Raw genomic sequence first — 279,986 nt, forward strand, 5'->3', positions numbered from 1 at the left:
GGACAATGTGATGTTCTGGGATTCCCAGTTTCCTAAGCATATTCCACAATTTTACATAGTCAACACAATCAAAGGCTTTTCTATAATCAATCAAGCACATACTGACTTCTTGTTGGTATTCTTTGATTTTATCAATTATCCATGTCTCCTGTTCCTCAGCCTCTTCTTAAGCCACCTTGAACATCTGGTACTTCCCATTCCATGTAGGGCTCTAATCTGCAATGGATGACCTTAAGCATTATTTTGCTAGCATGTGAAATTAATGATATTGTACAATAGTTTGCACACTGTGTTAAGTCTCCTTTCTTTGGTATTGTATATAGACTGACCTCTTCCAATCTGTTGGCCATTGCGTTGTTCTCCAGATTTGTTGGCTAGTTTGGTTAGAACTTTTACTGATTCTTCTTCTGTTGCTTGTCATATTTCTGTAAATATTCTATCAATTCCTGTAGCCTTCCACTTCATAATGACTAGAGGGCTGATCTAACTTCACCTTCTAGTATTAGAGGTTCTTGTAAGTAAGGAATATCTTCTAAGGCATTGTATCTTGGATGTTGACATCTCTATACTTCTTCCATCTTTGTCTGATCTTCTTTGAATCAGTTACTATCTACCCACAGACATCCTTTAGTATACCAATTTGAAGTTGGAACTTCCTTCTGAGTTCAAGCATCTTTTGGAAAACTTTCCCTGTTTTTCCATATCTGTTTCCATCTTTGCTGTCCTTACAGATGACATTGTAATACTGTTTCTTGTCCCTTTTTAATAGCTCTCTGAAATTCTTTGTTAAATTCTTTCCTTTGGCTTTAGGTTCTCTTATCTTCTTAACAATTTCCACAGTTTTTACTGACATTCAGACTGACTTCTTCTATTTCTAGATCTTTGGCAGTCTCTTTTAACATTCATCCTTAACAACTTATTTCATTCCATTCCAGTTCTTCTGATTCCCTATCACTCAGGTTCAGAACTTCAAAATGATTCCTGATGTTATCCTTGAAATGGTGGATATATGCTCAAGATCATATTGTGAAGACTGGTGGCTTTCTTCTTCAGCTTTAACCTGACATGGAACTTGCACATGAATAGTTCATGATCTGTTCTACAGTCAGCCCCTGGCTACATTTATGCTACTATAACTGAGCTCTTCTATTTCCTTGTACCAATAATACAGCCAGTTTGATTTCTGTGTACTCATCTAGTGTTATCCATTTACTGTATATAGACATTGGTTTAGTTGTTGGAAGACTGTGTTAGCAATGAAGAAATCACTGGATTGACAGAAACTAGTAATTTTGTTGTTTCATTTCAGTTTCCTGCACCATGCAGTCCAACTACACCTTCCTTCTTAATATTTCCAACTATGGCATTCCATTCTCCATCCCCAAGCAGTACATCTTACTTGCATGTTCTGTTGATTTCAAATTGGATTTGTCCCTAAAGATTGTCAGTTTCATTTTCTTCTGCACCAGTGGTTGGAGCATAAACTTGGATACCTGTTGTATTAACTTTTATACAACAGTCTAATGAAGTCTAATTACATTAACAACCAGGTTATTTTTTCAACTTTCTAATCTAGCCTACAGCCCTGGTATTCTGTGGAGGTCTCCCATTCTAGCATGGGGGGAGGGGTGATCAAATGTCACACAAATATGAAGACCTATGTACTTGTATCAGACATCATGAGGATGCAAATAGGTACTGCTGGCATTTGCATGATACTCTCACTGCAAACATCATCATCCTGGTATCATCTTAGTTTGCTACAGATGCTGCTGCATCTATGTATTAACCAGATCCAACACTATTCGGTTTCCAAGTAATATCAGCTGCCTGAGACAATGATTAAACTGGCAAACCTTTCCCATCCCAAAATGTATTTTGCAATAATATTTAAACATTTTCACTAAATTCCAAATATGCCCACCTACCCAAAAATGTTAAGGATCTCTAATATAAATCCATTAAATAACTAAATCCAACATAGAGTGTTTGTTCCTGGATAGTTTTTAGGAATATTCTAAAATTCTGGTGTTTCCTAATTTGTCTGATGAAGCCCTGTTCATCCTCAAATAAACAATTTTAAATTTTAATAATATAATAATTTTAATAGCTTATTATGCATATATCATCAGCTCTTGCAGAATGCCTGTATCCAGTCAGCTGAGAAAAGTCACAAGAATGCAGATTTCAGCATATCATCGGGGTTTAACTGAAACTGGATTTGAAAACATTTGTCATCTATTTCATTTTAGGATTTATCCACATCGAAAATCAGCCTTAGCATTAAGTAGATCCACCTGAAACAATTTGTTTTTCACAATTAACTAATTAAAATGTACACTCTCTTGTCTTTCCTAAATAGTTTAAGATGGCTTATAACATTTACAAGCGAAGTACCAATATCAAAATATTACGTGCTGCTGGAGTATAATGTTATTAAAGTTTAACATTTAATAACTTACGTGCTTTATCCAAAGAGAAGGAACATCACTTTATTTGCATTTATTCTTGTTTATTTTTATCTCTTCATAGGCCTTTCTTTTTTCTGCTTACTCTTAGAATTCCATCATGTATTTTGAAAAACTAAAGCAATTTAAAATAATTATGGCTAACTTGATTGATCGCCTGAGATATTTTTAATTGGGTGGTGATTGTAGTTAAGGTATTTTAAGAAAGTCAGTAGTTGCTATAGGGTAAAACTCTTTAAATATATTACCCCACTTTGATCTTGGGTCAAAGAGTCTTGCAGAGTTTTGAAACAATACACTTCCCCTCCAAAAAACCCAAAAGTGAACCCTATTAACCAGAGATGACAACAGGATGACACTAAAAGCACTAATCAATCTTTTAACCCCCTTTGTTTATGGGAAAATCATTTCTCCATGCTAAAGTAGCCATTAAAATGCTGACAATGACTGCATAATTAATTTTTGCAACTACTCTACATGAAGTTTGGAAGAAAATTTAAGATCTTGCTGATCTTAAGGTCAGCATTCTACATACTGAATTGATTCCAGCTTCAGTTGGCCTGGTCTGGAAAGGCCAAACACCAAATAAATAAATAAATACTGTAAGCTACATTGTACTATTTCTGCAAATAATTCACATCTCAAAACCATTATTTCAAATTTGTACTCTTAATATTTTTTGGAAAATATTTTCCTACCAGCTTATTCCTGAATTGTGCAAATCCATTGGCCTTGAAGAGGTCTGCAGAAATTATAATTATATGGATCACTGCGAGTCCTGAAATGTACTGTATTTGAAATTTACTACATAGTAAAAGCACCACAGATATTCCCCTAATACCAGGAATAGCAGTAGAGTCACCCTGCTTAAAAGCATCTGTTTTATGTTACTCTCCGTTCCTGACCTGGTGAGCCAATACACTGAGCTTCCAAAGTGTCTATCCATTAACTCAGACATAATCTGGAGGTCTTAAACTGTCTCTAAAACCTTAAATTGTTATTATTACTACAGCAACACAAACTGTATGGCAGTATATCCAAATGTACACTACTATAATCACCTACTCCAAGACCAACACTCAGTAATAAAGGTCAATCCCCTCTCCATCTCAACAAAGCCACCTGGAAAACATTTTCAGGATATTCTTGCTAATCTGATTTCCTCATTCACCACCCCAAACCCCTTCAACACACTTAAAATTGCATTCAATAGTCCTTATTCACTGAAGTCTTGCTCTTCAAAATCCAATATAAGGCTGTGTATGATAGGAAAAGGCCTTTAAAAAAGAACAGGCATTATTCTTTTCAAGTTAAGGTATCCCAACATTTTGCCATCTTAAAACTCAGTTCATTTATTTTATTTGTAGTAACTAGACATAGGATTCAGGGTATGTAAAAGATCTAAATAAAGACACAGAATGATGGAAGTTCCAATGCTTCCCTATGAGTACATACTCCACTTTTGAACAATGAGAAGTTTCAAAGGTGACAAGTTCAAATGCCCTTGAAATGAAATGACTGGATGGTTGTTGATATTTGAACAGTATTACACTAAATTTAAGATGATGGATTTTTATAATTAACATAATCAATAGGTTTCTGTTCTCCATCATTTCTGATGAAAATTCGCAGCATTCTGCAAAGCAAAATCAATTCCTTCCTCACTCCATCCCAGAGTGACTTTTTGTGATATGCACATAAACAAATCTCATAAACAAATCTCCAAAAATATCTGTGTGCATGGAGTTAGCCATCAGGATCACATAGCTAACAGGTTTTGGTACAGCCATGGTATAAAAATGTGAGCCTGAGACACAATCCTCTTGATTTTGTATTTTATGTTAGATCCACACAAAGTAAGTGTTGGTCTGCATACACTGAACCTTAACAGTTTAGTGACAATTTTTGCCACCATACTGTAAAAATGTGGATCCTTCTAGCTTCACATGATTTTTAAATCAAGTCTACATGAAACTATCATCAAACCACAAAGCACAGCTATCTATGTGCAGTGACCAATTACAACCATAGATACAACACTTTTTGGTGCTGCTGTGGATCACATCCTTTTGCATGGAATGAAACTATCATAATTATGGAATCAATGACTTTTCACACAACAGTGACACAAAAATGACAAATGTGGTTCTTCTTGCATAATGTAATTTTTACATGAGATACTCATAAAACCACCATCAAATGGAATGATTCTTGTGGTTCTATATGCTTGCTCATCATTTTGTTTGCCTACAACCTTCATCTTGTCCACCATGTGCTTCTGTAACAAATGGAGATCTTCATGTGTGAAAGACAGTCAGTATAAACAAGCATGCACTAGGTGAAATATGGAGCACTGAGGAAATATTTCCTGATCACTCCAGTAAATCAAAGTAGAGTCCACTCAATACTGATAAGTTGGCATTTTTAAAAGGAACATCATCACTGCTGTCACTCATTCTATGCTACTTGTGGTGACCTTTATATTTTATTATTGTAAACCGCCCAGATTCATTGCATACGAGTTGGGCAGTCAAGAAGTTCAATCAACAAACAAACAAAGTAACCTCATTGGTGCACTGATGATGTTACTTAGTTGGGTAATGAAATGTCTGCAAGCAAATAACCAAGCTCAGAGAGCACCAAGGACTCCAAGTTTAACCCTGAGCTACATACTGTATATCCTCTTCTATATGTAAAGGTCACATAAAACCTAGAAAATCCATGGCTCAGAGCTGCATGCAGACAGAATGATGTTGTGGTGTTCCATTGTGAATATCATGCAAAAGCAAAAGAATACATGTCTTGGATTTACTCTTCTGCACCACAGCAGTGGTAAAAAAGTGCTGGGTCTCTGTTAATAATGACTCACTGCATGAAGATGTTGTTGTTTTTAATTGCTGTTGAGTTGTTTACGACTCATGGCAACCCTACGTATAACAGAACAAAATGCTGTTTGGTCTTGTGCCATATGCCTGACTGTTCCAATGTTTGCATCCATTGTTGCTGTAATTGTATCAATCCATCGCATTGAAGGTCTTCCTCTTTTCCTCTGGCCCTCAACTTTACCAAACATGATGTCCTTTTCAAGCGATCGGTCTTTCCTGACGATGTGCCCAAAGTATGAGAGTCTAAGCCCAGTTATCTTCACCTCTAGGGACCTTTCTGGTTGTATATCTTCTGAAACTGATTTGTTTGTTCTTCTGGCAGTCCATGGTATTTTCAATAATCTTTGCCAACACCACAATTCGAATGCATCAATTCTTCTTCTATCTTCCTTTTTAATGTCCAATTTTCGCAGGCATATGTAGCAATTGAGAAGACCATGGTGTGAGTCAGACACACCTTTGTTTTTAAACTGACAACTTTACTTCTGAAAACTTTAGATAAGTCTTTGATGATAGATTTTCCCAGTGCGATATGTGATTTGATTGCCAGAGAGCAAGGCCTGGCAATCTACTCCCGAAAACGTGCCAATGAAAATCCTACGGATTACAACAGAATGTTTTGCGATTTAGGGCTAGAAGATAAGCCCCTCAGGTCGGAAGGCACTCAATATGCTACTGGGGAAGAGCTGCCTTCTCAAAGTAGAGCTGAGGTTTGTGATGCGGATGGAGTAAAGCCTCCGGGACCTTCATTTGCTGATGTGGCACGACTCAAAATGAGAAGTAACAAACATCCATTAATAATTCGGACATGGCATGTACAAAGTATGAATCAAGGAAAATTTGAAGTTGTCCAGAATGAAATGGAAATGAAAAAGATCGACATCTTAGGCATTAGTGAGCTGATGTGGACCAGCATTGGTCACTTTGAATCTGACACTCATATGGTATACTATGCTGGGAATGAAAAATTGAAGAGGAATGGCATGGCATTCATCAAGAAGAATATTTCAAGATCAGTTCTAAAGTACAACGCTTCCAGTGATAGACTAATATCTATATGCCTACAAGGAAGACCAATTAATACTACTACTATTCAAATTTATGCACCAACCACAAATGCTGATGAAGAAATTGAAAACGTTTACAAAATGCTGCAATTTGAAATTGATCGAACATGCAATAAAGATGCTTTGTTAATTATTGGCGACTGGAACACAGAAGCTGGAAACAAAGAAGAAGGATCAGTAGTTGGAAAATATGGCCTTGGTAACAGAAACAACGCTGGAGATCGCATATGTAATCCATCTGGCGAGGTCCATGTATATAGTCGTCAACTGTGTTGTTGGAAAAAAGTATTGCAAATCATTGGTCTTACAGAATTCTATCATGCCTCCCCCACCCCCATTCCAAATCTCTTAAACCTGACAAATACTACAGAAATAATCAGTAGGAGTGAAAAAGGAGAATCTATAACCAACACCACTGAGTTGAATGAAAAGAGAAGTACAGATTCTCTTTGACGATTATATACATGGACCTCACCAGATGGATTACACAGAAATCAAATCAATTATGTTTGTGGAAGGAGAAGATGGAGAAGCTGAATACTATCAGTTAAGACAAAGCCAGGAGCTGACTACGGAACAGATCATCAACTGCTCATGTGCAAGTTCAAGCTGAAGCCGAAGAAAATTAAAGCAAGTCCAAGAATGCCAAAGTATGATCTAGAAAACCAGGGCCGCAGCTGGGAGGGGGCAAGCAGGGCATGTGCCCCGGGCACTGCGCTGGGGGGACCAAAATGGGCGTGGAATCCATGTTTGCCCCAGGTGACACAGACCCTAGTTGTAGCCCTGTAGAAAACATCCCACCTGAATTTAGAGATCGCCTCAAAAATAGTATGATGAAATATGCAAAGACCTAGAGCTAGAAAATCAAAGAAGAAGAACATGACCAGCATTTCTCAAGCTGAAAGAGCTGAAGAGAAAATTCAAGCCCTAAGTTGCTATCCTTAAAGATTCTACAGGCAATACATTAAATGATGTGGGTAGTATGAAGAGAAGATGGAAGGAATATACAGAATCACTGTATAAAAAAGAAATAGTCAATGTTCAGCTATTTCAGGAGGTAGAATATGATCAAGAATCATATTGGTACTGAAGGAAGAAGTTCAAGCTGCACTGAAGGCATTGGCAAAATAGGGCTGTCAAATGCTTTAGATATGATTATTAAAGAAAAAGACTTCAAAATATGCAGGAACACCTGTTTTCAGGATCACACAGCTGATGCAGCTGCTTTAATAAATTGATTGGTGCTGCATCGGTGTTCCCACATGCTCCACAGTACCTTTTCAAACTCTAGTCTGATGCATTGCTCATTTCTAATGCAGATGGATATAATGCATAATGGTGGTGGTTCTATATGGATCCCGTGTAAAAGCTGTGTGGATCTATGACAATCCATGATTTAGATTCATGTTTTTTTCTCAGGGAAACTTCAAAAATTGTTGAATCCATTATTATGACTGCTATTTGCATGAGGATATATGTCATCTATTTTGTGATGCAAATATTATATAAAATCAAGTAAAATTATGAGGATCTATGTCTAAAATTCATATTTTTGCAACATTGCAATACCACATTGGTCAGATCCAGGGCTTCTTAGATGAACATGATTTATTATTTGATGGTGACTTCATGTGTGAAATCAAGAGATTCTGTGATTGAGATCTATGCTTTTGCATTATGATAGCACAAAACACTGTAGAGGCTGAGTGATAGTTGCTACGTATATATGGATTTGATAGTGGCTCCCATGTAAAGATCATGTAAAATCAAGAAATCCCATCACTTGAATCAATGTTCTTGCAGCATGGCAATGCCAAAAATGGTGAAATCTGTGATGGTTAGGTGTGCTCCATGCTGACAGATACAGCCTATTGTTTTTTTAATCTGTTCAGTTGTGACTGATTCTTGGAGACTGCCTGGACAAGTCCCTGCAGTTTTCTTGGCAAGCTTTTTCAGAAGTGGCTTGCCATTGCCTCCTTCCTAGGGCTGAGAGAAAGTGACTGGCCCAAGGTCACCCAGCTGGCTTTATGCATAAGGCAGGACTAGAACTCACGGTCTCCTGGTTTCTAGCCTGATGCCTTAACCACCACAGCCTATTATATGATTTCAGTTGAGTTATATGTAAATCATATGAAATCAGCAGAATTCATGTTTGATTTCATGGATCCAACTTTTGCCCTTTATCCATTTTTCTGCAGAAAGGACTCACATGGACCTGGGGCTGGAAACACATGGGAATCTGAATTTTGGTTCAGATAGTTAGATGGGGAAGGCTCTATGCTTATGGAGGGCACTAAGATGGGAAAGGCTGTCTTATGAAGCAAGTACACTTTGAGTTTGTATTATGGCCTAGTGCTCCCTGAGTGCAATTCCTTGTGAGATACATATTTGCTGCAGCCTAAGAAATTCCATTTCTTACCACCTAGATGTGCATCAAAAATGCATGCAATATTCAAAAGGAACCATGTTTTGATCCTTTTATACCACAGGTTTCACGAAATTTATCAGAACTCTTACTGGTTTGGTGATAACAGATGTGATCTGTGAATTAATGGTAGTTTTGACCAAAGCTGGTGTAAAACTCGCAAGTATCTATTAAGACCCGTGTTTTTGTATTATGATGTAAACAATTGCTGGATCCAAGATTTCCCTGAATTTGTAAAGGGGTGAATTCCACAATTTTGTAAGTTTCCAATGGATTCCATGTAAAATTAAGACACATGTCTCAAGCCTGTATTTTTCTACCACAGGAACACCCAAAATGGCAAAAACTGGTCATTGTTCCTCTCTCTTTTCCTATTATACGATTTATGACATGACTGGTATTCAGTATATCCTCTTTAAAAATCATGGGGCACTAAAATATCACCAAAAATAGTTCCATCAATGATTTTTCTAACTGTGGAGATAAGCATGCTCTACATAACCGGACAATAGATTCTGGTGGATCTCATGTAAAAATCCTGTTGAGAATCTGCTTTTGATTTCAGATTCAAGTTTGACTTTTGTTTTAAAGTATGGGTAGCATTTGACTAGCAAGCTTTCACATAAAATACCTGGAGAGAACGTTCTGGAATTCACCCCCTTAAAACAACTCACTCGGAAGTATCTATGGCAATAACCAAGGGTCTTGATTTGAAGGTTGTTGCTACGGGCCTGGATTCCCCACACCCCGCTTCCTGCTACAGCCACCACTGTCAGGTTTGAGTTTGCCCTTCGCCGGCGTCCCGTTTCCGCCCACGTAATCGTAAAGGTTACGAGAGGCCTTCGCCGTCGCATGCGGCTCTTATCGCTGGCGGCCTGGAGGGCGCTGGACACTTCCCTGGGAAGCCACGCCTGTGCCGCACCCCCTCCCCGTCCTGCAACTGGGAGCCACCGGCAATGTTTACGCAGAGCAGCACGCGACAGGCGTGTGGCCGATAGTTTACAACAGCGGCGCCTGGTGTTCTGCAGAAATGGACGCAGAGTAGGGCATGTAGCGAAATAAAACTGGGGTGGCGCGCTTGTACTTAGGAGTCGTGGCAGGGCAAAAGTCGAGCAGAAGCGAGGCGGCTTCGGGAGGCGTTTTCTTTGCGCGGTCAGGCTTGCTTTTCCCTCCACCGTAGGTGCAATCAGCCCTAAATATCTTGAGGTAAGGAGTGTACCGTGCAAACAAGGAAAGGAAAGGAGTTCGAAGCGTTTGCCAATTAGAACTTGAGGGGGATGCACGCAAGTTTGCAACATACAGACTTACATCCTATTATCAAAGGAGAAATACCACTTCAGGCTCTGCAGCGTATGTCCTAGAATCACCACTCCTTTTTTTAAAAGCATGTTGACAGCGAAGTTTTCAAAGCTACCTACCCCCGCTTTTCATTATACTGCGCTCTACCCGCGTTCTATTTTTTTTCCCCCCAAGAGAAAGTGTGCGCACAATATGTTTCTTGTTACGGGGCCGGACTTCCCCCCCCCCCTCTATGGGTTACATCGAAATATTAAGCTGTAAATTTAGTTCTGGACAAACAATCTCTTGTTGTATGTCTGGGATGGGGAGGGGGGGTTAATGAATTCCCACAGATGATGTTGCCCAAACAGTGATCGGCTTGTGACTTGATTTCCAGCATCATGATGTGGTGTGTGGAAAAGGGAGGGGGGAGGTCAGTACAGACAAGCGCTTTGAAGGGGAAAGGCTGCCTACAGCAGGATTGTTTCTACAAGCTAATTGTACGGAGTGCAGCTGCACAAAGCTGGATCAACAGTAATAGAAGGCGGCGCAGACTTTCTGACGCCAGCCCTGTAGAGCTCCCACCAACACTGGCAATTCCAGATTGTTTTGCAGACCTTATCTCTCCCTAGTTAATTTCTTTCGCTCGCTCGCTTGCTCTAATTTTGTGACCGGAACAAAAGTAACAGGAAAACCATTTGTGAAAGCAGAAAACTGAGATCAGTGCACTTCACAGATTTCTGTAACACTGTTTCCATATATTGTCTAACCCTCCCCCCAAGCTTTCTGTAACTTTTCGGGGGGCGTGGGAGTGGAAAGTCATTCAGTTAACTGGAGAACTGCTCCCATGGCGTACTGCAAGCCGATTTGTTGGTGGTGTCCAAGTATGTTAAAACTGCAATTACTTTACAAAGAAGTCCCACAGAGCCCAGTTCTGAATTGACCTATATAGGACTTTTGTCTTGACGTAGGGTCAGAGGACGAATTTACGGCCGATAATCCCACGCTTGAAGAAAGTATTTTATGAGGCGTTTAATACATTGAATAAACAGAAAATTGTTGCCCTATTAATGAGGCAAAAGCTACAGGTTAAACGCGGGGAGACTTTGGTATCTTTTAAAATGGTTGATCACTATCGTTTTCTTCTCACGTTATGTCTATCGGAAAATCATGTGGAGGTCAGTGGGACTGCTCCCAGATGAATAGGACTGCAATCTCAAAACATTTTTAAATCTTTGATATCGATCAATCCAAACAGCAGTCTGAATTGTTGACGAACTCAGTTCATGTACAGAAAACATGCAAGGCCACTGATTATATAGAAGTCAGACGGGGCTGTAGGTCTATCTTTAGCACCCTCCCACAGAATTTCACAGGAGTGTCCTCTCCCAGCACAGTAGGCGCACGATGCACCCCTACCGTTATCTCTCACGCATTTGCTTAAGCACGCGTTGCATCGAGGAATGAATTTGATTATCTGTATTATGTGCCATCAAGTCGTTTTGGACTCCTAGCGACCACATGGATAGAATGCAGTCTATAGCTTCCAAATCTTGGATTGCAAAATCCGGACGGTCAAGGGACGGCAGGAAGATACAGAAACGTTTCTTTGCTATCAATTCATGGTGGTCCGGATTTTTGCAGCCCAAATCTGATAGCCCTAATGCAGTCAGAAACGGCAAAGTTCTTCTATGGGAATGATTTGGTGTCAGCAATTATCACGGACTAGGGAAACCCTCCGCGGCAGATAAAAGCACTTAATAATGGAAGGCGGATTCCGTCGCTCCTTCTTCTTGTAGGTGCGCTCTTAAAGCCGGTCGCGGAAGGACCCCAGGGAGGGCGCGAGACGGGGCGGGCGAGTCCTGGAGTCCTCTGCACGTACACGCCCCGTTGCCAGAGCTGTCCGGCTCCAGTGCAGGTGCGGCCCGGTAAAAAAGCACAGCCTCCGCCACCGTTGCTGCTCCCGCCGCCAACCCGAGCCCTGCAGCAGCCTCCCACAACCCAGGGCCGAGCCCCGGTCTCCATGGCAGCCGCCTGAGAGGCGCCGCCGGCCTGAACCGGGAGGGTGGCGAGGCAGCGGGGGGTGACGTCACGGCGTTGGCGCCGAGGAGTCGGGCCCGGCCTCTGGAAGGAGGTGGGCGGGGGCGGCCTTGAGCTGGAAGGGGAAGAAGTGCGGGTGCCCTCGCGCTGACTCCGGGAAGCTTCTCAGGCCGTTGCCCGCGCCAGCCAGGTGCAGGAGCCGGGGCGGGCGGGAGGCGGACTTGGTTGTGGGCTCACTGGAGGGCGGACGGAGGTTTTCAGCGAGCGCGCCGCGGGGAGTGGGACTCCACTTCTTACCCTTCCTGCGCTGGGAAGCCTGCGCGTCTGCGGACGGGGCGAGCGAGACGCTACAATCAGCCGCGAAAGCAACTACACCCCCACTCGCAGTGGCGGGAGATAGGAGAATACCCAAAAAGGTCTTTAGCTCTTTGCCAGGTATGGCACTCCTGGACAACATTCTTCCCGCCGCCTTCCTGCAGTAATAAGGGAAAACGTCAGATCTCCTGTTAAAGGGTTAGGCTAGGTATGCCCTGCCCGCACCTTTTTCCCCTATCAAAAAATTTACGAGACTTTAACTTTGGTTTCGTTCCGTAATCCAGAGTTGACGAAGGTCTTACACCTGCAACCGAAAAGAAGGAATGGTAATTATGTCTTCCGAGGGTACCGTAGGGGCAACTCCCTAGCCTGCAGTGCACACGCAGGAGGAAAAAGAAGGCATTGCTTTGGGCAAGGTGTCTTAGCGTGAGACGTTGAGTAGGCTTTTCCTGGATTCGCAACATACTTCATGTTTCACTCAGCCCAGTTTTCCAAGTTGGTATGACGTACTTGAATCTTACGTTAACCATATGGGTTGAGTTTGTACAACATCTAAAATGAATGCCATGCTTTTGCGTCTCTTAATACTTGGTTCAGGGCATTAAAAGAACTATTTCTACTTGTCTTTGCAAACGAGCCCTGAAGAAAGGCTCTCACTCCCGGCCTGTATTATATAAAATAACCTTGTAAGGTTACTATAATTGTAACTGCAAAACTAATACTGCAAGTAGTAGAAACGGTAACCTGGTTCTTATCAAAAGTGTAAAGTTGAAAATGTTACTGCTTTAACAATTCATTGTGACTATAGTACAATCCCATCACATTTCAAAATGACAGCAATATATTCTGGAAGACTGCATGGTATCTATGAATTGGTTCAATTCCGATTGAAGATTCACTCTACCCTCTGGACATAAAACAATATCACTGCAGGTTGTATTAGCATACAGTCTAGTCCAAATTAAAAACCATGGCATAAGCCTGAGGGAGGGGGGACTAATTCAGAGTCTTCAAGAACAGCTAAAGTTGCTGGGAGCTGGGTATTTTTTAAATGCATGTATAAATAAGGTAAGTATTACTTAAGTATGTTCAAGTCTATGGGCATAATCCTGTGTGTTTCTAATCTTGTGAGCATTTAAGCAATATTGCCATTGTGGAACATTATTTAGCAGTAAATGCTCAGCTGCAATTCTGCTCAGGCATCCAAAGAATATTCCACAGAGAAGCTCAGTGAACATTACTTAGAAGTAAACTCACTTAAAACCACACTTTGTTTCTGTCTTCAGTTGGATTGTAGCCATATGTTGTAGTTTCCTGCTTTGTTACTTAGAAATCCCTTGTGTGTACAATTAAAAATTCTAGTAATCTTACATCTTATAAAGTGCAGCTAAATGAATAAAACATTTTAAATACACAGAACTCCATGTATTTTTTCAGAGTATTGGTCCTCTTAGCTCAAGTTGCTGTGCTCTCTAGATGTGTTGAATTAGAATTTTCATTTTCTACAGCCAGCATAGTATTATGGGGATGAAGGTGATTTGCACTAACCAGTATCTGTTCTCTAGAGCTTTAGAGAGAAGTACAGTATCTTGCAGCACCCACTAAGAGTTGCTAGAAGTGAAATCTGGATCCTATTGCACATGAAGTACACACTGTACAAAATTCCAAACTTAGTCATGCTTAGATCTATTTAAGTAAATAGGACCTTGGTTGTTACTAACTTGTCCAGTACCAATGGGTATGCTCTCAAGCCTACATTCAACCCATGGTTACGGTGGAAGTCATACTAACACATGAAATGAGAACAAGACATGGGAAGAACAGGGCAGAACAGTGAGTGTTCAGGTTTCAGGAACACCCAAGGTAAACCCTTAACCAATTAATCCCATTGACATTACAGTAAATCCCCATTTAAGTTACTTTTTTTTCACTTACAAGATGGAAGAGAACATGTATAAAGAGCCTTCATTTGTTTAGGTATGTTTTATTCAATATATCTTAATTGGTTGAGTTCAGCCAATTTGGTTCACATTCAGCTAATTTGTAAACCATAAAACCTGGATTTGCACAACAAAAAACCACGACCAAGCAAACTGCATTATGGTTTAAAGTGATGGGTGAATCCAGCCTCATTGAGGGTGTGTGGGCCCCCAGTTCCTATAGTTGCAATGTAGTATTAGGGAAGAGATGCCCGCATTAACTTCATTAGATACGTACACTGCCACCAGTGTACTTCTAAATAATATGGAAGGAGAACATGCTGTATTGGTACTGTTGGCAGAATTCACATTAAAAAGTGTAGTTTAACAGATTGCAATCATTTTGAATAAAAAGCCTCAATTGGAGTGCAGATCTTGAATCTAGAGACCTTGAAATGCAAGTTTAGCTTTCTTTTGGTAGTCCAGAGAAGGCAAAAGGTAAAAGACAGGTTGCATATATAGTGTTGCCAAATACACATGGTAGTTCTCTCAAAGCTGCTAATGTGTTTTGCATATCTTGCAAATATGCAACTTTGTGCTAGAATTCAGTAGGACTGTTAAATGAATAGTTATCTAATTTAATGCTGTGATTCCGTTGGAGCGTTGTAGTGATTTGTTAAGAGATGGGAGTCCCTTCCTAGAACAGCAATGGAAGACAAACTTGCACATCTGTTTGAAATGTTTCTGGCAGTGGTGGGTGCAGTGATGCACGTACTGTATGCCTAACTAATTGGCCTACACGCCTAACGAAGCAAGATACAACATAGTATATGTGTATAATACAGGATTTAACTACGCAGATTAGATGAGCGCTCTCCAGTTAACCGCAAGGCTAATTTAGCACACTTGAGAAATTCAATGACTTGCCTTGTCCTGAAAACGGACGGGCCTTTTATTCTGGAGCAGTTCCCACAGTTGTCACTCTGCAGAATTTGGAGCGCCTTGCATTGCATACATGGCAGTGAACAAGACTGAAAGTAGCAGCCACTGTTCTTCTCTGGCCTGACAATACTTGTTCTGTCTCCTTTCCCTTTTGGTGCACAATGCATCTAAAGCCATGCTTCAAGAATGAGTCTAAGGCAACGATTATTTAAATCCACTCTCAGCACTGGCTGGTGTTCGGAAGAACGCCAGCCGGTTGTGCCGAACGCCCCAACCTGGCTTTCCCGCGTCGGAATTAATCGTATAAATTCGTAAACAAATGACCGTTTCGCTCCTTTTCCTTCTCAAAGTCCTTTCGAGATTGCCTCGAATTGAATCAAGCCTCAGCATATCTCCTCGCCCCCGGCGCCAGCGTACTGTATATTTACTAGCCACAGCTGTGCTTTGGGTACGCCCCCTTGGCCAAGATTGGCTCCAAACGCGGAAGGTCCGGACCGCCTCTTGGGTGACACATCTACCAATGAGGAGCGCCTTGGCGTTTGACGGACGTGTATCGGGCCTCCAATAGTAGCGAATGCAACCCGGATTTGTCAGCTGCGAGACGTGCAATATAAAAAGCAAGCGCAGGGGGGTTCGACTTCATTCTGACTGTAGAGTGGGTAGCTGCTGGGAGGAAGGAGAAAAGCAGGCAGGGCCGAAGAAGAGAGAATTCCCCTCTCTGTTGCGGAGTGTGCCGTGGGTTTAAAGGCAGGCAAGCCGGCCGGCCCGCTCTTTTGTCTTCTGCAGCATGAAAGCCTTCAGTCCAGTGCGATCCGTCAGGAAAAACAGCCTTTCGGAACACAGTCTGGGGATATCCCGGAGTAAAACCCCGGTGGATGACCCTATGAGTTTGCTGTATAACATGAACGACTGCTACTCGAAGCTGAAAGAGCTGGTGCCCAGCATTCCTCAGAACAAGAAAGTGAGCAAGATGGAAATCCTGCAACACGTTATTGACTACATCCTGGACCTGCAGATCGCTCTAGACACGCACCCCAGCATTGTCACCCTCCATCATCAGAGACCGGGACAGAATCCTTCCTCCAGAACTCCTCTGACCACCTTAAACACAGACATCAGCATCTTGTCACTACAGGTAAGCTCCTTGGTTCTTTCGCATGTTGCCCCTTTAAGCAGGATTGGATCAACGGCATTGTTGTAAATCTGCTTGCCTGGTTTGACCGGCGGTGCCTTTTTTAAGGTCGTGACTCGCGTAAAAGAAAAATCAACCAAAATCATAAGGTATCTGGTGGTGTCATGCCATCCATTGTTGGCAAATGATCACCATTGCTGGTCACGTTCGAAGTAACCTGGAATACTTTGTAATCTTCCTTGAACTGCTCAGGGTCTTAACACCGAGCTTTTCCCTTCTCCTTTTCCCCCGTTGCAGGCAGCTGAATTTCCCTCAGAGTTAATGTCAAATGAGAGCAAAGCACTTTGTGGCTAAATGTAGTGGTAAGTGCTCAATTCCTTTTGTTTTTTTAAAGACTTTCTGTATGGAGGTATGAAAGGGCTGTTGTTCAGACCTGGGTAACGTTTTGTGACAACTGAGGCGTTTTGTTGGCTTCTGGGTACTTGCCATAAATTCAGGCAGAGTCTGCTAAGATTTTAACCTAAGCGGGTGGTGAAACTTGTGGTGTGGCCCAGGATCACTCATGGGATGTTGAAGAGCTTCTAATCAAATTGTTGCTGTAACTGCTGTGCTGCTGTCTCATGTCCCTCCTAAGTAGAGAGTTTAAGTAAGATTAGAAGAGCTACTTTCCTATCCAATCATGTACCCTCTTGAATATACTTACTTCATTGTGTGTGAAAGAGAGCACACATTTGCATGCATATGCTGCATCTGGACGCCAGGGTTTGCCCAATCTTTGAGTGTTTGGCTAAATGTTCAAACTGTGGTTTCCTCTCCGGCGCCAGTCTGTCCGGATCTCTGCCCTGTTAGCATTCTTCTAAATATGCCTCTCTTCAATTTTTTGCAGGTGTTTGCTGAATTTTTGCACAAGAAGATAACACCCCCCAGCAGCTCTATCTGTTTCCAGCTATATCTGAAGGGGGGAAATCCATATTCAATTAAACGAACATTTTAAAGAAAAATTAATGGATATCATCTTCCACTGTTCATCTTGGACTAACCTTAATTATTTATGAAGAGACTTTTAAAATGCCCTTTCCCTAGCTGGAAAGGTTTCATTTATATACTATTCCCACAGTAGGGAGCAAAATGAAACTTAAAAGAAAAACACCTCTTTAAGGAATTGTCCCTTTTAAAGCAGACTTTGCCTTTTTTCCTCCAAAAGGTGGAGCGTGAGTACTAGAGGATTTAGTATTCAGTTTTCTGTGAAGTCTTGGTCAAAAGTTACCTTTTTTTGACACGCATATAGGACTGAATGCTATGTACATATTTATATATAAATATGGGAATGAGACTTCGAACTCTTCAATTAGAGTTTCCTTGTATAGTAGCAGAAATGTACATTTCTGCAAAAACTGTGATGATGTACCTAATCATGCTGAACTTTTTATAAAAGTTTAGTTGTAAACTTAACCTTTTTATACAGAATCAGAATAAATTGTGTGTTCATTGAACAGCTTGTTTGCCTTCTTCGTAAGTACCGGCTGCTTTGTGGCAGAGCAAATGAATTGGCAACATACACCAGTTACACTCTATGTAGGTTGTCCTAGAGGTTCTTAATTTTCTTCAAGAAATTGTGTTCGAAAGCTGCTTGCTTTAAAATAATGATGTCCAAATCTGTTTGTGAAGAGAAGCTGTTTAAGTTGTTACCTTGAGAAGTTTGAACTTGAGAAGCAAAACTGAACTCTGTTGTGCAGAAGAAATTCCTTTGCGTGTTTTCTCTCTACCCTCTGTTGATTGGCTACGTGGGCTTCTGAAAGCAGCTGCTCTACCTTTGATGAACTTGTTTCTTTTGGTTAATTATGCAGACAGTTAAGAATAGCAGAGGGCTATCAACTTTCCCAACTGTTCAGCTCTTGTAAAAAAAAAATTAATGTAAAAGCTAATGTATAAAATACTAAACTCAAAAGTTTATATGAATCTGTGCAATATTTCAAGGAAGGGGAATTAGTTAATCAGTTGCAGCAGCTTCCCTATATGACTAAGCTGCTGAGAATTGAAAGTCACTCTCATGTTATTGATTAAACTTTGGCTGCTCTAAGCATCAACCTCTCTTAAAAAGAATTAAGTGTCATTTTATGGTATTAATGTTAAGGTTGCAAGTCTAGCTAAGAGTAAGATGGACTTCAGCAGATTTTAAATGATAAGCATATGCAGAATTGCTGCTCTACACAAGTAACTATGCTCCTTCAATCTTGTCCTACTGTAACCCTCATTTCCTAACAGAGATACTCTTTGTAGCAGTTACCCTAAACTTGCCTACTCTGAGATAATTGGGATGTGTCAGTTCCTTTACAGCTCTCAGAATGAGGTTTTAATTTCCCACTTCAGCCAAACTGCAAACATGCTCAGCAGAAGCAGTTGCAGCAGGCTAAAAAAATCCATTGTGAAAAAAAAATGTTAAGAGCCTGCCAAGCAGTGTGGAACTGGGCACCTGGGTGTGCTCTGGAGACTCTTACAGGAAAAGGCAGAAGCTCCACCTGAGGCCTATAACACTTTCACCAAAATGAACAGGTGTGTGGGTGGTGCTGTGCAGTTTGGTGCAGCTGCCTTTCTTTGCCCTTAACATCAAATCTATCCAGAGACCTGGAAAAACTGGCCATGATCCGAATAGAGAAGCTGCCCCCAGCAATCGGCCGCACAGGCTTTTCAAAAGATACTGCTCACTCAGATGCTTCCCCATTATTTCTGTTAATGTCTTTACGAGTTCAGTAAATGCTGTTCTTTTTCAAGAGGCATACAGTATATTTTTCCTATTTGTTCAAAAGCAGAATCTTAGAAATTAAATCAATTAGTGAACTTTTCACTGTTCTGTATTTTCCCAGAGCAACCTCAAATAACAAATTACGAGTCAAATTGCCTGTTTCTTTTCTTTCAAAGTATGTAGCATTTCATGCTGCATTTGAATACATGTTCATTAACAAAGGCAGAACAATCATAAGGATGATCAAATTTTCACTACTTATTAGGGGGAAAAATGTAATGAGCAGTGAGAGCATGTGGCAATTATTTACTGTTGAGTGTTAAACACTTTTGCATTAGTCATGCTAGTCTAAAACAATTGCTATTTCAGGTAATGTTGATTTTTCATGTTCTTACTAATGGTTACACTTATTAGTTGGAGAGATGAAAAATAATATCCAGCTTAGCTAAAACAACTTGGTATTTGATAACTTACTTTTGCATTCTTGCAGATTTTATTATATCATGCTTTAAATACATCAACATCTCTAGTTTGATTCTATTGCATATATGAAATATTCAAGATTCTCATACATAAAATACATGGTGTAACCAAATCCTAATATTTTATGAAGCAATTAAAAACAATGTACATGGTGTCATATTTAGAAGCATTTGTTTATGGGGGGTGGGAAGAGGAAGATAAGGATCAATAACATCACAACCAGAATTTAGATGGTAGTAACTTCATGGTGCTGTCTTACATTCAATTTCTTTTTCAAGGTTTTAGAATATCTGATCTGTGAATTTATTCTCAATTTATGCAGACAACTCTTAACAATTTTATACAGTAACATTTTTGCACTTAAAAGTGACATAAGAGAAGTGTGGAAAGATGTAGGTGTGCTTTCTTATCAAACACACTAACTGCTATGATAGAAAACATCAAGTATTTTTATGTATCTATTTGTACGCTACCTTCATTACCAAGGGAACTCTAGAAAGCTTATGGATTAGGGTTAAACAACCATAAGAACAATATTAAAAGTACATACTATTAACCAGAACAGTATTTTTGAAACCATTAATACAGACCTATACTTAGTGTATCAATCTGTATTACTTTTTAAACTAGGAAAATGGTTATTACAAGATGTGATTGTCACTAAGTTAGCTTATACAGCGAATTAAATTCAAGGAGACTGAAGGTTAGGCCGCTATTGAAACTCAAGGTATCTATATATAATTTCTACAGTTGGAGGTGTTACGATTTAGAATACCAGTTTTATGGGAACGGCATGAGGGAAACAGATTCTGTCCTGACCAGGCTTTTTGCATGATCCACTAAATTAAGTATTGTTTTCTAACTTAAAAGCATTTAAAGATAAAAACTCTACCTAACAACTGCATCCCTGTTCTGAACAAAAGCCATTTGGTCTAGTGGTTAAGGTGCTGGGCTAGAAACCAGGAGGCTGTGAGTTCTAGTCCTGCCTTAGGCATGAAAGCCGGCTGGGTAACCTTGGGCCAGTCCCCCTCTCTCAGCCCGACTCACCTCACAGGGTGGTTGTTGGGGGGAAATAGGAGGAGGAAAGAGTATTAGGTATGTTTGCAGCCTTGAGTTATTTATAAAAATAATGCGATAAAGTATGCAGTAAGAATTTATTAAAAGTTTTATTAGGCAATTGTGAGATCCAACAAAGTTTTGAAAGAACGGCATGCCGGTAATTTTATTTTCTGGATTCTAACCTAAGGGAGCCCAGTAGTACTGCCACTTAAATTTTACAGATTCAACAATGAACACAAAATAGAAGTGGAAGACAGATCTGGCTAATACTGTTCAGAGATCAGGTGTCAGCTAAGGTTAGCTGGAAAGAACATTCTTATAAGGCAATATTCATACACTGCACTATAATCCAGCCTCATAAATTGTATCTGTATATTTGAGTGTCAATTCTAAGTTACAAACTGCAACAAGATTTGATCATAAAATTTTAGTTAAGAATCGTTTAAGTTAAGAATTTGCCAATGTCCTTCAGAGGGTATAACATAAAATCATCTTGTCATTAGGATGATTCCTACACACATTACTGAGGAAATAAAAGATTTGATGTGAATCTGAGAGAAAATATATGTAAATATTTAATATTCCTATTTTTGAGCTATATTCCATTCATGCCACCCTCTTGGGAGCCCATCATTAACATCTGTGGAGGGTGAGTGCCACCTTCTGGCCTATGTATAGAAGACATATACCATTTAAAAAACTATTCATTAAAAATAGTATAAGTTTGAATTTTAAAATACAATTTTTAATTTTCAAATGTGGTAAATTTGAAAATACAAAGTTAATCATTAAAATGACACTAATACTGTAAAAGTAATTGTGTTTGGTCTGGACCGTAAATAGATTGATTTATTGATTGAAAGTAATCAAATGCCACTTTGGAATTCTCTAATTTGATTGCCAAATACATTTTCAAATACATTCGAAAATATACAGTATATCATTTTCAAATGAAAAAAGGGGATACCTGCACTGAAATAGAATTATGGAATAAAAGTCCCCAGAACTAGAATATGCAGGAATAGAGAACATTTGCTGCCTTCTCCCAGACAAAGTGCGCTGATACAAGGAACAGTTTCTAATTTAAATTCTTCACTAAACATGTTTACTGTTTATCCACTATATAAACAGGCATGACTTACGGATTTCTACCTAGCTGTATATCTGGGAAAGATGCCACAATGACATTTAGCTCTTACTCTCCAAAGTCTGTAAGCAATTATTCTAGTAGAATAATAGAACCATAAATCTGTACATTTTTTATTTGGTACCTGAGTTTGCTTATTTTCTTCATCATCATTAAGCTAATGACTTTGATGACGGGGCTGGGTTATTCTGAAATCTGGACAGTGCCTAGAACATGTATGCTGTATAAAACAAGAAAGAATACTAGTAGGGATAGAAAGCCCATTTTTTCCAGCTACAAATGGCTTCAGGAACCCTGCAAACATGGCATTAAAAGAACAGCCCTTCCCTATTTAATTCTCATGTTCTCGTGTGGTTCCAGTCAGCCATGATATTTTAGCACTGGCAAAGTGTGAAAAACTGGGAGGCAAACAGTTTTCACTGGCCTGTTTTGAAGTTGTTCCTGATTTTCTTAATATTTTTATTTGGGGGCTATTTCTGGAAACTTCCCTTCTTGTTGTATCGCCCACTTGAAAATAGATGGTGGCATTTTGGCTACATAAGGGTTCATGCTTGGAGTGTAGGTTCAACATTTACATATAGCATGGAGAGCAACCTATCATGCTTAATGCAGAACCCTTTGGCATGTGCTCAGATTTGACAGTGTGCTTCTCCATGAAAAGATGGAATTTACAGCCTCAGAACACTGAGACAAAAACATCTACCCGATCTCCAGGAACATGATTGTTGTATGTGTTTTGCTGACTGTCGCTCTTGTCCAGCAAAGTGTAAGAAATGCACTCTACGCACAGACACAACGATACACATGGAAAGTTACCCATCACTGAAATTTAGGGTACAGCTTTTGAACTCTGGTTTCTCAAACTTGATACCCTCCAGATGTGTCGAGACTACAATGCCCACTTTCCCACTGTTTTTTCCCGTCTTTAATCAAGGAACCACCAAGGAGAAAACCAGACCCCCACCAACACTGGCGGGGCAAGCTACTGTATATAAACAGGGAGCAAACCCCACACTCACCAGCACTGATGATGTTACCTAGTCGGGTAATGAAATGTCTGCAAGCAAACAACCAAGCTCAGAGAGCACCAAGGACTCCACAAGATTTTTTAAAAAAAACAAACTTGTAGTAGGAAATTGCATTGAAGCTCTTTTAACATTTTCTTGCTGATTCACCATTTTGTGAGATCATCCCTCTTCAGAGTCTGATTATTTTGATGGTGTCACTTACAAACTGGTTTTTATCTATACTAACCCCATTCCATTTATGAATATAAAATACCCAATATTATCTCCTTAGTCCCTCCATTGTAAATACTGCCTATTGCTCAAGCTTTCTGTTCTTTAACTAGTCAGTATTGCTCCTGTCAGTAACTCTCCTGTGACAGCTACATTTATGAAGGAGCCCTGAGTGAAGGACCTTGTTGAATTTAATACGCAGTACAGGGTTTCTGATCCCATGGAAATCAAAAAGCTGTGGAGCAGGATGCCACTCCATCCAAACTGGAGAATTTTTCCATCAAGAGAACATGCAGGAGCAGAGCACCCATGCTTCTTGTCCTCTACATGCTGTTTTTATGAACACTTGGAGAGAGCTCAAGTGTGTAGCTATTAAATCATATTGATCCACTTACATTACTTCTTGACTGGTTACAAAAAATTGTTCAGGAGACGGTAAGTTCCCTTTGCAGAACCCAGGGTTGATCACTAAATGGTTTAATTTTATAATACCAGCAGCCATACAAATCGTTACTCTGTCTTCTCCCCTCCCCCTGCCCTTGTACAGTTCTGTTTGGAAAGATTGGTGGATCCACAGAATAAAGTAGGGAGTAGAGCGTCGTGTCACTATCCTGGAACATTCCCAGAAGACAGAGGGAAGAATGGGGGTTAAGACTAAATGCGAACCTGTTCCCCATGTTGCTCCGCAATCACCAACAGTTTCAGGAATACTATTCCTAAAGAAAAATACTGCTTGTAGTTTTTTTATTTATAGCACACTACCCACTGTGGCACTGGACCCTTCCCTTCTGTCTTTTAGGAAGTTGGCAAAAACCTTGGTGTTCCATCAAGCCAGAGAGGCTGTACTGTTGTAATTGCCCCTGGGTTGCAGAGTAGGCTTCTTTTTATTACTGTTAATGTTTTTGTCACAACTCCTGACTCCACAGGAATGTGTCTAGTGGTTGTTTTTAATTGACTGTATGTTTTTAATCCCGGTTACAAATTGGGGAGTTGTCTGCTGTTCAGAATTGGAGTATCTATAATCCCTATAAATAAAATTTAAAATTGATGGAATTGTGTTTATGTTATTTGTAAATCATTTGGATTCTGAAAGGCAAGACAATCAAACCTTTGTGTTAATTTAGGGTAGAATGATTAATACCACTATCAGTTCATTAGCTGTGGCATTTGCTTGAAGTGACATGGCATTTATTTAGTATTATTGGGTACATCACCTTGATTATTGCAAACAATAGAAAAGAAACATAAACATTTTATTAAATAAAAATCATGGCCAAGAAATCCACAAAATTTCCTGGATCTGTTAGAATTGGTGTTACAGTTGATACCTATATACTGTACTAAGGTATCTTAAGTACTAAGGGTGTGGTGCACATTTTAAAAGTGCTAATTTTAAACCGCTTAAAATGAATTCACATAGGATTCATCTTAACTGGTTCTTTGATATCTTATTAATGTGTAATTGATTCCTTTAGCACTACTTATGTTTACCTGACACTTCCATTTCACTCCTGGGAATTTCTTCTTCATTTGTTTTACCTTCTTGCATTTATTTTGCCCCAACCTATACTTATTAAAAGTTTTCTTGCTCAGGAAAGCTTTCTTTAATGAAAACACTATTTTTATATATAATGAAATAACATATACATAACCTAATAAACTACCATGTAATGCATAAATGTAAAACAATACAATTTCACATTGGTGCGTTATTTCAATTTAGCCACACTAGTAGCTGATTAGATTTGTATTTCAATTCTGTGGTAAAAGATCTTACTTGAGCTTTGGATAGAAGAGCAAGACGAAGACAATAATGGTTGGATAGCGGTAAGATCCGCAGAAAGGTGTACAAAAGGCAACATGTGAAGCAGTATATGGACTTGACTCAAGGAAAGACAGAAAAGTATGGGGAGGCATGGTGAATAGTATTGCTCTAATGCTTATCTCAAAAGAAGATAGTGTTATGGGAATGTACACTCAAATAATAGCTTTAAATAAACCAAGTTTCCTGCAAACCTTCTGAACCCAATTTTTTTGTGTAAAATTATAAATAATGTTAGTCCTTCTTGGAATTTTTTTCACTTGCATATATTTTGACTGGATTGTGTTATAATCTTAGTTCATTAATCTTTTGTTTAACAGAAAAAGAGGAAAGGGGAGAAACGAAAATACAAAAAGCAAAATGAACACAAGAAAAAAGAAAAATAATACACAAGCATGATGCTTGTCCATACTCATTGTCGTTTAACACCAATTCCCTAAGATGATCCTGGATAGTTTTCCATTAAAAGTAATATTTCTTCCTGTAGGCTTCATGCTAGATGTTGTAAGCTACCCAGATTCACCATAGCTTCCAACATAATCTATCATGAACTAGATCTCAATAATTGAAGTTATATATCAAAACCTGTATATACTGTATATCAAAAGCATCCTTAGAATTTTATCTCAGTGGGTTCACACATTATTTTTGATGTCTTTTTATTCTAGAATGATGCTGCAAACCAAAGGTTGAAAGTGTATAGTCTTCAATCTCTGACAAATAGAAAATACGACAATCCATAGATTCTACATGTATAACTATACACATTTAAAATACCACAAATTATCATTTTACAACTTTAAACTTTCACTTAAAGGATTGCAAAGCCATAGAGCTGTAAAACATCTGTTATATTATCTAAAAACAAAACGAATTCGTACCGAAGCCTGTAAAGAGCTACAGGTCAGAGCCCATCTTGTAACTTGGCTAAAACTGCAGCAAACAACTCTGTAATTTCTCCTGTGCTGCTTCGCTTGGAAGCTGCATTTGGACCCTCTCTCAGAATTTAAGAAATAGATGCATCTTTCTCCAAATATTTAATGGTTGATTTTGGCATTTTTGTGCTTAATTTCTTACATTCTGTTTTTAATTTTTAAATGTTAGCAGCCTTCAGTAGCCACTAGGGCAGAAATATAGATCAAGTCAATAAATAAAGGATTATGTTTCCACAAGGAGTGATCTGACAGGGAGGGACCAACTGTCCACAGAATGCAGTGAATGGACACAGTAGTGGGCAATGGTATGGGATCGTACCTACTACATCTCACAAGATTTCAGAGGGCTATCTTCCAATTGAAAACTTGACTTCTCAAATAATTGTTAAAAATAGTTAACTATATGTATCTTTGCTGCTCATTTTTTCCCCAGAAGTATTGCTAGAATTAGTAGGTAAAAACATTTTTGGTATGGCTATCTAGATTTTTAGTAATAATGTTATCAAACACAGATTTGAAATACGGAGTTTAGAAAAGATCTTATTCAATTCAATGTAGTATTGTTGAAGAAATTTAAGAACTTTTAATTTAAGCCAGCTCTATGTCCACTAAGACCAGCACCAATGCTAGTTTTCTCTATTAATAATTACTTGTATTTGCTTTCTGCTTCTGAGTGAAGATTTCTGTGTTCCAGTAAGCTCTGAGTGCCTGATCAGACTTAAGTGGCTTTATGTTTACTTGCTTTCTTATTCTGATTGATCTCAATTTACAGTTGCGTTGCTTTAGTGTTATTAGCCACCTTAAACACTCTAAATGAAAACCCAGAACAGGAACACATATAATGAACTATCCACTCATCAGTCTTGAAAGGAAATGTAATTTCAAAAGGTACTCTTACTGCTTTTACTGCTCCTTTCAACTGGAATTAGAAAATATAGGCAGGGAAAAAAAAGTGTCCCATCTGTTTCTACTTTTCAGTCCAGTACTATACCTTTCTTTTGTTCTACAGTCAGCCATTACATTTGTTCGTGCAAAATTTGTAATTTGGTTTCCATATGTGAACTCATCCCATCACTACCTAACCTCTGCAGTTTTGGTGTGCCACACCATGCATGTTAAAACCTTCTGAATCTAACATAATAAATGCTCTACTCTCTTGTAAGATTCATTCATGTTTATTGATTCTTAAAACCAATTCCATTAATATATTTGACCATTTCATATATGTATACTGTAGTTTATTTAGCACTTTTTTATTCTATAGATCTCAGTGGGGAGGAGAGTTGCAGGAGAAAGACAGGATCCCTAAAGAAGGCCATGCTTCCTGAGATGCACTAGGCTGGGGCTCTTTAAGGCTTTTTATGAGCTGCAATCAAATCGTGCACCTGAAAGGGTGCATCTTGGTATTAACAATACCAATGTTAGGAAATGAAAGAAGTCTTTTTTAAAAAGATTCTAGAGCACTGCTCATAAGGGTCTTCCCAATACATTGTTTAAATTATGTGATGTTAAAGTTGTAAGATACTGCAGAATTTTACGTACAGATATGCAACCATCCACTCACCATTCCCAAAAAGAGGAAAGGGAAAAAAATAAAACAGCTCTCCTCTTTGCCATCAATTACCTTCTGGTTCTAAGTCTTTTCTTTGTTCCACTTCCACTTTTGAGGCTGTTCTTTTTAATTACAGGTAACAAAGCAATTTAAGCAAGTGAAAAAAATGTTTTTCTTACCTTTGACTAAGCGCAGGCATATTGGTGGGGTTAGGGTGAAAATTTACCTTCGGACACTTATATCCACAGCAACACCACCCTCAGCACCCACGTTCTTTTTGACCAAGGCAGAAATTTCAAAATAAATTTGGAAAAACTGAAAGTCTGAGTAGCAATTCTTCTGCTGAATCAGCTTCAAATCTAAAGTAACAGAAACTATGCGCATATCCATGTAGTTTAAAAACATTTTTATTAAGTAAACTTCCTGAGACTAAAAGGTGTAGGACACAATCTTATAACACATAAGCAACATTAGTTTAATAAACCTATTGGTCTTCAGGTCTTGGAATGGTTGTGGCTTTGAAATATTTACTGAGGTTAGATGTAAGCCTAAGTTTGCATCTGTGAAAGTCTACTATCAAAGCACAGTTTCTAGAAACTCTAGTCTATTCTGGTAATGGGTGGTGGTGTGTACACTATGTAATAAAAGACTACTCCTTTTTAAAGAGGTAAGCAATACAAAAAAAACTTGAATTGCCACCAACAACTATTATCAAGTCCATACATTTGGCTGTTGGCCTGTCTCTCTGCATAGTCAAAACAGATGCCCATGAATTGGATGGGGGGGGACTAGATTATTCAACCTGAATTTTCTCTTCAGATGAATGGGAGGGGACTGGTCACAGCTACTGTGTAGAAGAAAACCATTTTCTATCATTCTGTGCTCAGCTTGGGCAGATGGGTGTCTTCAAAGCTGGTAAATATGGAAATATCTAATGCCTCTTTATTTCAGACTTCTCAACTCAAGCCAAATTGGGGGAGGGTCTCATTGAAACAGAAGAATCATGCCTTCCATGAATGTATATATAGCTGAAAGTAGAAAGGAGCACTAGTGCCAAAAGAACTTTTGTTCTTCTTCACCATGAGTAGCTGCAAAGAAGAGAATCCTGAGACTGTTTCCTCATAGAGATAGAAGGGAAAGCAACTAATAGTATTCAAACCAGGAGAGATTTAATAGAAGCCTAAAATTGCTGTCCAATAAAACTCTGGGAGCAATGGAGCTCCTGCCTCACTGGCAAATGTACCACTTAGTCCTCTTAATATTCCAAGGAAGTTTAGGATTAACATATTGGAGTCACAGAGTAATTTCATATATTTCTTTGTTCAAGACTAAAGTTCAGTATATAGTCAATCAGGAAAAATGCAGATTCTATACATGGCTTCAAGAAGCTTCATACATATACTTTGACAAGCTAATTTTGTTCTAGCTCTAAAATATGTGGACTGTCTCAGCTCATCCTTGAGATCTATCTATGTGGTTACTAAGAATCAACACCAACTTGATGGCACATAAATAAAAAGGTTTCAGCAGCGATACAAGCATAACACAAAAGAGATTGGAGGCACTCACAATTTTTTTAAAAATGAGCTTTGTTCAGCTTAGGTCCCTGCCCTATGTCTTCTGAAATCCAATGCTTGCAAATTATAAGCAATTTGCTTATGCAGCCTCCATCAAATGTATGGTAGAAAAGGGAAATAAAAGCATTTGCTTCCCCTTACCACAGTTCTGTTTTGTTTGCTTTGGGGAAAAGCTGGTTAATTTGAATTCTCATAACAGAACAAGCCGATATCAACTAAAACGAACAGCTTACAAGACATAACAGGGAATTGCAGTTGCTTAAGAGGAAGTAGTTGTTCTGATCTTGTCACCTGATGATCTAAAGAGGAGAGGAAGCACATGGACCCAGTGCTCACTACAGCCTTTTTGGAAGCAGGAAATCAAAAGTGTTATGAGAGTGTTTGTCAGCATCTCACTGTTCTCCAAACTACTGGCTAAGATTTTGAAACCAAATACTGCTATGGATGGAAGTCTACATCTTAGAACCTAACATACAGACCTATCAAAGTAATACTTAGCAGAGATATACAAAAAACTGTTCTGGAACTCTGTCAGAATCACCTTGAGTTTTGAACATCCCTAATACTTAGCATTAAAAATCTGAAAAACTTATGCCATTCAAAATTCAATCCCTCTGCTTTATTATACAAAAATTACACAATCAAGTTTGAAAATACAAATTTGTAACCTGTAGCATTCTATATTAAGAATGAGGGATGTGCAAAATCTCATATTCTTTTCCCAAGCATGAATTGTTCTGCTCATACCAGAAGTGTTCCATGTTCTAAATCCTTCCCATATGGCTGTAACATTTCTGGTAAGATGGGAATAGCTGTTTCAAATTCAAAATGTTTTTGCACACCACTACTCCAGATCTACTTTCAAGTATCAGGATCTATTACTTGGTTTTGGCTTAGCATGTTATATAAATCCAGAAGACTGCAATTTATTCAACAAATCATGGTTTAGGGTAATGAACAAGTCCTGTCACATGTAATAAGATTAGATGGTACAATTTTCTTGATAAAACCGAAGTATTTACATTTCCTTATTCATTTTCAATTTTCTAGTTAATCTTTTCTTGTACATATTTCATGACTTGTATTTGATGTATAATTCAAAGTAAAAGTGGATAATTGCTTCAGATCCTTAGCTAGTATCTAAAACTTTTAAGAAATAATTTGGAATTCAGATTTTTTTTTACTGTTTCTCCCTCTATCCGAGGACTCATCTTAGTTTCAAAACTTAACATGGAGCATGACAAATGATGAGTTTAAGGATGTAATCCAATATTAATTTAACTAGATATACTGAGACTTGCTTCTGAGAATTGCAATATAAAAAAATCCCTTCTGGAACTTTCACAGAACAACTTCCTTATCTTCTAGTAGTGCGGGCTTCCATGATTCTCAAAGAATTATGGAAAAGTTCCATCATTAGGAAATGTATAACATCCTTTCCAGAAGAATATTTTATATATGATATTCATCATCATTTAGTACATTGGGTGGGGGGAGAGGGGGAGAAAAACAAAAGTTGAATATCCATTGTGAGCTATGTCAGACCTGGTTTCTTTCTCTTGTGCTTTTGGTATCTCTCTCTCTCTTTCTTCAGCCATTCTCTTCTACAATTTCCCCCATTCTCATTATGGGGACATCCTTTCCCTCTCTATTTTTGTAAGTGTTCTGCCTGTAAATACCAATAAAGACTTTCAATAAAAATATACCCAGTTCTTTTAAAATTATACTGAAAATATAGCAGCAACGTTTATATTTGGCATTAAAAACACCTCCCACATTACAGAATTAAATACCCAATACAAACTATGTACCGAAATGAAAAGACTTCAGAGATGGTTAGGCTTTGCTGGAACTTGGGGCTTTACCTGGAAACAGGTTTCAGCAACTTCAGTGGGTTGCTTGATTCAATATAGTCTACCTAACTCAGAGCTCTTAAGAATCCTGGCATGTACATAGAGCTGCACGGCACTTGCTGCTCTCTTCAAAAAAAGAAAATCCATCTAGTTTCCTATCACTTACAGAAGGCTTCCTTCAGCAAACTAGATGGGCTGTATTGTATTTTCAGCTATTTCCCACCTACTTCCAAACAGAAAATAGCTGGATTCCATCCTCTGGGAAAACCCATACTGCATGCACAGATCTTTCATCAACACTAAAGCAACACAGTAAGATTCTTTAAGCTTGAAGCAGCTAAGAAAATGATAAATAAGAATAAATGATTCAGCTTCTCACTAAAAAATATACACACAGAAGAGATGATGAAGAAATTGACAGATGATTTTAGCTCAAACAGATACAAAAGATGGTGAATTCATACTCTTTACAGAGCACCAAACAGCTTTCCACCAAATAGATTTAATGGAGACATAGGAATATGATATGACCATAAGGATGTGCTCGATTCAAAATAAACTCTCCCATAATCCCCCTTTTCAAGAACTCAGCTTTTTAATTCTACAAACAACTGAAGAGATATTCATTAAAATTAAATTAAACATCCAACACAAGAGTAGCATGCCTGTTAGTTTATTATTCTCTCTATAGAGAATATATACAATTCACAAATCATATTTAAAATCATGCATATTTCATTTGCAGTACAAATTACTGATATTTTAGCCACAATATTAAAAACAGAATGGACATAATCATGTGCTACATTGCTACATAAAGGCAAACATTACATTTTGCTTACTACTAAGGTCACGAAAGCCTCCAATTCTGTTTGCTCTCCACAATCAGGTAAAACACATTAATCAAAGGCCACTATTTTTAAAATTAGAAATACTTTCAAAAGACTACACCAAAGCATTCCACTGAAAATAAAGTCATGGAACACCACAATCACGATTATTCTTCACAATTACTTTAGTACTATCGTTATACTGTAGTTTATGGTAAACAAAAAAATCAGGCAATTTATTCTTCAATCACAAGTATTTCAAACATGCAGTATTCCCTTTTCAAATTTACAGTCACAAATACGGCATTCCCAAAGACAAAATCACTTAAAAGCAGCAAAAAAAAAAAGTGAGTTTTAGTATTTGTTTCAGCAATTTAAACATCAATACTTTTCAAAGTGTCACATACAGAAATGGAAAGTATAAATCCATAGGTATCAAGTTTGTATTTCTCTAGACATTTGCTTTATTTGATAATTAAAAATGTTAATCAAATTGGTGCATTGATTCATAGGTATGATACTCATTTTTGTCTCAGCACTACTTTTCAACATGCAGACCAAAACATTTATACTTGCCCTAGAAAAATTAAACACCATCTTTACCTGATAAATGGGTGCTCATTTATGCTGGCCATTATTCAACTGATTTTCAATACACTGTATTTCTGCCATTGAAAACCATGAGATTTTGATTAGATTACAGCCTTAACTTTTTATGAAAGCAGCAACATGAGTAGAGGACAGGGAAACAAGCTGTTGACTGGAATGGTAAAAAAATGTGTAAGTCTGATGAGTGACTAATAAAAGGAGGCTGTATTTAAAAAATTAAAAATAAATAAATCAGGTAGATAGGCAATGTTTTCACTTGGATTACTTTTAAAGAATACTCTCCCTCTCTTCTCCAAAGCCTGCAGCATCAGAACCAGTAACAGTAAGAAGCTCAGAAGAATCTTTTGAAAGTCTTGAATAACTTGAATGCTGACTGCGCTTATGGGTCACACCTTTAATATTATCATTCTGAACTGCAACTGAGTTAGAACTTGATCCAGGACACAGAATGATCTGAGAAGGCTCTCTGATACCATCAATCTCCTCAAAATTCTGATTGGCTCTATTGGCTGGTGCACTATTATTATTCAGGGTGACTGTGCTAGGCGTTCGGTTTAAATTGTAGACTTTTTGACATGCCGGCCAATTCTCTTCTGGACTGCTTGCTATTAAGCTGCTATCTGAGGGACTTTTCTTATCTTCTGAACAAATTGACATACGTGCAATTGTTGGATCTTGAAGGCCACTTAAGCTATGGGGAATTCCTCTTTTCCCACTGTGACCATCATCTTCCAGTTCAATGAGATTTGCTTTTTCAAGCTGTGAGTCATCTCCATCATTATGGAGAGAATGATTTGGAGAGCTTTCATTGGACCTTACTCCAGAATCAGAGGAATCCTTTTTGTCTAGAAGAGCATCTGTCAAATACTCCTTTGCTTTAATCAAGGTTCTAATGGGCTCAGAACCATGTTCTGGAGATTTGGATTGCTTCTCTACTTTTCCGTCTATTTTCCAGTCTTTACCTTCCTTGAGGAGAGGTGTATTATCAGATTCTTCTGTTCCAGACTCATCTTCATCACTTGGAAGTTTCTGATAACGCAGAGCTACTCCTTTTAACTTTAGGTCTGCAGCTTGGAAAATGCTAGTTCTTTCTGAAGATTTCTTTCCAGAAAGAAGCTTGGATCCAGACTGATCTGATTTTTCATCTTCTTCAGTAATGGGATCCAATGGAGATGCATCATTAGTAGATACTGAAGTACTATAATCTACATCATTCCGCTTAATCAAGAAGGACTTCCTTACATCATCTTGTTTCTGTTCAGCATCCTTTCCCTTATCTTGTTCCATACTGGAATGAAGAGAACCTGTTGATGTGCTTTGGCCCATATAAAATGCCGCTGAACTATGTGGTGAAGATCTACCACTCACTGTACTAGAACTTGCACCTCCTTCTAACTGTGACATTTGAGCAATATATTCTCTATATGCATCTCTATATTCTGCCTGTACCTTATCAGTAAGCTTTGAAATTTCAATACTAGAATCTTGAGAATTGAGGCTTGAAAGACTTGGAGTCCGGCGAGCTTGTGACTGTTTAAAGACAAAGAAGATACATTAAAAGATTTTCTGGGTTTATATCCATAACACATCTAAATAGGTACAAACGAATAAAATTAAACCTGAGAAAGAAGTTATGAATAAAAAATGCATGATGTTTCAGAAAGGGACACTAAGTCAATGGTAGAACATATAACCGGCATGTGTTGGGACTTTTCTAGATATGACAGTTATTAACCAGAGAATACTGAGCAGGACCATGTGCGGTATCAAGATAGCAAATTCACCTATCATATAAATGGTTTCATGAACAGCTGGAAGTTTACATCTCTCATTTTAAGTTCCTAACTTAAACCATACTCAGAATAAAAGGGGAAAATGTATCAATTTTCTATTACAACCCACAGCCTTTCTTATTACAATGCATTTTTGTATCCTTCTAGAGCTTCAATATTCAATTAAATTAAATAAAGAGGTAGATGTGTTCAGAAAAGCACATGTCTATATATAGTTCTTGGGTACATGAAACTGGAATGGAACATATAACTGCGTAACTAGAAATGTACTTACAGAACCTGAACTAGAAATAAATGTAGTCTGAAACTTTTACTCTTCATAGACATTACTGATGTGCAACACACATGCCTTTCGATTTTACGAAGTGTTACTCTTGAAAATGGTTTGTATGCTAATGATAGTTATGATTAAAACAGAAGGCACTGACTAAAAACTAATCTGAAGTGAAATTACCTGCCAACTTAGATTGCTATGACGTGGAGGGGCTTCCTCTAGGCCAATATTGTTCAGCTCTTCAAAGCTGAAATTGAGAGCATAAGGAGCTTGACCAGGAAGACCAGTAAGTTCCGTATGGGGTAATTCATTGTTCAGCGTAGGACGCCGAGCAAGATCATTATGAGGAATTGTATTGGCATGCTCATTCGCTGTTCGAGAATCTTCATGGACAGCTTGACTTTCTGCATTTCTCATTTCAAGTACCTAACATAAGAAATAAAGATATCAGGCTGCAGGTTGAACCTAACAGCACAACTAAAATGTGACCTTATTTTATCAAAGAATTATGAAGCACACCCTCTGTAACAACACTGGAGCTTCACACGACTCACCCCTGAGTCTAGAAAGTTGAAGATGCAACAGAAAGTTCCTTCTAGAATGTAATTGGCAGCATTAGAAGGAGAAACAATGGAGCTTTAAAAGCAATGTTCCCAATCTTGGAAACTTCAATTTGCAGCAATGGCTACGCTGGTTGGGAAATTCAGGCAATTGAAATCTGTGTATCAAGCTGGCAGTCAGGTATGTTTTAAAGCACATACAGATGCATGTACAAGGAGCTCTTTGGATCTCATCTTGTATTTGTAGATGAATTTCACAATAAGGCAACCTAAAACACACACATTTATGCAAGGCCTAACCTTGAATATTTAATAGAACTGAATGGTTTAAAAGCATATTTTAACTAATCACATAGGTGCCACAAATAGCAGTTCCTTAAATAATATCAAACACCCCTTTCTTATCCCCTACCTAATCTAATATTTATTTATTTATTTATCAAATTTTATCACCACCCATCTCCCCCGCAAGGAGGGACTCTGGGCAGTTTACAATATTCCTGCTGATCGGACTGAAACAAACAAATATACAAGGACTCCAGCCTAATGGAAAGCACTGCCCTTTATATATGACACTATGTCAATAAAATTATGTATAAACAAAAATGAGGTAAGGTGAAGTAAACCATACTTAGGATAAAATCTTATGCAAATAACATGACATAAAACTTTACTGAAACTAAGTACAATATGCTTCAAAGTAAATATATGAAGAAGTGGTGAATATGAGTCCCACCACCAGGCATTTGCAATTAGGTAATACTAATATTATATTATGTAATAATAAATCTTACTGCACTCTTGAAGAGATGCCAGTCCCCAAAATTCATGTTCATCTCACGCTTTAGTTCATCAATGTTACACTGTGCTAAAACACGACCGTTTATATTAGCCTGAACAAATTTTAGAAACACAACATAGGTATCATTTACAGGAGGTAATAGAACAGTAAACTTTAAACAATTCAAAAGAAATTCATGTACAAGTGCATCTATAATATTACCAGGATAGTGTATATTATTGTGGGTTGGAGACTAAAGAATGAAAATTTAAGTATTTTTAATAAAAGGAGCAAATCATAAGTCAATTATGGAATAAAAAAAAGGATTATTAAAAATGTACATTTGTTACATCAAAAGAGAAATCAGGATTATATTTCAAAGGAATATATATACATATACATATACATATACATATATATATATATATATATATATATATATATAATCATCAACAACTTTAGGAAGTTTCTATATTATTTTTTTATTTTATGAGTAATACCCAGTCTTCTAGTGAGTCTGTTCAAAACTGGCTTACAAATTGACAACAAAGATACAGCAGAAGTATTCCCTTGATCACAAACAAAAAAAATGGCATGGTTTCCCAGCATTCTCAGGCAAGAAACACCTAAGAACCACAATGTAATAATTGAAAACCCTCACCAAAAAGAAAATTCAGGCCCAGCCTGCTTTGCATCCTCATACTATATACTGCAACCTTTAGCGGGCAGTGTGATGATGCAAATATTCTACCTCACTCTTCCAAATACTCAGTTTAATCACTGAAGATGCTCATTGCTCCTTTAGGAGAATGGCAAGTCTACCACCAAGACTTGCATATTTTCAAACACCTCCTCTCAGGATCATCCTTACAAAAAAAAGAAAAAGAAAGCCTTCCTAAAAGGGACAATAAGCCCCATCTTAAAAAAAAATCTTACTCAGGGCCATATAACACATACACAATACTTTATTTTCAATATGATTAATCCTTCTACTTTTTATCTATACTTAAATAATTAATGGTATTTTAGCAGTAAAACAAAAACTTAGTTTAATATATTCTCTGCATATCTGATATAATTACTGAGAGATAATTTCCCATTTTTTATTCTCCAATACACTTTTACAGACGAGAAGATGTATCATTTATGTGTGCAGAAAGATACCTTTTTTATAGTTGCAGAATACTGAGCCAACATAGTCTGATCTAGTCCTTCTATTTGTTTCAGTTTCTCACACACAGCATCCACACTCATTGAGCTCAAGGGCACATGGGATGCTCCTGATCCAGGGATTGTCCCCTATGCAAAGCATAAGTGTAATATGCAACATATTTAAATGCTTATTATGATTCCTTTGCAAACACAAAAAACAGTTAACATGTTTTGAATCACCACAAAGAGCATCAGGAACTGAGAATACTGAATACCCACTGATTGAAGTATATACCATGATATAGTGTAACAAGCAAGGACTTCCACTGAAGGTTCTCACAAGATGGAAAAAGAGTTTTTAAATAAATAACTCCTAGCACAAAGACTAAGGAAATCATGATGACCTCTGCAATGTATTCTACACTTTCAGTACCTACTTCTTCATGCACAGCAGAATCTAGTGGATGGAGCACACTGACCAAACGAAAAATAACCACAGGCTAGGCTTAAAATATGTACACTTGTCTCAAAAGTTCCTGCCAGTTTTACAGTAAGTGAAGCAACTCCTGGAATCAGATATTGGCTTAATCTGCATACATGTGAGTCAATTAAAAAGTGGAAGGGATGTCACCTCTGTTTATACATCCAATACAACAACAGTGCCGTATAAGTGCTTGTACATCGTTTTATTGTACATGTAATGTTTTTCACTGTGCATGTAATATGCAAGGAAAATAAATGTTCAAAATCTTAGCACTAAAGTCTAGCAGGCTGGGATTGCCTGATATGGGATCATCATTAAAATGCATCTCTATATTCCAAATAAAGTATTTTAAAGGAGAGTACTACCTCATTCAAATTAAAGAATAGCCTCTGACTTACAACCAACTTGCTGCTCTAATGAACTCATAAATCCTTTTAATACTCTGAATAAAAAGCTGTTACTGGGAAAACTGTATTCTCAGTTACCCCATATTTTCTCTGAACGCATTCCTGGGACTATTATAAGCATCTGATTTTCAAGACCAGTTGGCAGATTTGACTGAAGACCCAAAGTTACTGAAATCAACCTTAAGGTACCAAAAATGGGATCCAGAAAAAAGTATGAAGAATGATGTAGAACTCTGCCTGAGTAAAGTCAGAAATAAAGCAAAGCAGAAGGGGGGGAGGGGGGCACTACTAAAAATGCTTGTTGACCCATACAGTGAAGTTGAAGGGTATCCTTCTATTGACATAAAACAAGAATGCCTGGCTAATATGGCCCACTTTTATGTACTCTTAGGTTCTAGGATATTATTTCAAAATATAATTCTACAAGATTTTGGATTTATTACTTCAAATTCCAAAGACACATGAGGAGTGATACCAATTACTATTTACAATTATCTAGATATTTATTTAAAAGATTAAGTTGACAATTCCATGCATGTTATAGTCAGTGCAACAATAACAAAAGTTTTTTTTTAATTGTCAAACACCATACATTGGTAATCTGATCAGATGTAGAAAGAAGGCTGAACATGCTACTAATTTGATGCTTTGGAATTAAAACTGGGGAGATGGTTTTCAATGGGCAGGGAGCTTTAATTTGCACATTTATAAACTTCTACTTCGATGGAATAAAATAAAACCCTTTGACATGTGTATTAAATAGGGAGAGGCTATAGGAGTTCCACATGTTTTGGTCAATATGTAGCAGCAGAAATCAAACTGGCCTGCATAATCAGCTTACATAGTTCACAATTTCAAAAAGGGATTTTTTTTCAGAAGTCAGTATTTTTATAAGGCATTCATAAAGCTAGATATATTAGCACAACTACACTAAATAAAGTCCATATTATATCTCTATTAAGGAATGTATCCAATTTGAACGGTTTCAAATTCAAAATACTCTGCTTCTGGTCTAAAACAATTGTTTTGAGTTGAAAGCAGGAGGTTTCCATCATTTTGGACTTCTGTATGAGGCAAAGCAGCTGTTTCAAATTCATGTCAATTTCAAAATTGTCAAAGCATTCAATTTTGAACTTGAAATACTTCAAATTTCAAACATTTTGCACACATCTATGTTTTTCCAACTATCTTGAATTCTGTTTTTGTGATTTCAACTTTATTCCAACCACACTAATATTTATACCATATAAGAAAAAAAGAAAGAAACCCAAAATATAAAACAGAATACTGATGCTAATAATAACTTACAAAAATAGTTTTTTCATGCAATGTAAGGAAACTTACTTTGGAAAATTTATTTTTAAAAAATTCTGAGAGTGTGTGTGTATATACATATGTGCACACACAAATACACAGACATTCACACTATGACAGAGATTCAGTGGAATCCACAGCACTTATTTTTTTTAAAAAGCAGTAAAATGCAGTGTAAGTGGATCTTAGAGGTAACATATTTAAAGTTACAATCATAGAAACATTCCTTTTTCAGCTGTTTATTTCAAATATGCTGAGAGGGCAGAATTCTGCTAAGTATTTGCCATGCAAAGTCTAAGAAGCAGGATATCAAAAGCAAGCCCCCAAAAGTGCATTAGTGTAGACAGCCAGCATGACATTCCATTATGATAATATAAAAACATGTGACCATTATATAGAAAGTTGTACCTGTCTTTGTCTTTTTAACCCAGTTTTACACAGCTTTAAAACAAAAACAAAAAAGGATATAACTTAACATAAAGTGTAAGGTAGTACCTATAAAAAAATAAGCTAAGATAGTTATTTAGATTTCCTCCTTGAAGTGGTAAAAAGCACCTTTGAAAAATGAATATATTCTAATTAAAATACCCTGACCCATTCCAATAACTGTTTAACTAGATCCTCATAGAGTATATCCAAGATAATTTTGGGCCCCCGTGCTCCATGAAAATTATTGTTGGGTTTTCAAAATGAGTTTGTACTGTCTCACTTGATGTTCTGCCGTTCAAAATAAGGTAAAATTCTACTACAGGGCAGATAAGAATTCAATCCATGAATTAATATCCTAATTTAATACCCTATTATTTTCTTTTATAGTATAGTGGCTTGCTGGAATAATGTCATGTGTGATGTAATTGAAGGCTATACATTAGGCTAGAGAAGTCTTTCAAAGCCTTATTACAGTAGATAAATTTTCCCTACTGATAAGAACAGAAGCAGAAGTTGAAATCAAAACAAGGGCAAGTGATGCAGATGACTGCAAACATCATGGTTTGGCTTTAAAAATTAGCTTAGCCACTGTTTGGAAGGGACTATTTTTTTAATTATGATCCTTTTGTAATGCCTTGTAATGGTATGTGGGAATGACCTTGGGAGACAGGGCAAAGAGAAATAGAGAAGTACTTTCAGAACTTACAAGATTGATGTCAGCCTTGCGAGGTAGACCAGACAGGAAACATGGCTGGATGAGCTAATTCTACTTTATTGTAAGGTTACATTAACAGAATCTTCCAAGTCTGAAAGTACAGTTCTTCCCCTATCCCCTTTACAGTCCAGGAAACTAGGGAAAGTCCATTCTGAGCTGCTTGCGTGCCCACATTCCTGCTATGGGTTAAGTGGCCTTTTATCTGACCATTCCCTTGGCTATGTCTCTTCACTCTCTCCCCCAAGGTCGCTTCCACATACCATTACATCCCTAAAGTGGATTCCTCCAATCACCTCTTCTCATTACCATATTGGCATCTAGTGTAGTACTTCCTTGTGTATTACTTTCACTTTCCTTCCTTTCCCAATGCTAACAAATGAGGTAACCATGTTTTTCCCTCTGTGTGAGAATGACTGGAATATGCAAATGGAGAACCAAGTAATTTTATAAATGGGGCATTTATTTTACAGGAAATGTGTTTTATGGACTGGTCATTGACTGTAATAAAGAACCTACCTAAAATTTATTTTACAGGCAATTAATTGTAATTTGTAGTTATAACTTCAATCTCCTTTTTACCCCGACCCTGCCCTTTTTCTGAATATGGCTTCTGCCTGGTGCATATGCACATATGAACATGTAAAAATCCATAGGCACACATCTGGAGGATGGGAGAGAATTTCCAGGATTGGTTTCTGCTGCATTTGGCAACTTATGTTGACAAAGTAGAAAGTTGGGCAATGCACAAGGGAGGTCATTTTAAATTCAGTAACTTCCAGAAAAATATAGTAAAATTCATGGTTCCAAGAAATGTTAAACTTTTCATCTTAAACATACATTTAAAATGGCCTGATGTCATATTGCAAACATGAACTACAGTTCAGGTAGCATAGTCTTTCAGAGTAGCTATGCCTTTCCCATTACTTTTTATTACCGGGATAGCTTGTACTGAAGAGTTCATGCACCAACTGCATCTTAGTTGAAAGCAAAGGGAGGCAATGACTTTTCTTACTTAGAACAAGATTACTCAAAGATTGCAATCTAGTGACTTAGCTCATTATTTCAAAGAATCATTTCTGCAGGACTTATGACAACAAAATGGTTTATGCTTGTTATATGCACAATGATAATAAGCCAAAAAATAATACCATGTCTATTTGTATTGTGCTTCTACTTGAAAAAATATTCAATTTCTCATACAGAATAAATGCTTTACTTTCACACAGTGCCAACATTTTTATGCACCCCTACTTTAATTTATGTTTTCCTTACACTTATTTTGATAATAAAATTAGATACCAATGTTTTTTCTAATGAGAAAAAGTGGGAGAAGCATATTTAATAAATCTGATTTATTCCAGTTTCCTGTTACCAACATCGATAAGCTATCATGGTTTTGAAATAAAGGAATCCAGGATTTGCTGCAAGCAGAACTTCAATAAAGCACATATTCCAGGTTATTTTAAATCTATTTCCTGTATACATTCAAAAACCCACTGATGATACCCTACAAGCATAAATTAGCTTCCATGCCCCCTTCAAAAAGCAGAAAAATGAGATTACTCATATTTTCTCAAATTATCAGTTGGAACAATAAAGCTTACATCAAATGGGTTAAAAAAAAATTAAAGAATATAATTCATAGTATATTTGTATTAGCACTATGAGTTCATCTAAGAAATGGAACCATTCTCAATAGAAATAAATTGTCTGTTATACTTACAGCAATAAGACTGTAACTATACACAAAAAATGTGTACAGTACAGTGTTCATCTGCTTAATGCTTGAGTGTGCAGTAGTCTCTCAGCATGACCTTCTGTACAGATACAATCTATTCAAATGCAGTATTATAGTGGATTCCCCAATCCGAAAGCATAATCTAATTTTTTTTTTGTTACTAAATTAGGCCATATCCTTGCCTTTTGCATAAGAGCCCTGGAAATGAGCAACCTATGAACTGTTCCAAACATGGTCCAAGAGGAGAAATCTGCTGTCAACTGAACAGCAGGCAAGCCAGTAGAGCAGGGTTTCTCAACCAGGGTTCCGTGGAGCCCTAGGGTTCTGTGAGAGGTCACTAGGGGTTCCCTGAGAGATCACGATTTATTTAAAAAATTATTTCAAATTCAGGAAACTTCACATTAAAAAGGTAAGTTTCATTTTTTATTTTCAGTTTGAGAACACTGTTAATGCCTATATACAGGCCTGCACATAAAACAAATATAGTAATTTTGTAACTTCTGGCCTATATTTGAGCCTGAATGTGCAGGGGTTCCCCGAGGACTGAAAAATATTTCAAGGGTTCCTCCAGGGTCAAAAGGTTAAGAAAGGCTGCAGAAGAGGATACAGACTAGGATATGTCTCTGAAACATATTGGCTAACAATCCTACAGAGACTCATAATCTGCATTGCAATGAGCATGGTGGAGGGAGATCCCAGCAGCATGTAATCATCATTTTCTCTGAAGTGTTTGGAAGTAATAAAAGAGGACTTCCTTCTTATAACAAAAGTATTTAACATATGAATATAAAATCAAAATCTTGTTTTAAAAAAAGCTGTTGCAGAACACAGGCTAAAACCAGTAAAAGGATAGTCAACCATCTTTGCAGGTAATACCAAGAATGTAGTTATAAACAGCTACAAAGACCAGATTTCAAATTAATACTTTTAAAAAAGATGGACATATGGGAAATAAGACTCATGTTTAATATAACCTATGAAAACATTTGTATACCACGGGTGACAATAATATTAACATGTGAAGCCAGCTTCTGTGCAGGCTCAGCAGAGGTATATTCCATCATCACAACTGTCCTATAACCAGCTTTATGGCTTGTCAACTGCAGCAATTTCATGCCCTGGTGTAACTGAAAAAGCACAAGTTTTATTTGACCAAATCATTTAGAGAAGGCATCAGCTAGTCACTTCTACAGAACTGAATAGCTAATACGCTTTTACTTTACAGTATGATGGTGTGTCATGGTAATTATAAACTGCCCAGAGTGTTAGAAGTTTGGAAGTATACAAATTGCTTGATAAAATAAATCTAAATATATCAAATACTTTTCATGAGCCAAAAACCCCCTATTAATGAAGATGTAACATACGGTATGTTAAAAACGCTGTCCGTGACAGACTACTGAAGGGTAGCATGGAAAATGCAAATAATATATTTTATAAGCAGGATATTAGCTGATTCATTCACAAACTATGCTTATTAGTCTTCATCTATACTATTTGCCCATCAAGCCACTGATGCAGAGTTAGTGAACTGCAGATATAATTAAAGCAAATTCATTATGTTGAAGAAGCAATGAGATGCTAAAATTCCACACCACATGACTACTCTTTTACCATTGAGGGGTCTGTGGGTGAAGGAAGCCACTCATCAACATCCTCCTTGATAATATCCTAACAATAACAACAAACCATTATGACTTGGACAAAATGTTGACACACACACACACACACACACAAATAAAAACAAAGTAAAAGAACAATGGATGAAGAGGTATCAAAGAATGTATCATTCCCTACAAAGATTGTTCTGAAAACAGGGTTAAGAATAGAAGAGCTATATCTGGCCTAAAAGCAACCCTGCATTATCACTCTATTTGCTTGTATTTTCTCCTCCTCTCCCTCTTTCCTATGTTCATGTCAATTCCCCATTTAACTTTTTAATTTAACAATAAACCACAACTTGCTATTACATCTGAACTGGAGAAATTATGTTTTGTACAAACCACTATTTGTCCATAAATAGATGAGGGAGAAGAAGGGGTACATGTGAGCACAATGTCATGTCCATGTTAGGAAAAACATCCTTTCCCAAAGAAACAATGACTGTATGTATGCATGTCACCTGTGGCCCACAGACCTTGAGTTGATTATCTCTGGTTTGGATTAACTTTAAAACAGAGTATAAAGGTCTCTGTATAACTTCACCCTAAAATCATCCTTAATAATTTTGTTTTAATATTTCTTATGTCTTTCTGAACAACAGTTGGTTCAATATGAATTCCTCTGGAGATAAGGAAAAGTCCCTTCTGAGTCATGCTTGACCCCTAGTGACCATGGAAATGTAGCCTCCTTGGCAATAGTATGGGCGTAGCTTGCCACTGTCTCCTTCTGGGATGTTTTTGATCTCTAGTCTAGCCTACATTTCTGTGATACTCTGGGGATCTTCCATTCCAGTAGTACTATTCAGGCCTGATCTTGCTTAGCTTTGGAGCCCAGCCAGGGACAAGCTGTTGAGGTACGTTCCTGTTAAAAGATTTTAAATGTACCAAAGTATGGCAGAATTATGAGAATGTGTGTAAGGCTCAATTTTTAACCTGACATAAAATTAGAATTCTGCTTCAACCAAAATAGAAATAAACTCCATTAACTGACTTAAATGTAATATACAATTGTTTACTCAACAGTTTGTCTTCTTTACAGTTACTAATTTACTAACACTAACCTAAAAGTAAACCTTTATTTTACTTATGTTTGAAATACATCAGTTTTAGTATAGCAAATGAAACTGAAATATACAAATGTTTAAAAAGTGGAACAAGATACATTGTACTGTTTTAGCTAACCTTTATTTGAAGTGTTATAGAAATATTTCTAACGAAAATAGAGCTTAGGCATACATGTGCCACGATTAAACATGTTGATGCTTGTATTACTTACTAATCTTATCATGTAAATTAGTATGTTCATTTACTTTACAAGATACTTACTAGACCACTGCTTTGTTCCCTGGACAAATTCGATTTTAGTGATGGACGGGAGGTGAGATGAGAATTGCCAGGGTAATACCTTGGCATGTAAACATATGGGGCAAAGAATGGCTATGGAAAGAAACATGTAACAAAAAGGGACCATTACAAAAATCAAAAGAACTTAATTCAACAAATGCTACTAATTTAAAAATGTAAAACGTAAAAGTTTAGTTCCTTGGATAATTAAGCAGTCATATTTTGAAATGATCAAAATGTGAAATAATTAGATAGTTACCTACCCCATTTGAAATCAACAGGAAAGTTCCATACAGGTTCAATGACAGACAACATTAAAGTAATGAAACATTTTTGTAATGAATGATAACATGTACATAGTTTCAATGGAGAACTATTAATGCTGTTTAGAACTGCCAAAAAGCAACATAACAATGTAAATCGCTTCAGTTCCTTTCCAATAGTAAAGGCGCAAACCTGACTAGGAGACCATGGTTAAATATCTTGGAATCATTTCACAAGACCTCTTATAATGTATGAGTCCATGTGTTTAATTTTTACACCAATTGCAGAACTGTATCTCAATCCTCATTAGATAAAACTTCAACAAACCTGGCATACCTTGTTAAAAATTAAGTCATCTTGAAAATTATTATTTGAATCTGGACTGACATAGTAAAATCCCTGAATTTAAAAGTGGGATTATACTGATACCATCTCACAAGTAAGTCCTGCTTGAATTTAATAGAACTTACTCATAGGTAAGTGAGTACAAGACTGCAGTTTTCATCTGCATATAATCACTGCATCTCAATAAATGTTGAGATACAAGTAAGCCTTTTGTCCATGCATACAACCCTTCATTCTTACTTTCAGAGAATAAGCAATCAATCCAGGAACTCCAATTCACCAAAATGAAATTAAAAACCAGGATGATTGCCAGTTACTGAAAAGGAGTATATATTGTAACTTGAAACTTAATACATTGTATGTTCAAAAGGTGGTAACTGTTGTCAGATAAAACAAAAAGCTATAGAGACTTCTTAGTCTGACTACTTACACTTGAAAAGAGTGAATGGGCAATATGCATGCTTGTTAATTTCTAGGTAATTTGAATCAGGCAGCTAAATTGTTCAAAATAATTTTGTTCAATCATTTTTGAAAGATTTTTAATACATTACATAGACAACATGCTGAACTGTTGAGAAAGCTCATGGCACTTCAACAATTATCATGAGTCCATACTTATGTACATGGACAGTTTAATAATCACTTTAACCTATGCTTGACTTTAAGATAGAGAGGACTTCTTTTCTGCAGGGCTAATTAAACCTGCAAATCTTAAAAATCTTAAACTTTTGTTCATTCAATTGCCTATTGCCAATATGAAGGTATTAATTTCTTCACATACTTGCACTATGGTTATAGTTTACCAAGTACATATAGTAAAACAGTAGACGGCTATCATTGTTACTGGCTTTCTTCTGCTAAGGTATTAGGCATGACACCCAAATTAAATAAAACTCACTGCAAATTTTAAACTATTACTGTTTCTTACTCTGTTATAAAATGGATGCTGAGGTCCTGTCATTCCACTGTAGTAGCTGCTGTGAGGCTGTGGCGATACAACTCCTCCATTGAAAGGTCCATTAAAAGAATGGGTAGAAGAGCAGGCTGATGACGGCTGACTAAATACTGATGATGCTCTAGGAGCCGCATCTTGTAAAGGCATTGCAGGATATGGAATTGCTGCAATATTAATTTGGTCTCTTGCAGCCCGGACATCTGAAATATTCAACGTACCAATGTAATCATGAGAACTGTTACAGCCTATCAGCTGAAAATACAAAGTGAAAGGATGAATTCAAATAATCTGAAACCAAGTCTCTTGCCTTCAGCAAAGGATCGTTACCTTGTTGTGGTGCTGGAGCTTGAGTACCTCACTGATGCCATGAGCTAAACCGTGAAGGGCCATCCAAGACGGGAAGGTCATGACAGAGAGGTCAGACTAAATGCGATCCCTGGGGAAGGTAATGGCAACCCACCCGAGTATTCTTGCCGTGAAAACTAAATGGATCGGTACAACCAGAGATATGTCGGTATACCATCGGAAGATGAGACCCCCAGGTTGGAAGATGGTCAAAATGCTACTGGGGAGGAACAGAGGATGAGTTCAACTAGCCCCAGATGTGATGACGCAGCTAGCTCAAAGCCGAAAGGACAGCTAGCAGCCGACGTTGCTGGTGGTGAACGGCAAATCCAATGTTCTAAGGATCAACGCACCATTGGAACCTGGAATGTAAGATCTATGAGTCAGGGCAAATTGGATGTGGTTCTTGGTGAGATGTCAAGATTAAAGATAGACATTTTGGGCATCAGTGAACTGAAATGGACTGGAATGGGCCACTTCACATCAAATGACCACCAGATCTACTACTGTGGACAAGAGGACCACAGAAGAAATGGAGTAGCCTTCATAATTAATAGTCAAGTGGCTAAAGCAGTGCTTGGATACAATCCAAAAAACGATAGAATGATCTCAATTCGAATTCAGGGCAAGCCATCTAACATCACAGTGATCCAAATATATGCCCCAACCGCAGATGCTGAAGAAGCTGAGGTAGAGCAGTTCTATGAGGATCTGCAGCACCTACTGGACAACACGCCTAAAAGAGATGTTATTTTCATCACGGGAGGCTGGAATGCTAAGGTGGGCAGTCAGATGACACCTGGAATTACAGGTAAGCATGGCCTGGGAGAACAAAAGGAAGCAGGACATAGGCTGATAGAATTTTGCCAAGACAACTCACTCTGCATAACAAACACTCTCTTCCAACAACCTAAGAGATGGCTTTATACATGGACTTCACCAGATGGACAACACCGAAATCAGATTGACTACATCCTTTGCAGCCAAAGGTGGCGGACATCTATACAGTCGGTAAAAACAAGACCTGGAGCTGACTGTAGTTCAGATCACGAACTTCTTCTTGCACAATTTAGGATCAGACTCAAGAGATTAGGGAAGACCCACAGATCAGCTAGATATGAGCTCACTAATATTCCTAAGGAATATGCAGTGGAGGTGAAGAATCGATTTAAGGGACTGGACCTAGTAGATAGGGTCCCAGAAGAACTCTGGACAGAAGTTCGCAACATTGTTCAGGAGGCGGCAACAAAATACATCCCAAAGAAAGAGAAAACCACAAAGGCAAAATGGCTGTCTGCTGAGACACTAGAAGTAGCCCAAGAAAGAAGGAAAGCAAAAGGCAACAGTGATAGGGGCAGATATGCCCAATTAAATGCAAAATTCCAGAGGTTAGCCAGAAGAGAGAAGGAATTATTTTTAAACAAGCAATATGCGGAAGTGGAAGAAGACAATAGAATAGGAAGGTCAAGAGACCTCTTCCAGAAAATTAGAAACATTGGAGGTAAATTCCAGGCAAAAATGGGTATGATCAAAAACAAAGATGGCAAGGACCTAACAGAAGAAGAAGAGATCAAGAACAGGTGGCAAGAATATATGGAAGACCTGTATAGGAAGGATAACAATATCGGGGATAGCTTTGACGGTGTGGTCAGTGAGCTAGAGCCAGACATCCTGAAGAGTGAGGTTGAATGGGCCTTAAGAAGCATTGCTAATAACAAGGCAGCAGGAGACGACGGCATCCCAGCTGAACTGTTCAAAATCTTGCAAGATGATGCTGTCAAGGTAATGCATGCTATATGCCAGCAAATTTGGAAAACGCAAGTATGGCCATCAGACTGGAAAAAATCAACTTAGATCCCCATACCAAAAAAGGGAAACACTAAAGAATGTTCAAACTATCGAACAGTGGCACTCATTTCACATGCCAGTAAGGTAATGCTCAAGATCCTGCAAGGTAGACTTCAGCAATTCATGGAGCGAGAATTGCCAGATGTACAAGCTGGGTTTAGAAAAGGCAGAGGAACTAGGGACCAAATTGCCAATATCCGATGGATAATGGAAAAAGCCAGGGAGTTTCAGAAAAACATCTATTTCTCTTTTATTGACTATTCTAAAGCCTTTGACTGTGTGGACCATAACAAATTGTGGCAAGCTCTTAGTGGTATGGGGATACCAAGTCATCTTGTCTGCCTCCTGAAGAATCTGTATAACGACTAAGTAGCAACAGTAAGAACAGACCACGGAACAACGGACTGGTTTAAGATGGGGAAAGGAGTACGGCAGGGCTGTATACTCTCACCCTACCTATTCAACTTGTACTCAGAACACATCATGCGACATGCTGGGCTTGAGGAATCCAAGGCTGGAGTTAAAATCGCTGGAAGAAACATTAACAATCTCAGATATGCAGATGATACCACTTTGATGGCTGAAAGCGAAGAGGAACTGAGGAGCCTGATGATGAAGGTGAAAGAAGAAAGTGCAAAAGCTGGCTTGCAGCTAAACCTCAAAAAAACCAAGATTATGGCAACCAGCTTGATTGATAACTGGCAAATAGAGGGAGAAAATGTAGAAGCAGTGAAAGACTTTGTATTTCTAGGTGCGAAGATTACTGCAGATCCTGACTGCAGTCAGGAAATCAGAAGACGCTTAATCCTTGGGAGAAGAGCAATGACAAATCTCGATAAAATAGTTAAGAGCAGAGACATCACACTGACAACAAAGGTCCGCATAGTTAAAGCAATGGTGTTCCCCATAGTAACATATGGCTGCCAGAGCTGGACCATAAGGAAGGCTGAGAGAAGGAAGATAGATGCTTTGGAACTGTGGTGTTGGAGGAAAATTCTGAGAGTGCCTTGGACTGCAAGAAGATCAAACCAGTCCATCCTCCACAAAATAAAGCCAGACTGCTCACTTGAGGGAATGATATTCAAGGCAAAACTGAAATACTTTGGCCACATAATGAGAAGACAGGACACCCTGGAGAAGATGCTGATGCTAGGGAGAGTGGAGGCGAAAAGGAAGAGGAGCCGACCAAGGGCAAGGTGGATGGATGATATTCTAGAGGTGACCAACTCGTCCCTGGGGGAGCTGGGGGTGTTGACGACCGACAGGAAGCTCTGGCATGGGCTGGTCCATGAAGTCACGAAGAGTCGGAAGCGACTAAATGAATAAACAACAAGTTTCTTGCATTCAATTTTTAAAATATAAAACAAAAACAAAATTATAGAATTCCCCAGAAATTATGGTTTTCTCTAGCAGCAGTAAGGCACTGAAAAAAAAGTGCATTGTTAGTAATGTTAAAATCATTTATTGTATAATTAATTGATAATATATTACCTGCAATAATTTCTCGTAGTTTGGGATCAAGATTCACAGTACATGGTAAAAAGGTTTTTACATCTCGTGCTATAAGGACTGGAGTTCGTGATGACAAAAATACTTCAAAGTTTCGAATATCACCATCAATTTCTAGCAAAGGTTCAACATCTTTAGTTGTTGGAATATTCTTTGAAATTCTAAAGAAAGCAAAAAGTTCAAGATTAGAAACCCTTGTCTTATATGGTTTACATATATACGATGTGTTTCTTTTAAATCTAGCTAAAGAAGTTCATTCCAGATTTCTTATTTATGTATCTTGACATTTTAAAAACTGTACTTGAAATTGTAAACAACTGTACACGTGAAGCCAAACTTTCTTCAAGTCATCCATAAATTGAACCTATAAATAGAGAAAAAAAAATCTTATATTCCATCTAGGCAACCATGCCTGAAATTAGCACAAATATAATTAAGACAGAGAAGAAAGAGTTAAATGTGTCAACCATCTGATTTTTGTCAAAGAAGACTCCAAAAAGAAAAGGAGCTAAAGACTTAAATGAAAAACCACAGCTGAGAAGTCACATGAAGCAAATTAGCTGAATTTTAATGCCAGCTCTGCTTAAAACTGAATGTGAATAGTGTTCTGCTTATTGCAAACAATGCTTCTGTTCAGAAGCCAATAGCCTACGGATGGTTTATACATCAAAATCTCTATTCTAACCTTTTGAGCTTAATACATTAAGCTATTCTGCTAAAAGATATTCATGTAAATGAACTTTTGCAAAAAAAAAAAAAAAATCCACTTCTGCAAAAAAAAAAAAAAAAAGTGCCACAATCAACCAAGAGATATCTATAAAGGGATTTTAATTTCATTAAACCTGCTAACTCCTTAGAAAATTATCTGAGTGGAGAACCTTTCTCAATAGCAAATAAATGAATAATCAGGAATCCCAATCAGCAATTTGAAGAACTTTCCAGTAAGACACTATGAACTGTATCCAATCCAACATTCACATGAAGACACTTAAGCTTCCTTACTGAAATCACAGAGTTAACTTCATTGGGATTGTATCCACATTGTTTAAATCGTATCAAAATTATTTTAATAAAATTCAAGCATTTCCCCATCTCTCAATAGTTTAAACACAAAAGTGATTAAGTTGTCTAAAAACAGAAAACCACTACCACCATCTACTGGAAAGCAACTCATGATATATCTTGCCTACACATTCTCTTTTTAAAAAGGTATGCTGAAACTCTAAAAGAAACAATTTACATAGAATGCATAATTATTACATTTCCAAATGCAACACTGCAAAAGCAGATAGAAAATACTTAAATTTTCATTTCAGCTTTTTCTCAGTTATGTATACATTAACAACAGCAAAAAAAGCTTGAGACAAAGGCTTTTAACTGAACACGTAATTGCAGCAGAATTACAATAATTGTCCCAATTAAAGTAACCCTAAATGAACAGTTTGTCATCTTAATGTTCCAATAGTTTATATAAGGATCTACTTAATTAGATGAAATTGCTTTCTAATGTTAGTATCTAGTGTCATTTGTTAAAAGTTGAACAATTTAGAAAATAATTTAACAAAAGCAACTTCACTAAACACCAAGAATCAACATTTTCTTTTTACAGATGAATAAGGCATACAGATGTATCCTCAAATTGCTATAAAAATAAATGAGGCTTTTATGGGAAAAATGAAGTTTAAATCTAGTACTAAAAATTCTTCTGATTTTTTTTACAGATTCACATTTATTCAATAAAAGCTATGCATTTAAACTATTCCTTATTAGTGCAATATAAAATTGTTTTCAAATTATAACAAACCAGTAGATTCCATTTGAATTAGAAATATTACAATTTAAATCATTATTCATGTCAACAGCTAACAGAGCATAAGGAACATGATTAAAAACAACAAATACCATTTTAAAAAAAGTATATCGTCACAAGCAAGCAAACACACACACATGTATACTTCCCTGTCTTTTAAGATCAAGCTTTCAGAAGGCCAATTAAAAATAAATGAGCAAACCAAAAAACCAAACACTTTAAAACTAGTAATTTTGGAATGGAAACATAAAAATGGATATATCAAAATGTGCCTATGAAGCCATGGCATTTCATAGCATATCTCAAGATATTACATTTACATGGCAAACACCATGGGTTGCACCAAATATCTTAATATAGTTATTATAAGAGCAATGTTTTCAAGAGGTCACCTTCTCTGAAACCCAATTTTTGCACATACTGTTCAATCTGGCTTACTTTGAGTGGTGTTTGTTTCAACATCAAGAATAGTGATATCACCTAAGATCTAATTATGTGATATTACTGAAATAAGAAGCTAAGGACAAGCTTTGTGCTTCATGTTAAATGCAAGTGCCACTACATCACTGGAGCTGGGCCAAAGAACATTTTAATATGGTTTTGAGCCTCTTATGAAAAAAATAAATCACATAAGAGATATTCATTTCATAAGGACCAAATGGATGGGCTCACAAACAGCTCCTTCCTCAATTTTGGCTTAGCCCTAAATTTATCATGATGGACTTCTATTTCACTCATACCGATGAAGAAAAAAATACAAGAAGGTTGCAATACTAAATTCAGATAGTTACAAATAGAAATAATGCAAATACAAAAACTTTTAGTTAGCCAGTAACCTGATACTTCCCTGATGCCCTACATCCCAAAATAATTTGTGAGGTTTGAGCCCACTTCTGGGTCTGAAAACGAAACTTATCCGGAGTCAGAAAGGGAAAATGAAACAACAGGAGGGACTTAACCGGAGAAGCTGAACCAGGAAGTGACTCAGGAGAGCGGGAAAATTAGCAAACGTGGACTGGACAAACTCCAGAGGGGGATTTGAATCCTCCAATCAGTGCGCGAGACTGGAGAGCTGAGAAGCGCGCGAATCAGAAAGCAGCTCAATTGGCTGCAGGAGAGAAAAGGCGCGGAAAGGAACATGTTAAAAGGCAAGCACGCATTGAGCAACCTGCCGGAGACAACCAATCCTCCAAGCTCACAGCAACGGCGGAGGAGTCCTTACCAGTGTCAGAAGCCTTGCCTGGAGCCAGCATCTTCTGCCACCACGGACCCACCTACTGCACAAGCTGCTCCAGTCGAGCCTCTCCCTGCCATTCCTGCGGAGCACAGTCTCACGTCCAGCTCCAAGCTTCATTGTATTGCTCCAGCGCATTTCAGGTGTGCTCCCAGATTCAAGTCTTGCCTAGACTCTCCAGTCCAGTCCAGCCTTGTTTCCAGTCTGCAGCCTTGCCTAGACTCTCCAGTCCAGTCCAGCCTTGTTTCCAGTCTGCAGCCTTGCCTAGACTCTCCAGTCCAGTCCAGCCTTATTTCCAGTCTGCAGCCTTGCCTAGATTCTCCAGTCCAGCCTTGCTTCCAGTTCTCAGCCTCATCTAAACTCTCCAGTCCAGTCCAGCCTTGCTTCCAGTTCTCAGCCTCGTCTAAACTCTCCAGTCCAGCCCAACTTAGCCTTCAGAGCCAAGCCTTGCCCAGAGGTTCCAGTCCTGTCTTGCCTAGCCTCCACGTGTCAGCCTGGTCCTACCTGCGTGCCAGCTCACAGAACCTTGCCTCCAGCTTCCGCCTTGCCATGCACTCTAGCCTCACCAAGTCTGACAGCTTCTATCAGAGAGTTAGCTGAATTTTGTCTTGCTGTTCTGCCACAGTCTGATCCTGCAGCCTTGCCTGTTCATCTGTCATTGCCTGGTTGGTCTTGATTGAAATTGCTTGCCTTTTTTATTCACCAGGACTTTACTGTTGTAAATAGTTGTTTTAAATAAAGAGTTTAATAATACTTCTGTTTGGCCACCTCATAGTCTGAACAGGACATAATTTTGGGGGTTTTTTTGTTTCCTAACATGGAGCTATTGTTACCATGTTAAAATAGATCTGTGGATCCACAATCAAGTTCTCATTCAACCATGAAGCTTATTGGGTGACACTGAGCCAATCTTTATCTCTCAGCCTAACCACTAACATGTGAATAAATTCTACCTCAGCTTCTTGGAGAAAAGGAAGAACATAAATAAAATAATCTGTGAAATGAAAACATGAAAACACCAACTGCTTCCAATGCTCAGAATCTCAAAACCTTAAATGTCATGCAGATAAATGTAGATGACATTTAAATGTTTGGTAAATGAAACAGTGTCTCATATATTCCTAACTGTTCATGAAATATGATGGGTAACAAAAGCCACAGTAATCCATCAACATAAAATTAACACATTACCCATCTGTTAGCTAAATCACACGCCTCAAAAGTTATCTCAAAACTGACAAACCTTCTAATGTAACCGTTGGACATTAGTAAGCAGCCAGTTGGAGAGAGTGCCACAAATGACAGACAGACTGCTTGCTGTTTGAACTTAACAAAGAACAGGACAATGGTCCAGAATGGTTCACAGAAATGGTGCAGAATGGTTCTCAAATTACAAATGAACTTGGTTCACATTTGGTTTAGAATTTTCAGTTTGTGATTTCCTTGAGTTGTGACACTGCATCTGCATAAGAAATGTCTGTCAGTATCAGTATTTTTAGTTATTCATAGATTGCAAACCATAAAAGTAACCCTCAACATCCTTTTGAGAAAATTTATTTGGGAAGGTAAAACACCTAGAATCTCCCTTTCTAAACTACATTTGTCTATGACAGATGGAGATTTTGATCTTCCAGATTTCCAGAAATATCACTAGTCTTACATTTTAGAATGAATATTTTATTGCAATGATTTTAGGGGGGTAGAAATTGCCATTATGAAAATTTATTGTACTTGTACAAATGTTGACAGTTTTTAGGTACAAAATTTACTACAACTAATTTAGTGTTTCCAACTTTCCTAGAGTTAGGTGATAGGTTTAATCTCATGAATACTTAACTCTCTCACATAACACTACTCTAATTGGTGGTAAAACTTTTTACTCGAAAGAATGGATGCAAAAGGGTACAAGGTCAATTATTGGTTACTGATTACTTTAAATCTTTTCAGTCCCTGCAAACAGAATTTTCTTTACCATCAATACAACAATGGAGATACATCCATGTTTTGACAGCTCAATATGGACCTGATGCTTTAGCAGCTTCTAAAATATCTGATACAATACTAATACTGAAGAATTCAATTTCAGAATCCAAACCTACTTTTTCTTCTATCAAAAGTTAAAGGAACAGTTTAAAATATCTATAACAAATATACAAGATGCTTGGAATCAAGAATTGGAAACTCCTTTTCTTTCAAGCCAATGGACTCAAGTTTTGGAGAACACTAAATTTATGACCTGTTATTTAAAGTTGAAATTAATCCACCAAAATACTGTTTTTCATATCTACTGGACACTATCTAGAACGTTTTGTAAAGAATGGACTAATGATTATTTGTGCTGGTGTTGCAAGAAATTTGAGAGCACCTTAACACACATGATATGGTCATGTTCTTCCTTGTACCTCTTTTGGAAAAACGTTATACAATATGTTGACAGAACTGTTGAGAAAACTCTGTTTTTAAAGATATGCATATTGAACTGAATTATAAACCAACTACTTGGAATTTAACATGTTCAAAACGAAGATGGGGTGTTCGTGCTCTAACAATAGCAACAAGAATAATCCTTAGAAGATAAAAAAATACTGCAATTCCATATATAAAGGATTACATTTCAGAGGTGTGTGGTTTAGCAATTTTTTAAAAAATTAGATATTCTGTTAATCAGAAAATGTCACATTCTCTCTTCCCTTGGAAAGATTTTGGACAGGCTTGGTGAACATTGGAACTTTAGTTTTCCATTTTAAAGACTTACAAAATCAGATGAACTTGGGATACAGCTGCAGTTACAAATTATTTGTTTTCTTCTTGTGTTTACTTGTTGTGTATTTTTTTTCCTTCCTCTTCAGTGATTGTTCATTTTTATTTTATGTATGTTTGTTTGAAAATGGATAATAAAAGCTATTCAAATATTTCAAAAAACATCCCTCAACATTAACTTTTTTTAAGCTTCAGATCTGAGATTAACAATACACATTCTATTAAACTTGTAAATGAGCATCAGTATTACATGAGAGGCTTCTTAATCAAAATAGCCAGTTATATTAGTGCCATCTACTGGAAAAAGCAAAACAGTTACAGTGTTTAAAAGATACTTGGGATACGGATTATTCATATTTATTTTAAAATAAGTTTCTTTCAACTCAGTGGAATCTTCTTCTGAAGAGAGATGAATAGGATTGTACGGTATCTGTACTCCAATAAGTCCTACTCAAGACTGCCAGTTTCCCAGCAATGAAAGCAATATAGTGGATTCATACAGCAAAAGAACAAATACTATCAGTTTGTTTGGAAACCCTGTTTTTAATAGCTCTGTAACTGTAGCATCTCCCACCTTATTATTTTCTTATCCTGTTGTTAACACTCTCCTTACCTCTGCTAGAGAAAAGAGACAAGCTCCACCTTTTGTGGCAAGAGAACTGTTAGCCATCAAGATAATTAAGAAATCCCAGTAAGTTTCAACAGAAAACTCTTTGTTAACCCAGTTCTACAGATAACTTGCCTGAGCCCACTGAAAAGTTAATTTGAATACATAAAGCAAGAAGAAATTACCTGATGAACTTTTCTAAAGTTGGTATAGATATGACAACCTATCTGTCTGTCTATATGATACCCTCTAAGTCTTACCTTTTGAACCTATAACAATTTTCACTGTTGATTCTAAGAACACTTTAGGTGTAGTTGTAGAAGCACAGCATGTACAGCTAGGTAATTTCATATAACATATAAAAAATGACACTTGGTCCATATATGGTATCAATATATTTAAATCAAATAGTTTGTATAAACTTTAACAGGCATTTTTCAAGCTTTGCCAGCTGAAAGCCATGCTAAATATTATGTTAAACATTTAATTGGGAAATAGGACAGCTTCTTTCATTAATACTATGAATTAATTTCTTAATTTTCATAAACATCACAGTATTCATTTCCCAATCTTTGTGCCTCAAAAAAGGCTAGAAGAAAAAATGCAGAAAAGGATACAAAGACTTGAAGCAATTTCTCTACCAGAAAAAAATGTTAAATATGAGCCTTTTTACTGTAAAAGGTAAGTGAAGACATGGTCAAAGTATCTAAAATTATTCTTGCTATGGAGAAAGTGAACAGATGTTATTCTTTCTTTCCTACTATATCAGAATCAAGTCAATCAATGAACTGATGACAACAGAAAAGAAAGTGCTTCTTAAAAAGCAATAATTAAAGGATTCAATATGAGCTGCCAGCCCGGGCAACTTTTTAAGGGGTCCGGGTATCGGTGGCTATCAGCATGATGATTATCTGTTAATATCAGTAGCAGTATGCTTTTTAATACCACTTCCTGGTAAATGGAGCCTAGAAGGTTCTCTTGTACCAATGTGAGTTTCCTCTGATAAGCTGGACTAAATAAACCTTGGTTTGATCTAGCATGTCTATTTTTCATATTCTTAATACATAATACATTTTAGAAGAAATTAAAAATGATTCTGAAACTGAATTATTGGACATTTGTTAAGCAAATTCTAAGACCTGGAAAGTTACTACGGCTAAGCAAAAAAACATGCACACATTTTGACATGAAACAAATATCTAATACTTTTTCCAGGATGCATGATTTCTGACCCACTGTCAAAGAGAAACACTCTTTTTCAAGAGCATTTTAAAAAACAGAATGTTGCTGTATCATCTTGACAAATCAGACATTTGGACTAAATCTTAGCTTTACTTTTTATTTGGAGTAGCCAGTAGAGACACTTGTTCTTAAATGTTAGCTTCTTAGCTATCCCCAACAGATTCCACGCAGTCAAAACCACACTTACCTCTCATAGATTGTTTTTAAAGTTAGTTGATCTGGAACACCTTCTGTTTCTTCCAAATACAATATAAGCCAGGATGTTCTGTATGGCCATTGCTCTGTCAAGTTGATCCAGCTTGCCAGCCTATCCCAGTTGAAAGTGATTTGATTAGCTCTCAATAAACGCCCTATATAGTTGAAAAAGTTATATGTTTAGCAATATGGTTACATTCCCACAAAATAATGATAGCATAGTTCAAGATTTCCTAACATGAATTTGATCACATCTCAGTTTTCAAGTCATTACATGCTCTTCTGAATTAACTGCCTACTATAGCAAACCAGAGTCACAGTATTCTAGTACAAACATACGAGGAATGACTGTGTGAATATGAGTAAGGAATTTTACAGGTAGCCTTGCTAAACAACCATTCGTTTAGTGACAGTTTGGACTTACAATGGTGCTGGAAAAAACCGACTTACAACTAGTCCTCACGCTTATAGCCGTTGCAGCGCCCCACGGTCACGTAATCACAATTTGGTGCCTGGAAACCAGTTCACATTTATGACCATCACAGCATCCCATGGTCACATGATCACCATTTTCGACCTTCCTGGCCAGCTTCTGGCAAGCAAAATCAATGGGGAACTGTGTGATTTGCTTAACAACCATGTGATTTACTTAACTCCCACAGTGATTCGCTTAACGACTGCCACAAAAAAGTTGTAAAATCAGGTCAGATTCATTTAATGACCACTTCACTTAGCAACAAAAATTCTTTTCCCAATTGTGGTGGTTAAGCAAGGACTACCTGTACTTTATATTACTCATAACCACTAACTGTCTAAATACTGAAATTTCACAATGAAATTTGTCATCCCAACTATATGCTTGCACTATAATTCTAGTGGATTTGTTTTAACAATCCAGATACTTGAAAAATGTGGGAATAAACATTTCTGCATATCTTTCCAAAGTTTAATGCAATGTCCAAATGCTGCATTTTGGACCTGATACTTTTTCCTTCAGATCCATGCTTCCACTCATGGAATAGTGTCACTGGAAGAGGAAGAAGGTATTCTTCCTGAGCACCCTGCAATCTTCTACTGCAGTTGGATATCCTTCTGAAAGGATAGATGTGCAGGGGGTCCAGAAGGAAGTGGGAACCATCTCCCTCTCTCCTGAAATGAGAGAGGGAAATGGTTCCCACTTCCACAAATAAACTTTCATTCACAGAAGGGAGAATTTGCTATCTGTTATTTTCATGGTAATTTAAGAGGCCATTTGTCCAACAAATAAAAAATCTGTATCATTCTATATTGTTTTCAGCTGATTTCACTTGATAATTAAGTATGTCGGGCTTTTCTCTTAAGATACAATTATGCCAATTATGCCATACTCTTTAAACAAGAGCATATTCTGCCACCACACTGTTACCATACTTAAGAAGGTTTGCGAGATACAACTATTGTTTGCACATTTCTACTTTTAAATTGTCGTGTGAATAGTTTCTAATTCATGTAGTCTTTAATATTTCTTAATTTCATTACAGAGTGCAGAAGATTAGAAACAAACTATACACTTATTCCCCAATACTACACTGGCAAACTGCTTTCAGCATGAAGACCGAAGATTATAAATGTTTGGCATTGATAAGAAAACATACCTGTCACAGAAACAATATTAAGCAATCGCCTCATCGTCTGTGGGCTAATATCACTGAACCAGTCTTCTGTAACTAGCAGTTTGGTCAGATCAAAAGACATCTGACGTGTAATGGTACGTTGCATTTGCCTTCTTCTGTAGGTATCCTAATGTTTAAAAAAAAGGAGGTATACTTGTACTATTCTCATTTTTAGTGTGCCAGGTATTTTACTGGTATGCTCAGAGGCAAATGACTGAAGTATTTAGATTTTTTTCACTCTTATTTCTCATAAACTATTTTTGCAATAGTTTTCATTTCTGGAATACCTGAAAAAATGGCTTAACTGCATTCTACAATATCACTGTATCAAACATAATACCCTTGAAATAGTCTCAGATATTGAGAGATATCAACCTTGTAAAAACATTTTTTTTTCAGATACAAAATGTTCAGCTTATGAACTATATTGTTCCTTTTGCATTAGCTTAGCTTGCTGTGTGAATCCAGTCAACTGTAGCTTATTTAACAAACCACGACTAAAGAAACCATCGCTCTGCACAAATATCAACCATGTCATGTTGAGGATATACACCTCAAAAATTCCTTGTTTAAAAAAAAAGTGAAAAAGTTGCTCACACATCAGCAACACCTCTCTCTTTTGCATAATTATGGTTCGTATATGACCTCTATTTAAAAAAAACACAAAGTAATAAAGAATTCAACAAAAAAAATTAAGTTTGAAAAGTAACCACCACAAGCCTCCAAAGTAACAGAATGGTGCTATCAATCATTGTGCAAAAGCACCCCAAAAGCACATCAGCCGAGACCACAAGAGGTCAGATCAAGGGTCAAGGAATCAGATCTTGCAAGGTGGTCCTAAAACCAAGAAGGCTCGATGGATCTTGCTAAATCCTCAACAAGCACTGTTACATAAAGCTAAGGGGACCCAAAAAGAAACTTTCAGTGATGTTGCTCCATTTGTTGAATGGAAAGATTCACCTATTATGGCTTTTGCAGAGCCAGATAAAAACTCTGCTGTTCTTCCAAGTTATCTTAAAAAATTATTTTAGCACTCTCAGAACATCACAGTATTTTGCTATTAAATTCACTGTGCTGTCATGGTGCTATATTTTGTTGCTGGTTTTTATATTGTATTATTGTATTTTACATTTTTAACCAGGCTGTATATCATATGGAGAACTGCAATTACTGAGCAGTTTAACGGAGCTACAAATGCTTATGGATTTTGTTTCAAAACTCTTCAGAAGCTCTTTAAACTTCTTCATGACTTCCCAAATGTTACTGAACTTATTATTGGAGCTCTATATGATTAGACTCTGCTTTACTCTGAACATTTCGATTGTAATCAGAAGTTCACCCACAATGCAGCACAGAAATATATTAAATAATAAATATGATTGCATTGAGTCAGATTAAGATCCCAAGGATCACTTTCAAGTAGTAATTTGCATCAGTATGGAGGCCTTTTTTTCTCTCTTTCTTTCCAACACAAAGTAAAAATTATCAATAAATTGTAAGAGATACCATTTTCTGGCTTGCATGCCAAATCTGTAGAAACACTCAGCTTGGAGGGTTTTTATCACACCTAAATTAGATCCAAAAAATCCCACTTACAGTATCTACTGGACAACTGTTTGGTAGAATATATCCAATAATTTTTTACATGCCTGCCAATTTCTTACCCTTCTGTTGAGAGCTGTTTTGCTTCCAAGCTTAGTCACATCTCCCAGACTATTCTGTGAAACTCTTCGATCAATGTCTTCATGAAACCCTAAAAACATTTTCTGATTAAAATACAATTCTAAGATACTACAGGTTATTACCACCCCTAAACAGTCACACACAAAGTGTACTAAACATTTATTTTTATTCAATTTATATCCAGCCTTTTTATAGAATGAATTTATTTATAATTTATTTAATATCCCGCCTTTTATTATTTTTTTTAAATAACTCAAGGCAGTGAACATACCAAATACTCCTTCCTCCTATTTTCCCCACAACAGCAACCCTGTGAGGTGGGTTGGGCTGAGAGTGAGTGACTGGCCCAAGGTCACCCAGCCAGCTTTCATGCCTAAGGTAGAACTAGAACTCATAGACTCCTGGTTTCTAGCCCAGCACCTTAACCACTGGACCAAACTGGCTCAAAGAAATATAAAAATACAGAAAAATTGAAAACCACCAATGAAAATAAATCTACTGTATAATACCCCCCCTCTCTCATTCCAGCTAATACCAATAATCTAGTGCTTAGATTATTGTTTATTTATAATTATGCTACCATACCAGAACTATCAGTATATGGAACATCTCCATTTGTGGTTGCAACTACCATCATCTTTTTAGCACCACTGAGTCCACGACTGTTAAGAAATACCGGTAGGTGAACTATATTTCTCATGTAATCATGTCCATTTATATTTGAGTCTCTTAGCACACTGTTCAGATTCTGGTTAATTGCCTTGATAATGATATGGGGATCACTAGCAAAAATGGCAATAAATGGGCCTTTAGAAAAAAGGACTCGAACCTGTGAAAAGAAAAGACAATGAATTAAACCAGAAAAGGCAGAAAGGCAGAAGGGAGGGATAGAGGGAGGGAGGGTCTGCTTGGACAATGGAGCTTTTCTTGAATTGGATGCAGCCTACGTACTGTTCCTGAGATGGCTTAAGACATGGCTCAAAGAACTGTGGCACAGAGTGAGAAACAGAAGGGCTTCCACTAATCCACTATCACTCCATTAATCCACTATCACTTTAAAATTAGCATGTGTGTCTTTCTAATCCAGTTTATAAATTTGTACTTGGGAGTAAGTCCTCTGAATCTACTAAGAGGTTTCCAACAAAAACATGCACAGATTTGAGCTGCAAGTCCCACTGAAAGCAATGAAACAAGTAGTTATACCCAATTTGTTCCACTCATTTAAGAAGGATTTAGTTAGCTATCTGCAAATTCTCAGAACATTTCCAATATCTTGTCTCCCAGTCACATTTGAAAGGCAAACCAATTAAAAACTTACTTACTGTATCAAGCATCTGTAAAACTTTGTCTTGTTCACATGCATCCAATCCATCAATAATTACTACAAGCCTGGTTTGATTCTGAGTAAAGCTATCTATAGTTTTTGCCATTTTTGCCATCAGCTCCACTTCACATTTAAGAACCTATGAAAATCAAAATAAACTTAACATGTCAATCCTACAAATACGTTAATAGACGGAATCTTCTTTTCAATAGGGCTCTAACTTAAATGCCATAGGTATAACATTTTTCTCAGTATTTACAGTAGTAAAATCTTTTGAGTCATTTTACTCATATGTTTAGTTATCTAGTTCCATGTTGTTCCAGGAAGGCTTGTCATACAGTTTCCAGAACTACACCCTCCAAACCGGAAGTGGTTCAAAGTATACTGACGGTAGTCTGCCTCTGAAATAGGCCTGTTTCCTTTAGAAAAATATATGCAGAACACTTTAAACCACTTCCAGTTTGGGGGATTTACTTCTGGAAACTACCTTACAAGCCCCATAACATCATGGTCTAAAGGGAGAACCAAATGTTCTGCAGTACTCCGAACATTTCATTCCCTAATTGTGAGTTCTGAAGATCCTTAAACGAAATTCATACCGTTGAAAACTGCTATATTATATAATACTTACTTTCATAAATCCCTCACTCTTCAGCTTGTGTAGTTTTGAAGCAGCACTGTGAAGCCGTTTTCTCTGTGAATTTAAGATGGAATCCATCACTTGCCACCACGTGCGACAGTTCAAGATAAAGCTCAAACCCACAACGCATAAAAATGAAATCAGAACAGCGTTCACTGTCATGTTTTCAGGATTCACTTTAAAATAAGCTATAAGAGTGATCCCAGCAACAACGCAGCTCAGAATGAAGAGGAAGATAATGAAGGATGGGAGACAACAAGTTTTCTTCCATTTCTTTTTACCTACGGGACAAACCAGCAACTAATAAACACACCTTTTCTACACTTACCAGAAAGTTCAAGTACCATAAATTCTATATAATTTATATTCTATAAATGTCTAACTGCTTGTGATGAGTATCTCTGAGCCTATATAACATCCGTCTAAAAGAGCTATTCTAGTGCAGGCTTCTGTGTTTTCCAGGAAAAAAGTCAGTAGGTACAGAAAATAGTTAATGGCCTTACAAGTCTACAGATACAAAAGATAATGACATATGCCTACTGCTTCATATAGCATGAACATGATTTTCTTTTAATGCAATTTTCTACCAAATTTGAGCAGAGTAACCATGAGGTCCTAGTTTTGCAGTTTCTTTTAACTTGGACCAATACTTCAATTATAAAATTTCCTGCATATCAATATAATTTCTTAGATTTATATCCTGCATTTCCTACAAGAGCTCAAGAGAGTTTACAAGACAGTTTAATAGCAACCCTGTGAAATAGGTGGCACTGAGAAATTCTGAATGAACCAAAGCCAAGTGAGTTTCAATGGCCAAGGATGGCTTTGAGCCTGGGTATTCCAAGTCCTAATCCAACACTTTACCACACTGGCTGAATGGATAGAGAAAAGTGCATTTCTGGGGGAAATGTGCTGCTATCCACTGGAAAACAGAAAAGCCCAATTCAACTTAAAAAACGTACCTTGAGTTTCTTCAGTTTTGAATACTCGAAAAAGGCGTGTTGCTAAAAACCCAAATTCTCTCTCACAGGCATCTGAAAGGGTGGCAATCATTTCAGCCATTGAAGTTTCTCCACCTACGCTGGACAATCTATTGTAATCTGTAAACAGAAACCTTAAAGAAGCAACAACAGAAACAATTATAGATTATTGGTTGGTAGAAATAGAGTTTTTCCTTCTATTAGGATGTTTTTAAATTGCTGAGCTTTCATTAGTAATCCTCTCATAGTTTTCATTTTAATTGGCAACTTCCCCTGCTATTTATAAAACTATTCAGCAGTATTTTTCATAACTATACAAGCTGTTTAAAATGCAATACAGAAAAAATTTCGATTACATATTTAACCTGAATTCCATGTACATCAAAGGTTGAGTCAGATAAACATATTATTCTGTACAGAATGAAAACCATAGAGCGAATCCAGTAGTTATTGGTAGTTTTTAAATAACTTGGCAGAAGTCTTCCTAAGAATACATTTCTGCACTGGTACAAGTGGACAACAATGATCACTTTATTACAAGCCAGGCTGACACTGCAATGCAAAGAAGTTTTCTGTATAATTTATTGTAAGACAATAACCTTACTGCATTTGTATCCCTCCTTTTTGCCAAGCACAGTGTTCAAGGCACCTAACAATAAAATTCAAATAAAGTACTAAGCTTTGAGATTGTTTCATGAATAAACAAAATAGAACCTTGAAGGATACAACAGGGGAATGACCATGGTATCAAACTACTTAAATGACCAGTACTATCATAAAACAGTGCCTCCCAGGAAATCAATCCAATTTTGATGGATAATTCTATTACTTATTAAACGTTAATTCAGATAAAAAAATTAACTTATTAAAAGTTAATTCAGATAAAAGTAAATACACAGTGTGAAAAATGACAAGTTCTATACATAATACAGCCACTTATGGAATTTCAAATACAGCATCAGAATCCACAACTAATACAACGTAACCAATTTTACAAGAGTATCAGCTAATAAATTCTTTTAAAGATTGCAGCTCAATATTTCTAGCAAATTTGAGCCATAGTAAAGGTCTTACAACATTAAATCCTTTTTTAAAGCCCTGGCATTATTTGTAACAAAACAGTGTTATAAATGGTTCTAACCTGACAGGTAAGGCCTTAGTAGTTTGCTCTGGCAGCTCAGGTGGGTTAACAAACATGAGTTTAAGAAGTAATTCCATGTAGCCAATATGTCTTGCCAATCTTGTACTAAGCACCCATGCCCAATTCCAATTTTCTCCTTCTCTTCGGCTCCCAAAATAAATTACAGCTAAAACAAGACGGTTAAGACACCTTAAACATTAATAGCAGTTACCGAAAGTATTACAAGATGTCATGTAATAAATTTTACCTACTTCACTGCTATATAAGAAAATCACATATTTTCATTTAGTCCCACAGCATTTTTAGGGGATAAAGCAGAAGGAATTATGTTTATTAAATGTTTTCTTATGACACATCCATTACAAGTCAACAGAAAGTGGTTTCTAACACATTACAGTTGTTAAATAAGGCATTTGCAATAGGTCTTACATATAACCTGCATCTCCATAACCAACCTGCCTTCCCCTCCCTCCCTCCCAGCTTCATCCCTATTTAAATGCTGTATCAGTCTAGTCCAGGGTTTCTCAACCAGGGTTCCGTGGAACCCTAGGTTTCCACAAAAGGTCACTAGGGGTTCCCTGGGAGATCACAATTTATTTAAAAAATTATTTCAAATTCGGGCAACTTCACATTAAAGAGGTAAGTTTCATTCTTTATTTTTAGTTTAAGAGCACTGTTAATACATATACACAGGCCTACACATGAAACAAATATAATAATTTTGTAACTTCTGGCCCATATTTGAGCCTGAATGTGCAGGGGTTCCCCAAGGCCTGAAAAGTATTTCAAGGGTTCCTCCAGGGTCAAAAAGTTGAGAAAGGCTGGTCTAGGTACTCTATGCATCTGATGAAGTGAGCGCCAGTTCACCAAAGTTTATGCTTTTTAATAAAAGCTGTTAGTCAGAAAAGGCACTATCAAATTCCTTCAATGTTTTTGCTACCATAGACTAAAACGGCTCTCCTCCTACATCATACCCAATATATCCTTTTGCATTTATATAATTTTTGTTTTAAAAAACTCAAAACAATTTTTTAACTCAAGAGAAGAAGTTTGGCAAACACAATAGGGACATGTACATTTTTGTGTATGGGTATCATTCTCTACAATGTCATTAACTGCACTGAAGAACAGCACTGAATAATCAGTAGCAGTCAATAGTAAAATCATAGTACACAGTACAGGCTTCGCTTGCTTTATGTTAGGATTATGTTCCCTGAAAACCTCACATAAAGTGAAGCCACATAAAGTGAAACACTGAACCAGTGGAAAAAATAGGTTTGGGGTATGCTGTCAAATTTTGTACCCCAATGCACTGACAAATGCGCTCATAAATTTTTCAGACCTTATTCTTAAGCATTATGTTACTCAAATACATTTTATCCCATTACTTGTGTTCTATGTACAATGAAAACATTTTCTCCATCTTTTCTACAGCTATATTTCTAATGTGCATGGTTATCACAGCAGATAAAGAGACAGAAGCATCACAGTGGTCCTGATTCCAATTCAGGAAATATTTAAAGCCTAATTATTGTAAAGACTGTATGCTAACTTTCCCAATTAAGATACAGTATCATGCCTGAAATCTAACATATATGAGTAGACTTTTCTTCTCATTCTTTTTATCATCCCATGTTTTTTTAGGGAAGGTTTTGGGGGTGAAGGGAGATATAGATATAATTTCTACACATAGCCTCTTCTAGCAAGGACTTCCACAAGATTACAGACTTTTAAATTAACTACAATGTTATAGTTTTCAACATGTGTTTAAATTTTGCTTCATTTGTGGATTAAGTAAGATATCAGCTTAATTTTAAACATGCAAAAGTTAAAAATCAGTTTCACTTAAAACAAAACTTACTGAAAAATATATATAGCAGTGCTAATAAGCTCAGCGCCACTGCTATTCCAAGTTTTTCATCTACGGTAAATGCAAGCAATAAGCCAAGGCCTCCACACAATGAAAGTGAAAGGAATACAATAAGCCAGGAAAATTGGAACAAAGGTTCAATCTGCTGTCCAGCAAACGTTTTCATTTCATCTAAAAAGGGAGAAATCCATTTTAGTCAACATAAAATTCCAAAGATAGATACTACTGAATAGAGATCTATTTTCCTGAAGCATAAAGGTGATCCACTTGATATTGTTGAAATCTTTTGGAAATTCAAGTGAGTTTTCCATAGAATTATGAGGCTGGAAGGGGCCTCCTGCCCAGTGCAGGAATCCTCATACCATCCCAGACAAAAGGTTGTCCACTCTTGTCTTGAAAATCTCCAATGATGGAACACCCATGACTTCAGAAGGCAGGCTGTTCCACTATTTAACAGCTTTCACTCTCAATTGTATGAACATCCCTTCTATTCCCTCACCTTTTTCACCAAAGACTCCTGAGCAAGTTTAGCAGTCATGAGCCAAAGAGGTTTTGTGGATGAAAAAGATAAAAGAACAAAGAACGAAGATAGAAATAAATGGTCAGTTTCCACAGTGGAAGGGCAGAAATATTTTTATTTGGACTGGTGCCTTCAAATTTGTTCATCAATTATCTGGAGACTGTCACAGACAACAAGGTGACAAAGTTTACTAATGACAATAATTTAAACAAAAGGAAAGGGTCCAAAATCATCCTTCTAGACTTTCAGAAAGGCCAATTTAAACAAATACAAAAACTAAGGCACAGTGCAGCAAGAATCCCAACCACACATGTACTGATGGGCTTGAACTGGAAAATGTATGAGTTGATAAAGGATCATGTACCTCTGATGAACAGCCTAAAAAAATGTGGCAATATACAGCTGCTTTAAAAATCATTTATAAGGGAAGGAAGAATGTAATTGTCAGTAATGTAATGTTACTATAAAAATGTACAATATAACCACACATAATTCTATTTAACACATCTAAAAAAAAAAAAAGGAAGCAAAATTATTATAAGGCATAAATAATTCTGAGGAAAACTTAAAACATGAATATATGCACATAGGATAAAGGAAAGAGGTATACTTTTTATTTACTCATTATACAAAAGATGGGTTTATCCATTGAATGTAAACAGAGGAAAAAGGATATTTTTTTCACATAGCACAGTTCTGAATTTGTGTAAGATATAATGATGCTCTCTAATTTTCATGTTCTCATCTACTTTGGATCAAATGAACAGGACAAAACCTAGAGAGAATGACTGTGATTTCCTGGTTGCCTATTAATGTTTTGAATTTCCACTGAAATTGCTCATCCTGGATATTTTTTGTTTTTGTTTTTTAATTCACCATATGCAATTTAATTCACAGTTGCAGTGTCTGAAATGGATGGCTGTATAAATTATTTAAATAAATACTCTTGTTAAATAAATAAAAATCAAGCCATTGTCTAGCATTCAGTAAGTATTCAAATCAAATATTTACCTTCAAGTTTCTTGAGCAAGAAAGATTTGCCACTTCCCCACTGGGCATACAGCCCAACACAAATCGGTGGCTGCATTGTTGGTTCACTAAGAATATCAGCTAATGCACTGCTATAAAGATCATAACCCAGCATATCTCCATCAGATTCAGTAGGAGACAAGTGCCCTGCAACACAATTAAACTTGTAAAATCTTTTTTTTTCTGCCCTGTTCTTTGTCACTAATACCAGATCATGGTCAGACAGTTTAAAGAAACTATTCTATAAAAACAAGTGTACTAGTCGCATGTTTATTTTCCATTCCCATATTAAGAATAAGAAAACAACTCTGTCTAAACTATCTAAGATTAAATTCTTCTTGACTTCCACCCCCAGTGCAGTTATGTTATACTGGAAGTGGAAAACTGAGTATATGGAGTTTATAATAAAACTGATTATTATAAACTCCCATCAGCCTACACTAACATGGCTAATAGCAAAGAATTCTGAGAGATGTACCCCAAAATATTTGGAAGGCATCAGGATGTCCACCTCTGCTATGCAACCTGTTCCTAATCAAGCCTCTCTTAGTAGCCAGGTCTTTACTTGGTGCTCAAAGCAGACAATATTGGAACCAATCTAGCTTCTAGGAGAAAGGCATTCCAAAGCTGGAGTGCCAGAAGAAAGAAAACTTCCTTGCTATTTAAATCATAGAGGAAAATTCATAATAAATGACATTACAACAGAAGATGGTCTAACAGCATTCAAAACAGAGTTTTACAAAGTAAACTAAAAAGGCTAGCATGCCTAAACAAAACCAAATTAAGAACAATTCTTTGATCTCACATTGGTTTGGCATGATAGGAATGAATTTAGCTTCCTCCAAGATGGCTGGAAAAGCTTGTAGACTTTTGGATTTACAAACTACTGCTTGGATCTACAAACTACTGTTCCAAAGCACAAAAGTAGTTTGTAGATCCAAACAATTTTTAAATCTATAAACTACTATACTGATAGACATTAATCACAGTTTTAAGTCCAGGCAACATAGCAATGTACCTTTAACTTAAAATGCAGATTAAAACTTGTTTAAAATTTAATTAATTTTTATCCCGCCTTTATTATTTTTTTATAAATAACTCAAGGCAGCAAATATACCTAATATTCCTCCCTCCTCCTATTTTCCCCACAACAACAACCCTGTGAGGTGAGTTGGGCTGAGAGAGAGGGACTGGCCCAAGGTCACCCAGCCAGCTTTCATGCCTGAGGCAGGACTAGAACTCGAAGACTCCTGGTTTCTAGTCCAGCATCTTCACCACTAGACCTCCCACACACATAGGAAAAGAGACACGCACAAGTGCAGGAAGAGGATAGCCTATTCTAACGTATTTCTAAAACAGCATTTATCATTACATTAAAATATAGCTACTGCAGGGCTGACATTTTTGCATATTTGTTATATGTTTTTTCTGCATTCCACAAACATAGTTCTCAAAATATCAGAAATATTTATATTAAGTAAATCCTAAATACTTACTAGCACCAAAGATTTGAGTTAAAATGCTTTTCTGATGGCTGCAATCAATGTTGTAAGGGGTTTCTGCAGCTTTATTAGGCCTATAAAGTAGCCTGCCATCTTTAGGATTTCTTAAAAGCAATTCTGCAAGCCTACGGCTCCTGCCACGAATAGCAATATGAAGTGGAGTGTCTCCTTTCTGTAAGAGTTGTCATAAATTAATGAATGTAGAAGCTAGATTACTGCATATAAGAGATCTGGATTTAAAGGGCAAAATGCAGTCTAGAGCACAGAGGGCATGAAGTATACCTGTCCAGAATATCTTACAGCAGCTGCATTTTCTCTGCAGCTAATACAGTACACATTTAATTTAAAGTGTTCCTGACAGGTGCCATGCATGCACCAATCATATTTTGCCCACTGAATCTGGATTTCTTTCTACAGTTTTACTTGCGCAGAAGCCAATATATTCAAAAGCTAAAGTTACATTTCTCTCATTCCTTTACTCCCAAAACAAATTTAACTTATTTTCTTTGAATCATTTGTTTTCTCACATTGTTCATATTGTTACTAAATGAGAAAAGTGTAGAAAAACATTTTTTAATCTTTCTGATTGCTTTTTCCCCTTCATCAAAAATATTTAGGGTCAGCCCTCCACCAAAATGTTACTTTCAACTGTGCTTTTCCCACTGATCAACAATTAGATTTTACCTTATCTACAGCAGAAACCTTCGCTCCTTTGTCTAGCAGAAGCTCAACTATTTCAATATTTCTCATTTTGGTTGCCTTTATAAGAGGTGTTTCACCATCCTAAAAGCAAAAAGAGAAAGATCTAGTGAACACTTGAAGAACAGATAAAGAGTATTTAGCATTAATATTGACTTTTGAAAGCCAGATTACATTTCATGACAAAAACCTTTTCCATCTGAAAGATCTGAGGTGCATAATAATGACGTTAGTCATTATTTTTAGCAGGCTTTAAATTATATTAACAGCAGTTGAACTACAAATATGTTTTAATCACTGCAAGTATACAAACCAATTAATTCTTGATTATTTTATTTGATTATGTGCCATCAAGTTGGTGTCAACTCTTAGTGACCACTGAGATAGAATTTCTCCAGGATGATGTGCCCCCAAACTGGCCCTTCAGATCTTCCAACAGTGCACCCGCTGCCACTGTAATTGAGTCCATCTACTTTATTACTGATCATTCTCTTTTTTCTTCCACCTTTCCCAGCATTATGGACTTCTCCAGAGAGTCAGTCCTCACATAATGTGTCCAAAATATGGTCTTTTGAACCTGGTCATTTGTGCCTAGAGTGAGAATCCTAGATCTGTTCTATGATCCATCTGTTTTAATTTTTTTCTAACACCAAAGTTCAAAAGTATCAATATTCCTTCTATTTTGCTCCTTAAAACTCCAACTTTTGCTTCCACAGAGCATTACAAGAAAAATAATTTTCTACACAATTCTGAATAATAAAACTATTTTCTATTTTCACTATTATCTATAAGCTTTGCTTACACTATTTTCTTTAAAATCCAATTTCACTATATTTTCCTATCTTTCTATTCTGTACCTCCAATATATCTGTTTATTGCTGACTTCTGTATTTCTGTTGTCTTAATCCCTGTTTATCTCTATTGTTACTCTCTATACTGTAGAGCTATTCATCTTTTTCTACTGAGGCCGATTTGTCTTTTATCTTTTTTAGTTTCTGTTTTCTATTTCTGTCCTGTCAAAGTCTTTACTTTTTCTTCATCTTTTCTGCTTGTTTGTTCCTGGCTGGGCTTCTTGATTCTTCTCCTCTTCCAAATCTTTGCTCCATCTGAGGGAAATGGCTTGAAGAACTTTTACCTCTCACCAGTCTGAGGAAAGGAAATAAACATGTCTCTCTCCCCAGTTTTCTCAGCTGCTGCCTCTTTTCCTGTTGCCTCTTCTCATCAGGGCTGCCTAGCTTTTAGTCTGCCCCTTTATTTTGGCTCTGTTTATTCAGCCTTCATGAAGCCTGTGGCTGCAGAGTTCTCAGGTAGCCATCTTCTCTTCCCCCCTTCTTGCCTGCCACCTAACACTCATGTTTGATTGGCAGCTGAGTCATCCTGGTGATGGGGGAGGGCCAAGAAGGGAGGGGGAAGATACTTTTAATCTGCTCAGGCAATCTGGCCTTCTACAATCCTCAGTACATTCTTTGATTTTATTCCACAGTTCCTTTCATTTTCCAGCAGTGAGATTCAGGACTTCAAAGTGATTTTGATGGTGTGTATATGCTCAAGATCATATTGTGGAAACTAGTTAGCTTTCTTCTTCTGTTTTAGCTTGACTTGGAACTTGCACGTGAGAAGTTTGTCATCTGTTCCACAGTCAGACCTCTGGTCACAGTTTGCTGTTATAACTGAATTCTTCTATCTCCTTATATCACTAATTGTCATGAGTACTGATGGTGAACAGGAGGGGGCCACTATCCATGGGCAAAAAATGCATGAGTAGTTTAGAGAGTTTGAGCTGTCATTCAAAGGGACACAGAACAGACCCGCCTTGACTTTTGGGGGTTTATCTGTCTGGGTTTTCCCACGCTTCTTCAGTTTGGTAGGATTTTCTGTCTACTATAGCAATAATAAAGCACTAGAGACTTCTTCCTCATCTTGGCGTGATTCTTGCTTAGTCAGGACACTAATAGTCAATCTGATTTCTGTGGACACCTGGTGATATCCACGTATATAGGTGTCATGTTGGTTGTTGGAAGGCTGTGTTAGCAAAGAAGAAACCACTGGACTGCCAGAAAGTGTTAAGCTGTTTGTCACACCTCATCTATGTTTCCTAGGCTATAAACTCCAACCACACTTTTCTAACTTTGGCATTCCATTCTCCAATGACAAGCAACACATCTTGCTTGCATGTTCTGTTGATTTCAGACTGAACTTGACCATAAAACTTGTCAACCTCCTCTTCTTCTGCATCACTGGATGCAAGAATTAGGATGTCATATTAAAGGGTTGTCTGCAAAGTCTAACTGATATTATTTGGTCATTGACTGCATTATATCCAAATACTATCATTGCTATATCCTTCCCAATTAATTAATTATAGGCCGACTCCAGGTGACTTACAATTAAAACTAAAGAATTATAGAAGACAAAGAAGGAATTGAACAGCTCCCCAAACAATATATCCTGTAACCCATACAGAAATCCATCCAGCAGGGCTTACCTTTCATTCTGTCCCAAAGTCTGGTGGAATAGCCAGGTCTTTAATAGCTCCCTGGGTGGGGGCCACATTAAACTGGCTTAGTTTTGGTAGTTAAGTGTAAATGCATGCAATCACAGCAATAAATGCATTTTATTTTACTACAGTACTACTCCAAAAAGATAACAAGTAGCAGTTGGAGCTATATAATAAAATTATTGGGTGTCTGTGTGTATATAAAATAAATAAATACCACACTTTTAAGGAAACCAGCACAGGTTATTGCTGTATAAACAGAACTATTCTTCAATAAAGTTCAAGTGCTTTTTAAGAAGAAAGGCAGGATATAAATACTTTAAATAGTTTTTCAAGCTAGATTAAAAAACAGACAATAATATACACCAAAACCACATACTGTATTATAAAGCTTTCTCAGGATTAGAAGCCATTAATTGTATACTTACCTTTGTACATATTTCAGTGTCTGGATTACACTGCAAAATATCTCTTACCATGGTAGCATTTCCTTTTTCAACAGCCCAATATAAAGCTGTTTTATTATCCTATAAATGAATAACATATATTATTAACATTTTAAAGTCAGTTGGATTAACTTCATAAGCCACATGTACCTTATATATGTATTATTTAAATATAGATAACTAAGTGGTTTTATTCACGATGCAAAATAGAAGGTAGTTTAACGACCATTCATTTAACAATGGTCTGAAGTTACGACAGCCTCAGAAAAAGTGCTTTATGACCTGTATTCACGCTTATGACCATCGCAAACCGTCACACAACCCCAACAGTCATGTGATGGCAATTCGGGCACTTGACAGCCAGCTTGCATTTATGACCAGTTGCAGCATCCTGCGCTCACTTGATCGCGATTTGCAACCTTTTTTGCCCCTTTCCGGCAAAAAACATCCATTGGGGAAGCTGGATTCACTTAACAACTGCAGTGATTTGCTTAATGGCCATCGTAAAAGTGGTTGTAAAATTGGGTCTGGTCACAGGTGACTCACTTTATGAACGCACCACTTAACAACCAGTTTTCCAGTCCCTATTGTGGTTGTTAAGTAAGGACTACCTGTACATAAGTAGAGTCTGCCTAAAAATTAGAATATTGTTATTACTTCATGTATACTTATTGTTATATTTAAACAATAAGTTTATCAGAGTATCTCATATTCAGGTTTTAGAAGCCATACTTGACTAAAATAAATTGCGTGCTATTATTTTTCTGTATCCAGCTAAAACAAATTGTTCACATACAATGATATAAGTAGCTCATAGCCACAGCTAAGTGTTAAAACAAGTACACTGTAGATAAAAGATGCCACTATCTGTTTACATTCTAATGCAGCCTTAGGAAACAATCTGCAGTAGAGTTTAAGAAATATACTTGCAAGGATCAAACACTGATATTTGGTATGAGTGTTTTTCCAAGATGTCACTACTATTTGGAAATATGCTTCCTATCTCCAAGGGATGCTTCTAAATTCTCAAACTGGCACATTCAGAAGCCTATTACTAAACAGAGAATTACTTACCTGACCTCTGATGTCTATGTCAGCATACTTATGAAGCAAAGCTCTCACAATTTCAACATGACCACCTCTGACAGCCCCAATCAGCACAGTATCTCCACTCTGAAATCAGCACACAACACAGAGTCAGTATCAATTCCAGACATTCCCAAATTAGCTTTCAATGTGTTGTATCACACATAAATAAGGGAACGCTTGTATGCAACACAAATACATACTTACTCTGTCAGGAATATTCACGTAAGTTCCTGCATCTAGGAGATCCTGCACAATCTCTGTGTGTCCCTCCTTTGAAGCAATCATCAAAGCTGTGTTTCCATCTTTATCTGTTAAGTTCACATTTGGATTTCTTTTCAGGATTTCTTTCACTGAATCTGTAAAGCCACCTTTTACTGCTACAATAAGTGCAGTCATAGAATTCTGTGAGAGAATACAATATGCGTATTTGCATTAACCAGTGTATTTTCTTCTAATGTATTCATTTCTTCCTTTTCCAATGCAGACATACTGCATATTTTTCTATTGCTTTTTCCACAAATGCTTCATTTTGACAAGACAGCAACAACAAGAAACTCTATACTTCCAGAAACATCAACACTTTTCAGTAAACCATTCATGGTTATACCTGCCAATAAGACTTTCTCTTTCAGAGACTTACACAGTATGTTACAAGATTCTCTCTCTCTCTCTCTCTCTCTCTCTTTTTTTTTTAATTTACAGCTGGGAGAGGAGGATTTTATTGCATCAGTAACTAGCAAATGGGATCAAGGGCTTAGGGGTTTGGTCCTCTCTCTCGTCTCCCTCCTTCCCACCACCACCCCAGCAGCTAGATAATTTTTTAAAGTGCATCTATTGCTAGCAGCACCCAGGGATTTTTAAAACTTCCCTCCCTCTTTTTTTTAATTGTAATTTTATTAAAGGTTACAATTACAATAATAAAGACTAATACAAACTAAAAAAATTTAAAAATTGAAAAATAGAAGGTGCAGAAAAGAAAAAAGAAGAAAAAGAGGAAAAAATAGAAAAGAAAAATTCAGAATACAGTAAAGAAAAAGAAAATAAATATATAAAGAAGTGACTTCCCACCTTCATCACAAGTATAAACCATTTTTGGTAACTTATCACCTTCTCTTAAAATACAACAAGTGATCTCTTCTTCCCATATCCCATCTTTTATCTATAAACAAATCCATAAAGCCTTGTCATTCATTCCTGATCAGCAAAAGTCCATCAAGGGCTACCAGAGATAACAACATATCTATTTTAACCTTGATCAGATAAACCAACTTCATATTCATTCCTTTTACTTCGAACAATCTTCAGTCCCTTCAAGTCATGTCCTAGAACTTGATCTCTTTTCATTTTCTGTCTCTTCTCACAAAATTCTTCAAAACTTTAACTTTTGTAGATCCAATATAGGAATCCAGGTCACTCTCTTGGTTTGTTATTTGTATATCCCTTTTAATTATTAAGACATCAGCTGGTTTCTTTTCTATGTCCAGTGTAACATCTTTTTCCATGCCATTCTTGTAGCCTGTCATTTTTAAATCGACTTTCAAATCAGTCTCAATCTTGTCAGGTAAAACTTGTTCCTCTTCCATAACATCTTTGAAACACAGTCTATCTATAGAGGTAGACACTCTTAAAATTAACTTCTGGGTCCATTGTTAAAAAATATTCTTCAATATGTCCAATGTTAAAATATTTTGCTTCATTCTGTAATCATGAGTTGAGTTTGAGTGTTCTTCTCTTTTAATTATAATCTTTAGTTCCCTCTAATTCCCTCTGAGAGCCAGTTTGGTCTAGTGGTTAAGGCAACGGGCTAGAAACCAGGAGACCATGAGTTCCAGTCCCACCTTAGGCATGAAAGCTGGCTGGGTGACTTTGGGCCAGTCACTCTCTCTCAGCCCTAGGAAGAAGCCAATGGCCAACCACTTCTGAAAAAACTTGCCAAGAAAACTGCAGGGACTTATCCAGGCAGTTGCTGAGGATTGGACATGATTGTGTGATAGAATCTGTTCCTGAAGAGGGGGGTAATGTGATGGAGCTCAGAGATGAGGGAGTAGAGAGTGAATTCCAGATAGATAAACATTCCTACAGCTTGCATAGTTCAGAGAGTGCGGGGGGGGGGGGGGGGGCGAGGGAGAAAGTCAGACTGGCACTGCCCTAGATTCCCAAGACTATTTTCCCCTTTAGCTCAGTTTAGGAACCTTTAGTCTGGCAAGATTCTGTATACAGTAGAAACAATAAAGCGAACCAGAGTTGCAATTCCGACTCAGCATGGTTTCTTCATCAATTTCCCCTGACAGATTGAACAGGGGGAAAAAAAAAACCTCTAGTGTCCAATTTTTAAAGTCTTCATCTTATTTTTTTTTTAAAGAATTCAAAACAAAAGCATTTTTTCCATGGGAAAGATTCTTTATAATTAATTCCAAGATCTTACAAATTTATCTGGACCCTTAGTCCGCTTGTAACTTTCTAAAATCAAAGTTTTTTGCTGTTCATTCCAAAAAAAATTTTTTTAAAGTCCTTAAAGTTGTATTTAAAACTTCTTTCGCTAAGGATTGAAGGAAACTCACCTGGTGCTATAAAACATGTTGATCCAAAGGTTCCTAAGAGCTGAAAAGCAGTTAAAAAGCAATTTCCAAAAGTGATTAGAAAAGGAAGTATGCAAACTTAAGTGTCCTTTCAAAGGTGCTGACAGTGGTTTCAGCAAGATGGCTATTCCCTCGTTTCCCAGAGCTCTAAACCCGCCGAAGACTGCTGTCTTGAGGTCTCCTCAAGAGCAGCAACTGTCTAGAGCACTTGTGGGCAATCTCAAGTTCTCTCCTTGTTTGGAGAGGAATTACAAAGAGTCAGTCTACTCATCGGCTCTTCATTCAGCTGTGGTCGTTGGCTCTGCTTTTCGCGGAGCCATCTTCAGCCTGCCATTTCTTCCCTGGTATGTTACAAGATTCTTAATGAAATTAGTCTCACTTTAAAAGCAATTCCTTCACCTCACCCTATTCAAGATTCTTAACTTTCTAAGGAGTGCAAGCAACTGCTGGAAGAAAGTGAGGCTGGGAAACTTCACTTCCATGAACTCGCTTAAGTTAACAATTCAAAATTATGATAGTCTTCTAAGGTCTTTAAAGAACTGTATCTTAATACTGCCTAATAAATTAAATATTCTACCATATGATTCCTCTTTATTATTTTTTCCAACATTCTTCATTTCAGATGCTAGATATCTTTATGCCATCCTCCTCATTCTCCCCATCTAATAAACAATTTAGATTGTTTATTTAAAGTGTTTTCTAAACTGCTTGTCAGATAAGTCTTCAAAAAAATTAAGATAAAACCATTTAAAACAAGAGACTCCATCCCTTCAGATTTATAGCCTGAATGACACTAAACAAAAAGGAAAAGCACACAGAAGAGGAAAAAAAGAGTGAACACACACCAGGTTTTAGTTATAGAATTCCTGGAAAAATCATTTAGGATAAACCCTATTCTGGGCATAAAGAAAGATAAAGCAGCTGAACTTTCAGGACTGCTAAGAGACAGCATTTCTTCTCATTTTCTTTATTTGCAGACTGCTAATAGCCTGTGGTTGACATGGGCAGCATAGCCTCCATTATCGAACGTTAGCTATTGTTTAGCAACTACTAATATAGCTTATCTGCAAGACTGCCTTTTCTGTAGTATCTCTCTCCCTACAACTCCTTGACCAAAGTTCATGCAGACTGGACCTTGTTGTCATTTAGCAAAGCTCTTAATGCATGGTTCTTTTATCATGCCTTAGAGCAGGCACTTTGGAACCATGCACTAATAATGGAATTTTATTCCTCAGTTCTTGGCATTTCCTTCCCTGGCATGCTGTATAATGCCTAGATTCACTTGGATAACTGGGGGAGCTTATAAGTTGAATACATTACTCAATTAATAAAGATGCTGTTTTATATTAGAAACATATTTATCTAGGGTTTTTTTTTAGGAATAAAAGATATACTCACAGCTCCTTCCTGATCTACATCTGCTCCCATTTGCAACAAATACTTTACACAGTCCAGATGTCCTTTTCTTGCTGCCCAGATCAATGGTGTAGTACCATACTGGTAGAAAAAATATTATACCTCAGATAAATTTCAGTTTTGATTGCTAAAATCTGCTTCAAGTACAGATATCAAATATCAAAGAAAATATAATTGGTAAGGGGATAGGGATGAGATGTTGCTATTAAGAAGAGGATTTTAGGAGGCAGATTAAAATCTTTACATGATGCAAGAACACAACAGACAATCTCACTGGCACAGAAATTTGTTGGGAAGCTAACAGAATTACAAATCTGACTCTCTAGCAGTGTAAAGAGACAGATAAAAGCACAAAATATAGCTATATACATGTATATACAAATATATCTACAGATCCAAAAGGCTATATATCACAGCTATTTCAATATTCTTAAATGGCTGAAGAAATAATGAAACATACCTAAAGGACAACATTAGCTTAAACCAAATAATAACACTCTAATAAATGTTTATATACTAGGATCTGGCATCAAACAGCCCACAGAGTTTAGTAAAGAATTTAAAAATACTTTGATATTTTAAATTTTAAAATATACGTATTCCACTGGGTCATAGCAAAAAATGGAGTATTTGAAATTCTACTGAATGATTCTAAGTAAACGTTTTTAAATATAACTTTACTATGAATTATTCATTGGTGAATTAAGAGTTCAAGATACAAAAACTTAATGCCCAGTAATTTTAACCTTTTAACAAAATTAAGTTCTAGCCTTAAGCAAATGCTTCCATTTTACCTTGTCAGAGCAGTTGACTTTAGCTCCATGTTGCAGCAACTGTTGCACTATTCGAGAATGGCCTCGGCCTGCTGCCCAAATTATCGGATACACACTATATTGCTTAAAGAAAAACATTTGAAGCAGTTAAGAATAAAAAAATATCTGTTCACCTCAGTTATCAAGCATGAACCAATCCAGTATATTAAAAATAAAATGAAAAATCAGAAAAGGCAAAAAATAAACTGATTTCTTCTTAACAAAAGTTTACTTAATCAGGATAGGTGATAGCATAAAAAGGTACAGAAATATATTTTCATGGATTTTAGCAATTAAAGCAAATATTCTCCCTCTATTGACAGAACCAAATTAGTACAAAACTTTCAAGCACAGCTACAAAATACAGTTAATAGTCTACATGGAACAAGAACTGTTATGCATGAAAGCAAATTCTCTTCTAGTTAACCAACATTCCTTATAACGTTGTTCAAACCAACAAAGAATGGCTGGGTGCACCTTTTTTATGTGGTTGGGAATATCTATCAACATCTTGGATTACTTCTAATAAATCCAACATCTTGGATTACTTACTAATAAATTAAGGTTATTGTTTTAAAATGCAATGAGACATTTTTTTAAAGTACTACAGGTAGTCCTTGTTTAGTGACTGCCTCATTTAGCAATTGTTTGCAATTACAACAGTGATGAAAAAGTAACTTTGCAACCAATCCTCACATTTACGACCTTGGCAGGTCTGTAAAGCAAAGGCAAGCTGAAGTAAGATCATAAGCACAGTGGTGGTTTCACTTACAGATCGCTTTGCTTAACGATCAAGTTGCCAGTCCCGATTGTAGTCCCTAACGTGGGTGACCTGTATTCTATTTACAAGTCTTTCATGCAGAAATATTAATTTTACACAAATTAAAAATGACTAGTGCTAGACTAATAGCCAACAGGAGAACTTCTACCTCTAATTATCTGAATAATAAGTTTATTATTATTTAAGATAAACAATTCCAAATGCTTATAATGTAATGTTTGACTGCAAAAAAGAGAGGGAAAAAAGAACTTACTATACCAGTGATGTTTGGGTTTGCTCCTCTTTCAAGAAGCAGTTCGGCTACTTCAGTACAGCCTTTGTAGCATGCCCACATAAGGGCTGTCCACCCACCCTAAAACCATAAAACAGAAAATCATAATATAGACAGTGCTTCCTACATTTAAATAAAGGACTAAGCTGCATAATTGCTAAATTAGTCTTCAGGACACCAATATATACTCATTTCCAAAGGTACAGAAAGTGTTTTGTTGCAACAAAAACAAAGTCCCGAAGACCTTAAAGAAATGTCTTACAGTGTAAGATTTCATCAGAAGCACAGAGCATTACCTTCACTTATAATGATATTTATATAAATACAGATGCACATATACACATACACAAACACACACACACACAACTTCTACCCCATCGTCACCCTCAGTCTAGACCTTTCTACAGAACAAGTCCATGTCCTTGATGTCACCGTAAAACTACACAATGAACATATAAACACCACATTATACAAGAAACCTACAAATCACTATGCATACCTCCACACTTTGAGCTTTCACCTAAAACATATCACCAAATCTATCATCTACAGCCAGGCTCTATGCTACAACAACATTTGGTCTGACCAACTTGTCAGAGATGCTCAACTGGTCGAAATAATCCAGGCATTCAGGAGACTGAACTATATACCCAATGGGGGATCAACAGACAAATCAACAGAGCCAAATCAATTCCAAAGAAGGACCTATTAAAAGACAGACAACAAAAACAGAACACTGATTGCCACCTACAGCTATAGCTTCCTCTAATGTGATATATGCCATGATCAGCCAGCAAGGCCTTCTGGATTCTATGTAAGACAAACAGACCAGACTGTGCAAAAGAATTAATGGACACAAATCTGACATCAGGACTGAAAACAAGGACAAAACAGTACGAGAGGACATTCCATTACAGGTTTCAAAGAACCAGTTTTGGAACAAAGAAATTTTGCCAGCACAACTGAGTGTGATAGCTGAGCTTACTGTACATACATCAATAGGTTTCAGACTATCTCAGAAGGTCTTAACAAAAACAATGGGTTTTTAACACATTACAATTGTTATTTGATAAGGTACTTGTAATCTGTCTCACATGTAACCTGCATCCGTACAACCAAACCTGTCTTCCCCTCCCTTCCACCCCAACCCCACCTCACCCCAATTTAAATCCTATCTAAGTCTAGCCACACTGTGTATCTGATGAACTGACAGCAGCTCACAAAAGCTTATGCCTTTGAATAAAATGTCTTAGTTGATAAAGATAAACCAGTCTCCTGATTTTTTTACAAACACTCACAGTAAACAGGTGAGAAAGGAAATACATGCAACAGTAAGTGCAAAGGAAAGTGAAATGCAAAAAATATAGATTTTATTTATTTATTTATTTGATTTATATAACTGCCTATCTCACAGTAGAATTCTGGGAGGCTTACGACACGTAAATAGTAGACATCACCTTATTAGCAGGGCTATCAACTGAACAGTTTCTGTTCGACAATGCACTTATAAATTTCCTTTGAAGTTCCTTTACTGAAAAATGGCCACTTTTAGGATGATTTATAGTGTGTTCTAACAGGTTAAATGTTCCCAATTTTTTCCATAACCCACTTTTTATATCAGACTTGCATTCCATTATGTAAAATCTTTAAACTTCTGGCATTACACTCCAAGGAAGACAATCACCAAACACTGTTTATCAGACACTTTCATTCATGCCATTCGCAATCTCAAACTCAGTACTGACATAATTAAAAGCAGCCAAACAGCGTATGTAATTATTTTAAGTTCAACAACCAAAAAGAGGAAGACAAGTGACCTTCCCACACCAATCTACATTTCCAACTGAAGAGCAAGAAACTTCCAAGGACAGTTGCAAAATGTTTACAAAAAGTAATAGCTAATTAAATTCTAATGAAAAGTAAATCAAAGAATCCTCAATAATGGTTGAAAGCTTTAAAAGATGGAATTTCCACAACTAGAAAGAAATAGAAGCACTGTCTACCATACTTGGGAGCCAGTGTGGTGCTGGACTAGGACCTGCGAGGCTCATATTAAAACGTACTCTTTTAGCCTCATAAACTCACTGGATGACTTTACACAGTCGCTAATTTGCAGCTCAATCTACCCCATAGGGTTGTTATTGTGGGAAAGCTGTGGAGACAGAGAAGTTATATATTTGTCCAGAAAAGTGGATAAAAGGCAGGATATAAATCTAACAAATAAAGATACTGTGGAAGTAATCATTTGACTTAATCATGAAAGTAAAAAATATACCATGTCTCGATGTTCTATGTTCACATTGCATTGAAGGAGTTCTGATACAATAGCAGTATGCCCCTCTTTAGCTGCAGAAATAAGAGCTGTCCAGTTATCCTAAAATAAGGCAATCAAAGAAAGAAAATGTAACAGTTTTATAAGTAATTAAGAACAGGTTTCATACAGTATTTATTTATTTATTTATTTATTTTATTAAACAAACTTATATAACTGCTCATCTACCAGAAAGAACTTTTGGCCAGCAGGGAACAAAATAAAAACACAAAATAGACCCTTTTAAAAAATAAGTAATGTTGAGGCCTCAATAATAATAATAATATATTAAACATATGCTGCCCGACTCTCGTCAACTCTGGGCGGCTCACAACAATCAATTACAATAAAATCAATAAAAATAGAGATTAAAAAAATAAAGATAAAAGTTCATTAACAATCTGGCCCCAGTGCCTGGGGGGAAAGACAAGTCTTCACCACTTTTCTGAAGGCCCACAGGGTTGCAGCCACCCCATCTCAAGGGCAAGGTTGTTCCGTAAGGCAGGTGCCATGATAGAGAAGGCACACTTCCAAGGTCCCATCAGATGACACTGCTTTACTGAGTGGACCCGGAACATGCCCACCCTGCCAGATCTATTAGGACAGGCAGAAACCACCAATCAAAAGACTGTTTAAAGGAATTAATTCAGCTAGAACAATTAAGCTTTAACAAAGAATGATTCTCAAACATGGTATCATACTTTATTACTGTAATAACAAATAAAGGGATGGAAGGGCACAGTCTTATCTGTATATTTTGTATTTACAGGTCTGATTTCAAGATACATACAGGCTGATGGCAAATTAGGTGTGCCAGAGGAGAGATAAAGCATGAGGCAGGATAAGCTTCTTAGTACTTACTGAATCTTCTAAGTTACAATTGGCACCTTTCTTTATCAGTTCTTGGACAATTTCTAAATTGCCTTGCTCTGCAGCTAGCATTAAAGGAGTCTGACCATTCTGCAATCATAAAAAAAATAAAATAAATGTAGGAAAAAGCTAATTAAGAGGATTTGTAATAATTCTTATAGCAGAATGCCATATACTATTCAGTAGCTACTTAAATAGACACTGAAGCATATCTCCTAAAACAGTACTCAAAAAAACAGTATAGGTAGTCCTTGTTTAATGACCCTAATTGGGAGCAGCAACTCTGTCCTTAAGCAAAGCAGTCATTAAGGAAAACATCACGTGACTGTGCCAATTACGACAGCAGTGCCAGCAGTCCTGTTTGTGGTTGTTAAGCGAGACATCACCCACAACTTGCAACCTCCTGCCGGCTTCCCTATTGACTTTGCTTGTCGGAAGCCAGCTGGGAAGATCCCAAATGGCAATCACATGGCCATGGGATGCTGTGCACAAGCAAACAATAAAAATAATTTATTAAATTAAAATTATAACATGAATTAAAATAACTAAAACTAGAAGAAAACCAGCAGAAGCATTCAAACCCAAGGAAGCAATGGAAGACCGTGGTCTCTTTCTAAGGCTTAGAAGTGAGGGAACCATCCAACCTTTCTCCAGAAGACAAGGGTGGCTGCTTCCTCACTCCCACCCCCCACCCCCCAGATAACCCCAATGCCTAGATAACTTAAACACTCTTGATAACTGATGCCCCACAGCCTTCTCCAGGATCTTCCCTAAACAAGGAAGATTGGAACTGGGTGGTAGTTGTCCAAAAGAGCTAGGTCCACAGAAGTATTCTCCAGAAGTAAATGCCTCACCACCTCTTTCAAGGCAGCAGTTTCAATATCTTTCTCAAAGAAGCACTGACAACCTCACAGATTTAGCCCCTCACACCTTCCCTGGCTGCTGAAAAGAGCCAGAAAAGTCAGATCCAGCCCAGAGAGTCCTGCCCATATCCTCAGAGTCCACATGCTGAAACATAAATCTGATCCCACTGCAGGAAGGTGTCCCAACTACCTCACTTGAATCTTCCCAAGTGATGTCCAAGTAAGAGCAAACATGGGTCACTAGCACTCTGTCTCTGTTCATTGTTCATCTACAGGCCTCTCGGTAAACCAAGCAGTAGCCCAGGATTAATGAACAAGAGGGGCTGCTTGGGGCTTCCAAGCTAGCCTTGTGGCAGAACTATCTTTCCCCAGAACTTTCTGTGGAAATCCCCAAGTACTATCTGGAAAGCAAACATATCCATAAGACACCTAAATGGTTCCCTACCCTTGCAGAGATTGGCAAGGGGACAAGCCATAGGCTAGCAAAAAAGTAATCTGACATGACAATGTCCCACATTTTAACATCACAAATCAACTGCTCTGAAATGGAGCACAGAATGAACAGCAGAAATGTGCTATGCTCCCACAAGCTCCGAAGTACTACTTCTGGATAGTTTTCGAAGTGTTCACTTCACAGTTTATCATACCTCGTCCCTCTCATCCACATCTTTGCACTTCTCAAGAAACGCCTTCAAAGCAGGAACATTTTCTTCTTCCACGTAAGTCACCAAACTCTGAGACATCAGATTTGCCATCCTCGAGCAAACAGTCAGGTTCCACAATGCCAGTTATCTATTAAACAAAAGGAGCCATTTTAATGTGTCACAAATATATTGAAAGGGGCAGACAACAGAGTGACTTCATGCCTATCATTAGAAAAGCAATTTAAGTTGTACTTGTGTATAAATAATGGTACTCAGCTTTTTAGTGTCATAATAAAAAAGAAATCATTAAAATAAATGAAATATAAATGAAATGTTCTGCACATTTCAAACTTTTATTTGATAATTTAGTTTGATACATCAGTAGCAAATTCTCTTTAAAGTGTTCCCACATGTGGGAAAGCACTACTGCAACGTTCCCTTCATGTTACCCTTCATATCCTGTCATTCCTTCTTGACTAGAGATGCATTTCACACTTTACAATGTTCTTTAACAGAAGTGCATTCTGTGCCACATTTTTTACTAAAAAGTCTACACAGAAATTCCCCTAATTTGCATACCATGAGGAAACAAATGAATTCTGTGCCTGTAATTATTCAGACAACATTCTTTGCAATAAGACCAAGGCAACTTCACAGGACGTACACAGAACTGAGTGGTTAGATCTCTTTTTAACCTTAATGTAATGAATGCTAATGTTACTTTTTGAAAAAACAGTTGAGTGAGAAATTCAAAATAATAAAAAAGGGAACTGAATAAAACATTCCTTCAGGCCACCAGACAGTACTCCCTAAAAATGTGAATGACTATCAAATCTGCAGATGAAGCAGATTAATTAAGCTTAAAAAAATTACACTCCACTCTTACTCATATTATTTCAAATAATTGCTATGTTCCTATAAGTACTTCTTCAATGTTTCTACATGGATATGTTCATGAAGTCCCCAGCAATTTAGATCAGTTCAAAGCATTCTTTATTTTTAAAAACTTTTAATGTAAGAGTCAGTGTAGTGTAGCAGTTAAGGTCTTGGAACTGGCACAAGGGAGATCCAGGTTCCAGTCCACCCTTAGCATAGGAAGCTCATTGGGTATATTCAGGCCAGCCATACCTCACAAAGTTATTGCAGACCACAGGAGGGAAGGCTATGGAGGTCCTGAATGCTCTTTCTTTACTACAAAGTCAGCACGGAAACAAAAACTAATTTCTAATCTTTTCTAGAAGAGCCGTATTGCAACAAACACAACAGACTAAATCTAGAACTCCATCCAGTAATTTCACTGCCATCTGAGTTGAAGGGGGCTGATAGCAATTTTCTGGATTCCTTAGAAAAAAAGCTTATTTTTCTGAAGTTATGGAATAAATTCAAGATACTTTTATCAATTTTTGAAATATCTTTATATTATAAAAATGAGATGATGGAGCAATATATTTCTGTATGGCTTTGATTTAATGATAACTTTAAAGATTGGATTAATTTTATATTGATACTATATGGACCTTATTTTTTATTCTTTTTTTCTTCATTTATTTATTTATCCATTTATTTATCAAATTTGTCACCACCCATCTCCTCCCACCAGAGGGACTCTGGGCGGTTTACAACAATAGTCAATAAAACAATAAATATATAATAAAAATACAATATCTAAAAATACAGTTACAAATACAATAATTATAGATAAAAATAGAATCCAAACAACTGATGGTTACTCAGACCTTGCATGCGATGAGCACTCTAGGGTACTTTTATGTCTAGTATATTATAATATATGTCATTTTTAAACACAAATCATTGTTGTATGTTATTGTTCATTATATCTCATCAATACATTTAAAAAAAATTAAAAAGTAACTTTCAGTTTCTTCCTCTCTTTGAAGTTGGGGACACCAGAGGAGTACTGTATAGAAAATGGCCTGGATCATTGGCAAAAATGCACACCTAGGTATCATAAAGACTAACAAAAAGCTACTAAAATTGATCCTCAGAAAAGAAGAAAAATTTTACATTATTTGAAAAAATTGAAACATGATGTGATATGCTTACAAGAAACTCATATAAAGAAAAAAAGATACAAAATATTTGATAAATAAAAATTTGGGACAAGAATTTCAGCAGGTTTGAAGAAAATTAATAGCCTTGTAATATCTGTTAAACCATATTTGAAACCATGTTTATTATTAGCTGATGAGCATGGTAGATATGTAGCAATTGAAGTGGAGCTTTATGGACTTAAATCTGTTATTGTGGGAGTATATGTACCAACTGAAGATAAAAGTAAATTTTTTACACAACTCCTCAATGAATTGTCATCTTTGTCATATCAAAGTTGGTGTCTACTGGGGGACTGGAATGGAGTTATTTCCCTATTGATTGACAGAACATCTGAGAAACAAATTAAAATTAAACAAGGGAAATTACCAAAATCTTTTTTTGATCTGATGGATAATTTGGCATTGGTGGACTCTTGGAGATATAAAAATGGACTGGCAAAGGATTATACTTTTTATTCAGAAAGACACAGATCTTTTTTCAAGAATTGATATGATATGGATCTCAAGGGACTTGGTGAATAAAGTTTCTAAAGTGGATATTGTACCAAACACTTTCTCTGATCATAATCCTGTAAGTTTGACAATAAAAAAAAAATTAGGGCATATAGATGGAGATTGAATGAATCTATTTTACAAAAAGAAAAAGTTGTGGAGGATTGTAAGAGGAAATTAAATGATTTTTTTTATATTAACTTGGATAATGAAATAAACTTAAAAACTGTGTGGGATACTAGTAAAGTGGTTATGAGGGGGTATTTTATCTATCATAACCATTGTCTTAAGAAGAAATCTCAACAAAAACTACAAACGGTTTTGGATCAGATTAAGCTGAAAGAAACTGACTTACAGAAAAAACCATCACATAACAACATTTTGTACCAACTTAAGTTATTACATTAGCAATTGTCAATGTTGACTGTGAAAGAAATAGGACCAAGTTAAAATATGCTAAACAGAGACATTTTAAATTTGCTAATAAACTAGGAAGATGGCTAGCATGTAAATTGAAGAAAGAAAGAGAAAAGAAAATGATATTAAAGATTCAAGAAGGAAATGTGGAACTATTGGATAATGAGAAGATTAAGAAAGCATTTTAGTTTTTTCTCTAACTGTATAAAAAACAAGTCTCCTTGAAGAAGATAGATGAATATCTGAATAAACAAGATTTACCAAAACCCTCACAGTCACAGAAAGTAATATTGAATAATCCTATAACTACTTCTGAAATAGTTGAAGCGATAAAAAGAACTAAATTGGGAAAAGTACCAGGACCCAATGGTTTATCTGCATTATATTATAGATGTTTTGAAGACCAGATTCTTCAACCTTTTAAAAGATTGATGAACTCTATTTTGTTAGGTTCTGCAATGCCAGATTCATGGAAAGAAGCTAACATTGCACTTCTACCAAAGGAAGGACAAGACCATTCTTTAATTAAGAATTATAGACCAATTTCATTGCTGAACAATGACGATAAAATATTTGCTTCAATACTGGCTGAAAGAATGAAGAAAATTCTACAAGAATTTATTCATCATGATCAGTGTGGGTTCTTACCCAAAAGACAGCTAAAAGATAATGTAGGAATTGTTCTGGCCATTATAGAATATTTATAATATCATAATGAGTGTCAGGCAGCTCTTATCTTCTTAGATGCAGAGAAAGCCTTTGATAATTTGAACTGGAGTTTTATGTTTAAAGTTTTGGAAACTATGGACTTTGGAGAATATTTTATCCAGGGAATTAAGTCAATTTATACACCTCAAAAGGCAAGGATCACTGTGAATGATGAGTTAACCGATCCACGTCATATACAAAAAGGAACAAGACAAGGATGTCCTTTGTCACCTTTGCTCTTTATTTTGGTGTTGCAAGTTTTAATAGAGATATTAGAAGAGACGAACAAATAAAGGGCTTCACGCTGAGACGAGGAATAGGTCTCTAATGTTTATTACTGCTACATAAGACAGAAAATCCTAACAAACTGAAGAAGCGTGGGAAAAACCCAGACAGATAAACCTCAAAAGTTAAGGTGGGTCTGATCTGTGTCTCTTTGAATGGCTGCTTAATTCCTCAATACTACGCATGCGTTTTCCCCCCTGGATAGAGGCCCTCTCCTGCTCGTCATCAGTACTCATGACAGGGCCTTTGCTGATGATTTAGTTTTGATATTACAGGACCCTTTGGATACTGTGGGACATCTGATGAAGAAACTGAAAGAATTTGGATCATTGGTGGGTCTTAAAGTAAATAAACAAAAAACAAAAATGTTAATCAAAAATATGACCTCATCCAATCAAGAATTGTTGATGGGCAAGACTGGTTTTAAGATTGAAAAGAAGGTCAAATATTTGGGGGTGATTTTATCAACTAAGAATAGTATGTTGTTTCAGAATAATTATATTAAAATTTGGAATGATGTGAAAAAAGATCTATTAAGATGGGGAAAATTACAATTGTCTCTTATATGGAGAATATGATTAAGATGAATGTTTTGCCAAGGATATAGTTTCTTTTCCAGACTATACCTATTTTGACAGATTCACCATTTAAACAATGGCAGAGAGATATTTCTAAGTTCATTTGGCAAGGCAAGACAAGACACCAAGAATTAAATATAAATTGCTACAAGATGCCAAAGAACTAGGAGGTTTGGGTTTACCTGATTTAAAATTTTATTTTGATGACTGTTGTTTGCTTTGGATGAAGGAATGGATAACTCTCAAGAACAGGAAGTTATTACAACTTGAAGGACATGAATTGAGATTTGGGTGGCACACCTATTTGTGTTATGACAAAGTTAAAGTTAATAAAGATTTTAAAAATCATTTTGTTAGGAGTGCCATAATGAGGGTTTGGAATAAATATAAAGCAAGATTGTCTCCTAATGTATCATTATGGTTGTCACCTCATGAAGCATTTGTTAGAAGAGAAAATGTGGGAAGAACAAGTTGGTTAAATTATAAAGATTTGTTAAGCTTTGAAGAGGGTGAACCGAAGCTTAAAACAAGGGAAATGTTAGAGTTGGAAGGTTTTACATGTCATTGGTTTACTTATGTGCAGCTGTTGGAACATTTTAAAGTGGATAAAAAGAATTTTAAATTTGTTAGTGAAACAACTCAATTTGAAATGGAACTCTGTACAAATGATGAAGATGTCATTACAAAGATGTAAACTGTTGTTACAGATGAATTTAGAAGATGAACATGTTAAAGAATGTATGATTAAATGGACTAAGAATTTTGGATACAATATTATGTTGGATCAAACCAGTCCATCCTCCAAGAAATAAAGCCAGACTGCTCACTTGAGGGAACGATATTAAAGGCAAAACTGAAATACTTTGGCCACATAATGAGAAGACAGGACAGCCTGGAGAAGATGTTGATGCTAGGGAGAGTGGAGGGCAAAAGGAAGAGGGGCCGACCAAGGGCAAGATGGATGGATGATATTCTAGAGGTGACAGACTCATCCCTGGGGGAGCTGGGGGTGTTGACGACCGACAGGAAGCTCTGGCGTGGGCTGGTCCATGAAGTCACGAAGAGTCGGAAGCGACTAAACGAATAAACAACAACAATTATGTTGGAGCAATGGGAAAACATGTGGAACAAAGATTTGAAATTTACTTTGAATTTTAACTTAAACGAATTTTTATAAAATGGTGTATCACTGGTATTTAACTCCTGATAAGTTGTCAGAAAGGTATAATGAAGTAACAAATGTTTGTTGGAAATGTTCTCTTGGTGAAGGAACTTTCTATCACCTTTGGCAACTTGCAAGAAGGCCAAAAAATTGTGGGATCAAATATGTGTTAATATTCAAAAGATTCTTAAAGTGGACTTACAAAAAAAAAAAGGAATTGTTCCTTTTGGCTTTGATGGAGAAACAGCTTGAGAAACAACATGGGACTTTGCTTTCATATATGATTACAGCAGCAAGACTCTTATACGCCAACTATGGAAAGATCCACAAATACCTACAGCATGTCATGGGGGGCTCGGAGTCGGAGGACGAAGAAGAGCAGCCAGGCCCGGGGACAGCTTCGGAGGGCGTGCAGGCAGCGATGGGGGCAGGCAGGCAGGCAGAGGAGGTGGGGCTGGCCAATGAGCAGCAGGGTCAGGTGTCACTGCTCAGCGGGGATGAGGACACAGGGTTGCCACCCCCTCCCAATTCTAGAGAAAGGAGAGCGGAAGGGAGGAAGGAAAAGCAGACGTTGGCAAGGCTATGCGCGAGAAAGTAGCCCCGCCCTCCTACATAAGCTCCACCTGGGTTGGCCTCTATAAAAAGGGAGCCGCAAGCTCAGACCTATCATTGGAGACAACCATCTGCTTACCAGATTCCATGTGCCTTGACTCCTGATCGTAAATCTCGTGACTTGACTCTGGACCCTTGGACTCATTTGATTAATTTTGTTTTGAACGTGAAACTCCTTTATGGCACACTTGCGGGACTTTTGGGCTTGTTTCTGTAGAGTGTGCGCGTTTGTACTCACACTTCCTTGCCACCTGTTCTTTTACGTCACAAGTTCCTCAGTAAGGTCTGCAACTGCCTCCCTGGTGTACTGCGTGTGATTTGGGCTGGGACAGGACAAAGTGGAAGACTGGATTATCAAACTGATGGAGCTGGCCCAAATGGCTAAGTTAACAGCGTTAATAAGAGAAAATACTGTTTCTGGATTTATTTTTACTTGGCAACCACTTTTAGACTACTTGCTTGTGTCAGAAAAAAATGAACCTTTGATTTTGGGTTTTAGTGATTAAATGGTTTGTTTTGATAGAAATAATGTTACTAAGGTTTAACTAATGGTAAGAGATTATATTTGTAAACTTATTCATATCTGTATTGGAGAAAGTCAGAAGACACTTTCTGTGTCTGTTTATTTTGCACTTTTATAGTTTTTCTCCTTTAGTTCTATATTCTAGCTTTTCTATATTCTATACTCTATATTTTATATTTTAATTATATTTTGAAAATTAATAAAGTTCTTATAAAAAAGCTACCAAAACTAAGAATACAAGAATATCAAATATCAGTAGGATTATAAGCATACAACAAAGCATATCTGACATCTTCTGTAATTATAAGCCTGATTTTTTACTCAAGAACTTTTAACATACCATAAACAACAGGCCATAGCTTAAGCCTTGTTATTTTGGAAGAAGGTTCTTTTGATCCAACCTATAATTTAGAAAAATGCATAAATCCATTTTTTGCAGATTGGGAGCAAGCTGTATCATGTAGTCATATCCCTCTGTAATACTTTATGGATGCCACATCCTGGAGTCTGACAGTCAACATCAAAAACTACCTATGCATTAGTATAGCTGAGGACGCACAAGAACAAATCAAGTCTTAAACTTCCCAAAAGTGTTAAAAACCTAAGTTTACTGAACTGCCTGGGTTTGCACAATACTAAATAAACAAACAAACAAAAACACAGGTTGATCACATTATTTGGCAAACTCTCCCTACCGAATACAGCAACACAGTTCATTGAAAAAGTCAACTCAAGGTGACCCACAATGAGCCAGGGAGGCAATAGGAAGGCAACCAATTAAATCTAGCAAGAACTGTTCCTTGGATGTATAGTAATGGCACCAGTGAAAACATCTGCTATCTTCCACTCAAAGCATTAGGACAAGTATTGGACAAACTATAGCCTTCATTCTATATTAGAATGCATCTCCACATACTGTATGTTCAGTTCATGTTTCTGGTAAGAAATACCCTCCTATCTTTGAGAAAAAAGTTGGGAGAATGGCAGACAAAAAAGGGGTTTCCCATGAGAGGTGTAGAAATATGAGAAATAAATAGATAAATTTTCAGTTCTGCAGCTGCTAAGTGCAGTCCTTGAAAGCATGTGGCCCTCAACAAAAAAGAAACAACCCACCTCGGCTATAGCCCCACTGAAAATCTGTAACAGGGTTAAACATACATATTTAGCAGGGCCCATAAAGTGAATTCTGCAATTCTAAGGACTTGCTAGAAGTGTACACTTTAAACTAAGTGCTATATTTAGGAGTTCCACTTTTGGCCAAGACAAAGCTCATGATTTTCCTATCATTGCTTGATGACATAAAGTCTAAACATCATTTGATGTCTAATCTCATAGACTATTTTCTTCTCAATTTGGGTTTTTTCATATATGAAGCATTAATCAGCTACATATTTATATCAACCCTTCCATATCACCATGTCCAATATGAATGTAAAAATGTAAAAGCTTGCACACTAAACCTGCCGTTATTTATCATCATTTAAACAGTGTGTTTGCAGAAAATATGTTAATGTACAGACTCAAGAGGTAAAAAACTTTTATATGAGAAGACTTACTACCTAGTAAGGAGAGTTTAGAGAGCCAGTTTGGTGTAAAGGTGAAGGCACCAGGCTAGAAACCAGAAGACCATGAGTTCTAGTCCCACCTGAGGCACAAAGCCAGCTGGGTGGCCTTGGGCCAGTCATTCCCTGTCAGCCCTAGGAAGGAGGCAATGGCAAATCACTTCTGAAAAACCTTGCCAAGAAAACTGCAGGGATTTGTCCAGGCTATCTCCGAGAATCAGACACAACTGAATGGATAAAAAAAAAAGAGAGTTTAAGCCTGCAGAACATTAAATAAGAAAATGTCCTTAGGATAGGCTACATATATTGGCTGTGTTTTAGTACAGTACACAAAGAATTCACTCTTGAGTTTATTTTAGTAGTAGTCACTTTTCAAAGTGTCCTTTATTATTTTTTTCTATTTTCGTTTGTTTGTCTCTATTGCAACCTGATATCAGCTAGCTTGAGGAAATGTGAAGGAAAGCTTCCATAGACAAATGGAATGAACTCCTATGTAGACAATTTTAGTAACAGCAGTTTTAAATAAGAATGCTTACGACTAACCCCAAGATAAGCAATGGCTCTGACGACACTTATTGTCCTATTGCAACTACCCAGTTCCCTGTCATTCAGTTTAAACGGTTATTTAAAAAGCAATATGCACTCTTTATAATTCCATCGTAAAGATTTTATCCTCTAATGTTCTGTCCTGATTACCAGGAAATACACTGAGACAATGACTTGGTCTCTAATATTTATTAGTAGTACTTAACAAGAATCCTAACAAACTGAGGAAGCGTGGGAAAACCCCGCCATATAAACCCCAAAGGTTAAGGCGGTCCCGATCTGTGTCTCTTTGAATGGATGAACAGTTCCTCAGTGCTACGCATGCGCTTGACAGTCTGGGTGGGAGCCCCCTGCTCGCCATCCTTACTCATGACATGTTCTTTATTTTTCATTATTCAGAATCCATTTAATTTTTTCAAGTCCATTAGATCAGGTTTTGGGCCCTCTTCTGTATATGAGATCAGTTTTTGGTCCCAACATGTTTTTTAATATTCTCACAAAATAATTTATATAAGAGAAACACTCGTCTTGCACACTTGTTTGAAATCTTTACAGACATAATGCTGTAGGAAAGCAGTATTTTCCAGCAATAAGGCCACAAGTGGGAAGACTCTCTTAACATCAAAAATACAGAACTTCAGCACACCTAAACAACACACTGTTCACCACTCAGTCAAGGTCAATAATCAGTTAACACTCCTTCATCACACAGAATCACAAAGCAGGCTAGAAAAGTATCTACTCAGCCTGAGTGTTTACACAACATGTTTATTCATGGTTTCTTTAATTAACACATTTTCTTCTGGTTTGCAAGACACATTGATCATAAACTACACCACTGAGTTCACAAACAACATTAGAATAAAATGTAGTTGTGGGTCAGTGTTCTGTAAACATAGCCAAATCAGACTAAATCCAGATATATTGACTTCAGAACTGCCCACATCTAGAGGGCCCCAGATTGGCAAATACTGATCTACTTCAGCTGGCAAGCAGCTTGAAGGCTCTCTCTCTAACTGGAAATACTAAGACCTAACCTGAGACCTTCCAAATAATTAAAAAATGTCAGAAATAATTTTAATAAAGCATGCTTGGATAGCAAGAGCACAAATGTTCACCAACCAAGAACGTCAATTTACTCATTGTTTCTTATTCTTTGCTTCATTTGGACTCAAAAAGCACGCCACTTCAAATCCTTTCACATATCTCAACTCTGCCACCTTGGCAGTTAAAAGGGAGTCAGACATATTATTGCCAGGAGGTTTCATGTACAGCATGTCATCCTAATGTGGCCAGAATGCATTTATCACTAAGTGCTTTGAAAGGCAAGAAATTATGCTGGCATACACAATTTATCAGGTGTTCTTAATGAAAACACTGACAGACACAGCTTTATTGGTTATTACACTGCAAAAGAGTTGCAAAATTTAATGGAAATTAAATTTTACAAATTGCAAAATTAATGGAAATGAAGAAGCCTAGGTCAGATAATGGAACACAGCACATAATAATTCGTAAGTGCAATTCCATCTAAAACGCTACTTCAGAATGTTGGATTAAACCTCAGAAAAGCCTGGGCAAACCCACATTTGTTGTATGCTTAAGTAGCAAAATGCCAAACTGATTAACATTAAGCATTATGTTATGGTGTTCTTGACTTAAGCTGAAACTAATTGGGCGCTATTCTCTAGCAGCCAGCACACTACTGTAACAGAAAGTGCGAAAAAAATCTATTCAGAAATAGAACCCGCGGAATTCAGATAACGGCCAGGGACCGGCGTTTTCTTTCTTTTGTACTCGACTCTACACCATTAGCTAAATTAACAGGTTACACAGCCACTCCAGCACCACACTCAAAGCATCCACACACTCAAACGTGCGGAAATGTAGGGGAAAGGTTCGGAAGAAAGGCAACAACCTGTTCACAGATCGCTGGACAGCAGCCTCACCCCTCTCTGCACCCCAATCCCCATCAACTGCACGATCATCTGAGGTAGCCTAAACAACTGCCGGGCCAGAGAGAAGCCCCGGGTGGGGACGGGGAAAAGAAAGGCGGCTGGGCGGCTCCGCTCCCTTTGTCTGATGCCCGCGACCACCGCCCTCCCCAACCCCCTCCCCCCTTGCCGCCGTTTACTTCGCCTGCACGCCTTTTACCAGCGAAAGGGAGCAGTCGGGTACGAGCGTGGAAGAGGACGGCGTTGTTGCTGCTGCTGCTGCTGCTGCTGCTGCTGGTGGTGGTGCAAAGGTGGGTTGAGCAGCGCTCCGTTTCCTTCAACCCAAAGAGACGACAGCCATCTTCCTCTCTCCGCCGGCCAGGTCACGTGAGGCGCGCCCGCCCGCGGAGGACGCGAACGTTCTGGAGCACGCGCCGAGTTGCATTCCGCCCAGCCCTTTGACTATGCTGCGCTCGCGACTCCGAGAGGAGCCGAGCGTCGAGTGGCTTCGCGTGACCCAAATGGCCGATGACTTGCCCACCCTCAACTAACCTGCAGAGGCTAAACGGTAGCATTGGAAGCTCTCCTTCTGGAAGCCGTCGAGGAGCCCAGTAGCAGGGGAGAGACCGACGTGTTTATTGTCGCCTAAATCGAGCGCAGCTCCGTCAGGCGTTTCCCTTTCGGGTGTGTTATTTATGGTGTACACATATACACAAACACACGTGGAAGGGGCGGTGATGTAAACCGTGCAGCCTAAACAAAGTTGGAAATGCAAGAAATAAAATCTTCAAAATATGAGCATGCTTATTTTCAACAGAACGGTTTTAGTAAGGCTTAGGTTTAAATAAATGCTATTAAATATTAAGCAGGATATATAGAATTTGGTAGCCCAGTCTTTGGCAGTAAGGCTCATAGGGTTATCAAATATGCTTTTCCATGTAATCAAAAACTTTTTTTTTCATTAACTGCACTGTTGGGTTTTCATTACCCGCTGGACTAAAACGTGGTTGGTAGTTTGTGAATGATGATTACAGCAATGTGAATTGTAAACCCAGCTGTATGAATTGTAAACCCAGCTGTATGAAATGTTCCTTTCTCCCAAGAATCATGTACATGCACAGAGTCCTTTTAGTAACATCCAATTCATCTCCTGTGTGTTAACTTTCAGAAGAATATGTACCACCTGTTCAGACTTTGAAGACGGAGGATTAATTATCTTTGTTAATTTGCCCTCAGCTGTCCTGATGGTTCAAGGCTCTGCTCCAAATGCAACCTTGGGTAGGAAGTTTCCATACTGCTTTTTTTCCCCACAGTGGCCTTGTCTCGGTCACAGAATGTCATTGGCTCCAGATGACAGTTTTCCACTTGTCGTCATCCTCTGGAGTAACTGCTGGGATAGTCCAGATGCTGTGATCAATGTTCTGGTAATTTTCCTCTATAGTATAGTCTCTGTGTCATTTGGATATGGAATCTCAACTTGAGCATCAGTAAGATTAGTAAGTGTGTCATAAGAATCTATCTCTTGGGTCAGAGCACCTTAATCATGGTTTTGTCCAAGGTTATCATAGCTTAATTCATCTGAAGTTCAACTGCCTGAGATATCCAGATCCAGGAAAGAGTGTGTGTGTACCTTCAAGTCAGTTTTTGACTCCTGGCAACTGCCTGGACTGGTCCTCCAGTTTTCTTGGCAAGGTTTTTCAGAAGTGTTTTGCCATTGCCCGCTTCCTAGGGCTGAGAGAGAGTGACTGGCCCAAGGTCACCAGCTGACTGTGTGCCTAAGGTGGGACTAGAAATCTAACTAGAAGTTAGGACAAGTTCTTAAAGCAAAGCAAGACTTATTTGGATTTTTGAAAGCTATGACTGATTTTTAAATAGGCGTATTTACTGCTGCCTTGTAAACTTTATGTCATATTATTTGGAACTACTGTAGATCCATACAATTTTTAAAAAAGTGTTTTTATAGGCTATGCTTAGTTATTCCAGAGAACAGCTTCCTTGCTCAAAAAATTGAGGAAACGGATCTCTGTATTTCTTAGGCTTCCTCTTTTCTTCACTTCCTACACTGATGCCGTCCTTCTACAGGAAAAGTAGAGTGATTAACTGAGTATTAAATTGTACTAATCTCAATGGGAAAAATATCTGTCTCATCAAAGAACAGCATGCCCATACAAACACAGACAGGGTTTTGGTATCAAGCTGTCTCACCTCCTGCAAGGTATACTTTTTAACCAAGGGAGTTCACACAGGTTGTTGTAAGCTATTATCCATTTTTTCTTTAAATCCATTCAATCATGTCTGATTCTTGGAGATGGCCTGGACAGTCCCTGCAGTTTTCTTGGCAAGGTTTTTCAGAAATGGCTTGCCATTGCCTGCTTTCTAGGGCTGAGAGAAAGTGACTGGCCCAAAGTCACCCAGCTGACTTTGTGCCTAAGGCGGGACTAGAACTCCCAGTCTCCCAGTTTCTAGCCTGATGCCTTAACCACTACACCAGACTGGCTCTATCCAGGAAAGAGTATTATTTTGAAAAGCTTTCATTTGGCCTTCAGGCAGAGGAGTTACGTTCACACAATACTTTAAGCACTAAATGCAGGTTTACACAACACATTAACATGCTATGCCCAAACAAATCATATTATGATTTAACATGATAGTTCACTTAGCATGGCTGAGTTCCCACAACAGGCTCAGGTACAATCTATTCAACTCAACTGTAGTTTAGCCTGGTCTGTGAGAGCAACCAGTGAGGTTGCATTTATTGAACACTCTTTCCTGCAGTTTATGGACTTAACCCAGGCTTCTGGAGTGCTGTCTTTGTACAATGTACACAGAACATGATAGCAATTGGTTTGTAGAACACACTAAAATATAATGGGGCAGGCTAGTTTGTGGCTTGGTGTGGAAGACTAGAGTGATTACAAAAGGGGTTGCTGTAGCTAAATCTTCCTTTTCCCATTTTTTTCCATAGCCTGTGGGCACATAAAGGATGAAAAAAAGCCATTGCAAGATTTTAAATTGTATAAAAATCACAATAAAGGAACCACAAAAATTGAGAGCCAACTAGCCACTACCACTTAGGAAAACTGGAATTGCCCTCAGTTGGGGGATCAATTAGCCCCAAGCAACTGGGTAAATACTTAACATGGTTTGCATCAGATGTGATTAAGCATATTCTACAAACAATTCTCTGAGAACTTCCTAGAATACTTTGGTTGTGTGAAGGAATATAGATGGAGATCACACAAAGAATTGTTTAAGCCAGGGCTCTGTTATCCATAACTTTCTGCTTGGCTGATCTCAAAAAGCTAAGCAGAGTCAAACTTGGTTAGTAGTTGGATGGGTGATTACCAAGAAATCCCAAGGCTGTAGGCTAGCCTGGGAAGTGGAAAAAGGTCCCAGAAGTAGGCAGTATGAATTACTTCCATATTTCCCATACCGTTGCCAAGCAGCTTACATGGATGTGTCTGTTACGTTCCCAGGAGCTGAGCTCACCTTGGAGACTTGGCTTTATAAACAAGTTAAAAGAAGGGTAAGGTTAACTGCTACCGTCAAGCTGGCTGAAGGACTAAAAATATATGTCACTTAGTAATAGTCCTTGTGAGTCATCTGAAATGCTAACTGTAAAACCATGATTTAGAATGACTTCATGTTTTTATATAGAATCAAACAAAGGTTTAATTTAAATTTAAACTCTAGCAGTGAAAAAAATATTTTGGGGATAGATTAGAATCCTAGAAAAATACAAGCGGGCTGTATCACACAACAGACTACCAACTAGCAAACATAGCACACACAGGTGTTTGGCTCAGCATGATTAAACTATGGTTTAGTTAACTATAAGCAAGATGTTTTATGAACACAGCCACAAGCTTCTCCAATTCTACTTGCCCTATAGAAAGTGGATTTTCCCCCCCTAAATGGCACCAGAATAATTTTATACACATCTGAATGAAATTATGCTGATCCATGATATCTAGTAAAAGTTGGTGGTAAATCTTGTTATTTTCTAAACACTCTTTACACAATGAGTCTGACTTCTAAATCAGATCAGTGTTGCTAAATTACAGAAGCCAAAGACCGCCCACACTACTTTTATTAGCTGTTTTACTACAATATGAAAATACTTAAGACTGTTTAATTGGCATCTTGGGTTCTCTTATATTGGTATTAGTAAAGATGGCAGAAAGTTTGGCTAACTGATATTAATCTCTCTCTCGGGTTTTGCAAGATCCCCATAAACATGAGTTTTAGAGGAATTGATGCTGATGGACACAAACTGTTTGCCAAATAACTAGCAATCATTTGCCATAGCTAAATAAGAATTCAAAAGAACGTGCTTAGCCAAAGATTCAGGCAAGCAAATAGAGTAAGGTATTACAGGATTTTTTCAGATGTGCATGTTGACGTTTTAAGATAGATGAAGTGAAGGAGGTATATATAGGCCAGGGGCACATTAAAAAAAAAAGTGGAGCCAGAACAAAAACTTGGGACAATTTTAGAGGTAAGCGATTAAAAGCTCTGCCTTTTAATCATATGGAACGCGTACATGCAACACAGCTAACAGGTGCTTTAAATCACATTGCATTGCAGGCAGCCTTTATCCAGAGATAAGGATGTACTTAAATAAACACGGAAAGTATGCAGTAAATCAGGGAAGTGAAAAGTATGGCTTGCATGTGACCATTTGGACCCCTTTTATGGCCCCAGAGGCCTCTCCTGAATGGACAAAACAGAAATGCCTTTTGGTTTGGAGGAGGATTGAGGGGAAGGTTAAATAAGTAGGGAAGCTTAAGGCATTCATTTCCGTCCTTAACCTAAAACTATCATGTAATTTGGATCTAGGCTCTGCATATTATATAAAGTTCAGAGTGGTCTTAACTTGAAAGAAGTTCTGCATCCTTGCTGTAATACGTGGATTTAATTCCTAATTGCCATAGGCAATGTTTTTAAGGACCGTCACTGAATGAAATTTCCAAATTGCTGTCTGTATAACATTAGCGTGTGCTAAGAAAATGTTCTCAGCTCCAGGGGTGGACTCCCCAGCAAATGTAATTATGTCCAGTCAACCAAACCCTTAGACCCATTTCTCTCAATGCCTTACTGAAGAGTTTTGTACTGTAATACCCAATCCCCTTCCCAGTAATGCTGAGCAGGATTATGGGATGGCAAGTTTCTCCTTCACTGAAATCCAGTGTGCTAATCCAGGTGATGTTTGGCAAGGTTGGTTAGAGGGTAAGGAGGCTGGTAACTTCTCCTTTCAGTTTAACCATATCACTCACTAGGAGGGATGAATTAATCTGTGTTTACAACCTTCTATTTGTAAGAACTGCTTTTGCAAAACAAAACTTTTCACTCTTATGTATCTGAAATCTGATGTTTATTTCCACAGAATCAGCAAATGTGCTTCCAAAGTCATCAAATTCTGCCCCAAAAGAACAAAGTTACAGGCATTTTTCATTAATCAAAGTTTAAAGGGTCCTAGTTCCAAAATTTCTTTACCTATATTTCTAAAATTGGAGAGTCATCATACCTTCAGAACTGTTTATTTCTCAACGTTGCATCCCATTTTATTGGGAAAGAAATGTTACATCTGTTTGTTTTTCCTGTACTAGGCAATAGGGACTACAACTCTAATCGCAAACTGGTTTCTGGGTCATAGCAGACTTTTATTAAATCTGAGTTGAAGTGAGCTCTTTTCAAAGTGACAAAATGATCCCTGAATTGAATCTTGTGGCCAGTATGCACACCAGTTGCAGGTCTGGTGAAGGAGAGCCATGCTTAGCATATAATTTTTTTAAAAATTTATTTTCTATCCCACCTTTATTATTTTTATAAGTAATTCAAGGCAGCAAACATACCAAATACTCCTTCCTCCTCCTCTTTTCCCCACAACAACCCTGTGAGGTGAGTTGGGCTGAGAGAGTGACTGGCCCAAGGTCCCCCAGCCGGCTTTCATGACTATGGCGGGACTAGAGCTCTCGGTCTTTGTAGTCCCATCAGGCAGTGGGAAACATGACAGAATTAAGAGACATTGCTGCATTAATGGAAGAAAAGCAGGTGCAGAAACTATAGATCCTATTTCTTGAGTACAGATGCAAAATCTATTTTCAAGTCAACATTTCAACTTAATCATCTCCCCTTTGAAGATTAAGACTAAACTAAGACATGTCATATGTTGTAACCAGCCATGTGAGTTTTCCTGCATTTTCACTGCTTTGGGGGGAATCAAGACTCAGAATAGAACCGTTAGGAGTATGTGTTTTAGAAGATTATAGTCCATCACTGGGCTAGACACACAGGTTTCGATCATCATCTGATGCAGATATGTCACCTTTCCACTCCCCCTTCCCTTCCTATCTCTCCCTTCCCTCACCAATGTGGTAGTCCAGGAGCCAGAAGGCACTTACATTGCCATCTCACAATGCTCAGTACCTCCCATGATCCTACCAGAACTCCTAGCTGGCTAATGGGAGTACAGAAATCTGCATCCAACCACTGCCTCCTCTGGTCCTCATCCTTGTCTCACTGCAAGAATCTTTTTTGCAGCAAGAAAAAAAGTACCTCTCTTTTCAGGTTAATAAGCCCAGTGAACTGGTGGTAAGGCACAATGATGCATTCACTTCAGCAATTTAATAATCCAGGTGAAAGGTTAGCAAGATGCCCTGAATCTTTCCCCACCTTGCAATTTAGCTGTACAGCTAAATCTAAGTTAAGCAGAGAGTTGCAACTGGTCCAAAATCACCTTTTGAGTGTCATAGCTGAGAACAGGAATAGTGGGCCATCACAGCTTCCTGAGGTTTAACCTCAGTGGAGAAGCAAAAGAACAGGTTGAGGTCCCCTTCACCAATTGCAGAGTGGTGATAAGAGATCAGAGATAAGAGTGGTGGCTCTTATCTCTACCACTTATCTTGAGGAAACAGAGCATGTGCCAATAGCATTGAAATGGAGGATCTATGCTTCATGAAAATCAAGGCTGAGGAAACAAGATTGCAGGTTCAACCATCAAGTGCATGCTCAATGATGCTGATTTCTCATAAAAACAAATCACCATGCATTACCTTGTAAATCTTTATCAAGAGAAATATTTATATTTTTTCATTCAAACTGCTTGGGCCAAATTTTCAGTTCAGCTTTTACTGCACTAAGCAGTTAAGAAGAATTCCTATTTTTCCTAATGGTTTCTCCCAAATAACCTGAATAGCTGTTGTGCAGCTCTGTTATTTGCTAGCACCAAACATAGATTATCCCTTCCCATTTGGATTATCCTGGAAAGAGAACATCCAGTTCGAACAGACCATCTGTATGGAAACACCATCAGGCTTATCTGCTACCCTTTCTCATAATACAGTATATTCTTTTCCATGCACAGATAAGAAAATAACACTTGGAGCTACACATCTGCTATCTCAGTTGGATCTAGACTAATGTATTATTTATTAAATCCCAAACATGAATTATCAATTTATATTTCAAATATAGTTTTATGGAAATCACATCTCAAAATTTTTATTTCCTGGGCTCCATTCACTATATATTGCTGCAGTGTAGAAATTAAGAGATTTCCTGTTATTTTCCAGTGACTTATCATTTGGACATTACAGCTTTTTTGTAAGGCATTTTAAATTAACATAACAATTAACAGTTACGATATAGAGAAAAACAATCAGACTTTATTTTGCTACTGTTTAATCAGATTTGAAATACGCAAATTAGAAAAACATTTATAGGTAAGTTAAAAACACCTTTAAAACATAGCAGTATGCTACTTAATTGTAGCATCTCCAAGACAAAACTAGAAATAAGTCATTATTAAAATATCACATCACAGTGTAAACTAACACAGTGGTATCTTAAATTACCATACACCAAGACCTAATTTTATGGATCTGTTGAAAAATAACAATTTTTTAAAAATATAGAGAGATTGGAATAATAAAAATGAAACCCATGGACAATGTCTTTATATTTTGAATTGGGGAAGGCGATTTGAGGAAATACTGCGACTACCCACTTCTGAAGCATATTTTCCTCTTTAAAAGATGCTGGAGGGGAAAAGGACTTAACTGTTTCTGCATCGAACTGAGGAAAGTCCCTTCAATACGTATCCAAACAGGAACTGAATTCCACGTTCCTATTTTTGCACTGAATAACATTTCTATTAATGTTAGTAACTGCGTTGTGTCCATGGTGTAGCTGGTTTCCACTCAGTACCTGTGGAATATTCTTGCAGAGCTAGAAAACATTCTTGAGGTTTGGTTTCAATATTATTTTTATATACTACTGTATCTGCATGACACCTTTTTGCCACTGTTAAGACCATAGATATCAGAGAACTAGCCAGAATCAATAATCACAAAAAAAGAAAAAGGACATGAAATTCCTTATACACATCTCTGGTAGGACAAAACTGAAAAGAAAAGCAAAGGTGGAGAATGTTCCTCCTACAAAACCTTCTGATGAGTTCAGATGCAATCATGATATGCACACTTATAAACAAAGGTTGAGATTTCTGCCGTAGGAGGGACAGATTTTACAAGTAAGTGCAATGGAAACAGAAAAGCCAAGATGAGTCTGAGCTGCCTGTCAAATTGCTACAGTGAACCAGACAATTATCCCAGGGACTGAATTTGAATCAGTGAATTGTTTTTTTATATACTTAAAAAAAGGTTGGTGTGACAGTAAGACTGAAACCTGTTAAGGACAAAGGGCAATAAAAGCTTCCAGTTTTTTCAAGTTGGCCCAGAATGGAAGTCACATACTACAGAAGAATAATTATTACATATATCCAGGGTTATGAAGGTTGATACCCATTTGTACACCCAGGGCTCCCTATGCCAGGCCTTTTAGACCAGTTCCCTAGGAATGGTTTTTGGGTACACTTGGGAATTACTATGGAAGGAGGTAGGCGTGCCTTCTACTTGAATTTTGGCTAAAAACAAAAATCTTTTTTGCCTTGCGAAATTCTCACTCAATTTTTCCTTTCACATAGCAGGCTGTCCTAATGTGTGGAACGACACTGGGTGAACCAGTATCCATAGTGAACTTTATATGCTGTCTTTCACCAAAATTAATAATAGTAATGCAAGAAATGGCAAATTTTAAAGGCTACCATCAGTCAGAGCTGTGAAGCCAAAAAGGAGCACACTCCTTTTTTAAAATATATCTATATTTAAATAACCCTAAAGATGGTAAGAGTAGTCTTCCCAGGTCATCTAATAGTAAGGAAATAAGATGTTTTTCTAAGGTCATGGGTTAGACATTTTTCCATATTGGAGTCTTGGACGTGGAAGGCCTTTGCAAGGTGAAAATGTTCTATTTCCATCTAACGTCCCCTAAAAAAGTCATGTGGTTAATTTTTAATTGCACAGTGGGCACATTTTTGTGACGTGATTTTGGGTGGTTTGGGGTTTTGAAGAGGTTTGAACCGCAGAGTCCTTCCATTTCTATTTCCATCCTGCATTTCCGAAGACTGTACTGCTGAGTATCAGCCATTTTTCCACAGAATTTTGGTGGTGGGATCTCAAGGAGCTCAGAGAGGGTGCTGGTGGGTCGTCATCCCCACCCCAGCCCCGTTTATGCCAAACAGATTAGGCTATAGCTAAGGCTAAGCATTTCAACTACTGACTCCAAAGCATGTTTGTGCAAATGAAGCACCTCTGTTGGAAGTATTGTACTAAAGCAGCCACTGAGCTTCCTGCTCTCTGTGAATCTCCCTCTATATGCAAACAACTGGGGACAGCTTTCAAAGCAGCTGCATGAACCTTGTAAAGGACACAGCTACTTTATTTTCTATCCCTTTATTATTTTTTATAAATAACTCAAGGCGGGGAACATACCTAATATTCCTTCTTCCTCCTATTTTCCCCACAACAGCAACCCTGTGAGGTGGGCTGGGCTGAGAGAGGGAGACTGGCCCAAGGTCACCCAGCCGGCTTCCCTGCCTCAGGCGGGACTAGAACCCACAGACTCCAGGTTTCTGGCCTGTTGCCTTAACCTCTAGACCAAACTGGCTCTCTTTAATGCTTTAAATTTTAATTTTAATTTAAACTTTTAACTTTAATGCTTCAGCAAGAGGTGCCCCATCCTACCAATATCTCCTGTAATGCCAGTGCTTTGCATAGCTTTAATTATAGTTCCCAAAACGTGAGTCTGGGAGAAAAAGTAATTTCCCTTGTGGGTAAGGATAAAAACTCAAATATTAAAGTTCTCAGGTAAGAAACACTGAAAGATAAACATCTTCTGTGAAAATGACAAGTACCATTCAAGCAACTTGCAAGTATCAAATTTCTAAAGGGTGTCAAAACTTACAAAATCTTACTTCTAAAGCTAAAATAAGCAGTATCTATCAATTTCTTCAGAGGCTGAGAGCACTTACTATGAGACGTGTCAAGTTCACTTTACTTCCAAAGGACTTCCTATTTATAATTAATTTAAAAGTGAAAACAAAAAAGTGTTTTTTTTCTTCTTCTGTTCCCTAGCTTCAAGCCTACAAAAATAAATTAGTCTCATTTCATCCCATTATTTTGTTTGCTACAACTTTAGTTGGATTAAGATCCTTAATATTGACTGGATACATTCTACCTACATTTCCAGGAAATTCAGGAAAATTTATTTATTTGATATCCTGCCTTTATTATTTTTATAAATAACTCAAAGGGAGAACATACCAAACACTCCTTCCTCTGAAGTAAATCAAATTGTATTCAGTAGGAATGCTTCCATGTAACTATGCACAAAAGCACTGTCTTAATAAGCTAGTTCAGTTGTTTGTGCCAGAGGAAAGTATTTGGTAAAATATTTAGGTTCAAAATTTGTAATCAGACAAGAGAGTGTTAGATAGTAGAGTATATTTTGCAAATTCTATCAGTGTAAATACTATACAAGTACGTAGCTCGTACATTACATGAACCCAAATACAAACATTATATTCAACTGATAGTCAGGGGAAACTGCAAACTACAAAATGGATTCCATGTTTCTTTTCAGGGCTTGGTGGTCATGGCTGATTTGCAGCAGCAGGCTTGGCCTTGCTTCCCTTATTAACAGACAGGCCAGAAAATGAGAACACTTGATCCTTCATTTTCACTATCCCTGTGTCTTTATGTTAAAAAAATTAAAAAGGTCATGGAAAATTGTGGAACTTGCTATTCTTCCCCCAAATATTAAACTTGACTGACATATAGAAACAGGAAAAAGTGGACAAGGCAGGTTTTTCCAGTTTTCAGTGTTTCCACTGATTTCTATGAGCAAAATGAATGGCTATCTCATACACAGGAAATGAGTTTCCTCATTGCAAATTCTGGAATAGTGCTCATATGTATATACGTGTTTGTGTGTGGAAGATTAAACTTTCATTCATCTGGTATCTAAGAAGTAGCTTCTCTTGAAATAGTGTTGATAGGGAAAATTAATCTTTAGTAAATAGGACAGACATGTTGACATGTTTTGCACAGACAACAGAAACACCATTGCAAAGAATGCACCAAACCCACAGGTTTCTCATACAAACACACAAACCTTCCTCTTCACCATGAATAGCCACATACGTCTTTAATATAGTGTTAACTGAGTAACAGGGCAGCCATGTTCAGTCATTATAGAAAGTGGTTACAGCAAGGTATCACTGCAGACTGTATTAACCAGCTTCATCCCATGGCATGTACCTGAAGTAGTTTCCCCTTAGTACTCATACAGTGCAAACATCTGCATGGAGGAGACTTCATATATACAGCTAGAGCTTCCATTGTGTATCTGAATTTGAGGGGGGAGAGGTAACTTGGCACAAAGAAAACCATGATAAAATCTGACTTGCATGTTGCTCCATCCATGCTCTGCAATAAACGAAAAGAGCTTTTGTGTTTACGTCATTTCAGGAGGTACAAGCAGCCTATTTCTGCTAATGCTAATGTTCATTTCCATCAGCTTGAAAGCCCTTTTCAATGTGCAAATACCTGCTCTCCAAATGAACACTCCATTCTACCAGGGAAATGATTACCCCACATCAGTTTCCTCCAACAAAATGCACCTGTCTCTAGTTCTCAGTGAAGGCAGATAACAGAACAGAATGAACACTCCAAACAAGACATATATCCTATCTCTTATTTTATATTGAAGGACACATTGGAAGGTCAAATTTACGATGACTTGAAATTTCTGTATCCTTTCTTTCCTATATCCCTGACAGCAGCAAGGAGCTAATTCTATCTTTCTGAGTTCATAAAATATTTGGACATGCACTGCATAATGTTTAGGTTATCAAACAAAGTAGGAATGAAAAATCAGCTTGTTTTAATAGTAATTAAATCCCATTTTTCATTTCTTATTCTGGGTCATTTTCTGTGTATTTCAAAGATAACATCATTTCCATTCACTAAAAAAATCTAACAGATATGCAAGCAAGCAAATGAAAATTATAGCCCTTTAGCACATTTTTTTTAGCGATTATAAATTTTCACCAGAAAGTGATTAATATTTATCAATTCCCTTGATTTATTTTCAAGCTAAAAATTATGAAAAAAAAAAAAGAATTGGTTGGGAAAGTTTTATCAAATGTTACACTATGATCTCCATATATGAAATCCTGCTTTAGTTTTTCCTAAACCATAGGTGTTCTTGGGTTACAGGGTTTACATAGTTCAATTAGACAGTACCAATTTAACAATTTCACTCTTTGTTTAATATAAACTGAATTATAACCATAAGATAAAGTGGCCATCATAAGCACCTTTTCACACTAATTCTATACCTGATCAATTTTTACTAGTGATTTTATCTTAAGATTGCCCTGTGAAATGATTTCTGTATGAGGAGGAGGAGGAATTTTATTGGAAAGCTACAGCTTTAACAGGAATTCCATGCACATCTTGTGATGGCTGCTGCAAAGCTTACTCATCCTAAAGAGCAAAATTAAATTGAAACATTTGGCTCTAGAAAGGATGACTTTAAATATTTAAAAAAAAGTTTTCAGAGGGTTTTCCTTTAGCCACAGTTTTTAACAGACAAACCAACTATAATTTGGCATTAGCAATGTTTTCAGTTCTACATTGTACAAATCTGATATCCTAAAAAAACCCTCCAGATACTGAGGTGCTTGTTGCAATTCCTCCTTTCCCTTCAGGCAGCATGGTTTTCTGCTTCCATTTCTCTTGTTTTGTCCCTCAGAATCCAAAGCTTACTTTTGAATTATACTTCAAATATATTATCCTAAACATGAAAATACTATTTAGAAACATTACTTTTCCAGTAGATAGAGGGTTTAAGGCAATGCAAGATATTTTCCTTCTGGTATTCTGGACTGACACAACTGCTTTCTAGCCCCACAGTGCCTAGGGATTTACACTGTACATTCAGCACAGGGGCACACCAATGACATACGCTGTTGGTCCTGAGTGCCCATTGAAATAATTGTAATATTTCCATATAAGGCGTGATCCACAGGAACATGGCACGGGAGTGGTTAATTTGCTTTGTTTTCATCTTACTAGTATATTCCCTAGAGATATAGCATTCTTTTCTTACTAACCATCTTTTCAGACAAATACAAACCCCTTTTAAAAGGTGCTATAAATGGTCTTGAAAATATAAAATATAGCATCTATAGCATCTGTAATCATTGTTTTGTTGCTGTATTTCTGGAGGTGATTTCTCTTCTTTGATTGAAGCTATTTGCCACAGAAAAACTATTATGTCCCATAATTCTCTTTTCTTTTTCTTCTTCGTGCTTTTTAGACCATGAAGGCTGGATGCTTTCTTGTTCTTTATTTCCTTTTTGAGTTCTTTTCATTGGAAACATCAACAGCACTAAAATGCAGGCAATATGGAGGCAGAAATACCAGGAACTAAGCAAAGAAATAGAAATCAAGAGCTTTGATCATTATATGATAATGTTTCAACACATCTATATTTATCTACTTGTCAGAAGACCAGCAGTACTATACATCCTATTAGGATGTGTGTGTGTGTGTAAATACATGAAGTTATTTGGATGTCTCAGATTGTAGCTTAAGTCCTGAAGATAATAAATAGCCACAGTTTATCCTTCTCCCCTATCAATTATCTCATACTGAGAAAACTTAGCCATTCTCTAATGCCAGAAACATCATTATCTGTGTGGGAGGAGCAGAAGAAAGCTGTAGAATTATGCTATAGTTTGGATTATTTTTAATATCACATTCAGTGGTTTAGTTAAGAAATTCAACAGTGGTTCAATTTTAATTTCTGACCACACACCCCTAGTAATGTCATTGAGATAGGATAAAAATATCCTAATCAGTGGGAGATGAAATTTTAATACTTCATTGTTGGAAGATCTATAGTTGGTGGAATAACATAAAGGACAAAAAAATGTTTTTGCACATAAGCAAAGATTCAACTAATTTCAGCATAGCCTAGAATAGATTTAAAGCATGGGCAACAGTAAGTCATGCTTTCATCACAACCGACCTAGGCTACTGTAATGCACTGTACTTGGGGCTGCCCTTAAAGAATATTTGGAAATTGCAATGGGATCAAAATGCAGCAGCCCGCATACCTTGGGCTCCCAAAGTTGGGAGCACATAATGCCAGTTTGGCAGACCTTGCATTGGTTGCCAATTGGATTCGAGTCTTCGGTAAGGAGAGCTTGGGGAACCTTTTGCAGGGACGTGCAGAAGAATTTTCTCAGCACCTGTTGGATAAAATGACTCGGATTTGCTCACAGTTGGATGCTGGCCTTACTGCAAGTCCAGAGGAGATGCCTGAGGTGGAGTCTTGTCTGCTTATCTGGGGATGGTTTGAACCTGTTGGACCTGAGGAAGTGGACAGGATCCTTCAGACTGTGAGCTTAGCCACCTGATCTTTAGAGCCATGTCCCTCCTGGCTTGTGACAGTGGCCTGGAGGGTGCCGTGTGAGCGGGTTCTGGTGGTGGTTAATTCTTTGAGTGAGGGGGTTGTTCCTTTGCCTCTTAAAAGAGGCTTTGGTTTACCCCCTCCTCAAGAAGCCATCGCTGGACCTCACCATTCTGGACAATTTTCGTCCAGTATCCAACCTCCCCTTTTTGGGGAAGGAGGTTGAGAAGGTGGTTGCACAACAGCTTCAGAAGGCCTTGGATGAAGCAGATTATCTGGATCCTTTTCAGTCAGGATTCAGACCCAGGTATGGGATGGAAATGGCATTGGTCGTGCTTTTGGATGATCTCTGGTGTAGGCAGGATGGAGACAGTGCATCCATCCTTGCCCTACTTGACCTCTCGGCGGCCTTCAATACCATTGACCATGGTATCCTTTTAGATCGGCTCAGGGGATTGGGGGTGGGCAGCACAGTATTGTGCTGGTTTGCCTCCTTTCTCCAGGATCTATTTCAGTCAGTGTTGATTGGGGAGGAGAGGTCCTGCCCTCAGTCCCTACTATGTGGGGTCCCGCAGGGTTCGGTGCTCTCCCCTCTTCTATTTAATATCTACATGAAGCCGCTGGGTGAGCTCATCCATCGCCATGGGGTGAGGTATCATCAGTATGCTCATGATACCCAACTATACATCTCTGCCCCTGGCGAATTAAGTGATGCCAGGGATGCCTTATCCCAGTGCCTGGAGGCTGTGAGGGTCTGGATGGGGAACAACAGGCTTCAATTGAACCCTGGCAAGACTGAGTGGCTTTGGGTTTTGGGTTCTGCTGGTTCTGGGACTATGCCATCCTTGGTGCTGGACGGAGTTGCACTGCCCCAGACAGTCCTCCTAAACTCACGACTCCTGCTCAAAGAGCAGGTGGCAGTTGTGGCTAGGAGGGCCTTTGCACAGCTTTGTGTTGTGCACAAAGTTGCGCCCCTTCCTGGATCGGGTGGCTCTGTTCACTGTCACTCATGCCTTAGTCACCTCCAGAATGGACTATTGTAATGTGGTCTACATGGGGCTGCCCTTGAAGAGTATCCAGAAGCTTCAACTTGTAAAGAATGCAGCAGCGCATTCTAGAAGAGCACATATTACATCTCTGCTTTGCAAGCTGCATTGGATACCAGTTTGCTTCTGGGTCCAATTTAAGGTGCTGGTTTTGACCTTTAAAGCCCTTCATGGCATGAGGCCAGGATATCTGAGGGACCACCTCTCCCTGATTACATCAGCCCATCCCATTAGATCAAGCAGGGAAGGCATGTTCTGGGTTCCATCCACCAGGAACTTGCATTTAGAGGTGGGCCTTCTCCGCTGTGGCTCCCTCCTTGTGGAAAATTCTCCTCCCTGCAATTAGGCTTGCTCTTTCCCTGCTATTGTCCCTCAAGACCTGGTTGTGTTGTCAAGCCTGGGGGTCTTTGGGAACAGGAGGCATTCTTAGATGGCTCCACTATGACTGACATTCTTGCTTTCTCCATGTGGCTGGTATATTTTATAGTGATTTTATAATTTTGTTACAATATTCTTTTAATGATCATTTTATCTTTTTATAATGATTGTTTTTATTATTCACTGTTTTTATCTTATTGTTGTACACCACCCAGAGTTGCCTTGTGTGAGATGGGTGGTCATATAAATGTGAGCAATAAATAAATAAAATAAAAAATTAAGGCGCTAGTTTTGACCTATAAAGCTTCTATGGCTTGGCACTTGCACATCTGCAAGACCACCTTCTCCAGTCAGTTTCGGCCCAATCATCTAGATCTACCAGGATGAAACCGCTACACATCCCATCTCCACGTTCAGAGAATTGAGCTAAGGAGGGGCTGATTTTCTGTCACAGCACTAGTGTGTGAAACAGCCTCTTGGTTATCAGACTAATCACTTCTTTACTGGCCTTTCAAAAGCTCTTGAGGATCGAACTGTTTTGGAGAGCTTTCCCCTGATTTGATTTGATGTTGCCACCTTTCTTTATTCTTTTTTTCTTCATATGGTCACATTGCAGTTGTGTTTTAATGTTGCATATGTTTTTTTTTTCTATTGGGTATGTTTTCTATAGAGAACCCATTTGGTGCAGTGGTTAAGGCATCAGGCTAGAAACTGGGAGACCGGGAGTTCTAGTCCCGCCTTGGGCACAAAGCCAGCTGGGTGACCTTGGGCCAGTCCCTCTCGCTCAGCTCTAGGAAGCAGGCAATAGCAAACCACTTCTGAAAAACCTTGCCAAGAAAATTGCAGGGACTTGTCCAGGCAGTTGCCAGGAGTCAACACTGACTCAAAGGCACACAGACATTTTCTATTGTATTTTTTTCCACATAAGCTGCCTAGAGCAATTTTGTTTATTAATAAATAAATAAATGGTCAGATAATAGCCAGTGCCCACTGGTAACATTTGAATTATAAGTAAAAGAAGTATTGAAGTCTACAGCACAAAACAGACTCAAATTATATCCTGCTTCTAGATCTACTAAATTAGTTGAATCAGTTATATGTTTTGGAGGCAATATATTTTACAACAAATCAAACAAATGTATTGGAAACGGGAGAAAACCCTGGGAAATCAGTGGTTTCTCATTTGAAATATCTGCAACAAGTAAAATAATAAGTGATTCCTTTGGAACAACTTACAGTAATTCAAATTAAATTAAAATATTTGAATGTTATAAAAATGTATATTCCATACACGTAGATATAGCTAACAACAGATAGATGGCTTTCTAAACGAAATAAATATTTCAGAGATGTGGGTATACAGTCAAACATTACACTCTTAACATTACAGGAAATCTAATGATACCATTAATATGATGAAATCAAGAAAATCCCCTGGACCAGATGGAGTAACTACAAAATGGTATAAAAATTCAAGGAGAAAGTAGCCTCTCCATTTCTGGAAATATTTCGGGCATCTCAAGAAAATAAACACCTGCCTTCATCATATTATAAAGCTTGTATCAATGTAATTTTGCAGCCTGGTAAGGATCCTACCCAGTGTTCAAGTTAATGCCTGATATTGCTGTTAAATTTTAAAAGCTATATTGGTGAGAAGATTATAGAAAGTGTTACCCATAATAATTCATCCTGCACAACCTAGCATCATGACAGTGGGTCAAGCTTCAGAAAACATGAGACTTCTGATTGATAGAATAGCCTTGTACACTGACACAAATGTATATTAGAACACTGGTTGTAGAGCAAGCACTTGATATGGTTCAGATCAATTTTTTTACTCAAGCACTGCAGAAGTTTAGATTGCCCATAGAATTTATTTATTGGATTACAATTTATTATCTTAACCCATCCACTAATGTAAGTACTAATACGATTATTTCACCAGTAATTAAAATACAATGTGGAACTCATCAAGGATGTTCCTATCTTCTCTAGTTTTAAATTGGCACTGATACCTTTGGCATGCTTAATAAGACAGACTTGTCAGAATTAATAAAATTTGTTTCACTTAATTTAAATATGTTATATGCAGAAAATGATGACCAATTATCTTTACTTAAATTTGTGGAAGTGGTACAATTATACAGTAAATATTCTGGGTATACAGTAAATTTTCCTCATTTTCAACAATGTCGCTGGGCTTATTAACTTCCATCAAATATTGGAATAGAAATGATACTGACATGAGTCTTCTGTTCCCTTCTTTCAATCCCTGCTGTAATTCTATCACACCTTTTGTACTGCATAATTGCCAACTAAAAATTACTTTCATGCTGGAATCTCAATTTGTATTTTTCTTCTATGTACACCATGCAGCTGCTTTATGAAGGCTGATAGAAAGACATCCCCCCTCCCTTTAAACAGGTTTGCAGATGAAAGTACCATGCTGGACTGGACTGCAGTTTTGAGACAGAAATCAATGTTTCTAATCCAGTTGTTAATATCTCAGCCCTATGATGAAGAGGGAAACCTGAAATCAATTATTGCCATTATATTCTGCTTTATGACTATCATATGTGAAGAAGGAACTTCCTCAATTTTGTAAAAAAAAGTCTTCAATAATAAACAAATAAGCAACTTCATGAACAACACGACCAGTATTAGACTTCTCCTGACCAAGATGAACTAGAAGCCTTGTAAGCAGTGACTCAAGCATACAGGTCTCTGATATATTTATTGCAAGAACTAAGAAAACTGCTAAGATGAAATCCAGCAAATTTCAAGGTGCATTTATAGTAGCAGATAGATTCAATTTTTGTCTCTCTTCCTCCCATATATGCTGTGCCACATCCTGGGGCCTTACATGTTTAGGCAGAAGGCAGAGTTTCCATCTGTGCCTTAATGTAAAGGTCTCAGGATGTTTGCTTCTGACCTTGCCAGATTTAATCCTCACAATTGGGAATATTGTCTCTCAGCTTCTATAAGTTTCTTTATTTCATCTTCTGAGATAGAAGAACTGTCAGAATAAGATACTCCATGGCTGAAAAAAGACATTTTGAAAAAAGACAAAGTATCACCTTACCTGTAAAATATGTAAGAGGGTTTTATGGAGAGAAGTACAAATGGGACAACTGTGTAACTTATTGCTATTTGAGTTGCGATCCATGTCATGATATCATAACATAATTTAATGGCTGGAGAATCAATAAAATAATTTCTAATGTACTTTCTAATCTAAATTTAAAGAGAGAGACATTTAATTAATAAGTGAACATTTTTATAGAACAGGTAGTATCTATACAGATCTTACAAAAAGCTACATCTAGAGGCAGCTAAATAAAAAAATCAATCACATTAACTTGATCCAATAATCAGAGTGCTTTTCTAAGTAAGATAACTGCTATGAACCTCTCAACAGTAGAATTGCAGTTTGATTCTCCCTTTTGGAATCATGGTGATTGGCTCTAATAGAAGATATTATTCTTACAAGTCATATTATTCTTGAAGATCACTGGTTGCTGCTGTCTCATTTAGATCAAGTTCTCTTGTGCAGCAACACCAGCCTTATTCTCATTCAGGCATACGTTGTTGTCAAGTGCAGAAATTTGGTTGTAAATGCATGCATTGGTAGGGAAATTATTTATTTATTTATGTCATATTTGCAATTGGTCACTAAACAAGGCAGGCATTAAACAAGGAGTGGCTGTATTAGCACTGATTTCCATCAGCATGAACAAACAGGAGCTTGTATGTTATGTCTGTATGACATTTTCTGCTACCTGATCATTGTTAGCTTATTAACAAATGTTCTATTCTGGCAGTGCCAAGTAAAAATTCTGCTCAAAATATTAGTCCCATATCTGTCATGAGTAAGGATGGCGAGCAGGGGGCTCCCACCCAGACTGTCAAGCGCATGTGTAGCACTGAGGAACTGTTCAGCCATTCAAAGAGACACAGATCGGGACCGCCTTAACCTTTGGGGTTTATATGGCTGGGTTTTTCCCACGCTTCCTCAGTTTGTTAGGATTCTTGTTAAGTACTACTAATAAATATTAGAGACCAAGTCATTGTCTCAGTGTGTTTCCTGGTAATCAGGACAATATCAATTCTAAAATTGGGCAAATGGGCTGGATTTTCTAAAGGAATTGAAGGGATTCAGACCACTCACAAATACATTTTTCTTTCAAAGTGACTTAAAATTTTTGGGAACTAATCCAGTAGTTCCATTTGTACAGCTCAGTTTCAAGTTAATTATTTAGTTAATGGTATTCTTCCACGCCAACTCAAGACTTGGGGGGGGGGGGGCAGAATGCCTTCTCTGTCATTGTGCCTGCCCTGTGGAACAGCATAACCCCCAAGATCCAGATGGTCCCAATCTTGCTGGTCTTTTGTAAGGTATCGAAGACCTGGTTCTTCCCTGAGGCATTGGGCCAGGTCTCTACATGAGCTCATATTTAAGGAATTATTCAGGTAGATGTGTGAGCAGCCTCAGGCAAAAAGTGTTCTTAGTTTTTGTTTGATATCTTGGGTTTAACCTGAAGTTAACTGCCCAGAGCCATATAAACTGAATCTATAAATAATGGCAAATAATGCCATAAAACAATCCAATGATTTTCAAAAGCCTTTTTTATAAAGCAAGGTCTCCTGTTGTTTTTATAAAGAACCAATTTAAGATTTTAAAAATAAACACTAAGTAAGTTTTGAATTCATACAAAATTCAAAAAAGAACACAACTACTCTTTACTGGTAAATAAGTGATACTTACTGTTCGTGCTGCAAGTGTCATTAGTACCCCTGTTAAGAATGTTAAATAATATCCAGGATATACCCCATGCCAAATGGCTGATAAGATAAAGGTTTGTATTGTTGGACTGAAAGAGGCTCGCTCATAGCATACTCTGAAAGTTGAAAAAGACAATGCATCATACAGAAAGACAAGAAGGAAGTGCATTTCTGCAACACTGAGGCCTGCCAGAAATAACATATTTTTTAAAATCCTTGAAAGTTTCAAGCAGCGTGCAAGGCAATCAATGCTGCCAAGTTTACAAATATACTATTAAGAAACTGACTGATCTGATAATTAATTCAGGTTATAAAATGGTCTTTAAGAAGTTATTTTTCTATGAAATTTAAGTTATTGGAAACATTTAAAAGTTATTGGACTTTGAAACACTTGAAAGTTATTGGAAATGCTTTATCTCTACATTTTCTAAATTAACTATCTAAAACATGGCTGCTGATAATATAATATAATATAATATAATATAATATAATATAATATAATATAATATAATATAATATAATATAATATAATAATACTAAGTCAATAATCAATAGTAGACTATAACATCATGACTAATGGCCTAATGGGTGATAAGGTAAGCAAAATTCAGAGAATTTCTCCCCACTTGTCTCTTGTGCACTGCCAAAAAGTTGCTCTAGAAAGTCAGGTGGTCCTGATGAGCAAGACAGAATGAGGTGCTGGGACTATTGGGAGGAGAATTGCCTGAATCAAACCCACATATCCTACCCCACTTTGTTAGGATGGTTCCTTGACCTTCAACAGAGTCTTGAGCACAAAGAGTTGCAGAATGGTAGAAGGGACACAAAACATTTCTTCTATGCATTTAGGAAGTAAGCCCATCATTCCAATGCAGAACTTTCAAAACCAGTGAATCTGGAATAATGTGCTTCTTGAGAATGGAACACCATTATGCCTGTGCTAGTAACTTTGTCATTAGGGAATTGGCGCCCAAAGGGGGGTACATTCTGAGGGGTTCTTAGAGATTCCAACCCTGATTTATGTCAGAGACTTTTTTAGTTATTTCTTTCTAACAGCTCTCCAATGATCCAGGGAGGATGCAGATCTTTTCACTGATAACAGAGGAGGCTGCAGCTGGCTTTCTGCATAGCCATATCTCGTATCTTTATCAGGCTAGGAACCAACATAACATGTACCAGCCTTGGAAATTAGGAAGCAAAGGCAAAGGGACAATGGGTAATCAAACAGAATGGATTCAGCCTAAACCTTCATCATTAGTCAAAACTATTATCCCCAAATCTTTGGGATAGGTTGGTAAGACAGAATTATCAGCAAGAGTATAAGTAAGCTGCTGAGAGTCCTCTTGATTACAGTGGGATGTAAATCAATCAATCAATCAATCAATCAATCACTCAATGTACCTTTTGAGCCACAGCGCTGTCTGTATATTCCAGTTATCAAGAAACATCTTGAAACTTGTTGAAAACTGTAACATGAATGCAATATTGTATAATTTCAGAAAACCAAATGTAAACTCTGTACACTTCAGGCTGCCTTAAATCAAAAATATTTTTTTTCCAGGCAATATTCTCACAGAGTCTTCTTTAGCAAGATTTACTAACATGAAAGGGATTGGGTAACAAGAATTTCAGCAACTGGATGATTTCCCATTTTAAATTAAGTTATCCCAATTTATTATGGCAAAGACTTTTTTAGTTATTTCTTTCTAACAGCTTTCCAGTACTCCAGGGAGGATGCAGATCTTTTCACTGATAACAAAGAAAGTTGCAGCTAGCTTTCTGCTAGCCATATCTTCTATCTTTATCAGGCTGGGAACCAAGCATTGATTGTATTCTATACAATAAAAAAGTCATATTCACACAGTATGTAGTGTACTGTGTATAATATAGTTCGTAATTATAGGTAAATGGACCTATAATAATATGCTAGATCTGAAATCTTGCCTAGTACATTGTAAAGGAAAAGAAAGAACTGAACAGGGCATTGATGGGAAATAGGAAGGTGAAATATATAGTTGAGATAGTAATGAATAAGGGCTAGAGAAGGTGATTGGTGGTAGGGCATGCTCTTGACCATTAACAAGTGAATGTACTAATCGAGGCCAAGTGCAGTGGTTTCATACTATAGAATGATAAATGAAATAAACTTTTTCAAGAGGCTATAGATGCTTTTAGGTATTAATAATTTCAATTGTAAATTAACTCTTCTGACTTCTCAAGGCGTCTCCATGTTTCTTTTTTAATTTTTAAAAAGAATGAACCACATGTTATTTGAAAAGTACTTCTGAAGTACATGTTCCTTCTTTTCCAGTAGATGTTGCTTTTATGAGGTTTTGGTGGTTTGGAGGGCAAATTTCTATCTTCAGGTCATATGATTTGTGTGAAAACACTGATTGTGCAGGTCTTCTGCACAACAGATTCTTCTGAAAAGTCTGTACCTTAATCCTTCTAATAACTGTCTCCAACAGACTAGAAGCAGCTCATGACACTCACAGGAAGGGGTTTCTTGCCTCTTAGAGTGTGTACATATGATAAGGGGAGAATTTTCTTATATTCATCATTAATTTCAGTAAATGTATGGTGCCTTCTTATTGCTGAGCAAGTAGAATTTAAAAGAACAGAGAATTGGCCATAGAATAAAGAAAAGGAAACAATGCTCTTTTAAAAATTTAGTTAGATGTAGTTGATAGTAGATTTGCCTGAAATCACTGTTGCCCAAGACAAATTGAGAGTCCTCTTGATTACAGTGGACTTGATTACAGTGGAAATTGAGAAGATGCTGAGGAACATAGCACTTGTGCTCTTTTATGAGGCTTATCTCAAACAAGGGGTTTATGGTGCCATCTCATGAGAGGTGAGAAGTTGGCAATGTCAGAATTTTTCCACTTTCACTCTGGTCACTGTGAAAATCACTTCAGATCAAAACTGTATTCTTGAAATTCCAACATAAGGATTCTAAAAGGATAAATTTGACAGACTTGATTTGCACAAGCATCTGAAAGCTGAGGAGGTACAGTTCAGAAGTTAGATGCCTCATGCTAAGTGAGAGCATTAGCCCGCAACTACTACATCACAGAGCAAAAAACATCTTCTGCCACCTTAAAGGCATAACAATTTTATTATAATACATTTTTTAGTCTTTAATGTGCCAGAAAACTACATTTTCATTGGAACAGATTAATACAACTATGGCTTTATATGACAGCCAGTTTGGTGTAGTGGTTAAGGCACCATGCTTGAAAGCAGGAGACTGTGAGTTTTAGTCCCACCTTAGGTACAAAGCCAGCTGGGTGACCCTGGGTCAGCCCCTCTCTCTCAGCCCTAGGAAGAAGGCAAGGGCAAACCACTTCTGAAAAACCTTGCCAAGAAAACTGCAGGGATTTGTCCAGGCAGTCTCCAAGAATTAGATACGATTGAATGGATAAACGAAAATGCCTTTATATAGAGATGTTCTATATATAAATGTTACTCATTCTACTCAGAAGATACAAGGAAAGGGAAGAAAAGTCAATTTTCTCTACTGAAATAGAAAGATAAGAAGAAACAGATGCAAAAGGAAAAAGATGTGGATGACAGGGAGGAACAATGACCAGGAGGCTGGTCCTTTTTTTAATATATCATTGCAACCAGGGTTATGGAATCTCTGGGTCATGTTAAGTTCATTTCATCACTGTAACACATTATAACAAAGTAATATTGTCTATATTATGTAAATAACATCCCCAAACTTAACATTTGGAAGGTTATGTACTAACCTCTATATGTAGAATTCGTAGATTTGAAATCAAATCCCAATGTGGGACTCCATTTTTATCATAGCCTCTAAAGCCAAATCCAGCTGCATTATTAATTGCCTCTGCTGCAAAAAAGTAAGGAAGTGTAGAAAGTTATAAAAATATAAATTGTAGCAAAGTTTTTTTTCACAGAGAACTTTATAAAGTCTATTTTGCAGCTACTGTCATGAGTACAGATGGTGAGCAGGAGGAGGTCCCTATCCAAGGGGGGAAAAGCGTAGTTTAGAGACTTTGAGCTGTCATTCAAAGAAACCCAGAACAGACCCGCCTTCAGTTCTGGGGTTTATCTGTCTGGGTTTTCCCACGCTTCTTCTGTTTGGTAGGATTTTCTGTCTACAATAGCAGTAAATAAAACACTAGAGACTTTCTCCTCGTCTCAGCGTGGTCTTTGCTTAGTCAGGACAGCTACGGTTGAAACTCTCATTAAACACCAAATACCAGGGAAACTCGATTTCTCACTATTTCTACAACATAGAACACAAATTATGAAAAGTACCTTTCAAACTGAATGTTTTAAAAAATACTATAACTATTTTCTCTTGCTGAATCTAAAGCCAGATTTGAATCCACACATACATAGTTTATGGGCTTCTCAGTACAATATAGATGTTGGCAACATTTTAATATTAAAAGTAAATTATAAAAATATTAGAGGATTTCTTTTCCTAGAAGTTAAGATAACTGAAAGCGTTAAATCATATGGTTCATATGACCATTTTTAAAAAGAGAAAATACCCTTTAAAAATTATTTTTAAATAGATAATCACCAATCTTTACCCAATAGTAGGATAGCATAGTTTTTATCATTTTTGTTTCTTTCTATGTTTTGCTACCCTAACTACAAATACAATAGGTCCCATTCAACTACTGTAGTTATTTACAGTGCCTACTGTGACGCTTCTGACCCCTAGTGGCCTTAGTGTCAAAATATGCAACTATATTAAAACATTAAAAATTAATCCTTTTTTAAAAATGTGCTCCAATACCTCTTTACTTTCAGAATTACATTGAAAATCTATTTCCATTTTCCAAGATTATGAGCACAACATTAATTTCAAGATAGTAATGGGGGATCAAATTAAGATACAGATAGCTGAGAAAAACAGTAAGATTATTAGTACTACCAATTTTGAAATTAACTATGATTCATTACAGCCTTTGACTCATTTTCCACTCCACACACTATTTTAAAAATAGATTTCAAAGTCATCTACTAAGAAATTCCTGCAGTCTACTTAAATGCATATAAAATAAGATTATCAAAACAATTTAAGTATACATTTTGGAGTAAATTTAAACAAAGCAAATCCAACTTTTAAAACATCATTAACAATTAATTATTGGGTTAATACCTGGGTTAAGATGGCAGTCATCATCTCAACTGAAGGCCCCCAAACAGAATCAAAATAAAGCAAGGATGATATTGTGTATCATGAGCAATCTTTTCTAAGATACTCTGCTTAACTACCACACTATATAGATGACATATAACACTTCTATGTTTAAATGTGAGTTGCAGCTGATAACACCTAATAAAACACTGTATTTGCTGTTTAACAAACGTGTGCTTCTAAAAGATTTCCTTGGAACATAGTTCTTCCTTGCCCCACAGGGGGGCACTGCATTAAACATATTCTTTAAGCATTATATTGTAGAACTTGTAGAAGAACCCATCCCCTCCCTTCCCCCCAAACTACTTACCCAAAGTCCATGCAAAATAATACTTCGGTCTGGCAGCCATTAGCGACAGGTATAGGTAGATGACCTTTGTAGGAAATGAAGCTGTTGCTCTGAAATGGTCATCAATGTTGTATTCTACAGGAAAAGTTTTGCTAACAGTCATATGAAACAATAAGGATAGTCCACACACTACAAGTTTCTGCGCCACAGCTATCTGAAACATGCAAAACGTAAGACATGGTGAGTATCTTTGATTCATAAATCTTTTAAACAGAATTATTTATAATTTGTTGAATATATGAAGCATATTGCTCTTGCAAGCTTAAAATAAAATAGGCTTTAAACCCTATCTTTCTAATGCGAAATTAAAACAGGGGGCTAACTGGTTAAAATGAAAAGAACTTCTGTTTACTTGCAACAGTGTCAAAGGAAAAAGAACAGGAGAAACACAGGAATCCAAGGCCAGATCCTTCTCATGTACATGGCACTCAACCATGTGCTAACAGAAATAATACAGCTTCCTTAGCTCTCTTCTGGATAAGCATTTTATCTAGAAACCCAGCTGACCAAGAAGCAGGAAATCAATGTAATCTTCAGTATCACAACTACCATGATTAATGTGGGGGTTTTTTTTGAGGGGGGAGATTATTTCTAGCCTTAATGCAGGAGTATCTGTTTTTAAAGGCCATTTTGGACTTAATTGTATTTAGGGATGCATAAAACTCACATATTAGGGAATCGGGCATTCTGTTCTTGAGCAGGTTAGTTTTGTACATCCCTAATCACATCACAAACATACAGCTATGTAACATGCAACCAGAGATTACATTCTTCAACCCTTTACGAGACTACCTGATATCTTTTTAAAAACTTCTATTTCAGTTCTGAGCTGTGCATGTAATACAGGAAATATTTGATAGGCCATTATATATCAGCAATAGATAATAATTATTTTAGCGCATTTAATTTGGAACTATGTGACCATGTATTAGCTTTCAACAAATATAACCACAGAATAAAATTTAAAAACCCAATATGACCTATGGATATATCAATCTGTATGATGTGCAACTTGGTCAGTGTAATAGTTCTTTGAAAAAATAAATAATTAGAATTTCTTACAATTGAATGTAAGTATGCTAAAACTACAACTTTCACTCCAATCTCCTGGTAATTTGTAGCTTTCTGGAATTTTATTAGCATCCTGATGCCAGTTCTTTTTTTTTTTTTAATGGAACTACTTGCTATACAAATTCATTTTGTTACTGTTGTTGATATTCCTGTATTCCTACGTATGCTGTGATTTGGTTAACTATACGGTTTTACTTCCTTGTTGTGTGCAAACCACATGATGCAAATGTATGCATGTCTTCTCAGAAATAAATCTCAGTGGCTTAGTCTGATTTAATGCTAAATATGTACACATTAAATTGCAATCTCAGTTTTAATCAGCGGCTTGTAGTACGCTCTGAGACTCTACGTATTTGAAATATATTAAGAAAAGGTTATGCAGCTTGGCCACGTAACCGTGTGGAGGACAATTTAAGGAAGAAACAAAAAATAACAAATCCCAAGAGGGAGAAAAAATCAAAACCTGAAAATGGAATTTATTGAAATAATGAAAATTCTTGTAACAGTCTAAGAAGCCAAATAAACTTCAGTAGACACACTTTTTCAGAGGCACAAGAAATAGATGCTTTGGAAAGAAAACCTTAATTCTCTGCCTCTGAAGAAAGTTTTCATCAAAATATATTAGGCTTTCTAAAGTAGCATAAAGACTATTCCTTTATGACAAAGCTAAGGCCTTGCTCGCTCTCTCTCTCTCTCTCTCTCTCTCTCTCTCTCAAATCAACCCACAGATGTCCTTTCTCATTTCCTACATTTGCTTCTTTCAAAATTTCATTCAGTCATAACTTTGGTTTATTATAATACCTAACACAAGAGTGTTATAGGAAGACAACAACAATAACAAAAAGGCCACCCATCATATGTAAATTTACAAATCACAGAGGGAAATGAAATTGTATTTTAGAGTTTTAATATCTTCAAGATAAACAGGGTATCAAATAACAGTATATGCCTTAGCATTTAAATTCTATATTTCTAAATTGTTATTATATTATATTATATTATATTTAAATATAACACCCCATTTAAACTGTAGGTATATGTCAAAACTAGAGGACATTGGTCAAAAATATTACCCTATCTTGTCAATATGGCTTCCTATTTCTAGTTCAGAAGTACTAGGAACTGCAGTGTTTAAAACAGAAACAGTTTTTTAATTTGATATTCCTCTTTTACTGGTAAATCCAGCAAAGAAAGCAAAAGGTCCAACTGCAACTATATAAAGGTAGTATGTAACAGAAAGGATTTATAAATAGGTAATAAAATTCAACAGTACACATAGAAATATTTTTTTAAGAAATGAAGAACATTTTATTTTAAGGGTTAAACAAGTACATTTTGAATAGAAGCTGTTTTCTCAGAGACATGGTTCAAGATTAATTACTGATCCTAGAAGATACTTCAATTAATTTATGAAAAGTCAAGATTGTGAGCCTTAATTTATGGGTCAGTAATCCATGGCAACAAAAATACAAGAGGTATTTTAGACAATTCAATCATGTGATACAATTTTACAATGAAACAAGGTTCATGTAGAAGATAAGTTTTATCAGAAGGCTAGACAGAAAGTTTATCAGTTTATGTATCTTCTGCTATGCTCAACATTGTAATGCAGTTCTATAATTCCTCTGTTGTAATTTCTGCTGGCGTAACATTCCCCCCCCCCAAAATTATAAATATACATTTCATTTGAAGAAGTTCTTGCCTCTATATGGAGTTAATAAGAGCCAGTATCTTTCGCTCAATTAAAATTATTGGATCAGCGAAACAGCTCCAAGTACTAACTATAGCAGTGCAGTAAGCTAATACACACACATGTATACAACACTCACACGCACAATAAATAATTTCACAGATTGCATTGTTGAATCACTATGCCAATCCATCTGTTAGGAATTCTAAATTATTTATAGAAAATGTATCATATTTAGTATGCCATATCATATCTTACATAAAATATATACCTGGCTGTTCTAAAAAGACATTTGCTTTCTGATGGAGAGAATTTAGGAGTGTAACATCATAGAATTGTAAAAGTTTGTCAATATTGTTTTAATTTAAGAACAATTGTTCATAAAAAAAACTTTACATACTGAAGGGAAAAGAGCTTATTTTTGTAACTCTAATTGCTCTTCCTATGAGAAACTGAGAGCTGGCATGTATGTATCTTTTCATTCATTGCATTTACATTCTGCTTCAGAAAAGAGAGCTCTAGATAGGAAAGTTTAACAAGGCTTTCCATGTTACCCTTTTAAAATTTGGGAGAAGTTCACCTTCTGGTGGAATTAACCTGTACAATTTGCTCATTTTGGTTGGGATGCTGAAGGTTCCCAACTAGGAGATGTGTTTTCCTATGGTGATCCTCATGTTGTGAAACAGCCTCCCTCTGGAGTTAAGACTTGGATCATCTATAAAAGCTACAGGTGATACAAAACGTGGCAGCTATACTTCTCACTAGATACTCCTGACATGTGAGAACAACTCATATCTTGAAGGTGCTGCATTGGCTTCTAGGAGATTTCCAGAGATTTCCATTAAAGTCCTTTAAGGCAATGCATTGGGTTGTATTTACCAGAATTAAATCTGCCTGTCCAGTCTGGTCATTAACAAAGGGTCTGTTGAAAGTCCCCCTTCCTTGTGAGGCACATGGGATGTGGACCAGGCGACACGCCTTCTCTGTAGCAGCTCCCATTCTATGGAATACTCTTCTCTGAGAGATACAGATGTTCCCAACACCACTGGCATTTCACAAACAAGCCAAAACAGTTTGTTTCAGTATGCATTTAGTCCTTAGGCTGATTCATTTATGGCACCTGTGATTAAGATTATTTACTGTTTCTGATACCATTATTTTAATTGTTTGTGCTGTAACTTATATTTTCACTTTGACTCTCTTGTACCCTGCCTAGAGTTGGGGGGGGGGGCTTTAAATATTGTAAAATAAACAAATAAATAAATAAATCAGGTACATTTGCAATTGGCTTCCTTGTTTTCATTTTTAATGTTGAATGTAAGAGGCTTACCCCCTTTTACTTTTCTATGTCAAATACTGTCAACCTTAGGTTAGAAAAATGAAGGGTATATACATTATATTTGGCAACAGGATACAACAAACCTGGTGTTTAGTGCCTACTGAACTCATCCATAAGGCCCTGGGCAAGTAGTTATTTCACTTTCTCTGTAAGTAGGATGAATAACATTGATGGCCATGATAATGAATGTATCAAATACCTTATTTCTAATATACCATTATTTCAATAGATATGTTAATATTTAATAATAAAATATTTATATGGGAAGTTGTGTTTTATCATCTTGTTTAATGTTTGAAAGTGAATTCATGACTGTGCTGAGGTCTAAATAAACTAAACACATGAAGCAATAACTTTATTATTCATAATGAAACCAGCCATTCCCAATGTCATGTGCTCTCCAGATATGCTGACTACAATTCTTGTAATTCATTGTCCTAGTTTGGAATTATAGGAGTTGTACGCCAATAAATCTGGAAGGCACCAAGTTGGAGAAGGGTATATTATACCATGTGGTGTCTGCTTTACAGTATTTCTTCTTCTAGAAATTAGTTAAGTGACAAGTTTACATCTCGCACCTAAAATTTAGCCTCCCGCTGAAATCAGCTGAAAGATGGTAACTGGATTTTAACTTACTGGACCTTAAATCAGGCTCTTAATGACTGAATTAATTAAACAATGTTTTAATTAAACCATTTCAGTGCTTGGTTGCCTCTTCAGAAAGTGTAATTAGTTCAGTAAAATCTTCCAAGTGTAATAAAGCTTGTGGTGCTTGGATTTGCTACATACTGATGATTAAACTGCAAGGGTTCAAGAGCTAAAAATATTTCTATGAAGCCAGAAGCAAAGGGGATTTGTTCCAGAGGAACATAGGAATATAAGAATAGCTGAAAGCTATAAGAAGAAGAAACTTACGAAGATAGACAATAATTTCAGACAGTTGACACCACTTTGAGCACCAACAAATGATAGCTTGTAAAAAGGTATAATAGAAGTGAGATATGAAATAAATCACTTTACAGTGTTGGCTAGGTTCAGTTAACATGCAATTAGCAAATAGACAACATTATTTTAAATTTGTATCATGCGCCTAACAAAACCAACAGGAGGAGAAGGGGCATTCATTAATTTGATGTTACAGAAATGAAATTCAAACAACAAAGGAAGCTTATTAGATTAGGCAGAACATAGTTCTCTAAACTAAAGCTTTGCATTTGCTGAACCCCATGGTGCAAGAATTTTAAACTTAATTTAAAAATGTCATTCTTTGTTTTTTAAACCAACATGAGAATCCAGCAAAATAAAAAAAGCCTATTTTAAACAAGTACTTCAGCAGTACAAGGCAGAAGTGAAACATTTATATAACAAGGCTAGTTAAAACTGCAACTTGCAAAGAGAAAATGCAAAAAATCAAGAGTTGCACCATTCAAACTGTTTCCCCAAAGCACATAATACACATAATAAGCTATGAAAGACAGCCAGGTTTCTCTTAACACCAATTGGGATATATAAAGTGTCAAGAGCATACACAGTTCTGTTTAATGTCAGAAAGCTAATGCGGCATAAACAACAAAATATGTTAAGCAGGTAAGCAGTACAATGAAGAAAACTTACCTGTCCCGAATAATTAAATCACATTCTGAAGGTATTTATAGATCCTCACTTATAGACCTTGTGCTTATTTATACTTCAGAACCTTCTAATAAGTCTTTATAGAGAGAAGTAAACATCTCCCATTTACCAATGTTTGATTATGTTAGGAATAGAAAATAATTTCTAACTTCAAAGTCAGAACTGGAAATGAACTTCTAAAATTCCTAAGTTTTTTGGCTGTGAGTGGATGCTGATATTCGCCAATAAGTAAAACCACCACCTTGTGTCATTATCTCCACTCTTAATAAGGTTTACTAAAACAAAACAAGTAAGAAAGCAGCCAACCAATTTGTTTGTATATTTGCTGTAGTAAAAGTGAACATAGAATCAAATGTCATTAAAAGATAGAGAACAGTCACAGGTGGAAACTGCTTTTAGCAGCTGATATGCACCAGCTTATAATGACATTTTGCGGCTCAACGTCTATGGGATGTATCAGTTACATCAGTTTGGGAGATCATTCTTTTTATTATTGTTGTTCTTGTTGTTAAATTTTAAATCCTATCTCTTTTGGGAAAGATGCAAACTTTCCCAAGGAAAGAAGGGAGGAGGAAAGGATATTTTTCTGCCCCAAACAATCAAGATCAATCAAACGGGGAAAGAATTGCAAGCCAAAAAAGCACTTAAAAAAAATTCTTGATGCTTTATCAGAAAATTCTTTGAATGTATAAAGAAAAATAGAATCCTATGAAATCACAGATGAAAATCCCAACTAAACTTTAACAAAACTGCTATAAAGAGGCCACCTTATTAAAATGACCTGCAGAAAAACAACATCCAAAACATTTTGGCTTTTGTTGTTTTATCTATCATTATTTTTGCATCAATATTTTAAATTCTATTAGCCACCCAGTCATGTTTATGAGATGGGTGGCCACATAAATTGATTAAAATAAATTAAATAAATAAATTAGCACTTCAGTTCTGCAACTGAAGAATACTGCAATTCTATGCATCCTTATTGGAAATAAGCGCACTGATCATTCAGTCAGAAGTTATTTCTGAGTAAATATGACTGCTGTAGAGCATGTAAACTGCAACTTTTTTAAAAAATGTTTTTTTTAATCATTCAAGTCAGGTACCAGAAGTTGTATGCACAGAGTAATCAGTTACCACTAATTATAATAAAATATACTGTTATCTGCTTCAAAATACCAATAAGCTCTGATTGTAATACTTGGATATATTATAAATAAAGCACTTTTTTTCAATATCTTTTCTGACTCAAAATATAACAAAATTTTGTGGCTTCACAGGGAGCATTCTGGTTAACCAACCTGTAGATGCACACAGAACTTCTTACCAAAGGCTTAAGTGATAATATATATGCCAAAAATACTTTACAATTTTTATGCCACAAGAACCTTAACACAGATCTCAGTTTTCTTTTAATCTGATGCAAAATAAAATGTGTATTTGATTTTCCAATGAAATCCAAACCAAGAATGCAATTTTAGATAAATTATTAGAAAGTAAGCCTTATGAAAGATAATGATGCTTACTTTCAAATGCTGTAAATATATAATAGCTCTGGGAGACTGAGAATCCAAAGTAGAATTGTAATTATTTTCTTTTCATAAAAAAGTGCATTGCAACATATCTCATTTAGTATTTTTAAAAAAATTGTAAGTAATTGTTAAAATAAAATATTTTCTTAAAGTAACAGAGACTGGGTTGGATCTAGTCATTATAAGGGCTTGTAACACGACCCAAAAGCTTTAAAAAACCTGTCACATAGGTAAAACTTAATGCCTTGGACACAAGTCTCAGAATTGCAGGATTACAGGTTTTAAGACATTATAAATAACATATATTTCCCCACATTCATATTTGCATATCAGCATGCATGAAATTCTTCCTTAAAATGAAATGTTGCTATATGAAACTTCTTTTAATCAATTGCTGGTCTTTGTGAAAAAACATTGTGTTTAATGTAATAGACAGATATTCAGTGTGATGATTAGTTATTTGTTCTATACAAAGATTGTATACTTCAGCTTAAAACAATGTGGTAGAAGTGCATCTAATAAGGCCTGTAACCATTGCAAACCTTACAGTGTATGAGGAAGTGTTTACAATAGCTAGTGACTGCAGATTCTTTAGCAGTTTGTGGTTCTGAAAATTAATATTTATACTGACAAGGGATTACTAAATTGGTATTTTCATGTCACTGTAAAATAACTTCTCTTCAACCTCGACTAAAGAATAAGGGAAGGGGAATCCCCTGATGTTGCCTGATGTTACTAACCAAAGTATGCAGCTAACAGAAAATAAATAAGCTAGACATGGCATTCAGAAATGGCTGGAGGTGGGTAGAAAAGAACCTGAGAGAAGGAAGAAGAAGGGGCAAGCTGGAAAGCATACATGTGGCCTTGAGAAGAAGTCGCACAGCACTATGAGAACCTAGCAAGGAAAAAAATCAGAGAGAGAAGCTGAGAGGATGCTTAAAAAAAAAACTATACTTGTAGAAGAACTCATGCTCTCATAAGGAAGCATCCAAGGCTAAACCCAAAGTCTTCATTCAGCATTGCTCTTCTGATCGAGGTGAAATCCTCTTTTCAGAGAGAAATCCTAACTGAAGGTGAGTATCCATTAAGGCAAAGGAGAGGCAGAACAAAGGTTAGTAAAGACTTCAGCTAAGAAAAGCAAGTCAAATTTATAAATGCTAACTGGAGGAGGCAAGCTTTTCATTTAAATATATAGTTAATTAAACATATGGTTAATTAAGGTTTCAGATTTCAAGAGAGAAACGTGATTTGGAGTACACAGGCTGTTTCAAATGCTGGAAACAATTATAGGTGCTTTTTTCCTGGGACTGTGCAGCAGCTGAAGAAGGCAGCCATCTGAGCCCAGAAAAAGATGCAATTCCTGACAGATGCTACATGAGCATCCATGTGCGCTTCAAATCATGTTTTTGCCTTTGAATCTGAAATGCTGTGCAGTCCTGCTAATTAATAATTTTATTAAGTATAAATAAGCAAGAATCTATCGTTTTATATCACAATGTGATTTTTAAATTAAACTCTGTAACAAATACAGTCTTTTGGTTCTTGTTTTAAAATTAAGTTACAGATCAACGTGATGTCTCAGATACAGGTAGTCCTCATTTAACAACCATTCATTTAGTGATGGTTCAGACTTACGATGGTACTAAAAACTGACTTATGACCGGTCCTCACACTTACGACTGTCGCAGCGTTCCCCCCCCCCCGGTATTGTGATCACAATTTGGGCGCTTGGCAACCGGTTCGCATTTATGTCTGTCACAGTGTCCCATGGTCATGTGATCGCCATTTTCGACCTTCCTGGCCAACGTCTGGCAAGCAAAATCAATGGGAAACCGCACGATTCGCCACATGGTTCACTTAAAGCCCACAGTGATTCATTTAACGACCGCCACAAAAAAGGTTGTAAAATCGGGCTGGATTCGCTCAATGACTGCTTTGCTTAGCAACTGAAATGCCAGTCCCAATTGTGGTTGTTAAGCGAGGACTACCTGTATATTAGCAAGACTACCAGGAAGAAAAAGCCTACAAAATTAAGGCAATGCTTATTGTATGGAGTTTAAATAGCAGCAAAAGTTAGAGAAATAAAAAGTTACATTGATTTTATATTGATAGTTTTGATGGCAGTACGTGGGATGATATAACACAAATCCCAAGCTTTCCACAGCTCACAAGGTCCAGAAGTAAGTATCTATGGAGAATATTGACCTTGAAGTCAATATCTGGTTATTGAAGAGAGAACTATATACCATTTATGAAAATGGTCCAGAAACAGCTTGAGAGTTATGCCTGTGAAAAATGCAGAATGCAAACCAGACTTCCCATGCAATCACAACAGCAGCACTACAATAACAATAGATCTTACATTTGGTGAGGGATCTGTTTGTTCATATTTTATTTCTTCTTTCCCATTTGCTTCAGACTGTGTCAGTTGGTATGATCTGCCTTCAATGAAAGTAATATAGTCTTTATAAGAGCATAATGGGCCTGCCAGGATACCCATGAAATTACAGTTGTAACTTAAATATTCCAGTAGACTTGGCATGCGTCTGTAATTCAAAGACAAGCAACTGGTGAGATTTTACTTCTATTTTGGTAACAAGAACTCTACTACAAAATAGTATTAATACATACAGTGATTGATTGTAGCTGAAACTGTCTAGCTGACAGTAAATTTCATTTTTAACCACAGTCAAGAGATAGAGAAAACAGCTGGGATTCAAAACTAGTTGACTAGTTGTTTATTAAGAATCCTGCACTCGACAAAAGATCGAGCAGGAATGGAAAACTGGTGGCCCTAATAAAGGCTGCTGAACTAAACAATCTCAATCAGTTTGGCCAATGGTAGTTATGGTTCACCACATATGGAGGGCCACAGGTTTTCCTCCTTGGCTAAAAGTATAATACGCACAGTATGCTACATGATTCATTAAGGGATCTTATTTCTCATTAATGGAGAAAATCCAGGAAGTGAGACTAATTCAGCAGTATGCTACTAGAAACTGACTTCAATAAAACAGGGACACGGAAGTCACCATCCAACAATAAATTGTAAACTGACCGTTCTTCAGTGTTAATAGCATGCTTTATTTAAAACAATTTATTTAATTTGCATTTATGCTGCTTTGTTTGTTTATTTTGGCCCAAAACCTCATGATGGCTTTCTTCATATTATTGTAAAAAGGTGGAAAGCACCCAAATGCATGGACCCCATGTATTTTCAACTCCTGCAAAGCTGCTGAAAGGCTGACTGACAGATGGAATCTGAGACAGCAGTTGACACTAAAATATCGAAGAGCTTACCTCACAGCTAAGCATCGCTGTGATGGTGACAGTTCTTCCTCCTTTCGGAACATTCCTGTGCGTGGGCAAGAAATGAAAGTGTAACATGTTGGGCTCCTGCAAGAACTGCAGCAACATTTAAGCTTGGACAGTTCTCTTTTTTCCAGTGTAGTCATGAAGAGAAATAACTGCAATCTGATGCCAATCAATAAAGCGATTGATGCTAGCAGAGATTTGAGCGTATGCTTTGCCAACGTTCTAATCCTCTTTGTGATAAGCTAGGAGGGGCAGAGTTACCAGTTCAGATTTCCCAATCAGATTATTATAACAACGCGATTTAGATGATTCAGAAATTTGATTCAATTTAGGGAAAAAGGCCATTCTCCACATGTGCAGAAGCTACTGAATCATCAGACTATTTTCTTTAAGGACTAAATGCTGGTTAATTAAAAGATTGCCATTATTCCTTGTTTTCAGGTTCAGTTCAAGCAAGCTAATCAAAACAGGCCATGGCTACAGATCATAGCTCAGTCTTAACCATGATCACTTCCACAAGATTGGAAGTCTTAGATGACAAGCTAGGGCAAATGAAAACATGGTTTAGCATATCATGCAAAAGTGCTATTTCTTGTACCTTTGGATCAGAAAGACTATGATTTAATCTTAAATAATTAACTAAAACAATACAGTGTCAAACTTCTGGTTCACATTGCTGTCTTACTTCAATTAATCATACATAATTTTAAACAGGTTGTAGCATATAGCTGAAAAACTAAACTGACATTGATCTTAAACAGAGTGAGAAGGGCTACTATACATGACTGCATATATTCAGATGACTACTAGCTGGGAGCAGAGAGACATGAAAAACCCTAACTCTTTGCTACTATCTAATGGTTGTCCAGATTTTTGCAGCTTGGATAGTAATAGGTAGCCTTAATGGCAAGAGACTACACTATTATAGGGCTGTGCAAGATTCAAAAATTATTTGGATGAAATGCTTCAGATTTCATAAGAGCACAGCACCCTGCAGCTATTCATGAAAGAATCCCAAATTCATCAGGTTTCTGCATGAGTTAAAAAAAAAAAGGATACCTCTGCTTTAAGAAATTCACTAATTTAATGTTAACGCAACCTGGATTTTCTTGCGGGGAGTGGTAGCCAAATGTTGCACTGGGCAAAGTGTCATCATCACCAAGTTAGCTAAAATTCAGCAGCATAAAGTTGGAAGACTGCCTGTTGTGCCGCTGATATACTGTATGTCAGAGAAGAATGGAAGGAGGGAGGACACAAGCCTGAGGCCTACAGGGCCTGCCTCCTAATGCTGAACCATGATTAATGCTAGCTATATTCTAATACAGATAAATAAACATTATCTCTGTATATTTACAAATAAAACCAACTTAGTTTCCTGGTCTAAATGCATTCTCTTTTCAGATCTCCAGTTCTCAAAACTAAACAGCTAATTATAGTTTACATTTATTTAGACTCTTAGGTATCTTTATAACTTTACACAATTTTTACTACTAATTTTTTTCAAACTGTGGTTTAATTTTATTTTCATCTACAGTACTTTCGTATTCTTTAGACATTTTAAGATGTAAATTTCCTTGACTGTTCATTCTGAAAAAGGTGACTTTATTCAATAATAAATAATACAATACAATTTGCCCAATTAAAAAATTATACAAGAAAGCAAGAACTAAATAAAAAGAATTATTTGTTTAATGAAATCATCACAAAAACCAGTTTTGTCAATAAGATTCTCCTGGCTTTATAAGCAGGAATCTATCATCTATTCAACTGACTCAATATTCTGAATATGGATAGAAAATAATTTTTCAAGACTGCAAAGTTGAAAGAATAGCTGGCCAGAACACAATTTTCTACCCATAAATTAAAAAAAAAATTATCCTCCCAAATTTGTGTTAAAAATTTAAGGAAGAAAGTATTTTCTCACCCCCAAATCTTACCATCATGAATTTCGTATGCCAAACTTGTAATTTTCTGTGTAATTATCATCATTGGGCTGTAACAAAGATGGAGAAAAGACAGAAATTTTAGATTTCATTTATAAAACAGTACTTCTCTATGGGAAGATAAGGCTGAATGGGATAAAATACTTCTGACTCTGTTTTTTAAAAAAATATTTTGCCACTCAAATAACTTTTCACTGGTAGGCTCGGGCAGAGAAAAACAAAGAAACCAGTGGCATTTACACTGGCAGGAAATGATACATTTTTCAAAAGGTTTGTAGCTGATCTGCTCAAGAAGTCACAGAGACTGTTCAGAAAACGAGCTCACTTGTTTCTCCCTCCATAAAGGAAGAAGCTTCCATCCTTCCTTCGTCACAAAGCATTATTTGATTAACTCAACAAAATGGCAAATGACATTTCAAATGGGGATATCCTAATCTGAGGACAAATTTCATCACAAATTAAAAATAGAACATTTAAAGCTCTTTCCTTCAGGCACAAAAAGGAGAGGAGGAAGGCAGCATGCACAAGCTTGAATTTCAGACATGCCTGCTCTCATTATGTAAGCATTCAGCTATGTGCATATGTACAATTCCCCACCATTGCTCCCTCCCTTTTACATACATTTTAGATTTGAAATCTAAAGAATTTAGCCAAATTTGTTAACCATATTTTTAAAGGCATTCCCAAAATAACAAAATGCCAAACAGAAATCATACATTATCATTAACCAGAGAGAGAGAGGTAACAGAAAAAAACAGCACTGTCCCCTGTAAATAATGGACCACTGAAATGTAGCATTATTTCAATTGCACATACATTTGCTCCATAAATACTGGAATATAATCGACCTTGAAAAATTGAACTTAACCGGAGGGGAGGGGTACTTTGCCTCCCCTGCACCACACAGAAGATTCTGTTTGCTCCCTTTAAGACACATAAATAATGATAACACCAGAGAAAGCAATATAACAGAAATTCACCAGTACCCTAGAGAATGCTGTTCCCCAATTACATAATTCAAAAGTAGAGAAAGGAAGACACATTTCTGCAATATAAATGATTTCTTCTGATGGTAACTTTGGTGGTCTGTTCCAAGAGAATGTTAGGAAAACAAGACCACTCACAGGCAAGATTTATTATCCTTCATACACTTCCCCAGTACAAAAAAGTTTAATTTGTGAACTTAAACAAAAGTTTAAAACAAAACCAGACCCTTAAAAGAAGGGAATGGGAGGGGAGGGGGAGAGGGAGAGAAAAGGAACTGCAGAAAGGAAGCCTCTCAGTGCCCATGGCTGCATTGTGCCTTTCCACAGGCATGCACAGCTTTTTAAGTTAAGAGGTCAGACCCCTATGTTTTGTCAGATGCACTGAGATATATTTTAATCGGGAAAATGCCACAAGTGGTTTGATCTGAAATCCCCCTATTCATCCAGCTGATGCTGGATGAATTTTTACCCTACAGAGAAATCATTTTCACAGACATCCTATTTGAGATATACTTCCATTCTGAACTATAGACTTATGAAGGAGCTAGACAGAATTTTGTGATAGAGCAGCCTTCACCATATAGATTTTCCCATGTTCAGTCACATCCCTGAGTTAAATTACTTCATACTCTTCTCTTGCAATAAACAAACAGGTAAAGAACTCTAAAATGACTAATTCTGATTTTTTTTAAATTCTGAAATTTTCAGACACGTATGAAGTCTCAAGAAAATTACACTTAATTCAGATTTAACTATATTTAGCTACAGAAATAACTGCGAGTATGGAAAATAGTTCTTACCCAGAAAAATCAGCAGAATATTGTCCATAGTCAAAGATATAGACTCTAGAAATTTGGCACACAGTGAGGTATCCTAAAGCAAAAACAAAACAATATCTGGAAAAAAAAAAGTCATTGAATTATCTCTCACAGAGCCAATAGTTATTAATACAAGTCTGAATTGTTTTTCATCTTGAAAGGATAATGTAGTCTGAGACCCTTATATCACAAGGACAGTATTTTCCCAAAGATGCACTCACTGTCAACTCGTTCTCATTTTTACTCCTTTTATAAAAAATATTCAGACAATGGTGGTTAAAGACCACTTTTTCAATGATATCTCCTCAAAGCCTTTGAACCACAAGCCAGTCACTGTTTTTTTAAGCTTCCCTATTTAACAACAGGATCTACATTACAATCCTTATATTTTTAAGCACACTTTACAATTTTTATTGTCATTTCTTTTAATTAAAGCTGCTTTGCAGAAAAGTGGCATTGCAATGTGAAAATGAGTGAGCCTAGTAACAGCTAAAAGAACGCTTTCACAATTTTTTCAGTATTTTACCACTGATTACAAATTCTGCATTGATCTGCCATTACTCTGTATTTTAAGGATATTATACATACACTGGATCCAGAAATCAGAAAGCCAAGAGCTCAGCTGGAACCATGAGGCTTTCTCACTACAGCCTGAAAGCTCAGAGGACATTCTGGAATGACATATAGTGTGGAAATGGCATCCTGTACCAGTGGCAGTGCAAATCAATACAAGTAGGGGCTCTCTGAATTATCTCTCAGTAAGAAGATTTAAGTTGTGCCTGTGCCTGTGCCTGTAAGTCATAGTACTTAAATGGGATTAAACTTCACTGGGTCTTACATCCAAATAAGCATTCAGAGCTGCAGTCTGCATATTTGAAATTCTATAAAATAATGGTTTTACAGAGATCTTATTAATCACAGACTTAAAAAAAACCCAATCCATATAAATACCTTCTATCAATGAATAAAAATGACACATTTTCTCTTTCTTCTTCTAAAATGCGGACAGAGAATCTTAGTTCTGCATTACAACAGCATTTATCAGCTTTTGTAGCAAACTGTCACATTTGCTGAACAAAGGACAACTTTTTTCATGTCCTTTCTTCTCCTGCGAACCTTTCATAATGTTTTGCACTAGAAGATATGCCTCTTGTGATATTTTATTATAATACCATGCCAACAATTTAGGGTTTGGGGGTTTTTTACTGTACAGAAATCAACTGATGAGTCATTTTCCACATACACTTCTACATTCCATCTAAATATATCTTATCCCTCAGCATTTAGTTCTGCTAAATGAGGCTGGTCAAGAGTGGAAGCTCACCATCTCTTCAGCAGCCTCTGATTGAAGTGGAGTCTCCCTAAATTGCTGGAGAAAGTCTAGGTAAATTAAGCAAAAGAACTGGTTGTTTCGGAAAAGTGGTTGTTTTCTGAAGAGATATATAAAAGTCTAGCTAAGAAACTGTTCAATTTTTTTCTTTCATTTTTTCTATGTGGAGCTAAAGTCAAGCATAATATTCTTACGTCACTGTACAAATTTAGAAAAGTGGGTTTTAGTTCAGCTTTGAATCAAACCTAAGGCTGAACTTCAACTAGGTTCAAAGTACCGGTAGTCCTCACTTACTGACCACTCGTTCAGTGACCATTCAAAATTATGTCAGCACTGAAAAAGCAGAGACAACTGGTCCTCAAAGTTGTGGCTGTTGCAGCATCCCCACAGTCATGTGATCACAATTCAGATGCTTGGCAACTGGCACAAATCTGTGACAGACGCAGTGTCCCACAGTTACGTGATCGCCATTTGCAACCTTCACAGCCGGCTTCCAACAAGCAAAGTCAATGGAGAAGCTGGAAGGAAGTCGCAAGTTACAGTCATGTGAATTCACACTTAATGATCCACAGAGGTTTGCTTAATGACTGCAGCTGGAACTGAAATCCTAAGTCGGGCATGGTCACATGATTTTCATTTTATGACCGTGTTGTTTAGTGATGGAGTTGCTGGTCCCCAGTGCAGTCAGTGAGGACTAGGGAGCCAGTCTGGTGTAGTGGTTAAGGCATCAGGCTAGAAACTGGGAGACCATGAGTTCTAGTCCCTCCTTAGGCACAAAGCCAGCTAGGTCACCTTGGGCCAGTCACTTTCTCTCAGACCTAGGAAGGAGGCAAGGGCAAACTACTTCTGAAAAATCTTGTCAAGAAAACTGCAGGGACTTGTCCAGGAAGTCTCCAAGAATTGGACATGATTGAATGGATTAAAAAAAAAAAAAGTGAGGACTACCTGTATCTCTACAAATCTCTTGTAATTTAAATTCCATTTCCATCTCTTTATAGAGAACTTTTGACCTAGAGCATACAAGCACCATCTTGTGGTCTTTTTCTTTTACATTTTCTTGTGGGTTTTCTGTTAAGTTGCTGATCCTGATCAAGGCAACTCTGTATCTCCTTTTCTACAATGCTGAATGTATGCATTTAAAGTTAAAAACATGGCTTATAAGTTTATCACTTCTTTTCTGTAATAAATTGGATTTTGTTTCTCTCTTGTGAGATTTCTGTGTATCTAAGAAAAGGCTGGAATCCTCTACCTCAGGGTTTCTCAGTCAGGCTTCCGTGGCACCCTACTTCTGTGAGAGGTCACTAGGGGTTCCCTGGGACATCACGATTCATTTAAAAAATTATTTCAAATTCAGGCAACTTTGCATTAAAGAGGTAAGTTTCATTCTTTATTTTTAGATTAAGAACACTGTTAATGCATACATACAGGCCTACCCATGATACAGATATAATGATCTTGTAACTTCTGGCCTATATTTGAGCCTGAACGAGCAGGAGTTCCCCATGTCCTGAAAAATATGTCAAGTGTTCCCCCAGGGTCAAAAGGTTGAGAAAGGCTGCTCTAGCCACATGCCTTTAAGCTACATGGCTAAGAGAATGTATTATAGAGAATGCATTTTTAATTTGTTTTATCAGCCCTTTGAGGTAGGCCAGACCAGGAAACTGACTCCACAAGTTTAACTGGAACTGTACTTTATTGATCTAGGCTATAGTAACAGAAACTTGAAAGACCGTGTTTTTCCTTCCCTTCCTCTTGTATCCAAGGAGTTAGCCTGAGTTTCTTCCTAGTGTTTTCTTTATTTCACAGGCTTAAAGCATGTTTGTACAGCTGTTGTTGAAATAATCTCTGCATAGTTTCTCCAAGGTCATCCCTATGACTCTATACATATTTTACCTTTTAATCACCAGAAAGATGATTAAGAGACGGGTGTGAGAGTCCTATCTCTCACTATACAGAATAAGATAATCCTGACAGAGATAGGCAAGATCCATCACCAAAGCAACAAGGGAAAAAAACATCTTAAGTCCACAGCAAGCAGAAAATATGTATGCAGAAGAGTTTCAGACAGACACCTTCCTAATTCAGATAAGAAGGGAAGGAAGTACAGCTCAATCAGACTTGTAAGATTCTGTTATTATAGCCAATCTCAATAAAAGTAGTTTTAGCCTTCCTGTGGAATTGACTCCTGGTCTGGTCTATCTGGTGTGGCTGACATACTTGGGATATGGGGAGAATGCCATGTGAGACACTTCCCAAAACACAGGTGGCAACAGCAGGAACTAGCTAGCTTCTGCCACAATTTGGAAAACAAAGCCAGGATATTAAGACCAAGAGTTTCTGGCAGAGAAGTTTTGAGACTTCCAACCCTCCACCATATAGGCTCTACTTGTCCCACTATAACTTCCCTGCGGAGAAATGGATGAGAGGGATCCACATTCCATAGATCTCTCCTGATATTAAAAAGAACACAACGGAGGCAGGTTTAAGGTCACATTTAGAGTTTCCAGTCATCTGCAAGTTAGACCAACTAAATAATTATCTCTTTAAAGATGATAAACGTGGGAGATTTACCCTTAATATTTTAGAGGTCTGTTATTTCTTGCAAAACAATTTATACACATTATGCTTTTATTATGGCATCTTACTAATATAAAACTTCACTTACAGTATGCTGTGAGAAATTTTAAATAGCAAGGCACATTCAAAAGTATTTGGAAGCTATAATTAGATGGCTACATCTTTCTTGAATGAAACTCGGCAGGTATCTTAATAGGAAATAATTTGTGTATGATTGGACTGAAGCACTGTGTCGCCAGTTTCATTCACAGCAGCACCATGATAGCCATAGTTATTTCACTGTAAATATAGCAGAATTGTATTTTATACAACAAATGAAACTGAACATATTACCCATATAGCACATGACAGATTTTGTGTATGTGTGGGCGAAAGGATGTTAGGTTGTAATATCTTAACTTTCTGAAGACTGAAGAAGCCAGACTCCTGCATTTGCACATCATGATAAACTGCCCGTACATGAACAATTCAGCCTGATGGTTTAATGTGAAAAGTCAGTGGGTACTTTAGAAGAACAATGTCAAACTTGGCAACAACAACAACAAAGATTCTCAGAAAGTCTTCTTTAATCAGATTTATTGAAGGGAAAAAAAGTGTTACAGAAACCTCAAAACCTGGAAGCTTTCACTTTAGCACCCAATTTATTGCTAAATTCTCTAAGGCAATGACTGCTTATTTCTCTTGCTAACAACATCTGATAGATGGGGAGATGGCTAACAATTTTATTGTTAATGGAGCAATGTTCAGGTACTACAGCCTAGTAATGTTTTGCAAACTATTATCCACTTTCTCATAACAAAGGGCAATTAATGTTTATCATAATGGAAAGACAAGACTGATAAAAATACAGGGTTTTTTGTTGTTAAGATTTCCTTTTGTATTCAAAGGCATGACAGGCTATAATGTAGATGGAAGTAGAGAAATCAAGGGACAACTCAGCCATGATACAGGAGATTTTTTAAAATGTCAGGCAAGCCAGGGCTGAACTTCTTTATATCCTAAACATGTATATGTATATGAGTTTCTGTCTGTCACATACAATACCTCCCACCAAAAAAAAAAAACATAGACAAGCAGTAAAGGACAATATGGTTCTTTCTCTCTCTCTCATACACACCCACATAGATATTTAAGATTGAATTTATATGAAATTAAGGTTAGAATAGCAGTTAGTAAATGAAAGATGAGACTAATAAAATAGTTAATTACCACTGAAGACAGATACAAATAAGAATTAGGATAAAAGAGATTGGACTTTGATCTGAATTTGAATAAGATCACACAAATAATACACCACTAATGCCATCATGATTCTTTCAAAATTTGTCTTCCTAGGAGAATTAACTTGCAAACAAACCAACAAACCCTTGAAACAATTTCTGATGCATCACTATCCTTCTAACAACAGTGTGAAGGGCTTAGTAAAAATAAAAATGTGGAAGCTGCGAATCACAAAACTACATCTCAACATTTTCCTTTTAGAAAGAGCATATGGGAGGATCACAAATATAATCAGAAGTGGAAAGGTCTGTAAAATATCTAATGTAGGTCTTTGGGACAAGAGCTACTCTGTTTCAGAGGATGTATGAATCTCTCCAAAGTGGCCTGCTTTGAACTAGATCCAGAGGACACCCAAGTTCCTAACTTGCTTTGACCATGAGCTCACTGGATGACTAGCTCATTCATTATCTCCCAGCTCAACTACATCAAAGCAGTTCTTGTGAGGATAAAACGAAGGGAGCTCTGTGGAGTCCTTGGTGCTCTCTAAGCCTTGTTGTTTTCTTGCAGACGTTTCATTGCCAGGCTAGGCAACATCTTCAGTGCAAAGTGGGAGTGGGCCTTGCTCTCTGTTTATATACTGTGGTTTGTTCTGCTTGTGTTGGTGGAGGTGTTGTTCTCTCCTTGGGAGTTCCTTGATTGGGCTGTTGTTTGCTGCTTGGTTGATTGCCTGAGTTAATAGTTGCTTGATTAGGGTATGCTGTTATTGTGTTGTTTGAATGTTCATCTGGGGTTAATCCTAGTGCTAATCTTTGCATATGTGGGTGTTGATTGCTGGCAGGGAGGTGTTCTGGTCTTTTGGCTTTTCCATTGTCTCTTCTGAATGGTATGTAAATGTTGTTTACCTCTATGTGTCTGTTGATGGCTGCTTTGTCTGAGTGCCAGGTTTCCAGGAATTCTCTGGTGTTTTTGGATTTGGCTTGGTTTAGGATGCTCACAGTTTCCCAGTTGAAACTATGGTTGAGTCTGTCCATGTGTTGTGAGATTAAGGAGTTCTCATCGTGTCTTCTGAATGCTGGTTGGTGTTCGTGGATGTGCTCTGCTAGTCTTCTGCCTGTCTGTCCTACATAGTGGCTGTTACAGTCCTTGCACTGTATGTGGTAAATAACTCGTTTTTTTTTCTTGGGCTACTGGGTCTTTTGGGTTACTTAAGATGTTTTGAAGAGTTTTAGTTGGTTTATGGGCTACGGTGATGCCATGTGGTTGTTGGTGATTTCTGAGATGTTTCTGATGTATGGTCCCCATGTGCACTACCTTGCGTTCCCAGAACAAAAATCAAAGTAAAAATGTAATACGTGAACAAGTGTCCACTCTAAGATAAAATCCATCAAAATTTTGTAACACTTAATAATCTAAGGGGCTATTTGCCATTACCTGTCAACAATGCCCTTTTGCTGTTGAGATGGGACTTACGGGTAAATTCCTACAGAAAAAAAGAAATAGAATACATTCGAACAACCAAAAACAGTGATATTCAGAACTACTGTAGTCACAAAAATATTTAATCTTCTAAAATGCTCTAGTTTTGACCTCAAAACTTAAGTCACTACACTTTGAAAAAGAGGTTCCTGCATCAAACTGAAAAACAAATACATTAACTTATTATCAGTAATCACTTTCAATTGTGGGAAGCTTGAATTCTTGCAGACTGAAGTTATTTAAAAATAAATATGTGTACAATTATTTATTGAAATAAGTTTTACTTGACTAAAATCAGCAGGGGTTCACATGTGAGAGAGAGAGATATGAAGTAGAAAATGGTGTTCATTAGGCTAAGCAGATCACTTCCCCCATCTGCTTTTCCTGGGCCCCTCAGAGAAGCAATAAAAATGCTAGTGCAAGCATAAAAGTGCTTAGAAGGCAAAGGAATGTTGATAACAAGAAGGGATACTTGCAGTCAAGGAAAGCTATGTGAAGCAAGAACAAGGGAGATAACAGGAACAGAAACATTGGCTAGTAACTGTTATTCTAACACACAATCTCTGTATTATTAATAAAATCACTGTCTTTGTACTCCCACCTTCATTACCTCACTACATCTGACCTCATGAATTATAGGTATACTTTGATTTCCAAAAACCTATACAAGGCAGTTGCATCCCCACCCATTTTTAGATTTGCTATTGCAGCTTCCAATATTGAAATAAACACAGTCTGTGCTTCTATTGATGAGTATTCTGGTCTCCATTATTAAAATAACTCATAAAGGAGAAATTTCTCTGACACATACACTGCATAATGTATTTGCAAGGCAAATAAACAGAGAAGCATGAAGATATCTAAGTGCAATTATCTATCATTTCAATCTATATCTGCAACAAGTACAGATTGACATGACTAGGATTTAGATATTAAGCAATCTAAGCTACATTATTGTCATCTCCGGATTCAGCATGTCACAGTGAAACTAGAGCAAATAAGCACAGTTCACTTAGAAATATTGCTTTCTCACATACATTGGACCATAAACCATTTTTATAAAATTTTGCACGTGCATAGCAAAAGGACATTTCAACTGATACAACCTGAAGCAACTTCAATAGAGCAGAGCATGCACCTAAAACTAACTATAGCGCACCACTTTATTTTAACCAATTATTCAACCAAATGATGGCTGAAAGTGAAGAGGAACTGAGGAGCCTTATGATGAAGGTGAAAGAAGAAAGTGCAAAAGCTGGCTTGCAGCTAAACCTCAAAAAAACCAAGATTATGGCAACCAGCTTGATTGATAACTGGCAAATAGAGGGAGAAAATGTAGAAGCAGTGAAAGACTTTGTATTCCTAGGTGCAAAGATTACTGCAGATGCTGACTGCAGTCAGGAAATCAGAAGACGCTTAATCCTTGGAAGAAGAGCAATGACAAATCTCGATAAAATAGTTAAGAGCAGAGACATCACACTGACAACAAAGGCCCGCATAGTTAAAGCAATGGTGTTCCCTGTAGTAACATATGGCTGCGAGAGCTGGACCATAAGGAAGGCTGAGCGAAGGAAGATCGATGCTTTTGAACTGTGGTGTTGGAGGAAAATTCTGAGAGTGCCTTGGACTGCAAGAAGATCCAACCAGTCCATCCTCCAGGAAATAAAGCCAGACTGCTCACTTGAGGGAATGATATTAAAGGCAAAACTGAAATACTTTGGCCACATAATGAGAAGACAGGACACCCTGGAGAAGATGCTGATGCTAGGGAGAGTGGAAGGCAAAAGGAAGAGGGGCCGACCAAAGGCAAGATGGATGGATGATATTCTAGAGGTGACGGACTCGTCCCTGGGGGAGCTGGGGGTGTTGACGACCGACAGGAAGCTCTGGCGTGGGCTGGTCCATGAAGTCACGAAGAGTCGGAAGCGACTAAACGAATAAACAACAACATTCAACCAAAAAATTAAGGCATTCACCACCAAAATTCATATTCTGTATAACTGAACCAAAATGGAAAGAAACCATTCCCACTGTTTTTATCACTCCAATCAATCCCAGAAATCATATTCTTATATACTTGGCTGATGAATTACAAGACAAATGTAATGTATTAAGGCTTGGGGTGTGTGGGGTGTGTTGTTATAATCAAACATATGCCAAACTTATTTCAACACAACAAATTTCCATCTTCTTGCAACTGATTCTTCTCCAGCAGTGAGCACCACAAAAATAAGGATAAACAAATAGTACTAAACAAAGAGTCCATGTTTCAGCCTACACTGTAGTAATAAGGACAATTTTATTTACTGCTAACTGGGCCCTTCTTGGGAAGGCTAAGCAGGAACTGCCACTCCTGTGCTTAGATGCTTTTGCACACTTTGCTGAAAAAGTTGAAATCTGCAAAGTTCTAGTGGCTGGAGTTTTGAAGTGTGTCCGGGAAGTGCCTTAACACTGTTATCTGGAATGCTGTTCAGTTTGAGGGCTCTGATGAAGTGCCAGGATGCTCTCCAGCATGGCTCTATCACCTGCTGTTTAAATCCATGCCCTCTTGCTTTCTTCAGATAGCCCAGGAAGGTGTGAGTGGCTGGGTCCAGCAAAGAATCAATGCCTGTTTGGGGAAAGGAAATATTCCTGATGATTCTAAGGTGTTGGTGTGCCTTCTTTTGAACAAGACTTCCCTGGATTCAACTATCTGGACAACTACCACCCTCTCTCCAACCTCACCCTTTTAGACAAAGTTGTTCATTGTGTGGCTTCAGCTGCATAAAGCCCACCAAAAAAAAAAGTTTATCCGAATCCTCAGGCATGCAATCAGCGTAGTACTGGCCTCTTTGATAGATGAGTTATGCCAGGACCTAGTAGATCAGGAGAACGCACTCTTTCTGACCTTCTTGAGTTTGGTATCATTGATCAAAGTAGCCTTTTAGACTGCTGATGAGGGTTACAAACCACTGTTTTACATTAGTTCCACTCCTTTCTGAGCAGGAAAGTCCAATCAAAATAGGGAAAAAGACTTCCATGGAGAGTCCCACAAGGCATGATTGTTTCTTTCCTACTTTTCTTTTCTTTTCTTTATTATCCTACCTTTATTATTTTTATAAATAACTCAAGGCGGCAAACATACTTAATACTCCTTCCTCCTCCTATTTTTCCCCACAACATAAATTTTATATTATTTGATTTATATACTGCCTTAATTTGTACAACTCAAGGAGGTATACATAATACTCCTGCCTCCTATTTTCCCCACAACAACAATTCTGTCAGGTGGGTTGGGCTGAGAGAAAGTATTTGGCCTTAAGTCTCCCAGCCAGCTTTCATTTCTAAGGGAGGACTACAACTCAGTCTCTAGTCAAGACCTTAACTGCTACACCAAAGTGGCTCTCAACAGAACCTGTTGCTAGTGGGCATCATTGGTGAGATGCCATCAGCATGCTAATGATACTGTATATTACTGCCTTGGATCAAGCTGGAGATGCCATGGAAGTCTTGATTTAGGGCCTAAAAGCTATGAGAGGGACCAGGATAGGATAAAACAAGCTGAAATGAAATCCTAACAAAATGGAGTTTTTATTTGTCCAAAAATAACTTGGTTTTCTGTATATAACAATTACAACACTGGACAGGGTGGCTTTCCCCCTGAAAGAGTAGATCTGTGATTTAGATGTCTTCCTGGACTTATGGCTATTGCTATCTGGACAGGTGGAGGCTGTGACCAGGGGACTTTTGCCTAGCTTCAACTTCTATGCCAGTTGTAGCCATTTCTGCAATGAGATGACATGGTGACAGTAATTTATGCCCTCATCACTACCAGGACAGATTTCTGCAATCTGCTCTAGATGTTATTAACTCTGAGGACTACTCAGAAACTACAATTAATACTAATGCAGCTGCATGCATGCTGGTGAGTAAGAATGACTTCAATCATGTTACATCAATACTGTGCTGGTTGTTAGTAGGTTTTCAAGCATAAGTAAAGTGTTACTTCCAAGCTTTAAGCTCTACATGGGCTCCTATGTACCTTCAAGACCACCTTCTCCAGGCAGAACTATCCTGTCCAGCGTACTCATCTCAGAAGAGAAGGTTATCTATCCCTATATGAAAGAGATCAGTGGGGGTCCAAAGGAGTATTTCTTGGTTACCACCCCCACTTTATCAAGTAGCCTTCCCCAAGGCTAGAATGGCATACAATTTAACACCAATCTGCAAAGCAGTAAAAACTGAGCTGTTCCATATGGCCTTAGCTATTTAGGACTACTTGGGTTGATGGCATCCATAGTTGGTGTATCTAGGCATTATGTTTTTCACTATTTTTGCCTGTTTTCTTGGATGATCGCAGTTTTAATTATTTTATTACTCTGTACTGTGTCTTGCTCTATTTTATTGCTGTAAACTGGGAGTTAAAAGATTTGGCAGTATAAAAAATCAACAAAATAAATAAATCCTTTAAAGTGCACATAATTTTATAAACAGATGAAAATTTCAGTTTGTGAAATCAATTGAGTAACATGAAAAGGGAACTGCTATTGTCAGACAATATTTATTTAGGTAAGATTGAACAAACTGTACTACTGAGATTTCAATTTTGACATTCTTGGCAATCACAACATGGATAATATGGGATGATGCCAGCTTTATTGCCTGAGGGTGGTGATGCTATTTTTAGATATTATCAAAATAATATAAACACCAATTGGAACTTTACCTATCAAGCTTGGAATCTTTGAACACACACACACATACAGAGGTTCAGATACAGTGAATCACTATTCAGTAATGATATTGGGTGGTAATTTTTTGGTGAGATCAAATTTTGACTTTCTTTAGGTATTAATGCTATATTGGTCTCTATCCAACTGTCCAGTATCTTTCCAGTCTGTAAAATAGAGCTCATCGTGTATTGCAACAGTTGTAGTAGTTCATCTTCAAAATGTTTATAGTAAGAGGGTGGTAAACCATCTGGTCCAGGCACTTTCCCTATTTTAACCTTTTTTATAGCTTCACAAACTTCCCTTATTGTTACAGGTCCATTCATTAATTGCTTCTGCTTTTCTGTGATCTTCTACTTTTGTAGAATCTGTTAATAAGTTAGTCTCTAATGGCTGTACATCAAGGTAATATGTGAAAGGTTAGGGACTGCAGTTTGACCACTGAGCTTCTAGAAAGCTGTTGAAGGACATTTTGACAATGTCACAATGGGGACAAATTTCTTCATTTTTTCCCCCCTAGGTTTATTGGAGGGTGGATTAAGTTGGAAATAGGAGCAGGGGATTTCTGTGAGGCAAACTGCTCCATTTCCTATCCGTAACCTTCCAAAAAACAAAGAAAGTAGCCCCAGACTGCACCAATGAGATTTGGCATTACATTTTGGCAGCACAATATGAGAAGCCATAAATTGGATGATGAGGGGTAACATGCAGTACATGGGTTGCGCATCCTGATATAAAGTAATTAAAGATTAATTATGTTCTTCTATAAAAGAAATGATTTCTTCTAAAAGCTAGAAGATGACTAAGATTCATTGAATAATTTGTCCCTGATCCAAAGAAATTAAATATACTATATACAAAATCATACCTCTGTCAGAATATATGTCCTCAGATTCTTCAAAATAGTTTACAGATGGAAAGGAAGGAGTTAAAAGAATATATTCACAGTTATAACTAGCAGTTGTGCAAGCAGAAGACAGAATGCATAAACCATTTCCTTTCCCCTCCTCTTTCCTGAATCCTTTTCCCAAACCCAAACTTGGTCCAGAAGATCAAAAAGATTTTCCAGACATTAAAGGTAAAGGTAAAGGTTTCCCTTGACATTAAGTCCAGTTGTGTCCAACTCTAGGGGGCTGCTCATCTCCGTTTCAAAGCCATAGACACTTCCGTGGTCATGTGGCCGGCATGACTAAATGGAACGCCATTACCTGCCCGCTGAAGCGGTACCTATTAATCTACTCACATTTGCATGTTTTTGAACTGCTAGGTTGGCAGGAGCTGGGACTAGCAATGGGAGCTCACCCCGTCACGTGGATTCGAACCGCCGACCTTCTGGTTGGCAAGCTCAGCAGCTCAGCGGTTTAACCTGCAGCGCCACCACATCCCCAAACATTAGGAGCTATGTTATTGAAAGGTACAGGATGAGTGATACTGCCTGTTACTGGGAGAGGGCTCCTGTGTCAGTGGAGATCCTTTCATGCAAGTTTCTCCTGCATAATTTGGGGGAACCCCTTTTTTGCATCACAATGTCATCTACAATGTACAGTGTAAGGACTGTAACAGCTACTATGTAGGACAGAGAGGCAGGAGACTAGCAGAGCACATCCATGAACACCAACTAGCAGTCAGAAGACATGATGAAAGCTTAATCTCACAACACATGGACAGACTCAACCATAGTTTCAACTGGGAAACTGTGAGCATCCTAAACCAAGCCAAATCCAAAAACGCTAGGGGAATTCCTGGAAGCTTGGCGTTCAGACAAATCAGCCATCAACGGACACATAGAAATAAACCATATTTACACGCCATTCAAGAGACAATAAAAAAAGTTAAGAAGGAAACAAAAAGCCAGTTTGGTCTAGCGGTTAAGGCACCAGGCTAGAAACTAGGGGACTGAGAGTTCTAGTCCTGCCTTAGGCATGAAAGCTAGCTGGGTGACCTTGGGCCAGTCCATCTCTCTCAGCCCAACTCACCTCACAGGGTTGTTGTTGTGGGAAAAATAGGAGGAGAAGGAGTATTAGATATGCTCCCCAGCTTGAGTTATTTGTAAAAATAATAAAGGCAGGATAAAAAAAACCTAAAAAAAACAACAACCAGAACACAACAGCCAACACCCAGATAATGGATTAACACCAGGCAAATGATCAAACATAAAACAATACCCTAATCAACACTCTCTTCCTTCACTTCCCCAGTAACAACAACAACAACAGCACATAAGCTCTGAAGCCCAAGGACAAGCAATAACTCCACTTACAAAAGTAAAAAAGGACATTGACAACAGCGGACCTCATCTAGCCTCCTGACTCAAATGCCTGGGGAAATAGCCAGATCTTCAGTGCCTTAAGAAAGGCTAACAGGCCATCCAAATCTCTGGAGAGATGCTGCCACTGAGAAGGCATAACTCCAGGGTCCAACAAGATGACACTGTTTGACAGAAGGGACCTAGAGCATGCCTTCTCTACTACTGTAGATATGTGGAGGAGCAGAGACTATGGGAGAAAAGCAGTCCCACAAATACTCAGGCCCTTTGATATGTCGGCTCTATAGGTGATAACCAGCACTTTGAATCTCATCCTGAAACCTTCTGGGAGCCAGTGCAGCTTCCAGAGCAGTGATGTTATGTGGATGTAACAAGAATTGCCAATAACTGCCTGCACTGCTGTGTTCTGGACCAACTGCAGCTTCTGAATGCTCTTCAAGAGCAACCTCGTGTGAACAAATTACAGTAATCCAAACTAAAGGTCGAGTCACTGTGAGCAAGGCCTCCCAGTCCAGGAATGGATGGACTTGGTGCACAAGATGAACCTGTGGAAAGGCACCCCTAGCCATGGCTGCCATCTGTTCTTTGAGCAGGAGCCGAGAGTCCAGGAGAACTTCCAAAATGCACACCAACTCTGCATGGGGAACTGCACCCTCCTGCAGAGTTAAAGATGGAAAATCTCTGACCCCAGGGGACCTAAAACCCACAGTCACTCAGTCTTGCCAGGGTTGAGCCAAAGCCTGTTCTCTCCCATCCAGACCCCCTTAGCCTCCAGGCACTGGTAAACAACCCAGGATTGAGAAGTGCAAGTGGGTATCATCAGCAGCACACCCCATGCCAGCAGATTACCTTGCTCAGTGGCTTCATGTGGATGTTAATTAGGAGTGGGGAGAAGATGGAGCCCTGAGGCACTCCTCAAAGCTGGGGCCTTGAGCTCGACCTCTTATCCCCTACCATCACCAAGTGGACCTGGCTCTGGAGAAAGGAGAACTGTAAAGGTATGTGGGAATGACCTTGAGAGGTGAGGAGAAGAGATGCTGCCTAGGGAACAATCAGATAAAAGCGGGGTGGGGAGCCTGCAACTGCATAACTGGCACAGAAAGAAACTTAGAAAGGATCTACCCTAACTGATCAGGCTGTAAAAAGACATGGTGGGAGATTTGTCCTTTCAGACTTTCAGTATTCTGTTAACAGAGCCTTACAATAAAGTAGAATTAGCTCATCTGTTCATGCTTCTTGTCTGGTCTATCTGGAGGCGGCTGACAAGAACTGCCATAACATGGTGCCTCCCATTCCACCTCCGTCCATCCAACTCCATGCTCAGAAGTCTTTAACTTCTTAATTAAGCATACCAACTGCAATCCAGGGCAAGAGTGAGGGAGTGGCTCTTGTTATGCAGGAGATTCTTATGGCTTTCAGAGCACTGCTCTGCAGACAGCAGATGGGAGGCTGGGCTCTAGGGAAGAGATGGAATTTCCGCTACTGTACCAGCCTCCCTGCTGCATGGTAGCATCCCTGTCTGAGCTCCTCAATTCAGTTGACGGGCTGGTGGTGGACCATCTAATTATTCTAATTAGAATAATTACTCTAATTATTTCTCTCCAATCCATAAGATCAGAGAGGGTTGGCATGCTCTGGGTCCTTTCAGTTAGGTAACATTATTTGGTGGGACCCAGGAGATGTGCCTTCTCTGTTGCAGCTGCTGCTCTTTAAAATCAGCATTTCCCTAAGAGCTGGCTGGCCCTGATCTTGCCTGCCTGGTTTTTTTCCCTCAGCCATTGAGTCTTGGAGCAGTATGACCGATTGGATGAGTTTTGCTAGTATTTTACTGTATGTGTTTATGTACTCTTGTTTTGTGTTATGGATGCTTATTATTTTTATTGTTTTACTTTATGGAGTTATTTTTTTTTATGAACGATGTATGCTGCCCTGAGTTATTGTAGAGAGTCAAGAGGATGACCTTGATGGAGACAGGAGAGATCCGATACCAAAACAATGAGCAAAACATGGGTTGATCTCAAAACAAGAAGGTATGTGTAAGCATCTCAGAAAGACACCCCCTTAATTCACATGATTATAAGAAAGGGAAGATGTAAAGCATAACCAGGCTTGTAAGATTCTGTTACTACAGTTCAGTGTTCTTCAAACTCCACAACTTTAAGATCTGTGGACTTCAACTCCCCATGCTGGCTGGGGAACTCTGGGAGTTGGTCCACACATCTTAAACTTGCTGAGTTGAAAAACACTGCTGTAGTCCATCTTAACAAAAGTCCTGTTAGACTTCTGGGGAGTTTGTTCCTTGGTCTGGTCTACATTGTAGGGCTGACAGTTATGAGCCAAGTCAGCATCCATCCATCCATCTCTCTAAAAATAAAATAGACCCTACATGTTCTATAGTTTTCTTGCTATTGTTTTAATTAATACAAAGACTGCTGATAATTCTGATCACCTAGAGCAAACCACCAAGAGGTTTTTTTTAATTGTTTGTTTTAAGCAAAAGTAGCTGAGTTTGAGAAATGGTTATATAGAGCTATCCCCCTCAAAAAAATCAATGAAACAGAGTATTTGCAATGAATGAGGGGAAAAATGGTGCTTTACAGCAATACATATTCTCCTTCCACAGAATTCCCTTTCTAATTCCCTCCATTCCATTTACTTCATCAATTAAACTAACATTCTGATAATGGAAAGAAGGGTAAGATATAACACTGAAATATATAAATGAAAGATGGTATTTAAGGTGATTAGCATTACAGAAAATGAATTCAAATGCACTGATACAGTATGCATAATAATTGGATGCACATAAATTTACAAAATTAATAGTATTCCCTTACTAGAAATTCTGTTGTAGAGATGAATATGGACATGTGTGCCTTCCATAAAAAAATCAACTATTGCAATATAATGCTTATACAGGAGCTTATACCAGTTATTAATAATCTATATTAATTATAATCCTCGGTTATAGTAAAATATTTCAGCAATAAAACAAAAGCATGCATACAGTAGCTGTTCCTCAGTAGTCTTACATCTGAGAAATTTCCACAGCCCAGGTTATTTAAGAATTAAACAGAAACAGAAAAGGAAAAATAGAACATCCTTCACTGACAGAACTGTGGCTATCTTAAAATGTACACAATTGTACATTATGCACAGGGGCTCCTTTCACTTACTACAATGCAGCAGCCATACTGATTCAATCTGATTGCTGAAAGGGTTTTTTGTGTATGAGGTGCACATGGGCTGAGGCTGCTTTGCACTGGAATGATGTGACCACTTCATTGAGTTGGCCCACTTGAATGCTTTTTGTTCTTATCCAGTTTTCGTATTTGAGGAGGGAAATGTATTTATAATAAAAATGAATACAAATTGAAGCCAATATTAAAACCCAGGTTAGAAAATATTTTTAGTTATTTTACAGGATATTCTTCTTTTCCCCCCATCCATTTATTGTCAGATATCATACATCATCATTTTACTTAAAAAGGGAAAGAAAAAAGTAGAGCACATCAAGAGAATCACAGAATTGGAAGGATTCTAGCTGGCTCCTGTTAATTGTAGCATGCCTATCTAGTGCTCACAAACATGCTGCCTGATAATCTCCTCAAAGGCCTTTGTTGTTGTTTATTCATTCAGTTGCTTCCAACTCTTCGTGACTTCATGGACCAGCCCGCGACAGAGCTTCCTGTCGGTCCTCGCCACTCCCAGCTCCCCCAAGGTCGAGTCTATCACCTCCAGAATATCATCCATCCACCTTGCCCTTGGTCGGCCCCTCTTCCTTTTGCCTTCCACTTTCCCTAGCATCAGCATCTTCTCCAGGGTGTCCTGTCTTCTCATTATCTGGCCAAAGTACTTCAATTTTCCTCAAGTGAGCAGTCTGGCCTTATTTCCTGGAGTATGGACTGGTTTGATCTTCTTGCAGTCCAAGGCACTCTCAGAATTTTCCTCCAACACCACAGTTCCAAAGCATCGATCTTCCTTCTCTCAGCCTTCCTTATGGTCCAGCTCTCGCAGCCATATGTTACTACTGGGAACACCATTGCTTTAACTATGCGGACCTTTGTTGTCAGTGTGATGTCTCTGCTCTTAACTATTTTATTGAGATTTGTCATTGCTCTCCTCCCAAGAATTAAACGTCTTCTGATTTCCTGGCTGCAGTCAGCGTCTGCAGTAATCTTTGTGCCTAGAAATACAAAGTCTTTACGTTTTCTCCCTCTATGTTTTCTGCCTCTTTGAGTCTGCAGTAATCTTTGCGCCTAGAAATACAAACTGCCTCTACGTTTTCTCCCTCTATCTGCCAGTTATCAATCAAGCTGGTTACCATAATCTAGGTTTTTTTGAGGTTTAACTGCAAGTCAGCTTTTGCACTTTCTTCTTTCACCTTCCTCATAAGGCTCCTCAGTTCCTCTTCGCTTTCAGCCATCAAAGTGGTATCATCTGCATATCTGAGATTGTTAATGTTTCTTCCAGCAATTTTAACTCCAGCCTTGGATTCCTCAAACCCAGCATGTCGCATGATGTGTTCTGCGTACAAGTTGAATAGGTAGGGTGAGACTATACAGCCCTGCTGTACTCCTTTCCCAATCTTAAACCAGTCTGTTGTTCCGTGGTCTGTTCTTATTGTTCCTACTTGGTCGTTATACAGATTCTTCAGGAGGCAGACAAGATGACTTGTTATCCCCATACCACTAAGAACTTGCCACAATTTGTTGTCTACACAGTCAAAGGCTTTAGAATAGTCAATAAAACAGAAATAGATGTTTTTCTGAAACTCCCTGGCTTTTTCCATTATCCAGCGGATATTAGCAATTTGGTCCCTAGTTCCTCTGCCTTTTCTAAACCCAGCTTGTTTGTTGTTTATTCGTTTAGTCGCTTCCGACTCTTCGTGACTTCATGGACGAGCCCACGCCAGAGCTTCCTGTTGGTCGACAACACCCCTAGCTCCCCCAGGGACGGGTCCGTCACCTCTAGAATATTATCCATCCACTTTGCCCTTGGTCGGCCCCTCTTCCTTTTGCCTTCCACTCTCCCTAGCATCAGCATCTTCTCCAGGCTGTCCTGTCTTCTCATTATGTGGCCAACCTATTTCAGTTTTGCCTTTAATATCATTCCCTCAAGTGAGCAGTCTGGCTTTATTTCCTGGAGGATGGACTGATTTGATCTTCTTGCAGTCCAAGGCACTCTCAGAATTTTCCTCCAACACCACAGTTCAAAAGCATCTATCTTCCTTCTCTCAGCCTTCCTTATGGTCCAGCTCTGGCAGCCATATGTTACTACGGGGAACACCATTGCTTTAACTATGCAGACCTTTGTTGTCAATGTCAAAGGCTTTAGAATAGTCAATAACCCAGCTTGTACATCTGGCAATTCTCGCTCCATGAATTGCTGAAGTCTACCTTGCAGGATCTTGAGCATTACCTTACTGGCATGTGAAATGAGTGCCACTGTTCGATAGTTTGAACATTCTTTAGTGTTTCCCTTTTTTGGTATGGAGATATAAGTTGATGTTTTTCCAGTCTGATGGCCATTCTTATGTTTTCCAAATTTGCTGGCATATGGCATGCATCACCTGCCTTGACAGCATCATCCCAGGACAAACATCAAGCTGACAGATCTAATTTCCTGGGTTCTCCTCCTTCCCCTTTTTGAAGAAGGGGATGACATTTGCTCTCATCATCTTCTGATATATCAACCGTCCTCCAAGAATTCTCAGAGATAACCAAGTGTCCTGCACTAGTCTGAGTGGCAACAAACAGAAGCAATTATCAAGTTTCCAATGGTTTTATTAGCTTGGCCATAAATCAGTTGACAGTATTGCTAGAGCTGCAGGATGTAAATTAAGTAGAGAATGATCTGCAGATAAAGTGTCTCTTGCCTGTAGCTTAAGTACAACCAAGAAAAGCAGATCCAATACTGTAGTCTGGATCCACAATATCCAGTCCAGGGATTGTAAGATCTATTTACAAGGCAAGGAATGAAGAGAAACTAAGAATGAGAGCACAGAAGAATACTGGTTCACTAGCAGAAAGTAAGTTTCCAACAAGGAAACAAAGCCTTCCCTAGAGAAGTTGACACTCTTTCCTCTAAAGGAGATTTCACTGTTCAGCCCTGCTTAGCTGATTATTTGTTTTAGGGCTTGACACTCCCCCAAGTTCAGGATTGGGGGCTTGTTCGCTCAATCAGCGGTTATCAGGTCTGAGTCATTATTTTTCAGATGGCTGACACCTTTTTGGCTTTCATACTACAGGGCGACAGTCTGCCAGGTTTTTCTTTCCCCCCAGCGTTAGAATGAAAGGAGTCCATAAAACCATGAAGGATTGTGTGATCACCTCTGCTAGTTCCTTTAGTGGCTTGTGATATAATCCATCCTTCTGTGGAGATGGATTAATTTAAATCAGCAAAGTTTCCTCCTTCCCACAGTGACACAACCTTGATCAGCTAAGGATCAATTTCCCTTCTGAAAGAAGACAAAAAACAGAAGTTTTGCCTCCTCATCCTCATCCATTACCACTCACCACTATTCCTCGAAATGTACCAAGACTCTCTTTGGCCTTCCTTTCATTTGTAATATGCCAAAATAAAATAAAATAAAATAAAATTTGAGGGGTAACTTCCATGAGCCTCAGCTCATTCTGAGCTTTAGCTTTTCTGATACATCTTTACAGTTTCTGGAGATCACCTTGTATGCTTCTCTGGCTATGTTCCCTCCTTCCATTTCTTATAGACATCCCTCTTTCTCTTCTGAATTTCAGAGACTGCTGCATGCATTTGTGTGGGCCCCTTCAGATTTCACCCATTTTTAATTCTCTGTGACTGAGCCTTCCATATCACATTTTGCATAAGTTCCCATCATTCCTGGACACCTTTCTTCTTCAGGATTTCAAGCCAATGAACCCAGTCTACCTTCTCCTGGAGTTCACCAACATCTGCTCTTCTGAAGTCCAGTATGCAGGTCTGACTCTGCCCAGTTCCTCCTCTGGATATTACAAGTTCAAGGATAACATGATCACCTTCCTTCAAGATGCAAATGACCCTCACTTCTTCAACCAATTTCTTACTGCTGGAAAGATTTAGGTCCAAGATTGCAGGTCTCCTTTTTCTTCATTCTACCTTCCAGCAAATATTAGCAAGAGATTAAAATAATTTATTAGACCTCTGACTCTTGGCAGAGTTAGATTCCCAGCAAATATCAGGGTAAATGAAATGCCCCACTATCACTATTAAATGCCTCCTTGAAAGAATGGTTATCTGATGCAGAAAGACATCATCTGTAACTTCTCCCTGTCCAGGTGATCTATTATAAACTCCCTGAATAGTATCATTTTTATTTATCTCTCCTTTTATTCTTACCCAAATAAGAATACTTTCAACATTTCTCTGCTCTGTTTCCTGCACTTCTATGCAAGTATGCTTTTTCTTTACATGCAGTGCAACACCTCCATCTCCTCTCTTGGGTCTGTTCTTCTGAATACATTGTAGCCTCCCAATGTTGTGTGCCAATCGTGAATAGCATTTCACCAAACTTCAGTAGTGCCTATCACATCAAATTTGTCCTCCTGAATTAGGATCTCTAGTTCTCTCTGTTTTGTTTCCCATATTCTGTGCACAGGCATAGAAACATCTGAGATTCTGAATATCAACATTGGCATCTCTGCTGTAGTGTCCTAAAAAAATTCTGAGTCCCCATCCTAGCCTCTTCCTTCATCCTTTCAGTTCTGTTTTATTGGCTCCAATTCCTAGCTGCATATTTAGTTCTGGCCTCCCAATTTTGTTTTAGTTTAACAGAGTCTTGATGAGTCTGGCGAGCTGCCTGCCAAACATTTTCTTCTCAGTTTTTTAAGATATATTCCATTTTTCTTTGGAAGTCCTGGAAAGCCATTGTCATAGAATCTAAACCTTTCCCAGTAACACCATCTACGCAGGCAGTTCTTTATTTCCAGGTGCCATAACCCTCAACTGGAAGGACTGATGAAAAAACTACCTATGCTCCCAGTTTCTTCCCAAGGCCTTCTGGTCTCCAGAGATTCTTTCAAGGTCTGTGCTGGCCATGTTATTCATCCCCAAATGGATCAAGAAGAAAGAATAGCTATCACTGGGTTTGAATAGTCTTTGTAACCTCACCATCACATCCTATATACAGACATCTGGAAGACAATGCACCTCCGACAATATCGTATCAAGACTGGTCATGGCTTCCTCAACTGCACTTACCAAAAAGTCACCCATCACAGGGCACACCACTTTTTTCTCAAGGTGGCTCTTGGATTTCTTCAATCTATGGGTCCCAAGTGTTTCCTATAATGTTCTGTGGCATGGTTTGCTCAAATAGCTGTTGATCATCCTCTAAATAGAGTGGCTGGTATTGGTTTTTGAGGTCTACTGGCACTGAGTGCCTCCTGATATTGTTTTTTTGGGTCACATTCTTACACAGAGAGAGAGAGACAGAGACTTTTAATTGTGTTCGATTCTCAGAAACTGCCTGGGCAAATCCCTGCATTTTTCTTGGCAAGGTTTTCAGAAGTGGTTTGCCATTGCCTCCCTCCCAGGGCTGAGAGAGAGTGATTGGCCCAAGGTCACCCAGCTGGCTTGTGTCTAAGGCGGAACTAGAACTCACGGACTCCCGGTTCTAGCCTGGTGCCTTACCCACTACACCAGACTGGCTCTCTTCCACATATTAGCCTCTGCCAAAATGGTATTTTCTGGTATTTTTTTGTTCTCTTCACTTCTCTGCTCCTCCTGGAGAGCTTCAACTTTCCTGTCCAAGGATATCTCATCTTCCCTGATGCATTTCAGTGTAGCAACTCTCTTCTCAAGTCCCTCCACTTTCTCCTCCAATAAGGAAACAAGCTTGCACTTGCAATAGTAGTTTGAATCCTCTTCAGGTAGAAAGACAAACATAAATTAAAAATACTCTTCAGGTCACAATGATGCTTCCTTTGCTGTCCATGTTGCTTGAAGGCTTCCCTGCAAACTCCCTAGCCAAATTTCTATACCAATCTTCTTGGTTTGTTTGCTGCTACCTCTCTGGACAAGAAGTGGTCTGGACTGAAAGAAGATGGAAAAGAAGAAAAAGCATGATCTCTGGTTTGCTCTTCCCATTCATTCACTCAGTGAGCTTGCAGTCTGAAAACTGGTTCCTTATGCGTCCCCTTGAGCTGCCTACATATCAGCAGCAGTTAACAAACAATCAGCAGCTACAGTCAGCAATCCCTCACATACATATACACACACACACCTGCCTTGGCTCTTTCTTTTCTGCCTCTTTCAAGTCCTTTGACACACTGTTTAGTCTCCCTGTGGTCCACTCAATCTTTCCCTCAAAATGCCTCTTTCTTTTTAACAACTGGCTTCTCAGAAAAGAAGAAGAAATGGTTTCCAATTAAGGAACTCAGCACTAAATCAGAAGCCAGGAGTCACAATCAACCAGGCTTAAAATGCTAATTTGAATATCCTTGTTGTCTCCCAGGCACAGTGTCTTGATTTCAATAGGAAATGCATCAGAATATGCCTTGCTGTCCATGTATATTCCACATACATTCCACTGGAAATAATATAATATGGATCTATGACAGTTTAACCATTAAAGTTTGAAATCTTGAGGAAATAAATGACAGTAGCAAAAACAACTACACAGTCTTCTGCATGCCGATTCCTAGGGATTCGTTGCTTGCCAGGACTGTGTAGCAAGACGGAGTTACCCTTTTCCTCTTCTCCATTACAGGAGAGAATACTATGACAGCTTCATTTGTCCATACTGAGACCATTCTGTTGGGTCTGTCCTCTCTGGGAACACAAAGCCAGCAGCAAGATGGTTAAAAGAAAATGAAACCAAACCAACTTTTGGAAGGTAACAGACATTGCCACCACAACCCCAAAATATACTTTCATGACCAATCAGAGCATCTTTGTCATGCCAGAGATTCTGCTTTCCACAATATTCTAAGGCCTGGATAGTTAATAGAAGTAGTCTACATATATATCTGTTTTCCTTATTAGCATCACAGCTGTACTGCAACAAACAAAACAACATTGTCTTTTTCACTGTTGAGGCTCTCTCTTTGCTCTGTATGTCTTAAACTGTCTCTCCACTAGGGGGTGGGGATGGGGAATCTCTGAGGAATCAAGTGTCAAATAACTGAGAAGGTAAAGGGAATTCGAGACGTTAGAAAATTGCCAGTAAATTTTCTGAAAGTAAATAGAGTTAAAATGAAAAAAAAATGTCATTGATGTGTGGGGAAAATCAAACAATAACAAATCTTGTGGCATATAAAAGCTAACATATTACAGAATAAACTCTTGCAGACTAAAGTCCACTTCATTAGTCACACTGTATGGGGTTTCAGAGGACAACAGGTTTGTGCTAAACAGTTGTTTTGAATTCTCTCACTGAAGGTCAGATATCAATCTATGTTTACACATGAGGTGGACCCTTCATTCCATCCTGGCCTGCTTTCATCTTTCATTTCCATGTGTTCAGATGTCTGCAATTTGGCCTCAGGATGGCAGCACGTAAAACAGCTGGGCCATACTTTGAAAGCTTCTGTAACATTAAAGGAAGCAGCCAAACAGATCACTGGCTCTAACGCAGGAAACACCACAAATGTACTTAGAACACAATCTCTAAATATGTTTTCTGAAGGAAATGAATCAGTGTCATCAAAATTAACGTAGTTCTTCCTATTTTGTTTTAAAGAAATAAACAGAAACTGAATAAAGGCTCTTAACATTGTATTCTATTTATCTTTGACATCCTCTGCTTGACATTCTCTTTTTTAGATAAAATGTGCATTTTAAGGCCATTTCAAATTACCTGTACATCTTCAAGTATTTTTAAATTGTTTATTTCTGCATAAGGAAAAAGCATTAAATCAAATATACTTACATTCTCCACATGGAAAATATTTCAGATTACCTTTCAAAAAACTAGCTTTATTATTAAACATGAGTTTCACAGCAGCTTTTCCAAAAACTGCTTCCTTTTGCAATTTTTCCCCAAGAGTGTGTGCTGTCATTTTACTCAGATACAAAATACAACTGGGAAAGAAGAGGTGGGGGAAGAGAAAGAAACCAAAAGAGTGAAGAGAAGGAACTTACACTCTCTCTGGGGGAAAAAAAATAAGAATGGGAAAATGCTGGTAAGCTCAGGAAATGCAGGACCATTTCTACAAAGACCATTTTCAATATAACCTTTGCGAATTTTCTGCTTGGTTTTGTGAGGGATTGGCACAGCTCTCACATATACTGCTTTGATGATTTGAGCCAAGCCCCCATGCCCTGAACTCCTGTGAAGATAGTTTTGAAGCCAAAAATATAACAATATTGAGTAAAATAGGACAGGAGATATTCCTTTCAAGGATCACGCAGACTACTAGCAGTGGCTGAGCCAAAACTAAAGCAGCCAAGAGAGGGCAATTAGAAGCATCCACTTCTGTTTCTGAACTCCAGGTTTCTGTTTACTGCCCAACTGAGAAATTCTGTTTAATATAAACTGTTGTTGTTGTTTATTTGTTCAGTCACTTCCGACTCTTCGTGACTTCATGGACCAGCCCACGCCAGAGCTTCCTGTTGGCCGTCTACTCCCCCAGCTCCCCCAGGGATGAGTCCGTCACCTCTAGAATATCATCCATCCATCTTGCCCTTGGTCAGCCCCTCTTCCTTTTGCCCTCCACTCTCCCTAGCATCAGCATCTTCTCCAGGCTGTCCTGTCTTCTCATTATGTGGCCAACCTATTTCAGTTTTGCCTTTAACATCATTCCCTCAAATGAGCAGTCCGGCTTTATTTCCTGGAGGATGGACTGGTTTGATCTTCTTGCAGTCCAAGGCACTCTCAGAATTTTCCTCCAACACCACAGTTCAAAAGCATCGATCTTCCTTCTCTCAGCCTTCCTTATGGTCCAGCTCTGGCAGCCATATGTTATTACGGGGAACACCATTGCTTTAACTATGCGGACCTTTGTTGTCAGTGTGATGTCTCTGCTCTTAACTATTTTATCGAGATTTGTCATTGCTCTTCTCCCAAGGATTAAGCGTCTTCTGATTTCCTGACTGGAGTCAGCATCTGCAGTAATCTTCGCACCTAGAAATACGAAGTCTTTCACTGCTTCTACATTTTCTCCCTCTAATTTAAACTGTATTATTTATTTATTTATTTAATAAATTTATTCACTGCCCATCTCTCCCCTACAGTGGGACTCTGGGCAGCTTACAATAAAACAGAATTTATGAGCCTAGCTCACTAACAAACTAACTAAAATGGCCATCATCCTCTATCAGCAGACTGAATCATCCTGTAGACATGAGACAAATTGATGTCCAGCATATCTAGAGGGTATCCAACTGGAGAAGTGTAAAGGACATAACAAAGACTGGATAGTTGGAAAACACAAGCTAATGCCTCACCATTATACTGGGGTGAAGGGGAAAAAAGCAAGCAATTTCTGTAGGCAATCTCTCCTGGGCCTGACCCATTCCCCCCTGACCTCACAGAGTGGAGAGACTGGAGAGGAAGGGATTATAAGAGAGTAAAGTAAACAGGCACACGATGGGAAGTACACTGGGCTGTTTGTATAGCACACTCATGGCTGCAAGCACCAGCGCATTGCTTTCTATGTGTATTCCCCATTGCGTGCCTGCTTACTCTCTTGTAAACCCTTCCTCTCCAATGAATGTAAATACAAACATCAATTCCTTTCTTGCTAATTATCCCAGCACCAGAGTGAGCATTCCAAAAGGTAGGGGAGTGGTTAGGAGGCAAACAAAAGCCAAAGGTGTGAAACTGATTAGTCCTGTCAGTTTCAAGCCAGAAAGGGTCTTGAGATTTCCCACTTAGTGACTGCTTCGCTTAGGAACAAAGCTGCTAGTCCCAATTGTGGTCGTTAAATGAGGACTACCTGTAAATGAATGTGCTTTTCAGTGCTGATTGCTTCTGAATCATCCATAATGGGGATGTTAAATAACAATTAATTCAGATCATTTTACCAGACTTAAAATAACCCATGCCCACCTATCAAACTAGGTTCAAGGCTAAACTAATTCTTTGATGATAAACAATAATATTCTTAAAACTTGTGATACAGAAGTTATTTCAATTAGACATGAAAGCCCATATCAAACAATGGAAAACACTACTCTGGAGCGAAAGCTTTTATACCTACAACTCCCCCAATGCTTTACTGCATACAATATATACAGTACTGTGATTTATATTGCTGAATACATATTACTGTGGATATTACATACATAAAGAATTCTTCAAGGAACCATTTTGACTCTCTTCTTTTTTTCTTTTTCTTTATTTTTAAGAGATTACAAATAGCTCTATTCTTGATCAGAATCTTCCAACAACCTGTATACAACAGCTGTACTGGCCCCAAGATGTTCATCCACCAACAATGCAAATGCCTATATAACTGGTACCTTCAAAACTTAACATATTTCAAGTTCCTCTATACAATTTATTTGTAGCAGTCGTAAGTCTGTATGTATTCACTATTCTTTTTTTCAACAGGCTAAAAAATGGGAGATCTAAGTTTTCTAGCCTCTATCTGAAAGTAGCTACATGGAAAAAACAGTGAGCTGAAATGCATAATCCTTCAAACTAACAAGATGATTCTATATTTTAAATTGTGGTATCAGAACTGAGAGCCAGTTTGGTGTAGTGGTTAAGGCGCCAGGCTAGAAACCGGGAGACCGGGAGTTCTAGTCCTGCCTGAGGCATGAAGCCAGCTGGGTGACCCTGGGCCAGTCACTTTCTCTCAGACCTAGGAAGGCAAACCAATGGCAAACCACTTCTGAAAAACCTTGTCAAGAAAACTTCAAGGACTTGTCCAGGCAGTCTCCAAGAATTGGACACAACTGAACAGATTAAAAATAATAATAATCAGAACAAAACTATGAACTATGTCATATAGCAATAACCTGTATACGGAGAATACATTTTGTATCTGGTATTGACACCCCATTCAGTTGCTTCATAAAGAGCAATGCATGCTACTAGTGGATTTTTAAAAACAAACACTAAAGTAGGAAGAAAAATCAATACACAACAGTCTACAATATGTAGCTACTGTATTAGCAAATTCTAAATTCAGAACTGGAATTATTTGGGGTTAGGAGATGTAAGAGAGCTCAACAGGGCTGAACTGAAATTATTTCTTATATCAGTAATGCTACAAATCTGCCACAGCTCTTAAAACAATTGCTTGAAAACATCACTATAGTCTCAAATTAGTTAAAACAAAATTTAAAGCCTATTTATTCTATGTGGCTGCTTTTATAAAAAAGCCCAAAAGTTCAGGAGCACCACTATTTTACTGTACACAGCACAATTAAAACAACAGTAAATGCATCAGTTATGATAGTTGGGGCTGACGCAAGTTATTCTGAACCTCTCTTAGCCTCATCTGGGATATCACAATTCATCTCAACTCTCTGCCAAGCTAAGTTAGTCTTGGGCTGAGAGCTGACTAAAATGCTAGCCAATTAACATGTTATAATGTAATAATAAAGGCAGGATAGAAAATAAATAAATAAATAACCAATCAATGCATCCAGGAATGCATATAAAACACCAGCCTCTAAATCTAAGATATTTTAATAAGCAAGTATTAGCATAACGTCTAAAGAAATTTTCAGGACTGAACTTTTCTAAAGGATATATTTATTAAATGCCATGTTCTTATTTCATACCGCATGTTACACAAGCCCTTTTTTCCTTTCTTCCGTAGTCCAATCTTCTGGAGATTCATAGTGGAGCAATTCAACTCCACTAACACATTTGTAGGAATTGTATTAACTGGATGACTCACGCTTGTTAAGTTAACCTAGCCCCAAACATAATGTACCATACAAAGTAATATTTTAAGAACTATCTGCAACCTCCATCTCAGCAAGTATCAGCTGTGTCTCTAAACACTAACACATCAAGCCTTCTCACGGAAGATTATCCCAGCTAATACATCAATATTCCAAAGAACAATCATGTCTGTTCATTACACAGAGTGACTTTCACAAATAACTCCCAATTTCATTTCACAAACAGCCTCATATGCCATGATTAGCATGAAAAGGAATGTAGGTTTCCACTTTTTTCCTAAATGCCTTAATGCTGCCTAATTTGTAGTAGAATCTGACTTATCTACAGAACTCTCGTTTAAAAAACATACATATAACCTAGAATTCATTTGTGATCAAAACACTTCACAGCACAAGTGAAGTAAAAAGCCTCTATGGAAACTGAACAGTTAGAAAAAGAAGCCACAAAAAATTCTTTCTCACTGAATTCTCATTTACTTGCCAAAATAAATCATCTACAAAAAAACCTGGATCCTAATACTTCCCCCAAGTAATAATGGAACTTGTTCCACAAGCCAGGAGATGAGATGGTTCCAGATGATAGTCAATACTACTTTGAAAGATGGAGAGGTTCCAACAGCTTTGAAGGAGGGACTGGTCCATCCACACTTCAAGAGGCCAGCCTTGGATCCAACAGTACTAGACAACTACTCTTTCATCTCAAGCCTCCCTCTTCTGGGGGAGGTTGTTGAGAAAGTAGTGGGGTAACAAAGAGAGTAAGATTGCCTGGACTTATGGCAATCCAGATTCATATCTGGATATGAGACAGCAACTGCACTGGTCACTCTCATGAATGACATCTGGTGGAGCCTGGATGACAGAAACACATCACTGTAGTCCTGCTGAACCTCTCAGCAGCCTTCAATGCTGTCAATCATAGCCTATCCTGCAGTGCCTTCAAGGGCTGGGAATTTTATCATGATTCAAATCCTTGAGTGGATAGATCTAGTTGGCAGTTGCAGAGAAACAGGTCAGGCACTCCATTATGAAGTACCTCAGGGTTCAACTGTCTCCCCACCTTGGCCTCTTGAAGAGTCCCTCTTTCAAAGTCGTTATGAGTTGGGCAGTAAAGAAATATGACAAATAAATGAATAAAGCTGTTGGAATCTCTCCATCTTTTAAAGTGGCATTGACTATCATCTGGAACCATCTCATCTCCTGGAAGCTGCTAGGTGGTCATTGGTTGGTTTAAGGAGAGATACACTTGATATACTAATGATATCCAATTGCACTTCTCCACCCTAGGCCAAATAGGATATAAGGCAGTTAATACCCAGCGCCTGGAGATCGTTGGGAGTCTGGATGAGGAGAAACGGATTCAGACTCAACCCAAGCAAGATGGAGTGACTGCTGATTCAAAAGCCTTCTGATTCCAGGACATTACCAATATTGACTCTTGATGGGGTTATGCTTCTCAGGAAGAGCAAGTTTGCAAGCTGGGGGTCCATCGGGACTCATTCCTCCTGCTAGAAGAGATACAGGATGCCTTGAGGACATCATTTGTGCTTTTGTCATTTCTTACATGGATTACTGTATTTGTTTTATAGGGAGCTGCATCTGAGACCACCCAGAAAATTCAGCTGAGGTAAAATCCAAAAAGCTAGAGCTCAATGGTGGGTATTCTCTGTGGAGGCTCTCCTTCTCTAGATCAGCTTGCCACCTGAGGAAAAGGTGAGTCCCACTCCCATGGCCTGCCAGAGACCAATAAAGACCCAGCTTTTCTAAGACGACTTTGGAACCGATTATTGGAGTCATGTACGTCAGAGGGTACCTATAATTGTTTTATTACTGTTAATTATTGTTTTATTGTATTACTGCTTTATTATAATTTATATTTGTAGTCTGCCTAGAGTTCATTAAGGTTGAGGCACTGGATAAATTTCATAAATAAATAAAAGTAAAATTCTTCTAGTCTTCCAGCCAAAGTCATGCACTGAATTAATGTTTTAATGTTTGGAGTATCCTGTCAAACCAACTCATCTCACAATTCATCAGCTAGACTCTCTTTAAATTGGTCAAATAAAAGTTCATTTACACTCCATTCCAAGCAAAAGAGTTGGAAATCAACTATAAACTCCTACACCCCATAATCTGTGCATTGCATGATTAGATGTTGTCATTCTGACAGTCATCAAAGGAAGATGTAAATTTAAGCATAACAGTGGCATAACTATCCAGAACAAGATTATTTTCTAGATTTAGAATGGCCATTTGGCAGCTTTGTCAAAAGGCCAAGTATGTATCTCACCCAAGAGTGATCTGAGAGAAATCACAATTTTCAAGGATACACATACTTAATCATGTTGAATGATGAATACTTCAATTTTCTTCTGGACAACTGACATATTTATCAGGCAAGAAACCAAGAGACTGAAGTCGCATAGTTGCAGGAAGCAGTGTAGTAGGCAGTGCAACAACAATAGGTGGTAGCTGAGTCATCTGGGTGATTGCTTGAGTCAAATGGCTAATCTGAGCATTTACCCAATTCTGGCACAAGTTCACTCAATTCTTATGTTATTAGAAGGTATTAGAGACCAGTTCAGCACTCAACAGCATAGCAAGAGGATCAGTTGCCATGGTCTGAGTCTAAGAACCTGAAGCACATTTGCCTCCCTTGTAGATAAAGTCTCACTGGCATTAATGTCAGACTTAACTCCAATCAGTCTGGACTGGAAATAGTTAATCCAATATTATTGACTGGTAATACTTAATACAGAGCAAGTTTGGTGTAGTAGTTAAGGCATCAGGCTAGAAACTGGGAGCCTGGGAGCTCTAGCCAGCTGGGCGACCTTCCGCCAGTCCCTCTCTCTCAGCCCTAGGAAGCAGGCAAAGGCGAACCACTTCCCAAAAAGGAGAAATGCAGGGATTAGTCCAGGCAGTTTTGGCAGGAGTCATGATTGAGTTGAAAGCACACACACACAAAAGTTATTACAAGGAAGGCCAGGGTTACAGTACAAGAATTCCAGCAAGTACTTTACTTTCAAATGAGGCAGACACATATATAACATACATACATACACACATACATAACGATTTCTGGAAATAAAACTCTTGTCCATTTTCTGGCACTTTTATAATGAAGGGGACAGCAATTTTGCTTCTTTTGTGAAGGTGGGACAGTACCTGTTTTATAACTGCAAGTCTTTTTATCAGTGTGAAAAGAAACTCTAACATTTTTCATCTGCATATATGTATAAAAAAACCAATCTTGTTATTCTCCTTCAGAAGCAAAAAATAAAAGGCCAAAGAAATTTAAGTAGGAGATAAGGAAAGGAAAGGAAAGGAAACCAAACTAATTCTAATTTACACCAACACCATTTACTATAGAGTCTCTCCATATCACTGTAGCTTTCCATACCATCCTTGCTTCCAACATGTTTGTATATGACTTCCTACATTGCCTTTTGCTCTTTAAACTTCTCTTTTTGAGGTTTTCATCAACTTATCCAACTACAGCTTTCTTGGTCTTTTTCTTCCTCTCAGCCAATTCATTCTTCCATATATGTTAGTTTTGCAATTTGATCCTCAGTCATTTGCTCTATATGACCAAACCACCTCAATAAACGTCTTTCATATTGGTCATTCTCACTTTTTTATTTCATACACTTTCATTCAATACCTATTCTTTCTTGATCCACTCTCTTCATGATTTCCTACAAAAAATTCATTAAATTCCCATTGCATTCAACATACTTTTGTTCCTCCTGATACAACCAACCATATAAGAAAGTGGGTAGAAGCATGTTTTAATCTAAAGGCATTTCTGTTTCTTTCAATAAATATTTATTCCTCACAACAGACCATATACTACCCATTACATTTCTACCAGCATTTGCATGTCTTAACATTTCCACCCATTTTCCCATCTTTAGTAAACATTCTATTAACAACATATAAAAATTCATCTACTTGCTCTAGTTTTTTGCTAATAATGTATATTTTGCAATCATTCATTCCATTTTGCTGTTGGCCTTTGATATCTTAATTTTCAGATTCACATTTCTCATTGCCTTATACATTCTACCTAACATTTGCTGCAAATCATTTGGTTACTCAGTCAACAACATGGCATCATCTGTATATAAAAGTACATGGAACATTTTCATACTTCCCATTTGTGTAACTGCACTTTTGTGGCACTCTGCAATGATTCCTTTCATCCTTTTCTAAGCAGCTTCCACATCCTATTTCTTTATGTCTAGTATTCTTTTATTCTGTTGGGAGAATGATCTATCTTCTAATATTTTTTTTCATGCAGGACTTGTACTTTTACATACTTTTATCATTTACTCCCATCATTTCAAGACTCAATATTCTATGTGCCATGGTGATCACTGCAGAGACCTGCAGATATTGACCTCCACCACCCATCTGGTCAACTGGTTTTCACATAATGCTTTTTTAGTGAGATATAGAAGGTAGAAACTAGTTTACCAGCATCAGTCATACCCAAATCACATGGAGCATTCTCCGCTAATAGTAAGGCAGCAATGGTCACTTTTGACGCAACCAAAGTCGAGCTTATCCCACGTATGCTCACATGCATGCAAGCTAGATCTCTAATCTGGAGACCATCTTGCAAGAAAACACACTGCTGCCCGCATCCCACCAACTAGGGTGGTATACTGATGCACACTCAGTGTATCTGTTTCCAGTTACCTTAAACTGATATTTATTCTTCTAGTATGCTGGTGCTGGCTGAAGGTCATAAAGTACATTAGTTCAGTTTAGACACTGAGAACCCGTTCAGTACTGTCAATTTATTTTTTTAAAAATCTGAAACCAGATTGACAAGGCAGCTGAAGTGAAAATAATGAATTTGACCAAGGTAGAATATTTATTTGTTTATTTGTTTTTCAAATTTCTATCACTGCCCATCTCTCCCGAAGAGGGGAATCTGGGCGGTTAACAATAAGATCAAAATTAAAACATATAAATTACAATATAAATAGATCAATAAAAAGATACAATAGATATAAAATATAAATTACTAAGCTAGTTAGTATTTAATAAAGGAATGCAATCACCCTATTTAAGCAAAAATCTCCCAAGGAGTTATTGAATAATTTGCTCCAGCCAATTATATAAATAATCTGATGTTATATTTCTAGTTTGATCTGATTTTGTTCATAATGCAGATTTTCTGTATAATAACCAACTTTTCAAAAATAGATAACTGACAAAAGTCAGGAGACAATAGCAGGAGCATATATTTAGAAGTATCTCATGAACATATTTATTGTGGGTTGGATATAGACTTAGTCATACTTAGAACAAACCCACTGAAATTAATTGGGCTTAAACTAGGCTAACTTAACCCCCATTGATTTCAATGGGCCTGTCCAAGAGTGCAACAAGTTTTGACAGTCCTTTTCTTGGTCATTAAAGCTTTTCTGATCAGTGTACTTTGGGGAGGGGGGAGTTACCCAGTAGTTCACTTCTTCTCAGAAAGCAGTATGTTTTGCTTGCTTTCCAAAGAAGAAATAGAATGTGTAAAAAATGAATTCATTCATAGTCCTTAGTGAGCTCTTGCTGAACCAAGAATCATTTGCTATAAACATTTGCAAAGTACTCATGAATGCAAAATGCTACATAGCCCTAGTGGTTAAGATAGTGCTGTAGCCCAGAACCACACAACACGCAGTCTGCCAAGCAGCCTTATGTGGCCCTACAGCATTTTCCAAAAAGTAATCAGTCCACTGCTGCTAAATATTGCCGCCACTAGGAAGGATCTGTTGCCACCACCTATGTTTTCATAGCCCTTCCACCTCAAAAGACATGTTGCCAAGCACCTCCAACTTCTCCAGGCACCACAGACACTGCCAGTGCCAATGCTACTGCCATATGACAGCTCTTCCTCTGCAGTCCTTTCCCCTTCTTGAGTTGTGCAGTCCTGCTCTAGTCTGAGAGACACAGGTGGAAACCTCACACAGCTACAGAGCTCACTGGGTGATTTGGGGGCAGTCATTTTCTCTTCACCCAACCTATCCCATGGGTTGTTGTTATGGGAACCAATTAAAGAATGAGAATAGAATAGAAAATGAGAAAAAGCAGATTATAAACACAATTAATACAATAATAATAATAAAAACAGCAGCAGCAGCAGCAGCAATAATAATGTATTAAACTTTTATTGATGATGCCTGATTCTCAATGACTTTGGGAAGCTCACAACATTCAAAGAAATTACAATAAAATCAATAAAACATTAAAAAAAAAGATAAAAGCACAATGAAATAAGGTGTCTCACTCTCCCTCACCAAAGGCCTGGATGGAGGTCCAGGACTTCACTGCTTTTCTGAACAGCAGCAGAGTGGGGGCCATCTGGATCTTGGGGGGAACCTTGTTCCAGAAGGCAAGCGCTGCTATAAAGAAGGCACACTTCCGGGTTCCCAATTGGTGGTGTTATTTAATCGAAGGAGCCTGGAGCATGCCAACCCTGCAGCATCAACTTGGCTGGGCAGATGTTATAGGAGACTGGCAGACCCTCAAGTAACCAGCCCCTATGCCATGTAGGGCTTTATAAGTAACAACCAGCACCTTGAATCATAGCCAGAGGCAAAGTGGTAACCAGTGCAGCTCACGAAGCAGAAGTGTTACATGGGCATACCAAGGCATGCTCATTACTGTTCATGCTGCCACATTCTGGACCAGCTGAAGCTTGCAGGTGGTCGTCAAGGGCAGTCCCATGTAGAGAGCATTGCAGTAGTCAAGCTGTGAGGGGACTAGGGTATGAGTGACTGTCTGAAGGGCCCCCCAATATAGGAATGAGTACAACTGGTGCACCAGATGGAGTTATGCAAAGGCCTTCCTAGCCACAGCTGACCTGCTCTTCAAGCAGGAGCTACAAGTCCAGGAAGACATAATATGACAAACGTGATTGTCTGATTAATGAACACAGGTGGTCCTCAACTTACGACCATTCGTTTAGCGACTGTTCAAAGTTCATGTCCATGGGTTCCAGACTACAGGCAGTCATTGACTGCAAAGGGTTTTCATCCAGGTATTAAAGGCGATCCTTATGTTTGTAATGATGTTGGTTTGTTCCATTACTTATGAGCTGTCAATGATGGGGGGGGGGGGTGTATGCGCCTGGCTGTACTTCCTGAATGGCTAGTGCCCCACTTTTGTCAAACTCCTTGAATTACAGCTGAAAGTCCTGACTTGGCTCCCATCTGGGTGTGTTTCCTTTCAACTTCAGTGTGGTGGTGTACAGAGGCCAAATGCCAAACCAGTTATCCTTGGTCCTGACTGTATTACAGTAATTCAGATTAAGAAGACAAGGGGGCAACATGCCGCATATACTATATAAATGACAATGAAGAAACAACCAAAAAAATCCATACCTAAAGCAAAGCAAATTATGCTTATTCATGGAGATAACAGTATTGTGTCTTTCTTCTTTTAAAAAGAAAAAACAGGAAAATGAAACTCAATTTCTTTATATTCTCAACTGCTACAGATCTTTGTACTGAGATGGAATAGAAATGTGCAAGTCAGAAAACTGATGATGAAGCAATGAAAACATGCTAGCTACTCAGTACAGAGAATTACAGGTCCCTCCAGGGTTTCTTTCTGTAAACAATAGGTGTGATAAGCTTCTGGCACTTTGAGCAGCAGACAAGATGTGCAGTATTTTTGTACATAAACAAGGTACTGTAAGGGGAATCTAGGCACTGGAAATGATTCTAAAATACTCATACAACAATGTATTGTGCTCAAAATAAAAGATACAGAATGCACTAGGAAAGGACTTGCTTGCTTCATAAAACATATATCTTTTCTCCTAAAATCCCATTCCCTTCCAAATTACATTGCCCTCTGTACTTCACTTAAGGATGTATGAATAGCTCAATACTCACTTGTGCATATTTTCCACTCCTATAATGATCATGATATAGTATGAAATTCCACTTTGTATAACAAAATGTAAGGCATACCTAGGAAGGAAATAGCATTATAATGGTTTATTAATCCAAGTACCAATTCAATTTTAAACAACAGAGAGAAATAAATCACTCCCGTGATTTGCTTCTTTGCTGATAAACTGTTATCTATTAGAATTAAATTAGCATTTCAGAGACATGGAGATTACTCTAGAGCCATTGTCATCCATTGTATCCAAGTTTAATAAATGGGTCCTGTCACGATCCCTTTAAGAATACACTAGCTAATGTTTTGGGAGTAAAATCCAGCGATCAAAAATTAACGCTAGGAAATAAAAGCACTGAAAAGAAAAATCGAGCTACTTACCATCCAAAACAAAAAAGTGCAAGATAAAGGCCCAACAGTGTGGCAACAACATGCCTTATGAACGGACTAGTTTTGCTTGAGTGAAGGTAAGTTCGAAACCACACAGCAGCAAGCAAGGCAAACAGTTGGCACACTACAAAGTTGACCTGCAAGAGAAAAGAAAATGATTATTACAAAAAATTAGTATCCATATAATTATATGTTGAGGTTGATTTTCTGTTTATATAACAAAAAAGCAACCATGACAAACTTTTAAAAAGTCAAAATTGATAGCCATAGGAATTATTGAGGAAACTGGTAGAATCCAAAATAATCATTTCATCAACAATAATAGCAACAACAATAACTGAAGCATTTTATAAATTAAAAGTTATAAACTGTTAACTATTAACTAACATCATATGACTTCTTCTGAAGTATAATTGAATGTATAGGGTGGAGTGATTTCTGGTAGGGCTCTTTTTGAAAGGTGATATTAAGAAAAGACCTGTTGGGTATGTCAGAGAACTGTATTGCCTGATACTCTTCACTGAACCAAGGTAGAAAAATAAATATGGCATCTACTCAAGGAAATAAGGAATAAATAAGGCTTTATTCACACTTACATAGTTATAAATACAGTACAGTACAGTGCAGGTACATACATACAGTAGGTCATTCTTGTGTCCATGCAGTGCATTATTTATAGCTGTATGCATAATATCACAGTTTCCAGAACAAAAGGCAAGAACTGGGCATACACATGTGCAGCTGTTCATGTGAGGCACAGAACATTGTAGGGCTATGCAACAATATGGATTCAAAAGGGAAAAGATGATTTAGAGAGTGTGTGGGCATGTGTATTGTAACTGTCTGCAACTCCTTAAATTTAAGACATGTTTTCTTGAGCTCACACAATGTATTTGTTCCGTTCTTCACACCAGATAGAGTTATTATAGCCTTCCTCAATAATGCTTTTATTCCAAATATCAACAAATCTGCACTACCAGCCATAAGGGGAAAGAATCAGCAGATCATTAGTTAATCCATAGTTTGCCAGAATATAAAACCTCTTTTCCAAAAACAGTAAGCCACTAATAGACAAATAATCTGAAGTGGGGTAGATAAAGAGAAAGAAGGAAGCATTTCCCAAATATAAACAGTTTAGTTGGACATCTCCTTATCTGGAAATGTAATTCCTCAATTGTGTGTGTAGTGAAGTTTATTGTTGTAACCACAGGTCATAACATAAGAATGCAATAAAATACAATAAAATATAATAACATTAAAACAATAAAATGATGAAATTATAAAATAAAATAATAAAAGAAGCATTAAATATAAAAAAGGTTACAACAAAATAGAGCCAGAGCTACAACTAAGAACTTAAATATTCTTCCTAAGTTTAAGTGAGAGCAGAGCAAAAGTAGCAACTTGGTTGCTAACAGTTGGAAACATGTCCGCAAGAAGATAAATCAGTTTTTCAACATCAGAGCCCTTGAGTTCATCTGCCATTAATAATTTGGCCCTGATCTCATTGTAAAGATTTGCAGAGGGCATGGCCTGCAGGCAAAGAGATGTTAAAGCCCTTCTCAGTGACACACTGGTTATATTAACCAGGTACCAGGAGAGGTTTCTATGTTTTTTATAATGATGGTACCAGGATGAAAATTTGGATGATTGTATCGCAATTGCATCTTTATTAGCATCCCTTTCAAAAAGCCAATCTCTAGTATTTTCTCTATTCCAAGTTCTGAGTTCTCCCAAAGATGGTAGGGAATACATTTGTAAAATGGCTGACAAAAGTTTAGTCCACTAATTTCCAGCTGTGTTATGGACAAAACAGAGTTTGGCAAGATGGGATTCTTGAAGGCTTTCTAATTACTTATAGTGGCCCAACAATGCAAGGTGTATTCTAACAGTGATGGAAGTAGTCCTACCTCCATCCTTAAATAGGCAGCAGGGGTGCCCTGCAGGAGGCCCAAGATCTTCCTTATAAAGTTGTTTTGGACAATTCCTCAATTCAATACTGAGAAGCTATATCAAAACACCTCCAATGATAGAAAAGACATTTGTCTTCTCTATCATTGGGAAGACTTCTCTATCATTGGAAAGACAGAGAGAAAACAATGGATGTTAGGCTTAAAGAAAAGAATTAGGCTCTTGAGTTTTGGTAGTCACAGTTTTATTCTGTTAGGATTATTGCTTTTTCGGCTTTGTTGTGGTTGATTTATGTTTTTACTGTTGATTATTATAAATAATCTGATGTTTTGGGAGTTGTGTAGAATCTAAATATACGTTATCACTAATTCAAAAAGGAAGCGTAAACAAAGGAATCATAAAGAGGCCCATCCAAGATGGCAGTTAGGCCTGAGGGAAAGGCTGTTTAAAGGAAACTGGCTGAGCCTTGAGCATATACAACATAACATCAGAATGTTGTTTCTGTGCAGAACTGATCCTGGTGCTTATTTATAAGTGCAAGCGCAGGAACAGAATGAAGAAATGGCTTTATCTACCTGTTGCTTAACAACTCTCTATTTTTTTGCCAAGCCAGGCTCCAAAGCCAGAAACAAGCTTAGGCGCAGAGAAAATACCCTTGGATGAATATTTGGATCCTAATCCCCCCTCCCCCCATTAAAGTTATTTCAGCAAACTAGTTACCTCAATTTACCATTCTCAAGTATATCCACAAAACAAGCTTCATTCTCTCTCAGATCTCTGGCCCATCTCTGAAGAGCTACAAAGTAATTTAGACTTTTCCCCTTTTCCTTTCAGTTATTTGTTTAACACGTAAATAGAGCAAATTAGACTGCAATTCTCAAAAGAATCAGGGTAAATCCATAATCACCTTTGGCACAGCACTGTAGAAGATTTGCCAAGGCTTAAGAATCTTTGTACTGAATGGAATATTTCTCAGAGAATTCCACCCATGCCATTTTTCTCTTATGTCTAGCTATAGAAAATAATGAAAGCTGTTTACATCCCAACACTAATTCATTTGGTTGTACCATTAGCAAGTGCAACATCTGAACAACCAATCTTATGTCTAGAATTTGTGGCAATCAAACTATTTAAGACACAATGCTTCTTACTGTGTCTTCTTTACAGAATTATCCAGAGTGGGGGTGGGGTGGGAAGAGAATCAAATTCCTTACTTTCCAAGCTCAGGAAGGCTTTTGAAACCATACTTGCAAAGCTTGAAGTACTAAGACTGGCTCAACCTCACTGTAGTAATGTAAGCTACTATTCAAAGACACTGTAACTTACAAAAGAACCAGCTAATTCTTAAAGAGAATCCACATTAAAATTGAAAAGCCCAATTCCTCCAGTGTTCAATACTAAGAATAAGCTCTTGATTTGTAAAATATACCATGCATTAGATTATTTATATTACACAACAAATTTCACCTCACCCAACATGCTACCAATAAAGTATGGCTTTATATAAAAGCAAAGAATTATTCAGAAAGCCTGTGTTAGACTTGAATTCATAGCTTTATAAAATTAAATGTTTCAAATTTCCATTTACTTTTTTTATAGTACCATTGTGCCAGACAAAAAAAGTATTATTTGTTCTAAACACATATTACAAAGAAAAGGATCAACTCTTCTTAAACTCATATTCATTTGTAGTTGCCCTACGCTTACTCCTTCCCTTGGAAAATTTTAGAATTTGAAATACCAAGACTGGCTCAATCTCACTGTAGTTATGTAAGCTACTCATTTCTCATTTCTCTGCAGAAAAAAAACTCCCCATTTCAACATACAGGTAGTCCCTGGTTCAAAAACGAGTTCCGTTCCTAAGTCTGTCCTTAAGTTGAATGTGTATATAAGTCAGAACAGTTATGCAGCATCAGTTAAATGTTTGTCTTGGTATATAGCATATATTCACCTTCCTATGCATATAAAACACTTAAGAAACACTTCCAAATACACTAAACATCTTAAACTTAATAATGCACAAAGTACTATTGTGCATTTAACCCAAAACATTGTGCTTAACTCAAAGTTTTAATATAATAGTCTTTATGGCAGTCTGTTCTTAACTAGGAGTCATCTGTAAACTGGGATGTTCTTAATCTGGGGACTACCTGTATTTTCTCTGTGTGTGTGTGTGTGTCTCATATCAGTGAAAAATTCACAGAACAAAGATGAAAGCCTAGAGAAGAGGCAAAAATCGTATTAGGCACACTAAATAATGCATCAAATAAGGCAGGTGAAACTGAAACAAAGCATCACTTGAGAGCCAGACTTTCCAATACACACACACACACACACACACACAGACATACAGACATACACGCATGCATGCATGCATGCATGCTAGTAAAAGCAGTACTGTAGACTGACACCCCTTCTAAAAGCTTTCACTATGTCTTTTACTATCTACTATGTCTAATACTCTTCCCTTTCTTTGTCTCTGACAAGCTCTCTTAAGTTTCGCTCTGCAATACAGGTGGGGAACTTGTAACTTTCCAGATATTGCTGAACTACAATTTTCAGAATCCTTCCTCACTGGTTTGTTTTTCAATAGCATCTAGGTCACAGGTTCTTCACTCAACTGTCACTTAAAAGCTGAGTTTTTCACTCACTTTCACTTCACACTTTCATGTGTGCTTAAATGCATCCTGTGATGCAAGCTGCCTGTTGGTCCTGCACACTTAAATGCATCCTGTGATGCAAGCTGCCTGTTGGTCCTGCACACTTAAATGCATCCTGTGATGCAAGCTGCCTGTTGGTCCTTGGGTTTTGAAATTCACTACAAGACATTTCCACTTTCCCCCCCTTTTTTAAGAAAGAAACTTGGGTATAACATGACACACTTCACCCACTATTTGTTCCTTGCTCACTCAGGTGACTCTGAGGGAGTGGAATCAGACAGCACCCCAGTGCCCTACAAACTTTGAGTCCCCCCCCCTATGGCCATTTGAGTTTAGGGAGCAGGAGAGTCCAGATATTTCAAACCAAATTCTCCTCTCCCACACCCTGCAGGATCCATAAGATCTATAGAGATCTAAATCAGTCCAAAGAACAGCAGATCAGTAGAGGAGGAAGAATTGCAGGGTAAAGCAGGAGAGAGGCACTCTGTTATTTGATTTTGCAACAGTTCCTTCCCCCAGTGCCCATCAACTGAAGAGGGGGGCTAGAAGACTTCTGATGTCCTAACAGCCAGGAACCACGCTGAGACGAGGAGTAGGTCTCTAGTGTTTATTACTGCTACATAAGACAGAATCCTAACAAACTGAAGAAGTGCGGGAAAACCCAGACAGATAAACCCCAAAAGTCAAGGCAGGTCTGATCTGTGTCTCTTTGAATGGCTGCTTAATTCCTCAGTACTACGCATGCGTTTCCCCCCCTGGATAGAGGCCCCCTCCTGCTCGCCATCAGTACTCATGACATCTGCAGGGATGCTAACATAGCGTTCAAAGTAAGCCTGAGCCCAAGTTTAGTGCTCTTCAAAAGAATAATCATCCCTGTTTAAAAGGAGCCAGAAAACAACTGACATTTTCTTAACTGGTTTGGGGCTGACCAGGAGGCAAGTTTTGAGACGTGACTAGACTGATAGATCTATACATTATATTCTTTAAGGCTATTTTATAATCAGGTAACAACAGCTGAGAGGGACCTCCTTCTTGTAACAACTTGCCTATTACCATTCAGCAAGGCACCCAGAAGTAAGTCTCTGATGCAAACAAATTTCCAAGCCAATAAATACAGGAAGAGACATTTCATTAGATGCTTTTATGTTGGACTATCATGATTTTCAAAGTCAGTGTTGGAATTGAGCTAAACAGTGGACTATAAACCAGCTTAACTGCTAAAGCCCTGACAGCACATGATTATATTAGCCAGAACCAGTTAGCTCTTGATGAAAATAGCACACTTATAATTACTACACTAACTTTTTTTAAAAAGAAAAATACACAAAAGAAATAAGCTTGAATATTTAAATCTCACTAATAATTTAAAAGTATTCTTAATTCTCACACTGAAATTAAAGGGATATAAGGATCCTGTTGGTGGAGGTTTTTTTTATTTTCTGCTGAGTTTCATTTCTAAAATGAATGGATAAGAAGATAACTGTAACAAGCTGGACAAGAAAAACATTTGATCAGACTTGATTCACAAACTTTGACCTAGCAAATTTTCCAAGGAAAAAGGTTAATGTTTACAGACAAAAACACATTTTTGCCCTTCTGTTCATGGAAAGAAAGTGTAATGGTTGCCTATTCTAAAACACTATCAGACTCATGAGCAGGAATTCAAAGATATCTGATTTATTAAAGAATAGTATGAAGGATCACAGAGAAAGCTGAGAATGATAAAAGCGCGCCAAATACAAACTAAAAACCCTCAGTGCAAATGAAATCCCTCCCCCCATAGAATCTTCCCAAGTTCACAATCCCAGGTGCTCCTAACGGTTTCTGATGGTCTGCGGAAAAGTGCTTGAACAGAGAACATAAGCCAAACACATTCCATTGTAATGAACACAGATACACAGCTTGGTACAAGGTTTCACAGCAGCTCCCTCCCAAACAGAAACACGTGTCAGCACCATGGCATGTGAAACGTTACGATGTATACTGTACATTGAAACAGTGAACATGACATACTGCCCCCCCAAAAGAAAGAAACCACTAAGCAGCAGGCTTCAAAGGGTAAGCAAGGTAGAAACGGCGAACTAAATCAGGAGCATTAACGTGGCGAGCAGACACCCATTCAGGATGAGGAAAGTGTTTCCATCGGACCAGATACTGGAGGGTGCCTCGAAGCTTGCGAGAATCAACAAATTCCTTGACCTCAAAGTGCTGTTGGCCGTCAATCATGATCGGAGCAGGAGGAGGAGGTTGAGGATGCCAGCGGGAGGAGTGGTGGACAGGCTTGAGCAAGCTTCAATGGAAAACAGGGTGCAAGCATTTCAAATTGTGAGGCAGGTCCAATTTAACAGTAACTGGATTGATAAGACCAACAACAGGGAAAGGACCAATGAACTTGGGAGCAAGTTTTTTAGAGGGTTGCGGTGACTTGATAAATTTAGTAGATAGATACACCTGATCCCCGATCTTGAAGTCGTGTTGCAAGAAACGATGCTTATCGGCTTGAAACTTGTAAGCAGCCTGGGCATCAGCCAAAACTTGTTGAATCACCAGTCAGGAATCAGACAACTTAACAGCCCAGTCCAATGCAGAGCATGCTTGGGAAGGGGGTTGTGGCAGTTCAGGGATGGGAACAAAGTCGTGACCAGAAACCACACGAAAAGGGGTTTGCCCGGTACTTTGATGGACAGCATTGTTGTAAGCCACTTCAGCAAAAGGCAGTAACTCCACCCAATCGTCCTGATGGTAGTTAATGTATGCTCTAAGGAACTGTTCAAGAGTGGAATTTAAAATCTCAGTAGATCTGCCAGTCTCAGGATGGGAAGACATGGACAGCGCTCGTTTGGTGCCAATCAATTTTAAAAATGATTTCCAAAACTGGGAAGTAAACTGTGTTCCACTGTCACTGACCAAATGGGAGGGGCTACCATGGAGGCGGTAGATGTGGATGAGAAACAGGTGTGCCAATTGCGGGGCTGACGGGATGGATGCACATGGAATGAAATGGGCTTGTTTGGAGAAAAAATCTTTTACAACCCAAATGACAGTTTTCTTCTGACTGGGAGGAAGATCCACAATAAAATCCACAGAAATCTCGTCCCAGGGACGGGACGGGCTGGCCACTGGCTGTAGAAGCCCCTGTGGTTCCCCCCCCCTTATGTTTTGACATGGCACAACAGGACAGGAAGCAACATAGTCTTTTACATCACGTCTCAAGGTAGGCCACCAGAATTGACGACAAGCCAAATGCAATGTTTTGACAAAACCAAAGAGTCCAGCAAGTTTATCATGATGGGAACGCTGTAAAATCTCAGCTCTTAAAGTTTCAGGCACATAAAGGCGGTGTTCCACCCACGCCAGACCGTTTTCAAAAGAAACAGTGTCTTTATTAGCTAGCAACCAAGTGTCAGATTTCAGCGCCTGGAGAAAGTCCTTCTGTAACTGACAAGGAACTTGCACTTTCCACTTCCCAGACTGGGCTGGGGGCGGGGTTCTCTGCGCACGGGTCTGGTTCCGAGTGACAGCAACCAAACCCAGTTGTGGTTCAGTGAGAACAGTCCCAACCACATCTGCCCCCTGGTCAAAATCCTGAGGTAAACGCAACAAAGCATCAGCCAGAAAGTTTTTCTTTCCTGGGATAAATTTTAACTGGAAGTTGAAACAACTGAAAAACTGAGCCCAGCGAATTTGTTCAGGACTGAGATGCCAGGGGGTGCGGAGGGCTTCCAAATTCCTGTGATCGGTCCAAACCTCGAAAGGGCATTTAGCGCCTTCAAGGAGGTGACGCCAGGCTTCCAAAGCGGCTTTTACAGCAAACGCCTCCTTTTCCCAAACATGCCACCAGCATTCGGTTTCAGAAAATTTCCTGGACAGATAAGCGCAGGGTTTTAAGTGATTTTCAGAATCTCTCTGTAACAAAATAGCCCCAACTGAGGAGTCAGAAGCATCAACTTGGACCACAAAGGGGTGATCAGGATTGGGGTGCTGTAGAATAGGCTCAGCAGTGAAAAGGGTTTTCAGTTTTTCTAATGCTGCCTGGCATTCAGGCGTCCAATTCAGCACTGCTCCAGGATGTTTTACCTTGCGTGTCTCCCCCAAGCCCTTGGTACAGAGTAAATCAGTGAGGGGCAAGGCAATCTCAGCAAACCCCTGGATAAATTGGCGATAGTAATTACTGAACCTGAGGAAACTTTGCAATTGCCTCCGGGTGCAGGGATGTTCCCAACTTAAAATCGCCTGAATTTTTGCAGGGTCCATTTCAATGCCCTTGTCAGACACCCGATAGCCCAGATAGTCAAGTTGGGTCTTGTGGCATTCACATTTGGAAAGTTTGGCATAGAGTTTGGCATCTCTAAGCTTGCGTAACGCCTGTTTGAGGAGGCATCCGTGTTCCTCCTCGGTTTCAGTGTAAATGAGAACATGATCTAAATAAACCAGGACCCCTTTAAACAAATGATCATGTACTACTTCATTAATCAATTGCATGAAGACTCCGGGCGCCCCTGCCAACCCAAAAGGGAGGACTTTGTACTGAAATGAACCCAGTGGGCAATTAAAAGCAGTTTTCCACTCATCCCCAGCTCGTATGCAGATGCGGAAATAGGCTTCGTGAAGATCGAGCTTGGAGAAAATCTTGCCCTTAGACAAATGAGCTAACATGTCCTTCATGAGCGGAAGAGGGTACTTCTTGAGAATTGAGACGGAATTTAACCCTCGATAGTCTGTACAGAGTCGAAGCATGCCATCTTTCTTTTCCTGGAATAGCACAGGGGCCCCAACTGGGGAATTTGCAGGTTCAATAAACCCCCTTGACAGATGTTTGTCAATAAAGTCCCGTAATGCCTCAAGCTCCTTCTGAGTCATTGGATAAATTTTTGGCTTGGGCAATTGAGCATTGGGAACCAACTCTATTGCACAGTCAGTTTTCCAGTGGGGGGGTAGCTGATCTGCTTCCATTTCCCCAAATACGTCTGCAAAGTCTTGGTATCGATCAGGCAAGCTTTCTAAATGTGCCAAGTTAGGGCGCGGCATGGCGATCGCAGCCCTTCCAACCCCCGCACGTGCAGCCCTCTCCGCTGTAGGAGCTTGGTAAAACCCATCTTTAAAAGTCACAGTTCTGTGTTCCCAGTTTATATAGGAGTTTCGATAGGTCAACCAGGGGATCCCCAGAATTACCAAGGGATTGCCAACAGGCGCTACAATGAATTTCAAAGTCTCACGGTGGCTGCCCATTTGCATTGCGACAGTTCCAGTGAAATGGGTTGCCGCCGCCCCCCCCCCCCCCCCGCCGTTGAACCATCCAACTGTGTGAAGATCAAAGGCTGCTGGAGTGGGGAGCTAGGCAGGTCCAAAGCAGCAACCAGATCAGGGTGAATTAAACACCTGGAACACCCAGAGTCAACCAAAGCCCAGACCTCTGTAGTTTTTGTGCTGGAACCCAATTTCACTTTTACTGCTAAAGTGGGACAGTCAGCACTCACCATAGCATCCTCGCGCCCATCCTCCTCCACCTGCCCACAGGCGCTCTTCATGGCAGGTGGGTGGCGTTTCCCGCCAGCTCCTTAGAGTCATCTTCAGCCTCTCCCGAGAAGTAGAATACTTCCTCAGCGTCGGCTGCACCCTTGGCTGCTGTCATCCACAGCGAGGGGGGGGGGCGATTTGGCCAGCGGCTTTCCCGCTCGATCTCCAGCCTTGGCTTTTGGGCAATCAGCTGCTCGATGCCCTTCCTTTCCGCATCGGAGACACTGACCCCTCACGTAGCGCCAATCTCTCTCCTCATCCCAGGCTCTATAGCCTGGCCGAGCAGCAGTCGCAGCACTTCGGGATCCCCTCATGGTGGCTAGTGGCTTTTCAGGTCTTCTGGTTTGCATGAAGGTATGCTGAGCATGCTCAGCCTTGCCTGCCAGACAGATCCATTCGTACAATGACTCTGGGTTGTCTCTACACAACGCACACCATAGGACGTCCCTGTTGAGTCCCTCTTTAAACCGTTCTATTAAGGTTGACTGAGACCAGTCAGGGATTTTCCCAGCTAGAGCCTTAAACTCTAGGGCGTAATCAGCTACGGACATTTGGCCCTGGGTAAGATCCTTCAGCGCCTTCTTAGCTCTTGCCTTGGCCAGAGGATCCTCAAAATGCAGCTATAACGTCCACATGAATTCCTCGAAATAATCAAGTGCAAGGGAGTCAGCCTCACTTAACTGAACATACCAGTCAGCCGCTCGACCCTTCAACTTGGTGGCAATGGCAGTTATCTTAGCCTCTTCGGAAGGGATGCTCCAAACTGCCTCATGTAACTTTTAGCATTAGTTAGAAAGAAAGATAACTTGGTTGGATCCCCATCAAACTTGACAGAAAAGTCTCTCACCCCCACTCCGGTTGGAGCAGAATCGGCAGCTGCTTGAGTGGTTGGGCCCCAGGTTACAGTAGCTTTCCCTCTTCGGGGTGGGGACACTGGTGATCGAGCCCTGCGGGGTGGAGATTCATCCCGGAGCTGTCTCCGGCCCCGCTCCGCCGGCGGTCCGGATGGGAGGATGGGGGATGTTTGCATGAAGCTGGGATCTTCTCCGCGCCTCCCCTGCCCCCCCAGTGACAGAGACAGGTTTCTTAGCATGTACTCCATCGATTCTATTTTGGCCTCCATCACTCTTAGCCTTTCAGGGGTTTGAGATTCCTCCCTCCCTCACGTGTTAGGTTGTCTCTCTGTTGATACCGTGATAGATTCTATGTCTGGGGTCAGCGGGAACCAATACTTCCAGGACGCCTGGGACGTCCCTGGCTGGGGTTCTCCCATTTCATCCCAGGTGATCAACTCTGTGGGCGATTTGCTGGGTGCCGGTTGCTCTGGTTCTCCCCCATCGTCAGATTCCTCCACCTCAGGACTGGAACTCAATTCCTCCCGGAAATCTGAAGGTTCTGGGGTGAGGCTCAGTTACTTACTACTAACTCACTGTTCATACATGCCCATCTTGGTTCAATTTCCCCTTCATGAATCTTTATCTCATACTGGTGAAGCTTATACCCCAATAATGCTGTGAGCAATACTGTTGGAAGTATCTACTTTGAGTCACCCATATCAAGCAAGTCACAGAAACCAAAAGGACATTCACCAGAACAATGAGAATAGATAGTGAAATGAGTCTCCTAGGTCAGGTATCCAGTCAGCCACTGGGAAAGAGCAGAGGACAAATATGAATATCAATGGTGCTTATGATGTGGCTGGATTAAAGCTGAAAAGATATCCAGCTACTAAAGTGCCCAGAGGCAAGACGGAAGTTTGATGCTACAAAAATATGGATACCATTGGTACATGAAATGTACGACTCATCACCCAAGGAAAACAATGTTGTCAGAGCTGAAATGTTAAGATTACATGTTGACATTCTAGGAATTAGTGAACTGAAATGGACTGGAATGAGTTACTTAATATTAGAGGAGCATCAGATCTCCTACTGTGGACAAGAAAAAATAGAAGAAGTGGAATGGCCAACATATACTGTATATGTCCGTATCAATGCTCAGATGTTCTCAGTTTGAGTCCAAGCCAAAGCAATATTTCAAAACAAAGCAAGAAACAGACTGATGTAGTTCTTCCAAGAAAAAAGGTTTATAACAAATATCCTTTCCCCAAAACCTAAAAGATGACTCTGCTCATGGACATCACTGGATAGGCAACACCAGAATCAAACTGACTATATATTCTGGAAGCAAAGTGGGAGAAGTTTTATGCAGTCAACCAAAACAGATCATCAATTCCTTCCTGCAAAATTACAACATAACCTAAGAAAGCAAAAAAGCGAGAGTCACTCGCTGAGATGGGTGGCTATAGAAATCAAATCAAATCAAATCAATAAATAAATAAAATAACCAGGCCAACAAGATTCAACCTCAGCAATATTCCATATAATTATGTCGTTAAGGTGAATAATAGATTTGATGGATTAAATCTAAGAGCCTGAAGAATTTGGGATTGAAATTTGTGACATCACTAAAGATAAAACAAAAATATCCAGAAATTCAAAAAGTAAAAGAAGCTAAAATGACTGTCTGCTGACGTAGTGCAAATAGCTGAAGAAAGGCAGAAAACCGAAGTTGGCCAACTAAACACTAAGTTCCAGAGAAGAGCAAAATAATTTCTCAATAAGCAATGCAAAGGAAACTGAGGCCACAGTCAAATGGGGATGAAGACTTATTTAAGACAATTCCTGGAAAAAGAAGAGACGAAGAAGAAATGGTGTAAATGCACAGAAGAAATGTACAAAAAAGATCCCCAAATCAGTGAAGCATATATATGTTTGACCACTGAAGTAGAACTAGTCATTCTGGAAAGTGAACTGAAATAAAGTGAAGCCCCTAGAAAACATTGCCAGCAAAGCTACAGGAGTTCATGAAATACCAGCAAGACTGTTTAAAAGCTTAAAAAATGATGCAGCTAAAGTGATATATGCAGTTTATGAGCAGACGTGTAAAAGACCGCAGTGGCCAAGGACCTGGAAAGCATCAGTTTATATTCCAGTACCAAAAAAAGGCAGTACTAAAGAGTGTTAAATATACTGAACAATTGCACATATCTCATAAGCTAGAAAGATAATGCTCAAGACTTTGCATTCCTGACGTCGACAATACATGAAAGGAGAACTGCCAGTTTTTTTACAACTGCCAGTTGTAAAAAATGGATTCAAAAGAGACACAAACATCTAAGATGACATTGCTAATATCCAGGACAATGAAAAAGGCAAAGGAGTTCCAAAAAGACATCCATTTTTGCTTTATTACAAAGGTTTTTGACTGGTGAAAAGGTGAAAGGTCCCCTGTGCAAGCACCGAGGCATGTCTGACCCTTTGGAGGGACGCCACTTTTGCGATGTTTTCTTGGCAGACTATAGCGGGGTGGTTTGCCATTGCCTTCCCCAACCGTCACCTTCCCCAGCAAGCTGGGCAGTCATTTTACCGACCTCAGAAGGATGGAAGGCTGAGTCAACCTGAGCTGGCTACCTGAGAGAGAATCCAGCTTCCGCTGGGATCGAACCCAGGTCGTGGGGAGAGTTTCAGTTGCAATAGTGCTGCCTACCACACAGCACCACACGAGGCTGTTTTTGGCTGGTAGATCACGACAAATTGTGTATAACCCTTAAAAACATGGGTAAACTGGACCATCACATCAGCCAATGGCTGAAGAATTTGTATGATTACCAGGAAGCAACAATCAAAACAGACTATGGTGTAACTAAATGGTTCAAAATTGGTAAAGGAGGGTACCAAGGTTGTATAAATTATTTAATTTATATGTAGAGTACATCATGGAAATTGCTGTACTAGAAGGAAGATTATTGAGAAAAACATCAAATGAGATAAGCTGATATACCCATTTGATGGCTGACAGTAAGGAAGATCTACATAATCTCTTGTTGAAGTGAAAGAAGAAAATCTGGTCTCCTGTTCAATATTAATATATATATATATATATATATATATATATACTAAAAGATAATGCCAACACAATGCAAATAGATGGGGGGAAATTAGACTAATAACAAATGTTCTAGGCTAAAAATTTCACAGAGATGACGACATACCTATCACATAAATATATACCTGCTACTTGGAAGAAAGACTATGATAGATCTAGATCTAAACAAAATACTAAAGTTTGGAGACATCATGCTTCCAACAAAGGTAAATACTGACATGGCCAGTTTTCCTAGTTGCAATATATGGTAATTAAAGCTGGATACCTCTGAAAGGTGATGCTGAAGAAAATTACTGTGAATATCTTGAATTACAAGAACAAATCATCAAATACAAGATGAAGTAAAACTCTAGTCACAACTAGACTATGAGGCAACCTTTCAATTTGATTTTAAGTGTTTATGAACACATACACACACACACACTTGCACGTACACAGATATCAGACTGCTCACTGGAAGCACTAATAATGAAGCTAAAGTTTAGGCATTTTGGACGTATAATGCCAAAGCAAGAGCCTTTAGAGAAGACTCTAAATGTGTGGAAAAATTGATGGCAATTGAAAAAGAGCACAGCAGAAGACAAGAAGGCTAGATAGCATCACAGATGACATAAGCATAAGCTTACAAGGTCACAGTAAGTGGCCGCGGTGGTGCTGCGGGTTAAACCGCTGAGCTGCCGATCGGAAGGTCAGCGGTTCGAAACCGCGCGGCGGGGTGAGCTCCCGTTGCTCGTCCCAGCTCCTGCTCACCTAGCAGTTCGAAAACATGCAAGTGTGAGTAGATCAATAGGTACCGCTTCAGCAGGAAGGTAACGGCGTTCCGAGTCGTCATGCTGGCCACAGGACCCAGAAGTGTCTATGACAACACCGGCTCCAAGGCTTAGAAATGGAGATGAGCACCGCCCCCTAGAGTCGGATTCGACTGGACTTTACGTCGAGGGAAACCTTTACCTTTACCTTTGTTTGTTGTTTATTCGTTTAGTCGCTTCCGACTCTTCGTGACTTCATGGACCAGCCCACGCCAGAGCTTCCTGTCGGTCGTCAACACCCCCAGCTCCCTCAGGGACGAGTCCGTCACCTCTAGAATATCATCCATCCACCTTGCCCTTGGTCGGCCCCTCTTCCTTTTGCCCTCCACTCTCCCGAGCATCAGCATCTTCTCCAGGGTGTCCTGTCTTCTCATTATGTGGCCAAAGTATTTCAGTTTGGCCTTGAATATCATTCCCTCAAGTGAGCAGTCTGGCTTTATTTCCTGGAGGATGGACTGGTTTGATCTTCGTGCAGTCCAAGGCACTCTCAGAATTTTCCTCCAACACCACAGTTCAAAAGCATCGATCTTCCTTCGCTCAGCCTTCCTTATGGTCCAGCTCTCGCAGCCATATGTTACTACGGGGAACACCATTGCTTTAACTATGCGGACCTTTGTTGTCAGTGTGATGTCTCTGCTCTTGACTATTTTATCGAGATTTGTCATTGCTTGTAACGATTGCCTAAACCCAAATACTCAGTCTCACAAGCTCGGCCTTAAAGATAACTGATTTATTAAAGGAATAGTATGCAAATACAGAGAAAGCTGAGAATGAGCAAAAGCGCGCCAAATACAAACTTAAAAGCCTTGCTTGGAAGCAGGTCCCGCCCCATCGCCCGTCAGGACGCTCCCCCTCCCAGGTGCTAGAAGCCGTTAGACGTGCCTGGGAAAGTAACCTTGAACAGGAGCGCAAACCCAAACATGCATTCCAAGCCCTCAAAACAATGGAGGGCGAAGGAATGGAAAAACCTCGGGTGAAGGAACACGGAACAGAAAAAGACATGTGAAACGTTACAATGTTAACCAGACATTGGAATGAGAACATGACATATTGCCCCCCCAAAAGAAACTAGGGAGCTGGTTTGTCAGGATAGGCAGAGTGGAATTGGGTCACGAGACGAGGAGAATGCACGTCTGGAGCAGCAACCCATTCAGGATGAGGGAAATGTTTCCAGCGGACGAGGTACTGTAAAGCGGAACGCTGGCGTCGGGAGTCGAGGATAGATGCCACCTCGAAGTGTTGCTGGTTGTCAATCATGAGGGGAGGTGGAGGAATGGGTTGTGGATGCCAACGGTCCGACGACAGGCAGGGTTTGAGTAAACTACAATGGAAAACAGGATGTAAACGTTTAAGGTTGTGAGGCAAATCAAGTTTAAACGTAACAGGGTTGAGCTGAGCAACAATTGGAAAAGGACCGACAAATTTAGGACCAAGTTTCTTAGAGGGTTGTGGGGACTTGATAAACTTAGTTGATAAGTAGACTTTATCCCCGACCGCAAAGGATGGTTCTGGGGAACGCTTTGCATCGGCATGGCGTTTATAGGTAGTTTGGGCATGGCGGAGAGCCAATAAAATATTAGACCATGAGTCTTTGAGAGAGTCTGCCCAGTCAGCAAGGGTGGCTGGTAGCGGTTGAGGATGAGGAAGTTCAGGAATCGGAACAAATTCACGTCCAAAAACTGTTTTAAAGGGAACTTGACCAGTGGTTTGATGAATGGCATTGTTGTAAGCGACCTCAGCAAAGGGGAGTAAATCGACCCAGTTGTCTTGTTGGTAGTTAACAAAAGCTCTGAGGTATTGTTCCAATGTAGAATTAACCGCCTCTGTAGATCCGTCCGTTTCCGGATGCCAGGCGGTGGAAAGCGACTGTTTAGTACCCAAAAGTTTTAAAAATGCCCGCCAAAATTGTGACGTAAATTGTGTGCCTCTGTCACTCACCAAACGGGCGGGGATACCGTGGAGGCGGTACACGTGGATGAGGAAGAGGCGTGCCAGCTGTTGTGCGGTGGGGATAGAAGCGCATGGGATAAAGTGGGCTTGTTTGGAGAAAAAGTCTTTGACGACCCAAATGACAGTTTTGCGTTGACTAGGGGGTAGATCAACGATAAAGTCCATGGAGATATCCTGCCAAGGGACAGATGGAGTGGCAACGGGTTGAAGGAGACCTTGGGGTTTGCCTGGTTTGCGCTTTATAGCCGCACATACAGGGCACGCAGTGACATATTCCTTTAAGTCTTTGAGTAAAGTTGGCCACCAGAATTGGCGGCGAATGAGGTGCAAAGTTTTTACGTAGCCAAAATGTCCAGCTAGCTTGTCATCGTGGCAGCGCTGGAGTATGGTTTTTCGCATTGCATCGGGTACATAGAGACGATCGTTGCGCCAGGCAAGATCATCGGTGAAAGTTAAAATGTGTCTATTGGTTTGCAACCAAGTATCTGTTTTAAGGTGGGAAAGCAACTGTTGTTGCAAATCGGAGGGAATTGACAAGGGCGGCGGACGGCTGGAAGGCAGAGCGGCTGGAGGCGGAGTTGATTGCGCTCGGGTCTGGCTGCGAGTCACTGCTGCCAAACTTAATTGTTTGTCGGTCCAGACGGTGCCTTGGACCGTTGGCCCTGGGCCAGCATCTTGGGGTCTGCGCGAGAGTGCATCAGCTAAAAAGTTTTTCTTGCCTGGTATAAATTTAAGAGTGAAGTCAAAGCGGCTGAAAAACTCAGCCCAGCGCAGCTGTTTGGGACTGAGTTTCCGACTGGTGCTTAGAGCTTCGAGGTTTTTATGGTCAGTCCAGACTTCAAAAGGGTTTGAAGTACCTTCCAATAGGTGTCGCCATGTCTCTAAAGCCGTCTTTACAGCAAAAGCCTCTTTTTCCCAAACATGCCATCTCCTTTCTGTTTCCGTGAATTTGCGAGAGAGGTAGGCACAGGGTTTTAAAACGCCAGATTGGTCAGATTGTAACAGAATTGCTCCTATGGAAAAATCAGAAGCATCGACTTGTACAACGAAGGGTTTAGAGGGGTTTGGATGCTGTAAAATTGGTTCTGTGGTAAAAAGTAGTTTGAGCGCTTCGAACGCTTGCTGACAGGCTGGAGTCCATTTAAGGAGCGCGCCTGGGTTCTTTGAACGTCGCGTATCCCCCTGTCCTTTAGTTTTTAACAATTCAGTAAGGGGGAGGGCGATTTCTGCAAAATTTTGGGCGAATGCCCGATAGAAATTAGAGAATCCAAGGAAACTTTGTAATTGTCTCCTGGTACGGGGAGGCTCCCATGCCACAATAGCTTCTACTTTTGCAGGGTCCATTTCAATGCCCTGAGCTGAAATTCGGTAGCCTAGGTAATCAATTTGCGACTGATGAAACGCACATTTTGACAGTTTTGCGTACAACTCTGCTTTTTTCAATTTAGCCAGTACCTGACGCACCAAGTGGATATGTTCTGACATGGTTTCAGTATAAATCAATACATCATCCAAATATACCAGTACCCCCTTAAATAGGTGGTCATGCAAGACCTCATTGATTAACTGCATAAAAACCCCGGGTGCCCCAGATAAACCGAATGGTAAGACTTTATATTGGAAAGCCCCAAGAGGACAGTTGAACGCTGTTTTCCACTCATCCCCCTCTCTTATGCGAATGCGAAAGTAAGCTTCTCTCAAATCCAGTTTTGAGAAAATTTTGCCTCTGGCCAGATGTGATAACATATCTTTGATCAGGGGCAAAGGATATTTATTTAATATTGAGACCGCATTGAGCCCGCGGAAATCGGTACAAAGCCTTAATGACCCATCCTTTTTTGGCCTGAATAGGACAGGAGCTCCTACCGGGGAATTTGCCGGCTCAATGAAACCCCTAGCCAGATTTTTGTCAATGAACTCCCTTAGCGTGGTAAGCTCTTTGGGAGACATGGGGTATATTTTTGGGTGAGGCAATTTTACATTTGGTAAAAACTCAATGGCACAGTCCGTTTTTCGGTGGGGTGGCAAGCGATCCGCTTCCTTTTCCCCAAATACTTCAGCAAAGTCTTGATACTGATTGGGTAGTCCCTCAAGAGGTTGAAGCGTTTGCAGAGTGGTATACGCTACCCCTCCACCCTCCATGTCCTCCAGTAGGTCCTTTTCGGGTACTTTGTAAAATCCATCTGCAAACGTCACAGTTCTATGCAGCCAGTTGATAAAAGGGTTTTGTTGCACAAACCAAGGCATCCCCAAGATTACCAGAGGACCCCCCACTGGAGCTACCACAAATGGCAGCTTTTCCTGATGGGAGCCCATCTGCAAGGCGACCAGTCCCGTGGAAAGATTGACTGCTTTCCCTCCCGCCATAGTTCCATCCAATTGGGTGAAAATCATGGGTCTTGGCAAAGGGAACGTGGGCAGTTCCAGAGCCGCTACGACATCAGGGTGCATTAGGGAACGGGAGCAACCCGAGTCTAGCATGGCCCACACTTCCACCGTTTTGGTTTTTGAGCTCAGTTTAACTTTAACAGTCAGTGTGGGGAAGTTTCCACTCACCGAATCATGGTTACGCCCGGTTTCTTCCACCTGCCCTAGGGCGCCCTTCAGGGCAGGTGGTAGGCTTTTCCCGCCGGCTGCTCGAATTGCAACTCTTCCTCCTCTTCTCCGAAGGGTAGGTCTGAGGGGTCCAGTTCCGCGAGGGCTGCCTTCAGTTTTCGCGGTGGAGCAGGAGCAGGCGTCTTTACCGTGGGTTTCGTCTGTCGATCCTCTGGACGGCGTCTCGGGCACGACGTGGCTCGATGCCCTTCTTTCCCACATCGGAGGCACTGACCCTTGGAGAACCGTTGCTCCCTCTCTTCTTCCCAGGTTTTCGGTTTGGGGCGGCTGGCAAGTCCAGATGTGCGCGCTCCCCTAGCGAGACGTGTTTGTCTAAGCTCTTTGGTATGGGCATAGGTTCGTAGGGCATTTTCTGCGCTTCCCGCCAACTGAATCCACCCATATAGCGTTTTAGGGTCATCTCTGCCCAGAGCCCATCGGAGGATTTCGGGTTCAAGCCCCTGCTTGAACAATTCGATGATTGTTGGCTCAGACCAGTCTTCCACTTTTCCTGCCAAAGCTTTAAACTCCAACGCATATTTGGCAACTGAGAGGGACCCTTGGTAGAGTTTCCGCAGGTCATTTTTGGCCGTTTCTTGAGCTAGGGGGTCTTCGAAATGCTCTTTAAGTGCCCACAAAAAGTCATCGAAGTCCTCTAACTCAGTTGCCTCAGCTTGGCATAGTTGCACATACCAATCCGCTGCCCTTCCTCTCAGCTTGTTGGCAATGAAATTGACCTTGCCATGTTCAGACCGAAAGTTTCGACCCCAATCTTCTATATAGTGCTTGGCATTAGTAATAAAGAAGGAGAGCGTTGTGGGATCCCCATCGAACTTCACTCCAAATGGTGGGAAGGTTCTTGCCGGCTCAGCTGGCTGTGGCGGTGCCGCGAATGTCAGCGTGCGCCGAGCCCCCATGGGTGGTCGATCCCTAGGAGGTCTTGCCTCTCGCTCCCCCCCTTGACGGGCTGATCGAGTCTTGCTTCTCCCCCGGGTCGACATGGTACTGTGCCTGGGGTACTGTGACGGCTCTTCTTCCCAATCCTCCGGGGTGGGCTCTGCCTCTCTGGGTAGATCCTCTCTGGGTAGATCCTTGAGGATCGTCACTATTAAATCCATTTTATCTTCTAATGCCCTCATACGGGCCGGAGTGACCGGCTCCTCCGAGGGTTGGTTGGTTACCACCACCCTCGGTGACAAGGGGACTTCGTGCTCCCAGGACAATTGTGGAGACCCCCTCCCCTGTGCTCTTTCCATAACAGTTCTATGTTCACTCCTGAGACTCTCCTGCATGGATATCAGCAGCTCGTCCAATTGGATATCTCGCAACTCCCGACGTGCTGCTCTTTGCGCTCTCGAGGTTAGCGCTGGCCGGCTTTTGGCCGCCTCCCGCTCCTCTTCGCTTCCCTCACTTGCGCGAAGTTGAGGTTCTGTCATCGCTAGCGTTCCCTCTTATCCAATGATTGGATGGGGCTAGCGGAAAATGGATAAAATGATTCTCAGCTTTATGTAACGATTGCCTAAACCCAAATACTCAGTCTCACAAGCTCGGCCTTAAAGATAACTGATTTATTAAAGGAATAGTATGCAAATACAGAGAAAGCTGAGAATGAGCAAAAGCGCGCCAAATACAAACTTAAAAGCCTTGCTTGGAAGCAGGTCCCGCCCCATCGCCCGTCAGGACGCTCCCCCTCCCAGGTGCTAGAAGCCGTTAGACGCGCCTGGGAAAGTAACCTTGAACAGGAGCGCAAACCCAAACATGCATTCCAAGCCCTCAAAACAATGGAGGGCGAAGGAATGGAAAAACCTCGGGTGAAGGAACACGGAACAGAAAAAGACATGTGAAACGTTACAATGTTAACCAGACATTGGAATGAGAACATGACATTGCTCTTCTTCCAAGGATTAAGCGTCTTCTGATTTCCTGACTGCAGTCAGCATCTGCAGTAATCTTCGCACCTAGGAATACAAAGTCTTTCACTGCTTCTACATTTTCTCCCTCTATTTGCCAGTTATCAATCAAGCTGGTTGCCATAATCTTGGTTTTTTTGAGGTTTAGCTGCAAACCAGCTTTTGCACTTTCTTCTTTCACCTTCCTCATAAGGCTCCTCAGTTCCTCTTCGCTTTCAGCCATCAAAGTGGTATCATCTGCATATCTGAGATTGTTAATGTTTCTTCCAGAGATTTTAACTCCAGCCTTGGATTCCTCAAGGCCAGCTTGTCGCATGATGTGTTCTGCATACAAGTTGAATAGGTAGGGTGAGAGGATACAGCCCTGCCGTACTCCTTTCCCAATCGTAAACCAGTCTGTTGTTCCGTGATCTGTTCTTACTGTTGCTACTTGGTCGTTATACAGATTCTTCAGGAGGCAGACAAGATGACTTGGTATCCCCATACCACTAAGAACTTGCCACAATTTGTTATGGTCCACACAGTCAAAGGCTTTAGAATAGTCAATAAAACAGAAATAGATGTTTTTCTGAAACTCCCTGGCTTTTTCCATTATCTAGCGGATATTGGCAATTTGGTCTCTAGTTCCTCTGCCTTTTCTAAACCCAGCTTGTACATCTGGCAATTCTCGCTCCATGAACTGCTGAAGTCTACCTTGCAGGATCTTGAGCATTACCTTACTGGCATGTGAAATGAGTGCCACTGTTCGATAGTTTGAACATTCTTTAGTGTTTCCCTTTTTTGGTATGGGGATATAAGTTGATTTTTTCCAGTCTGATGGCCATTCTTGTGTTTTCCAAATTTGCTGGCATATAGCATGCATTACCTTGACAGCATCATCTTGCAAGATTTTGAACAGTTCAGCTGGGATGCCGTCGTCTCCTGTTGCCTTGTTATTAGCAATGCTTCTTAAGGCCCACTCAACCTCACTCTTCAGGATGTCTGGCTCTAGCTCACTGACCACACCGTCAAAGCTATCCCCGATATTGTTATCCTTCCTACACAGGTCTTCTGTATATTCTTGCCACCTTTTCTTGATCTCTTCTTCTTCTGTTAGGTCCTTGCCATCTTTGTTTTTGATCATACCCATTTTGGCCTGGAATTTACCTCCAATGTTTCTAATTTTCTGGAAGAGGTCTCTTGTCCTTCCTATTCTATTGTCTTCTTCCACTTCCGGGCATTGCTTGTTTAAAAATAATTCCTTATCTCTTCTGGCTAACCTCTGGAATTTTGCATTTAATTGGGCATATCTCCCCCTATCACTGTTGCCTTTTGCTTTCCTTCGTTCTTGGGCTACTTCTAGTGTCTCAGCAGACAGCCATTTTGCCTTCTTGGTTTTCTCTTTCTTTGGGATGTATTTTGTTGCTGCCTCCTGAACAATGCTGCCAACTTCTGTCCAGAGTTCTTCCGGGACCCTATCTACTAAGTCCAGTCCCTTAAATCTATTCTTCACCTCCACTGCATATTCCTTAGGAATATTAGTGAGCTCATATCTAGCTGATCTGTGGGTCTTCCCTAATCTCTTTAGTCTGATCCTAAATTGTGCAAGAAGAAGTTCATGATCTGAACTACAGTCAGCTCCAGGCCTTGTTTTTACCGACTGTACAGATGTCCGCCACCTTTGGCTGCAAAGGATGTAATCAATCTGATTTCGGTGTTGTCCATCTGGTGAAGTCCATGTATAAAGCCGTCTCTTAGGTTGTTGGAAGAGAGTGTTTGTTATGCAGAGTGAATTGTCTTGGCAAAATTCTATCAGCCTATGTCCTGCTTCATTTTGTTCTCCCAGGCCATACTTACCTGTAATTCGAGGTGTCATTTGACTGCCCACCTTAGCATTCCAGTCTCCTGTGATGAAAATAACATCTCTTTTAGGCGTATTGTCCAGTAGGTGCTGCAGATCCTCATAGAACTGCTCTACTTCAGCTTCTTCAGCATTTGTGGTTGGGGCGTATATTTGGATCACTGTGATGTTAGATGGCTTGCCCTGAATTCGAATTTACCTTTACCTTTACAAGGTCACAAAGAAGCAATTACTGACAGACAGTCCAGGCAAAATTAAATCCACTGGGTCACAAAGAGCTGGAAGTTACTGCACAACTATCAGCAACGAAAGTTCAATTTAATGCTTAAGATGGGAAAAAAGTCAAGAACATAAACTAGTGCTTTACATAATGATCAGATTCATATATTCTACTAAGGTACAATATGATTTGCTTTGTTCTAGCTACTGGCATGTTGTACAAACCCAACTAATATGACCAGTACATTTAGTGTGGTTTAGTGTGTTGCATGAGCTCACTCAATCATAATTTATTCAATAATCATAGTTAAGTAAACTACAGCTTAGGATACTATGTTATTCAGTCAGTATTTACAGCAGTATTTATTTTACAATAACCTGCTTCATCTCAATTCTCACAGCCATCCTGAAAGGTTGTTTAGACTGAGAGCTATTAGTATTCACAATGAACTTCATGGCTAGATGAGAGTTTGAATTTGAATTTCTAAAAAGTTGCACTGTATTTTTTTAACCTCTACACCACTCTGGTTCTCACTGGTAAAATGCTGTGAATGCGGAGTGATCACATTACACTTATCACTAATTACTATTATATTACAACAGTAACGTGGACACACAACCTGATGTGATCATCCATCTTATAGAACGGTTCGTCACAACCTAGTGCTCTATACAGAACTGGATAAGAAATCCCAGAATTACAAACAGTATGACCATCGACCATGGAAGTTACCAGGCTGAACAGGTAGGACCTGCAATTCATCTATAGCATGCCTTCAATACTGAAAACAAGGCAATGGGTTAGTGGATAAGGCACCGGGCTAGATACCAGGAGACTGAGAGTTCTAGTCCCACCTTGGGCATGAAGGCTGGCTGGGTGACCTTTGGCCAGTCCCTCTCACTCAGCCCAACTCACCTCACAGGGCTGTTGTTGTGGGGAAAATGGGAGGAGGAAGGAGTATTAGGAATGTTCGCCACCTTGAGTTATTTATAAAAACAATAAAGGCAGGATAGAAAATAAGTAAGTAAATAAATAAATATAAACATAAACAAACATTTTCTCTTCCTTAGGAAGGTGTGGAATCAAAATACAGGTAGTCCTCATTTAGTGACCGCAATTGGGATGGGCAACTTGGTTGTTAAGCAAATCAGTTATTAAGTGAAACTGCAACTGTGTTTATGATCTTACTTCAGCTTTCCTTTGCTTTACAGACCTGAGAAGGTTGTAAATGCAAGGACTGATCATAAAATTACTTTTTCATCACGTCATAACTGCGAACGGTCACTAAAATGAGGCAATTGCTAAATGATGACTACCTGTAAATGCCTAATGGAATGCTTTCTATAATTCACTTATAAACACTGCAATTATTGAACTCAATTCTTGTATGACACTTTTCAAATCAGATTTAAATGTAGCTTTACAGTTTTGCAAATTACTGGCAAAAGTAACAAAATGATGAAACAGTGATTGTAGCAGTTCAAAAGCAAGTGTTACCCAACTAAGAAACTCAGTATAGGTATCTTGGTTCTGCTCCTGCCTCCTCAGAGGCTCACACACACTCACTTTCACTCTCTCTCTCCTTTTCTCACATACATGCAAACACAAAAGAAATAGCAACATTCAGACTAAATACTTATGAAGGAGATAGTGAGAAATTTATACAAAGTTAACTGCTTAGAAAAACTTTGTGACTTTATACTTACACCAAGGAACAAGAGGCCTATGCAGTCACAAACGTAATAAAGGAAGGAAGGAAGGAAGGGAGGGAGGGAGGGAGGGAGGGAAGGAAGGAGCCATGCTACCTAATTTATTTTTACTTACACATATAAACAATTTCCAAGTTGTTAAAAGTGTTTTTTTAAACACCTCCATCCTGCATTACTTTTGTATGAGTTATGTATAGAATGCTGACTTCTCTTATTATAGTTGTCCAATTTACAGCAATAAAAATGGTCTTCAGTATCTCATCCAGTGCATATACCCGATGCTTTTCCCATTACATATTTAAGTACCTTATGGGGAACTTATTAGGTTAGCATTTGACCCAATTCTGTTGCAGTTCTACCTAAGGAGAAAAATCATGCTGTAAAAAAGAATACAAACTGATACAATATCGCTTTACAAAGGGAGACCCCTCATATTTTATCTCACGTAAGAATGGGCCAGGATAAGGCTATACGATTCAGAAATGAATAGTCATGTAAAGGTTTGATGAATACATGCCTAATCACTGTGTAAACAAGAATGGACAAATTTATGGGAAAGTATGTACTTTTCCCACATGGAGAAAGGTCACTAACACAAGCAGCACTGATTTCTTTTCCACATCTCCCACCTCTTGAAGCAAGGTGGGTGGAGACAAAAGAAATCCATACCGCCCAGAGTCCCTCTTCTGGGGGAGATGGGCGGTGGCTAAATATGTGTAATAAATAAATCCATGCTGAATTTCCTTTGAAAGAAAGCTCACCTGTCTCCAAATCTGATGTTCATTTTGCACCAGGTGAAGGTGTAACTATACTCTGCAAACTATTTTAGACTGGATTTTTAATGATTTTAACTTTTTAATTCATCATTTTAATATATATCCTGCTTTCTGCACATTAGTGTTGATGGCATCTATTAAAAGTAAAGCAAAATTTTAAAAAATAAAAAGTCCTGACAATAAGACAAACAGTCAAGGTCAATGAGGTAATGTTATTGTTTTTTAATTGGCTATTCAATAATAATAATCATGAGAGGATGATGACTTACAAAATGATGGGAACACCTGCAACCTGTAACCATGTTCTCTATCTCACATAGGGAAAAAAATGGAGAGAAGAAAAGTTTGGGACAATTGGAAAAAATAGACACAGGAGAGAATGTAAGTACTCCATTCTGGAAACAACTCTTCTAGGCAGTGGACTTTTCATATACTAACAAAAGGGGGAACTCTAGAGTCCAAATAAGCAAATGGAAGATTGGCAGAGGATTGAAATCACACCCAATATATGTCCTAACTACCAGGAAACACACTGAGACAATGAACTGGTCTCTAATATTTATTACTAGTACTTAACAAGAATCCTAACAAACTGAAGAAGCGTGGGAAATACCCAGACATATAACCCCCAAGGGTTAAGGCGGTCCCGATCTGTGTCTCTTTGAATGGCTGAACAGTTCCTCAGTGCTACGCATGCGCTTGACAGTCTGGGTGGGAGCCCCCTGCTCGCCATCCTTACTCATGACAATATATTTCGCAACCCTAATCGGGTTGCTGAACAGGGATCATGTTTGGTTTAAACTTAGAATTCCCAGCAGGGTGCCTAAGGTTGCCAAAGTACCTGCTGATATCTCTTCTGGCACCATCAGGTAGCAAGCTGCAAAGAAAACTGCTAGCTTCCAGCAGCTGCTCAAGAGGATGGATAGTTAGAGCACAGTAGGGGGCAGGGCCAACCCAGCAATTCGAAAGCATGCAAATGCGAGTAGATAAATAGGTACCACTTTGGCAAGAAGGTAACAGTGTTCCGTGACTGCCATGCTGGCCACATGACCGCAGAAGTGTCTTCCGACAATGCTGGCTCTTTGGCCATGAAACGGAGATGAGCACTGCTCCCTACTGTTGGACACGCTAAACGGGAACCTTTTTTACCTTTAGGGAGCGGGGGGGGGGGGTTGGAAGTAGGTACACCTGTCTCAATATAATTCTGGTAAACTAGCACTTTGTATTCAAATATGTCCCCCCACATCAACTGTTTTGTAAACGGGAAAGGCCTTTCCCCAGAGTTAGTTCACAAGGGTGTGCTCTCAAAATACATATTTGTTAGGTTTATATCCTGCCCTTCCATTAGTAGCTCAACATTCCACATATGCGTTCAGGTGAAATCAGATGGGACATTACATACATACATACATACATACATACATACATACATAAATAAATCTTGGAAATAAATCTCACACTAAGCCACCACTGATATTAAATAACATGTGAACTCATTCCTGGACTTTGTCTGACTCTTTTGTAGTGAAACATGGAACGGTTAAGTCAAAGAGCAAGCCTATCAGAGTTCTGAGTAATAATGTTTATTAGAATAAAGGTAAGGATTCAACATAAGAACACCACCAAATTTTCTACTTTCAGAAACCTATATACAGACAATTAAAGGTGGCAAGATTCTGGTTTATTTTCTTGAACTTTTTCAGCATAAAAGATGAGATTTATTTTGTTTTGTTTGCACTTGTTTGAAGTGCAATCTTCAACTGTTGATTAGTTTGAAAACAGCTACCGTACTACATTTCTTATCAACGTGAGAATTCTTACAATTTGATTTGCAATGCCAACCCAAGGTGCTTGTCTACAGAAAGGGAAAAGAAGTTCAGAAGAGAAAGCAAAGCTTTCACATGAAGGAGCTATAATAATAAAAAAATCACTGGGGGTTGGAATCTGGGACCACTTTCTATTAATTATATAAACACTAAAAGCATATCTCTCCCTACTTTATTGGTGATGATATCCTGGAATACAATCCCTTGGAACACTGAAGACAGTGGAGTTATAACAGTCTTTTCTGAACTTCAAGGTCAATGACTGGATCTATAAAACTCTTCCAGGATTGCCCAAACATGTTGCAATTCTATTTGTTCCACACGTATGATCATCCCAAGCCAGAAAAGGAGACTGTCCTCTGAGCTTCTCTTTCACAGTATTACAGTAGATTCCATTGAAAAGAAATTTTTTTCTTTCCTACAGTTCCTTGCAGAAGCAGCCTAAAGATATATGTCCACCAAAACTAAATGCTGCCCTTCATAAGACATTTAAGTAGCCCATTCCAAAAAGACGTGACAGTCAACCAGAGGCCAGATAAACTCCATATAGCCTTTGAAACCCTTTTTGTGGCCTCTGGAGTCCTACAGGAGCATGCTGCCAACATTCAGAAGCACAAATAACAATAATTCCTGCTGATTTGGGCAGGGCAGAAAACAAAATACAGTTGATGTGCTCTCACTTTGAATAGCCTTAACCTATTAAAAAATAATAATCTCCCCCACCCCAAAAAGGAAAAATCCATCCTTCCTTATTTGCCACTCTACCACCTGCTACTCTTGGAATCCAAATAATAATTTTATTAGAAAGTACAGCCCTGCCACAGAAAACAATTGCTCACTGTTGAATAAAGTGACTCAAACTGTTATCTACACTTTATTAATTTACTGATTAAAATCACACAGTTTTCAAAGTGGCACTTCCTAAAGAGGCTAGGGTGGCATATTTCACACTTTCTAGCCCTCATTTATGCAATTTTCCTCCTGTTTGAACAAATAATATATAAAACTACATGTTATTTTACAGTAAGTTTCTCACTCTCCAATATTTTGATGTTCTTGCATGGCAATTGGTTCACGTGTTCACATTCGCTTTTATTAAAGCAGTTCACGATACTACTGATTTCATTTTGTTGTATAATTATATCACATATTTCGGTTTCTAAAACCAACAGTCCAATTGATTAAGAGGGTAATCTTAAGTCCCAATATTACTGAAAGCTGCAGCTGATGGTGTAACATCTGAAAATGCTGACATGCAAATCTGGTGTCCAATACAGATCCGTTCAACCAAAGCTGAAGGTCAACTGTGCCAGGTCATACTGGGACATAGCAGGAATGTTCTTTCTCTTCACACAGCTGATCTGAGAGAGATAAGGGACTGAGACCAACACTGCCTAGCAGTAAGTAAGGTTTTCAAAACCTAATTGCCTCCAATTCAGACAATTTACCATATATAAAAAGTAGGACAACCTTAAGTTTTAACAGATTGGCTAAATGCATAAAATACCACTGCTATTTATACTCCTTTCCTCTGCCTAAGAATTTAGACAATACACAGTATTTCCTCAGTATACCTATTTCTATAATCACCTTACTATTTATATGTTCCAAGTGGCTACTTCTAAAAACAATTAAACAAGCCCATCATAAGGTTAACTGCCACAGTCTTCCCAGTTGTCACATATGCCTGTGAAAGATGAACCATCAGAACTGCTGAAAAAAGAAAAAAATTGTGCCTTTCAATTGCAGTGCTGTAGAAGATGACAGAATACCTAGCATAGCAAGAAGAACAAATCTCAACACTAGATACTGGAAGCACTAATAATGAAGCTAAAGCTTAAGTATTCTGGACACATAATATGACAGAAAGAAATGCTGGAGAAGACCCTGAAATTTAGAAAAGTTGAAGGCAATCAAAAATAGGTCAAAAGAAGACTTAGAAATTGTTACACACAATTAATGATGATGCAAGACTGAGTTCACAAGAATTCAGTGAAGCCGTTACTGACAAACAATCCTGGAAAATGATGTCCATCAGATCACAGAGATGAAAATGAATAAATGAATGAATAAATCATAAGTATATCTGCCCTCCCAAGTTATGATTCTTAAAAAGACTTGTTTTGTGAGGGTTTTTATCTGTTCAATCGTGTCCAATTCTTGGAGACTACCTGGACAAGTCCCTGTTGTTTTCTTGGCAAAGTTTTTCAGAAGTGGTTTGCCCTTGCCCGCTTCCTAGGGCTGAGAGGGAGTGACTGGTCCAAGATCACCCAGCTGGCTTCGTGCCCAAAGCGGGACTAGAACTCCTGGTTTATAGCCTGGTGCCTTAACCACTACACCAAACTGGCTCTTGTTTTGTGTTTACAAGCATCTTAATTATTGCAAGATTTTTAAAAACGGCCACACATGCTCTTTAATTACTTTAATAAACTTTGGACCATGTTTATTTCTCCCAACCAATCCTGCAAATATGGAAATAATTTGGTCCTCACTTAAATTTGGTCCTATTGCCAACAGCTCTGTAACACAATAATTTCCTCACTAGAATATTTCTGATTTTGAAAAATCAGTAAAGATGGGGTGTGGCAGCCATGTATGGTGAAACTGGCCTAGTTTATAGAATGTGTAAAATTGGCTATAGTTATACTAAATGAAAGCCAAGGAAGCTGAGATTCACAATCATGTAAGTGTGTTTGCCTAATATTAGACAAGACAGAAATTCAATGTCATCTGTAAAAAAGGTCTTCTAATACGCTGTCTTCCACATTTTAAAAAGTCATACATTTTACACTACACTGCAAACTCCAACATGAAATTAACTTTTCTTTCTTGCATACCTTTCTGAAATCCATATTTCATTCAAAAATATGGAGAGAGCGGTTTTTGTTGTTTATTCGTTTAGTCGCTTCCGACTCTTCGTGACTTCATGGACCAGCCCACGCCAGAGCTTCCTGTCGGTCGTCAACACCCCCAGCTCCCCCAGGGATGAGTCCGTCACCTCTAGAATATCATCCATCCATCTTGCCCTTGGTCGACCCCTCTTCCTTTTGCCTTCCACTCTCCCTAGCATCAGCATCTTCTCCAGGGTGTCCTGTCTTCTCATTATGTGGCCAAAGTATTTCAGTTTTGCCTTTAATATCATTCCCTCAAGTGAGCAGTCTGGCTTTATTTCCTGGAGGATGGACTGGTTGGATCTTCTGGCAGTCCAAGGCACTCTCAGAATTTTCCTCCAACACCACAGTTCAAAAGCATCGATCTTCCTTCGCTCAGCCTTCCTTATGGTCCAGCTCTCGCAGCCATATGTTACTACAGGGAACACCATTGCTTTAACTATGCGGGCCTTTGTTGTCAGTGTGATGTCTCTGCTCTTAACTATTTTATCGAGATTTGTCATCGCTCTTCTTCCAAGGATTAAGCGTCTTCTGATTTCCTGACTGCAGTCAGCATCTGCAGTAATCTTTGCACCTAGGAATACAAAGTCTTTCACTGCTTCTACATTTTCTCCCTCTATTTGCCAGTTATCAATCAAGCTGGTGGCCATAATCTTGGTTTTTTTGAGGTTTAGCTGCAAGCCAGCTTTTGCACTTTCTTCTTTCACCTTCATCATAAGGCTCCTCAGTTCCTCTTCACTTTCAGCCATCAAAGTGGTATCATCTGCATATCTGAGATTGTTAATGTTTCTTCCAGAGATTTTAACTCCAGCCTTGGATTCCTCAAGGCCAGCTTGTCGCATGATGTGTTCTGCATACAAGTTGAATAGGTAGGGTGAGAGTATACAGCCCTGCCATACTCCTTTCCCAATCTTAAACCAGTCTGTTGTTCCGTGGTCTGTTCTTACTGTTGCTACTTGGTCGTTATACAGATTCTTCAGGAGGCAGACAAGATGACTTGGTATCCCCATACCACTAAGAACTTGCCACAATTTGTTATGGTCCACACAGTCAAAGGCTTTAGAATAGTCAATAAAACAGAAATAGATCTTTTTCTGAAACTCCCTGGCTTTTTCCATTATCCAGCGGATATTGGCAATTTGGTCTCTAGTTCCTCTGCCTTTTCTAAACCCAGCTTGTACATCTGGCAATTCTCGCTCCATGAACTGCTGAAGTCTACCTTGCAGGATCTTGAGCATTACCTTACTGGCATGTGAAATGAGTGCCACTGTTCGATAGTTTGAACATTTTTTAGTGTTTCCCTTTTTTGGTATGGGGATATAAGTTGATTTTTTCCAGTCTGATGGCCATTCTTGTGTTTTCCAAATTTGCTGGCATATAGCATGCATTACCTTGACAGCATCATCTTGCAAGATTTTGAACAGTTCAGCTGGGATGCCGTCGTCTCCTGTTGCCTTGTTATTAGCAATGCTTCTTAAGGCCCACTCAACCTCACTCTTCAGGATGTCTGGCTCTAGCTCACCGACCACACCGTCAAAGCTATCCCCGATATTATTATCCTTCCTATACAGGTTTTCTGTATATTCTTGCCACCTTTTCTTGATCTCTTCTTCTTCTGTTAGGTCCTTGCCATCTTTGTTTTTGATCATACCCATTTTTGCCTGGAATTTACCTCCAATGTTTCTAATTTTCTGGAAGAGGTCTCTTGTCCTTCCTATTCTATTGTCTTCTTCCACTTCCGCGCATTGCTTGTTTAAAAATAATTCCTTATCTCTTCTGGCTAACCTCTGGAATTTTGCATTTAATTGGGCATATCTCCCCCTATCACTGTTGCCTTTTGCTTTCCTTCTTTCTTGGGCTACTTCTAGTGTCTCAGCAGACAGCCATTTTGCCTTCTTGGTTTTCTCTTTCTTTGGGATGTATTTTGTTGCCGCCTCCTGAACAATGCTGCCAACTTCTGTCCAGAGTTCTTCCGGGACCCTATCTACTAAGTCCAGTCCCTTAAATCGATTCTTCACCTCCACTGCATATTCCTTAGGAATATTAGTGAGCTCATATCTAGCTGATCTGTGGGTCTTCCCTAATCTCTTTAGTCTGATCCTAAATTGTGCAAGAAGAAGTTCATGATCTGAACTACAGTCAGCTCCAGGCCTTGTTTTTACCGACTGTACAGATGTCCGCCACCTTTGGCTGCAAAGGATGTAATCAATCTGATTTCGGTGTTGTCCATCTGGTGAAGTCCATGTATAAAGCCGTCTCTTAGGTTGTTGGAAGAGAGTGTTTGTTATGCAGAGTGAATTGTCTTGGCAAAATTCTATCAGCCTGTGTCCTGCTTCGTTTTGTTCTCCCAGGCCATACTTACCTGTAATTCGAGGTGTCATTTGACTGCCCACCTTAGCATTCCAGTCTCCTGTGATGAAAATAACATCTCTTTGAGGCGTGTTGTCCAGTAGGTGCTGCAGATCCTCATAGAACTGCTCTACTTCAGCTTCTTCAGCATTTGTGGTTGGGGCGTATATTTGGATCACTGTGATGTTAGATGGCTTGCCCTGAATTCGAATTGAGATCATTCTATCGTTTTTTGGGTTGTATCCAAGCACTGCTTTAGCCACTTTACTATTAATTATGAAGGCTACTCCATTTCTTCTGTGGTCCTCTTGTCCGCAGTAGTAGATCTGGTGGTCATTTGATGTGAAGTGGCCCATTCCAGTCCATTTCAGTTCACTGACGCCCAGAATGTCTATCTTTAATCTTGACATCTCACCAATAACCACATCCAATTTGCCCTGGCTCATAGATCTTACATTCCAGGTTCCGATGGTGTGTTGATCCTTAGAACATCGGATTCGCCGTTCACCACCAGCACCGTCGGCCGCTAGCCGTCCTTTCGGCTTTGAGCTAGCTGCGTCATCACGTCTGGGGCTAGTTGAGCTCATCCTCTGTTCCTCCCCAGTAGCATTTTGACCATCTTCCGACCTGGGGGTCTCATCTTCCGATGGTATACCGACATATCTCTGGTTGTACTGATCCATTTAGTTTTCACGGCAAGAATACTGAGGTGGGTTGCCATTACCTTCCTCAGGGATCGCATTTAGTCTGACCTCTCTGTCATGACCTTCCCGTCTTGGGTGGCCCTTCACGGTTTAGCTCATGGCATCATTGAGGTGCTCAAGCTCCAGCACCACGACAAGGTAACGATCCTTTGCTGAAGGGAGAGAGCAGTAGAATACACATTTCTAAATTCCTAAAAGTACCCTTTTTAAGCACCCAAATAACCTAAGTTAAACACTTCCAACTCTAGAAGACTGAGCAGAAATATGTTCCTCCTTTTCCAGCTCTCTGAAATGAGATGCCTCAGTTCAGCAAAATAAAATGTGACTTGTTTTAAGTTAATTTAGTGGGACTATTAGAAATATAATGGTGAGCTGTGTTTGTACATAAAAATATGGTGCTTTAAATGGAGTAGTCAGTGCTCAATTTTGTTACTCATCTGCATTTATATCATTTGGTTCAGATGTTGCTGTTAAAAATCATATGTTGCATTTCTTTGTTCACAATATAAAACCAACATATTAATTCAAAGTCTTCCTTTCAAACCTGGAAGGGAAAAAGATGAAGGGCCACAAACACAAAACACTGAGATGCAGTCTGTCACTGAATGCACTCTGCCACTGAATGTTTAAAAATCTCAGAAATTCATACACAGACACACACACAGACACACACTCTCAGAAGTATTTTCTTACTTGGACTTCCAAGGAAGAAATGGTGAACTGAAGACGGCTCTGCTGAGAGAGGAGCCGATGACCAGAGCAGCAGAATGAAAGCCAGTGTGAAAAGCCAGCTCTTCGTGATTCCTCTCCAGACCAGGAGAGGACTGGGATCTCCCACAAGTGCTCCAGACAGGCATTCCTTGTGAGGAGACCACAAAATAGCAGTCTCTGGTGGGTTTAGAGCGCTGGGAGATGAGGGAACGCCATCGTAGTCCAAACTGCGGTTCAGTGCCTTCAAAATGGAAACCAGGTTCACATACTTCCTTTCTTAATCACCTCTGGAAATTGCTTGTTAACTGCTTTTTGGATATTAGGAACCTTCATAACAGCAAGTTTTACTACACCGGGTGAGTTTCCTTCAATCCTTAGTGAAATAAGTTTTATACAAGTTTAAGGACTTTAAAAAAAATTAATGAAAACAAAGGGGTGATTAGAGTGTTGATTTTGGAAAGTTATAAATGGACTAAAGGTCCAGATGGATTTGAAATAAGATTTTGAAACTAACTATAAGAATCCCTCCCATGGAAAAATGCTGTTGTTTAAATACTTAAAATATGTAAGATGGGATTTTTAAGGTTGGACACTAGAGGGAACCAGAAGGAATTAAAGATTACCATTAAAGGAGAAGAGTATTTAAACTTACTAACACAGAATGGAGCAAAATATTTTAACATTGTGTCCTAACAGTCAGGAACCACACTGAGACAAGGAATAGGTCTCTAGTGTTTATTACTGCTACATTAGACAGAAAATCCTAACAAACTGAAGAAGCGTGGGAAAAACCCAGACAGATAAACCCCGAAAGTTAAGGCGGGTCTGATCTGTGTCTCTTTGAATGGCTGCTTAACTCCTCAGTACTACACATGCGTTTTCCCCCCTGGATAGGGGCCCCTTCCTGCTCACCATCAGTACTCATGACACATTGGATGTGCTGAAGGATATTTGTGAACAACGGACTCAGAAGTTAAATGGCATTACTTAAATGACAAAAATGTCTGCCATTATAGACAGGCTGGGTTTGGAAGATGGTATGGAAAAGAAGCAAGCTTTACTGGTAAGTATTTTCTTACTCAAGCAAAAGTACAAAGTACATATCAATCATAAAGAACAATCTTCAAAATATTTACAAGAAGCAACCATTATATGATAGATTTTGGTTTGTGTATATTTGGAAAAAAATGATAGAAGATATTGGATATACTTCTTTTAAATATTTTGCATTGCAATAAACCTATATTCCCTACTCAGCTATAAAAATCTTAATACAAAATGGTATCTTAAGAGAGAGGCCCTCCCTTTCAACCTTGGTGTCAGTTCAGGTACAATAATAAAGTAAAATTTGTCATTACAAGCACAACTGGAGCCTAGCGCTTGTATGCTCCTTCTTCTCATAATTATATTCCCTGTTTTTCTACAATTGCACTCATATCAAGATCAAGAACATATATTTAGAAGGTAAAATCTAGTTACAAAGCAAACTAAGATGAAATATATAATTGCTTATTCTTTCTCAATAGCTTTTCCTTCCTTCACAAGCTGATCTTTGTGGCTACCCATTATGGTGCTCATCCTGTGTACAAGCTCCTCCATCACAGCCATTTTGTGTCAGCACGTACGATAAACTCTCAACATTTTAAATCTGCCCACCAAAGTTTGCTTGATCGCAGTCTGAATGCAGCCACTAGCTCTCCACTCATCCAGACAGTGGATAAACTCTCATCACTTTGTTCCCCAAACACCCATGATATTTCTAAAATATCAATATTTCTAAAATATCACCTATGATATTTTTAAAATCAAGCATTGTATGTTTTTCCATAGTATTAGTAATTATTTGGAATATAGCCTACAGTTGTAATCAAAATTATTCAACCTCCATTGCAAATCAGGTTGATTGTCAAAATGTGCAGACTTTCAGCTGTTTGCAATGAACAAATCAAACAAAAGCAATTGAAATAGCTCAGCACAACGAATGCTTCAAGTGGTGTCCCCAAACTCAACTGAAAATGCAACTGATAATGACTTATCCAGTCTCAAAATTATTCAGCCCCCTGAATAGAATCCGTCACAACAACACACATACAGTATGCAAAACAGGTGTTGTCTCAGGCACACCTGATGCAACTAATCAAGGGCTTCAGTAGTTGCACCAGTTGTGCTTGAGCTGGAACACACAAAATACCTGAAGTGGCTAGGGGTTTGCTGAGTGTCACGTTTGACTGCATATTAGAAATACAGTATGGCTAAGTCAAAAGAATGGTCCAGAAAGGTAAGAGAAGAGATCATCACCCTTCACAAACAAGGAACGGGATACAAAAAGCGAAGGCACTGAATGTTCCTAGAGACACCATTGGAAGCATAGTTCAAAGTTAAAGGAACAGTGGTTACACTACCTGGACAGGGCAGAAAAAGGAAGCTGTCAATGGCTGCAACCAGATTTCTGAGAAGGCAGGTTGAGAGAAACCCTCAAGTGACTGCAAAAGACCTGCAGCAAGACTTGGTGGCAACAGGCACTGAGGTTTCAGTGAGCACAGTAAGGCGTGTACTAAACACAGAAGGTTTCCATGCCAGAACTCCAGGACATACACCACTACTGACCCAAAAGCACAAGAAAAGTCAGCTCCGATATGCTCAAAATCATATTAATAAGCCACAGAAGTTTTGGGATTCTGTTCTGTGGAGCAATGAAATAAAACTGGAACCTTTCGGCCCAATGGATCAGCGGTATACCTGGAGGAAGAAGAATGAAGCATATGCTGAAAAGAACACTCTGCCTACAGTTATGCATGGTGGTGGCTCGGTGATGCTCTGGGGCTGCTTTGCATCCTCTGGCACTGGAAACCTGCAGCGTGTGGATGGTAAGATGGATTCATTGAAGTATCAGGAAATCCTTGGAGAAAACATCATGCTGTCTGTAAGGAAGCTGAAGCTTGGGCATCATTCGACCTTCCAACAGGACAATGATCTCAAGCATACCTCAAATTCCACTAAGGCTTGGATGCAGAAGAAGTCCTGGAAGATGCCACAGTGGCCATCACAGTCACCTGACCTGAACCCCATAGAAAAGCTCTGGTGGGATCTGAAGAAGGTGATTGCAACATGCAAACCCAAGAATATTACTGAACTGGAGGCCATTGCTCATGAGGAATGGGCTAAGATTGCTCTGGAATGCTGTCAGAAGCTGGTGTCTAGCTATGCATCTCATTTGCAGCAGGTCATAACAGCAAAAGGGTGCTCTACTAAGTACTGAAGATGCTTGCCATGAAGGGGTTGAATAATTTTGAGACTGGAGAAGTCATTATCAGTTGCATTTTCAGTTGAATTTGGGGACACCACTTGAAGCATTCGTTGTGTTGAGCTATTTCAATTGCTTTTGTTTGATTTGTTCACTGCAAACAGCTGAAAGTCTGTACATTTTGACAATCAACCTGATTTGCAATGGGGGTTGGATAATTTTGATTACAGCTGTACAACTAAGCAAACAACAAGATGCAACTAAGACTAACCTCTTGTTTAGGTGCATAAATCAGCAATTTTACTGCTGTTACAAATTCTATTACAAGATCTTAATCAAAGGACAAAACAGTGTTCTCATATGTTCTATCAGTAGTAGACCTCAGAGTGATCCTATATTACTGTTATCTAAATCAGAAAGATCCCAGTTTGTAACAAAAACTTCTAAGTGGATGATTTATGCAGTGTCAGTCATGCTGATTCAAGAGGCTAACATTCACAAGTTAACTAGGAGCCATGCTATATTACTCATACTAATTTTTTTTTAAATCCCGTCAATCGTGTCCAATTTTCGAGACTGCCTGGACAAGTCCCTGCAGTTTTATTGGCAAGATACAACAGTGCAAACAAGCACTATAGTACTAAATCACCATTGCTAAAATTTGCACATTTCTCACATGTTTTCTTCTGCTGCACCATTAGTGCTATAGCAGGTGTAGAACAAAGCTGCTATATGAGCACATTCAAAGAGTAGGAGAGTATTTACCTTCATAGAAAATGAAAGCCTATGTTTAATATAATTTGCTTCAGTGCAACGTGAAAAAATATCAAATTTGTGAGGTAGACTATGTTGTGTATGTATGATTATAAAATCTTATTAGGCATTCCTTTACATCAAAGTTAATCATCTTTTTGTACCTGCCCATTTTAGTACAAATAACTTAATCCTTTCCTTATGCAGAATATATTTATTCCCTACAGCCAAAAGCACAGTAAATGATTCTATTACACCTCATTATTCTTCACAGCTCACTTTCACAGCTGTAGGCATTTTTGGCTTAGAACTCTTCATGTCTTCACAAACTGAGTTCAAAACTTGCTCCCAATTTGAGATGGAAGATTTAGATTGTCTTTTACTTTGTCCGGAACTCTTGGATCTATAATAGAGACTTTTGCCTGCCACCATGAGACTAGAGGCTGTATGGAACCTCTTGTCTATCAGAGTAACCCATTTCTATGGCAACAGAAAGGGAGCAATGCCAGAAGATACTTCTGCCTTCTGCAGTCACCAGGGTCAAATTGAACAAAGACAAAACATGGGCCTATAAACCCTCGGAGCAAAGAAGATCTTCATACAACAAAGACGTGACAGGTAATAAAAACTGGCATTCCCTGGGAATGTTGGGATGTTTCACAATTAATAACAAATTGGTTAAACCACAACTCATCTGACACATGAGCTACTAGGTTAGCTCCTGATTGTCTTTTTTTCATGCTTATTAATAAAAATTCTGGGAAAAGAATCCAACTCCATATAAATGAAAAATACCATTATTTTGTACAACTATCTAACAATGCACTGATAAATTGTCACATCAATATTGGAAATTAAGCATTTTTAATCAATTTTACAATGCAGTTTATTGTCTCTATTTTGTCCACCTTCAAAGACTATTAGTGAAACAGAATGCAGGATTATTATTATTATTTCATTCAGAGATTTATGTGGGTCCACTGTTCAGGAGAAATATAAACACAGGACTTTTCCCACCTCTATGCATGTCACTGAATTGTTTCAAGCAATACTGGGGTGCTATTAACCAGTTTCCTCAACCAAGCTGCATCCATAATATTAGACTACACACTGAACAAGAAATATTAAAAGCAGTATATGATAATAGAGAGCCAGTTTGGTGTAGTGGTTAAAGTACCAGACTAGAACCCAGGAGACTTTGTGCCTTAGGTGCAAAGCCAGGTGGGTGACCTTCAGCCAGTCACTCTCTCTCAACCCTAGGGAGAAGGCAATGGCAAACAACTTTTAAAAATCTTGCCAAGAAAACTGCAGGGACTTGCCCAGGAGTCAAGACTGATTCGAAGGCGCAAGGGGAAAAAAGAGATAATAACAGAAAAGATCAAGAATCTAGTTAACAAGTATCTTTAACAATGTTGAAAAGCTGTATCACTAATAAGTATATATCATATGTCTGCCCGTGAACACTCTGCTTTTTGAACTCACAGCAAGAATGCAGAAAATAGTATAGGAAAAGATATCATTACAAGCAACGATATCTGCCTACTTTCATTTCTCACAGCTCCATAAGGACAATGACTTATAAGCATATTCTTAATGAAGAGTTAAGCTTTCTCCATTACTGTAACTCTAGCCAGATTAAATTTCATGCAGAACCTTAATTCAGATGGCCTTCCAAAGCACACTTTCTCAAAAATTAATGACTCACATGATTCTGCACTTCCTGTCTTTCTCATATGAGTCCATTTTCAGAACTTCTTGCTCAGTTAAGAGAAGATACTTTCTCTTAGCTTCCCACCTTTCTTGCAGATTTATTTTATTTAATAAAAAAATTCTATATCACCATTCTAAGTACTATTAAAATAATGCAATCAGTTCAAATAACCACATAGTAGGGCAATACAATATATTAGAAGAGCATTAAAACTAACAACAACCATTTAAAGGTACTTTAAAAGGGTGCAACTTGGCACTCTTTCGGAAAGTAACAAGAGTCACGACCTATTAGAACTCCAAACAGGTCCCATTATTTGAGAGCGATTTAAGTTAATACCTTTTCCCCACATGCCCAGGAGAATACAAATCTCCTGTAAATCTTAGAAGCCTACACAGGTTTATAAGGATGCCATTTTGCAAATGGGCAAACTTATGACAGCAACTTTTTCTTTGTGTACCCACAATATGCTCTTAAAATATTAAACATGCCAAAAAGTTTGGGGATACGAAACACAGAAGATAACATATAGCCCTACAGAATACCATAAGCCATACAAACTATACTGCCAAACAGATAATCCCTCCTTCTAGCCACAATCCAGGAGAAAAAGCTGGCGCACTTAAAGTACAATGCTCCAAAGCATAATTCTGCAGGTAGACCAGAAAGATGCTATGACCACCAGCACTGAAACCTGCCAGCAAGTCCAAACGTAATAAGGCTGCACCTTCTTCAAGTTTCCAATGCAGATCATCCACATTTGTGATCAAAGTAGTCATAATTCTATACCCTAGACAAAATTTAATTTAACTTGTAAGATAATTGGTAGCCCTACAAATACACTGTGTGCACAATTATTAGGCAAGCGAGTATTTTGACCACATCATCATTTTTATGCATATTTTCCACCTCCAAGCTGAATAAACCTGAAATGCTTATTGGATATAAGCATATCAGGTGATGTGTATTTGTGTAATGAGGGAGGGTGTGGCCTAAGGAGATCAACACCCTATATCAAGGTGTGCATAGTTATTAGGCAGCTTCTTTTCCTCAGGCAAAATAGGCCAAAAAAGAGATTTGACTGACTCTGAAAAGTCAAAAATTGTAAAAAGTCTTTCAGAGGGATGCAGCACTCTTGAAATTGCTAAGATATTGGGATGTGACCACAGAACCATCAAACGTTTTGTTGCAAATAGTCAACAGGGTCACAAGAAATGTATTGAGAAAAAAAGATGCAAATTAACTGCCAAAGATTTGAGAATAATCAAATGTGAAGCTACCAGGAACCCATTATCCTCCAGTGCTGTCATATTCCAGAACTGCAACCTACCTGGAGTGCCCAGAAGTACAAGGTGTTCAGTGCTCAGAGACATGGCCAAGGTAAGGAAGGCTGAAACTTGACCACCACTGAACAAGACATATACGTTGAAACAGCAAGACTGGGCCAAGAAATATCTGAAGACAGATTTTTCAAAGGTTTTATGGACTGATGAGATGAGAGTGACTCTTGACAGACCAGATGGATGGGCCCATGGCTGGATCAGTAATGGGCGCAGAGCTCCACTTCGACTCAGACGCCAGCAAGGTGGAGGTGGGGTACTGGTATGGGCTGGAATTATTAAAGATGAGCTAGTTGGACATTTTTGGGTTGAAGATGGACTCAAAATCAACTCCCAAACCTACTGCCAGTTTTAAGAAGACACTTTCTTCAAGCAGTGGTACAGGAAAAAGTCTGCATCTTTCAAGAAGACCATGATGTTTCTGCAGGACAATGCTCCATCGCATGCATCGAAGTACTCCACTGCATGGCTAGCCAGTAAAGGCCTCAAAGATGAAAGAATAATGACATGGCCCCCTTCCTCACCTGACCTAAACCCTATTGAGAACTTGTGGGCCCTTCTCAAACAGGAGATTTACAGTGAAGGAAAACAGGACACCTCTCTGAACAGTGTCTGGGAGGCTGTGGTTGCTGCTGCACAAAAAGTTGATCGTCAACAGATCAAGAAACTTACAGTCTCCATGAATGGAAGGCTTATGACTGTTATTGCAAAGAAGTGTGGCTATACTGGTCACTGATTTTTTGTTTGAAATGTCAGAAATGTTTATCTGTAAATTTTGAGTTGTTTATTATTCTCACTTTAACAGATGAAAATAAACGAGATGGGGGAATTTTCATTTTTCATTTAGTTGCATAATAATTCTGCACACTAATAGTTGCCCAATAATTGTGCACACATAGATAGGCTCCTAAGAAAGCCAAAACCTCACTTTTACTTTCTTAAATATTCAGGTTTGAGGTTTATTAACATTTTGGATTGACCGAGAGCACTGTATTTGTTCAATAATGAAATTCATCCTCAAAAGTACAACTTGCCTAATAATTGTGCACGCAGTGTACTTGGAGTTGTGAGACCAATACAGTATAACATTAGGTTAGCATGTTAATGCTAAGCATAACACAGCTTATTTTGATACCCAAAATGACAAAGTACACTTTGCATACATCCTTTAAACCAGAAAAAAGAACCAAACCAGATGTTCAGATTCTATTTTAAAGGACAGGCACTAACCCTAAAATTGCAATTTCAGATATCAAGCAAACTACAAAAAGGAGAGGTTGTACTTCAACTGAACTGGAGAATTTCCTTTTTAGTACATGGAGAAGAAAATCACTGCACTTTATATCACAGATAAAAGTAAGACACCACTACTCATTCTTCTCAGTGCCACCCAAAAATTGTTAATATCTGGATTACACTCTTTATAGCACTGTGAGACATTCCATGCACATTTTGATTCACTATTTGCAGATTCAAAAAGAAGCAAAATTCAATCTATGCCATATCCCAACAGTTATTGCTACGTATAGACTGACTGCCATTCTGAAAATGGCAATATTAATCTTTCTTTATTAGTTGTTCATATCTGGCTTGAGCATGAGTAACTACTCCCCAAAATCAGTAAATGGAAGAGACAGCTTAGGTTACAATGCAATTATTTGTCCTTTAAACGTTTACCTTGATGTTGCTGCTGCTGCTGCTTAAAACAATGGAGAAATGAAGATATAAAGCAAGCAAGAATTCAAGGTAACAAGTACAGGAAATGAGGAACTAACAAATCATATGTATCCAAAGTCAGGAGCAAGGGATACTATTGCACAATTGCCTGTAAAAACTGGCCCCAAAGACAGCCAAGGATACTAATAAAGGAATGTACAGGAATTAAAGGGGTCAGTAAATGAAAATGCTCAAATTGGGAACGCAGCTGGCATAAACAATATCAGCTTCCAACCCAAACGTTTTAAAAAATAGCCCTGGGGAACTGCCATTTATAGCCATGTACGCATGTGCATATAGGTGTGTTTTGTGCAGGGAAGTCTCAAAAATGTATATTCAACTCAGGACTTGTTAAGACTTCTCTAATGAGAGCTTTTAACCAGTTCTCAGACAGTAAATAAAGCTCTCTATTTTGGACAGTTTAAATATTGTACTCAGCATCATAACTGTTAATTATATTTCAACAGTCATTGGAGATGAAGACTTTTCATATAGCTACTTATTTGTCCACCATAAGAGAATTTAAAAAGACATTTTTAAATACTTTAATCTATTTACCACAAAATTTAGAGGTGATCTACCAACAATGTTGACAAAGCTATTGGATCTAGGCAACAAAACTATAGATGACAAACACTAGATGGAAGCACAAAGATATGAAAACTAACTCCCTCCTGCCATCTAGTGGTCATCCAAATGTTTGCAAACCAGATCTGGTAGTCCTAGTGTAAATGACCTACACTTTTTGAACAGTGGTATTTCTGCAACAAATCATAAGCTCAGTCCTTTCTACTATTGAGAATTATATTTTCCATAGCTGTTTTGTTATAAGAAATACCAGTAAGATAGGTGTATGAATGATATATGTCCCTGAATATTCAGCAGACAAATGTTAGTAACATCCATAGTTCTGTGTCTGCAAAAAGAAATACTGATATAATGCTAATACATTCACAGTGAATGCTCTTTATAAAGCATGAAAGATGTTTGACAAAATATACCCAATTGTTTGAATACCTGTCCCATTAGTAGTGTGGAAAAGGAACCTAAACATAGTGGATGCAACCTATCTCAAGTTAAGCTTACAAGATACAATGTAGCTCAAACTTTCTCAATACAAAAAAAAGCATACGATACATAAGAACATTCATCCAAGCTAAGGAGTTTGTGGCTCTGCTGATCTCTGTAAAAACTACCTTCCAATGAAATTAATGGGATTTAAACATCCTAATTTTTAATAGTATCCATCAGCAACATTCACTTATGTATACACAGCGTGATTCTCTTCCATCTCATATATTGGAGATTCCATCCCTTTAAAATATAATTATTTTGCAGTGAGAAGCCCATGATCTAGCTAAGTACTTGTAAATAAAATGGCAGCTGAATTTAAAAGTGATTCAGCCCCACTTTATTCAAATTATTTTATAGTAACCTTGTGTTAATCATATAAATACTACTCAGAAAATATTGCATTATCTCCTTGCCTGTTCCTTTTCCTGTTCTTCATTATCAATGGTTTTGTTAAAAATGTTCTTTGTATTGGTAAATACTTGTTTTCAGAAACAATTTGGGGTGGAAAGAAAAAATTTCTGTTTAATTTTCCTTAACAAAATCACATCCATACTGGCTCCCTGTAAACATTTTTTAATACTATGGAGTACCTAAAGAGGTTTAAAACTGTAAGATTTTCCGCCCTATGTGACAAAACATACCACTTTCAATAACATGTAAACATAATTAAAAGACAGACTAATTTTGCTGTGTATTTTAATCATCCGGAGTAGGAAGAAATTTGATTTGTGTGCCTCTGTTTCTGGGGGACAGTTAACTTGTGGTGTTTATGAACTTTACAGCCACCTAGCCTTTGCATCTTTTCCTACAAAGTATGGTGCAGATACCAGGATATTATTCCTCTATAAATATCAGAATACATTGCAGTTATTTAAAGATGTAAAATAAGTATGTGCCATTCATACAACACAGTCCACTTATTAACTGCAAATTGTTAAAGCTCTGCAAGCATCTGGCATTCCAAATCCCTTTCTTGCAGCCAGGCAATGAGAGGAGCCACTATTACTTCTTCTTGAGGCCAGACTGATACAGATGAAATCCTAACCCTCAAGGGGGTCAACAGGAATCTTATCACAAGCTTTAAAGGAGCCAGAATTTCTCACCACTAAAAATACAATTCAAGACTTTTGGTTCCAAGCATGCAATTTTAAGGTCTGTTTCAATCACCCGCATAGAGTGAAATAGGCGTTTAACTTCCACGTTATCTCTGTACTTGGGAAACAACCCAGGTTACACGTGACATATATTTAATCATAAAGGGCTGAATGGCAGGCAGGCAAGCAAGCAAATATACACACCCTGGGAACATGACGGCTTGTACAGACCGATGAATGTTCACATAAATCCCTCTCATCAACACACCATGCCAGACCTTTGTACATAGTTCATCACAGAATAGGAAGAGCTTTGCACGTACTACAGATACACATTCACGAATTTAAAAATGCTGCTACTCCGGGATGTGCAACGTGGGGTGCGATTGTGAGAAAGCGGGCGGGGGAGACAAGGAAGGCTTGGGGATGGCGAGGGGGATGGGACGGAATACAGCGGGACTCCATCCTTCTGGCTCGCCCTCTCCCTTTAAAGGGGCTGCTTTCCTGCGAGCGCCCGGACGACTCACCTGGTCTATCGGTAGCCGAATGGCGTTGCTGAGAGGCTGCAGCAGCGTGGAGCCTGTGGTGCTGGTGGCCATGGCGGAGAAGGCGCTCCCCCCAAGTCTGGGGCCCAGCCAAGATGATAGAAGAGGGAAAGAGGAAAGTGGAGAAGGTCCAGCGGCCACCGCCGCCACCGCTCCCCTCCCTTCTGCCTCAGAACATCAACAGCAGCAGGACGACGGCGGAAGCGCGAAAAACGCCCCAACCCCGAGTGGCGGCGGCGTGACAAGAAGAGGGCAGCAAAACTCGCCCGTGCAAGTGACGGCTTCCCTGACCAATCCCGATGCAGCTCCTGCCCCTATCGATCGCGAAGAGGCAGGACGAATCGACCCCCGACCGAGGCGGAGCCCGGCGGCTGCTAAGTGACAGTGCTGGGGCTCAGTACTGGCGCTACTCTGGCGTTGCGTGTTGGGAGAAAGGGGGGAAGGCGCCCAATGGCTGTCTAGCCGAGGTAGGATAAGGCAGCCTTGGTCTCTCCCGCCTTCTTCAGCAAGCTCTCGCCGCTGCTGCTACAGAGGCGGGGCCGGCACGCTTGCTGGGAAGATGGTGTCCCACCCTCGCCCACTTTGGGATAGCGCGGATCTAATGGAAGGTTCCCCAGCTGAGAGGGAAGCAGTGCCTCTTTAAGGAACGAGGAGGGGATATATTATTTAGACAGGAATGCCCCTACTAATAATATGGGGATATGGAAGGAAAGTGGAAATAAGTACTTGGAGGGGGGAACAGTGGCTAATTCATACACAATGGTCGCTGTGCATTATTGTTCTTGCTAGCGGCGGTCAGTCCGGTGAAAGCTGTGCTAGCTCGCGTGCATTCGTCAAAAGCATCCTTCCTAATTCCAGGAATTGTTATCATTGATGAAGACCCCTAATTATAGCTCGTGATTCACAGTGCACGCATGGGAGCGCAGAACTTGCAGCCTGTTTATTGCTGTGATCAAATAAATCATCACCTCAGCGTCATTATAAGCCTTTATCATGTTGGGTGATTAGCAAAGGGGGAAAAAAGGGACGTTTGTGAGCTTGATAAACTGTCACCTGGTCTTCAACATTTTTAAAAGATCCACTGAATTCTTGGAATTTGTACCCCAGAAAAGCAAGCATAGGATATTTTTCTGGTTTGCTTTGCATTTTTCCGTAATGGACCAGAACTGTTAACATTTTTTGGTTTGCTTCTTAAACTATTGATAAATTTACTATTAACATATTTTGAATAAAATTGCTGTCAGGATTTCATCTGCTCCATTAATAATCCCTACTAATATTAATTCCCAGAAGTAGATGGATCAATACAACCAGAGATATGTAGGTATACCATCTGAAGATGAGACCCCCAGGTTGGAAGATGGTCAAAATGCTACTGGGCAGGAACAGAGGATGAGTTCAGCTAGCCCCAGACGTGATGACGCAGCTAGCTCAAAGCCGAAGGGACGGCTAGCAGCCGACGGTGCTGGTGGTGAACGGCGAATCCGATGTTCTAAGGATCAACACACCATTGGAACCTGGAATGTAAGATCTATGAGCCAGGGCAAATTGAATGTGGTTCTTGGTGAGATGTCAAGATTAAAGATAGACATTTTGGGCGTCAGTGAACTGAAATGGACTGGAATGGGCCACTTCACATCAAATGACCACCAGATCTACTACTGTGGACAAGAGGACCACAGAAGAAATGGAGTAGCCTTCATAATTAATAGTCAAGTGTCTAAAGCAGTGCTTGGATACAATCCAAAAAACGATAGAATGATCTCAATTCGAATTCAGGGCAAGCCATCTAACATCACAGTGATCCAAATATACGCCCCAACCATAGATGCTGAAGAAGCTGAAGTAGAGCAGTTCTATGAGGATCTGCAGCACCTACTGGACAACACGCCTAAAAGAGATGGTATTTTCATCACGGGAGACTGGAATGCTAAGGTGGGCAGTCAAATGACACCTGGAATTACAGGTAAGTATGGCGGCGCTGCGGGTTAAACCGCTGAGCTGTCGATCGGAAGGTCGGCGGTTCGAAACCGCGCGGCGGGGTGAGCGCCCGTTGCTCGTCCCAGCTCCTGCACACCAAGCAGTTCGAAAACATGCAAATGTGAGTAGATTAATTGGTACCGCTTCGGCGGGAAGGTAACGGCGTTCCGTGAGTCGTGCTGGCCACATGACCCGGAAGTGTCTATGACAACGCCGGCTCCAAGGCTTTGAAACGGAGATGAGCACCGCCCCCTAGAGTCGGACACGACTGGACTTTACGTCAAGGGAAACCTTTACCTTTACCTTATGGCCTGATTGAACAAAAGAAAGCAGGACATAGGCTGATAGAATTTTGCCAAGACAACTCACTCTGCATAACAAACACTCTCTTCCAACAACCTAAGAGACGGCTTTATACATGGACTTCACCAGATGGACAACACGGAAATCAGATTGACTACATCCTTTGCAGCCAATGGTGGCGGACATCTATACAGTCAGTAAAAACAAGACCTGGAGCTGACTGTAGTTCAGATCACGAACTTCTTCTTGCACAATTTAGGATCAGACTCAAGAGATTAGGGAAGACCCACAGATCAGCTAATATTCCTAAGGAATATGCAGTGGAGGTGAAGAATCGATTTAAGGGACTGGACTTAGTAGATAGGGTCCTGGAAGAACTATGGACAGAAGTCCACAACATTGTTCAGGAGGCGGCAACAAAATACATCCCAAAGAAAGAGAAAACCACGAAGGCAAAATGGCTGTCTGCTGAGACACTAGAAGTAGCCCAAGAAAGAAGGAAAGCAAAAGGCAACAGTGATAGGGGGAGATATGACCAATTAAATGCAAAATTCCAGAGGCTAGCCAGAAGAGATAAGGAATTATTTTTAAACAAGCAATGTGCGGAAGTGGAAGAAGACAATAGAATAGGAAGGACAAGAGACCTCTTCCAGAAAATTAGAAACATCGGAGGTAAATTACAGGCCAAAATGGGTATGATCAAAAACAAAGATGGGAAGGACCTAACAGAAGAAGAAGAGATCAAGAAAAGGTGGCAAGAATATATGGAAGACCTGTATAGGAAGGATAACAATATCGGGGATAGCTTTGACAGTGTGGTCAGTGAGCTAGAACCAGACATCCTGAAGAGTGAGGTTGAATGGGCCTTAAGAAGCATTGCTAATAACAAGGCAGCAGAAGACGACGGCATCCCAGCTGAACTGTTCAAAATCTTGCAAGATGATGCTGTCAAGGTAATGCATGCTATATGCCAGCAAATTTGGAAAACACAAGAATGGCCATCAGATTGGGAAAAATCGACTTGTGCTTTGGTATGCAGATATCTGCATACCAAAAAAGGGAAACACTAAAGAATGTTCAAACTATCGAACAGTGGCACTCATTTCACATGCCAGTAAGGCAATGCTCAAGATCCTGCAAGGTAGACTTCAGCAATTCATGGAGCGAGAATTGCCAGATGTACAAGCTGGGTTTAGAAAAGGCAGAGGAACTAGGGACCAAATTGCCAATATCCGCTGGATAATGGAAAAAGCCAGGGAGTTTCAGAAAAACATCTATTTCTGTTTTATTGACTATTCTAAAGCCTTTGACTGTGTGGACCATAACAAATTGTGGCAAGTTCTTAGTGGTATGGGGATAACAAGTCATCTTGTCTGCCTCCTGAAGAATCTGTATAACGACCAAGTAGCAACAGTAAGAACAGACCACGGAACAACGGACTGGTTTAAGATTGGGAAAGGAGTACGGCAGGGCTGTATACTCTCACCCTACCTATTCAACTTGTACGCAGAACACATCATGCGACAAGCTGGGCTTGAGGAATCCAAGGCTGTGGTTAAAATCGCTGGAAGAAACATTAACAATCTCAGATATGCAGATGATACCACTTTGATGGCTAAAAGCGAAGAGGAACTGAGGAGCCTTATCATGAAGGTGAAAGAAGAAAGTGCAAAAGCTGGCTTGCAGCTAAACCTCAGAAAAACCAAGAGTTTGGCACCAGCTTGATTGATAACTGGCAAATAGGGAAAATGTAGAAGCAGTGAAAGACTTTGTATTTCTAGGTGTGAAGATTACTGCAGATGCTGACTGCAGTCAGGAAATCAGAAGATGCTTAATCCTTGGGAGAAGAGCAATGACAAATCTTGATAAAATAGTTAAGAGCAGAGACATCACACTGACAACAAAGGTCCACATAGTTAAAGCAATGGTGTTCCCTGTAGTAACATATGGCTGCAAGAGCTGGACCATAAGGAAGGCTGAGAGAAGGAAGCTTGATGCTTTTGAACTGTGGTGTTGGAGGAAAAACATCTATCTTCAATCTTGACATCTCACCAAGAACCACATTCAATTTGCCCTGGCTCATAGATCTTACATTCCAGGTTCCAATGGTGTGTTGATCCTTAGAACATCGGGTTTGCCGTTCACCACCAGCACCGTCGGCTGCTAGCCGTCCTTTCAGCTTTGAGCTAGCTGCGTCATCACGTCTGTGGCTAGTTGAACTCATCCTCTGTTCCTCCCCAGTAGCATTTTGACCATCTTCCGACCTGGGGGTCTCATCTTCCGATGGTATACCGACATATCTCTGGTTGTACCGATCCATTTAGTTTTCACGGCAACAATACTGGGGTGGGTTGCCATTACCTTCCCCAGGGATCGCATTTAGTCTGACCTCTCTGTCATGACCTTCCCGTCTTGGGTGGCCCTTCACGGTTTAGCTCATGACATCATTGACGTGCTCAAGCTCCAGCACCACGACAAGGTAACGATCCTTTGCTGAAGATAACATAGTTTATAGTATCCAATACCACTGAGAGGTCTAGTACCTTCTCCCCCTCCAGGTCCCAACAAAGTTCATCTACAAGAGTGACCATGTTCACAAGAGTGATCAGATGTTTAATATTCAATTAAAATATTTTTAACATCACAATTTGGCTGCATCCAAATTATTAATAACCTAAATTATTATTAATAATTGGATAGAAGTTTGGAGATAAAAGAAGAGAATATGTCTCAAGTGCGACGTATTTCATTGTGTAAATTAAATTACTGTAGTATAGTCTTCCTTAGTATCACAATGTTTTTGATGTTCTCTTGATAAAGGAATTTCTTTTTTCTTTCATTAGTAATTTATTTGGTTAAAACATTTAAAGAACAGAATAAGTAACTACATAAAAGAAAAAAGTAAGTGGAAAAATACATAGAGGATAAAGAATAAAATATCAGTAAATAAAGGATTTACAGTTATCATAAAATTTGAAATTCATTATTTCATCATTTTGCTAATTAATTAAATATATAGAACTAGGTTTATTATATCATCTTAAGAAATAACTAAAATCTCAATAAAACTCTAAACATTAATATTGGTATCACCACGATTGATCATTGTTCCAAAAATAAATGCATGTAATTATATAAAGGGGAGAAAAGTGGGGGAGAGAAAAAAAATCTAAAAAAGAAATTAAAAATCATTATTAAATCAATATTTTAAAAAGGAGAAAAATCAGTAAAAACAATATTGAGTTTTAATTTCACTCCCACTGTACCCGATGGGTGATTGCATCAACATATTTATATACTCTATGTCAATTATTTTCCCCTTAAAAGCTGTATTCCAAGTCTCTTGAGTTTGCCTTGTTGTATGACTTATGATATATATGGAAGCCATTCTTGCAACAGAGGAATTTCTGAAATGTGTTGGGCTTTTACACAATGAAAGGAGAAGGAGAAGGAGAATCATCATCAATGGCACTTGAGACATTCCCACTGCTTTCCCCCTCAAACCTCTGAGAAACTAAACTGCCTCTACCCTTCATCTAATTCTGACTGGCCCTCCCTGAGGCCAAGCCTTCACTCCTCTTTGCACCTCTTTGCACTTCTTGCCAGCCACGGAGGCAGTTTCCCTCCCTCCTCCATTTAAAGCACAGGCAGGCCAGCAAGACAGACTCACCTCCTGCCCTAACCAGTCAGTTTAAGGAAATCTGTGAGGAACAGCTACAGTCTTTAGGAGTAGCAGAGTGGCACTTGCTCAGCCAACAAGTTCTTTCTTTGCTTGGTGGCCTTTGAGGAGAAGAGCAGTCCACACATCCTAAAGTTGCCGAGGTTGAGAAACACTAGTTTACCACATAGCCTCTAGTTCTAATAGTCCAGGGGTGACCGAAGCTAGCAGGATTGTTCTGAGGAGCCCCACAGGCAACAGTTCTTGTTTCCAACATTTGGAAAGTCCCCAAAGGGGAATTATTCCTGGACTGGTGCATCTTCTGTGTCTGAATAATTTTCTAGGTTTCTATGACATACTGAGCTACATGGACTTGGTGTTACTCAATGTGCTAAGCTAAAATGTGGCTAACATATAGTCTGATGGGTTGTGCAAAAACCAGCGACTATCACTGCAAGTTGTCCAGAATGTTAAAACAAACAAGAAATGTTACAGTCATTTTAAAAACATATTTTAATAAAGCATTGGTTGAAAACACCCACTTCACTTTCTGCAAACAATGGCATGCTTTCTAACGATTTAGCTTTCCTCTATATATCATTCTGTTCTGGTAAAAGAAATAAAGTTAAGGGCACTTTAATAAACCAGTTTTTAAAGGAAAATAATATGAAAACTTTTGCACTGATTTCTTAGGAAACTGGGCATGCTTTATTGAGTCATAAGAGCTTAACTTTATCCTGTTTTTATTTTTTTAAAAAAATTGTGCTGTTTTCATTTTGATAAATACATTATGGCTGCATTTTAATTTATTTCTGGTAATAGTAATAAACCATAGAAAGATAAAGCTTTTTATTTCCTGAATCATGTTTCAGAACCAGTGACAATGTGTGTCATTACGCAAGCAGTTATCTGCTCTAGTTTCAAAGACTAAGCAATGCATCTCTAAATATACATGGTGTTACGGTGAAAGTATGAATGACATATATCTTTCCTTCTCTGGGTGGCTTTATAAATTCTCTACCCTCTGTAATTTGCTATGTATTTATTGCTGTACCCCACCTGCAGACAGAGTGTCTTAGCAGTTTACAGCATTCTTATTCATATTCATGATAAATAATAAAACAGAATAACATAATAGACAACTCTTGAGGAATATGAGGAACTGAGTGTAGTTTCATGATATTTTAGTTTGAATATCTGTTTAGCCATAAAGCAACAATAAGATTTTGAAAATAAAAATTCTGAATCTTAGTTCTGAACCAACAAAACTGTGGTCCTGAGCAGTAAGCAGGCTTTGAAAATAAAAAGTGATGTTTATCAGAAAAGCTCTTTCTCTGGAGCAATCTGCATGTTTTGGAAATAAATGTCTAGGAAAAGGCCTTTGACTTGTACAGCTACTCACCCAAGATCTGTAATGCACAGTGCATACCTTTTGGTTCTCTTGGGTAGTATAGCTATAGACTATACTGGCTACTCCCTGGTCCTACCTTCTCTTCAGTTTACTTCATTCTGATCTTTCTAATTTGCTCTGGCATCACAGCAAATTGTGATGATTCCAACCAAGAAACTGGGTTGAAGGCAGGGACAGAGTTTAACTGAACTGGTTTGTGGAGACTGAGGCTTGCTGCCGTCATTCCTCCTGCTATCCTTCCAGCACCACCATCATCTCAGCCTGCTCAGATCAAAACACTAGTTTTGGATTTTACTAGAGCACCCTTCTTAGATGAAATGACCTACCCAATACTGTGATTAGTATTCTCACTTCATCATGCCTGGAGATGGACTTGAAAAAGAAAGCTAACTCAATCCAGCTGTAGGTCTTATAATCAAAGTCCAAAAATGTGATTTATCAACAACAATGCTGATAGCTTGTTGATCCATAGTAGATTTTCCTTTCAATACCAAACTAAAAAAAAAAAGTTCTTTATGTATTTTATTTTGCACTATATAGTCATTATATATTGTCTTGGGGGTTTTGTGGGTAAAGGATAATTTATACTTTTTAAAAATAAAAAATATATGCTATAAAGTAAATGGTTACACATCTCTTCTTCGTAAATTATGTTCTGCATAACTTAGTTCCTTATGACTGAAAATTGCTTCTAATACAAAGTTACGTGTGTGTGTTTTTTAAATAAATGTTATTTAAAGCTAGATACGAGTCCTCTTTGAGAATGTTGACATTTCTCTTAACTATGCATCCTCAACATGGAATTTAAAGCTAACTATAACATTTTTTGGCTTTTTATCCAAGGACAGCAGTTTAAATTGAGTGGGAAGCAATTCATGCTCTCTTGAATTCAAACCATACCAAAGTTATGGTACTTGAGCCATTTAAACCATACCAAAGTTATGGTACTTGAGCAACTATTGACTGAGTGTTGTTTCTGGAGTTCCTTTTCTATTGTTTCTTTTACAAACAGCCCATAGCACCACACACTGTTGTATTGAACAGTGCAAAAGCTAATACATGGCAATCACTACAAGCCTCCATCCCCCTACTGTACATCTGGCTTTCAGCCAGGTCCCTGGCGTGGTTCATACCCTATAAATAGGAAGTAAGCAAACTTTCTGTACCCTTAAGTGTCCCCAGAAGCCAGGATTCTATGCTGCAACTAGAAATCCTTCCACAAATAATCATAGTTCAGACTGGGAAAGCGAAAAAGGGTTTTAAAAGGTCATAAATTATGTCATTAATGACGCCTTGTCAGACAAAAGTGATTTGTTTAAATGTTACAGAGGGCAGGTCTCTTCACTTGGGGGCAGAGTGTGAAAGTTATTCATAGAAAGCATGTGACAGCATGGAAAGCACTGCTATGAACACTTCCATCAATGCAAGCTTGAGGTAGTTCCTTTATTATGAACACTATTTTGGATTACACCCAATGCAGCAAGGCATAACAGAGAAGTACTTATGTTTTTCCATGTATACCACACAAAAAGTCCCTTTTTGTAAGTCCTAGAGCTCTTCCCTCCCACCCCATATTGTTGTTGACATTAAGTGGTAAATCGTGGAAGAATAAGCTCAATTTTAAGTTAAAAAATCAAGAAAAATAGGTGCAATAAACTACATGGCTTAAGTAGCTATTGAACTCCCTTCAAGACTCTCTCAAATGGGGGGGGGGAGTCAGAACACCCCAGCCTTGTCTTCACCAGAGATTGTTCCTGAAAAACAAGGCATGCCACCTGCAGTCCTCAGCTGCTGAAAAAATACATTTTTAAAATGTGTAACCCTTTCTAAAAGTTTTGCCCACTCCTCTATAAAGCTTGATATCAGAGCCCAGGGAACACAATAGAGCTTGATTCATTTTAAAAGTGCACATCGCTGGAAATGGAGAGGGTTGTCTGTTCTCAAGGTTTGGGGGGAAATCCAACAGCACACCGATTATTTTTCTTCCTCTTCTCGTCTATGGAAAACTCATTGTATCACCTGAGACCACATGATGAGTATTTATACTAGGAAACAGATGAATTTCTCCTCCCTCTACAGAAACTGCTTTCATTAGGGGAAGGATGTCACTGATAAATCTTGCCTTCTGACAGAAATGGTTGATGGCATTTATTTGCTGGACAATTATATTTCGACTTCTGCAAAGGGTGTTTTATTTTGCAGGAAATAGTTGGAAAAATCTTTATTACAAAAGCAAACTTGTAATAAAGTTTGTCCACAGTAGTAGATCTGGTGGTCATTTGATGTGAAGTGGCCCATTCCAGTCCATTTCAGTTCACTGACGCCCAGAATGTCTATCTTTAATCTTGACATCTCACCAATAACCACATCCAATTTGCCCTGGCTCATAGATCTTACATTCCAGGTTCCAATGGTGTGTTGATCCTTAGAACATCGGATTCGCCATTCACCACCAGCACCGTCGGCCGCTAGCCATCCTTTCGGCTTTGAGCTAGCTGCGTCATCACGTCTGGGGCTAGTTGAACTCATCCTCTGTTCCTCCCCAGTAGCATTTTGACCATCTTCCGACCTGGGGGTCTCATCTTCCGATGGTATACCGACTGATCCATTTAGTTTTCACAGCAAGAATGCTGGGGTGGGTTGCCATTACCTTCCCCAGGGATCGCATTTAGTCTGACCTCTCTGTCTTGACCTTCCCGTCTTGGGTGGCCCTTCACAGTTTAGCTCATGGCATCACTGAGGTGCTCAAGCTCCAGCACCATGACAAGGTAACAATCCTTTGCTGAAGTTATACTGCTTACTGCTACTTAATGTTAATTTTTTTTTAAGCTTAATATAGTTGAGGGGCCTGGCTTGAGAGATGGCCTGGAAGAAAACTGAATTTTTAATATTTCATCTCCAGAGCTTATTGAGTCTTAATGACTTGTCAGTTAAGCAGTGGGAGGGCTGAGGGGCACCATTGCTGGGCTGTTCTTAGGGCATCAGTTGGCCTTAATCCAACCCTGTCATCACCCATGCTTTCTTTCCATCATAGACAGCTATTATGCATTCAGCAACCAACTTTCAACTTCACAGAAAGCATTCCATAATGCAGGATAATTCACTTTATCATATATAATGTCATGCTCTGTGAGATGGGCAGCTGTATAAATATGATTGATAAATAAATAAATATTTTCTCTAAATCAGCAAATGAAAATTAAACTTCCTTTCACACATTAATACATTTCCCAATTACGGACTAAAGAACAAACATATATGCTGCACATTCCCTGCCCGCATAAAGCGTCACTGCACTTTCCAGATTTTGCTTAGTGTGACTTCTCATGACAATGACCAATTCCGCCATGGTTTCTGCAGTCATGCCTGCTGTCTTTGCATAGGACACAGGTGCAGAGGACGGGTGCTGAAGGAAGTGGGAAAGAGTGGTCAATAACCGGTGAGTTCCATCCTCAGCCGGTGCAGCAAAAGAATCCCAGTAAGGAGTTCACTTTCTGTCTTTGTGATTGGCATAATTGCTCATAGATGGGCTATGGAGCTGGAATGGAGTAAGCAAAATCCCCCCCTCACCGCACAATAATAAAAATAGTAAAAACCAGAAACACCTCCAGCCATGCAAAACCCTTTGTTAGCACCCAGTGATGACAAAACTAGCAACACGCAGATGGGAGAACCGAGCTCTCTTTCCTAGTTCTGTTTAGCACAGGGCTAGTGTACAGTACCAAACTGCTACTTACAGGAAGCCCAGATAAGGCCTGACAAGCACTTCAGAAAACACTGATCAGGCATTACGTGGGCATATGCCTCTGGTAGTTCCCAGCACCTGAAATGAGAGGCATGGCCATAGTAGCTTAAAGTGTGCAATAGCAGCTGGGCAGATTCCACCCTGCATCCATCAGCAAGCATGTCATCAGTGAAGTATGCTAGATCTATCCATAGCCAAATTTTGGTTGGGAGAGGAGAGAAAAAACAATTTTAAAATAGGAGCATTTTCAGATGACTTCAAGCTGTCTCAATTGTTTTCTGGGAATGAAACAAAGGAAATATCATGAGGACATGGCATAAAAAAACAGTTACCAGGGCATGTTCACACCATAGTTAGGGGGATGTAAGGGTGAGTCAATTTTTATTTAACTGAAAGTCTCAGGCCACTCAAAAGCCAGTGAGAGAGCAAGCAAAAATATTTGGATTCACTCAGAAGAAGGAAAGTTGAGTTAGACTTTTGATCATGTCCAGTAAGATAGTTCTAATGTATTCATCAGTTTGCTGCAATCCATGGTTAATTCTGTAACTGGATGTCTCTACTCAGAAGAAAATCCTATTGAATTAATTTATGCCTAGCTAAAATGTACAGGTCTGAAGTCTAACAAGGTCAACATACAGTAATTGTCAAGATGCAGGATTTTTTTCTAATACATTAATGGAGTTATCATCTGCACTGGAGCTAGAGAATCTAGGGCAAGATATGTATTGTGGTTTTCCTATGTCATAAACAAACTGATGAAGGAAAGAGGTTGAGAAACAGCAACCAACCCAGAGTTTTATTGACAAAGGAAAAGCTCAGTTGTATATTCACTGTGACACACATTCAATTTTAGTTCCATGTTGATAAATATCACCTATTTGGGGGGGGGGGGAAACCCCTCTAAACCTGTGAAGAAGTAAAGAGCCAGTTTGGTCTAGTGGTTAAGGTGCTTGGCTAGAAACCAGGAGACTGAGAGTTCTAGTCCTGCCTTAGGCATGAAGGCCAGCTGGGTGACCTTGGGCCAGTCCCTCTCTCTCAGCCCAACTCACCTCACGGGGTTGCTGTTGTGGGGAAACTAGGAGGAGGAAGAAGGAGTATTAGGTATGTTCACCAGCTAGAGTTATTTATAAAAATAATGGCAGGATAGAAAATAAAAAAATAAAAGTTACCAGATATCTACAAAATGTCCAATATGATAGACAAATAGCAGATTAGGAGTTTTGCTGAAGTTCTTCTTTTATCCAGGACATTGCTAAAAGTTATCCACACAATAGAGTTATGAGCACTTACTAAATGTGATTTAACTTACCCACTTATGCCCAGAGATTTTGGCTTCCAGCTGAATGGTTGGGAGCAGTTTCTCCCCAAGCAAACATACCGTCTCATCTCTCAGACACCTACACACTCACAAATCTGCATCCTTCCAGGTATTTGTAATTGTGAACTAATAACCCCAGAAGAAATTATAATGTGAAAGTAAACAATGGCGTGAATGTTTTCATTCATTTAACTGTTACTTTCACAAAATAAGTTTTCTGATGGTTGCTTTTGTATAATAGCACTCAACTGAATAGAGTATATGTTGTATTCACAGATAGAGAAGTGGAGCATTCATGGAGACAAACAGGCATTCTTACAAGCCAACAGATCTGCTGCTTCCTATCAGATCCCCAGGCAAGGCTCTCTGCCAGTTCATCTCCCTCTCTCCCTTTTTTTGTTTTCCCCTTTGTTGTTGTTGTTTTATAGCTATCTATCTATAAAATCTATCTATCCATTTCCTCATTTTCTTGGGTGTACAAATCTGTGTGCATCTGAGAAAAGGTGTCTAAGACATATCTTCTCAGACTCTTAATAAGATTTATCTTCTCTCAGGAAAATTTTTCAGCAGCTGACCATTCTGGGAAACAAGCAGTGCTAAATGAAGGAATAGTGGGCCAATAGTCACAACAATGTTTTGTTACAAATGCTCCACACTCTTTACTACTAGGACTTGTTTGTAAGGATAATAAAAATGAGAATGCTCCATTATGTTTTTTCTCGCTCTCCCCACAAGGAAGAACACAAGCTGTTTTCTGAGCTGTGAACACTGTGTTCCAGCCTTGTAGTACTTTCCAAGGTTGTTATTATTCCTCTAATCAACCTCCTATCTTGTCTTTGTATAATGTTAAAACAAGATAAACACATTATTTTGCAATCTCTGTTAAAATTGTCTATTATTTGTAAATAGTTTCTGAGGGAAAAAACTAAAATTCTAATATTTGGAAGTAATGGTTTCCTTATATATTACAGCTGTTGAGTCACTGTCTCATAGAAGACCAATTCACTTAAGTGTTGGTGTTGGATAAAAGAGTTATTCATGAATTTTGCTGGTGTACATCTTTCTGTCCTGTTTGAATTGGAAGAGATGGTCTCTAGTATTGCTTTGCAGAATCTCAGGACATCTGTATGGTGGGATTTCAGTATTCAGACTGGAACCTCACTAGGAGCTCTATTAGGATTTCATAGTGGCTGTGACAAGCACATGGTAGTCTTAAAATCTGGACATGTTCTACAGGTTGTACTTTTGACTGAATGGAACAGTAGCTGGTAAGTCCACCCATATTTCTACAGGCTAAAGTAAAGTTGCACTGAGAATTTCTGTTCAATTCTATGATGTGTAATTTATAACTTGTAGAGTTCTGAAAGATTCCATATTTTCTTCATTCATCTTTAATATCCATATTTAATTCACCTCTATATGAGGTCACCCAAGTTGTGTCTGTTCTGTTGCAGGAGTGGTAAGGCAACAAAGCAGAACAATCACAATCCACCCTAAATAAACTCAGGAGGAAACAGCCCAGTACTAAAACATTAGAGTCTGAACAATACAGAAGGCAAACCAAACAAATAAGAACCCAAAGAAAGTGTCCCAAAGACAAAAGATCCAAGATGAAAACTATCCTAATTAAGCCCAAATTCAATTGCCAGCATTGTTCCATGCAGCAACAATTACTGGAAACTGAGAACTGAAAGTCAGGGCTCATATCTAAGCTTCCATGTGAATGGAGCCCTCATTCTGAATAACCCTTTCCTCACAAAGAGATCTGTTTTACAGGTGAGTATTTTATTATGAGGTCTGATCACTCAGTCATCTGTGCTTCCTGAAGTTGGTTGCTACTGCAGACTTATCCTCTGATACAGGAATGGTCCCTCAGTCATAGGAAAATCTAGACTACTGCAGGGCTTTTTATGACTAACCACTTCTGCTGGAAAGCTGAAACAGAAGGTCTGAACTTGTCCCCTGGAGACCCCTCTACCAAAGAACCTGCTAACACCTACCTCTATTTCCATTTCTCTGTTCTATTAAATCTGGCTATGAAGAGGCTGAACCACTCTTGGGGCTTGGTGATGAGCACTAAGGGTCTGAAGTTGATTCCTAACAAGATGGAAGCAGTGCCCTGGTAAGTCCTGTTTTCAGGAATTTGATATAAAACCTATTCTGGATTGACTTCCCAAACTATGATTGCCAAATCGCAATGGGTATATTCATACAACATTCTACACCAAAATAAATAGCCACATTATGGTGCAGTGTGGGGTCCTGCTTCAAACATGTTAAGACATAATATGGTGCATTTGATTTTGGCTCAGCTATTATAGATGGTCATGATTTATTGTATGAGTACACCTTCAAAATGCCTCTTGATCTAATATTAGGTGGCTTTGGAAGTTGAAGCTGCGACCCTTCCTGAGTAGGAATATCTTAGCCATAATGTAGCATGCTTTAGTAACTTCCAGTTTGAATATATATGAAGTTTTCACTGATGATGGTTCTGAAACTTCAACAAATATAGAATTTAGCTACTTAGATTCTGAACATTTTGTATAGATGCAGCTATGTTACAGCAATTTTGAAATAGCTACACAGACTGCCTATTTGTTTTTGAACTCTAATTCGTGGTGCTTATGCTTACTTATGGTCCTCAACAGTTTCTATACTGAAATACTTGAAGTAACCTTTCCTCCCATACCAATTTACTTATGGGTTAAGTGCCTCAGATAATGCCCTTCTCAGTTCCATATTTTGAATTACTAGCCAACCATATGTCAGCCTAGTTGGACCCAGATGAAACAATTTACCATGGATAGGTATATAGTGCAAACACTGTCATAAAGTGGTTATGTTACCTCTCATGCCCTAAGTTTCATTTAGATATCATGGGAATCAGAGAGCATTCGGTATAAATACTTATTTTTTCAACAGAAAGTTTTTTCCCTTGCCCTGTTCTAGACCACCTACTGCCCAGAAAGAGTTCCAGCTTCCTGAGTGAAATTGCAGTCTGGAGTCCTTCTAATTAACCTTTGTACTTTTAAAGAACTCAAAACATCCAGACCACTGGGTGATTTGTTAGGCTGGAGCACTTAGTAATAGGATCTTAGTGGTCTTCATGGCCTAGACTGTGAAATTTTAAAGTTCAGTTAGTTACAACAAAGTCTCTTGAAGAAAAAGTACTACCGAACACCACCCAATCAAATAATTGTTAGGGATTTGCAAAGTAATTGCTATGTATCACATATGTTCTTAGAAACAATTAAAGAAACAACGTATTTTCTACCTGGTAACATTTGTGTTGCATAATATTGCTTCATTTGTTGAGTCATTTTCCAGGAGTTGATTTAGAAATAATGCCCAGTAGTATCAGAAATATAAATGCTGAATCTGCTGGCTAAAAATAAATTACATCTGGGTGTAGTCTCAGCAGTTGTTAAAGAAGAATGTTTAGATTTAGAAGACTGAAGGCAAGGAAGAATTGTTGTGCTGACCTTTCCCATCTCAGTTTTTTTTATGAATCCAGGGAAAGGTTCATCCGTGTTTGCACAAAATGCAAGTATGTTGGCAGTTAAAATGGGCTCAAGTTTTTTAAAAAAAACATTGAAACAAATGGTTAAACTAACATGATATGAAATGCACTACCAGTTAGTGATTCATCTCCAGTTTCTGTTGGTACCTTATAAATTTTACATTGTGGATTTAAGTGACAAACCAGAATAATTCACACTGTTTTCAAGAATAGAACTGCCATCTATATTCTCACCCTAGCCACAGACTTGTGGTAAAGATGGCAAGGATGCTTTGGAATGAGAAAATAAAGCAATGAGGAGTAGACTCAACGTTCCTTCTCACCAACTTCAAAGATGTTCTGCATGGATCCTGAGATTCCAGTTTCTTTGGGAAATACCAAGCTTTGTGTTAGTCAAAAGGCTGCAGCTGGGCTACTTCCTCAAGAATTTGAGGGATTGTCTTTGAAACAGATGTCAGCAAGGTTTTATGATATAAACCACCACGGTTGATACATGACTCTGTGCAACCCTCTCATAAATAAATCTAATGATTTCATTTAGGGTAGGCTGGACAAGAACTAATTTTAATGATTCCTAAAAGATATGTAACTTCCATGATACTTCCTTGACCTAGGCTAACTTTTATTAGTACAATACTACTGGTAGATTATCTATCTTTCACTTTTCTCTTGCCACACAAAAAACCCTTTTCCATTTTGAAAAGTGTTAAATAATAGATAAAAATATTGAACTTCACTAACGCTGGTCCCTGTTGTGCCAGTTTCATTCCTAACAATAATGGTGAAAGATACCTGGAATGTATTGGTTTCTTTACCTGTACCCCAAATTTAGTCTTATATGGATACTGTTAATTTCAATGGGATTGGATATTGAGCCACCAGAGAAAATGAATGTCAGACATTAATAAAGTTGAAAATATACAGTATAGCAATTACTTTTGCACAATGATAATATTCCTCATCTTACAGAAATGAAGTGGCAGGAATGGTTCTGAACAGTCAAATAAAAGCGTGCAATGGCAGTGAAAGCAGCGGGACCCAAAGAAATCACAATGCATTTAGCACACTTCCTCTTAGAGGCTAATAACTTTTAATTGCTAAATGGGCCTGCTTTGTAAACACATGGGTGCAGCGTTCAGTGAGTCAACATGAATCAATGGCACATACGGCCTATTGTTACCATGGTTCTGAAACTAAATTCCTTACAAGCTCAATATTCCTCTTACTTTTCTATTAAGCTTAACAACTCAGATAAAACTAAAATAATAGTTTCGTCAAGGTATCCAAAGTTCATAAAAAGAGAGAGATTCACATTATTATATCCTTTCACTCAGAATGTAATATCTACATTAAAGGTATCTAATAATAGTATTCCCACTCAAATTTCTTACAGCTCTTAGGAAAATACTCTCCTCTAGCTAAGGAAAAGGATTCTTAGCAGGCTGTACCTGTCCATAAAGTTTTAAATCAGGAATTAATGGACATGTTATCTGTAGTTCTCTCTGTTATGAAGATTTTCAGATATACCCATCAGGCTCTCTAGCCCATCCCTAAAGCAGGGTTTATCTGGCTAATGCTTCAGAAAATCAGAACAGTCCTGGATAAATACAGAAAACAGGAAATTATGAAATATATAATGAATGTGTTGTTGCCTTTGAAATGCGTAACAGTTACTGTTTAATTATATTTTCAGGGATAGTGTATATTGCCCTTATAACATATAATCTTAGAAAACTTTATTGGAAAGAAATAAGTATTTTCTATGGCACTAGTGGTCAGTTACACTAATAAAGTAGAAAAAATGCCATCTTGTTTCCTATCATAAAAGCAAAATTGTTAATTCATCCAAAAGAAACTTAAGATACTGGTGGCCTAATAGAGAAAGAATTTTTTTTTAATTGTATAGCATAGCAGTTTGGTGTTCATGCTGCTTTTTTCTTGCTGGGAAATCCTTGTGAGGTCCAGCAGCCAGATGTGTAGACTATTTAGCCGTGACAAGTCATGTTGTCCGGGGTACACCACGAGGAGGCTAGTCTAGATTGCACTGAGTTGGGCTGAGAGAAAGTGACTGGCCCAAGGTCACCCAGCCAGCTTTCATGCCTAAGGCGGGACTAGAACTCACAGACTCCTGGTTTCTAGCCCAGAGCTGTAACCACTAGACCAAACTGGCTCTCAAAGAGAAAGTTTGGTCTAGTGGTTTAGACCAGTTTGGTCTAGTGGTTAAGGTTCTGAGCTAGAAACCAGGAGTCTGAGAGTTCTAGTCCTGCCTTAGGCATGAAAGCTGGCTGGATAACCATGGGACAGTCACTTTCTCTCAGCCCAACTTGGTGCAATGTAGACTAGTCTCCTCGTGGTGCACCCTGGACAACATGACCTCTCACAGCTAAATAGCCTACACATCTGGTTGCTGGACCTCACAAGGATTTCCCAGCAAGAAAAAGCAGCATGAACACCAAACTGCTATGCCATACGATAAAGATAGGGGCACAGTATTAAATGTACAGATAATTTGGACATTAAAATCTGTTTAATCTTTTTTCCAAATTAAAGACCATCATATAAGCTTTACATCTTATAGGTTGAAATTAAGCAATCACCCAAAATAATGAATTTGAATTGGCACTTGATAAAAAAAATGGGGAAGAAGAAGGGAAAAATTTTATGACTCTAGTTTTAAAAAATGTTTATTTTGCACAACACCTAAAAAGGAATTTAAGGATTAAGAACTAGTTCCATTGACAATACAATTTTGGTTTGCTGAATTTACCAGGCTACACACTTTGCTTAGTGTTTGCCCCCAACATAAGGTACTCATTTCACTCCATAAATCTCTCAAGTCCACTAAAATAACTAAGCTAAAAATATGGGTTCTGCTCATTTGGGGGGAGGGAGGGGAGGCTTCGATACTTGGAGCCTTGTAAAGAATAATGGAAAGCAAAATATGATCACTTTCCCATACATGATGTGTTAGCAGATTGTTAGGAAAGCCTTTGGCCCAGGAGAGATCAGAAAAGTCACACTCCAGGCATTTCTATAAAAATAATTTTATTTGCAGAAAGCAAACATATTTACAGGCTCTCAGTGAGAGCTGCTTAACTCTCTACATGCCTACACAGAAGGGAAACTGAAACTAAAACAAGTCCAGGCAAGTTCTTCTCCCAGGTGCAAAAATTAACATCCGAAAAGAGGACAATTAAATTCAACCTCTTCACCCTGCCAAAATGATTAGTTACCATAGTAACCTTAATCTGTAGTAGAAAACATATGAACATGATGGATCTTGGGAGGTATAATCTGGCCCCTGATAATCAGACCCTCCTGGAGCTTAATGGTCAGCTTGGACTGAGAATCTGCTGCTGTAACCTGATTCTGCTAGCAGTTTGCTTGAGATAGCATAGAGTCGTCCTCAGTTGCACTGGTGTCAAATATTTCCCCTTAAGCCAGTGGTAACCAATGGCAATTTCAGAGTGTGTCAACTCTGTTAATCCTCACTGCCTATGCTGTCAAGGGTACATCAAGTGACAATAGAGGCAGGACCAGCCTGGCATCTATTCAGCACTTCAGGCTGATACAGGCATGCCCCTCTCATCCAGTCTCCAGGCAATTTCTTCCACCATCATAATTTTTTCTTCACACCACACACACACAAGCTGGGGAGGTGCCCGGGTTTGAAAGAACCATGCCTTCTTGAAACATGCAGCCTGATTTAATCTATTGTGTATTTGCAAACACACAGGGAAGCAAAAGAATGGGAACTAGTGAGGAGGGAACAGTCTCTAAGGGAAAAGGCAGACATTGGTAGACTTGCCCATTGAGGGACCACTTAGAGATGCTTGCCTCCTCTGCATGGATGAGATGGGCAAGAAGGAGGGGAATGAACAATCAGGGCCTGCAGTGGCTGCAGCATGAATGGAGCACTATCCCAACTCTGTTTCCAAAACACTGCAATCCAGACTGGAGTTTGTTGAATTAGTTTCACGAACAGCCAGGAGCAGCATGGGAGACCAGCATTTTAGGCTGCTATGTGGAATTGCCAGCTGGAAAGAGTATCTGGAGAGCTGGAAGAGTAGAATATCTGTAGTAATCTATTAAAAAAACCCAATCCCCATATGCTGTACTGCAAATTATTGGGGTCAGAATTAGCATTCCACTGGTAAATATTTTCTCAAGACTTTGCATTGGAGGGTGGGAATGGATAAGAACAAAGCCAGGCACACACACACAGCTAGCAAGTGAAGACAGTGCTGTTGTTACTATACAAACATAATGCAAAGTACCTTTATAAGATCTTATGCACATAAGTGTGTGTGTATGTGTATTGACCAAGTATAAATATGTACTCTTACACCTAATCTAATACTTAGATTAGGTATCTCTCTCTCCCAGGTCCATGCTATGTGGCATATCGGGCAGTAAGAGTTCTCCAGCTCTTTCAGCCTTAGGCAAGTGCTTCGGCATCCTTCCATGTGCTATGCAATGCCTTCAGGTCTTGTGTCAGTGTTCTTCGCCATGTTATTCAAAGGCATCCTCGTTGTTGTTTAATGACAGGAGGATTCCAACTCATTGCCACTTTAGGGATCCAGTTGTTCTCCATGTGGAAGATGTGACCATCTATTTATGCTTCGTCAGTACACATACACACACACGTATGTGCATTAGATCTAACTAATACTTAGAGCTTAACTAAATTACTTAAATTTCTACTACTTTCCTTATACAGGTAGTCCTCATTTAACGACCACAGTTAGGACCGGCAACTTGGTCGTTAAGCGACCTGGTTGCTAAGTGAAACTACGACTGTGCTTACAATCTTACTTCAACTTTTCTTTGCTTTACAGATCTGCAAAGGTTGTAAATGCGAGGACCAGTTGCAAAGTTACTTTTTCATCACTGTTGTAACTGAACAGTTGCTAAATGAGGCAGTTGCTAAATGAGGACTACCTGTAATACACAAATGCTTCCCTACTAGCTTCTTCCTCCTCCCACATTTACCTCTGTAAGGCTTAGGAATGCATGCAGAAGGAATGCATGCAGAAGGGCAAGAAGGAGGGGAATGAACAATCAGGGCCTGTGGTGGCTGTAGCATGAACACAGCTGTGTCTCCTTAATACTATCTTGCACATTCATCTAGCACTTGAAGCATGTGGAGTTCTTTCTGCTACCATCCAGGGACCAGGGCTGTTTTCTTTCTGTGGGTTCTTTTGCAGGTTCTTTTTTTGGCTTCAGCTGCTTCAGACACCTCCCTGGTTCCTCTCCCTGGCTGTGGATTGCCTGGCTTCTGCCCCCCACCGCAGCTGCAGCTTCCTATGTGCCATGCCTTGACCAGTCACCTCTCACTCCCGGAGCCTCTCCTACCAAATCCAGAAGACACCCCCCCACACTTCTGTCTACTTGCTCTGGCTACTTTCTTTTGTAACCTATATGCCAGCTTGCAGGTGATTCTAAGGACTTTGACAGTCCCCACCCCACCCCCACTTTCCCTGCAAGTGTCTACCTACCAAAGCTGGGCAGAATGCTGCAGAGAAAAAAATGGACCCCAATGGTCACCAGCAACATTTTTCTGCTTCACAGAAGTTCAGAGCATCCTTCCGCACATTGCTCAGATCTCCCTGCCAATCTAATCATGCCCTGAGGTGGGGGTGTGGGTAGGGGGAGCAGAACTGCCAAAGGTTTATTTATTAAATAAGGTGTATATCTTGATTTCCTGCCTTTCCATCACTGAAGTTTTCCAATAGACTACAAACATCTTTGATGCAAACTGTTGGCTGTCTCAGTAGGACGTCAACCTTCTGTCACTCATCCTACCCCTGATTTCTACTCTGAAGAGCCATGCCAGTGAGCCAGTGCTACTTTTGCTTTGGCAGCAAAAAGGAAGATTTTCCAGGGTACGCCTGCCTACCCCTAGTCCAGCCACATTAATCCTGCTGCACAGGTCTTATCTCGGGAAACTGTTTCAGTAGCAGTCAGAATCCACTCAGGAAGATTATTGATAGAGTTGTCCTCCTTTACCAACAAGCCACCACACCTAGAAAAGCAACACAGAGACTGAGTCAGTGGTTTTGGATTTCACAATGCAATTAATCATACGTTTTGAAAGAGACAAAGTTAATTCTGGTGATCTCAGATGGAATTATGCTTCTGGGTTTATACTCTTGCAAAGGTGTCTATTGTGTTAGTCACCTACTCCCTTCTTCTTTGTCCTTGGTATAACCTGGTTGCATATTGATATGGTAGAAGGAACTTTTGTGTGTGGAGAATTCTGCTTAAATTCTGAGTCGTCCAGAGACTTTTTTTTTAATAACTGAAGTTTCAGCTCTGTAAAAATCCATTTTCTAGAGGACTGGTATAATGAGTTCATCTTCTGTTATCATGCAATATATTTTTTTTTTCTGCTCAGGCTTACTGAATAAACAAAAAAAGTATTGTAAAAGTTTTCATTAAATAAAAAAAGATAATTGGTTTAAAATTTTGCTTTGACCCCAAAGCTTATTGTGGACTCTTTCTGGAGGTACAAATGAACACTGATGAGATTATTAAATCAGTTTATTGGAATCCCATTGCAGAGTCCACAGCAGAATGCTTTTCCTTAGGAAAAAAAACACTAAAGCCACTTTGCACATGGTTTATTATATTTTTAGGATTCCAGAAGATCTTCTGTACATGACAGGCAATTTCCTTTCTGCAAGAAAGCTTTTTAACATTATTTCCTTTTTATTCCACTTCCACTTGTAGTTCTCTGAAATGGACTATTAAAGGAACCCTAGGGTTGGCTGAAGAGAGGAAGGAAAAGGGGATTTGTGGAGGAGGAAAACCTCATAATACATTCCGCCTGGAATTCTATGCATCCAAGCCAAAAATAGCAGTAACAACTGAAATAATAAAATATGACTTGCTTTTCATTTCTGCATGTTATGCAATTATTGATAGTCTGCTTTACAAATGGAAGTTTGTTTGTTTACAGGACATATATGGCTGCCTGCCTCATACAATGACTGTAGGCAGCTCACAATAATCCATAAAACATAGTTAAAAACACACCCTTCCCCCCAGGCACCACACCAAACACCTTCACAGCTCAACCCCCATCCTAGCCCAATGCTTGGGGGAAGAGCCAGGCCTTCACAGCCCTCCAGAAGGCTAAAAGGGTAGGGGTCCCTCTGATCTCCAGTGGGAGGCTGTTCCAAAGGTGGCCACCATGAAGGTGTGCCTCTGAGGTCCCATCAGATGGCAACAATTAAGGGAGGGGACCTGGAGTGCACCAACCTTATCTAACCTAGTAGGATGGGCAGATACCATCAGGGAGAAGTCCTACAAGTAACCTGGCCCTGTGCCATGTAGGGCTTTAAATGTGATAATTGGCACCTGGAATTGCACCTGGAAAGCAACTGGAAGTCAGTGCAGCTCACGCAGCAGTGGTGTTACTTGGATGAACCACAGGGCACCCAAAACTGCACCTGCTGCTGTATCCTGGACCAGTTGCAGCTTCCAGAGCGTCTTCAAGGACAGCCCCATGTATTGGTCATTGCAGTAATCCAAACGGGAGGTGACTAAGGCATGGGTGACTGTGAGCAAGGCCAAAGGTTCAGGAGAACCGCATTGTGGGGCATCCCAGACTATTTCTTTCTATTGGGAAGGTTGGGGTTTCTTACCTTGCCTTTCGCATGGCAGTAAGTACTTTCTCAAATTGTTTCACAACATTGTTCTACAATATGAAACAACATTTTTATGCTGTTTTTTTTTAAGATTATGGATAAAATCTGATGTTGAGGCTAAACTTTTGGTTTGTTCTTATAATTAAAAGTTACTTGAGAAAAATGTTTAGAGAAGGAAAAAAGCATTCGCTGAATGCAAATCCAAGTCTTCAGGAACTGTGGAATCATAATGGCCTGGATAAAAAGAAAGTTCCATTCAGCACTTTCTGTTTCCACAGATTCCATTTTTTTCACTTCTTTTCCTAATAGTTCATTTTTCTTTTCAGCAATTCTATGAATCTTTCTATAGGTGACATAAATAGGTATGGGAAGAGAAAGGACTTAGTCTTCACCCACTTTCTACTATTGAAAGTATCCCTTCTAGAAAAGTGTTCTCTAGCTTATAAAAGTTCATATATATTTTAATTCTCTTTCAGAACAATTCAAGCTATGGCTCTAAGATTAATTTAGCATTCATTTGTTTTATTTATATCTCATTCTTCCTCCAAAAAGTTCTAGATATTATATATTACCTATTATTATCTTAGCCATCCTGGCCTCCCTACATCTGGCACTGTCTGAGCTGTGCTAATGCCATGGAAAGTTCATGAACATTCAATTACTGCATTGAAATGCTTGTGCACAGTATGTTAACCATTTTTTTCCATGATTAGATATTAAGGAAAGGATATTTAAATGTTCAGAGTTATGAGACCCTTCATCCTGGAAAATGCATTCTTGGCCTTAGGACACCGTAATAAACTTATTTAACAACCAGGCTGGTTCATTAGCTTGTTTTAACTAAAATATATAGATTTATGGAATGCTAGAATTGTGGAATTAGAAGGGACCACAAAGATAAACTAGTTCAGCCCTCTGGAATGTGCAGGAAGTCACATTAAATCATCCTTAAGAGAGAATGTCCACCTCTTCTTAAAAACCTCCAGAGATGGGAAATCCATGACCCTTCATAGAATGTTCCATTGTTGTACATATCTTACTGTCAGGAAGTTTTTCGTTATATTTAAGGAAAACCTAGGTAGGAGCAATTTTACCCATTATTTCTGATCCTAGTTTCCATGGACTTGAAGGCATGACCAATGAGACTAAGTCCCACCTTGATGTAGAGCCATTAATGCTGATGCTCTGAGTGCAGTTAGCCAGCTAGTTGTGGACCCACTTTACCACAGTTTTTGTTAAAGGAGGATGTCACATAGAACCCTCTAAAAGGTTTTGCTGATATTAGATTCATTCTCCTTGTTCACTAAAATAGTTATTTTGTTAAAGAAGCAGATGACATTTGTTCCTCATGACCTTTTTTTTTTTTTTTTTTACAAAGTCATGATGATTCTTAGCAATCACAACATGGTCTTCCAGATGCTTAAATATGGCCTGGGGTCAGCCCCACTAGGTAAACCAGACCAGGAAATCAACTCCACAGGAAAGCTAAAACTACATTTATTGAGATTGGCTATAATAATATAACCTTGCAAGCCTGATTGTGCTGTACCTCTCCCCCTTCTTATATTCCATTGAATTAGGGAGGTACGAAGAGGACCACATCTGCTATTCTTCAGTCCTCTGACATTTCCCTGGTTCTTCAAGATTCCTCAAAAATAATTAACAGAGGCCATAACAGCTTTTCGGTCACTTCCTTCATTATTCTAGGATGCATTTCCTCAGGCTGGAATAATACCACATCCTTATTGATCTGTACCCCTTCTGCTGATTGTTCCAAGTCTAAATAGAATTTGGCAGAATTAATCTTGCAATATATGTCTGGGTAGAGCCAGTTTGGTGTAGTGATTAAGGGATCAAGCTAGAAATTGAGAGATTGTGAGTTCTGGTCCTGTCTTAGCCATGAAGCCATCTTGGGTGACCTTGAGCCAGTCCCTCTCGCTCAGCCCTAGGAAGCAAACAAGGGCAAGCCTCTTCCAAAAAACCTTGCCAAGAAAACTGCAGGGACTTGCCCAGGCAGTCAGCAGGAGTCAACACCTGACTCAAAGGTGCTTACACACACAAAAAGTTGGTATCTCTTCATTTCATGGCCTTTTGAAGCTTCAATTATCTGCTTTAATAAATCGGCACCTTTCTGTTCAGATTGGTTTAGTGGTCTGTAGCAGTCTCCCAGCAAGATATCCCTTCTGTCAGCTTTCCCTTTTAACTTAACCCAGATGTTTTCCACACTTGCTTTACCTTCAGTCCAGTGGAGCTCTGCAGAGTTAAGTGCATTCCTGAAATAGAATGCTACACCACTTCCTCTTTTGTGGGTTGCCTGTTCCACTAAATCAAGGTGTACCAATCAAGCCAAATATTTCACTGGTGGGATTCAGCCCATGATGTTTCTGTGATCTCTGTTATATCATGTCTGCCTTTGCCCTTCATGACATCCAGCTCATTTTGCTTGTAACCTGTACTTTATGCATTAGTGTAGAGACATTTAAGAAAATGGACCAGACTCCCTGTGTTCAGTTTCCTTTTTCCTTTTTGCCTGTATTTTATTAGTTTCTTTGTGAAACCATTATGAGTTCCAGAACACTTCAGCTTGCTGCTGTATTCAATCCTTTACCTGCCAAGTGATTTCTCACCAATTATTTTATGGCTCCTGTTCCCTTGTATTTGAATTTAAAACCCTTCTGACCAGGTTAGCCAGCCATCGCCCGAAGATATATTTTTCCTCCTTAGTGAGATTAATTCCAATAGTACAAAGTAGCCCCTTTTCCTTAAAGTTTATACTGTCTTTGAAAAATCCAAACCTCTGTTGCTTGCAACAATGCTGCAACCAGGAGTTCACATAAAACAATTTCCTTTCTCTTGCTGGACTTTTGACTTCAGCAGGAAATATTGATGAGAACACCATGTAAGTTCCAACATACTTCATCATCCTCCCCAAAGCCATAAAGTCACTTTTGATATACTGGAGATCATGCCTTGCAGTATAATTTGTGGATACTATATATATAGATGAGTAGGAAGAATCTGTGATCAACAGGTCCAATGATCCTGGTCAATCTTCTCATCACATCACCGATTTGGGCACCTGAGAGACAGCATACATGTCAAATTTAATTAAAAGCTTCTTGTTTTCTTATACATTTGCATACTTTTTGATTGTAGAGCATTCAGTTGTGGACATTCATCGAACATTGAACTGCAGTGCATTTGGAGGTGAACAGATTAATTTCTATGTCATAAATTCCAAGAAATATAACACCAAGACAAAGTTTAAAGTTTAATTAACTGATGAACTAGAAAGATCAAAGAAAGGGGAATGAGTGTCTCAAGTGCTAGTAGGAAATAAATTTATCAAACAAAAGCCCAACACATTTTAGAGGAATCCTACATCAAGGGATCTCAAAACCAAACCAAATAAACAGCTTATACTGTCATGAGTGCCGTTGAGCTAAAGTCATCAGCGCAATGGCACTCATGACAATGACAAGGAAATAGGTGAAGGGGTACAAATTAAGTAGCCATCAACCTACAACGACTAACGGCCAACAAACAATAGCCAAAGGAATCACGGAGCCACCCAAACCATCAGCGGCAATACAACGGGGGTCGCCCAGCTGAAAGCAATCAGCAGAAGAATGGAAACCTGCCGATGGGCGATCCCGGAAACCCTCACCCACCGGCAGGGCAACGCATGGGACAAAGGGGGGTGACGTGACCGTGAGCGAGGGGGCGCTGACCGGCGCGGGGTATTTAAACCCCGCACCGGCGCGCTCCTGTCACTCTCAGCTTTTTTCTACCAACGCTGTACCTGCCCTGCAATAAACCAGAGCCTGATTCGCAAACCAGTGTCTGATTGTTATTCAGGGGGAGGCAGCGCATGACATAAAGCTGAGAGTCATAAACTCAGCCTCGCCGAGCCCCACCGGACGACAACGAGCCGCGGGAGGAGTAGACGGCGAGAAGACCAGCAAGATGAGGCCGGAACGGCGCGGGCAAGGAGGGCGAGCCGCGCGGCAAGAGACAGAGGAGGACCGACCAAGGCCAGAGGCACCGCGGACTCCCGGAGCCATGGACACCCACCCAACCCGACCCGAGCCTCAGCTCCAACCCCAAGGGGAGATGGCGATGGAGGCAACCCGACCGCGGGAGGGAGCAGCACGACTTCCGAAACCAGCGGAGGACCCCGCACCCCACATCGCACCCCAGCAACGGGCGTGGAGCGACAGCCCCACGGCGCTCGACACAGAGGAGGACGACGGAGACACCCATCAGACGGCGGAGGAAGCGGACCCGCGGCAGAGGGACGATGAACCCCGCCGGCAACCCACCCCCGAGGACGCGCCAACGGAACCGGCCCCAGCGGCGGCGCGGGCTGTGGACGAGGAGGCACGAGCTGAACTCGCGGCCATGCGGGCTCAGCTGACGGAACTCCGGACCATGCTCCAGGCGCTTATGCCCCCCGCGCCACCCAACGACGTCCCCGCACAAGCCCACACCCCGAGCGAAGCATCGAACCCACACGGGCCAGCGGAGGGCCAGCAGACGGCACAGGCGGCCGACACCACACCCCGAGAAGCGAGAGGCGGGGCCGCACAAAACGCCCGGGCCCCAAAGGACTTTCCCATCTTCTTCGATGGGACCCCCACAAAACTCTCGTTTTTTGTGACCAACGCTAGGGAGTTCATGGGGAGGCACGGACACTCCTATGACTCCGAGGCCGACAAGATCGCCGCCGTGGCGATCAAACTCCAAGACAGGGCGGCGGACTGGTACGTCCAACTGTACGAGTCCAGCTCCCCCGCCCTCGCCACCTTCCCTGCTTTCATCAAAGAGATGAAAGACTACTTCGAAGACCCCCTAGCCAAAGTGCGGGCGAAAAGCGCACTCCAAAGACTTAAACAGGGCACCCGCACGGTCCCTGACTACGCCCTGGAGTTCAAAGCCCTCGCGGGGAAGGTCAGCGACTGGTCCGAGACCACCCTGCTGGAAATCTTCAAAAGGGGGCTCAACCGCGACGTTCTCCAATGGGCCCTCTACCGCGACGACCCAGAAACGTTACACGGGTGGATCCACCTCGCGGGGAAAGCCGAACACGCGCACCGCACCTTCCTCATGACAACCACGGAAGACACAAACGATGCCGGGAAAAAGGTACCCGCACCACACGGGGGGATGGCCGGCCCCATATACCCTAAAAAGAAGTTCAACCGGGAGCCCTGCGGGAGGTGTGGCAAATTAGGGCACAAGACGGCGGATTGCTTCGCCAACCGACCGCCGACCAGCGCGCCCAAGCCCACCCCGAAAATTAGCCCCAAACCACCCAACCCGGGGCCGCCGCCTCACCGCCGAATGACCGTGGCCACAGCGACACCGAAAGAGAGCTGGGACGCTTACTGGGGGGAAGAGGACAATCCCGACCCCGACCAGCCGGCGGGAAATGCTCCCCGCCTGCTCTGAGACGCGTGGCGAGGCAGGCGGTGGGACAGCAACGCGGACCACCTCAACGAAACGACAAAAGCTCCGTAATATTGGCAGCAATTCAACTCTCCACCGGAAACGGAGCCACCACGGCCGCGGCACTAGTGGACTTGGGGTGCTCAAAAAACCTCATCCACCCCGACCTAGTCGCCAAACTCGACCTCCGCTGCTTCCCCCTCCCCACGCCGCTGGCATTCCACCAGCTGGACGGCTCTACAGCGGGAGGGAAACCAGCCACGCTACAAACCGAGCCGGTCACCCTGCAAATGGGCACTCACACTGAGCGCACATCGTTCGTAGTCACGCACATCGGACGGCCCATTGCAGTCCTGGGGATGCCATGGCTCGCGAAAAACAACCCGCGGATCAACTGGGCGACCCGCACCTTCACATTCGGCGACGGCGAGTATCGAGCACCAGTACCAGCCGGCAAAAGCAACCCCACGGTAGGACGAGCGGAGGCGACCACACAAGACAACGCCGCTAACCCAGCAGACCTACCAGAACAATACGCCGACTTCTCCGAGGTCTTCGGAGAGGCAGAGGCTGACCAACTACCCCCCCACCGCAAGACGGATTGCCGGATCGACCTACTGCCCGACGTCCCCTTACCTCGACCAAAAATCTATTCGATGACCCCGAAGGAGATGGCAACCCTCCGGGAGTTCATCGATAAAAACCTAGACAGGGGATTCATAGAGCCAGCATGCTCACCGGTCGGAGCCCCCGTCTTATTCCGGGAGAAGAAAGACGGGACCCTACGGCTCTGTACCGACTACCGGGGCCTAAACGCGGCTTCCCTGTCCAACAAATACCCCTTACCCCTGGTGAAGGACATGCTCGCCCACCTGTCCACGGGCAAAGTCTTTTCCAAATTGGACCTTCGCGAGGCGTACTATCGCATCCGAATCAGGGAGGGGGACGAATGGAAGACGGCGTTTAACTGCCCCCTAGGCGCTTTCCAGTACAAGGTACTGCCCTTCGGACTCGCGGGGGCCCCTGGGGTGTTCATGCAGCTCATCAATGAGGTACTGCATGAACATCTGTTTAAAGGGGTCCTGGTCTACATCAACGACGTCCTTATTTACACAAAAACACACGAGGAACACGTAACCTTAGTCAGGCAAGTCCTCGACAAGCTCAGAAGGGCGCAGCTCTATGCGAAGCCTACAAAGTGCGAGTTTCACAAAGAGCGCCTAGACTATTTGGGGTATCGAATCTCCGGGGACGGCATCGAAATGGACCCCGCAAAAGTCGAAGCGGTGCTAAACTGGGAGCGGCCCCGCAACAGACGGCAACTACAGAGCTTCCTGGGATTCGCGAATTTCTACAGGTCATTCGCCCGGGGGTTCGCTGAGATAGCCCTCCCCTTAACGGACCTCCTCAAAACCAAAGGGGTGGGGGACACCCGACGCGCCAAGAACCCAGGCACAGTGCTGAATTGGACTCCCGCGTGCCAGACCGCATTCGACAAGCTGAAAGCGCTGTTCACTACGGAGCCAATCCTCGCGCACCCGGACCCAGAACGGCCGTTCGTGGTCCAAGCCGACGCCTCAGACTTCTCCCTGGGAGCCATCCTACTACAGAAAGACTCCACGGGGCTCCTGAAACCATGCGCCTACCTGTCAAGGAAGTTCTCCGAGACAGAGAGGCGATGGCACGTCTGGGAGAAAGAAGCCTTCGCGGTGAAATCGGCACTAGAGACATGGCGACACCTACTCGAGGGAGCCACCCAACCATTCGAGGTCTGGACGGACCACCGGAACCTCGAGGCCCTACGAACGCCTAGACGCCTTAGCCCAAAACAGGTCCGATGGGCCCAATTCTTCAGCCGCTTTGATTTCCAGCTGAAGTTCATGCCGGGCAAGAAGAACTTCCTGGCCGACGCCCTCTCCCGACTGCCCCAAGACGAAGAGCCCGCCCCAGACACCATTGGGACGGTCCTATCCGCCTCGCAACTGGGGATGGCCGTGACCACCCGAAGCGGCGCACGGAGGCAGCTCGACGCTACGGCGCAGCCGACGGCGGGACAACCGGCGACGGAAAGAAGCCAACCGCAACTACCAGGGGGAATGCGCACGGACCTCGCCGCCGCCCTCAAAACCGACCCCTGGTTCCTGGCGAACCCCGACAAGGTAACGATGGCGCAAGACCTGGCATGGGGGGAAGGCAGAATCTACGTCCCGGACTCGCAGCGCCAGGCGATCTTGCATAGGTCACACGACGCCAAGCAAGCGGGACACTTTGGGTTCCTCAAGACCCTACACCTAACACGGCGCCAATTCTGGTGGCCCGCGCTCAGGCGAGACGTAAAAACCTACGTGGCGTCCTGCCCAACGTGCGCTAGGGCCAAACGGGCACCAGGCAAACCCGCGGGGCTATTGCAACGGGTGGCAGAACCCTCCCACCCATGGGAGGAAATCTCTATGGATTTTATAGTGGACCTCCCACCCAGCCAGAAGAAAACGGCCATTTGGGTGGTGAAGGACTACTTCTCAAAGCAGGCCCACTTCATCCCCTGCACGTCGGTCCCATCCTCACAACAACTAGCCAAACTCTTCCTCATCCACGTGTACAGGCTACACGGATGTCCCGCACGTGTGGTGACCGACAGGGGCACACAGTTCACCTCCAAATTCTGGCGGGCCTTCCTGAAGCTGACGGGGACCCAACAGGCCCTATCTACGGCTTGGCATCCGCAGACGGACGGAGCCACTGAGGTTCTTAATGCCACCTTAGAGCAATTTATACGATCATATACGAACTACCACCAAGACGACTGGGCCGAACTGCTCCCGTTCGCCGAAGTCACATACAACAACGCCGTCCACACGAGCACGGGGAAAACTCCGTTCGAAGTAGTCTCGGGGCGCGACTTCGTCCCCATACCGGAGCTACCTCAACCCCCGGAACCACAGGTGGACGCCAGCGACTGGGGACGGAAGATCGCGGAAGCATGGCCAGTAATCACGGCGGCGCTAAAGGAGGCACAGGCTGCTTACAAAGAGCAGGCCGACAAGCACCGGCGCCAACAACCGACGTTCCAGGCGGGGGATATGGCCTATCTATCCACCAAGTTCCTAAAGTCAACCCAACCCTCGAAAAAACTGGGGCCTAAGTACATCGGGCCGTTCCGAGTCACGCAAATAGTGAACCCGGTAGCAATACGCCTGGACCTGCCACACAACCTCCGGAGGCTCCACCCGGTGTTCCACACCAGCCTCCTAAAACCGGCAACCACCTCCCGATGGCACCCAAGCACGCCACAGCCCGCACCACTTATGATCGACGGGCAACACCACTTCGAGATAAGGGACATCCTCGACTCCCGCAAGCAACGAGGAACTCTACACTATCTGGTCAGGTGGAAACACTTCCCCCACCCGGAATGGGTGGCGGCGCACAACGTTAACGCGCCTGACCTGACCAGAGCATTTCACCGGGCATACCCCGACAAACCGCAACCAAGGTCAGCAAAACCAAACCCCCCCCCCGCAGGCCTCCCCCCGCCTCCCGTGCCCCAAGGGAAAGGGCCCCCCCCAAGCCCGCGACTTGGGTGGACCTTCCCCCCCCCGGGACTCACTCCCCCCGCCCCGGGCCCACGGGGTGGTGACAAACGATCGCCAGCACCCTCCCCCCGCCCCCTGGCCGCGGGGGAGTGGCAAGCAAGTCAACAGGGCAACCTGGGGGCAACGCCCAGGAGACACAACAAAGGCGACGCACTCTAAATAAGAAAAGAAGGGCCCTACCTGGAGCTGAGCAGCACCCGACCAGCCACGCCTCTCGCCTCGCCGAACTGAGCCAAACAAACAGGGTGTGGTTGGAGCATGCGCACGCCAGGTTAGAACCCGAGCATGCGCACCATGGACACACCCTGGGAAGGCACGTGGTAGAGGGAGGAGCAAAGGGAGGGGCGACAACTACTCCGGCGGGAACTTTGAAAAAAAAAAAAAAAATGTGGCGTTTTGACAGCTCCACGGGGAAAACCCAGAAACCCGAGGGAGAACACTATTCGGAAAGGGGGCAGTATGTCATGAGTGCCGTTGAGCTAAAGTCATCAGCGCAATGGCACTCATGACAATGACAAGGAAATAGGTGAAGGGGTACAAATTAAGTAGCCATCAACCTACAACGACTAACGGCCAACAAACAATAGCCAAAGGAATCACGGAGCCACCCAAACCATCAGCGGCAATACAACGGGGATCGCCCAGCTGAAAGCAATCAGCAGAAGAATGGAAACCTGCCGATGGGCGATCCCGGAAACCCTCACCCACCGGCAGGGCAACGCATGGGACAAAGGGGGGTGACGTGACCGTGAGCGAGGGGGCGCTGACCGGCGCGGGGTATTTAAACCCCGCACCGGCGCGCTCCTGTCACTCTCAGCTTTTTTCTACCAACGCTGTACCTGCCCTGCAATAAACCAGAGCCTGATTCGCAAACCAGTGTCTGATTGTTATTCAGGGGGAGGCAGCGCATGACATATACAATGTTATGAATGCAAAAGATTCGTATCTAAAATGAACTAAGATAAAACCAAGATTCAGCACAACATACTGTTTAAATCTACAGGAAAAGGGGTACATTTTAAAATGAATATTTTGTAATTTTATGAAGTCCTATTGCACAATAAGCTATAGTACAGATGTATTTGCTAGGTTCACCCATTGTGCTAAGCCAACCCCAAACAAACTATATTATGGTTTAGGATTATGTATGATGTATTATGTTTTACTAAGCCATAATACTATTTGTTTGGATTTTGCTTAGCACACAATAGTTGTGTTTGTGCCGGCCCCACTAGGTAGAGTAGACCAGGAAACCAACTCAACAGGAAAGCTAAAGCTACTTTTATTAAGATTGGCTCTAATAACAGAATCTTGCAAGTCTGATTGTTCTGTACCTCCCCTGCTTCTTCCCTCAGTGAATTAAGGAAGCATCTGCATGAGCCACTTTCAAAAGTGATCTTGTAATTCTGGACTTAAAAAATGTTTTAGCCCCTTTTGCCTAGGCAACACAGTCTGCATATGTCTGTCAGGGTCATCTTCCTTACTCTCTACAGTCTGTAATGATATGCTTACTCATGATTAATGTACCCATTGTTTACTCAGCTGAGCCAATTTTCTGGATTTGTACAACTCAGGAAACTAAAAAGTAAACCCATCTCTCTGTGCCTCTAGGAATGGAATCAAGACCTTCCTCTTCAGCCAGGCCTTCTAGATTAGACTGAAGATTTTAATTGTTTTTAATATTGTTTATTTTAACTGTTTGTTTGTTATTGTGCATATGCATTCCATATTTCAGGTCACAGAAGAGGAAGGCATTTCCTGTGTGCTAAAAAATATAAGCCTCTGAAACTGGACACCTTTAAAAATCTTTAAGTATTACAGAACTTAATACCTAGATATACTGTATTTATACAAAGGATATGGTTTCTCAGGCAATCCTGAGTGTTTTGTAGATCCAAACAAACATCAGGATTGTGCTTAGAAAGCAACTGTTGACCACTGTTGCTATTGTTCATAAAACGGAAGCCTGCAGTGAGTACTCATCAGTGTGCTTTAAACAATGTGCTTTGATTGAATTTTGTCTGCTAAAGGAGTCCATGCAACTGAAATTCATTGCCAGTGCAGGTTGTTTGTGGTGATGACTGTGTTGACATGAGTACTGTGCATTGCTGGGCCAAAAAATGGTAAAGATGGTGAACTGGGAAAAGCTGATTTGTGTGACTGAGAAGAAAGTGGACAGTCTGGGACAGCAACCAATGAATTTCACATGAGAAATGTTGACGAACTGATTAAGACCAATCAACAGATCACTCAAAGGGAAATTGCTGTCAAGTTTGGCATTTCACAGGAATGTATGGATCACATTATTAATGTTCTTCCATATTGGAAGATTTGCACAAGATAGGTTCTGATGGCAGAAATGAAAGCTTCAAGAGTTGAAATTTGCCAGCAATTGTTTCAATACTATGAGAATGAAAGTGAGGAATTTCCTCACAGCATTGTGACAGCTGGCTCTTCATTATGACCTAAAAATGAAGAGTCCATGGAATATCATCACAAAATTTCACCTAAAAAAAAGCACATTAAAAACTCAGGCTTTGTTAGAAAAACTCATTGTTACAGTTTTTGGGATACAGGTATTATTCACATGGATTTCCTTGAACCTGATAACTAATAACTCAGAGCACTACATTGCAACATTTAAAACTTGAAACAATGAATAAGCAGAGTTTAGAAGCACAACAAGGAAATTTTGCTACAACGTGATAATTACCCAAGAGGCAATTGTGAAGCTGAATCTCACTGTCTTACCCTATCTGCCATATAGTCCAGACTTCAAGACATGTGACTTCCATCCTTTCCCAAAATTGAAGGAATACCTCCATGGGCATCTTTTTGACTCAAACAAAGAGATGGAAAGGGTGGTTGGGACTTGGTTGAAGAGTGTGGAGTTCTTTTGTGATTGCCTTAAGAAGCTTGTTCATCGCTGGGAAAAGTCTGTAGCAAATGGTGGTGGCTATGTCAAGAAGTAAATGCAGGTAACAAAAGAGCTAATTTCAAGGATAATTTTCCTGTTTCGTTTATTAAAATAGCTCTATTTAAACTAAAGTTAGGAAGGTGGAGGCATTACTTTTCATTCAGCTCCTGTATCCTATACCAGTTAACAGCCTACTACATGCTGCACCAACTGAAACTTCTTTTCAGGGGTAGACCAATATTTAAATACATTGCATAGTCCAGTTGTAACTTAACCAAGGCATGGATAATCATTGTCAGATCCAATTCAGGAATGATTACAGTTGGTGCGGTATAGTTGTGCAAAGCACACTCTCCATCATTGTTTGCTAGCTGGAGAAACAAGTAGGAGTCAAATATACTTTCATACCATAGATATGCTCTTTCAGGAAGAATGCAACCACATCTAAAATAGAATGAACAGAATTGATATGATTAATTTCCTATTAAGCAACTATACTTTCTGTAAATCCAACTGCACTGAAAAACAGTACTTAGTACTGACCAACAATAATTCCACACTTTTAGTTTGTTCACACTACTCCATACTAAATTTAGGCAACAATAAAATGAAGTAATTTGATTGTACAGGTAGTCATTGCTTAACGACTGCCCTGTATAGCAACCATTTGAAGTTAGGACTGTTGCAGCATCCCCACAGTCACATGATCGCCATTTGTGTGCTTTACAGCTGACTTCTGACAAGCAGGGTCAATGGAGAAGCCAGCAGTAAAATTGCAAGTTGTGGTCATGTGATGTCTTGCTTAATGACCATGGGTGATTCACTTAATGACCATGGCAGAAGTGAGGTTGTAAGCCCATTGCAGTCATGTGCTGTCTCACTTAATGACTACATCACTTAGCAATGGATTTGCCAGTTCCAATTGTGGTTCTTAAGCAAAGGCTACCTATAAAGGGAAGCAGAGCTGGATATCATGAATGATACTGCATGCCAAAACTCCAGATGACTTCTCCCAGTGGTTTCTAATTGAACAATAGTCCTCCAGCACTATCTTCTGAATATGACCCCACAAGAAAAAAAAATAGGGCTCCTGCAAAACAGTGACCTCAAGGTTCAACTCTTCTATGTTATCAAGGAGGATATCCTGGTCCAAATGGGCTGTAATCCATGCTTGATCTGATTCACTAAAGAAGTCATCACTCCCACTTCAGAACCTTCTGTTCTTCATTAAACCAGAAAGCTGACTTGCTTCTTCAAGAGGAAAGAGAAAAGAGTTTACTGCCCAGACCATTTCAGTATTTCACACATCAGCTAGGATTTCAGCCAATCACTGATACCTCCATGGATATTAAAGTAGCACATCCTGGCACTGAGGATGAACCATAGGAATGTGTTGCTGTGATAAAGTTCCCAATATTTTTATGTAGCTAGCAAAAAAAACAACAACCCACCTTGGTATCAGTTCTGAAAATGTGACAAAGAAATACAAAGTACAAACTTAAAATATTCCACAAAAATGCAAAATGTCCATTAAAAAAAATTAACATACAGTCTGCTTCCCTGTGTTAGCAGAAGTACTACAATAGCAGTACACGCGATACAGTGTATTCTTATATTAGAGCTGTACAGTCTCCAGATTTGATTGAAAACAGGTCAAGGCATGAATATAGCCCTGATCTACACTCGTTAAAGCAACCATGTCTTTTCCCTGGATTACACGTGGATGGTTATAGTCCAGCTGTTTAATACCTTGCAGACAGGGGCTACATTTGCACCCCACATGCTTCAAAGAGTCTTTCTGGATCTAGTCATCAAAAGTGCTAGACAGCCCTTGTTTATACCTCCTGAAGACAGTTTTAGAAGAAATCCCTAAATTGGTACCTTTATGTATGTATGTATTTTATTTATTTAGGCATACATTTATATGGTTGCCCAATTCTACCTATGTGACTCTGGGGCAGTGTAGAAAAAGCCAAAAAAGAAAACCATAATTAATTAACAACACAAAATAACACAGCTTACTAAAACAGCTGTAGAAATAAAAGACGCAGAATAAATTTCCACCACCAAGTGGCACTGCTATACAACTTCTGCGTAGCCTTATTCATTCAGTAATACCATGAGGAAATAACATGTTATATCACACACAGTGAAACTAAATTCCAGTATAAAAAAAGGAATATATATTTGAAATCAAATGATTACATTACTATTCTTTCTAGCGCTACGATTTAAAGTGTGCATTTATATTTATTATATCAATAAACTCTAAGGGGAAAAAATTGAAATGAACTGAAACACAATAAAATGGAATGGTGACAAATAACTAATGTATCTATACCTTTCCACTGCTTAATCCAGAAACTTCAAATTCATGGAAGTTTGATAGGGAGGATTTCATAAGCATTCCTGGCTGATGGTTCGCTGTTCGCTAGGGCTGTGCGTAATATTCAAAAGAGGCAACTGAGACTCCGTATGAAAGACTTCCTTTCAAATCACTGTCGTAGCTGTACATTGTGCAAGGCTCACTTCTGCTGTTAGGTGCATTTGCCTCACTCTACACGCCCAGAGGTAACCGGGATTAACTTCTGAAGTAGCTGCAGGTGATCAAGACTTGCAAAAACCATGGATGCTGTTAACAGTTCAAAAAGGAGCGCTCCAAATATGCTCCCACTCATTGTGAAAAACCTCTTTCAGATACTTTGCACAGATCTCTTCCTTTACATAGTTAAAAAGTAAAACATGTGCTATTGAAAACAGAAGTATGTGATGGTATCTCTGGCAGTTCGGAGACTGTCTGAAACACTTTCCTAACAGGTATTCATTTATGTGAGCTCTAGTAAAGCATATGATTTTGCCTGTCTTGTTGGCTTATTATTCTTACATCCATCATACTAAGACAGCACAACCCTTGCCTTGCCGAACTGCACATAGGATACTCACATACAAACAGTGATTTCACCCTAAAACTCCCAGAAGCATTTTTTCACCACCATAGAAGTATCCTCACAATGCTCAGTACCCTCCATGAGGTGATCAGAGCTTCTCAGGTGATCAATGAGGAGAACAAAAATCAGGTTCCAGCCAGCATCCTCCACCTCCCCCAACTCCTCATTGTTGCATTGTTACATTTATTCTTACCATGAGAGGGAGAAGTCATTCCGTTGAAAAAACATGGTGAAATAGTGGGTAGGTGCCTTCAGGGTTACTGAGGAACCTGGAAGCAGGATAAGAGAAGTATTTTCCCCAATGGATAAATGCCCACTTTGTAGCTGCAGCATTAAAACTACAGAACTCTTGTCTCCTACACCAAGATTGAGCTGGAAGTTAACTGGCTTAGCTGCAGAAGAGCTGTGGAAGCCAAAGACATGGTAGTACATCAAGGCATGGCCCATAGCTAAGATCAGGGCAAATGCCACTTGTGGATGGGCCCTCTCTTTCATGCTGGTGCAACACCCCGGGGTTAAATTGGGGCATATGCATCCAGCTGCCCTATCCTAGGTTCAAGTGGGAGTCCATAGAGATCCATAGCTCATTGCCATGCTATGCAAAATGTAAAGATGCCCTCAGGTTGAGCTCAACTTCTGATGACAACATGGCACAAACATGTAGTTTTCCTAGCTGCTGTAATGGTGTATGGGAATGACCTTGGGAGACAGGGCAACAAGATGCAGCCAAGGGAATGGTCAGATAAAAGGCAGCTTAGCCTGTAGCATGAATGTGGGCAGGGCAAGAGGCTCAGAAGAGACCCTCCCTAGTTTCTTGGACTGTAAAGGGGACAGGGGAGAGAAGTACTTTCAAATTTGCAAGATTCTGTTAATGTAACCTTACAATAAAGTAGAATTAGCTCATCTGGTCATGTTTCCTGTTTGGTCTACCTTGTAATGCTGACATCTGCTTTCTGGGATGCTTTTTGATTTTCCAGGCTAGCCCACAGTCCTGGAATTCCCTGGTTGTCTCCCATCTCCATCTACTGTAGGTACTTAATAAGGCCTGTTCTTGCTTAATTGCAAGGTTGGCCAGCTGCTGCCATGTGTTGAGACAGGCAATGGGAGCTAGCTGATTCCAAATTAATAGATTTTAAAGGCTGCCATAGTGCTACACCTGGGAATCTAAACTCACACCTTAAAATCAAGGCAGCTGCTTGTTGAAAGAGACAGATGATCTGACAAAAAAAGTGTGGGAAGTAGCTAGGGTAGCATGTCTCCTTCTATACAGGGAGTTGACCACTATATCAACGCTAGCTGGAAAATCATCTTTTTGAAGGTGACTTCAATCTAATGGACTGTCCATTCATATCCAGTTTAAAGATTAAGAATTCTAAGAAGAGTGAGTTGCAGCCTCAAACAGCCCATCACTACTAAACATTCAGATAGCAGACTGAATAGACACACAGGCTACCTATCACAAGCTATGGTGAGATTTATTTCTATTTCTATTATCATAAATTATTTCTACATTTGCATTTAACTAGATTAATGAGGCTATCTCCAGGCTGGTGGTGGAGTACCCCAGGCTTATGGTTCTGGGAGACTTCAATCTGCCATCCCTGGGGCATGCCTCAGAGGCGGTTCGGGAGTTCATGGCCACCATGGCAGCCATGGGCCTGTCCCAGATTATTCGGGACCCGACTCGAGACAGTGGCCTCACCCCAGACTTGGTTTTCTTGTCAGAGCAGTGGCAATGTGATCTGAGGGGAGAGTTAGATATGTCCCCATTGTCATGGTCAGATCATGCCCTGGTGGCCCTGAGATTCTCTTATGCTGCCCCCCTCCACAGGGAGGCAGGATCCATTCGATTGGTCCACCCCTGGCAACTGATGGACCCGGTAGGGTTTCAGAGGGAGCTGGGGGTTATACCTGAGGATCTACTGCTCAGTCCAGCGGAGGCCCTAGCTGTGGCCTGGAATAGGGAGGCGGTGGGGGCCTTGGACAGGATTGCACCTGTGCGACCTCTCTTGCCTCATCCGACCCGGCACTCCCCGTGGTTTACAGAGGAGCTGCGGGTTTTGAAGAGGATTAAGAGACATCTAGAGCACCGCTGGAGGAAGACAAGGACTGAATCTGACCAAACACAAGCTAGAGCCACTACTAAGGCCTACCTTGTGGCGGTAAGAGCGCGAAATGTCAATATTTCTCCACTCTTATTGCATCCGCAGAATGCCGCCTGGTGGCCCTGTTTAGGATTACCCAATCCCTCTTGGGTAAGGGGGATCTGGCGATCCACTTACAGGGCCGTGCAGAGGAGTTTTCTGAGCATCTGCAGGATAAAATCGCTCACATTCGTTCTAAGCTGGACTCTAAGCATGAGGCACAGTCTGGGGAGATGCCGAGGGGACGTACTTACCCTGTTATCTGGGAACAGTTTGTTCCTGTTGGGCCTGAGGAAGTGGACAGGATGCTCCAGACTGCAAATGCAACCACATGCCATCTTGACCCTTGCCCCTCCTGGCTGGTAAAATCGGCCTGGAATGTGACTTGTGGTTGGGTCCAGGTGATACATCCTTGAGGGAGGGGGAGTTTCTGGCTGCCTTCAAGGAGGCGCTGGTACACCCCCTCCTCAAGAAGCCATCCCTGGACCCTACTATATTGGCCAATTTTCGCCCTGTCTCCCACCTTCCCTTTTTGGGAAAGGTGGTTGAGAAAGTGGTGGTGTTGCAGCTCCAGAGGATTCTGGAGAAATGGATTATCTGGACCCCTTTCAGTCAGGTTTCAGGCCAGGATATGGGACAGAGACTGCATCGGTCGCATTTATGGATGATCTCAAGCAAGAGCGGGATGGAGGGAGTGCATCCATCCTGGCTCAGCAGCTTTCGATACCATCAACCATGGTATCCTTTTGGGTCAGCTCAGGGAGTTGGGGGTGGGTGGCATAGTCTTGCACTGGTTCACCTCCTTCCTCCAGGGCCGGTCCCAATCGGTGGTGATAGGAGAGGAGAGATCTGCCCCTCAACCCCTGCATTGCGGGGTGCCGCAGGGTTCGGTTCTCTCTCCTCTCCTATTCAACATCCACATGAAACCACTGAGTGAGATCATCCATCACCACGGGATGAGGTATCATCAATATGCTGATGATACTCAGTTATATATCTCCATCCTGGGTGAAGTAAGTGATGTGATAGCTGCCCTCTCCAGGTGCCTGGGGGCTGTGGGGGTCTGGATGGGGAACAACAGGCTTCAACTGAACCCTGGTAAGACGGAGTGGCTGTGGGTTGATGGCTCCTCTGTATCCGGGAAGTTATCATCTTTAGTTCTGGATGGGGTTGCCCTGCCCCATTCAGACCCGGTGCATAATTTTGGGGTCCTCCTGGACTCACAACTCCTGCTCATTGAGCAGGTGGCAGTTGTGATCAGAAGGGCCTTTGTGCAACTTCGTGTTGTGCACCAGTTATGTCCTTTCCTGGATCGAGAGGCCCTCCGAACAGTCACTCATGCCCTCAACATCTCCCACATAAACTATTGCAATGCGCTCTACATGGGGCTACCCTTGAAGAGTATCCGGAAGCTTCAACTGGTCCAGAATGCAGCCACACAAGCAGTTATTGGTGCCCCGAGATCGGCACATGTGACACCACTGCTGCGCGAGCTGCACTGGGTACCAGTTTGCTTCCGGGTCCAATTCAAAGTGTTGGTTATCACCTTTAAAGCCCTACATGGCATGGGGACCACCTCATACCCCTAACATCGACCTGCTCCACCCGGTCATGCAGAGAGGGCATGCTACGAACCCCGCCGGTAAAGGAATTCCAGCTGGCGGGGTCCAGGAGGCGGTCCTTCTCTGAAGTGGCACCCACCCTCTGGAATATTCTCCCCCTGGAGGTGAGACAGGCCCATTCGCTCCCAGACTTCCGGAAGAACCTAAAAACCTGGTTCTGCTGCCTTACCTGGGGTGGGAGGGGCACCAGTTCATCTTGGGGGTGGCTATTATAGATCTCTCCCCAACAAACAAGATCTACGCTGCTGGATTTTATATTTTATGTTTTATATCTATTTTATTTTTATAGAGTTATTTATATTGTAATTTATGTGTTTTAATTCTGACTGTAAACTGCCCAGAGTCCCCTTTTCAGGAGAGATGAGCAGTGATAGAAATTTGAAAAATAAATAAATAAATAAATAAATAAAATAAAATAATGTCTGAGTAACATGCACATATTATCTAGACCTGCAGTGTTTTTTGTGATAAGCAAGGGATCATCAACAATTAAAGGTATCAATCTATATTTGAAGCACATGGAGTTGCTTGCTCATGGGTGTTGATGGTTCAAAGCAAAGTCAGCACTGCAGAACAGAATGGCAAACCAGCCTGTATAAAGAGGAAGATGAAACGGGACTAAAAGTAGAAAAGAGGAATGAGAGGACTAGCAAAATTTACTGAATTTATTTGCTTTCTTAGTTTGTATTTTTAGTTTGTCTGGAGTTCTCTTTTTATTTTTCATTTTTTTTAAAAAAAAAGATTTTTTAAGCTTAAAGATTGTTTTGTTTATTGTATATGTATACAAGTTTTTGAAAATAGAAAAAATGGGAAAAAATAATTGAACGCTTCTGACTCCGATGGAAAAGTAAAGCTGAAGCTGTTGTAAGTTTGGCCCATAATGAAACTAAAACATGGATAATATCAGCTCTAACAATACTGTAGTACTCAGATTGGGAATGTTGAATAAGACAATTTGTCACAGAACCACAGGTATTTATCTATCTATCAATCAGTAGATGCTGAACCTTAGCAGAAAAAAAGTTATTCCTAATTCACTCCACTAACTTAATACAGTACATGTCAGCAGTCTAAATTAAAATGTGGGGAGACTTTTATTTATTCCTGAGAGATGACTATAGCACATTCATTTAATGTTGTCATAATATCTGCTGATCTAGAGAACCCTATTAATCTGCAGTGAATGCTCACACAAGAGATAGAATAGAATTTAACTGGTTTAATTTAGTTGTGTAAGATCTATAGAAACAAATATTTTATGTAGATTTGTGTTACAATACACAGATAAAACAAATAAATGTTTTATCTAAAACTCAAGGATACATTTTTCAAGCTGTACCATTTTTAAAATGATTTTTATAGGGTAGAATTCCTTGAAAGGCAGAATCATAAACTGTACATTTTCAACTTCAGTATCTTAAAGATTTATGCCTTTGTCAATAAAAGGAGTTTGGTCTAAAGAGTTTTCAGTATTAATTAACTGATGATTTCAAGACTGCATTAGGAAGCCTCTTGAATATCCCAAGAGTGTTAGCTAAAACCACATTGCTATGTTGTAAAATTAATTGTATCCATCTTCTGCTTGATGTTATTCCTCCTTATTTTAACAGCTGGTAAATGACAAGATGGTAGAATTCAGTTTGAAAGAAAATCCTGAAATACATTTCTTCCTGTTTTACTAATCAGATTATCAGCTTTCTGAAACAATATTGAATTATGTTAAAGTGGAATATTTGTATCAGTTTTTTCCAACCATGTGCTCTCCAGTTCATGGATGAGCCTGAGGAGATACAGTAAGTCCAGATTCAGGTAACGAAGGCCTTGAAGGTAAGGAAGGCCTTGAAGACCTGGCTTTGTGCCCAGGCCTTTCATGGTTCTGCTGACACTGATGGATTTTAATATCTCTTGGCTGTATTGATATTTAATTTCCTGTATTGTTTTAATTGTTTGACTGTTTTTTATTATTGTTAGCCGCCCAGAGTCACTGGTCTGAAATGGGCGGCTACATAAAGTAAATAAATAAATAAAATAATGAGAGCTCAGATTCCAGTAGGGTGGAAGAACACACTGGCAAAAACAATGAGCAAACGCAATCAGCACATCTCCTTGACAGGACAGAGCAGCAACACCCTTAATCAAGCCACACCGTAATGGGGGGTTATATAAGAGTAGTCTCCAGGCCATGTGCTGGAGACAGCTCTCCGGATCTGCATTCCTGTCACTCTTGCTGCTGCTGCTCCATTCAGACTCCAGGTGTGACATTTGGATAGATTTGTGGAGTTCTCTGGTATTAAAACCCTGGATTGTTACAAGAAACTCCTGTGGTTCGATGTCTTTCTATCTCCTGTTAGCAGATCACTATGACAGGTTAGAAGGGAAGGTATGGATTAATTGAATGTTCTAAATCTTAAAATCCTCTGACTCGAACTTTCTAAATCTTAAGTGCTCTCTGGCTAATTACTCACGTGATTCCTAGCTAGTATCAGAAAGCTTGTGACGTGGCAGTAAAGCCTTTCAGACTTGTATTTGCTTGGATTTTTGCTCTGTGTTGGCTAGCACAGAGGACAAAGAGGCATATAATTTGAATAATTGTGTTCGTGAGTGAGAGATTTTTAAAAATCTAATAAAAAGCTCTTTAACTCCGATAAAATATATTAAATACGTTGCATCTTACACAGTGTGGTTGCTAGATTTCTCCTTCAGTAGCTTTCTAGTTCTTGCAATAAACTGAGCATATTAAAAAAACAAAACTCTGTTCCTTAATCACTGCCTGAAAGGCTTATATTTCCAGTATCAATTGGAAGAAACCTGAGGGCAAATGCAGCACTCTTACTCCCACTTTTACGGTAGGAAAAACTACTCTGAATTCCTAGACTCAAAATGTGGGAACTGACATTCTTGCAATTCTGTTAGTAATGGGCCGAGTCACCAATACTATTCCCTAGTAACAGAACCAAGCAATGTGGCATCAAAATCAGGGAGCAACCCAGATGGACCAGCTGAGCAAGGGAATAAAGCAACTAGCTCAGCAGATGGGCCAGAATCATCCTCCCATTGGTTATTGTAGCACTTCTTCCTATAATACTGAGCATCAACATTGGATTCTTCCTGTTACTCTTCACACTCAGGCTGGCTCTGCAATAAATCTTCAGGTCCTAATAGAGTCTGGCGCCACAAGCAGTTTCATAGACACGAACATGTCTTGTTTATAGAACCCTCAGTGAGTGCAGACTGGTATGCTCTTAGCCAATTTCAAAAGGCACATATGTACCTTCTCACTACTGATCACCATCAAGAATATCTGCAATTTTATGTGGCTTTTCCTTTGCACTTCCCTCTAGAATTGGGTATTGTTTGGCTTCAAATATATAATCCACATATTCACTTGAAGTGAAAATCCAATACATTTTACCCTTAAGCATGCTAAATTAGTTGTTTATAGGATCTGAAAACTCCACTCCCATTCTTCATGATCAGAGGTACATTTTCTCTGTCTTACCTGCCATGTACTCTGATTACACTGACATTTTGGGAGACTTAACTCTTGCTCCCCATCAAAATTCTATGACTATATTATAGACATGCCAATACCCCACGTCTACAAAGAAGACTTTGTACTTTGTCAATGACAATTTGCAGAAAAAGTTTATTTGCCCTTCATTGATACCAGCTAGAACTTCTGATTTTTTTCTCAAAAAGCAAGATATTTTTTATGTGTTGTTCAGGATTATCTACTTTTAAACTGTTACTGTTAGGGTTCATTATCTCTCCCACTCATTTCCAAACTTTTAGAACTATTATAGAAGACATGAGTTTTTATCAAGTGAAATCTCACAGAAGCCTACAATCTACTCCACATGCATATGTAAATGTGTTTGACACTCATTACAGAAAATTTGAAAGTGATGTCCTATTGTTTAGTGAATTTTCCATCAGTATTAATGCAATTTATGAATGGTATCTTTCATGACACGTTGGAGATTTGTTTGATAATGCATTGGATGATTTGCTAATTTATTCTGAATATCCAACTACCCACATTGACCAGGTTTGATTTGTGTTACAGATCAGCAAAATAGCTTGCATGATAAACTGAACAAATGTGCCTTTGATCTGCCTGTTTTGGATTATCTGAGTTTTGTAAGGGTTGATTTTTAGATGATTGGGATTCAAATAATGATTATATAAACAACCCACAGCTTCAGACCTCCCAAGCATCAGGGAACAGATCAGCTATGTTGACGTGGTAGCTAATAGATTCTTAGGATTCAAAGGCAATAGGCTGAAACCAGAGTAAAATACCAAAAGCCAGTTTGGTCTAGTTGTTAAGGCAATGGGCTAGAAACCAGGAGACTGTGAGCTCTAGTCCCGCCTAAGGCATGAAAGCCAGCTGGGTGACTTGGGGCCAGTCTCTCTCTTTCAGCCCAACCCACATCACAGGGTTGTTGTTGTGGGGAAAATGGGAGGAGGAAGGAGTATTAGGTATGTTCGCCACCTTGAGTTATTTATAAAAATAATAAAGGCAGGATAGAAAATAAAATAAATAAAAAGGATGTTATTAATAAATAGTAAGGGAATTGCAGAGAAAAACATTTTTCCTCAAATCTTTAAGATCTTCACCAAGGTTCAAAGTGTCTAGGGTCTTTTGCCACTTTTTAATACTTTTTCTGGGGACAGGGCATAGAGGCAATATAGCACCTGGGAGAGACTTGGTGGCACCTCTTATTAGACTTAATTCAGACAGTTGAGCCTACCGCCAGGGATATTTTGGAGTAAGACATGGTTTCCAATGTAAAATACTTAGAGATGATCTGATGGCATATCTTGTCAATAACTTGGGAACCCATAACATTGACCCTCTGCCAAAGAAATTTGTATATGAGATATTGTAGACATATCCTAACCCTCCAGGAGCCATGAGGGATAGTTTTATGGGACTTTATTACTGTCAGCCTTATGAGGCAGACAAGACAGGAAACATGACCAGATGAGCTAATTCTACTTTATTGTAAAGCTACATTAACAGAATCTTGCAAATTTGAAAGTACTTCTCTCTCCCTGTCCCCTTTACAGCCCAAGAAACTAGGGAGGGTCTCTTCTGAGCCTCTTGCCCTGCCCCTATTCCTGCTCCAGGCTTAGCTGCCTTTTATCTGACTGCTTCCTTGGCTGCATCTTGTTGCCCTGTCTCCCAAGGTCATTCCTACTTACCATTAAAATTCCTACATAACATTACAGTCATTGATCTACCAGATGTCAATTGCTGTCTAGGTCGTAGTTGATCTGTTTTCCAGAATGGCTCATTTCACCCCCACTGAGGCCTTCCTCCACTCCTGAGACAGCCCATATCTTTATAAACCATCTCTGTCAGCAGTGAGGCATGTCCAATCTGATTTCAGAAAGGCCATTTGATTCTTTGAGGCCTGTCTTTCAATTGTTGAATGTTAAACTCTGTTTTTCTTCTAACTCAATTGAATATAATAGTCTCAGTTCAATATACAATAATAGTCAAGAGAACAGATGGTACTTTGGAGCAATATCTTTGCTGCTATGTAACTACCAGCAAGACAATTGGCCTGATCTTTCCTCTATGGCTGAATTCACTTACAATAACTCAGTTAATTTTTCAACTTTTATGTCGCTACTTCAGGCTCTCATATAGCTACCACTCACATCCCTTATCTAATGCCTCCTCCTCTCCAGGAACTCAAAGGAATAGTAGATCTTGCCAAGGATTCCTATAAATATGATGCTCACCAACATTATGTAAAATATGATCACAATTCAGTTGAAGACTGAGGATCTAACTCACAGTCCAAAAGGCATTATTGTATATTTAGAAATCCTGTAACAACAGAGAAAGGCTGTCACTTACTCATGTTCCCTTCTTGATACAAATTAGTTGTAAGTTTCTGTGAGATCCAGCTTGGTGAATATCTGTGCTTTCTGTAACCATTCTTGAAATTGGGGGAGAGGGTAATGATCTCTAACTGACAGGGAATAGAGGAGCCAGAAACTATGGATAACATGCAAGTGGCCATTCTTCACAAAAAGGAAGGTGCACAAGCAGGGAGGAAAGAGACCAGATAAATCCCTTCCATAGATTTTCATCAGTGAATTATTTCAGGCAGGCCACTCTCCCTCAGACATGGTAGGAACAATGATCAGGGGGCTGAACTCCAGGGATAAGGCTGATTGTGCAATCACAATCCAATAGGGAGCATAGTCCAGATATTTGGAGGGCAAGGCTGGAGAGCATCCTTCGTATGAAGTGATGATTGATGAGGGCCTGAGACCTTGCAGACCACAGTATCTATCCTGTAATCAGGAGAATTGAAGATGTTGTCCAAAGAATGGTGTGGATAGTTCTAAATAGTGTGTGGATGGTGAGCCACTCCCAGAACTGGAATTATAAGGGGAAGGCCAAATAGAATTGGAGGGACTCATGGCAATCCTATGGTGGCAAGCTTCAATACTCAGTTACTATACCCAAGCATAGGAATCAGCCATTAATAGTTTTAATCAAACTTGAAAGGTGAGTAGATTGAATGGATAGAGAGTATTTGCATGCAAAGGATGACTCAGTGAAACTGAATATTGCATCAGAATCTATTTATTAAAGCCTGCAACTAGATTCTGGTGTCAGCCCAGATTTTCAGTCTAAATAGCAATGAATTGTTCTATAGGTCTAGGCCCTGATTGGTTTTTCATTGCTGAAGCCCTTAATGGAGGCCCTGGGTTGTTTCCTGCAATGCAGCCTAATCAAGACCAGGCTGGATATTTACAGGCAAAATGTTCCCTTCCCTTACAATCTTAGCACCTCTTTTCAGAGATGTTTGGCTTTGCTGGCCAAGCCCATGCAAAGTGGCTGACTCTTGTGATCAGAGAGCAGACTCCCAGTTGTTTGGGTTCAACCTCTGGAGAGAGAAGGGAATTAAATTGAATTTCTGTCTGTGCTCACCTCCAACTCCTCAAGCCTTCCACCAATGGCCAGGGCAGATTTAGATTAATGTAGTCATTGTGTCAGTGGTGCCCAGTTGCAGTATCTCATCTCATATTTAGTCCCCGTTGAAACTGTTCTATTAGGCCTATTCCACGTTTTGCACCAGCAGCTGGGACTCTATAGCATACTCTCACACTGAATACTTACCATACTTATCAAATAGTAATATACCGTAAACCCAAATGTATATTTAGACCTAGTTAATTTAATTCCAGCCACATCACTCGGAATCTGTAGAGCTGAATTGTATTAGACTTTCTGCATGGAGTAGCTTTACCACAAATGATTGATGTTTCCTTAAGTAACATCACTTTATTGCATCTTGGTTTTGTTATCTTTTTTGACCTTACTACTTTATTTTAACATCTGACACATAGATGCATCATGACAAAATACTTTGAGATTTTTTTTTTTACAAATACTGCTCATCAAAACCATGCGGCTTTAAATATGCAATGAAACTCCTGACTATATTCTCATCTGTTGTAGAAGAACGTTCTATTAGTATGATAAAAATAATTATTGGTTCAGTTGCTGAATCGACTTCATACCATAAAGATAATACTAATGCACTATTTGTTAATGGTTGATGCTTCATCAATTATAGTGCACACCTTTGCATTTTTGTTAATCACTTTTCTGAATAAATTTCTTATTTGAACAAAATACATTCAGCAACAAGCTGCTGAGGTTCATGAATGCAGATGTTTTTCTGTTGCAGTTTGAGGATAATTTGTAATATCCATGTTTTTTCTATTAATGCCATCAATGACTGAACAAGCCTTTTCTTATTTTTCTAAAATATTCATCATTTTTCAATTTTTTTTCCATTTCTTCCTTAAATATATCTGCTGATATTTTTAGATTTTCCATTTGAACCCCCAAAGACTAGACACATGGATATTTTGGAGTTTTCTGGACCAAAACCACGAATGTTTGAAAATACATTTCAGTCTAAATATTTATTTTTAACAACTGATCATTTATATTCTCTCCTGAAGTATTTTACCTGGATTTGAGACAACAACCTGAAATTTCACATGAGGTGATTGTTGGAATGTAGGAGTCTTCTGCTTTATCACCACTGATGGACCAGCCATCTGTTCCACAATGAGAGATTGGTTAGTCTTGTTTTGTTTCACTTCAAGAAACAAAAACGTGCTTTGCGTTTTCATGTTCACAAAGTCTAATAAAATGTATTACAAAATCAACATCAAGGTGATTTCTTTTAAATTTTATCATTTTTTTTTAAAACACGGGGCTTAGATAATCCCCCCAGACTTCCCAAAATGGCTCATGGGAGCTTTTCCTACCTGCTCCAGCACACCTGTGCTCCTGCCTCACCAGCTTTAACCTTTACATTTATGCATAATTTTTTTCCAGAGGTACTCCCAGAAATTTCAGGGCCTCGCCACCCACAGTCCCTCATACTGAGAAGGGATCTTTGGGTGCTTATAAAAGTAAACCTCTGGTGGTCTCTTTTTTTCTCTCTCTATAGTGGAAAAGTTAGATAGCATTCAGCACAGCAAGAAGCATTGGGGGCATTTTGCAGCTGGCCAGTGGGCAGGCTACTGAGTAGGCGATAGCAGAAAGTTTATGAGATGGTTGGTTTTTTTCCTAGCTATGTAGGATGTGTGCATGCTTGCTTGCTTGCTGAGCACATGGTCTGAAGCTGCAGCTGACTCATGATCAAGTGATTAGCTAGTGGGTGCGATCACATTTCTCAGCCAACTGCTCAGTTCCAGCCAGCACCATTTATAAAGAGGAGAGGCTGTTAGGGGGTTATGACCAGAGTGAACAGGAAGGCAAACAGAAACAAGAGAGTTTTACAAGGGAGGCAAGGGGGGGCGGGATCATGTTGACTCCCTTATTTTGAAGATAAGGGAGATGTTCAAATAGAGAAGATGAATCCTTGGGTGTCATGACCTCGTTGCAAGGCACAAAGAGCCTCACAACGTAGATCATGATAATCAAGGAATAGAGGAAGAAGATAATTAAAACAGGGATTAAAACAAGCACCCAAAGCACCCACACCCATGGACCCATATACAGCTGAAAAGAAGGACATTGGATGAGCAGAGATAAGCCGCACCTGGTGCCCTGGAGGACACACCAGAATCGAGAGGACAAGAGAAGACACCGGGAAAACGCCCATGCAGCAATCAAGGATCCCATCAAGAGGGATTGGGACAATAGAGGGTGGAGGAGCCCGGGGCCATACAAGAGGGTATAAAATGGGCACCTCCACACCACACACCCCGTTCCCGTTTTTCGTTCTGTCAGCCACCATTCCAATAAACCAGAAATCCTTAATACCCATTAAGTGAGTCTGTGTCTTATTGCGAAGCGAGACTGACCCTGACATTGGGTGACAAACCCACATCCACTTGCACTGAGAATACTTTTCCCAGAAGTGAGACAGAAGGCTTTTGATTGTGTGTGATTTGATCTAATGCACAAGGATGGATTTGTGATGGATTTATAAATTGCGTGATTCACCTGCCTGGGGAAAACTTGCAATCTTATGTGCTTTTAGATAAGGTCCTGGATAGTACTATGGAGAATCCAAAGGCTATGGTCCATCTGTGACATTGGTAAATGTAGTTTGGCCAGTTCTGGAAGCTCAGCTTAGACTACTAGGTAGCAGACTGAAGTCCAGGACAGTCAAGGTAGTGTTTTCAGAAATACTACTTGTTCCACAGCACAAGTCCAACCACATAGGCAAAGCTCAAGGGTCTCAGGGCATAGATTAGCAGTAGTGCCAGGTAGTGGGGTTTAGATTTGCTAGGCACTGGGGAACCTTTTAGAATAAGCTGAACCTGTATAAGAGATGTGGGCTCCACTTGAATTAAAATGGAATCAGACAGTTGGTGTATAACTTTTTTTTAGAGGCAGAACAGCTTTTAAACTGGTCCTTGGGGCAAAACAGCTATGTGCTGGGTAACATCCAGTTTGGAAAGGTAAGGATGGTTCTGAAAATATTCTAAGAGATGTGGCCAATGTTGGAAGTAGGTTAATGGATGGACATGACCATCAGAAGAGGGATGGAGGAATGGAAAGGAAACGTCTTAGACCAAAAATACTTGAAAAAGGACATGGTACGAAAGTACTTCTATGCCAATAATAGAAGTTCCCAAACCAAGATATGGCAATTAGAGTGTCTGTTTAGGAATAAGAACATAGATACAGTAGGTATAACAGAATATGTGGGCTATATATTGAATCAACATCTTCAATGAGCTGTCCAGAATAACTCCAATGCCTTTTTTCTGGTTATTATGGACAGCTCCAAACCCCATCAAAGTTTAAATGTGTAAAAAAAAAATCCTTTTGCCTGTCCTGATCTGATTCTTCCAGGATTTAATTTAATTGGGTGATGTCTGATCCTAATATTTGGGGAAGGGGAAAATATCTTCCTATCCACTTTATTCACACCCTGCATAATTTTGTACACCTCAGTCATGTCCCCTCTCATTCACCTCCTTTCTAGACGAAAGAGCCCCAAATGTCGCAACCTTTCTTCACAGGGAAGCTGCTCCAGCCCCTTGATCATCTTAGCTGCCCTCCTCTGAACTTCTCTAGCTCCACTATATCCTTCTTGAGATGTGGCAACCGGAACTCCACACCATATCCCAGTTGCACCATTGATTTACATAAGTGAATTTGTTGCCTCTGTCGAAGTCAGACTGGGGTCACTGGTTCCAGTACTGTGGGAAGCTCCAGCAATAAGAATATTGCCACTTGATGCTTCTGGTTCCATTTCTTCTCTATTCTCCTCATCTGAAGACACATTCCCTAGCAGAGACATAACAGAGCTTAAAAAGGGCTATTACCCCTGAAGCCTGAATGCCAGCCCTGGGTTCGGGAAGCCATGCCTCCAAATACCAGTTGCAACAGAATAAATAGTGGAAGAGATATATATTTCTGTATATTCTGCTCCTAAGCCCCCAGAAATATCTAGCTAGCTACTGTGAGGAACAAAAACAGGACTAAGATGGACCTTGGCTTGATCCAGCATGTTCTCATGTTCATCAAGACTTAGAAACAGGGTGGGTTGTATATTTAAATAGTTTGGTATAAATATATCTAAAAATAGACTACTAAATAAACATACTTTTTCCTGACATCTTTTCATGTGAAGAGTTCTGTTAACTGGTGTAGCAGGATAAGTAGATATTAAATGTAACCTTTAAAGATGCCAGCAGATTGGGATATGGGGCCTGTAAGCACCACCACCTCCAATCTGATCATTTTAAATTTATAATCAGAGATCCTTCTCTAGGTCCCCCTATCCATACAAATTAAGCAAGTGCAATAATCACGAAAAATGATGTTTCCTCACTCCTTAGGAAAGTTGGTCAACCATCATCTCTTTTTGGCATCATGCAAAAACTTTTTTATTTACTCTGGACAATTACACAAATCTTTAAACAGAGGTAAAACCTGCCATAACAATATTCACTAAGCTTTAATGTTTTATATCTTATTTTTGGCTTTTCCTTGAATTAAATTATTATTTGCTCAGCATTTAATATTTTAATAGTTTTCCTATTTATCGTTCTATATTTTGCCTTCAGGGAGCCCTTTTTTGAGTTGAAGGAGTTAATAAATATTTAACTAACTAATGCTATAGTCCTGAACACACTAACCTGGGAGTCATCCCATTGAATTTACTGGAACTGATTTCTCATGGGTGTCCCATTGTAAGATGATGAAGGCATATCTCTGTTTCTTGACTTAATGTATCTTATAATATAGGTTTAAAGACAAACCATTACTCCCTGAGAGGAAGACACAATAAATAGGTTATGTATGTATAAACAAATAAACTAGTGAAAGAAGAGGAAGATTCTCTTCCTCCAGCATTTTGTCTGAGATCTAAATTGGAGATCTTGCGGTTGTACTGTAGTGGCCCTTTAAAAAAGCAGGGGCCACCTGATCAGAGATCTTTTAGCAATTCATTTGGACCTGAGAAGTGACTTAACTTTTGAGTCAATGTTGACTCCTGGTGACTGCCTGGACTAGTCCTTGCAGTTTTCTTGGCAAGGTTTTTCGGAAGTGGTTTGCCATTGCTTCCTTCCTAGGGCTGAAGGAGAGTGACTGGCCCAAGGTCATCCAGCTGGCTTCATGCCTAAGGCGGGACTAGAATTCACAGTCTCCTGGTTTCTAGCGTGGGGCCTTAACCGCCACACCAAACTGGCTTGCAACTTACTTACAAAACTCTATATACCTAAACTGGAGGCCATGGCAAGTGCCACACGAGCTTTTATTTTCTCACTGAAGTCAGCTAATGCCCACATTATTATGCTCATAAAGCCAGAGCTTCAGCTTTTTGCCCACCAAAACTCTCTCTTCAAGAGACTCCATTTCTGTTTTATTAATTACGTCCTGCAACCCATGTAGTTTGTTCTCTCCCCTCTGAGCAAATTTCCTCTTTTTTGAAAATAAATGTTTTTAAAATGAAGGTGTTGTTGTTTATTCGTTTAGTCGCTTCCGACTCTTCGTGACTTCATGGACCAGCCCACGCCAGAGCTTCCTGTCGGTCGTCAACACCCCCAGCTCCCCCAGGGACGAGTCCGTCACCTCTAGAATATCATCCATCCATCTTGCCCTTGGTCGGCCCCTCTTCCTTTTGCCTTCCACTCTCCCTACCATCAGCATCTTCTCCAGGGTGTCCTGTCTTCTCATTATGTGGCCAAAGTATTTCAGTTTTGCCTTTAATATCATTCCCTCAAGTGAGCAGTCTGGCTTTATTTCCTGGAGGATGGACTGGTTGGATCTTCTTGCAGTCCAAGGCACTCTCAGAATTTTCCTCCAACACCACAGTTCAAAAGCATCGATCTTCCTTCGCTCAGCCTTCCTTATGGTCCAGCTCTCGCAGCCATATGTTACTACAGGGAACACCATTGCTTTAACTATGCGGGCCTTTGTTGTCAGTGTGATGTCTCTGCTCTTAACTATTTTATCGAGATTTGTCATTGCTCTTCTTCCAAGGATTAAGCGTCTTCTGATTTCCTGACTGCAGTCAGCATCTGCAGTAATCTTTGCACCTAGGAATACAAAGTCTTTCACTGCTTCTACATTTTCTCCCTCTATTTGCCAGTTATCAATCAAGCTGGTTGCCATAATCTTGGTTTTTTTGAGGTTTAGCTGCAAACCAGCTTTTGCACTTTCTTCTTTCACCTTCATCATAAGGCTCCTCAGTTCCTCTTCGCTTTCAGCCATCAAGGTGGTATCATCTGCATATCTGAGATTGTTAATGTTTCTTCCAGAGATTTTAACTCCAGCCTTGGATTCCTCAAGCCCAGCTTGTCGCATGATGTGTTCTGCATACAAGTTGAATAGGTAGGGTGAGAGTATACAGCCCTGCCGTACTCCTTTCCCAATCTTAAACCAGTCTGTTGTTCCGTGGTCTGTTCTTACTGTTGCTACTTGGTCGTTATACAGATTCTTCAGGAGGCATACAAGATGACTTGGTATCCCCATACCACTAAGAACTTGCCACAATTTGTTATGGTCCACACAGTCAAAGGCTTTAGAATAGTCAATAAAACAGAAATAGATGTTTTTCTGAAACTCCCTGGCTTTTTCCATTATCCAGCGGATATTGGCAATTTGGTCTCTAGTTCCTCTGCCTTTTCTAAACCCAGCTTGTACATCTGGCAATTCTCGCTCCATGAACTGCTGAAGTCTACCTTGCAGGATCTTGAGCATTACCTTACTGGCATGTGAAATGAGTGCCACTGTTCGATAGTTTGAACATTCTTTAGTGTTCCCCTTTTTTGATATGGGGATATAAGTTGATTTTTTCCAGTCTGATGGCCATTCTTGTGTTTTCCAAATTTGCTGGCATATAGCATGCATTACCTTGACAGCATCATCTTGCAAGATTTTGAACAGTTCAGCTGGGATGCCGTCGTCTCCTGTTGCCTTGTTATTAGCAATGCTTCTTAAGGCCCACTCAACCTCACTCTTCAGGATGTCTGGCTCTAGCTCACCGACCACACCGTCAAAGCTATCCCCGATATTGTTATCCTTCCTATACAGGTTTTCTGTATATTCTTGCCACCTTTTCTTGATCTCTTCTTCTTCTGTTAGGTCCTTGCCATCTTTGTTTTTGATCATACCCATTTTGGCCTGGAATTTACCTCCAATGTTTCTAATTTTCTGGAAGAGGTCTCTTGTCCTTCCTATTCTATTGTCTAAAATGAAGGACGAGGTGATAAATCTGGACTGCTTCCCTGCATTTGCCAGAGACTTTAAATATGCTGCTTACTATTGAATGATCTTTTTAAAGTTGTCTCTTTGTTTGAATCGATTCAAAGAAATTTATGCAAAGTGTCTGGAGTCCTACCACTTTAGTACAATTCCCTCTGTAGAGAAGAGCAAATCACAGTGTGTGAGTATCCCTCAATATTTTATATAACTTTGTATTTGAAAAGCAAAACTGACTCAGAATTTAATTTAACATGGAAACCATTTTTAGACTATAATTTCGTACATGGACTTGTACCACATCTGAAATTTGGGTTTCTTTCAATGTAGGGCCTTAATATTTAAGTCCTCAATGAACTGTTAAATAGGGATAGATTTTTTATTAGGTGAGGGTCATTATGTCGTAACTTACTATTTTGCTTCAGGTTTTACATTGTATTGATTACTATTATGGATACTTGTATGCTATTTTGACTTTAATAATGACCTGCAGTTTTTAAAACAACATGAGATATAGCTACTCAAAACCAAACTAGTGCTACACTTAAAATTCTTATCTAATCTTCAATTTATTCAGTTTCACAATGTTTGTACATTTCTAGTTTACTAATTACAGGTAATCCTCACTTAGTGACCACAACTGGGAACAGCAACTTGGTCACTAAGCACCACAGTTGCTAAGCAGAATATCATGTGACTGTGATGGGCTTACAAACTTACTTCCATCTGGTTGTTACACAAAGCACAGAGGTCGCTAAGCAAAACCTTACATGATCACGACTGACTATTTTACTTCCACGTTCTCTATTAACTCTGCTTGTTGCAAGCCAGTTGCAAAGCATGTAAATGGCAATCATGTAATCATAGGACATTGTGACAGTTGTAAATGTAAGGACTGGTGCAAAGCTGTTTTTGTTTTACACTGTCGTAACTTTAAACGGTAGCTAAACAAAGCAGTTGGTAAGCGAGGACTTCCTGTATATCTGCTCCTCCATTTCTTCTTCTTCTTTGTCCTTTGCACCCAGCCACGCTTTCAAACATTTAATTTAAAACCCCTCTTTCTTCTGTCATCTAGCATAACCTAGTCATTTTGCCCAGCCTGGGCCCTTCCAAACATTTTGGCTTACAATTGAAGGGTCCCCTGCCAGAACACTTAGTCCTTAGGAATGGCTTATTTTAGAAAACCCCTTTCAGTGCATTTCCCCCCGCCCATTGTATGCTGAGATATCATCCGTTAGTAACCTTGTCCTTGTTTAAATCTGTATGGTCTTTTTGATTTGAAGAGCCAGAACCTTGTTCTCAGACCATTCTGCCAAAGTTTATGCAGCTGCAACAGAGCATGAGTCAAGTGAAGCTTAGTCCCTAGAGACAAAAAGACTGAAAATATTCATAACATTCTTTTTGTATTGCCAAATGTCATGAAACATAAAGTGACTTAATTCAGAGATGGAGCTGAATAATAAACAAACTCAAGTCCCTCAGGAAACTGGATGCCTTTCTGAAATTCCTGTCCTGATTTAAAAATATAGATTTACCCTTCTTGTTTTCAGCTAGAAATTCTGTGCACATGTCTCTCTCGCAGTGGAATTTATTTTGAGATATATTGTCCTCCATTTATTTATGCATGCCTCTCTGTACTGATATGTTTCTTTTGCTAATCAGATCTTGGACTAGCTACAAGGGTGGCATAAGGAATTCTGGAAATCCACTCTGAAGCATTTCAGTTCAAGATCCATTGCTTTGGCTTGTCATAGTTTTCAGCTTCCTGCAGCACTTAGTAAATAACTTCATTTTCTCTGGAAGTTGTTTTGTTTCCGTTTTCATTGGCTTGGTGGACATGATGGGGCTAAACGATCTAAATTTTGAAATTAGGAGTCTACATAAGCAGGTGAGAGGAGGACATTACAGAAAACAGCTCTTGTCTTGTTTCAATACAACACTGGTATCTATCCTCTAGGAATAGAACTTGCTTCTCTTCAAATCACTCTATTAAATAAATATGCAATAGCTAGGATTTATTGGCCAGCTCCCACCCGAAACTACCCTTTTATTACAGACCCATGAATAAACAGGATGTCTAGAGAGAAACAGTTCTGCATATAGAATGAACACAAGCAGCACACTACAGGCAAAATAATACTTACGTTTCCATTAAAAGCTTTATATCATTTCTAATCCATAATGCTGAACACGATACCATTGGTCCCTAGCACTCTGGCAAGGTGCACTGCTGCCCTGATATCTGCCCGCAAACATAGAGCCAGCACTGTTGCTCTGAAGCTTTTGTCTTGGACATCTTGAAATCGATATTTCAACTTCCCACCGTGTCCTTGAACCAGAGGTGAAATGGCTTCTCTTGCCATTTTTGCTACTGGGCCAGCTAAATCAGTTGTTATCAAGTAGACTCTTAGTTGGAGTTTGGCTCAAGGCATCTTCAAAGTAGGCTGGCCTTGTATGACTACCCACCAACTGGGTGAAGTGTATAACACTTTGTTGATCAAGCAGTGTGTCTGAATGTCTGCTCATACAGGGGGGGGTATCCGTTTTCATGGGCCTGCATTATCTATTTCAGTTCTTCCTGCCTCCAGTAAAACTGGTCCTGAAGTTTGGGGAGCATGGGAGTGCAGTGGCAGGTGGATTGGTGCAGAGAAGGTATCCCACTTTACAAGAGCAGAAATGCTTTCACCTAGCAGAAAAATCATCACTGGTTACCAATTTAAGAAGCTGCTGTGTATCAGTTGGGCATATACACACGATACACCATTATGTAGTTTTCTTGGCTTTGTCTTAATGTGTTATGTGACGCTATACATATGGTTTGCACAGCATGGTTTTTCTCAACATGTGTGAGCCATGACAATTGTGATTTATTAAATAAACCATGGCTAAGTTAATTGTGGCTTTATGCCATCCGAGAGCCCAGTCACTGTTTGGGTTTGCAGTACACATGAGCCACACAGGGCTGCAACTAGGGTCTGTATCACCCGGGGCAAACATGGATTCCGCGCCCATTTTGGCGCCCCCCGCGCTCATTTTGGCACCCCCCCATGCTCATTTTGGCTCCCCACCAGTGTGGTGCCCGGGGCACATGCCCTGGTTGCCCCCCCCAGTTGCAGCCCTGGAGCCACATACAGTACTAGCCACCCACATTTTAGCTTAGCATGTTGTGTAAATATAGCACATATTGTTTGTTTACAGTTTAGTGTGTCATGTGAACACAACTGGATTTGATAGACTATGCTGAAGTTAATCATGGATAAGAAAGTTGTATGAACATAGCTACTGGGTGATCTACAGACATCGTGACTGCAGTGCACTCCAGTGTTTAAGTTAGTGCTTCAAACTCTACTTGAAGATACTGAGGACTGAAACTAGGACTTTTTGCTTGCTTATAATTCAATCTACCATAGAATTATAGCACTTCCTGGACATTCATTCATTCATTCTCCGCTTGGCTGCCTTTGCAAAATATTGGAATAGTCAAGCACATGACATTCAATCCCTGATTGCTCATGTCTGCCATAATGA

At 39.4% G+C, this 279,986-nt stretch overlaps 3 protein-coding genes across 6 annotated transcripts; 1 reads left to right on the forward strand and 2 right to left on the reverse strand.

The window, feature by feature from the left end:
• The first annotated feature begins 15,959 nt into the window (after positions 1-15,959).
• ID2 (inhibitor of DNA binding 2) lies at positions 15,960-17,964 on the forward strand. Its single transcript, XM_063314220.1, has 3 exons — positions 15,960-16,474; positions 16,769-16,833; positions 17,358-17,964. Exons 1-2 carry the CDS (start codon positions 16,127-16,129, stop codon positions 16,823-16,825), a joined length of 405 nt encoding a protein of 134 aa, XP_063170290.1. The 5' UTR covers positions 15,960-16,126; the 3' UTR covers positions 16,826-16,833; positions 17,358-17,964.
• Positions 17,965-31,578: 13,614 nt separating this feature from the next.
• On the reverse strand, positions 31,579-96,898 carry KIDINS220 (kinase D interacting substrate 220). Of its 4 annotated transcripts, XM_063314256.1 has the most exons (31): positions 96,816-96,898; positions 85,708-85,852; positions 84,189-84,287; positions 83,292-83,390; positions 80,999-81,097; positions 79,947-80,048; positions 79,135-79,233; positions 75,362-75,559; positions 75,143-75,241; positions 74,051-74,149; positions 71,111-71,209; positions 70,421-70,598; positions 68,907-69,071; positions 67,367-67,546; positions 65,506-65,671; positions 64,347-64,498; positions 63,376-63,665; positions 62,743-62,883; positions 62,006-62,249; positions 61,402-61,490; positions 59,720-59,864; positions 58,078-58,240; positions 50,220-50,398; positions 46,509-46,735; positions 44,954-45,064; positions 43,581-43,637; positions 39,493-39,525; positions 36,892-37,026; positions 35,741-35,839; positions 34,567-34,812; positions 31,579-33,849 (listed from the first exon to the last, which is right to left on the reverse strand). In XM_063314256.1, the coding sequence occupies exons 2-31, from the start codon at positions 85,813-85,815 to the stop codon at positions 32,587-32,589; spliced, it is 5,364 nt and encodes a 1,787-aa protein (XP_063170326.1). In that variant the 5' UTR covers positions 85,816-85,852; positions 96,816-96,898; the 3' UTR covers positions 31,579-32,586. The 4 variants fall into 4 exon arrangements, with proteins under 4 accessions (XP_063170326.1, XP_063170302.1, XP_063170310.1 ...); XM_063314232.1 differs by lacking the exon at positions 43,581-43,637; XM_063314240.1 differs by lacking the exons at positions 39,493-39,525; positions 43,581-43,637.
• Positions 96,899-109,119: 12,221 nt separating this feature from the next.
• On the reverse strand, positions 109,120-220,207 carry MBOAT2 (membrane bound O-acyltransferase domain containing 2). Its single transcript, XM_063314372.1, has 13 exons — positions 219,964-220,207; positions 174,170-174,315; positions 173,779-173,856; positions 137,464-137,559; positions 135,672-135,727; positions 133,720-133,774; positions 132,782-132,965; positions 123,120-123,312; positions 121,380-121,483; positions 119,026-119,090; positions 117,608-117,740; positions 115,925-116,076; positions 109,120-110,430 (listed from the first exon to the last, which is right to left on the reverse strand). Exons 1-13 carry the CDS (start codon positions 220,033-220,035, stop codon positions 110,202-110,204), a joined length of 1,563 nt encoding a protein of 520 aa, XP_063170442.1. The 5' UTR covers positions 220,036-220,207; the 3' UTR covers positions 109,120-110,201.
• Between the last annotated feature and the right edge of the window lie 59,779 nt (positions 220,208-279,986).

This window comes from Candoia aspera, chromosome 1 (assembly GCF_035149785.1).
Source record: "Candoia aspera isolate rCanAsp1 chromosome 1, rCanAsp1.hap2, whole genome shotgun sequence".
In the NCBI taxonomy this organism is placed as follows: domain Eukaryota; kingdom Metazoa; phylum Chordata; class Lepidosauria; order Squamata; family Boidae; genus Candoia; species Candoia aspera.

What these genes read in the sequence shown, in the direction of transcription:
- MBOAT2 (XM_063314372.1), bottom strand. Translation starts at nt 220,035, where the DNA reads ATGGCCACCAGCACCACAGGCTCCACGCTGCTGCAGCCTCTCAGCAAC. An exon ending in TTCGGCTACCGATAGACCAG is followed by an intron (nt 174,316 to 219,963) that starts GTGAGTCGTCCG and finishes TTTCTCTTGCAG; the next exon opens with GTCAACTTTGTAGTGTGCCA. An exon ending in GGAGTGGAAAATATGCACAA is followed by an intron (nt 137,560 to 173,778) that starts GTGAGTATTGAG and finishes TTTTTTTTCCAG; the next exon opens with ATATTGTTTTGTTTTTGCTT.
- ID2 (XM_063314220.1), top strand. Translation starts at nt 16,127, where the DNA reads ATGAAAGCCTTCAGTCCAGTGCGATCCGTCAGGAAAAACAGCCTTTCG. An exon ending in TCAGCATCTTGTCACTACAG is followed by an intron (nt 16,475 to 16,768) that starts GTAAGCTCCTTG and finishes CCCCCGTTGCAG; the next exon opens with GCAGCTGAATTTCCCTCAGA.
- KIDINS220 (XM_063314256.1), bottom strand. Translation starts at nt 85,815, where the DNA reads ATGGCAAATCTGATGTCTCAGAGTTTGGTGACTTACGTGGAAGAAGAA. An exon ending in ACATAGAACATCGAGACATG is followed by an intron (nt 81,098 to 83,291) that starts GTATATTTTTTA and finishes TTATGGTTTTAG; the next exon opens with GGTGGGTGGACAGCCCTTAT. An exon ending in ACTAAGGCCTTACCTGTCAG is followed by an intron (nt 64,499 to 65,505) that starts GTTAGAACCATT and finishes TGCTTCTTTAAG; the next exon opens with GTTTCTGTTTACAGATTACA.